Source organism: Anopheles nili, chromosome 2 (assembly GCF_943737925.1).
Source record: "Anopheles nili chromosome 2, idAnoNiliSN_F5_01, whole genome shotgun sequence".
NCBI classification, from domain to species: domain Eukaryota; kingdom Metazoa; phylum Arthropoda; class Insecta; order Diptera; family Culicidae; genus Anopheles; species Anopheles nili.
Genome location: NC_071291.1, coordinates 66482891 through 66765353, shown reverse-complemented (window position 1 = coordinate 66765353; position 282463 = coordinate 66482891). Strand labels below are relative to the sequence as shown.

General features: G+C 46.2%; 26 protein-coding genes across 26 annotated transcripts in view; 17 read left to right on the top strand and 9 right to left on the bottom strand.

Moving 5' to 3' along the window:
* Window positions 1-45537: 45537 nt before the first annotated feature.
* Window positions 45538-47357, bottom strand: LOC128731513 (sorting nexin lst-4). The gene has a single exon (XM_053824638.1). The coding sequence runs from the start codon at window positions 47355-47357 to the stop codon at window positions 45597-45599; it is 1761 nt and encodes a 586-aa protein (XP_053680613.1). The 3' UTR covers window positions 45538-45596.
* A 2448-nt stretch (window positions 47358-49805) lies between these two features.
* LOC128731512 (probable tRNA(His) guanylyltransferase) lies at window positions 49806-50788 on the top strand. Its single transcript, XM_053824637.1, has one exon. It carries the CDS (start codon window positions 49836-49838, stop codon window positions 50724-50726), a length of 891 nt encoding a protein of 296 aa, XP_053680612.1. The 5' UTR covers window positions 49806-49835; the 3' UTR covers window positions 50727-50788.
* LOC128731511 (uncharacterized) lies at window positions 50739-51520 on the bottom strand. The gene is made up of 4 exons (XM_053824636.1): window positions 51388-51520; window positions 51202-51329; window positions 50968-51134; window positions 50739-50912 (listed from the first exon to the last, which is right to left on the bottom strand). The coding sequence occupies exons 1-4, from the start codon at window positions 51518-51520 to the stop codon at window positions 50858-50860; spliced, it is 483 nt and encodes a 160-aa protein (XP_053680611.1). The 3' UTR covers window positions 50739-50857.
* Window positions 51521-51900: 380 nt separating this feature from the next.
* Window positions 51901-63866, bottom strand: LOC128731488 (copper-transporting ATPase 1). Its single transcript, XM_053824613.1, has 6 exons — window positions 63830-63866; window positions 63609-63693; window positions 53849-57128; window positions 53613-53762; window positions 53314-53543; window positions 51901-52468 (listed from the first exon to the last, which is right to left on the bottom strand). Exons 1-6 carry the CDS (start codon window positions 63864-63866, stop codon window positions 52333-52335), a joined length of 3918 nt encoding a protein of 1305 aa, XP_053680588.1. The 3' UTR covers window positions 51901-52332.
* A 937-nt stretch (window positions 63867-64803) lies between these two features.
* Window positions 64804-65460, top strand: LOC128720277 (probable cGMP 3',5'-cyclic phosphodiesterase subunit delta). The gene is made up of 3 exons (XM_053813939.1): window positions 64804-64856; window positions 64947-65133; window positions 65245-65460. The coding sequence occupies exons 1-3, from the start codon at window positions 64804-64806 to the stop codon at window positions 65458-65460; spliced, it is 456 nt and encodes a 151-aa protein (XP_053669914.1).
* Window positions 65461-66353: 893 nt separating this feature from the next.
* On the top strand, window positions 66354-67890 carry LOC128731016 (uncharacterized protein DDB_G0284459). The gene is made up of 2 exons (XM_053824110.1): window positions 66354-67414; window positions 67487-67890. The coding sequence occupies exons 1-2, from the start codon at window positions 66354-66356 to the stop codon at window positions 67833-67835; spliced, it is 1410 nt and encodes a 469-aa protein (XP_053680085.1). The 3' UTR covers window positions 67836-67890.
* A 1849-nt stretch (window positions 67891-69739) lies between these two features.
* Window positions 69740-73361, bottom strand: LOC128728664 (zinc finger protein 572-like). Its single transcript, XM_053822301.1, has 4 exons — window positions 73321-73361; window positions 71679-71925; window positions 69908-71605; window positions 69740-69835 (listed from the first exon to the last, which is right to left on the bottom strand). The coding sequence occupies exons 1-4, from the start codon at window positions 73359-73361 to the stop codon at window positions 69803-69805; spliced, it is 2019 nt and encodes a 672-aa protein (XP_053678276.1). The 3' UTR covers window positions 69740-69802.
* Window positions 73362-74304: 943 nt separating this feature from the next.
* On the top strand, window positions 74305-75766 carry LOC128730699 (BAG domain-containing protein Samui). The gene is made up of 2 exons (XM_053823776.1): window positions 74305-74496; window positions 74624-75766. The coding sequence occupies exon 2, from the start codon at window positions 74661-74663 to the stop codon at window positions 75672-75674; it is 1014 nt and encodes a 337-aa protein (XP_053679751.1). The 5' UTR covers window positions 74305-74496; window positions 74624-74660; the 3' UTR covers window positions 75675-75766.
* Window positions 75767-77088: 1322 nt separating this feature from the next.
* LOC128731775 (DNA-directed RNA polymerases I, II, and III subunit RPABC5) lies at window positions 77089-77519 on the top strand. The gene is made up of 2 exons (XM_053824916.1): window positions 77089-77283; window positions 77358-77519. Exons 1-2 carry the CDS (start codon window positions 77189-77191, stop codon window positions 77464-77466), a joined length of 204 nt encoding a protein of 67 aa, XP_053680891.1. The 5' UTR covers window positions 77089-77188; the 3' UTR covers window positions 77467-77519.
* Window positions 77520-80609: 3090 nt separating this feature from the next.
* Window positions 80610-90384, top strand: LOC128728654 (uncharacterized). Its single transcript, XM_053822291.1, has 9 exons — window positions 80610-80756; window positions 81300-81444; window positions 81520-82476; window positions 82568-83531; window positions 83633-83955; window positions 85289-85440; window positions 87322-87445; window positions 87525-88967; window positions 89098-90384. Exons 1-9 carry the CDS (start codon window positions 80722-80724, stop codon window positions 90382-90384), a joined length of 5430 nt encoding a protein of 1809 aa, XP_053678266.1. The 5' UTR covers window positions 80610-80721.
* Window positions 90385-92855: 2471 nt separating this feature from the next.
* On the top strand, window positions 92856-99753 carry LOC128731193 (uncharacterized). Its single transcript, XM_053824298.1, has 7 exons — window positions 92856-92997; window positions 94486-95075; window positions 95147-95325; window positions 95399-95649; window positions 96896-98680; window positions 98813-98962; window positions 99030-99753. Exons 1-7 carry the CDS (start codon window positions 92856-92858, stop codon window positions 99068-99070), a joined length of 3138 nt encoding a protein of 1045 aa, XP_053680273.1. The 3' UTR covers window positions 99071-99753.
* Window positions 99754-101393: 1640 nt separating this feature from the next.
* On the top strand, window positions 101394-104873 carry LOC128731073 (spondin-1). The gene is made up of 3 exons (XM_053824169.1): window positions 101394-101585; window positions 101653-102727; window positions 104138-104873. The coding sequence occupies exons 1-3, from the start codon at window positions 101409-101411 to the stop codon at window positions 104785-104787; spliced, it is 1902 nt and encodes a 633-aa protein (XP_053680144.1). The 5' UTR covers window positions 101394-101408; the 3' UTR covers window positions 104788-104873.
* Window positions 104874-104907: 34 nt separating this feature from the next.
* Window positions 104908-118154, bottom strand: LOC128721733 (cholinephosphotransferase 1). Its single transcript, XM_053815514.1, has 7 exons — window positions 117943-118154; window positions 115892-116291; window positions 111347-111481; window positions 109351-109509; window positions 109094-109258; window positions 108876-109014; window positions 104908-105992 (listed from the first exon to the last, which is right to left on the bottom strand). The coding sequence occupies exons 1-7, from the start codon at window positions 118152-118154 to the stop codon at window positions 105811-105813; spliced, it is 1392 nt and encodes a 463-aa protein (XP_053671489.1). The 3' UTR covers window positions 104908-105810.
* Window positions 118155-119458: 1304 nt separating this feature from the next.
* LOC128720662 (protein farnesyltransferase/geranylgeranyltransferase type-1 subunit alpha) lies at window positions 119459-120956 on the top strand. The gene is made up of 3 exons (XM_053814347.1): window positions 119459-119600; window positions 119679-120033; window positions 120344-120956. The coding sequence occupies exons 1-3, from the start codon at window positions 119459-119461 to the stop codon at window positions 120864-120866; spliced, it is 1020 nt and encodes a 339-aa protein (XP_053670322.1). The 3' UTR covers window positions 120867-120956.
* Window positions 120957-121484: 528 nt separating this feature from the next.
* LOC128720663 (growth factor receptor-bound protein 2) lies at window positions 121485-142564 on the bottom strand. The gene is made up of 4 exons (XM_053814348.1): window positions 142305-142564; window positions 124723-124820; window positions 124344-124629; window positions 121485-123444 (listed from the first exon to the last, which is right to left on the bottom strand). Exons 1-4 carry the CDS (start codon window positions 142380-142382, stop codon window positions 123271-123273), a joined length of 636 nt encoding a protein of 211 aa, XP_053670323.1. The 5' UTR covers window positions 142383-142564; the 3' UTR covers window positions 121485-123270.
* An 8614-nt stretch (window positions 142565-151178) lies between these two features.
* On the top strand, window positions 151179-155770 carry LOC128728645 (Fanconi anemia group D2 protein). The gene is made up of 3 exons (XM_053822280.1): window positions 151179-152763; window positions 152832-153850; window positions 153914-155770. Exons 1-3 carry the CDS (start codon window positions 151179-151181, stop codon window positions 155768-155770), a joined length of 4461 nt encoding a protein of 1486 aa, XP_053678255.1.
* Window positions 155771-157122: 1352 nt separating this feature from the next.
* Window positions 157123-178926, bottom strand: LOC128728636 (low-density lipoprotein receptor-related protein 6). Its single transcript, XM_053822268.1, has 5 exons — window positions 178674-178926; window positions 159512-162600; window positions 159268-159428; window positions 158916-159191; window positions 157123-158683 (listed from the first exon to the last, which is right to left on the bottom strand). The coding sequence occupies exons 1-5, from the start codon at window positions 178924-178926 to the stop codon at window positions 157123-157125; spliced, it is 5340 nt and encodes a 1779-aa protein (XP_053678243.1).
* A 2308-nt stretch (window positions 178927-181234) lies between these two features.
* Window positions 181235-183439, top strand: LOC128720971 (uncharacterized). Its single transcript, XM_053814673.1, has 3 exons — window positions 181235-181835; window positions 181907-183288; window positions 183364-183439. Exons 1-2 carry the CDS (start codon window positions 181235-181237, stop codon window positions 183262-183264), a joined length of 1959 nt encoding a protein of 652 aa, XP_053670648.1. The 3' UTR covers window positions 183265-183288; window positions 183364-183439.
* A 2371-nt stretch (window positions 183440-185810) lies between these two features.
* Window positions 185811-188974, bottom strand: LOC128720159 (inner centromere protein). The gene is made up of 6 exons (XM_053813812.1): window positions 188894-188974; window positions 187813-188780; window positions 187151-187713; window positions 186427-187120; window positions 186072-186349; window positions 185811-185998 (listed from the first exon to the last, which is right to left on the bottom strand). Exons 1-6 carry the CDS (start codon window positions 188972-188974, stop codon window positions 185811-185813), a joined length of 2772 nt encoding a protein of 923 aa, XP_053669787.1.
* A 904-nt stretch (window positions 188975-189878) lies between these two features.
* LOC128721308 (PHD finger protein 7-like) lies at window positions 189879-190879 on the top strand. Its single transcript, XM_053815049.1, has 2 exons — window positions 189879-190067; window positions 190133-190879. Exons 1-2 carry the CDS (start codon window positions 189879-189881, stop codon window positions 190877-190879), a joined length of 936 nt encoding a protein of 311 aa, XP_053671024.1.
* An 11680-nt stretch (window positions 190880-202559) lies between these two features.
* LOC128731264 (activated Cdc42 kinase Ack) lies at window positions 202560-207068 on the top strand. The gene is made up of 5 exons (XM_053824370.1): window positions 202560-203674; window positions 203738-203911; window positions 203982-204151; window positions 204221-206087; window positions 206167-207068. Exons 1-5 carry the CDS (start codon window positions 202560-202562, stop codon window positions 206258-206260), a joined length of 3420 nt encoding a protein of 1139 aa, XP_053680345.1. The 3' UTR covers window positions 206261-207068.
* Window positions 207069-207682: 614 nt separating this feature from the next.
* On the top strand, window positions 207683-209391 carry LOC128721886 (40S ribosomal protein SA). Its single transcript, XM_053815686.1, has 3 exons — window positions 207683-207698; window positions 208110-208357; window positions 208616-209391. The coding sequence occupies exons 2-3, from the start codon at window positions 208139-208141 to the stop codon at window positions 209255-209257; spliced, it is 861 nt and encodes a 286-aa protein (XP_053671661.1). The 5' UTR covers window positions 207683-207698; window positions 208110-208138; the 3' UTR covers window positions 209258-209391.
* A 20246-nt stretch (window positions 209392-229637) lies between these two features.
* LOC128732177 (uncharacterized) lies at window positions 229638-235490 on the top strand. Its single transcript, XM_053825347.1, has 3 exons — window positions 229638-229837; window positions 230655-231073; window positions 234718-235490. The coding sequence occupies exons 1-3, from the start codon at window positions 229638-229640 to the stop codon at window positions 235341-235343; spliced, it is 1245 nt and encodes a 414-aa protein (XP_053681322.1). The 3' UTR covers window positions 235344-235490.
* Window positions 235491-242644: 7154 nt separating this feature from the next.
* LOC128720943 (poly(U)-binding-splicing factor half pint) lies at window positions 242645-245852 on the top strand. Its single transcript, XM_053814644.1, has 3 exons — window positions 242645-242930; window positions 243316-243819; window positions 243939-245852. Exons 1-3 carry the CDS (start codon window positions 242815-242817, stop codon window positions 244888-244890), a joined length of 1572 nt encoding a protein of 523 aa, XP_053670619.1. The 5' UTR covers window positions 242645-242814; the 3' UTR covers window positions 244891-245852.
* A 33-nt stretch (window positions 245853-245885) lies between these two features.
* Window positions 245886-246439, bottom strand: LOC128720944 (NADH dehydrogenase [ubiquinone] 1 alpha subcomplex assembly factor 2). Its single transcript, XM_053814645.1, has 2 exons — window positions 246161-246439; window positions 245886-246087 (listed from the first exon to the last, which is right to left on the bottom strand). Exons 1-2 carry the CDS (start codon window positions 246406-246408, stop codon window positions 245886-245888), a joined length of 450 nt encoding a protein of 149 aa, XP_053670620.1. The 5' UTR covers window positions 246409-246439.
* A 30645-nt stretch (window positions 246440-277084) lies between these two features.
* LOC128721737 (STE20-like serine/threonine-protein kinase) overlaps window positions 277085-282463 on the top strand; it is a 9520-nt gene continuing 4141 nt past the window's right edge. Inside the window, exons 1-6 of the mRNA XM_053815519.1 lie at window positions 277085-277408; window positions 278480-278678; window positions 278867-279177; window positions 279276-279419; window positions 280558-280633; window positions 280715-282463. The exon at window positions 280715-282463 is cut by the window's right edge and continues 1220 nt beyond it. Coding sequence (XP_053671494.1) covers window positions 277085-277408; window positions 278480-278678; window positions 278867-279177; window positions 279276-279419; window positions 280558-280633; window positions 280715-282463 — 2803 coding nt within the window. The remainder of the gene's footprint in view (window positions 277409-278479; window positions 278679-278866; window positions 279178-279275; window positions 279420-280557; window positions 280634-280714) is intronic.

Sequence of the window (282463 nt, the reverse complement as noted above, 5' to 3'; positions counted from 1 at the left end):
AAGCCGTAAATTACCATCGTTTTTCCTTATTGCAGGGTTGCTTTTACACACCCGTTTGAGCACGATACGCCCGGTATTCCAGGCCTGGGCGCTTAGGTTTAAGATGCGTGGTAACATCGGTACGGTCCCGGTTTGGGAAAGGGTTGTCAACTTCAGACTGACCGCCGGACGTCAGCCCACAGCACAGTCAACAGTTGTGGTGTCCTCACTACACCACACACACACACGCGCACACACACAATCCTTAGACCGATCTCCGATGGACGTCTCTTTTGGAGGAGCTCACTTGCTCAGTAATCCCTCCGGTACCGCCGCTTGTTCACGTTTCAAGTTGCCGGATTATTGGGACGTCTTGGTGGGTTGTGAAAAGGGTAAAAACCCGACAACTCCGATCTCCAAAGCCAATCAAACACTAAACCACCTACCTACGTACGCCTCTTCTCGTCACCGTCAAGTGGATAGCAGCTCAGATTCATTCATTTCGTTTATTATGCAATCGACATTTCAAATCCCGCTCCTCAAGGGTTTCATCTTCGAGGCGTCGGGCGAGGATAGACAGCGATAGCCAAGAATGCTAACTAGCGGTTAGATTTAGTGATGAGCGATGGGGAAATAGTTGACCCCGCTGATGACTGGCTGAAGGTAAGCGCACCAGCTTGTAAGAACCACTTTCCGTCGGTTAACCCGCTCGAACGGTGATAGTTCCACAACAGAAGCGAGCCTCTGTTGCGTGGGGACGTGAGTATCCTTTGAAATAACTTTCAGAAAGACAACTTCTCATCGCAGCATGCCATGGAACGTCAGCCAGAGCTTGTTCCTTCCCAAGGAAGACTAATTGCTGGCTGTCTTCGGCGCACCATGACAACGTAGAGCTTCAGAGTAAACATTTACATTTTCCCTGTTCTCCACCATATTCCCTCTTTTCCACGCACAACGGCGGATGTTTCTTGGCATATTACATCCACGGATGATCCACGGATGCTGGCAATGTGCAAAACGAACGGATGATGTGTTGTGATTTTGTCAGGCAGATGACAGCACAGGCGGTAGTTCTCCTACTAGCACCGCGTGTCGTCTTCGGCGTTCGGTTTTCGTCCTCAAATCAAATTACATTCAAAACCACTTCAAACCATGTTTCGGAATGTCCCCTTCGGCTCGGGAGCATGAAGACGGTGCATCGATATGGTCAACATGTGTTTTACGGCAAGTCAAGACCTAAAACCAACACAAGACGGACAGGATATTATGGTTTTGGGTGGGAGAGTGAGAGGACATCTCCTGAGAGCAGATGGGTTTCATGATGTTTTGATAGGCAAGACTAGTGCAAGCAGAAGTTTCCTGCCATCGCTTCAGTCAATATTTAAACGCAAGGACATATGATATTGATGCTCAATGTACAGACGCGCGCTCAGGACTCAATATCGATACGTAATGTACTCCTCTGGCGTTGCAGAAAGGGTTGAGATTACATAAATCCCATAAATTATTTCATCTGTATACATAGAGATTTTTAATTAAAGAACACCCCTCTTACATTGAGCATGCTGCATTCTTCTTCTGTTGTATTATGACACATGAAGATTCAATTTATACTGATGGTAGTTCACACACTCTGATCACTCAATATGATGCCATGTACCTTCCGGAAAAGATTTGTAAAATAAACGTCACTAAAGGGTAACAGAGAGAAGAAGGAAAGGAGACAGATTTTGAGAAAATGAACGGCAATAACTTAAAACCTCCTTCTGTACGTTTCATCAGTCTCAGGACATAATCAGTCACTTTCAATTGTCACGTTCCAAAACCGGTGGCAATGTTTGGCACAGAACTCCTCCCCATTTTCCACTCGAGAATGTAAGCAATAAATGTCAAATTAACGATGCGCCGCAGACTCCACAATTAAAACGGGACACACGGATCCTCGCGGGACGACCGCGGGACGCTGATGGATTTATTTATGACACAGACATTGATTGAATACTTCATGCGCGCAAACACACAGCAGTGGCTTTACTTTTCTCCTCGCCGCCTGCAAATTATCATCCCAACCGGTTCGGTGACGAGGCGAGCTCATGAGAAGCGCAAGTGCACCACCGTGAGTGAGACCAGTGCATCATTCCGTCACTGTCACCGAGTGAGAGACAGATTGGCTCATCGGCTCACTCCGGCTGACTGGCGGCTGGGTGGGCCGGTCGCCTCTTTTGTGGCGGTGTTTCCACAAGCAGATAACAATCGTCGATTCCATTGCGGGGGGCAACAAATTAGCGACTCTGCTGCTGCTGCGCCACCCGTTTTCTTGAGTGCGGCGTTTTTTATTTTGTTTTTGTTTTGCTCAGATATGTCAAATTAGCTCACAAGAGCGAGAAACGCTGAGATGATGAAGATGAGCGAATGATTGGATCCGCGATGCTGTGTTGACAGCTGTGTAAACAGGGAAGTGTTTCACGAAAATATAACATGTCAATTGAGCAGGTTTTTTTTTCGCGCGTGGTGGGAGTGTGATTTCACTTGACAGCTCATTACACCAGCAATTGAGCTACTTCAACCGTTTTAACACCTTGAGTGCCAAGCGTTTTTTAGGAAAGTGCACAAAATGCCACGATTCAAGCGATTCTTGCTGATACGTCAGAGCCTCGGTTGCACCGGCTCTAATTCTACCCGTTCTACGTGTGTGATAAATTATTGGCTTTCTTTGCGTTCATTTGTATTTCTGTTTGGTCATAAATGTGATAAGTGAGAATAATAGCTGTTCTAAATACTAAAAAATGGCATTTCAAAATGAAGCGTTTTTGCCGTAACCCAAAAATGGGTGACATGGCGTTTTGTAAAAATTTACATCACCCACTTTTTGGGTGATGTGACACTCAAGGTGTTAAGCGATTAAGACAAATACAATCCGTTGAAGGATATGTGTTCCTTCTAAAGATGAATCCTTTTAAAGGCTTCTAAGGATTTGAAGATGTATCCTTTTAAAACAATGTACGTGCATACACGCAAACAAAATAAAAAATTCATTTCAAAAATATAAAACAAGTTTTTAGTACTAGACCTTCAGCTCAATCCATGACCATTGCATAAAAGATCTGTTAGACACATTCCAATGGCTGCGAAGGCCAACGACCACACGGCCCCTGATGATGATGATGATGCAGTCATCAAGAACCCGACGAAAGGCAGACGCCAGAAAGGCAACACACACCTTCCCAATTGATGCACATTCTTCTTCATCCTCTGCATTCATTTCGCGAAAACCAAAGCGGCTTCTTCACGATCACACACACAGCCCTACGCGCGCCACAGGATCCATTCGCACATCGATGCCAATTTCGCCTCCCGCCAATTGTGCAAACCAACGGAACCCGCCATCCTTTTCCCGGTGGCCGCCTGTCAGGCCACAAAACGTCACCGAGCTGACGAATCTCCTCCACCGATCGATGTGCAACCCCCGGCCAAGGAAGCGGCTGCGAAAGAGAAAAAAAAACGCACGCGCAACGCATGACGAGAAGCCGAACGAAATTAACATAAATAATCACTTAAGTACAAGATTCTTGCCTCGCGCGCGCGCTGGCGTCCCTGGCGAATGGCGCGCGATCCGTCGGTCACGATTACCCCCTGTCGCTTTGCAGGTGAGTGAGCCTTTCTTTCTTACCGGGCAACAAGAACGGGAGCCGGCTTAACCCTTCCCTGGTGTGCCTTCCCTTTACCGCCGCTGTGTAACCTCGAAAATGTTTAGCATATGTGTACGGAAGGTTCGCTACGGTACTGCTATTGAAAGCGACCGGCGTTTTGTGTACAGGGTGCTATTGAACCTATCCCAACCTAGCACCCAGTTGTGGTAGGTCCCTGCTGCTGGTACAATGTCGCTTCGTGCGTAATTCGCCCCGCTTATTTGTACTTTGCTTGCGTATTTCTTCCGCCGACAGTGATGGAATACGGCAATGAGAAGGAAAAAGGCAAAAGTACGCTACTTCTAGAGTTACGAAAGCGACACTTGTTTGGGGAAATTTACTTTTAATTGTTTAACGAAAATCAATCTAGAAAGCCCAAAAAGGACTTTCATACGATTATCATTTTAATACAGTAGTGTCAAACAAAGCCAACGAACCTGTCAAATACGGGTGTTATACAAGGCGTATTAAAATATGCCAACATTATACGACTTGCGAGGCTGGCGCACAACGTCATTTAGTTCCGCCAAGATTTTATGCACACACTGGACGGAACGAAATAACAACCCCCCTATTTTACCAGGAGGTTGCAGATGGGCCGGACTCAAGTAAAAAGACCAACTAAACGCAACGTGCAATTTGCGTATTTATTCTACCATATATGCACCACCGTAAACGTCCGGACGCAAGAAGGCCGAACGCGTACGCGCCGCTGCTGTAATGAATGAATTTTTGCGCTATAAATATTCATAGAAAACGATAGCTACAAAACAGTCCCGCGCACCTTCGCCGTCCGTTTTTTTTTTCTCTTTCTCTCTCCTACTTCCGGATGAAACTACCGTGAGCGGAACGCGTTGTTTGAAGGCCGACACACGAGGGTTGCTCTTGTTCAGGTGGAAAATCAAATTGTTCCAAGTTCACGGATGGGCGGCATGTGCGCACACACACACATATTGAGAAGGTGCATTTTGGGGAGATGATGTTGGGATTTTCCAGCTCGTTTGACATTTAAGAGCGAAATGGAATTTCAAATCATTGCCCCATGATGATGAAGAAAAAGAATCTTTTGATAGGCGAGTTTGCAAACAGAAATGAAGGTGGAAAAATTGGAATCCTCTCAACAATTGAATCTCTATACGAAAGTGCTTCAAAAAGACACAGGTCTCTCGAAAAAAAAGTGAGATTACCTCCCATATTGTGTATTTCTGGTAGACCTATTTTTAAATCAAAATTCTGACTTACTTAAACAAGCACTTGAATGTCGTTGAAGGATTATAATAATGTAATCCTTTTTTTAAACAGATTAAGGAATATTTTCGGGTAAAACTGTATATGATTCACAAGATTTAAGTGACTATTTCGGCATTAATTCTCTCGATTAAAATGTAGCACGTATTTAGAGAAAAAGCACAAAATGCCAACTCACACTCCTCGCATTTGCAAAGTGTCATTGAACAAAGAAAACACGCCTCATCGAGCCTGGTTGAATGGCCCCTCGATGGTTCGAAATGCATTTGACTCCGACCCAACTCTCCCCTCCCCTAGCACACACTGAAACATCTTTTAGCACTTTGTTTGTGTGCCGTCTGGTCGTTAAAAAACGGCCCAGACCGCTCTCGCCTTTGCCCATCTTTCTCCATTTCCAACTATCAACCTGTTGCGGCGGCGCGCACGAGCGCACGGGTTTTGCTGCATTAAACGCCAGAGGAACGTTAAACAAAACCCATCCTAAATCTTTATCAAATGAGCATTAACTCACTCTAAATCGACCCGCGGTAATTAGAACCGTTCGATCCAAGTGCCGTCGCTGTCTCGATCGATTAAACAACACCGGGAGACGGGACCTCGGCGTCGTCGAGACGTGCCCGACGTGTCAACGACAAAAGGATGGAAAGAGTTGGAGTTGTTGGTTTTAAATTAATTCCCAACCATTTTTCCCCTCTCCCGGCACCGGGATCAGGACGGGGGAATTGAGGGTGGTGTTGGGTTTGAAATTAAAAAAAACCCCAAGCCGGCTATTTTTCTTCTGCCTGCCACCGTAGCGTACATTCGCGCGTCTGTCGGTTGATGTTAATTTGAAGTTTTCATGTCCCAGACACGTTTCCATCGGCTCCGCAGCTCATCGCTGACGGCAACATTATCCCCCTGGGTTATATTTTTTTTTCGAGTCGGTTAGCAACATGCCTTTTTTTGTTTTCACTAGGATTATGTTGTTTTTTCCCCTTTTGTTACTATGTGGTTAGGAGGGAAAAATTGAAGCTTCGTTTGGAAGAAGAAAAAAAATCTACTACAAATCAAACAACATCCGGGATTATGTCGAAATTACTCTGCGTCGGTTGTTTTGATGTGGAAAGTAAATAAGGAAGCACACAACAGCTTACTACTACTTCAATCAGTGAATGGAAGCTACGGAATCAAACATTGGACGTACTCCGCAACCGAAAGGAATCCACTCAGAGTGGATGAGACTCATAGCCCGTTGATAGAGTGGTTTTCTAATTCCTTCGACAGACAAGACGACGTATTTTTTGTTTGTAAAAGCATTTCGAAAAAAATATATATAATAACGTAATCAAAATAATAATACCTAAAACTTCCCATGTTCACAGAGCACTTCCGGAAGAGAATTAACCTCACACTGTAGCTTCTAGACGTGGGTGTCCTCAGGGTATAACAGCTCCTTTTTCGCTAAGCTCCACGGGTTTATAACACCACATTCATTACCCCCAACTCGTAAATAGGTCAAGCGCATCCAAGAGGTGACAGAGATCGTTCAGAAATGCCTGACGAATATTGCTTCAACACCTCCCCCGGGCTGCCCGTAAATGCACTTAGGTTTCATCCGTCCCGAGCGACGCTAATGCACAAACGAAATGAAGTGTCGATGGCGCATAAAAAAGCTATAAATTGGTAGAAACTCCGCCCGTTCGCTGCATGGTGGTTGCCATGGTTGCGCAACGCAGCAAAACGCCATTTGCATGGATAAAACGAGGACGCTAGAACCAACTCTAACGAGCTACGAGTGCCGAGGCGCCGTTTTAACCACCGGTGATCTCTTGCTTACGGGGGAGCAAAAAACAAAATTCCGTGCGAGAGACTCGTTAGGATGCATAAATGTGTACTCAAACAGAGATCATTCTTTCACGCTTTCATGACGATCCATCAGCAGGAGCTGGCTTCCGTGAAATAGTTATTCAACTATATGATTTAAGGCATTGTTCTGCAATGTTTTCGCCTTTGCCCGTGCATTAAAGAAATGAACTGGTGTACGTTTTATAACACGCTGCAAGCTTTGCAGCCACCATTTGTGAGGCGTTTCATCGAAAAGGATCGTGACAATTCCTTTTTTTTCTTCTTGCTCTCCCCTTAGCACGATGCGTAAGCGCGACCATTTGGCACGCCCGAGGATGCCACATCCCATATCCCGGATCTGTTCCCGTCTGACATTTCATCAATCTTGCTTTGTCCGCATTGGAGCCGCTCCTTGCACCGCTGCACCGCAAATTCCATTAGGGGAATTAGGAAGCAGGACTACGTCCGTTCCACGGTGAGGTGAAAAACGTGAACGTGAGCGACAGCAGCAAGCGCGTCCACGCAAGAATGGGTGAGTTGGGTGTATTACACTTTTTTTTCTCGCCCTCTCTCTCACTCTTGATGCTCTTTGTGCTCCCTTGAAATCCATAAATAATCCCCTCCGCACAACGGGCGGCAAAAGATTATGCCGAATTACCCCGGAAGAACCGAGTGCCAACGGTCCGAGGCTAAAAATTGAATGTTCCACAGCCCGCAGCAAGTACAACAACATCCATTATTTGCACCCTTAATCCACTGGATGCTGGACAGAGCTCGCAGGACTCCTTGGTCGTCGGTTTCGCATGGAAATAGATGGAGTTTAATGGTTCCGTTTTTTTTTTCGCTCTTCCACGAGCCACATGTGTCAGCTCTGGAGGAAAACCATGATAGCCTACTAGGTTGGCATGGTTTTTGTTACTCCATTTGAAAAATTGTTCTCTTTCTTGTGTCTTCAACAATGCAACGAAAAAAGCTGTAACTTTAATGAATATTCATTATTTTTTGTTTATTTGAAGGAGTAGTTTTTTGTTCATGACTGATTGTATATTTAGAAGAAAATATTTACGCTAATCATTTCGTTTTGGTGATAAAGTTGGTACTTTTATCTCATAATAATAATGTCAGAAATAACACAAAATAAAGGTTTATATTTGTTGAATAGTTTTACTTTGTCTGAATATGTATTCTATGTTTCCATGCTTGCATATAATAAAAAAAAATTCGTCCGATTAAAGTCCATATTAAATAGTCAATGCAATTGAACATTTACCAATATAATTGGGATTTAAATTCATACGTATTTACTTTTTATGTGGCTTCCGTAACCCCTATACGACCAATAAAGCAAATCACTCACCCTGTATCGGTTGCTCTCACTATTTGGCTGCGGCAGGCATGCGGAAGGATTATTTTCATCTTCAATCGCCCAACCGGACACGGACCCTCTTTCTCACACATCGCACGGGCTGGTTACGCCTCACAACGAAACGCTGCAGAAAAAAAACGAAATAAAACCAATTCAAAATAAACAACATCGAATGAAAATCTTTTCCAATTCCGCCCGGCAACTCCATCGGGAAAACGCATCCCTTTCCCCCCCCCCCCCCCCTCCCCGGAGTAGGCAAACTAAAATTGGCCACCGACGTGCCTCCGGGCCGAGTCACGTCTGGAGCCGTGGTTGGAGGCAGGTGGGAAACGAAAAGAAGACCCCCCGAGAAGGCGGCAAAAGGTACATAAATAAATATATTATTTTCCCGTCTAGTGAGCTTCCACGTTCCCTCGGGGAAGGCGAGTCCAACAGCGAGGTTGGTTATACCACCCGCTGCATGGCTTTCGAGTTTCCGGAGTTTCCGAAATTCTTGCACTGTCGGTCCTTTCACGACGTGTGGATTTGCTCGTGCTTCTGTGACGGTTGTACGGTATTCATACTGATTTAGAATTATCCTCCCCCGTCGAGATAATCGCGTGCTAAAAGAAACGATATGCCAGGACGAACAAAAAAAACGATCACTAATACGCGCCGTCCCATGAAAAAACCCCTCGGTTTACCGTGCTGCTTATCTGAGACGTACGTACGACCTAAGCACTCGAGAGTTGGGCTTATGGAGGTAACTTTTTACTCAACTCATTTTACACACCAATAATCTTTTATTTGTACATCACAAGACGTCGCCAAAAACTGGCGAAACATCCTGAAAATGCCCTCCGATTCCAGCCGGTTTCTCTAACTCTCTTTCTCTCTCTCTTTCGCTCTTTCTCTCTCTCTCTCTGACAGCTGTCACCATCGCGTGCAAAGCGCGATTCGAAAACGTCAGTTCGCGACGACTTGTTTATATCTCATTACAATTCATTAACATCATTATAGCGGCATTAGATGCTTCCGATTAGATTCGATTTCCGAATGAGCGGGATTTAGCATAATTCCCCTTTTTACAATCGCGCCCTTTGCCAAACGTTCGTTCGCTCTCGGCTCGCCGTCACACTTAGGGAACTTATGTCTCCTGCTTGGGGAGCACGGGAACGTTTTATAGCCGTTCATTTTCTTTAATATTTTTACAGCACCACAATCTCCTTTACGCTTCAGTGCGATTTCGCGCAAAGTTTTTAGGTGATGAGAGCGTTTCAACTTTGGGCCGTTGTTTTCCCGTGTCAACGGATACCTGTTAAGCTCGGGAACATGTCGCGGAACAGTGTTAATCCTTTCCTCTTGCCGTACACGCGTACGTACGCAGCAAGGAAGTCAATTTTCGCTAAACCGTTGGAGTTTGCGCGCGCACGCCAACTCGCACACACACACACACACTCATACGCGGTCCTTTCCCATCCTGTTTCCTTTTTCCGTAAGCTTATGTTTTATGAATAAATTATGCAAATTAACGACGCTTCGTGAGCTGCCAGCAGGAAAAGCGCACGGTGCGCGATGAATTCAGGACCTCGCAAGCTTTCTCTCTTTCGCATGAGCGCGCACGCTTTGCACCATCGGGAGGCGGATTCGCAGGATTCGCGATACCACGGGCTCCGACGACCGGGCGAATGGTTATGAATGCGAAATGATGGATGCTACCGGTCACCTCCTTCCGTTTTCGCGTCCTTCGGCGGCTTCGATGGCGTCATCCCGACGTTCGGGTTTGTCAATATCGGCCACCATCATCTTTAACACACACCCGCGGCAATGAAGCGCGGCTCTCAGGGGGGCGTGGAAACACATTTGAATAATAATTCCAGCAATGCAACAAACGGATAAAAACTCTCACACACACACAGTCCTTCTTCCCGGTGGGATAATGAGAATGTGAAAATTCGCATCCACAAATCCTTTCCGCGCTGGGGTACAATCTTTTTTTTTTCCGCGCGGATACGCAAATTATGAATTCATGAAACGAATTCATTCTGCCGGTAATGTTTTTAATGGATCGCATTTTTTGTCTCACTCTCTCCCTCTCTTTCTAGCACGGTTGGCGCCATATATAGCTAATTGAAACATTTGCAAATGCCTACTGGAGTAATTTGAAAGTAGCATGGCTTATCATTCGCAAGGATACGCCATAAAGGAATAACCCACACACAGTGTGATAATGTTCCCATTTTTTTTTTTGTTTTATTCCCAGTAACGCAACATGTTAGTATATTCTGAACTCCCCTTAAACAGACGCTCATGCCTTAATCCTTGAACAGAGTTCGATGAACAGTTCAACTTTTACATCAATTCAAATGCGTTCGAAAGGCCCTTCGACAAGCAAAATTAAAGCCATGTCGAGGATATCCCCTTACATCCTTTTTTCTCTCTCTCTCTCACCACAACGCCCATCGCCAGCGGGGTGAACTACTTCACAACCCATCGAATCAATCAATACTGGCACCGGTCAATCCCGACTGAGCCAGCAGATAGCTATGGCGACCCCATCCGGGCCGAGGAGGGCTGGTGTACTTTCGGTGTCCGCTTTCCCTTGTCCACACAGCCGCCGGAAGAGGAACAGAAATTCAATTACTCGTAAAAATTAACCCCACGTTACGATGGCGATTGGTCGCCGGATCGGCGGAGATTGTTTGTGAGGCGGGCCGTTCCTCTGGTTCTGGTTGCCGCCGTTGCCTTCAACCCCTAGGGCGAGATCAAACCGTTCACGGGGAAAACCTTCAAAGAACCGCGTTCGCGTCCGGATGGGAAGCCCTCACCCGGTATTGTGTTGGTCTCCTCGATGGGGAGGAGAAATGAGCAAAAAAAAAATACAGGAGCTTGGTAAATACTTCAGTAACGCCCCGGATCTGGGGTGATTGTTAAGGACGCGCGTATGCGTAAAGGACTGTAGGGTATCTACCGTTTTTATTTTTTTCGTTGTTTTGGATTCAACGATCGATATTTTTTGTTCATCCTTTAACCGGCGCAAGGGATGGTCACCAGGGCAGAAAGGCTTTAGCATAATCAGGAAGTGTTTTTTTTTTCTTTCCTGGAAGCGCTGAACGTGAATTATAAACGTAGCTGTAAGCACGAACGGGTGACCCGTAATGAACTGAATGAATCTGTTCCACTGTAAACGCACTTCCAGTGCTTTAAAGCGGTGGAAAGTATTATTGAAATCATCTTAAAAAAAAGCCCACCACCTCCCTTAAGGACATTAAAGGCACGAAGGCGTGTAGATAGCTTGATAAGGGGCTGAAGGAATTCAATTTACTCGCACTGGATGAAGCGCTGTTGCCGAAAGACGAAGGTTTTCACTTCTGCACGCTAAGTGCACCTGGAAAGAGCGAGAAAGAGAGAGAGAACTGCCAGGACCTGCCAGAAGTTCGCACAAAGGCACTCCTCCCCCCTCCTCGTCAAGGCACACGCACACACCCCGTGGCAGCAGTTCCCGTCTGCTTTCCTTCGTGGCTTTTCCTGGTAGCGTACGAAGAGGCGGAATCTCACTTCCGCTAGCCGTTTATTTGACATTCAATATCGTCATCACCACCACGCCCTTGTTTTGGATGCTAGCCCCGGCGGTTCTACGGTCCCTCTTCTTGTGTTTGTGTGCAAGCGAAACACACACACACCGGCTGTATGTCGCTCAGGAGTCCTCCGTTGCGAAGTCCTCCAAGTGGAAAAGTCTTTCACCCGTCGTTCGTCGTTTGGCTCGCTTCGCTTAAACGTTTCCCAGCGTTCCTTCTCGCGTTCACAACTCACGAAACTCGGGAAAGCGGGCGAGAGAACAAATCACCCGTGTGTAAGTGGCACTTCGGCGCTTGGGGAAGTTAAATTTAATAGGATATTCCTCCCATCATCCGTTCGGCCATGGCCCGGGGATCGAGCGAATGTTGCCAGGAACAGGCCCGTCGACTTTCCCTCTCCTGTGTGGGTGTGGGTGGGGGTGGTTTTTTTCTTCTTTTTTCTTCTTCTCTTCACTCTCCACCCGAACGCACCGCAACACAGCGAAGCACAAAAAGGACTTTTTCGTGAACAAATAGAGCAACATTAATTTTGATTTCGCAAAATCAAGCAAACGGACAAACTTGCGGCACCTGAAAGGCACGCGAAGGAGGCCCGGGCGTTGGCTTCGCGCTCGTCGAACAGCTTGTCGGTGGAACGCGTTTTGGTTGGGGCTCTTATGCTTGGAAACAGTCAAACAAACTGTGAATGAGGGCAATTTTTCATGCCGAATCAGAGAAGACTCTAACACGCGAGAGAGCAACTTCAGTTTGCTGAGTTGATTGTTTAACGAATCCTGGGGGGAAGTTTTCCATCCATCTAGAGGTTAGGTGTTCTACAAGGTGGCCCAAGTTCACCTGTAATTCTGTAGTAAATTTTCGCTTTTCTTCACACCCGGAAAAATGAAACAAACGCAGATCATTTAAGAGAGTTTATGATTTTAAAGAATTTTCAGTACTTAGTTTCACAAAAACAGCCCAACATGGAAGGGTAGAATTGAGTCAATCGTTAATTGATTAATGGAATGTTTTACAGCCTCTAAAATAAGTTCCAAAGAAGCTAAAATCTTAACGTCGTTTCAAGCACATTAATCTTAAAAGCAACTAAAATTCCTTAAATGAAGTGTGACCTAATGAAAATGGTTCCGAGCGCCTTCTGAAAGATCAGGTATTCTAAGAAATATGAAAGAATTCGCGCATTTGCAGCACACCCCGCCGCCAGCTATCGCGGGAAAAGTTTTCGCGAGTTTTAATGGCTTCCTCGTGGCCTGGTGTGTTCCTCTAATCATGCACCGTTAATTGACGAGCAACCAGACTCACTCCCGGCTGAAGCTGACAACGGAAGCAAACGAAAGGATAACTTCTCAGCAGACGCTTACGAAAGTCCTCCACAGCTAATTAGAAGCGGAATGATTTATTCTCCCACCAGCTGGAAAAAAAGGGATGTAACCTAGCCCGGACACCGCGTGACAGTAGCTGGGTGGTTTTTCGTTCCAATTTTCACGGACTCGTGGGCAGCGATCTTCCGTGCGCAACAGCCTCTCGTGTGCACGCTGTTTTACTCGCGAAATGAAGCTGGAAGTACGCGCGGAACCGTACGGAAGGTAATTTGATACACTAGCAATTTAATTACGGTGGCCGTTCGCGATCCCGAGGGCAGCCAGGTTCGCTACCAGGGGGTAAGCATTACCGTGTAATTACGGAAGACCCCCAGAGCTCATCCGGAGAGCGCTCTTATCGCTCGTGGAACGAACGTTTTTCTCTCATTCCCTCTGCAATCAGGAGGGAATTTCATGAGCCCTACATTAGATTAGGGAAGCGATGATTTTAAATCGCTAAACCTGCAGCCCGATAAGACCCGGGGAGATATGGGCGTTGATGGGTGGAAAGCTGGATGAACCTGACATCACACGCCACCCTGGCTGCTAAACTCGACGTGGAAGGGCAGGTCATTGATGCCGGTTGAGTGGTGGCGCTTTGCTGGCGAAGAACACCGGGGGCTTAAGAGTAATTAAAGACCTTAGCCTGATGTTGTTCCTGCTACCGGTGACTCAATCAGTAAACTTCGAGTGTCAATAATGTGTCCCCTGTGTTTGTGTGTGTCCGTGACGTTTGAAGTGGTCTTCAAATCGCGAGGTGACGCTTACAACGTCATCACACCCCGAGGTTTTGGACGAGTGGTTCTCGTTATCTGACCGTTATGAAGCGAGCAAACGGTTTTCGTCCGATAAAGAGAAAAAAGCAGTGAGATCTGATAAGCCAAACGCTGACGTAAGAGTTTTTTATCGGAATCTGACGAAGTTAAGAGGCCGTGGAATAATAATTCACGGGCATCAGTTCCATCGACCGTTGCTCACAGTTTTTCGTGGAAAAGCCGGGCGATTTAATGTCCCTGGTAGGGACGTACTCGAGAGCCCGAGCGCGCGCGCGCTTCAATACCACAGCTACCTCGGAACCGGTTTTTATCTATCAAACCAACGAGGTTAACATCAGCTTGCTCCGTTCTAGTGGGCTCAGGACCGGTCACAGGATTTCTTGTTCTATTCCAGGCAGGCTTCTCTTGCCCATTGCCCGCTGTCCCGAAACCAAAGTGTCCGTTACTCGAAGCCGACCCCTCTTAACCGGGTCACCCTTCCGGGCCAGGGGGTTGGCCATCACTTTCCGTCCCAAAAGTTCACGGGAGGTCACAGACCAACGGTACCAGAGAGCGCGAAAGTTTGCGTGCGGGTCTCGATTGTGTCGGCTTCCCAATCCTGGCCAACAACCCACCCCTCGAGGCGGTTCTTGTAGAACGTTTGTGTGCAAAAAAAAAAACCAGCCACACACACCTAAAAAGGGGCAAACGAGGATATGCAAGGATTTTCCGTACGGGTATGTCTTTTTCATAATTTACAAAGTTCGTTGATACCGCTCCTTGGATCTCCCAGGGGCGTATAAGAAAAGGTGCCTTACCTTTATCCCGTCTTCCTGGCGCGAGGTGTTTCCCAAACGTCTCCCCCCAGGGCATTGCGCGCTCGTCCTTAGCAGCGGGAAGAAGCAGATCCAACCGAAAATCCCCAGCGGATGTGCGCAAACGAACCGTGACTTTTCAATCATAAGCAGCAAGAATCTGCAAGCGCCATGAAGTTGCTCACCGTGAGGCTAAAGCTTCAGGACGCGTGTCGGGAGAGGATCTCATCTTCGTCCTTCCGCCTTTTCAAACGGTCCCCGCGGTCCCGGCGGTCTAAGGATCTGGCGACGGAAGTTCGTTACCTTTCGCCCGCGCGGTTAAACCCCTCCCGAAAGCGAAAGGTTCGCTGATCTGGCATCGTTTGCCGTAACGGGCGGGAGAATTTAAATGGAAACTGGAGGCCGATATTTCGGGTTGGATTTGTGGAGCATAATGTACAACCGCACGGGACAACCGTTTGGGGACGTGCGAAAGGGTGGCGCCGACCAGTGGCGGGGACATTTCGCAGGAGAAAGCACGGAAAAAGGGGCCGCCTCCTTTGTTTTGCGAAGTGATGTTTTTATTTTTTAAACAAACACAAGCACACACACAAATACACCGTTATCCTTTAAAACAAGCGCGTTTACAAATCCTGCCCCGTCGAGGACTCGTCCCGGGTTGATAAGCGGATGTGTGGGACTGCGGGACTATTTATTCTTCTTCTCGCATTCAGCGGCGTTTTCGCGCTTTGAAATAGCGTTCGTACAGCCACGTCAGGACGACGACGGTTGTGGGCTTTGTTGGTTTATGCTTACGCCTCACAGAGCAAACAGACGCACCCGGACGAGTAAACACACACACACACCCGGGCTGAGGCAATATGTTATAAATGGGAACTGGCAAAACTGATTCCGGTTAGGTGGCCCCCTTTACGGGTTGGGAGAAATTCACCGTAATGGGTGAGTTGTCCCGTTTTGGGCCGAAAACCAAACCACGGGGGGGGCCCGTAAAATGTACCATCATATCGAGGGGTTTCATAATTGAATACGAGCGCGCTCTTTCAGTGGCCACCGAGCCAACTACAAATGCGCCCCCGGGAAACGCATTCCAGATATGAATTCTTAAATGCATTCCGTGTTTACGTTGGTCGCACGGGGAGTGGTTCTATTTTCCCTGTTCTACGCCCACTGGATATATAAATATGTATTTTATTATTTGCGGGATGAAATTTTTGAATTCCCATTTACTGAAACAAATTCTACTGTGAGCGACAAAAAGAGATTAAACAGGACTATAAAATTTATTCGTTATAAGAGCTACATTATTAGAATGTCAAGAACCTGCAAGTTATGAACAACACTGCGAAGAAATTAATGGCCATTTCCATGTACAGCCCCACTTCAACGTTCTGCCTTAAATGTTTTTCTCCCCCAAAAAAACAAAACTTGCTATAAAACCATTATTTCATATCGAACCGCTTAAGCGCAGTTACGGAGAAAGAATCAAACTTTTCTCCTCCCAATTGGCGTAATTAATAATGAAAACCCACGTATCCTTTTACACAAAGCACGCAGCAACCGTGCAGTGCGCGGCTCGCGCATTGGCATCGCGATGAGTTATTGCTGGGGCATCAGCATAAATTAATGAAGTCAATTTAAGCGTCTTTTCGCGCTGAAAACATGTTTCCACCCCAATCAGGGCTGGAGCCCATTGAGCCGTGATCGCGCGCCCCGTCACAGAACGGACGGACGGACGGTGGTGTTTGGGAAATCGTTTCATAAAGGGAGCGGGCCAACAAAACGAAGCGGAAAAAAAATAATACACAGCCATATAATGTGGAAGAAAAATATTGTGCACCGAACCCGCTCGAAGGTGTGCGAATTCGGAGGCAGGCTTCGTTCATCCCGTGGCAGAGCAGTTCCTTCAACCTGCCAGCAGCAATAATGCTCACGTATCCACGATTCCGACGTCTCTCCTCCCCCATAATGGAGCCACAGATATCGATGAACGTCGGGGGGCGAAGGGATACAGTGACGGCGAAAAAGCAAAAAAAATGTACATCCACCCGATTCCATTCCGGCTCATAAATAGGCCCCCGTAACAGCTGTCAGTGTTCGCGCTACCGAGTGGCTTTCATCCGCAGCCTCACGGCGGAGTGCTTTTCGCTTTCCTGTGGGAAAGAGAGGAAGCAAATGTGCTACCGTTTCCGTTGCAGTCGTTCGCGTTCGCGGCCCTTCTTTTTTTTTGGAACGAAGCTTTGGGCTTGCAAAATTCTAGCCCACACCACGGGTGGTTAAATTGCTGATGATGGGGCCTGTATTCTTGTTCCATTCGCGTATTATGACACAGCATATTAAGCACGAATGAGGCCGCCATGTACTGACGAAGCGCGTTGGCCAAGTGCCCTGATCACACCGATAAAGGTATTAGATTCTTTGGGGAATCTTTATACCAAAACGCATCAGGAGTTTCAAGAAAATAATAGCGTTAAGTTGCCTTGTAATCACCAATGAACTTTACATCAAATTCGACTGCCTGAACGTGAATTTTAATTGAGTACAGATTATTCATTCAAGTGAAATAAAAATGGAACAAAGTTATATATAAAATTTGAATATGATTTTTTGCCATTAAAGGTCTACGAGATTTAAATATTTGCTCTTCATGTCCCTAAGCAATACTACGGAGGTTTGCTTTCATACTTTTACAGCTCTTGTGTAACGCGTACCGTGAGGGGTTCCAAGGAGTTCTATTATGTTTGCAAATTTCTTTGTATTGTTTTACCAACGTTCCACAACGTTCGTCAATTCTCTGAGGGTTTGGGACGATCCCACGATTATTGCATTATCCATAATTCATCGATACAATTCATTTCCAAATGATGTGGATTTGAACAATCAAAGACGTTTTATTGACAACTTGACAGCCTCCACCCGTCAGCTAGGAAGGCAAGCGGGAATCCTCTGCAAGCCCTACGAGGGGGCACAAAATGTGAGCATAAAATCATTCGAAAAATATTGAGCCGAACGTGCGCCTGTGATGGATGCCAAGATAACGGTAGCCCTTGGAAAACCGCGTCCCGAACCGATATGACCGAAAGGCGTCTTTTGAATGGTGACGTTGGCGATGGTTATGGGCCTGCGAACGTGCTGGAATTGCCGAGGCACGGAAGACGGCAGGCTTATGTAGTATTAGACCGCGGAATTGAGATGAAAAGCTCTCATCCTTCCCATTCATCCGGTGACGGTGATGGTGGTGCTGGAGCTCGATGGGTTGGAAGATACGCTTTTTTGTTGTTGTTTTTGTTGCTTCCTTTTTCCCATCGCAACCGAGAAGGGGACGCTTTGCGTTGAGCTGAGCCCTTTTTGCAGTGCCAAGGGAGGGATATTTCTCTCTCTCTCTCTCTCTCACACACTCCCTCTTGCAGGTCCTTTTTTTTGCCTTGAAGCAATTTTCCCGCCCGCCCGGTGTAACCGCCACCGTCACGCGCAGCCACAATGCCCGCAAGTGAAACACGCAGCAGCAGAGAAGGAAAAAAAAATCCGCACCCGCTTGGCAACGGACGCCCTTGGGAGGAGAAAAAATAAACCCAGCCCCGGGTTCATCGGCACAACCGATCCCGACCCGTAGATAGGAATCGCAAAGGAGCATCTTATACGCACACACGAAAAAAAAAAAGAACGTGTACGTGTGTGGGGGAAAGAGAAGCTAAGAAGAAAAAAAAAACAAAACAAAAAAACACAAACTATCAGAATTCCCAGTAGCAAATTATCGTATAATTGAGCGTGCAAAAGAGTTGTAAAAAGATGGAAAAACAACAGTAACGCCGAAAGGAATCGGGTGTCCGAAGAACGGACGGAATGGCGCACGAAAAAAAAGGGACATGCAACGTGAAAGAGTAGCAAAAAAAAAAGAAGCGTCCGAGTGTATAACTCACAGCGAAACAAAGACTTCACAAAGAATGCACACGGATACAAAGCGGGGGTGGAGAGGACTCAGAAAGGTAGCGAAAGTGAAGAAGAAAATGCAAAAAAAAACACACACACACACGCACAGACACAGGCACAATATCAAGCGCAATGAAGAAGCGAACTCCCACCGGGCCATTTAGGAGCCGGAATCGCGAGATGAGCAACAAAGCTCCCCCGTCGGGATGTCATAATTCTGAGCCCGTTTTTCTTGTGGTCTTGTGGTTTTTTCCAAAAGAGCTTCGAACGAAGGAGATTCTGTTTTTTCTTCTTTCTCTCCCACTCTTTACGATCGGCTATTAAGCGATAGCATCTTCCATCACGGGGTGTGTATCGGTGAATCCAAGCAACCGTGCGAGCAGAACTTTCAAACGAACGTTTATAAACACAACCACACGTCAACGCCGCCGCTGCACTGATTGTTTCAGTTTTTGGTCCTTCGAGCGCGATTGAAAGGTGATATGATAGGGCTTACTTGCGCTGGTCCCTTCGGTTTCGATTGGCACACGTTTCGCCTTGACTAAATCGCCATAAAAGCGCACTTCTTGACCGGTGTTGGGGGCTGCATTTCACGAGAAAGAGGAATGTGGTATCAACATAAAAATGTCAACAGCGAACACCCAACGCTAAAAACCTTCTGGAACGCACTCCACCACCGCCCGAAGGGTTGCGCATTTTTTTGTTCATACACACTTTCCCACCACCCCCATTGCACGCGCGTTTCGATGCAGTTCAGTGTGTCAAATGGCCCCAGTCGCGCATTTATTCCCCTCCTTTTCAGTGCCAGAATGCAGTTGGCAGCAACGGCGGCTTTTGTGCGTTCGCTTTCCGTGGCGAAATCTAACACGTGTACGCTGGAGCAGACATTTCGAAAGCGAAAGGCCCCTTTTTCAGTCGCAAGTTCTCTCCGCAAGAGTGGTTGAAGTCGAGTTTGCTCGCGCCCGATTGTCAATTAACAATTTACTAGCACGCCTGAAGGACCTGTCATAAACCCGGTCGGGCATAGCTTCAGCTCGTAGTGTGGCCACACCGATCGATCGTCTGAAGCAACGGCTGGAACGTTCTCCCAACGAGTGACCACCGTCGAAAACAACCCTCCAGGGACAAGGGGAGAAAACAACAACCTGGAAAACGAGGTGTGTTACCCAGCCGGACCTGGACCGCTATCTTCTCCCCGGGGGCCAGGCTTTTTACGACGCGCTGCAGGACACACACCATGGGGCTAACACGTGTATGCATACCCGGATCGGTGTCTCGAATGCAACTCGCTTGCTGTTCGAACAAAATCCGTACGTTTACCAAGCGTTGCGGGGGTGTAATATAATACGGCGCATGGCTGGCTCTGTGGCTTTCCCACCACAACAACCCGGTAGCCCAGGACGAAGTTCAACCGATAACCGTTTACTCCTAATTCCCGGCAATAAACGCACGTTTGGCTTCCCATGCCGGAGCTCATCGTGTTAATCCCTATCTCGGTGGGATGGGGGTCGGAAAATAGGGAAAAAAAAACGATGCAGGTGACGCTGGCGTTGACGTGCTGGAACTAACGTCCCGCCCAGGAGTACATCCGAGCGAGTTTCACCCAATATTACTTACCATTCCCCCTGGGGTGACCTAATCACCCACAGGCCGGTTGGACGTCCAATATTAATCTCGCAAAACTCGCGCTACGGATCCTGGTGACACATGTCAACTCGCTGGCGGCACACACGTGCATCGTCCGGGTTACCCTTTTGCTGGATGGGTTTTGCGAACGACCGGGTGGCAGTTGTTAAACTTCCCATGCTTCCCAGACAGCAGAGCGAGAGAGAAAGAGAGAGAGAGATGCGCCACAGGACACGCCGGGTGTGTCCAGGAAGAACACGCAAGAGTCGCGCACCATGTAATTACTTCGTGATGTGTGCCAAAATCTCGGATGGTTGCGAATACCCCACATCCTTAACCAGGTGGTGCTGCACAGAACAACGGAAGCTCTGCGTGGAGTGTTGCGCATGAAGCAGAGGGAGAAAAAAATACCCGCAATCCGTACGCAGAGCTCAGCGTTGATGCGGGATCGCGAGGGTTGTTAGACAAATTGCGACTACCGTTAAATGTCGCGCGCAGGACTCGGTGGCGGGCATGTGTGGCTGTGCACCCAGCACGCCATCGACCAACAAACCCTGAGAACCGTAGCCTTGAAGCGCGAATGTTAGTCTCTCCTTTTTGGAGCCAAAACGAGTGTGTCCTTCAGACCGGCTGAACCTGCAGGCTGATGCAGTTCTGGATCTTCCCCGAGAGAGGCGATTGCAGCGGTGGATGGGAGTGAATTTTAAATGGTCCAACCTTAGACACACACATACATACGGACAAACCCCCCTATCCGGTGGTGTAGGGCCTCAAAACCTTTAGTCATCGTCTCGACGACGCGCGGATCTAATTAGGGGTGCCCGTTTTTTTGCTGTTGTCTCTCTCATCGTTCTCTCGTGCCTGACCAGCAATTCTACGCTACGCGAGCCTTTCGCATTGTGGTGTGTTCTATATCGAGACCAGCTAAGGCTATCATTTGTGAGGCAGACCTCGGACCGATCCGGTGGCGATTTGATTTTGGGGGGCGGCACCGGCGCCATAATCGGTTAATAATCAGAAGCCATTTCGTCGTCGTGCGAGAGATATGTTCGCCCCATTTTCCGGCCCCAGATTGGGCCCCGAAGGATGTGGGGATTGGTTTTCTAATGATAAAAATCTCGAAACGGGTAGTCGTTACACGAAAGAAGCTGAAAAGAAACGGGTATCAGATGGCGTTGGTAGGGTTTAATGAGTAGTTCCTTTGGAAGCGCACGATATTTAGCTCAGAGAGAAGGAAAAATCGCATACATGGACAGTATGTTCTAGGAGAGGAAGCTCAAAATTCGGTGCTACAGAAGGCCACACACTCAAACACGAGTGACTCAAACTGCACAAAACCCGGATGCAACCACAAACCGGCGGCTTCCTTTGCAAACACCCCCCTAAAAACCTTGAACCATTCGTGGGTTGTTAAAGCGTTCGATGGGCAGTAAAGCAAAAAAAAAAAATAAGACAACTGAAACACGGCACCTAAAAGTGGCACAAGACAAAATGCAATCAACGTACAATGCAATGCTGCACCCTCGGGGCGGTTAAAGGCAATTAAAGGTTTACGATCAATTTATGCAGTCTCCCAAAGACGGACTCTGTCTGTGATTTTGTTTTTTGGTTTAATTTTGTTTCGTTCCTTTGTCAACCTGCATTTTTTTTTCTGCTGGTTTTTGACCGTACTATTAGGTCAGAAGGCATGTAGGAAGAAACACACAAGGACACACTGTGCTCGCGGCGGAGGATATTGGCAGAAACGACAACGAAGGTTTGGCTGGGTTTCATTTGTGCTTCAGTGAACGATTTCCATACGCGCGCGCGCGCGTTAATGATGGAAAAAGTGCAATTTTCTGTCGTAAATATGTATCGTCCTGTTGCACACAAAAATATACGACACCCGGCGGGGGTCCTGGAAATGTAAATCCTCCACCTTTAGAGAGCACTTGAACGAATGCTACACCGTGACCCGATGTCAGCGCGCACCGGCGATGGATTTTGAGCCATTCTTGAAGCTTGAAGCGATGATGCGAAGCAAAATTGAGGTGATGTCCCACGGGACCGAAGCACACTATCCTCTCAAAGAAAGCGTCCCATTCGCTGGCACAACCGATCGGCGGCACACGCTTCAATCAACGTACCATCATCATCACACACAGCGCACAAACGCTGGCACGGTGAAAAGGAGACCGCGTGCGGAAAAAGATGTGGGGCGAAAAAAGGACAGCAAAAGCAAGCAAACCAGAGGAACTCGGCTTCGACTCCGTCGCCGGCGGCTTCGCGCATGTATTTATGATTATTACATCATTATACATTCCGGTTGCATTGGTTGCATTTTCAATAGCTGCAATTATGGGAGCACTCCCTAACCGAGGGCGTTCGAGGATGGATGTAATGGTGGAGGAGAGCCGACTGCTTGTTGGTCTGCCGACGTTACGACACGCCGCAAGCAACCCGATGCAATAGGTGGAAAGAGGATAGGAAAAAGTGTGCACAAATGTGACAGGAGAAAATGCACCTAGCGCGGTGCAGCTGCATCAACAACAAAAAAAAAGCCAGTAAATCCTACCACAACCATTTTCCCGCGGGCCGTTAGGAATGGAACGTTTGCGATGGAGAACTCGTTTTGTGGTAATGGTTTTAATTTGTGATTTTACTAACCCACACAACAAAGATAAACCTAGCTAAAAGTGGGATCTGTGGTTAACCTTTTTTATGGTTTTTAAGTTAATTATACTGATGTAATTTTGAACTAAATTCAATAAAGCAATAACGTTTAGTTACGGCTTAAGAATTCGCAGAACTTCCCGCCGCAATGGAGAACAGTTACTGAGGAATCGATGGTATTTTTTAGATTATTTAATGGAAATGTGACATGCTTTAAGAGAACTACATTGGTCTATGCAATTACTCATTTTACAAATGCTACGCATTGTACTGGAAATTGCGCAAAACTAGGGCTGTTCGTCACCGTATTTTTTTTTCACGCATTTTTGTCCCCTGTTACAAAAATAGTACAAGATAAGACAACGCACTCGTTTTCAGCATGTGTGTCTCGTTCGTTTGTCACCGTTTGGGGGGAAAAAAAGGTATACGCGTACACCTGATCATAACTCGCATGTGTAGTGCTTTTTTTTCGCTCTCCTTCTTTGACACACTTTCAGGCGTATCTTGAGCAAACCGTCTCTTGTCGAACCATGGTCGCGACGGATATTGACGAGCATCGAACCGATAAAGGTGGTCGGCAATTTCTGCAAGCAAAACGGCCCAATTTGTACTGCTCATGTAAGGAGGGGAGCTTATGAGGTGCGTAGGATCATTACTCAGAAGCTACCATTTTGTAGCTTGTTCAGGCCGTTGGTTTTGGAAAAACATCACAAGTTTGAAATTGTTTTCCAGGGAGTCACATTATAATCATTAAAATTATGGCCTTCATATAAAATTGCTTTCATGTCATGTGCAAATCAATTCTGGAGATTTAGGATAGGTAAATCTAACGAAGTTTTGAAAGACATACGCTACAGAAATCATTATTGCTTTTTATTTTACTCTTCATGGGGTACTACCAGATATTAATGGATATAGTTGAAAACTTCTTTAGTGAATTCTTATTATTATCATTTATTAAGGAACGGCCAGGCCCGGTATTGAGAATTGTACAATTTTTTCTGAACTGAAAGGCATTTCCTCCCCACAGACGCTGTAAGCCTTATCCCGGGCTGACTCGGTTATTTAGTGAATTCTTTAGTAGGCTGTGAAATTAGGCAAAAAATGACACTTAGGTAATGGATCAATAAAAATGTTTTTCTGGTAATATCCTTGCTTAATTTGGAGCATCAATAATTCTTGCTTTATTTTACGTTTTATTTGCAACATCTGTCACCTATTTTTTCGCCCACTAAAACAATTTTCAGGTTAAAAATAAGCTACAGAAAGCGACGATTTCCCTTTCCCTTCGTTACGTGTCACCTCTTAATTTCAACGACCACAGCAACGACGACGTCGACATCATCGGCACTTCCTGCTTCTCTGGAAGTCTCAACATCCCCCTGGGGGGGCACAGTCTCCAGGTCACGTCGCAACGATCCCCTCCAAAAAAGCGGACGTGAAGCCGCTGTTGCATGTTCTGCTGCAATTGCACCTCGCTGTAGGAGGCAAAACAACAACAAAAAAACCCTCCCCAAACACACACACACACCAAGCAAACGACCGGGCACAAAGGAGGAAGACATCGAAGAAGCCTCCCGTGTCGTCGTCTGGTGTTGAAGCAAGAGAAACCCAACGGAAAGGTGCACGACGGCCACACGCGTCTTGTTCCTCCTCCACGACCCTGTCCATGCCCATCCTCCCCTTGTTATCCAGTGCATACAATATTGCCATTAGCGGTGTCCATGAAATGAGGTCAAATTACCGCGACCGGGGTGGTGTGTGGCGCGAAAACAGGGAAGTTTGCAACGCTCTTTTCTCGCCGCAGCACAGCAGCAGCAAAACGGCGGCACAACAGAGAGCGTGCGTGTGTGTGTGTGTCTCCACAAAAAGGGTTTTCTAGTGTGCTTGGGTGGAGGGACCGTGACCAAGCCCCCACACGGCCGTACGGTTCTCTTAGGTCGTGTCTTAGGCACTTCTAAGGCCAGCGGCATTCGCAAACTCACCGGTTCGAGGCGGGTCAGCATCCCCCAGGTCGGCATGAAACGCTCCATACATGTGCCGGTTGGAAACGTTTATCCGGCGGCGATCGATCGCACAAACCGGACGAACCAGACCCGCGTATGAGATGGAGTTTGATCGTTCAAATTCAGCGGGAAAACCCTTAAGTGATTGACCGACGTGAGCGAGAAACAACAGCAGACGTACGCGAAGGACCTCAAAGCATGCCGCTCAAGGGAAATGTTATACAAAAAAATCAAAGTAACCCATGCTAAACTTCTAGGTGACTATTTCTTGTTTGACCCTCCAAAACCCTCAAGGGTTAAGCTTGATTTTCTGCAGCATGCAGCCAGTTTGGAAAGCCATTCCCCGGGCTGGACCTGAAGAAGCGGGCTAATATTACGAAGCAGAAGGCGGTTAAATCCAATCGTTTGTTGCCCAACATGTGGATTAGGCCGAGGGGTAATGTTTGCGACATTATTTATAAGCTTAAAACACATTACAATCAAGTACTCAAGGTGGTACAGTGGGATTACTCACTTGCCTTGAGTAGCTAATAAGTTGAGGCGTTAAGGTTTCGCGGTGTGTCCATTGCGAAAAGGGCAGGAATTCGTGTGCTTCATTGGAAGGCGTTCCGGGGTTTTGAACGCACAGTTGTACAAACAAAGCTCGCTTGCCCTTTTTGGCTGCTGTGGAGGTTGAGGTTATGTGTTTCGAAGAGCGCTCGGTTTTGTGTGGAATGCTTTCGCAAAATATCGCAAATTATTCCCTCGAAACCACGCTGCTGGTGTGTTCCATTAACTCTCTTTCAGCGAAACTTCCAACCCAGCAACAACAAACACGCCTTTTCTGCAAAATCTATCAATCTTCCCTGCGCTCGAGACCCAGCTGCAGCACACACAGCCCCCCTTAGCGCGCATGCGTCCACCGGGCGCGCGTTTGGTTGCAGAATTAGAAAGGAAACGCTGCCGTGGTGAACCTCCTTTCGCAACTCTCAACACCAGAACACGGGTGAGTCGACGAGGCGTAGCGCGCGCACAAAACTGCAGTGTCGGTGCGAAGATTGCGATCGTCGCTTGCCACCGAAATGATCGAAATTGGTTGCGGACTGGCTTAAAACGGGGCCTGAAAACGGGGAAAACGCCGCAACGAAGGGGCTCGTCCGTGGGCTCGGGAAAACTACGCACCCCATGGCGGTGTTTGGTTCGCGTGCTCACACCCGGCAGGAACAGGTTCAGGTTCGTGTAGGGTTGTCCTGGACCCCTTTCGAGGGACGCCCGTTCGCCTGGTGTAGAGAACGAGAGATGTGTTTAGATAGCTAGCGAGCCTGGGTTGGCTCTTATGCAAGGGGCAAGGAGAAATAGTAGAGAGAAAAAGAAAAAAAAACGCACACACATAACGTGCCATGATCGTGCCCCGCCGTGCGGCAGTAATTAAGCAAACCCGGAGCTCTCGTAGTACCGAAATAGGAGAGCTCCCTGACAGCCGTCTCGGCGGGAGATGTGAACGAAGCTGGTTTTGGGAAGGAGGCTGAACGTTCGCGTTTGGGTTGTAATTGCAGCCATTGCGCGTCGCGTGCTTGCACCGATGCACATCGGCCGCGTGGCAGAACGGGCTATCTGGCACGGGGCGACATGGGAGGAGTACATAAAACTAGCGAAGAAAAAAAAGAGAGGCAAAGAACAGACCTACACCAACGGGTCGCAAGATCTGAGTCATCTTTAGGGAACACAAGCAACCGCGACACACTGAACCACTTCAGCACGTGTTAGATGCTTGACGACGCGGGACTTACCATTTTCCCGCGAAGTAGGGGAGTCTCTTCTCGCCAGAACAACCGGGAAATGAAGGTCTTCTGCTTACGCGCAGGAGTTCTTACGCGACTCGCGAAATAGCAGCTCAAAGTGCGCGAGGAAATGCCAGAGAAAATCGTGACAGCCGGAGGTGTGTCTAGGAAGCAAATACATCCTAAAGCGGGCACCATACCTCACTGGCTCGGGTTCTGACAGCTACGAGCGGAATGGCATAATGCTTCGAAATTACCGTTTTGAGTCAAGTGTCCGTACTCGGTGTCAATTGCCGGCGGAACTTGGTCGTCGTGGGGCAGGGATGGTCGGTACAAACAAACTCTCCGCGCGCGACAACATCGCCGCCGACTGTATGAGCTCGTAATTTATGCAAAATGAAACAACGGCCCGGGAACGGGAACGGAAACGCAGCAACGGGAAGGAAGCGCACAGTCTGTGTGGCTGTGTGCTTGTGTGTACCACGCTCACAATTGCCGGTCAAATTGCACTTCCTGGTGACAGAAAGACGGTGAAACTGGGCGAGTTTAAAAAGGTGGAAAAAAGGGAAACGATGTTGAACGATTTTTGTGTTGTTTCAATTATTGTTTTGAATTGTTGAAGCTTGTGCCAAAGGCAAGTGTTGTAGAATAAGTACTCAATTGTCGCTGTACTGAAAGACATTTAGTAGTTAATTTTTTTTGCATATATATATTGAAAAGAAAACTAGAAAACATATTTTGCTGCTTGAATATCCGTTAACTGATTGAGACACAATATTTAATTGAAGCTATATTCATTTGACACTGACGTATGCAACTGACGTTAGGAGAGAATAATACCTGAAATACCTAGCCTACTATTTATGGGTTAGATCATCGAAACATGAGTAATTTAATTACATGTCACTTTTAACGATTGGACTCAACGTTAGAATCCATTGTCACGAACTTGAGAAGGTTTGCTATTTTCCTAGCTCCCTTCACTGCATATATCTTTAAGTACCACCAAACACACCTTGATAGCAGTCAAACCAAACATCTATTCGCTTGCATCAGAGCCTCATACTCACGAGTTGCCTGTCTGCAGTGACATCGACTTCGTGGCGGTTCCAAAGTTGACAAGTACCTCCAAGGAACGCTGGACGTCATTGTTTGGAGTCCTATTTCCCAATCAACTTCGTTGCCATAGAAAATTGTTCAAAATTGAAACTAAAACCCCTTCAAACGGGAAAATTATTCCCAGCAACTTGCAGCTCTTCGTTGCTTTCTGATTAAGATGAACTTTTTCCCTCGATTTGTAACGAAGTTTTCTGTTAGTCTTTTAAAGTCTAGTGTTAGTCTATGCCTCTAAGGAGCTCACTTTATCAAAGATTCACGATCATTCTCCCTCCACCCGGATGTCGCTCGCCCCTCGTCCCTTCACGTCCGGATGCGCCACCGACGGATTTCAACCATTTTTCATTAAATTTTGTGCAACGCCACCAAAAAAGACGACGGGAAACTTATCGGGCTCCCGCGGCAGGAAAGTCGTTGAACGGAAGCGACGGATCTTCCCCCCCCCCCCCCCCCGACTCCTTCCGTCCGTCACCCTTGCTCACGCCAACGGGTGTACTTCCAGTGGCTCGCGAGGGCGTCAAGAGGCACGTCAGGTTTCAGGCAACGGATCGAGCACAATCAGCGGAACAGAGCCAGCCAGTCGTTGAAGGAACCGCCCGACCCGACGGCTGAACAACCGAACCTTTCGTGACCTCAGCCCACCACCCTCCCGGCGGGTAGGGTAGGCCCCTCGAACCCTCCTAAATCACCCCCACCCAACGAAAAAGGGGAGTATTTACACTGGGAAAGTTAAACATTTGATCTGTCTGGGAGCTTGCTTGCGGTGAAAAGAGCGGCGTCGCCATTCGCTGCTAACGACGATTCATTAAACGATTCGTCGGCGGCGACGGCAAGTGCGTGCTTGTTTGGGGTTTTTTACTTCTTTTACGCCCCCTGTTTTTTTTTGTCTCTTCCACCTCTCTGTCGCGCAGTACTTTATGTTGTCGCCCTGGTGGCGCAGGGGGCACGGCACGTCGTCGCAATAAAGTTGTAATGGTCTTTGACTTTGGGAGGGCTGTGTTCCCGTTCCTTCGTTGCCATCCCGTTCGCTTTGATGTTCTACAATTATTTAGAAACATTCGAGGGTTCTCCGGTGACGGGTTACTACTTCTATGCTTCGAGAAAAGGGCAATTTTTAATCGTTGTTTGGCACATCCACACATGGGAACTTATGTTGATGCAGGCTGTGTTTGACATATTAAAAGTTAGTATCATCGCTAGAGATGTCATAGTGCACTAATAAACAAAGGACACGTTCACATATCTAGAGATGAAAAGTTGTTCTGACAGTTGGCAGAAACTCAAATTGAAGCAAGCTTATATTCGCTAATACCAAGCAATATCAGCGCCAATAATTATGTTTAGCTTAAAGATCAAATAAAAGTACTTGTTTATCCCCAACTTATACCTTGTACTTATACCCAAGAGCATCTAATAAAAATAAACAAATATGTATAAATTAAAAGAAATAAAATAATAATCTTACAAAACTTTCATAAAGAACACTGGTAAATTTTTTGAGTACGATTCGTACAAAAACATACAAAATTGTTCAATAGTTTTATCGTTCAAACATAATTGTTCTCTAATTTTTTTTCAGCATTTTTCCAAAAATCCTTGAAAAACTAATCCAATTATTTTACTCTTCTTTACACAACCACTTGATACTTCAATGTCTATTAGAAAATTGGTATTTTTTTAAATTCTCACCTTCTTCTGTAAAACCCGACGCCAGACTAGAACCGAACAAACTTCCAGCGACAACGTTTCAATCAAGTCAATTTAGTGGCTAATCGAACAAAGCTCACATCCTTTCAGAACCATCCCATCATTTCATTCGTTTCGGTCATAAATGCCACCGCCATAAAACCATAAACAGTGAACCGGCTACTGCACTCTACCGTTGCACAGGCCTTTTTGGGGTTGAATTTATGCCGTCTGATTTCCTGTCCGGTGCGCTTCGCAGTGAAATGAAATTTTGATTCCCTCTAGCCACTGACCGGGGGTGTTGTTGGTACGAAAAATGTACTCGACTCGACGAGGCACACAAGATTGACACCGAGAAATGCGTCGAAAAGCTCGCCATCGTTGAGCGAACGTCCATCAATTTAATCAAGGCATGTCCGCCGAGGAAAACCGTCACCGTTGGTAGTGGATTTTCATTTCGCTAGTGCGCGTCCGCGGCGTGGAAAGCATCGAAAACGTTAGCGATCTCCATCCGGTTGGTGTTTCGACGGTGCACGATTTGATATCTCGAATTTCCCGACAGCTTTTGCTGCACCATGTGCTTTTTTTTGTTTGGTTGATGTGAGGTAGACTCGATAGTACAGCCACGAAATGATTGAAAGCGTGAGAAATGAAGTGAAATTAAGAGGGACATAGACGATGAAAAAGCATTTCAAAACACGACCGACAGATCCATGAGAAAAATCCTTTTTCTGCTGCAACCAGAAGAAGTTCGTGCGCCTTGTGTCAGTAAAAGTTTATTTCTTTACAAGCTTAATTTAACAAATAGATTGCGCATAAATCAATCAACACTTAGCCCGCTTATTAGGGCAATTGTATCGACCACACGAGCGTGTTTGGAATGCGTTTTGTGTCTCCAGTTAGTGTACCACCGCGTGGCCACATGCTGGCATCCGGGGACGAAAACAAAAGATCAATGCGATACGCGTTAAAGAGGGAAGAAAAGAATCTCCCCGAGCCGGTAATATTTCACCTTTCGACAAATAAGCACTCAAAACAAATGCCAAACAAACCCCCGAGAGACCGACCAGGAAGCCAGCCAGGACACGGACCGGCTGTGGTAGCAAACGAGAGCGAGAGAGACCGAATAAAAAAAACCCGTGGCGCATCCACGCGGCATTCTAATTTAGGGCTCACTGTGAAGTCTTCTCCCTCGTGTGCTGCGCGGAAAACCATAAAACCCCTCGGGAAAGCGATAAAAAAACCCTCGGACAACTCATGTTAAAAAATAAACAGACGCTGCTCAGCAAGAGAGAGAGAAAGAGAGGGACAAATAGAATATAGAAGGTGCTTCTCGAACGCGGGAGTAGGTAGCAAAGCCCAAAAAAGAAACCTAGAATCGGCACGGCCCTAGACGTAAATCATCCATCTGATCCGCCTCATTCAAAGAACGAGCCTGTGCTGTGGGATCGATCGCGATACAAGTGACTCAATTCATCTCAATGCAACCGAGGATGGCTGGATAGAAGAAGCGAGAGCGTAGCATGGGTCGTTTCTTTGAATAGAACACAAAATGACGAGAAAAAAAATGGTTCCCTTAAAAAAAAGAAGTAAAACCCGTCGCCTACACCACTGCTTAATCCCGGATTAGACGTAATTCCTCCGGTTTGCTGATGCAGTTGCAGCACACATGCAGCTCGCACACATGTACACCCACAAAAAAAACACCCAACCCCCGAGGAGACGAACAGCAGATTGATCTTCGCTTGTTCGCTCCAACGAAAGCAAAACACAATCTCGCACAAAAATCCAGGACCGCGGACCCGGAGCATTAGAAAGGAAATAGATGCAACTCCGCCGGGCTGGCGCGGCACAGACGAGCCAAACTAAACCAAAGGTTTGTCTCGTCGTTGCACCGTGGCAGCGCGCTGGTACGAAAGTAAAAGGGCTGTGTTCTGTTGCGCCGCCGAAGAAGCAGCTGATGTGGAAGGGAAGATACCTACGGGAGGAAATTGTGGAAGCGCAGTGAGCGAAGAGAGCAAGAAAAAGAAGGAAAACCTCGAAACCGGTTTTAGGTGGAGGTCTAACGTTGGGATGCGGCGTTGGTTGGTTGAGGCCGCGGGTTATAGAGAGCTGCATCGCTCGATCGAGCATATCGAGCTCGATCGAGCGTTTGAAGGGAAGACATGTTTTCTTTTTCTTTTTTTTATTTGTCACATTTGTTCAACAGGTTTAGGAAAGGGGAATGCAATTTAAGGTTGTATTTTGACCGCTGCACCACTATTAGTTGGAAAGAGAAGCAAACTTATCTAACCTTATATAGTTAGATACCAAAAACTTAACTAAAGATTTTGATATCTTCAGTTATGTCTAGCAATTTTATTTTATACGTTTTGAAAGAATAAAAAACCACATGATAATTGTGTTTCCTGATAACGTACAAATCGATTGCAATTTCATTTAAAGCCCGTTTCCATAACAACAGTTTTACTACGGATATTTCATGTAGCTGAATGATTGTTTTAAAACCCGCCGTAAATATTGCTAAATGTTATAAAACTTGTGCAACAGCTCAGTAAATATAATTATAATTATAACCAACTGGTGAACTGATATGGCCTTCATGATTGATGGCGTATTTTAACAACATGTGTATAACCATTTAAAACATTCTGTCGGTCCCTTTTTTCCCCCCCCCGAGTGCATAAAGGACACCACAACCTCCACAAGAGACAATAACTTTATATGACACGGAACAGCAGACTCTGGCAAGCGTAGTTTTTTGTGTGCAAAACCGTGTCGTTTGGCGGTGTGATTGGAAAAGAAAAAGACATTCCAATGCTACATGATCTCGATGCTTCTACTCGTGAGGCACACTCGTTCAATCGACACCAAGAATAGGCACCGCAACAGGCATCTTTTCACGGTGAAACGGATTGCTAGCCACGCTCTCGATCCTCGTCATCGATTGCACCGACGAAACGGCTTTATTGTCGGTTCGAATCCGCACTGCTGAGGCTCGTAAAGCAAAAACCGCGCACCAATCCTTCATCCGAAAACGATCCATCTGCGTATCTGCGTTTGCAACGGGTCGAGATTGTCCATCACCCACCCCAGAACCGGGCATCTCGTCTCATCCTGACGAGCGTGCTTTCGAGGCTGAAACCTGGGTTCCTTGTGGGCATAATACGGTGTGGCAAAGCCGAGTTTTATTGCTTCTCGGATCGATAGCCACATTTGCATACCCGGCTGTATGGGACCCTTTACTGCGGGCGTATGTGAACTCTAGCGAAGGCACCCTGAAAAGATGGATATAATTGCCTGCCACCCAAAGACTGACCAGTCCTTGAAATTATGTCCAATGAAATTGACGATGGAACTCGAAGCTGCACTCGAGCATAAATGTCGGTGAAACCAATTACGATCCGCGCAACGGAGGATGGTTGTAAAATATGATTTATGATTATTTTGCGCCGTTTTAATTCGTCAAGGACTAAGGGGGTGCATCCGTTTCATGTGTTTGAAGTTCTTCGTTTAGTTTCAGAGCCTACAGCTCTACCATCTACCTGACATCTGTAACACGTGTGTCAATAACTTGCATTGGTAATGGAAAAAATAAATGCACCGAAAATACCTTCACTAGCTCCACAAGTCATCGACATTGGTGTCATTTTCCCCGCCTATTCTAAGATGAAACACGTGGCATGCACACTTTTGCAAACTCTCGAACTGAGAAATAGCATCCATATGTACTTTTCCTACTTCAAAGATATCATTTGAAGTTCGAACCTCCCTTTGATGCTGGTTGAGACTCGTTGCTTTGTTCTAAACTGCAAGTATGTTCAGATAAAAGTATGTTCAGATATTGACGCTTGAATAGAGACAAATATTTTACAAAGAGATGGCGTGTTTATGCAGGTGTAATGGTGTATTTTAAAAATAAACTAATCCAGACCATCTTTGGATGCAAACATATTTTAAAGTTTAGTTCCTCGTTCATGATCGCTTAAAGGAACACAAAAGACGTCAAGAGTTGGTGTTTTGTGCACAGCCTCTCAAAACACAGCATAAAAGCATATTTTTATAGTTCTTTTTTTAACACAAAAAAGCGTCCCGTAAAACGAGCTACCCAATTAACAACACACAAACGTGCAACGTGGAACGAAGCGAACGAAATGAGAACCACATTCTGGCTTCTGTACGAAGCCATTGTAGAGCAAACTGGCTGGGTCAAACAGTTTTACGACAACGTTCGTTTGCCCTTCGCTTCTTCCACGTTTGTCGCCATTTGTTCCTTAAAAATGACTCTTCAAAAATGCATCCGTTGATGCATTACACTTGGAGCGCTCTGACGCAAAAGCAAGTGAGCAGCATCCAACGAGAAGACAAAAAAACACATACACACACAACAACCTTCCAAAGTGCCACGCATTGTTCCGACTTTGGATGGACTTCTGGTGCATTGTTTCCGCGTGTTTTTGTTATTTATTTCGCCATTCCCGCCGAATGACTCTGTTAAGCTATGATAGTTTCCAGTTTGTTTTTTTTCTCGACATTCCTCTCCTCGGTTCTCGGTGGAGCAGAACAAATGCTCCTTCCACTCGGTGACTGGCCGAGATTGACGCTACGGGGACACTGCCATTTGCCTCTTCTCCGAGTCGCGACTTGCGGCAACTTAAAACTGTCTGTATCGCGATGATGATCCCTAAACACACCAAACCCTCGATGACACGATGAGATGCCAAGAGCTGCCTTTTGTCATCCTTACTCTGGTTTTTTCTTTGGAGATCCTTGTGGATCTAGAAAGACACGGCGGGGTAAAGGCCCGAGACGAATTTATGACGATTAGATCGGGTCAGGTCCGATAAGAGACCCACAGAGAGACGATCTGAGGATGGCTGCCCTCAGCGACTCGTTCTAACTCTCATGGCTTGGAGAGAAAGATGCAAGGAATTGAGAGTTGTTTTTTTTGTTGTGTTTTTATGTGTTTCGCTTCATTTTACGTTCCATTCCACACGAAAGACGTGCTTCGAGTGGCAAACAATGAGAAAGACAAGGCATCTTGGACGAGAGGGAACGTTATTATTATTATTGTTATTTCTTGCCCGGGATGAACTGCGTTTGATAAAGGATTAGTCGGTACGGGGGTAAATTAAATCAGATCAAATCTGTCCCCAGATGCTAAGAAAGAAAGCATAAATTTGAAGACCCAACCATCTACGATCCCGAAAGTCTCCGGCTTCTGCTTCCGAGCGTCTCAAACCAACAACGACAGCCTTTCCTGTGTTTTCCCCCTTGATCGACTGGGATTGTGGTCGGCGGTGTGCTTTATGTAAATCCATTAACACGAAGCCCTGCGAGTGGAATAAAAATGTTCTCTCGGACGACTCGAAGGGCCAAAGTTCAAAGGCCTCCCTCGGGGCGGGAGGAGTCGATTTTTCGGCAGCTGGCAGCTGTTTTTTTTTTGGGGGGTAAGGTCAATAGCCCTCCTTGCAGGGAGACCAAGGAAGCACGACATCGGCACCGAACCTCGGCAGTGTGTAATTTGCTTTTATTACACACTTTACACGCAACATTCCGTGGAGCTGGTAGAAAGTAAAGTATGATGCATTTGCGCGCCGATCTGCGCCTGAAAGGTATGCAAAACGGAATACACACGGGCAAGAAGAGTGCATTTTTGGACGGAGAGATCGATTTTCAGGAGTCGCATTTTTTGGAAACGGCACCATCTAAAGCGAAAATATTGGGATCTGGAACGAATCGCACGAATTGACGGTTCGTCAAAGGATTCTGCAGCACGCAAAGTTTGGTTTATTGGCGCATTCAAACATGCGCTTCACAAAAGAACTTATACATCACGAAAATGTTTCTTTTTTGGTATTCAAAAGCGCATAATTATCGTCAGCATATGCCTGCTCCCAATTGGATATCCACCCTCACACAAACTAAATCAAGGGAAATTTATTCTACTGATTTATGCAACAATATTGCCTGTGGATTCGTTAGAAAAAAAAACATTGAGCTGAAAATGAGAGCAATTGAAACTGTATCTGACTTTGATCCAAAGTATTCCAATGCAAAAAATATATAACGATTACCTTTTCGGTAGCTTAAGTCACAGCAACATGCAAACTTCCATTCAATTGCACCAAACAAAGCCATCGTTATTTGCATTATTTTTCACGCTTCTTGTTCCATGCATGAGAACGCCTGTAAACATGAAACGAGCAGATAGTGCAGCGGCGCCCCATGAAATACGACACCTTCGCAAAGGGTTCGCACTTAAAACGATACCGAGCAAAAAAGCGCAACCCTACCGCGCGTGCACGTATCACCCCCACCTCGAATGAGGGATTGGGGAGGAACACACAGATGAAAATGATTTGTCACGATCTTCCCACGCTTCCAGCGAGTTGGATTGAGCGCTCCATTTTCAACGCAAGCGCCGCGAACGACATGCGAATGCGAAGGCTTGCCTAGGTAGCGTTGCATTTTCCTGCGAGGAAGTTGAAAAATCCCCACGGATGGTTTAGAAAAATTGAGGCAACTATTGGAACGGTGGAATGATGGGAGTAACTTTTGGGCACGACACGAGAACATGCATTCCAAAATAAATTCTTCAAACATTCACTTACATGAAGACTGTTTGTAAAAATACTCTATTTAATACTTTTACATATTTTCTTAACCGTTGATAGCTTGACTTTTGCAAATTAACACTTTTTTTCTGTTTAACTTATTTTTTTGGAACAAATTTAATGTTCAAAATTATGATCATTTCTTCAACTGATAAATCAAAAACGAATTTAGAATACTGATATAAATCCAGTGGAACGATTTTAAAAGCCACGTTCAAAATGAGTTGAAATAATAAAATTTGGTTTGCTAAACACAAAATTACTACAATAAATACCCACCATTTATACCATACACCATTAGACATTCTTAGATAACCTAATCTTCCTTTATATTTCAGTGAATAAGAGAATAAAACATTATTGGATTATGTTGGCGCTAGCTCCTAAGACGAGCAAATTGCTCATGAATTCAAAATTAAAAGCCGTACTTAACAGACACGGATTAATCGGGAATCTCTGGTCACTTGACATGCCATCGATCCCTTCCCAGTGCTGCCGCCGACAACTGGGCAATGTTAAATATTTCCGGCGAAATCGCACACGGCCGGCTGGCGTTAATTGACCCGAAACGCAGTAAAAATAAGGAAGCGAAAGCTAAAAAAAGAAGAAATAAAAACTCGTGCCGCGAAACCACGCGGATAGCTAACGAATTTTAACGCCCCATTAGGGCGCCAAGAAGAACACGATAGAAGATTATGTCGATGAGTCGCAAAGACGATCCGATAGGCAAATTATGCTGCTAGTCGGATGTAATGACGACGTCCAAAGGAACAGTGGATTATTTGTACATTGCTTGTTTTTTACGTAAAAAATGTTGCATGGTTTTAATGCTTTATTTAAAAGTATATAGATTCACCCGACACTGAACGTTCGCCGAGTCAGTGAAACGGTAACAAAAGGACATTAAAATAAAACCCAGTCCTAGGCACTTGCAAGTAAAAACGATCTCACCTAATGCTGCCCAAATCCCGCGTGCTTCATTGCGCGCCATAAATCTGAATTAACGTAGCCTTTAAAACATTGTTCGCGCAACAAAATCAATTAGGGAAATCACTCCGACCTCCCGGGTGATTTATTGGGCCACCATTAAATCCACGTCCAACCATCGCAACGGAACCGTCAACTCGGCCAGCCTGCAGCTCCCTGACAGATGACTAAACGGTCGTAAACGTACGAACGGTCGGGTGTCAGCAGGGACCGACGGTTCCACTCCTTCACCGAATTCCAGAAGCCATCCCGGAGCCCGAACCCATCGTAAAGTTTTATTTCTATCGGTTTCGGAATCGTAACCGATCTGACCGGCGGTCTTGCGGCCAGAGCACGGGATCACTGGGCCGATTCACGATGCATAGACGAGATTCCTCCGGTTTCTGGATTCCTAACCTCAACAACCGGCGGAATGGAAGCCTTGCTCGTGTTTCTGGCCGGTTCGAAACGCCGTGAAACTGCAGCCGAACTTCCGACCGGAAATGACGGGCGTTTTGGCATTAGTTTGCGAAATTCCCGTGGTTTGTTTGACCCCGAAAACAAAAAATCATCCGAGCACAATGGGGAACCGGTTCGATTCGAACAATGGGACACCCCATCATGGAGCGGGAAGATGGAGATGTTTGCTGAAGAAGGGACAGAAGAAAAAAAACCAGCTGCAAGAGAAGAAGTAATTATTGAGCAAAGCACGACCAGCGGGGAGTGTGCCATGTAAATGGGCCTGCCAGGAAAAGAAGACCGGAACTTCATCGCATAGCAATAGAAGAAAAAAAACCTATATGCTGGGATGAATATTTTCTCTATTTTCTGTCTATGATGGGATATTTTGTTGTATGGTTTGTTTAGAGATATGCGAAGCTAGTTGACGAGGTTTTAGTTCTAGTTTTTAGACTCATTCACGTGCCGCCTCTTCAACTAGTTCATAATTTATTTAAACTCCCAAAATATAAGACGCAGCAGGCCTTTAAAAGGATGGCAACTTGACATGCATCAAAGATGTCCAAAACTCATGACGAAGGCACTCCTCCGAAAGAAAAGCTGTCATGGATTTTGTCCCAACCTAAACCGTTCCCATGTTTCCAAGCGTCAACCAATTTATAATCCCCGTCTTTGCGGTCTGGGAAATCTCCGTGGAGGTTCTGTTGAAAACTTTTCGGGCTGTCCTCTCGTAAGCTGGCTTCATGAATCGAATCACCATTCGGTTGAAGGTGTTTTCCTTTGATGCAACTATTTAACGGGCGAGAGAAACTTGCTAGTTTTGAACATAGATCAGAAATAACTCCATGTCTACAATAAAAGTAATATTTCGAAGCACTTCAAGGAGTTTCAGCTTCCTCCTTCCTAGCAAAGTGACGGTTGCTTTTCTCGAAAACAGATGTAATTTAGCACACCACACAAAGCATAGTTTTAATGAACAAACAGCTAGTTCCCCTAAATTTAGTCTCCCAAGACACTTGTCTACATGCTATCTTCATCGTCTGGGGCTCGTTTATCTAACAGTCGAAGGTTATTGACCGTCTCTACTAGGTCCGTTTTGTCGCTCCCGTAAAGAGAATCCTTCTTTATTACCACTGAAGCGTGCGTCTCTGAAGTGGCTGTTACAAAATGACTCCCACGAAGATTCGTAAGCCTGTTTTATATGGAAAAGTTAAGCGAAACCGAACACCCTCTTATAAGAAAGTAGAATCAGTAGAACATTTACTACCAAAACCGATATGCCGTTAAAAATGGTCCCTAACAACACCCAGCTTTCGATGCTGTTCAGTGATGTTTGTCGTTAGGGAGTTTTCATCTCACACATAAAGACGTTTGATATGTTATCATGTTCGGTATTATGAACCCATAAAGTGACTCTCATTACGCGTTCTAGCCAACACGCCCCACCAACTGCCAGCATTGCGGGAAGCACAGCAGAAAAGCTCTTCCAATAATCAACACTTACCTAACTATCCGCCATTAATGCCGGTTCGTTCTCGGGCCACGTCCTGGCCACCCCCCGGTGTTGTCGGTAACAGTTGCCGTAACATAATAAGCCCCACCCGAAACCGGGGTTTTTCCGGACACCAGGCCACCACAACGTCGATGGATTAATCCTCGCAAGAACCCGACGATCCGGCCATGGAACCGGGAATGTGGACGACGCGTTTGCGAAGTCACTGACCGTCCGCCCGTGTGGTACCGGCAGTTGGAAAGCGGGTCGCGAACCCGAAACGGCCGAAACATATGTATGCAAGCCGTGCCGTGTCGGTTGGCGTCACGCACGAAAGCGAAAACATGCCGCCAACAAAAGGGCCAGTGGCATTCCATTTTCCCGCGGCCACCGGAGGGACGTTAGGGCATAAAGCAGGAACGTGGACAGCATAAATATTTGGTGGGGACGGGAGTTGGGGCGCTGGTAGGAAGCCATGTTCCCATCCCTAATATCCCTCCCGATCTAGGCGTGCACGATCTTCCCAGCTCGGTGCCGAGAAACGCCAAATTAAAGCGATTGGATTGTCTCATTCATCTTGGAGCGAACCATGCTGCACAGGCCGGTTTGTTCGTTTACGCCAAAACCAAAGCTTGCTACTTTTGGTTGGTGTTTTTCTTCTGCTTATTTGGTGCATTCTGGGGCGAGGGTTTTCGTGATTCATTAGGCGCTATTTTGGTGCGAGCAAATAGGTCCACAACTGGCACGACGGAGCAGCATCATCGCGACATGTTGAACAGCTATTACTGGGACGGTTCTAGAGCATTCTCTTTTTCCTTTAATTCTGTTTTTATAGTTCCCTTAGCAACGATCGAAGCATGCATTTTTATCGTCATTAGCGATGGATTGTTTTTCATTGTAAATGTTATAAATATGTTTTTTTTTATTATTATATTATTTATTTAGAGACGGCCAGGTCGTATTGAGGATTTTGTAATTGTTTCTGGACTGAAAGGCATTTCCTCCTAACAGCCGCTGTAAGCCTTATCCCGGGCTGACTCGGTTACGTTTAACATAATTTATACATGTTGAAATAAAAATGACAATAAAATGATCTGAGCTAAAAATTGTGCCCCTAAACCTATATTACCATAATCAAGGCACAAAATATATTTTTAACTTACTTACCCTTGCCTCGTAGCCTTGTTAACTCGTCTAACAGGTTCTGGATGATTAAAATTAGATTAAATAAACATAACTCAGCCCGATCCACGACCGACGCGAACCTTTCATCATCTGTTCTGAAGCTCTCATTTAATTTTTCTGATAAACTTAATTAAGTAGCATTTCTTTTTGCCCAGCTCCTTGACGATGGCGTTCCTCCAGCGATCGATCGTTGCTTCGAAGTAATCTAAGCCGACGCTTGCCGATAAAGCTCGACTAAGCACTGGCGGGCGTCTAGCCACACCATTTCTGTGTTACTTTGGTGCTTTCGGCCGTTCGCGAAGGGTATCCTGATTTTTTTGTCCCTTCATTCTACCCCAAGCTAGCTCGTCCTGACGGCTGCTCGAGCACGGGCACGAAACAGGATGACAAAATGGCTCACCCACCTTCACACTCCCACGCGTGGGCACGGAAGCAACCGTGGCCGCGTCGCTCGAGCATGAAAGGTGAGTAAACTAATAAAATTTCACCCAAATGGATTCTGTCTGGGCAATCGGCTACCGAGCCAGAGCTCGGTTCGCGGTGCCAAAGGACGGTGCCAGTGGAGAAAAAGGAGCGTGCAACGAAATAAAAAACCAGAGAGCTTTCCACGACGAGTCAATCGGTCGACGCACTCTCCAAGGGGCATGCTCTGGCGCACCTGGTGGAGCACTAAATTACCAACCAGAACGAGAAGGTGTGCGCGATGAGTATAACACTATTTCAAAGTAGCTTAAAAGGAAGTGCCAAAGGATCTAGCGCTAATTGGATTACACTCGTAGATGTCGTTTACTGGCGTAAACCCAGAATTAAGCGCTACAAATTGCAATCTCAAATTGCTGTAAAAATAATTCATGAATTCCAGAACAACATGTAAGCGACCAATTTAAAAAAAAAATGTTTTTTGTTGTGTTAATTGCAATAAATTTTTTTAAAAATAACTCATGATATTATAAAGGTAAAGATACAGCAATACTTATTTTTGCTATCGTGCTATAAACTATGATAATATCATTTTCACTGCAAATTAATTAAAAGTCATCAATAAGCCTCCAAACCCTATTGGCGCTTAGCACACGTTATTGCTGCGAATAAATTATTTCTCCCTTTCTGTTATGGTTCCAAAATGCCAGTAAAAATCAAAAATAAACCGAAAATGCCATTTAGAAAGCCTTTCATAGGCTTGATTTGATTTCATATATTGTCTACATACGGTCTGTTACATTGCAAAAAAAAACAATTCAACAAAACAGCAAACCTGGTGCATCGAGTGCATCAAAGCCTTATGCAAAAAAACTGCCCCCCTTCACACACCCGCACACAATGCAAAATGGAAATGAATTGAATTTTGTTGTGATTTTGTTTCGTTCCCTTTCGCCGGCTGAAGACAAGGGACGAAAAATCGCATCACACCAACGCACCCCCCCCCCCCCACCACCTCCTCCACACAAACTCACCCCTTGCTGTCTGGCGGGTGGTTTCGTCTGCTGACATAATGCGCGGAACACGTTTTCACCAACCTCCAACGCCGCCTGCACCACACCCGACGGGTCCATTTTCTCTCACAAACCCCGCAGGCGTATGGTAGGGATTGGGCACCGGGCCAAAAGGGCCAACAAACTCGCGGCTTCAACACCGCCGTGTGGCGCGCGAGACCGTGAAAAAAAATCTCTGATCCTCCACTCCGGTGCTAAAAAAAATATTGGGCAAAAGTAAATACAACAGCCTAAGCGGGTGTGGAGTCGGTGTGAGGAAGACAGAAAGAGGCCAACAGGATCCCCCGAAACGCGAAAACGCTAACCTTTGCCTTGGATCGAATTACGATGCGATTTAGTGTTCCTTTTTTATTTTTAAATCCACTAGTCGGCGGTCATGGCGTTAAGCCCGTTATTGTTCTGGTTTTAATTTTACTTTTTCTTTATTTTCCACCCAATGAGTGATCCTTACGTAAATCTGTTCATTATTTTTCATTAATTTTTGCAAGTATCGGAAGGATAGAAGGAGAGGAGACAATTCTGTTGGAAATATTTTCATTTCAGCAACATGGGCTCGTTTTTAACTATCATGATTATTATCAGGTGGCTTATCCTTTTAGTGTTTCAGAGTGGTATATATAAAGGCTGCTTATTTTTAGTTAATAATAATAAGTAATAAATAATAAGTGCAATAATTAACATACATTGAATAACGTTTCGTCGGGAAGATTTCGATGAAAGTCCTTTCTTCGCTGAATCATGAGACAAAGCTAAGTCTGACGCCACTGAAAGCGTATTTCTTTTGGAAATTGATCATGACTATTGGGTTGAATGAGACATCTTTTAATCTGTGTTTCCGTTTTATCATTAAATTCCCATCAAGTGGACGTTAGTTCACAATTTGGGAACGGCGATTGAAAGCTGAGTTCAGTGAAATATGAAAAAGATATTACGTTGGGAGAGAATTAAATTTCTACAATTAAATTCAAACTAACATTCAATCAGGGTGATTAGGAATTAAACATTCAAACAGGGCTGTTAGGAAAAAGTAATCGATAATAATTTTAAAAAAAGCTGGACACATTTGCTGTGGAATACTTATCTTAAAATTCAAAATATATTTGTGAAATATAAAGAACCACTTACCTTAGTAAACGGCAAGTAACTGCTGGAACTGCAAGTAACTGCTGGAACTGCAGGTAAACAGCAGGTCGCATACATTTTTATATCACTACTTTTGTTATTACACTTTATATTTACTATTATACCTTGTTGTAACACTTTTTTGTTACAAAAGCATTGCACTTATTCAAAGGCCACAAAGCCCATTGATACAAGGACTACACGAAAAATACACTTCCAGCTAGAATAGCTTTAATAACCGTTGGCATATGCTTTATCACCTGCTTTTTGTACACCTTCGAGCCATTCCAAAGGCTCTTCTGAATATATTTTTAAGTGGAATTAGGAGGTCGACCTGAAGCTATTCAACTTCGTTTTTCGAATAAATATCCTCATCGTAACTACAAAGCGTTCCGTTTATGTGTTCAACTGGCGATAGCTTTCATCCTTTCCATACTCTGATGACCTCTGGGAAGTTGGTTGAGACTTTCGGAATCACGAGGCTCTTGACCCTTGTGTTGATGAAACTATGTCTCGAAAGATCATATGCTGGAAAACAATATTAAAAATAAGCAGTAGCGAACTAATAGCCCCTGTAAAAGCTCTTCTCGATGTCGTCTTTCAGCTCTATTGAAGCAAATCAGCTACATCTTCCTGCAGGATTAAATACTGATTAATCAGCCGAGATGCCATATCGACGCATACATACGGCGTTTATAGATTCCTACTGGATATCGAAAATAATTACACACATCCATTGTGCCAATGCATTCAAGGATCGGGCTGAAAACAAGTAAACTTTTTCCCAAGAAGGTTGGTGGGAACACGAGGTTTGGTTCACAGCACCACCGTGAGACGCATAACCTCACTTTATCTTTCCCACTTGATAATGCACGCGAAAAGCAGAAGTAATTCAACAGGGTTTTATCGAATACTAAGGAGTTTGCGTTAGGATTTTATCACCAGAGCATTTCCACGCTGTTTCATGAAGTAGGTCTACGCTACTGGAGCACTTGAATTAATGAACCTTCAGATTACTTAACCCAAAATCTACTACACGTTTTTACACCAGCATCGCACATATCTGACTAAAATGGCAGTACCTCGTGTTTCGGAACCGCATAACGTAAACACTCATAACGGTTACTGAATGACGAGATTCGCACGCCAGAATAACGCTTCTAGTACCTGTGCGGTTTATATGAATGAATTATCACGCGGGTGGGCGGGAAATACCATATTGACGTATCTGTCAAAGAAATTAATTTGGGAAATTTGCGTGAAGAAATCGAATATTTGCTGCCACGATCAAGAGTGTTCCATTCTGAAAGAGGAGATTTTCGCACTTTTAATACCTTCAATCCAAAATCTGCCAGTAGTAAGGATCGAACACGAATTCCTGTGTAAAGGAAGCCATTGATCAGTGACCATTTGGTCCAGTTTCTGATTGTGATCAGTGCAGTTGCCCTCGAGGCGATTTCGTTGTCACAACTAGATAGTTAAACGAAACTCCTTTGTAGATTAGATAATACCATAGTTATGAACTGTAATATTTCGTCGCTGATCTTAATATCACTGTTTTTCGCGGTGTACCCTCAAGACACGTGGTTTCACCTGTGAATCCGTTTTGACATACATTTTAATCATGTGTCATTGAAGATGGTCATATATTCACAGAGGGACATATATGTAACACATGCGGTGAGTGTATGGGTCCAACAATTGCTACAAAACAACAATTGCTTCTTTTTCTTATCAGCCATAACAATCGTTCATCGATCTTGCCCTGGTGCAGTAGGTACATCCACGCCTTCTCTGACCCTGTAGGAAGACTAAAAGGACCTTTTTAGCCTGACCGGAACAAAGCAAGTCTTGTCCATTGTCTTTCCACACGTATTCCATTAGCGAGCATTGTCCTTCCACACGTATGGAGCCAAATAATGAATTGAGGATCTCCTTTTTAAACTGGCTAAAAGGAATAGTTGGAATACTGCCAACATTGCTGTGCATACCCCTTACCCCATATAAATATAAATTCGGAAAGCTTCCTATAAAAATATATGAAAATCACAATTAACAATGAATTATGGTGTTTTTTTATGTCGTATCTGTATTACAATTCCTTCACGGCGTCATATTCCTTCCAGTTTTCGGGTATACCTTCTCTGATGCGAGTACATAAAGCTCCGTGCTCCATACCCTCATTTCGGCGTGTCCGTCCACCGAATGGCTAAATATCACACTGCAACAGCGCAACCCGTCCACGAAACTGTCCTGTCCCGTAGCTGTGCCTTTGGTGTTACCCGGAGCTAGTTCAGGCCCGTCCAACGCGCATCGTAAAGGTCGGCACGCTAGATGCAGTTATCACACACCCTTATCTATCTCTCTCATCACTGCTTAGTTCATCATTAGTTCCAGTCAACCCGTTCCGTGCTCTAAGGCTTTAATGTGATTGCTTTCTTGCTCCGTTCTCGCTAATTTAAACATACAAATATTTCATACAAGAGGTCCCTTACAATGTTCAATATTACATCGCTAATATTCCGCTCCATAAAGTTTCTCTCTTATAGCGAATACCACGCATTCGGGTCCTGCCTCAGCCAAAAAAACTCTTATATAAAAATAATGCAACTGCTGTTTTGTTTACGCAGACGAGCAATAAAAAACAAAACGACCAACAATACTCTCATTTGAAAAAAGAAACGTACGTTAGCCCTGTCTTATCGTTCGTTTGCAAAACCGATCCCTTCCTGTACTGAAGGGTTCACGCCCCGCCGTAAGCTAATCTTGGAATGCACTTCGGATTAATTACGCCGGTGTCCGATGTGTGAATTTGGTTAGTTGATCTATACTCTCTCGGCAAGGCACTCCACCACCGTCTGTCCTCGCGTCGCTGGTTGGTTCGCCAGCTTGATCCATGATTCAAAAATGACTTTGCGCTTGTTCGAGCTTCTGCACGATCGATTTGTAGAAGTCAATCTGCGCCCCGATAAAGTTGTGTATCGTATCCTTCAGGTGCGTGTCTCGCTGATCCCGAAAGTGGGACATCTCAGCAAGCAGCGCGTACGACATCACATCTACTCGCCGGTTCACCTCCTGCAGCTGACCATTCTCCATCTTCTGCTCGGCCGTCATGCGTTCGCACTCCTTGCGCTTCTGTGTAGCGTTCCGGTACTCGCCAAGCGTGTCGGGCCACCCGGCCAGCATGCCACGGTAGATGTGCAGCCGATCGGAGAACGGTATGAAATCATGCTTCGGCTGCTCGCCAAACAGCTGCCCAATGTGGATGAAAACGCCTGCCGCCTGACCGACGGAGCTCGAGAGACTGAGTGGAGCGGCCGCGCGCCGTTCGTCGATAGCGAGGGATCTTGCCAGCTCCGAAAAACCCTCACCAATGCGCTGGTAGTCTTTTTTCCACTGCACTTGGAATTTCTTCGACTGGTCACCGCATATCGCGAACAGCGTCTTAACAGCAGAATCCATCGCCGGCACGAAGTGACCGGCCGCATCAACCTGCGGCTCTACAGTGGATTGCAGCAGCGTCTTCTCCGGTGGGAAGACGGACGCACAGAACATCGTCCCGACAAGCGGATCCTTCTCGGCCGTTCGCTTGCCCGTTTTCCACTTCTTTTCGTCCGTGCACGTGAGGAAGTGCATCCAAACGCCGCACGTGGACAGCACCGGATGGCGGCACATCCAATCGACAAACTCCTGCAGCTGTACGCGTCGATGTTCGACAAACTCCTCGTCGTACCGGCCCGAGATCTGCTTGTCCGGTAGGGGCGGCACCGGAATGAGACAGAACTTCTCCACCAGCCGCTCGTGCAACCAGTCAAAGTGTTTATAACGCCGTGCGACCGGCGCATTGTTGAACGACGGCGTCAACTGGTACGCGATGAAGCTCTTTAGACCGTTGAACTTTTTCTCTTTCTTTGGCGAATCGACCGACACGGTGTACGCATCTCGCATCGGCTTCCACACGATGCCACCGTGCTCCATCAGCAACACGTGCACGCGATCCGACTCCGAAACGTCCGGCACAGGCAAACCCATCAGGTAATTGTCGCCGGATTTCGAGAAGATCTTGCCGGTTCCGGCAGTACGCGCTCGGCCACCCCCGGCAGTCGTCGCGACAGATGCCAACGACATACTGTCTCCATCGCCCATAGGTGGTGCGGGTAAATTAGCGTTAGCGTAATAGCTCGCCGACGAGTTCTGGTGCGGCATTTGGCTCTGCGGCTGGTTGTGCGATTGGCTCTGGCCATTCGCTCGACCAGCGGCACTCGAACCGGGTCCGATCTCCGAGTACGTTTCGTTATCGTCATCCCAATCATCATCCCAGTCGTCCTGCTGATCACCCCAATCGTCAGACGTCTGGTCATACCGATTGCCTCCGACGGCGTGTTGTGAGTTCGATTTTGTAACACCGGCAGATTGCGCCGTCATGACGGCCGGAGGTGGAGGCATCTGGGGAGGACCACCGGGAGGTAACGAGGGTGCTTCCGGGATCGTTTCAACGTACGCCGCCGGAAAGAGACCTCGTTGGCCACGGGCATTCATACCCTCCCACCATCCCTCGCCGACATCCGTGTTTGTGACTGTCAGCACCTCATTGACCGTGATCGAGATCTCTGATGAGTTCGGTTCTCCGCTGAAATCGTACAGAACTTTAACGCGCGTCATCGCAATGCACTAAAAGCAGAAAGAAGGAAATCACAATTAAAAACATGTTTTTCTCCATTTTTACGCTACGTACTATAAATAAACGAATATAAAGAGAAAAAAGCAAACACGTCTGTTCATTCAAGGAGGAATGGAGATATTTTTCAATGATATCGCTTTCAGATACCGAAATGTTATAACCTAATCTTCGGATATTGTGAAATTGGTCATGTTCACCTAAGCCATTTTTCCGACAGTATCGATTGTGATAAGATTTTTAACTCCTACTGCATTAAAACGATGTGAATTATTTCTACTATCTATACAGGTTTTTTCAGATCTGCATCAGAAATAAGAGGTTCTCTAGAGTAAATTTCTCATATGGCACATTGGAAATAGAGAATGAAAAAAGTATGTTTCAAACAAATTAATTAAATAGCTTGTTGTGAAACAAGTAAGAACTCCCAAATACATATGGGTGTGTGCGTACATTTAATTAAATAAAACCATATATATGCTTCCATGGAAGCATATTGCTTCAAACGATACACACTGACCTAAAATAAAGCAACGCGAACGTTAACATGAGATAAGGATAAGCGCATGCAAGCGGCAAACGAGCGAGTGTCAGCCTTTTGAAACTATCTACCACGGTAGGGTAGATATAGAAGTAAAACTCACACCCGGCCAGTAAGCAAGCACGCAACATTTGCTAGATGTTTAGGAATCTCTTCTGCCCACGTGTATGACTCATCATCGCACCGGTTTTGCAGAAGGCATGTTTAAAAGAAGGAAATAATGGCATCATAACTAACTGCGTGAACCCACGTTAGCAACAAATAAAAGCAAAACTTAGCCGAATATGATGATATTAGCTGACGAACTTTTGACACCGACATCACGCTACGCTAACATATCGCATATAAGTGATAACATATCCAAGAGGGAAACATTTGACTAATAAAAACGCGAAGCAAGCGAATGGAAGAGAGAAGGAAATGGATATTTGCATCCAAATTGCTATCGAAAGGATCATTCATAAGGTTTTGGAATAACATGTTCTCAAATGTTTCATAGAGAGCAAACTTTTTCATGCCAATCTGCAATGAACTTCCCAATTAGGGGCTTCTGAAGGAGACATATTGGGAGAAATATTGGGAGAAATTTCCTTGTGATGATTTCATCGATCCAATAAATAATTCCGAGAATCGAGCGGCGACAAAGCACGGTAGCAAAGTTGAAATTTCATGCGTTATCTTTTGTCTTTTCTATACCAATGACGTGTTTTGGTATTTATGTTTCAATGAAACCCGTTTCACATCATTTCAGTAAGATATCGCCGTATGAAATGAATATACGTGTTTTCCTTTCAAATTATCTCCTCACCGAGACACAAAGCGTGTTCCCGCACTGCCTCGCGTTTCTGGGTATCTGGGTTGAATTGCCGCAATCATTAAACAAGCTAGTAAGCTCGTCCGAAGGGGGTGAGAGTAACCAGAGCAATGATGATACGACCCCCATTGTGAGAGGGGTAAGTTTATGCACCGGGAAAGGCACTAGACACAACGGGTCGCATTGTTTTGCTCGCACGCCCATCCTCGCGAGTTGGGGTTCTCGGGCAAAGATTGATTCAATTAACGGATACATAAACCCAGACGATCAATCATCTAACTCCCGGCAACTGCTGGCTCGCTGCAGGACGGGATCCTGCCTGATGCAGCAGAAAAACAGGCCACATATTAACTGGGGACCCGCCTGGCTAGCAAAGGCGTTGTCGAACCCCCTGCTGCCGATCATGATTGCCTTTGTCCGGAATGACGACGGAGGTGTTTGGATGCGAGAAAAATATCTCCCCCTTCCGGCTGACCTTGCCGCAATCACGACTCACACGCGTAGCCGCAGCAAACGGTGCTAGGTAAGAATGATTTTATCACTCACGCTAATAGAATATGGCGAATTAAAACCAGCTTGCAAACATCCAGCGGGCTGTGAATAATGACGTCAACTTAATTAGCAGCAGCAACACCAGTCCAAAAGGTTCCGGACGGGAGTCATCCAAAGTGGGTTCAATTCCGTAGTTAGCGCACTACGCGTGCACTTTAGATCTGTTCCGATATTTTCTATTCTACACTAGAAATACTGTAAAACGTTATCAAAACACTATGCACTGAAATTTTTATCACTTTTGCACCAGCTCTGTGGTGTTTGCTTGCTTCTTCGTCTTCTGTCAAAATGCGATTTGACAGCATCATTTTGCTGGTCGGCCTTCGTCGGTTCTCTCGTCTATACTCACACTCTCTCTCTCGCAATGCACAGCTGACAGTGGTGTACGTCAAACTGCGTGATTTGTTGCTTGTTTTGTTTACGTGCCACTTGCGAGCTCGCCATGCGTTACCGGTAACTTTCGCCTCGTGCGACGGAATGCTAGCTGTTTCTACCTTCCGTTGGATCGTCACAACAAGTGCTAAACGGTCGATACGATCCGTTAAATCATCAGCGATGGCACTGAGCCGTTTCGAGTACGTTAAACAGTTCGAACACGAGGAGAAACTTCTGCCCAACTGCTGGGTCGTGATACGCATCGATGGGAAGGGTTTCCATCGGTTTTGTAATGTTCACGCTTTTTCCAAACCGAACGACCTGGACGCGTTGCAGCTGATGAATATGGCCGGCATGACTGTGATGCAGGAATTCAACGAAATCGCCATCGCGTACGGCCAGAGCGATGAATATTCGTTTGTGTTTCGTCGCGAAGCCAACGTGTACCAGCGGCGAAGGGACAAGTTGGTTAGCTACGTGGCCAGCCTGTTTACATCCGCGTACATGTTCCATTGGAAGCGAATTTTTGATGGGCGCTCACTCGCCATGCGATATCCCGCTTCGTTCGACGCACGTGCAGTGCTTTATCCGACGGATGAAAATCTGCGCGACTATCTGAGCTGGAGACAAGCTGATGTCCACGTGAATAACCTGTACAACACAACTTTCTGGAACCTGGTTGCCTCGGGGCTGACTAATTCCGATGCTGAAAAACGGCTGCAGGGAACGTTGGCTAGCGATAAAAATGAAATACTCTTCTCGGAGTTTGGCATTAACTATAACAACGAACCGATCATGTATCGCAAAGGAACAATTCTGTTACAGAAAACCGTGTGCGTGGCAGGGAAGAAGCAATCCATTATCGTTCCAATATTTGAGGACCTGATCGGCGACGCGTTCTGGGCAAAACATCCCGAAATCCTGGATAAGAAAGCCAAAACGAACGATATTTTTGAGCTTGAAGAAAATGTTACCCAGCCTATCGTCGTCTACCAACTGGAGGTACATCAACGACGAAAAGCTGGCATGAATAAATCGAAAGATCATACGTCTAGCGATGAGAGTACCTAAAACTAATGACTGGTTTTATTATGATTTTAAACACTGAAATTTAAATAATTAATAAACTCATGCTTGGCCTAAGTATCGTAGTATAACAACATATTGCATCATATATCCATAATTGCTTTATCCATGATTAATCACACAAACATTTTGCATTCTTCGCAGCAGGGTACATCGTGTGATTCACATTGGCTGAAAGAATGATACTGATTATATATTTTATAGAGAAGAATGTAAGGTAACTTACAATATGTTCACACAGTTCACACAAATCTTTTCAGGGCAAAAATTACAGTTAACGCCGCAATATTCGCATAGCTCTAGGTTACAGTTCCTGCAGTCGGCGTGGATGATTGACATACGATCGCACATGCGACATTTTCGATCGGCTTTTTTTCCTACCCATGTAGATGTCTACAACAATATTACAAAAATACGTGATTAAGCTAAATATGTAATAATAAGGCACCCTTTCGCCTACCGCATTCATATCATAATCGATTTCTCCTCCACCGAGCAAACGAATTGATTTTAACGAGTCCGTGCGTCCAGTGGCACTAGCTAGATCATTTTTCTTTGCACCTTGATACAATAAATTAATGGTTTTCGCTGGAAAATATAGACATGAAGTGTACACAAAAATTTTCTAATGAAGCAAACAAATTACCTTGGATCTGTTTCATTTTGTTTGTATCCTGCCGTTCCATTACGTGTTGATTAACAAACGTCTTCCTCTGCAGCGAAAAACATCCTTCATTATCGTTCGAACGCATTCGCTTTCGATTAGCATTCACGCTCATCAGCATGGTATCGCACATTTTGGAATCTAAACTTTGCACAACAAAATGTTTTCCAATTCTACTAGCGCTCCACAAGAAAGATCCCGCCACTGCAGTGTTTATAAATGGAGGAAAACGTCAAAATGAATGTTATGACCCAATTTCAAATTACCACAGTTGATTGAATGTCATATGAAACCGGAAAGCCCACAGCACGTTTGTACTAAAACTGAAATTTCAAAATAAGCAATAAACAAGTAGATTGGGTACTACTTGTCTCACATCCTTGCTGCTTTACCATGTTGTAAGACATCATACTTCCATTAATTTATTTTCGGTTTCATTCTTCTGGGAAACAAACAAACTACAAAAGGTAATGTATAATTTATTTACAAGTCTTTTCTTAAAAGGCGTCTAGTGTATAAAAAATGTTCACTTTGCCAAACTGGTACGGGGGCGTTTGCAGATGGTATAAGTACACAACGAGTACTGGCGGTATCGTGGGTCATAAATCTCTTAAATAAACTAGAAGCAACGGAGGGTCGCTCGTCCCATTCTAAACAAACAATGCAAATATCACATGCTCACTGAATAAAGAAAGAAAAAAATCAAAACCCCAAAAAAGCAAACGTTTGGGACTTTAAGGTAATTAAAAAAATCGGCAAATGGTATTCAATTTTAGGCATGAGGAAGGGTTTTCGCACAACTGTCACCAACTCCCGGCGTATGGCTGCACTTTGCAACATAAATGGTTGAAAGGTTGCAAAGAATCGTCGAAAAGTCAACGAACATTGTGCTTTTTCTTCCTCTTGCCGCACTGAGACGATCGTTGTTTACAGCTTCTGAAGCTCGGTGGCATCCTTGTAAATGCTTGTGCTCGATGCTTTGACGATGCTAACAGAAAGTTCATCATCGTCGAGTGTCGCCAACAGTCCGTCTTCCTTTGAATCCTTGCCCCGACCGAATAACCTATTTCAGGAAAAAAACAGTCAGTGAAAAATGTGGCTTATAACCGGGCTACCATTGTAAATGATAAATCCTTCTAACTACCTTGCAAAGGTGCCAAAAAAATAAAAAGGAACCTATAGGTGCAAATATCCCTTTGTCAATGGCCAATGGAGTTTTATTACACAAATATATTATTAGAAAATGGATATTAAGTGAAACAATAACAGCAAATCCCAGAGTAGACACTATAAGGCAGCTTCGGTACATCACGAAATACTAAGAGTTAGAATAAGCGACTTCCGTTGCCGCAGTCAATCGAAGAACGACAGTCTAATAAGTGGAACGGTCATCCTTTAAAGGCACTTGTACTAAACACTAACAGGCTGTCCCATTTTCGCCTGCATTTTTTTGAATTCCCATAAAATTAATAAACATTATCAAATACTGAATGGGAAGGGGAGAGTTAGCGAGAAACACTGGTATGGATTAATATTAATGGTTAGCACCCGGTTGGAATAAATGATAAACTCTGCGTGTGCTGTACACACAAACCACGTGCTTATGTTCCGTTAGTGCATGTTAAACAGTGCTTTTAGTTATGAGTTAATGGTGCGCTCTTGTGTTAGGTGGTAACGGGTGTTCTAAGGAAGCTGAAATCAAAATAGAAAATAAACGCTTGTTAAACTGAAAGTGTACGAAATAATAACAAATTCCTCAAATGAAAGCAAAACAGATGGAGAAACCATGTTAGAGAGCGTGTTCCCGCCTCCACGGGTACACACTCTGGGTGATGTGCGGATGAATTTTGTACTAAAGGCATGCGGATGCGAGATGTGTGCACTCGTGCACATCACTCCGTTGCTTACTTGGCCAGTGTAGAGCTGGTCGAGCGAGCCAGATTTGGGCGGGGAATATCGTCGAGCCCACGGTGCACAGAAATCGTGTCCGGATCGAGGAAGGCTCCAGCCTCCATTAGCTCACGGTACTCCGGGGTTTGTAGCGAAGCCTGCGTTGGCTTTTTGTACAGCTTGATCATGAGCGAGGAACACACCACCGATACGGAACTCGCTGCCATGGCGGCTGATGCCATCCAGGGCTGATATATAAAATAACAAGAAAAAGTTTAACATGTTGTTCTCAGCTCGTACAGAATACTTGTCGGTACCTCGAGCGTAAATCCGAAAGGAGTGAAGATGCCTGCCGCAAGAGGTATACCCAACAGATTGTACATGCTGGCGAAGAGGAAATTCAAGTGAATTTTGCGTACTGTCCTCCGCGAAAGATCCAAGCAAGCCACGACATCCAACAAATCGTTCTAAAAGTAAAGATAATAGAACATTTTGTAAGGCTTAATTAACTATTTTCCACAAGGAAGTTGCAAAAAGGGAACTTTCCACTCACCCGCATAAGCACGACATCTGCTGCCTCGGCCGCGACATCTGTACCGGAAGCGATCGCAATCCCTACGTCAGCCTGCGCCAAAGCCGGGCTATCGTTCACACCATCCCCGACCATCGCGACCCGTACACCCGTCTCCTGTATCCGCTGAATCTTAGCGACCTTGTGCGATGGAAGGACCTCAGCGAAAACTCGATTGATGCCCACCTGGCGGGCTATACTGGCCGCCGTATTTTTGTTGTCACCCGTCAGCAAAATCACTTCAATTCCCATCTTCCGCAGCGTATAAACGGCCAGGTGTGCTTCCGGCTTAACCATATCCGACACCGACAGCATGGACACGAGCTGACCATTTAGCGCACACAAGATTGCCGTGTTGCCCATTTGTTCCTCTTCCGACATCCGTATGTTCACCTCAGGCGGGACAACGATCGCGTTCCGAGCCATCCACTCCCGGTTACCGATCAGCACATTGTACTCATTCACGTCCGCAAACGCCTCCATGCTATCCCCGCCAGCTTGGCCTTCACCGATCGGTTCCAAGTGTAGCAACTGCTGCAGTTCGATCGTGTTCTTTTGCGAGGCACTTAACTGTGGTATTAGTTCCTCAACGGTGGCACCGTTCAAAACGATCGGTTGCTGCTGATCGCTCCGGTACGCGTTCTGGTAATTTCTTATCCGATCCGATTGCTCCACTCGGCGCACAATATCGTCTACGTTAGAGATGACACACCGGATGCCGCAACCGGGAACGGCCGAGAAATTGCCACACTTCCCAAACCCATCGATTTCGAGCGTATCCCGGACGTATTTTACGATCGCGGTCGCGATCGGATGCTCACTATTGGTCTCGGCTGATCCGACAATTGTGAGGGCACGTGCTAGTGAACAAACGGCTGGCCGGACCAGCATACAGATGCGGGACGTCATCGGCGTACCGTGCGTGATTGTGCCCGTCTTGTCGAACACGATCGTTTTCACCTTGTGTGCGTTCTCGAGAGGACCAGCGCCTTTCACAAGGATACCATGAAGGGCACCAACGCCCGTGGAAACCATAACGGCGGTAGGTGTGGCAAGTCCGAGCGCACACGGACAAGCGATCGCAAGGACACTTAACGCACAACGGAACGCATAGCTTACGATGATCTCAGACGGCGTAAGGCCATCCTTGTCGCGATCGCTCGCCGGGATGTGAGCGATATCGATGTACCCAGATACAATCCAGCCGATAAGCGTGACCAACGAGACGGCCACTACGAACGGCACGAAGTATCCAGCAATCCGGTCAGCAAGTTGCTGTATCGGTGCTTTCGAAGTTTGTGCCTCCTCGACCAGCTTCACGATCTGTGCCAGCGTCGTGTGTTCACCTGTGTGTGTCGCCTGCATCAACAGCAATCCGTTTTGGTTGATTGAACCACCGATTACGACCGCTCCCTTGCGCTTCATCACAGGCATCGATTCACCGGTGATGAGGCTTTCGTCACAGGTCGAGTTACCACACAGGACCTTCCCGTCGACTGGCACCTTGCTACCGGGTACTACCTTTAGCACGTCCCCACGCTGCACCAGATCGACCGAAAGGACCTTCTCGGTGAGGACGGTATAATCCGGACCGAGTGTCACCAGTGTCGCTTCGGTGGCCTTCAGTGAAAGCAGCTTCGAGAGCGCTTCGGATGTTTTCCCCTTCGCGATGTGTTCCATCCACCGGCCAAGTGAAATGAAGATAAACAGCATCGGTGGGGTGTCGAAGAACGTAAGCGGTGAGGTACGCTGCTCCAGCACCATCGCCGCCACCAGCACACCCACCGAGTAGAGGTAGCTTACGGTCGTGGCCATTGTAATCAGCACGTCCATGTTGCTTGCGCCATGTCGTACCGCTCGATACGCTTGGATGTAAAAATGCCACCCACCGAAAAACTGCACCGGTGTCGAAAGGGCGAACATTATCAAGTTTTCCAGCGATAATCCCGGCACCACGCAACACATCTCCTCGTGGCTGTGGTCGTGCATCAACACCATAAAGTACGTCATCGCGATCATGCAAGGACCTCCAAACGCGAGCGATATAAGAAACGCGTTACGCCACTTCCGGATCTCCTCCTTGTGCTCGAGGTAACTGTGTGCCATCTTGTCCTTTCCCGACATCACGCGCGCCTCAAAACCAAGCCCCTCGATGGCTTCACAAATTGTACGTGCCCCAGTTCGCTCGTTGTTGAAGGTAAACCGGCCACGCTTGAGCGTAAGCGCAACCGAAGCGCGTACAACACCCGGCACCTTCAGGGCCGTCTGTTCGATTTTGGCCACACACGAGCCACACGTCATGCCCAGGATCTCGATCTCTACCTCCGTCTCGCCCGTTCCTGGCTCCTCGATCACTTCCGTCGGGAAGCCAAGCTCCGTAATCGACTTCGCTATGTCGGCCGGTGTCGTCAATCGTTCGTCGTACTTTACTTCCGCCTTGGCCGCCAGCAGCGCGATTAGAATCGACTCCACACCGTAGATCTTCCGGCAGTGCTTCTCGATGGCTGATACGCAGCTTGCACAGGTCATTCCTTGCACGTGCAAAAAGCAACGCCGTAACGTTGGAGCTCCTTCCGCTTCCTTTTGCTTCCCCGTTAAGCTGCCATTTACTGGCGTTGTTACTTTCTTCCCTCCGTTTGTCATTGGGGAGGTTCGTCGCTCGGTTAACGCGGGTTGCTTGTCCGAAATCGCCCGCGCCTCAAACCCCATATCATCGATCTGTTCCGCAATCCTTTCCGCTGTCGTCGTTCGTGGATCAAACTCTACCAGCCCAACGCGCTCGTCTAAGAGCACACGGATCGACAGGACACCAGGACGGTCCTTTATCGTGCCTTCGATATTTCGCACGCATGACTGGCAAGTCATTCCCTCGATGCTGATGCGTGCGGAGCGTGTGTTGGAGACACCGGTTCCTACTTTACTGCCCGAGTCACTGTCACTTTCGACACCTTCGACGAGAATGGACCGTTTTGGGTTGGAAAGCGTCGGTGAAACCGTGGCATCCGTGTAAGGACACTCGAACCCCATGTCGTCAATATCGGCCGCTATCTGTGACGGGTCTGTGAGTGCCGGGTCGTAGTCAATGTAGCCCGCATTTTCTGCCAATACCACACTGATCTTCACCACACCCAGCTTGTTTCCGATGGTGCCTTCGATGTTACGGACACACGATTGGCAGGTCATTCCGATGATGGGTAATCGCACCGAAGCCACCGGTTGTTCCAGCAATCCTGTCGACTCCCCATAATCGTCCATGTTTTCCCTAAAAATAAAGCCAAATAGAAACTGTTTTAGTTTATTCTGATGATATAAATTATTACTGTCGTTCTCATTTTACGTAAACGCTTTCCCTCTCGCGATGAAATATTCATTGACTAACGTTTTGCCAGGGCATCGGCACGTACGTTGAATCAACTTGAATGAAATCTCTGTCCCCTTATAACCGATAACCGACGCAAGGCCTTCCAACACCTATTATCGGATCGGTAAATAACAAACTAACGCCGGATGGAAAAAGATAACGCCTCACGTTGGCTGAACATCGGTGAGCGATTGGCTCCGTACGCATCCTTACTAAAGTCGCAATTTTCCTTTCCCTCATAGCGCATGGAAAATGGCTTTTTAGTAGTAAACATGAAGAAACTAGTACAGATTTTCAGTCCCACCTCCGCCCCAGGTACGTTCGCATACCTCAGCAACCTCTCCGTGTCGGGAGGTACGACAAATTCCTTCGACTCGAGCGACATTCCTGCTTCAAATTAAACGATCGATGAATTCAGTGAGCACGTGCACTAAAACCCACGCTTCAACACTCTTCTCTAGCAACGCTCACAACCTGCTTCTGATCACAATTGCACCCAATTCCACGCAAAAGCGCATTGCCAATCGAATATGTTTAATTAAGTTCCGCTTCGAACCACGACTCTACCGCTACTGATAGGCATCGATGAGAGGTGAGCAGCTTTAGCGTGAGGTTAAAAAACACCTCTTATCATTGATGCACGTAACGTGCCCTTATCGCAAGGAAGCATAACGCGAATCAAGGTGCATAGAGCGGGAACCTGGACGGGAAGATATTCGTCCAGAATAGTAATGCAGCAAGCCATTCGAAATGCAACATTGTCGTGTTGATAACAAAGTGTTAAGTCAATAATGTTTTTTTTTTCTTTTCTTACTTAGGGGACAACAAACGGATATATGAACTGCTTATGTTTCGACTCGAGTGCAGTTTAGGAAGTCTTTGTATCAATAAAGTAAGGGCAGTAATCAATGCATTAGTCATATATGGCGCAATATTTACTGAATTGAAATATATTGAATAAATGGTGCAATATTTACCTAATTGTATGACTACCACCAGCGGTATACTTAACATATCGATCCTTACCCGCCATTTGAGAGTGAAGATCAAAGTGATTTCGATAATTCCGTTCTCATGGAGCGCAACCGAGATTCAACACTCTTCTCGATGAGAAAAGCAAATATTTAATCAATCATTCGCAACCACACTCTCGAAGTGGAGGGCAAAACTTGCCACTTTGGCAGTTATTTTTCGTGTTTAGCTTTTTATGATCATGCTTATTTGTTTTTCTCGCGCACATTCGCAAGATTGGCTCTCAAAGGATGGAGGTAGTGGACAGAAAAGCCATAGTACGCAATTCGTGAACGCGGGAGTAAAAATGTGGAAAGTCGATCGTGTAACAACGCGCGATCGTTTCACTTCTCCAGCAATTCCGCAACCACACACGGCTATGTAAGGCTCCCTGAGTTGGGGTTTGTTGCAGCAGCAACGCCAACAGCACCAGCTCATGATCTACAACGTTGGACCTCCCCATTGCATTGTTGCTTCATTTTGGTGGGGTGAAACACACCTGGAAGACTTCCCTCTCGCTCTCTTGCCGTGTGTATATCCCATTTTCCCAGCCGTTTCTTGGCAGCAACCAAAAACCAACATCTCAACGTCATCCAGCAACGGAACCACGGAAAACCCCCGTTCCATTTCGCTCGTTCATACCTGCTCGCACCGTACCCGGTGTTCCACATCTTCCTCACGATCGCCTGAACGGTTTCCCAAAGGTTTACGGGGGCACTAACACCGGAACTGGACGGTACACTCCCTTAGCAGACCGGGACCAATTAGCTACACCATTTCCCGAGCCCTGGTTGACGCGGTTGAGCAGGTTGAAGGTCTGCCACTCCTAAAAAATCGCCAACTAGCTCACGCGCACGGCCGTCCTTGAAAGTGGACGAGATTTGTAAGCAATCACGGGTCGAACGGAGCAAAAAAACACCAAAACCTAGCACCACCAAACAGTTCAAAACGAACGGTAGATTATTTAAGCGATATAAATGCGCAATCGTGGAAAAAACAACAACACAACTAGCCACAAGTAGTAGGAGAACAGTCACTAACGAAAAGCGCCTTTCGCGTCAAAACCAGCAGCAGCTGTGACGGTTGGTAAACGATCACTAACGCACTACTGAAGGTTTGCCAAAGCTCCGTTCGATTTACTCTTCGGAATCGGCGCTACAGGCTTTCACCCCGCAAATACAACCGACCCTCGGGTGGAGATCCGAGCCGGTTTTTGGTTCGTGTTTGGCTGATCGCAGTAGGGGTGGGTTTCGCGTACACGCACACACGTTCGTGCGCTTTCCAGCGTGATCGCGAGCCGCGATCTACACGATCTCACGATGCTGCTGTACAACCCGATCGCGGGCTTTGTTGATCCGACTCGGTGGGTTCTCTCGCGAGGTAAACAAATCTCTACATGTCCAACGTGGACGTGGACGTCATATGATTCGCGCGCGCCCGTTGGAAGAAAAGAATCCAACTCCTGACTCTTTGCTCTCGGCGGGTAGATAAGCAAGTGTGCTAGAGTGCGCGTTGCTGGCTGTTAATTAGCCAACCGAAGCTGATGATCTTGTATTTTTTGTCGGCAAAAATATCACGCTTATCTGTGAACAACCCAAATATACACACAAGCTGCCACGACACGCGATGTTTCTGGCTTTAGGCCCTTGTTGAAAGCTACCTGACGCATTGCAAACGATTGCAGTCGGTGAGACAATTAGTCGTGTAATACCGCCCTTCGCCCGAGCGCGAGCTTCCTTCCGCAAGGTTTACCGACTGAACTGGATCACCACCTGCCGTTTACATAAGCAAAGGTTTGGGCCTCTGAAAGGTGCCCTTGCCACGAATCGAACGTCCAACAGTACCCGGGTGTTGCATATTCAACAATACTATTTTTATATAAAACAACCATACAGTGATTTTGTAACGTCACGAACGTGCACATGAATATGTAAAGATTATTACATCTATTAGTAACAGATGATCTTAGATATGATCATAAAGATCCTAAAGATATGATCTTAGCTGTCTGTTATAAAAGTTCATACAAAATTGATTTCATTAAAAAAATACTTAAGATTTGTTTTAATCAAAGATTATGTTGTATTGCATCGTGGAACGATATTTGCTCATAATTGTGCATTTACGGAAGTAGCAAATCTATCAAACATAAAAAATATAATAAAACGCATTCAAATTTGGTAAAACTAATTATACAAAACAGTATATAAAAACCGGCTTCGTTTGGAGGGGGAATGTTTAAAAAAATCCTTCAGGTTTTTCAGAACAACAAATTTGCGTTCTAAAACACGCTGGACGCCCCATCGAACCACCTGTTGCACTGCCGCTTTTGTACCCCCAGTGACCATCGGGTGGTGCAGGAAAATCATTGAGGAAAACTCTATGCACACAAGGTGAATTGATAACATGCATATGCATTAATCGTAGCGGCTCGCTGCATGCAAACAAGGGCATCGCTTTTAATGAGCTCGTAGAATTCTCAGAGTACTATATAAAACTATTATCGTTTTTGTTCCTTTTTCTACATGCCCATACACTACCTGTGCTGCGATGATTTGTACTTGTCTGGTTAAATACAAACAAATATTTAAAACCGACCTAGAGGCCTAACGCCTTATCATATTTCCAAGACATGTAACCCAAGCTTTAGGGTTCAAATTCGTAGTAACGTGGTTTACCCGAGTGCATATGGCAAACAATTTGCTGCAGGCATTAGAAACGGTAGGTTTCCCAAGCAATTTAGAGTAGAAACAGTGCTGCCACAAACAACATTTGCTAGGGATTGGAGTATTTTGCAATACGAAAAGTAGACACCCTTACTATCGAGCTCACTGTTGGCACTGTACTGCTGCTGCTTATCGCATACAGAAGATTGTAGCCACTTTATATTGCGCCCTCTTTCGTCGAATGTAGTGTCTGTAATCTTCCCGTAGGACTATTTACGAGTAGCAGAAACATTTTTCGTTAAACGTAATAATAGAAATTCTCTCGTTTTGTAAATTTCTGTCTAGAAATGGCTGCAATATTCTTATCACAGTACACTTGTTTAATGTATGTGATGAGAAGACCTCAGTCCTTTTATATGCGGATGACACGTCTAGCGAACGTATCGTTTCCCTTTCTAATGTCGTTGAATCTTGTCAAACGATCATCGGCACGTAGCCTATTCATTTACATTACATTCCTTCACTAATCGTGATTAACGTGAACGAAATCGCACAACCTTTTGAAATCCGACACTCAGTCTCTTATTAACCTCTTCAGAAGTCCTTGAGAGATGTATTCCATTGCATGCTCTTACAGACGGTGGTAAGTTTAAGTCTCTCTCACAAAGCGTTACGGTAAAGCACCAACTTGCAGCAAACGGCGTGGAAGGACACCTGTATCTTATGACTCTTACAAAGCTACCTGAAGAAAACCATTACCCGTTCGTGTCGCCGCCATCGTTGATAAGCAGTGCGTACTGAAAATTACTCCGCATTACTCCGCCACCGTTGCCGGCGTGCTGCGAAGGCTTGTTGATATTCTTCAAGAAATTCATCGTATCCTTGTCTGTCTCCGAGGGACAGATTAGACCCCGCGAATTTAATCTCCTCCGCAGCGAGAGGTTGTCTAACACATGTGGATTGTCGTCACTTTCCACACACCATCGACGAACGTTTGACCGGATCCTTTACGCCACAGCGGAGGTTACGAGTTGCGGACGGATTACTTTCACCGATTAAATTCACCAACGTGCCTCGGGTGGAGTATCAAAAAAAAGCTCAGGCCATTGCAGGGTCTACTCCAGCTTACGCACTAAAAAGTACACGCATACTAAGCAAATAGTCGTAGGACCGGCTTTTAGAGCGTCTAGACGAGCGAACTAAAACGACCCACGCCCGCGGCCACGCGATCACGACGACGAATCCGACTAGACTGCGGGTGACTAGATTGTGGGGCGCTACTACTCCACTTAAAACTAAAGAGAGGGAGTCTCACTCGACCCAACGAGTTCGGTGTGTTCGGTGCATTGGTTTGCGTCCGATGATAGTAACCGAACGTTTGATGGATCCGCACACACGAGTGCCCGCGGGCGGTTAGATTAGATTGAAACGGACGCTGCGTTCCAGAGGCCATCAGCCGTGCGGCGGTGTTTGTGTTTGGGAATCGAACCGTGAGTGACAGCGCGCAACAGCGTGAAGCAAGACATGTGCGCTTTTTGTTTGAAAGCCAGACGCTCGCGTGGGTTTCACACTTTAACGGGTAAGTTTTAAATTGCCTGATGCACATATTGCTCTCTGCGCCTCCATGGTGCCCCGCTCGCAGTTGAGCAAGTCGTTCTGATGAGGCTAAGTCATCAATTGATCTCCAGGCTATTCGGTTTAATAGAGGCAGTTCTATATTCCCCGCTGCGTTCGATTTGATGCATTGGACTCCTTTGTTTGATGCAGCATACGAGATTTCTGAAAATCTTTTAACCGCATCATTGAATGATCGACAACATGATCAACAATGATTTTCTACGAGTTGGTAAAAACTTAGTGAAAGTATTCATCCTTCTAATAATTGGATATCTATGTCGTTAGAGGACCACGAGTTTTATATGCGATCTTCTTTCCCCAGTTTTTTTTTGCAAAACTAGTTACGGTGTTGATTTATAGATATATAGGTAGTCTTATTATAGAATTATATCAAATAAACAATCCTTAATGCGTGTCACGTGTATATATGCTCAATGTCTTTATATCTGTGGAGTTATTCTTTGATTTTAAAATGACTGAATTTCAGAATAGCCTCCACGATTCGCTGAATCACTTGGAACGCCTAGGAATGATGGCATCTCAACCATCATTTTTATCAGAATGTACCTACAATCACGTTCAACTCAACGCGTTCCCATCGTGGCGGAAGGTTCATTCAACTCCTTCGCTACCCTCCACACTAAAGGCTTGATAAATTAATTTTCAACGAGCCGATTGAACAATGAATCGGTGCTGATAAGCAACGGCTACCCAGAGATAGCCGCCTGGTGCTCTTGCTGTAGCCACCGGTTACCTCGTCCAAACAATCCACCAGCAGCATGTTCATCCGGTGGTCCAGTAATGTGGCCTCCAAAGGAACACTGCCACACGATCTCCGCTGATTGCTGCACAATGGTGCAATTAAGTAGAATACATGCAGTCCAATACATTAATATACACATATACAGTATGTCGCTACGGCCCAGCGCCGAAGTCGCTCTTAGTCAGCTAAATTCCCCCCCGCTTCCTGCTAGACGACTCACAACCAGTGTGACATAGTTTGATAGCTTTTCTTCTTTGTCTTTTAGCCTGGTCCAAAAGTTCATGCGGGTTTCTTCGAATGTTTTCGCTTGCGTGGTACACTTACACCGATTTATCGATACGTTGGGCAGTATCTCCATCATGCCTCGAGCCGGGGCTCCTGGAGGGCGATACTTCTTTGTTCGAAGTACCTTAAAAAGAACGAAAAAATGCATTAAATGAAGGGTTGCTGGCTGCAATCTATACGATGGCGAATGATTTCATCTGTTGCATGGATGCAATCGCACGCGCACACATTGTTGGATGCATCTGCATCGGCAAACTTACCGTCTTCTGATAACATATTGTTCCCAGCGGCCGACATAGCGGTGATCGGTAGCTTCTTTGGTGCTTCCGCACGCTGCTATCACCTTTTTACGCCCTCCACCAATAGTAGAATGCACTTCAAAATATTACACAATCGCAGTAGGCACGCACCCGGCAACTAACGCGGCCTCGGGAGATATACGCAATCTGTTTACCACTGAAGAGGCTACCCTGATTCCAATCATATGGTGAAGAATATGGCACTTTAGGACTAAGAACTGCGTACATAGAATCGTGTGAGCGGATTAAAAACGACGGTCGATTAAACATTAAATGTAGCTCATCTTCCGCGGCAGCACGATCGATCATCACTTCGTTTTCTTACGCATTAACAACTAGGGGAGATTATTTTAGCGAGCACAGCTCTTCGCGCGAACCCCGAACGTACACCATTCTTCTTGACAGCCCCCTACGCACACAGCTAACTAACTGTTTTGTTTCTGGCGAACTATTTGACAGCGCTGTGCAACAACGTAGCAAATAAAGGTACGCTCATTTCAATTGATCGCTGAATATTATTGAGGAAAATATAATCTTAAATTAATCTTTAAACATATATCATAAAGAGGTGTATATATTATGTAAAAAAATTAAGCATTTTAAAAAATATTTGATATTTTTACGCATATATGTAAACTTTTTCATGGTTTATTTTACATAAAATATGAGCTTTTACTTTGATAATTGCTACACGATTATAAAATCTAAATAATTTATTGATAAAAAGTATGTGAATTTTGAATAAACTTGCATAATAATAGCCTCGACGAGCCAATGTAAAACGATGAGCTTACCCTCTATAATAAATCGCAAATAAGCCAAAAGTCAATCGTAGTGAGCTGTCATTTGGTCGTAGCAGACAAATTATTTGTTTATCGTGAAGTGAAGCTCAAAACGAAGTATTCGGCTATTCAACATCAGGAATCACCTTCGACATGGGAACGGACGATCTCAGTAAGGGAGAAAACATCCTCAAAGGATTTCAAATGTAAGTCATGGAAATCATGCATGAATTGCATGCATGTTGCGCAGCATCTTGACGGAGGTACAGGTATAATGTTTGCGTTTTATCTTACAGCAATTGGATGATACTGCGTGATGCGGATACGGGCAAGATCATCTGGCAAGAAAACAAGGATTTTTCCTGCCCCGACGTGGAGCATGAAGCGAAAGTTCCGGTAAAAATACTCAGCTTGCGTGCCGTCTCACGCGAAATCAACTTCAGTACCGTCGAAGCGATGGAAAACTTTCGTCTTGATCAAAAGGTAGGTGACCTAGAGGAGGGACGGCACACGCAGGGTCTCACTGGTCGTTGAAGTTAATTTATCGATTAATTAATTGCCCTTTCGTGCGCATCTTTTTCACTACCCCCCAAGGTACTGTTTAAAGGGCGCATCATGGAGGAATGGTTTTTCGAGATGGGATGGGTCAGTCCCAACACCACCAATACCTGGCAATCGACAATTGAGGCAGCCCCCGAGTCGCAGATGATGCCAGCTAAGGTACTAAACGGTAACGTGACCATCGAAACAAGCTTTTACGATGGTGAAACGCTAATCAGTAAATCGGTTGTTCGATTATATTACATCTGAATGGGTGAAGAAGCGCGTCAATCAAACAAACAGCATATTGCAACGCAAGTTCAAAGTTTTTTCAACGAATGCTCCTCTTCTCCTATCATTTTGCTTCAATTCAAACCTACCTAGTTTCAGAGGGACCACATGTTCAAAACGGAACGTTAAGGGTAAAATCAAATCGGCTAATGCAACCGCTCGTTATTGAGCGAGTTTGTGGCACATTCATCTCACCTCTTGCTATTATTTACCACCTAGCCTTAGTTTGACTGTAATAGTTAATAGAACAATGGAAAAAAGTGTTTCGTTTAGGACGCGATAACACAGAAATGGTAGATAGAACTCTAAATGAACTACAACTGCATAGCGAAAGGCCATTGTAACAATGTAGCTGCAGCACGGACCACATATGGGACACCTTCATTTGTGCCGTAAGAGAATGCACGCCAAGGCGTCTTTATTACTAAATCATGTTCGATATAAGGTTAAGTAATCACAGGATAGTGCACCGTTTATGCATAAGTAGATTTTTATATAAGCATAAGATACGCTGAACTGCCTGCTTAGGTTCAGCTTCAAAGAAAGCTGTGTCGTTTATTTTACACTATATTAGATACATGTCACCAAATGTACTTAAGTAAATGATTGATTGATTATGTTATATATTATAGAAATTTCCGAAAAGTAGCAGGTACATTATTATGTACGATAGATAATCAAGTCTCACATGAGTTCAAAATTGTGGCGCAGTGAGAGCGGTATAAGGCCACAGTTGATCTGAAAGTCTGTCAGATTTTTCGTAGACACCCTGTGTCTGTGCTGTCAAAATTGGTTTGTCTATAAACAAAACAGCGGTACGCCGGAAAATATTCCTTTCGTGTTTCTTAGTGCTTAAATTACCTCACAAAAGCATGACTCTCCCTGAGGCGCTTTTAAAGCGCCTTGCCAAACGCGGTATTATACCAGAGGCTAATCAGAAGTCTGGTTCGGGTGGTGTGAACGAAAACTCATCCCTCAAGCCATCGACGACTGCGGCGGCGGATACGGATTCCGATCGAGAACGTGACCGCGAGTCCGATAACTCATCTGACCGCGACTCGGATGATGGTGGAAACGATGACGACACGGACGATGATCGTCGCGAGCCGGAAGCCGTCAATGAGGAAATCATTGCGGAGGATTACGACGAGTATGATCAGGCCAACCCGGACACATTCGAGTACGCGTCAAAGAAGAAAAGCAATCCCGCACTCGATTGGACAGAAAAGATGAAGCAAAAGATGACCAAACGGTACGGCTACCAGTCGGTGGACGGATGCCAGAACAAGTACAACATTCATCATCTCTGCTCCATGTACTGCGTGCAGAGATATGGCGAGGTCGAGTTCGAGATCGAAAAGGAGTACGAAAAGCGAGTGAAACGGCTGCTGGAGCGATATCCGCTGCCGAAGACATGGCGCAAAGAGTACGACATTGGTTGTAAGGCATTTTACTTCTACAACAAAGATACCCACATCGTTTCCTGGCTGCCCCCGACGCATCCAGATGCGAAGCTTACGAAGAGCGCAAAGTTGCTTCGCCGGGAGCTAATGGAAGAGCAAAAACAAAAGGACGCAGCCAAAGAGGCCGTCCCACCGACGGTCGTTGTCGAAAGCTATCCACCATTGGCAGCGTCTATGTCCAAGCCCTTGATCGGACCGTCGAACACAAGCTCACAAAACCCACCGGTGGGAATGGAAAATCTCAAACCACCCATCGTCAATCCTCCAAAACGACCCCACAAACCGCTGCCGAGCGGTGGCAGGGATGATGAAAAGCGTCCTCGTACGTCTGCTTTAGGGAATGACGTTGGTAATGGAGGAGAACTGGGCGAAACGGACCGAGATCGAGAATATCGTGATCGGAACCGCGAGAGACGCGATCGTGATCGTGAACGTAGAGATCGTGACCGTAGTCCAGGACGCGGTGACGAGTAAGTAGCTAAACAGCGATGGCATTGAACCCCTGATTCCCTAACAAACATGATTTTTGATTTCTTTTACAGTAATCGCTTCGGGACACGAGATCGCGATCGAAACCGGGATCGCGATCGTGATCACCATCACCGGGATCGACGGCCGCCACGTGGTCCACCGAAGTCAGCTCCGCTTGATCCGATGGATCCGGCCGCCTACTCGGATATCCCACGCGGCACTTGGTCGGCGGGACTGGAAGCTACAAACGCGGCCAATTCCAAGAAGGAAAAGGACGAACGTAAAAAGCCACAGCAGAAGCCAGCGAACGATGGCGCAGAAGGCGACGAAGGAGAGGATGAAGAGGGCGCACATGAGGTGCTTAAGATTTCAGCCGTAAAAGAATTCCATCAGGAAGAGGAGGGTGACGACGAGGATTAGAAGAGGAATACGATTAACCGACGCAATACTTGTGGAGTGCATAAATAACCTTATAATATCCTACGATTTTCGTACCATTTATTGAAACGACGCTCTGAAGTGGAAGTTAAGCTTTTCCTGTTTCGCTTTCCAACGCGGACAAGGATAACGACATCGAGGTGTATGAGTGGTCTGGCATTGTATGAAATCTATCTAGTTCCATTAGCGGATCCTTAGAAAGCAGTTGCACGCAAGTTTGCGTACGACAATGAGAAATATGCTTTTCATTCTCGTGTTTCAAACTAAAATCCCTATGGTAAGATTCGCGTTTTCGTGGTGCATTTGAACTGTATTGAAATCGGATCGATACCTTTGCTATCATTTATACCTTAACGTAACGAAAAAATCGCAGCAAATGAAAGAAACATACGTTTCATCTTTTAACTCATGTCGCACCACCTAACGGTTGCCTTTGCTTCTTACAGAAACTCCCGCACTGTGCCAATCTGATTGGTTCTGCCTCCCACGTGGGGAAGGAACATGCTGCGAACAGCGGTAGTTCTACACTTACTAGCTACTTAACTTGCGCCCGATCCAGGCGCTTGCACACTGTTATGGCAACTTGTTCCCAACTCTCGCTTTCTCTTCGGGCAGCACATTTGCCGCATCGCTTTCCACATTCCAACCGCTCCCGGTTTGTGCAAAAAGATCAGACGCCGCCACGGTTGTGCGTTTGATTTGTGATTTATGTCAACGAAACGCGCACGCCTTTTCCTACCCTTATTGTCCGACAAAAGTGTTTTGCCCGTCAATCAACCGACCGTGGTAACATCCCATTCGATAAACGGAAAAAAAAATACGATCCGACTATCTCATATTGCTGGTCCAGTGCACCCACATCATGAGTAAAATAAACTAACATCAACAAATATACTTTCTATGCGCACCGTCTCGTGACGCTTCTTCGTTGCACGAAATATTGCATAGCGGAAACATTCCAACTGAGAAAAAAACGTAACCTATCGAAAGACACATTCGATTTGCGATGTAAAACTAAATTATTGCTCTATACTCCCCTCCGCTATTCCTATCGTTTTGTTCCCTTTTTGTAACGTTTACCGGAAGGAGCATCGGAAACGGAAAATCATTCCACTTGATGATGCTGCACTGTGAAACTAACCTTCTTTTCTCTTACCGCATACTTTTCCTACTACGTGCTAAGGTACATCCTTGCTAAAAGGAGGGAAAAGCGCGATCATCGCACTTCGCGGACGTACATCTCCCGATGGAGCGAGGCTTAACATGCTAGGGCGAGATTGATTGCATTTGTAAACATCTATTTGCTAACCATAGAAGCACCGGAGCTGCGCGTCTTTTACCCAACCTAGGTGGTGGGTGGTTGTTTCCACCGACACAGCTAACAGCGGGCGTATTAAGGAAACGTACGAATATTGCAAAACTTATAAATGGTAGGTTAAAGATGAATGAAAAATACGAGGAAAAAAAACAATATAACATCTGGAAGGCCACGCTGTGATGATATTACACCTAAATCGACTAACGTATTATACGCGCCCTCCAAAGCCGGATTAACGATCGCGAAAAACCAGCGTCAGACCAAAGGAGGGGCTATTCAAGGAAGCACTATGCTATAACGCCGCCGGCTCATTTAATGAGCTGCAGGCAACCTAAAGCAAAAAAAGGAAACCTTATCGCTACGTAACAAAAGCACCGTATGTGGTAAGTCGTAAAGGATACACGCCTGGGGAGAAAGGCGAAAAATAGAGATATTCTCTAAAAAAATGGCCCACGGAGATCTGTGGGTGTAGTACTGGTTTGAAATCTTTCAGCGCGATCCGCTCCAATATGGACGAACCGAACACGGAGTGGGCTGCTCTATGGCATCCTTTTGCAGGACAAACAGGTGTATGTGTGTGGTTTGGCACATTTTGTGTGGCTCGGTCCGGAGCTCACTCCGGAGAGCTCGTTTAGGTGGCACCGCCGTTCTTCGTGTGGAGCAGCTAAAAATGGGACAGTGGAAAATCAGCGATTGTAGCAAACCATTGCAATGACGCTGAAAGGATCCGCCTTACCATGTGCATCACAAGGATTTCCTTCGTTTTGAAGGAGATCGGACAGACTTTGCACTTGAATGGCTTATCGTTGTCGTGCTCAGCGTAGATGTGCGCTTTCAGGTTGTTCAGGTGGACAAACGTTTTCGAGCAGCTTTCACACGTGTACGTTTTCGGACCGATGGAGTTAGCTTCACTTTCTTCGATCTGCTGTAGCAGCTCCCGGTGCACGACAGGCGCACCGGTTCCGTTTAACTGTTGCGATCCTGCACCCTGTTGCTGTTCATCGTCATCGATCAGTATGACATCCTGTTGTTGCGGTACTACCGGAACGGGTGGTGCTTGTTTCGGTGGACGTCCGACGCGACCATTCGTGCGGGTACGTGTCCTTGTCGTGGGCGTAGTGATCGATGTGACGGTACGAATTGCCGACTGTCGTCTGGTCCTTGGAAGTGTCACCGCACCTTTCCCCAGCTGTTCATCAGAACCCGAGCTTGGCGTAGGACTTCTCGAGAGTACATTATCCATGTGCACGACGTCTCCGTACGGGGTCTGCTTAATAATGGCCGGAGTTCCTGCGTCTGCACCACTCGCACCTCCACCGGCACTAGTGTCGTTATTCCGCGGATGATACCGCATCCTGTGCGCCTTAAAATCGAGGTACGAGCTAAACAGCTCACCCTGGCACCGATCGCACCGATAGACGCCATTCACCGAATGCATCTCGATCACGTGGTTCTCCAGTCGCGTCGGCAGGCTGTATGTTCTGTAGCAGATATCGCACTCATAGCGCTGGGACGAATGTGCCTTCAAGTGGTGCTGTTGGCATTTGCGCAGCTTTACGAACGTTTTCGAGCACTTGCCACACCGGTAGAGCACTTTCGCGTGGTTTTTCATGTGCCGATCGTAGTTGTGCTCGTACTTGAAGCTCGTCTTGCAGTGTTTACACACAAATGGTCGATCATAACGGCCACGAGATCCAGCTAGTGCTCCTGCGGTCGATGCACCCGGCACTACCGCCGAACCCGCAACAGCCGCTGGCCCTTCCTCAACGTACTCCTCCGGAAGATGATCCTCGACGGTGGTGCATTCGATTTCTGTTTGATTTTCGAAACCCTGCGGCACGTAGTTCCCAGCCGGACACGGATACGCTCCATCACCACCAGCCGGAATGGCGTACGTATCCGGCCCGACGGTGTAATAAATCTCATGCCCCTCCGCGGAAGGATCTTCCAGCTCGGGGCTAGCACCTCTCCGCACGATCGCACCCGCCGTAATGTACTCCGTCATCGTACCGTCCTCAGCAAGGTACTGGATCTTCGTACCGGCCCGTTCACCAAACTCGTCGTGTCCGTCCGAGATGATGATTTCGTTTCCCGCACTATCCGTTCCAAACGGTGCGATCTCCTCGTCCATGGTTTCCCGTTCGCCATGTTCGCCGTTGTGACGATCGCTTCCCGCGAGATCGATAAATTCTTCCTCCTTTTTAACTCTCGCCAAACGCGAACCCGTTGGCTCATTCTTCCGATCTTCTTCGTCCTTTTGCTCCTGCTTGCAGGCATAGCCTTCCTCCTCGGCTGCGTCCGCTTTCAGCTCGTAATACTTTAGCTTCAGTATCTCGTTGTTGTCGATACACTGCCTCCGGAAGAGGGAAAACTCATCCAGCCTGGCCAGACAATCGATGCACACGCCCGTGGGGAAGTCAGTCGCGTAAGTTATCTACAACAACAAAGAAGGATCAAATGAGCCACCAGTGGCACACGAACGAGCGTTTCGCTGCACCCTCACTCACCTCCACGGTGGTTAGCTCGAGGATCTTCTGCTGCAGGATTTCGTCCGGCGTATCCTGCGCGTAGTAAACGGGTTGCAAATGACCGCCTTGCCCTTCTGATAAACACAATCGGCACACGTTCATGTTGAGCGCGTAGATCGTTTTCGTGCGATGGTGTTGCTGCTGCTGACGGTTCTCATCTTCCCCAGGATCACCTTCACCAGTGTCCTCGCGAACGTCGGCACCACCGGTACCAACACGGGTGTCACTGTAACGGTAGCGGATGCTCGAATTTTAAGCAAAGTTCAACAACAACCAAACGGCGATACCGGCCCACATTGGAGCGTATTACATTCGAGCGAACCGCGTGAAGCTGTATTTCGAAACAGGAACTCTCCACGCGGGCCGTCGGGATGCTGGGATGAGACTGGCGTGAGGTATGCAGGGGTGCAGGGACAAAAAGGGAAGAAAAACGAGAGCACGCTGCACACATGCACGCGTAAAAGCGCTCCTGCCCAACACCAACCCAATTCCTGGCCCGTTCGCAACACTGGTCCCTCCCTGGTCTGCCGCGCTGACGCTCGACCGGGGGATAGTCAATAAATAAATATACAGAGAGTGAACACGAAACAACGAAAACACGAAACAAAAAAAATAGCGCGAAAGAAAACCAGTTTCTTTGCTTTCTACGCCTCCCCGCGGGTTCCGTGTCGTCCGTCGTCCCTTTTGGCGGCCCTTTCGTGCCGTGGAGGAACCAACGCATACAACCGCAATCGGTCGCCCGTGTGGGGTTGCAGTGCAAGGGAAGGAGACGACCCACACACATACACACACACAAGCAGCGGCCGCCCTACAGCCGTGCCCGTGAGGTTGGCCGCCCTTTTTCTTTTGCAATTTTAGTGCAAGGAAGCAAAACGTACACCCTCCTCAGCGTACCTGCGCGCCTGTCTCTTGCCTCCTCTTATTCCACACTTTAGTTTGTGGGACAAAACCCGCGCGGCACCCCGCCACACATTCCTTGTGCACCCATCACACCCTCCATCCCCCCCCCTACCACGCCCGCTTACGCTCTCTTTCGCTCTTTCTGGCGCGCGCGGAAACGGTCGCGAATACATTTATTGCATCTTCGCGCGCACCGGACGGATGTGTGCGAGTGGCCGAGAGTGGTGTTGTGTTTTGTTATATCGCCAAGACGTGCTCCTCGCGATCATCATCATCATCATCAGCGGGCATCATCGCACATCAGCAATTCAATCTCCCGATGCACTCTTGTGCTTTGGGGTTCACTTTCTTGATGGTTCCTGTTTTTGCACTCGGAGGATGCGCCATATTCGGTTCACCTCGGCGTACTTTTGCGAGTCTTTTCCTTTCACACACCACACGGTAACTTTTGCATTATCGAGTGCCACGGTGTTGTCCTTTCGCTTGTGCACCCGAACGGGACACGCTGTTGGTATACCATTTTTGGAAAACCTATCACGACAATCGTTCGGGATGTTGTTTCACAAAATTGTTCCTCCTATTGTTTCATAATTGAACAGAAATTCTACCGCTAGATGTTGCTGATCCTCACGAGCCGTAATCCACTTTTTGTCGTCGTTCGAAAAAAAATCCTTGAGATGCTGCTTTTTTCCCACTCGTTCGTGTGCCACTTTATACTTACTTTCTTGATTCCTCCTTTGCGGACCGACTTTCAACGTCCATCGTTGAAATCGGTTCCTGAAGAAACGCAGCTTCACGGGGGCTAAATTCACAAACACTTCACTTCTGTGTTCACCACACCTCGGCTTGTTTACTAGGATTCGGCCCTGTTGCGTTTGGTTTCCGTTCGACTATCATTATTTGCCCACTCTTCTTTCTATTCTCTCTTTTCCTTCCCTTTTACGGATAGGAGACTCTGGTTTTAATGTTTCACGGCATCGAGGAAGACGATTACTGCCGGCTTTACAAAACAACTTATGGAGGAGGATGCCATTGATGATTTTGTTTTTTAGTAGTAAGTTTGCTTGAATTTTTACAAAGTTGTGCGTGTTAGTATTCCTGTTTTCTGGCGAATTCTGCTTTGTATATTATATTTCGTACTGTCAAGCCGAAGTGTCGGGTTGGGCTACCACCGGCTGGGTTGACAGTTTACCAAATGCTGAAAAGAAACGTTAGACAGTTTCTTCGTCACTGTGCGGAGAATTTACATAGTATTCTTGATTACAGATTCACTAAAGAGTTCAGTTCAAGATTTATTACTTGTGTTGAAAATTGTTTTCAGGCGACATGTGTTTAATAGCTGATGGTGATGTAATCGAAATGAAGTCAAACCTTCTAGTATGAAGACAATGGATTTTGATTGCATCAAAATGCATTGAATGCTTTCAAATCAAACCATTCAATTGTTTGTACTGTGTATTTAATTATGTAATCAAATTAGGCTGTTATTGTCAAGTCAAAACAGTGCGCTACATCCAGCAGGATCGTTGTTGTCCTGCCCAGCTGTACCGCGCTCTTGATGCCAGACAATCAGCTGTCAAAATCTTCTCTAATAAAACACACACGAATCGCAGCTGCAAAAACTGCAAGGAAAAAATTGATTTTCGCATTATTCAATCAACTAAGTGCGGGTGCTAAGTGGACAGAGAGCAAGAGGGCAGTGAAATAAGGCGTGTGAACAATTCGCACAAGTGCCCGGAACCGACAGAAACCAGGAAAACGAACCTGGGGAAGATTCGCCAACGTTCTAGAACAAATCGCATTGGTTTTCGTTGGGCAGAGAAGGAGAGCAAGTGTATGACAAATAGCGCAACCCAGAGCAAGTGACAGAGCTTTCTTACGCACTTTGCACGACACGGTGAGGAAAATTGACGGTGCTGCAGAGTGCGATATTGTGCCGAGTGTGTTGGCGGAAGCAGCTAATTTCCTGTTGCGGTCGATCAGATCAGCTAATAACGATAGGGGTGTGTTCTTATTTTCCGCAGTTTCCTACGCAGAAAGTAAGCACCAAAAGCTGTCAGCATGTCATCACAACAGGAGCAACCACAGCAGCCTACTGTGCGACACATTCCGATTTTCGTTGAAGGACGATCGGAACCGCTAGTAAATAAAGCACCAGAATCGCAACCGTCGCAGTCATCGCATCCTTCCCAGCCACCGAGCGGCATGGAGAATCCTAACATGGAGTTCCCGAAAGCAAACGAGAATGACCTATTCGATCGTCACTTTAAGCGCGGTGACAACTTCAAAAGTATTTTTGACCAAGCGCGCGACATCCCGGTGCGGTCCTTCGTGAGCTCTACCTTCATGCCGATGTCGAGTGGTTTCAAGCGGGAACCGTCACCGGGTGCCAGTCGAACATCGCCTTTTTCCGATGCAGCCAGCTATAAGCGATCGGACACAGACCCGCAGAGTGCTCATATGCCCCGCGGATCGTCGATGCCGAGGCAAACACCGTCACCTCCGAATGCGAGCCAAACGCAACCTAAGCAGCCTCAGCAGGCGGCTCCCCAGCAGCAGCAACAGCAACCTCAACAGGAGCACGTGGAAGCGCAAGCGGTGGGGCAAGATCACCCGGACTGCCGTCCAAAGATGCCGCTCAAGGACGATCCGATAATGAAGATTCAGAAGATACAGAAAGACGTCCTTGCCATTTTCGATCAGGTGGAGCTGTTCAAGGGCGGAAAGGATGGCAAGAAAGACAAAACGTACATGTACTTGGACGAGATGTTGACGCAAAACCTGTTGAAGCTGGACTCGATTGATGCCGAAGATCAGCCACAAATTAAGTCCGCACGGAAGGAGGCGATCAAAAGCATAAACACCTGCATTGCGGTGCTGGAGGCGAAGGCGGAGGCCGGTGCTAGTGGGAGTACCAACGCCAGTTCCAGCTCGATAGGTAAAACGAGCAGTACCAACGGTATGGAGCCAAACGGCATCGTGGGGGATGGGAAATCTGCCTCGAACACGTCAATTTCCCGTACGTCATCTAACTCTAGTCATCAGCAGCAACCTAATTTAGAATCGAATCAATAATGGAACGAAAAGTGTCCCGATACTCGTTTCCTACCAGTGCGCGACTGCCGGTGCTCTGTGCAGCTGAAAATGGTGAGAGATTGTCTATGTTACCCTCCATTGAAAGCATTGAACGACGTGATATTATTATTGCCGTCGTGTTATGCAGCTTAGAATCGAAATCTCTGTGGTTTAATTTTGGGATTTGCGTATACTAAGTCGACTGTCCCTTTCTACATATGCTCTAAATTGTTAAATTTCAAGTGGCAAGCCGTGCTTGAAAGTTACTTCCATAGCCACCCGATGAGGCTCGTACAGAAGCTACCAGCTTTTCTGATCATTATTATTTTGTTTATTTATTCACTAGTGCGATTTTTACGAATGATTTGTATTAATCATTGCCGATTCCTGCAAGAAGACCGAACTAAACGAAAACTTGGTTTCAAAGCCCGTAATGATGGCAAAATGTTGAACGCTCTTGCATGGAGAAGGCATAATTTTTTTGTTCGAATGTATATTCTTTACCGTTCCATTTTTGTTAAGCAGTAAGCAGAAGAGTATGCGACATCAAGACGAGTCAAGCATGTATTAACTTACACTCTTTAAGCGATTCAGAGCGCACGAAGGGCGAGAAGAGTTTTGTTAGAGAAGAATTAAACAAGTGGCAGCGAATAATGTGAACATAGATTTGAAGCAATATGTATTTTTTATTGTTTAGTTATTCTAATAATTATTTTACAGTAAATTTAATCAGAAAACATTTCAAGATAAACAGTAGCAGGCGAGAAGAGAGAGCGAGAGAGATATGCGAGGACAAAGAACCAGAATAAGTTCGGTAGGAACCGAGAAAAACCACATCGGTAACAACGATAATGAATTAACAATTGGAATGGTAGCTCTTAATGCGTGCCCGTCCTAGAGTTTGCTATGATTGCGCAGTGATTAGGGCGAGCGTGGAGTAAACTTTCATATAGGGGTAAGGAAGTAACTTAACCATTAACCTAAAATAACTTTGAACCGTAATTTAAATAAAAAAAAACTCACAAGTTTTGTTTATATAGACAATAAAAATAGTGCATCATCCGTTCGCCAAAACATCTCCGCGGATCTACTAGACCGATACAAACCGCAAGCGATGTTGTGCGCCGTTGAACGCTTTCCCGTTGATTATTTACGCTTTTACACGCTGTGCCATCTTCAGGCTATGAAGATATTAAATAAAGCTACACAAAATGGTAATTTTGAACTTTTTTAACGTTAGCATTTGTTGTAGTAATTCCGAATAGAATCTGTATACCATCTTAGTGAAAAATTTAACATCCGTGTTTTAAATTTAAAAAAGTTCCGTTACTTTGGCAACACTGCCACGTTTTGACGTTTCATGCGCAACCCATAACCAAACAAGAGAACACCGCACGGCGTTGTTTACCGCGAGGACGCGTTTTTGTGCGGATAGATCATCTGTTCATAGTCGAAACTATCCTTACGTTCGCTGTTTTTACATAAAGGATCAAGTTCACACGCCCCTACACACGATGATTATCCCGGTGCGCTGTTTCACTTGTGGCAAGGTGATAGGAAACAAATGGGAAGCTTATTTAGGTTTGCTTCAGGCGGAGTACACCGAAGGGTAAGTACACTTATGCTCGTTTATTTCGGATAACGAATTGACTTACAATACCAGTCAACTTCCTCTACACCCAGTGACGCGTTGGACGCACTTGGACTTAAAAGGTACTGCTGCAGGCGGATGCTGCTTGGACACGTGGATCTGATTGAGAAGTTACTAAACTACGCACCCCTTGAGAAATAAAAAGACTAACTCGATGCCTAGTGTAAGAACTTTTATTAGCAGTTCAATACTTCCTGCTATGTAAATAAATGTGTCAGACGTAAATAAAATGTGTCAGTGTGTCAATTCCCTTTTTTTGCCTTTTTTCTGATTTGCAACGACTCATCTTCCGACGATAGGTCTATCAAGGATGAGGAAATGACCATCCTGATCGGTTCCGCATCTTTCTTGTTAGCGATATTCTCTTGACTGATACTACAGCTTCGTCGTAAGGATTTTTCTGATGATGAACGCGGTGAGGACCTTGTGCGATTTTGCGAGATTCTACAACGCCTTTTAGTTTTGGTAGCTGGCGGTTCGATTGCATTGGACTCCGGTGTAGTCATTCCGGTCGTTATCGCGAGACCATTTGAACTGTTTTTAGTGCTGCTAGAGGATGATAGTTTGGTGCAGTATTTATCATTGCCAACAACATATGGCATGATATCCTTATACTTATCTTGAAAAGCACAGCGATGAACTACACCAATTGAAGTCTGGCAATAGCGACAGCAGAGAGCACATTGTCCGGATCGATGAGTGTCATACTCATTCTTGGCTTTGAACGTTTTGTAGCAACGGTCGCACAAATACGTCAGCGGATGCGCATCATCTCGCCCAAACGATACGCATATGGGTCGCAGTGACTCCAAATACAAATCATTCCTACAATCCATTATAACCGGTACTAACTGCTGCACTCGCATTCCTCTAGAAGGTTTTTCCGCAACGCTACGCTGTCCGGTTGTTGCTTCTACATTAGACGTTGCTGGAGTATTTTCTTCGACTGTATTCGTTTCGTCATCACCATCGAGCACAATTGTTTCCGCCGGGTCATCACCATCGAGCACAATTGTTTCCGCCGGGTCATCGCCATCGAGCACAATTGTTTTCGCCGCGTCAGCGTTTTCCGTTGGCACTGAAGCTTCCTCTGGCTGAGGGCACTCTTCCGCTGTTATTGAAGCGGCCCTTGCGAGCGGAGGTTTGGGTGGAGATACGAGGGTGCTTGGTTCGATACTTGGAAGGTCGTCAGTTTGAATGATTTTCTCTGTCGATGAACTAGCTTCGTTTGGATCGATGTTTGTGTGTGCAGCTTCCGGATTCGGAACTAAAAATGACATTTATTGGGATTACATTTCGCCTTCAACAAATTCGCTCCTATTATATTTACCTCTGTTTGCATTCATTTGCGAGAGCAGTGCCAGCTGGTTCATCTTAAAGCACTTCCTAAAAGACAGTTTCCGCACGTAGTGATTGTAAGTTTTTATCGACTTGTTGTAACACGCAAAGCATATATGCTTGGTGTATTTGTCATTTTGCTGTATCTGGAAAAAATGAACAGATAATTAAACACTTCCTAGGGAGTTATTGTTACTCTAGAACACTTACACTTAAGTTGTACACTTCGTTGACCAACTTGCGTATATCGTCAAACTTTTTCATGTCTAAGCTGGTCGCTTTGTCAACCTCTCCCAAGCACAACCGACATTCGACATTTTGTCTGTTTTCTTCTACGATCGGTTGACTAGCTATTTGTGTGCAGTTTTCCTGGGCCATGGCACCACGACTTAAACTCACCCACGGTACTTAGCTAAATCGGTACACGCTTTCACAACCCAAACAATTCGAGAAAAAACATGTAGTAGCATCCCACATCAGCCCGCGAAATAGTTTGAAAATTTTGACTTGTCCTTTTCACAACGAATTGGCACCTACGAATGACAGCAGCTAGTTTATTATCCGGGAGCTCGCCGGGTTCCATTATCCGGGAATGGCAAAAATGGCTGCTCTTTTGAACAGTTTCTTTTTGAAATTTATTTCTTACCCACCATCCATTGGAGCACTAATGCTCATGATAAATAACGTATTTAGTAACGTATTCTGATTTTTTAACCTAAATTTCAAACCCCAATAACAGAAGTTATTGTATTAGAACTAGAAGAAAAAATGTAAATACAAAGTGATTTAGCAAAATCTGACTTTTGATATTTTTTGGTCGTCCCATAAAAAAGCTTTTACTTATGACCTATCTAACCAAAACTCTGAGATCAACAAGTATTTGTATGTGAAAAGAAACTGTAAACCTTCCAGCATACTTCACGAACAATTTCATTACGTATTGGTTATTTGATAATAAAAACATGTCTCAACTGTTATCTTTACTCATTCCATTTGCTTCACATGTACACAATCGCTTCATGGCAATACGGCCAATGGACGTAGTACTTGATTATTAAAAAGTAAATACATTTCCTTAACGTTCGTTCATTTCCACCGAGAATGAACGGAGATGCTTGTAAACAAAACATTAAGTTTTTCTATTCAGAGCCAGAGAACGATTTTTAAACTTGCCATGAACAGCCAGCCTGCTCTTTATGGTGAATGTTTTTTTTTTGGTGTTACATTTCTAAGAGAATCCTGCCCAATTCTCCAAGGGAACCACCGACACCAGAGAGGATCGGTATCGAGTGAGAGAGAGAGAGAGAGAAAGAGAGCAACTAACGCACCAACAAGCATGTAAACTACCTCCCCAGCACGTGCTTCAACATGTTCGTAGACAGCCGTCTCCACCGGGGGATAATAGGGAAAAGTTAGCCCGCGACAAGGACAGCACGAGCAAAGGGCGATGGGATGAGCTCCCCAGCCGAAAAAAAAATGAAAAATGTCGGCGAAAGCTTCGGCTTTCACCTTCCTTCGGGGGAGGCAAGGAAAACTCGTGCAATTCGATGCCAATCGTCGTGCTGCTGCGAGCGCACTCGAGTGTTCCGGTGGTTAGCAGAATTTTCCACCATCGCAACACACCACGCTATTTGCGGAGTGTTCCTTTTGTTCCTTTTTCCATCGTTTGTTTATCCACCACCAGTGACGGTTAAACGCCGGAATACAATAACAAAATAGTAATGGCTTGATCGGGATATCGGTGCATGTGTAACATTGCGAGCAAAAACGTATCGTATCGTCCTTCGAAAGTGCAGAAAGCAAAAGAAAAATGGTGCGCTCCGTTTAGGTCATCTCGTCCGGTGAGGGAGGGGGCAGACAATCCGTGTCCAGCCAGCACCGGAATCCTGCCTTTCGCAGGACGCTTTTCCGCGGGATCGAACGGATAAACAGTTTCACAGAGCACCCAAGCAGTGAGTGGCGTGCAAAGCTCTGCAGTCGAAAGGAAAACACGCACCCGCGGACCAGCAAAAAGCCTAGTTGGAGCAGGAACCAAAAAAGCACAGTCGGTGGAAAAACATGGCAGAAGATTTATCGATCAATAAAAATAAGATGTAAGTGTGTATACACAGGACCATACACATAAATAGGTGTGCGCTCGTTTCAGAGATAATTGCTTGTCGCGCTTCACTCTCAACACGTTGCTTTCTCGCTCTCTCTCCCTGCCGCTCTCCAGTGCACACATACAAACGCACGCACACAGCCCATTTGCTCGTCCTTTCGTTCGGGAGGGTGGCTTTTTTTTTCTTGTGTGTGCAATTTTCGAAATGGTGTGGAGTGAAGTGGAATGAAAAAAAAGAATCCCGTAAATGGATGGGGGATGGAGCATCCGGAGAAAGCATCCTTAAGAAAAAAAACTACGCTGGCAAGATTCAAAGATGGATGCCATTGTTCTCCATGAGTTGTTAATTTTGCTCTTGCTTCTTTCCGGCATGGAAAGCTGCCATTAATTGCACATTATTGTCAGCATCCCTAGTAGGCGGGAGGATTTTTTGGCGGGGCTTTTAACTGACGTCGCTCATCCTGACGAGCTGCAGAGGCTCGGTTACGACTTATCGCGAATGATAGCAAAACTTGCTCTTGATTTGCATTTGCAGCTTCACGCAACGGTACGGCAACAGCAACAACGACATTTGCCGGTTATGCCTCAAGAACGAAGCGCACATGGAGCCGTTGTTCTACTCGAATCTCTTCCCCAATATTCTGCTCACGAAGAAGATATACGACTGCACCTCGATACAGGTAGAATGCCGCATAAATCGCTCCTCGATGGGAATTTTAATCATTGTTTTTTGTTTTCCAAACCCCTCCCAATAGATCATCTACGAGCGCAACCTGCCGATGTTTGTGTGCAAACTGTGCACCAACAAGCTGGACGAGTACGTCCGGTTCCGGGATCGGTGCATCGCGAACGATGAGTTCCTGCGTAACGCGCTGGCTGCGTTCGGTGCGAGTGGAGCTGGTTGCGCGGGCGCCATTAAAGCGGAACCGGAAGACTCTCCACCACCCATACCGGGTTCGGCCGCTCCGGGGAGCAAATTCGCCCAATGTCTCGGTGTGACACCGATGGAGTTAAATTGTGCGCTTGTTGCGGTGGCTGCGGTTGCGGCGGGTCATCCGCCAGCGAAACGCGAACCACCGGATGTGGATGAGGAGGACGATGATGGGGAGTTATACGGACGTTCCCAGCCGGATGTTCCTTCCCCCGAGCGCACCAGTTACGGTCGACCAACGGACGGGGAAATGCCACTGAAAGGGACTCTAGAGGAGCGCTTCCGGTCTGTTAAAGGAGACGAAACACCCACCGAGGATGTGTACGATGAACCCGACCCAGACGCAGACCCGTACGTGTGTGAGGTGTGTTCGAAGTCGTTTAAAATACGCCACCATTTGATGGTGCATCGGCACACGCACGTGGATGTCGCCCACGTGGCACCGCTTAACGGTCAGTTGCATGGGGAACTCGAATTTCACGCCCAAACCGGGGGCAGTGTCGGTGGAACCGGTGGTGGTGGAAACGGGAAACAATCGTACAACTGCCCGAAATGCGCCAAAGTGTTCGTAAACAAGGGCAACCTGCTCAACCACCTGGAAACGCACAGCAACGAGAAAACGTACTCCTGTGACATTTGCGCGAAAACGTTCAAATACAACGTGCAGTTGCGGTTGCATATGCGCATCCACACTGGCGAACGGCCGCATAAGTGCGAAATCTGCAATCGTGGTTTTTCACAGCTTTCCAACTTGCGATCCCACCGGAAAACGCACTCCAAAGTAGGTACATCCTGCTCCGTGGGACAACTGGGCCTTTGTGTCACTCACGCTTTCACTTTTTTCTCGTCCAAAAAAAAACACTCCCCCACAGGTTAAACCGTACAAGTGCCATTTATGCCTCAAGAGCTTCACCGTGCTGGACAACCTCACCGCGCACAGTGCGAAATGCCTGAAGGACAAGTTCCGGTGCACGCTCTGCTCGAAATCGTTCGCCAAAGAGGGCAACCTGCTGTCGCACCTGCAATCGCACAGCGACGGCATCGTGGAGAAGATGTTCAAGTGCGAGATGTGCCCGAAAAGCTTCAAGAACAAGGAAGACTGGAAGCGGCACGTGCGCGTCCACACGGGCGAAAAACCGTACACGTGCGACATCTGCTCGAAAGGATTCGCGCAGAAGGCGAACCTGCTGTCGCACCGGAAGACGCACCTCAAGCCAAACGTCGTGTACAAGTGTGACCGGTGTGGGCGAACGTTTCGCTCGCAGAAGGTCCTTGAGCTGCACCTGCCAAAGTGTGCCGGTGGTGGACCGGGTGATGTTGGCGTCCCATCCGCGCCGGTGACACCGGTTTCACCCGGATCGCTGGATGGTTCCGCGAGTCCTGGGGCGGCCATAATGGCGGCTTCAACGGCGACCGGATCGGCGAGCAACACTCCGTCGACGTTGTCGGAGGCGCTGTCGGATTTGTTGCGGTACGAGATCGCCCTTAGGGCACCGCTCGAACTTCAGCAGATGCTGCTCGGGCACATCGATCGGAAAAAGCCCCTCAATGGGGTTGGTGGGAAGGCCACCGGGAGGCGGTACCGGTGTGACGTGTGCTTCAAGGGGTACTCTCAGTACCCGTCCTTGATCAAACACCGGAAGCTGCACTTTAAGGTGCCACCGCTGGTGAAAGTGCTGGCCGGAGCCGGAAAAGCTCGCCACCGGGAGTACGACGAGACGACCGAACCGGGAGCGGACGAGGACGAGGACGAGTGTGCGGAGGCACTGGCACTGGCCCGGTGTACGCCAGGACCCCCCGATCCCACCGAGCGCCCGTACACCTGTGATATTTGCGGTAAGACCTTTAAATACAATCGGAACCTCAAGGTTCACGCCAAACTGCACGTTAGAGCGAACCGTTTTAAGTGTGACAAGTGTACCAACACCTTTGCACAGGCGGAAGATTTGAGGCAGCATCTGCGCACCCACCCGACCGCTGCCGGCAGGACCTTCAGCTGCGAGTACTGCTCGAACCGGTTCCGCTCGAACGAGGACCTGAAGCGGCACCGGAGGTCCCACACGGGCGAACGGCCCTACCGATGCCACCGCTGTCCGAAGGCTTTCACCCAGCAATCGAACCTGCGGGCTCATGTGAGGATCCACGAGCGGGAGGAGGCGTGCAGCGGGTGCCAGGATCCCACCACCACCAACCAACAGCAGCATCCTTCCCGGGGACCGGAAGTGGGCCACCGATGTGTGCCAGCACCGAGCATGGATGTGTAACATAGCGTTTTTATACCGAAAGCTCGCGCAGGTGGAGCAAAGCGACGTAGGCGTATTTAGAAGTGGCCGGAAAGGACTCACTCGTTTTCGTTTACCCCCTTTTTCCTGTAAATGATAAGGCCCCCCCCTGCCCCGTTAGCTCCCGTTGTTTTGTCTCTCCTATTGGATGGTGTTGTGTTGATCAATGTGTTTTTTGCCCCTGCGATGGTGCAATTGTGATTATTATAGCCCGTAGAAGGAATAAATGTTGTTTCGTGTATCACATGGTGTATTCGAACCCAATGGGAGGATCGGGTTTCACTGGTTTTTCATTTCGTACTGCACGAATCGGTTGATCGTGTGCATTAGATAAGCGAAATATTATTCAAATATTTTCAAAATTAAGCGCAAATGCATGTATCCAATGCACGTTTCTACTAAAATTGCAGAAAAATTACATTTAAAGCATTTATTTGTTGGCAAATAGCAGTTCAGGATTCTCTTCTAGAACACAAATCCCGCTAAGCGGATTTTGACGTTACGTTCATTCGTAAATAGTTCATCGCTATGCTAGTCCACGGACCACAACAAAACGCAAAATGTTTGCTCAATTTTTTAACCATTCCCGAGCATATTACGTTCACTGTGCTACGGTGGAACTGTCAAACAAATGTTTTTTTTCTTCTCCTGGATGTACGTCAACCACCTCGCGACTGTCAGTTGAGAGAGATGCTGAAAAAGTGAATAATAGTGCGCTCTATTGTTTACAACCGCGTGCAAAGTGCACAAAATGGGCCGTTTTATCTCGCAAAACAATCACAAACGAAGTGCGGCACGCTCCATCGTCCTAAAACGGAGATTTTGAACCAGTGCCGGTGTCCTTAGCGGTGATAGTTTCATGGTTCTGTAAACCACACACGCCTGGCATGCCGTTGCACCAGTCGCGCACAATCTAATGTTCTAGTGCGCTAAACAAGCACTCTGCAAGGACGATCGGTACCGGAAACGGAAGCGGGCAGGTTGACGGAGTCGCAATCGATTCATTACCAGTGACCAGTTGGGCTTTTTCTGTTGGTTTTTAGTACAATTAAAGCAAGTGTCGCATTGCATTCGCAACTTGCGGGATTCGGGTTGGGGCGAAACACGACACTCGTGTGGGTGGAGCTAGCTAGTGTGCGTGCGTCTACAAGCGGGGTGTTGTGTGCTTGTGTGAGAAACAGTTTGTTTGGTTCTATGTGAATAAATGGAAGAATAACCACGGAAGCTAGCAAGTGTGGGCGGCATTGTCTGTCTGAGGGTGGTTACTGGTTTCTGTTGTTAATGTTAATGCATTGTTCGGCATCAGGATAGCAGGACCCAAGTACCAGTGTGGGGGCATTCGTTGGGCGTCGTAGATGCAGCGCGATACGGGCGCCGAAAATGGTAAAAGAGATGCCTTCGAGCACGGTGATGAACCGGGACGAGGAATGCCTCAAGAAGTCCTTAATGGAGGTTGTAAAAAGGTGAGTAAAAGGGCGTCGGTATCAAGAAAAAGTGTAATTCATTGTATCAAACGAAAAGGAACCGTTGTGTGTGCGTGTGTGCTTGTGCATATCGAACCGTGGGGTTTTAGTTTAGTTGAACATGTGCGCAGGTGTTGGTGAAGTGCGCACACATTGTAAGGAACAAACAAACTTTAACCGCAGGAAAGAACGGCTATTGTTTTTGTAATAGTATGGGATGATTAGAAAAATTCTATTGTGGGTGGTGCGCAGACACGTTTAGGGGTAAGAAAATATACTTTTCGTTATTCGCTTGGATACTTTGAGGCAACACAATTCAATACATCACAGGACGAAATGAAGTCACGATAAACCTTATCAACTCTGTGATTATAAAGAACGAATGAAAGGATAGTAATTTATGCAAGTAATATTTTCTCCGAGGTAAACAAACAAAAGAGATAAACAAACAAAGATCGAACGAAAACAATAGAATATTGGATATCGCTTCCCTTTGTTTGTTTTGTGTATCTTTTCTTCACTTTGTTTTCTGTATCGACTCATTCTAACATCTGTTGTTTTCATTCTATTTAATGACTACAGTATTTAAAGTAAAGCAAAGGATTGAAACCCAAAAATGTAGACTTTTTGTCTTATGTCGTTTAATTTTTTGTGATTGGAATTAAATTCCATCTTTTTTTGGAGAGGTGTTTAAAATATTACTTTATATTATACACCTTTTAGCAGTCCATCCAGAACATAAGAACATTTTAAATGCTTCCCTAACGCGTGGATATTTCCTCCTTTGTGTGGGTTTGCGTTTGCAATGCTTTTTTTTCGATTGACTACACTCCCCCATCCTCCAATCTCCGGTTTTAACCATCTTTTACCGCAGTTGTAAGAAAGCACAAAACAAATAGACAACAGACGTCGGCAAAATTGCGCTCTGACACGCGGAGTCTCCTGAACGTCCACGCCAGCGCTTATTTTGTTTCACACCACCAAACTACCCGATCTCCAGGATCATCGCGCGCGCTCTGTGCTTTGTGCTGCATCCATTGTTCTCTCGTTACGTTCGCGGAATTTGAAGATTTCTTCCTTCTTCAGCGCGGCAAAAGGCGCGTTGTGTTGTTTTTGCTACGCAACACATTTTACCGGCTTCTTGGCGCTAACATGAGGCCGCGTGTAAAATAAGAAAGCAAAGAAGAGAACCCCCCCACTCCTCCCATTCCCCCCTTAATTACGTTGCAAGTGCAGCTGTGTGTGTGAGGGCTGATGCAGAAGCAAGTGCGCGCGCAGAGCACAATTAGTGACCTTGCAAGTGCTCTTTTTTTTGTTGGTCGCTCGATCAACCAACGACGAAGAAAGAAAGGGGTTAAACAACCGCGAGCCACGCAAATCGCGTTGTTCGGCCATGTGTGTATGGCGGTTTCCATTAGCTAAGTGTGTGTGTGTTTGGTGTTTGGAGCCGCTTTTTTTTTATTCAACCGGCAGCGGTTGCTTAGATGCGCAGCAGTATTATTGCATTGTGGTGATCAACACGGCTATCAATGAAGAGGATCAACATTTCCTCGTGGAAACAACCGAATGACTCGAGGGGGATTTCCCACAACAATATGTTGCCTTGACCTCGCACTTTCACAGGCCCTTTGTCCCACGCTGCAATTGGCCTACTCCACAATTAATTCCCATTGCTTAACTCTTAGGATCAGCAGCAAAATTAATGTCAAAGAAGGATCCTTTTTCGAATGGCATTTTTACCATTTGTTATAGAAGGACTATGAGCAAGGGAAATAAACTAAATAAAGCTATCAATCAATGTTTGCAGTCAATTATAATCTGTACCTATTCAATAGGATTTTCACTTTCTTTAATCTCAATTCGTATGTCGCATTTTTACAGTGATTCAAGCAACATTTGCCGATTATGTTTGTCCAAGGAGCAGAAACTTACGCGCGCTTTCGCCGACGAAAATGGAATCGACGATGCGCTGTTGAAGAAGATCTTCGACTGCACAACAGTGAAGGTGATTATTGCTTTACTGGTTTTAGTAACACTTAAATCCCAAAAATTGATTGTGATCCTCTCGGTTTTTGTGTTCATAGGTAAAACTGAGGGGCATATTTCCTTCAGCAATATGTGCGGTGTGTGATCTAAAGCTGAACGAATTCTACAAATTCCGCGAGAAATGCATTGAGAATGACACCTTTCTGCACAGTCTACTTGACGAACCGGAGTCGGATGTCGACCAGTCGGTTCCAATCGTCGACACTGAGCTTCAATCGCCCGAGAATGGAATCGGTTGCGAACAGGCTGAACAGCAGACGGCCACCTCAACCACAACCATGCCATCGGAGGCCGAAAAAGACGTCATGGCGATTGCGATGAATCAGCTATCGTCCTTTGGTCTACGGCCACTGCAGGACCTGATGATGGAGGGAGCTAGTGGGCGCCCGAATGGAACCACGACTCCTCTTCTCGGTGGTGGGAATATCGTTTCTTCCTCGTCGTCTTCAGCCACACCATCGCAACAGCACGGCGGGCCGGTACCGTCTCTCCTCGCTACGATGGAACTGGCGCAAAAACGACAAATAGAGCAAGAGCGAACGTTTGCGATGGCAGCACTAGAAATGGCTGGTCTGCAAGCAATGCGAGGTAACGGAGATGGTGCTGTTCGGTACGTTTGTGGCGTATGTCACCGGACATTCCGGAACGCGTACACCCTCCGGCGTCACACGAACCTCCATACGGAGACGAACCTATTTCCGTGCGAATATTGCGGCAAGAAGTTTAACGATCGCTCGAACTGGAAGATCCACCAACGGACGCACACCGGTGACAACTTGTACACGTGCTTGGTGTGTTTGAAGACGTTCATCTCACCTTCAACGCTCAAGTACCACAGGCGATCCCACCGGCGGCTGCAATCCTTCGATTGTCGACTCTGCACGGCATCGTTCAGTAACTACGATCTGTTAGAGGAACACGCACGCTACACGCACCAGGACATGCAGGACTTCCAGCCGGACGAACCGATGATCGATGCGGCAAGTTTTGTGAAAATCGAGCTGGAGGATAGCGAACCATCGAGCTCGATGGCCGAGGGTAGCGTTTCAACGACACGTGATCAGGAAAACGACGAGAACGACCGAAGAATGGTGGATAGCAGCAGTAGTACCACTAGCAGCAGCGGTAACAACAATCAGAATGAGGAGCAACTGGCCGAGCAGCAACGGAGAGAGCAGCTGCTGGAGCTGGTACAAAAGCACCTGCAAGATGGTGCTGCGAGCAGCTTTAGCGAAAGGTTGCAGGGTAAACCTAGCGGAGAGATGCACCCGGAAAGAGAGGACATCAAGGCAGAAGGGTTGGATCATGGGCAAGAGCTACAGGAGATGCAACAGCAACTACAAACGCAAGATCCACCACACGGGTTTCCTGTAAAGGAGGAACCATTTGACGATTCCATGGATCTGGATCCGAGTGCATTGCTCCAGCAGGCAATGCAGGAAGCTGCGGATGACGAGGAGGAAGAGCAGGATGATAAGCAGGTGTGTGTGTGTGAAACAGTGACAAGGAGCATTATATTTTAGAATGTCTTATCAATTATATAATTTGCCAAAATTAGAACATGGAGCAATTTACTGATCTAATTCGGTGTTCTTGATCTCTTCTTTCCAGTTATCGTCCTCATCGTCCAGCTCGACGTCTCCATCGACGGTGATATTATTTCGGTGTGATTATTGCATGAAAATATTCCATTTCCTGGATGAGCTGAATGCGCACATGCTACTCCACAATGGAGCGATGAAAGGTGGCAACGTTGGTGGTGCGGTTGTGCTGGGTTCGGCCGCCACCACCTGCACAACCCTGCCAGTTCCTACTCCCATCATAACTCCTCATTTGGCTGTAGCTGGAGGACCACTCCAGCATCCCAAACCGCTGGCTCCTAAAAGCGTAATTCGTAAAAAGAGGGGCATTGGCAAGCTAAGTCAAGGCGTAAACATGATCCTAGCTACGGGAAATGATGAGAAAAATGACTTGGAATCGGTGGCACCTCCAGAGCATCAGTGTCCAAAGTGTTCTAAGACTTTTCGCACGGAAGAGTTGCGTCGAGTGCACGAGGCAACGCACGAAAACGATGAGTTGGCTCATAAAATGCGCAGCTGCAGGATCTGCAATAAGTTGTTCAAGTGTGAGTTGAACCTGCTGGCACACATGCGCAAACACTCGCCGGAGGTCCTTCATGGAGTGCCGTCGGTGGTACCGTCGGCTGATGTTGATCCTGCGGCAGGGGACAGTAGTGGGAATGATGAATCCTGTTCCTCATCCTCGCACGGTGTGATTGTAGCGCCTGAACTTCAGTTGCATCCTAACACACCACATCCTGACGAAAGTGATGAAGGTGAGCAACTTTCGGGAGCAGCGGCGTTAGTGGCCACTTCACCGGATAGTGGACCGGAAGCTCCCGGAGCGTCCCGATGTGGCGGTACCGTCGATGGAATCCGAAGGTGCGAAATCTGTGCCATCACGTTCGAGGATACGGCCGAGCTCGATCGGCACGTGTTGTGCCATTTTGAGCGAAAGGAAGCGATCGCGTTCGTGCCTCAAACCGACCGGCCGTTTCAGTGCACCGAGTGCCATAAGAGCTTCAAGCGGAAGGACTATCTGCTCATTCACATCCGCACGCACACGGGCGAGCGGCGGTACAAGTGTGACCTTTGCACGAGTGCGTTCGTTCATCCGTCGAATTTGATCACGCACCGGAAGCTGCACTCAAGTGAACGACCGTATCGGTGCAATCTGTGTGGGGCCACGTTTAAACTGTTTGCTGGGCTTAAAATTCACCGGCGCCGTTGTGAGCAGAAGCGACCGAAGGCATTTTTAAATGGTGCCAGTGCGGGTGAAAATGCTAGTGGATTATCATCCGGTGTTGGAGTCCAATTACCAAACCCTTTCCCGTTCTGAACTACGGTGGCGAGTGAAACTGTTCGAAGGCAACGAATGAAATGATTTGTAAACTCAGTGCCCATTCCTTTCGGGTACATTTGTCTGTAGGAAAACTCCTTTGTAAAGGACTAATTGGTTCACATGTTTCGTAGATTTGCCTAGTGAGCCCTTTTGATGCTGCAACAGGGCTAACAAGATATGCTAGCGAGATAAAACCATATTTCGATGGCTCTTGCTCTGTGAACCCGAACTCCTTCGTTGCGATCAGTTTAATAAATTTGCCTTTTTGAAAGAAGCGTACTTTTTAGACGCTTTACGATCTTAATCTACTTTCTAGTGATCTGTTGAAAAAAGATGAGCATAAGCAGTTTAGGATAGTAAGTTTATAATTTAAAATTCCTTAACACTCCGTTGGCAAGGACATGCGAAATGGAGCCAGTTAGCACCGAAGCCTGTCCTGTCGCTCTCTGGTGCAATTTTCACGGCTTCTTCTTCTTTTCTCTTTTGAAGTCTGCTTTCTAGGTTCCTTTCTCGCGTTTTTTTCTTTGGCTTTTAATTCAAAAAAGACGTCCCCGCGTTACGCAGGATCCTATCCTCGCTCAATCGCGTCCCAGCAGTTTATATCAATGTGGTTATAAACGCAATATCGTAGATCTTTTTTTAAAAAAAATGATGCATTTTACTTAGTTTAGTTTACCGGCGTGCGATGTTTAGTGCAGCACTAAACTCGAGACCTGAGCGTTGAGGTTCTGTTTCCTGAAACAAAACAGAGAAAGGTGCGGTCTTGGAAATAAAATTACCAACCGTTTTCTAGCCACGTAGCGATCATTCCAAACCCAGGGTATAGGTTGGTAATACGATTTCATACTGTGCACCATGTCGGAGTTACTCGTTTAGTTGGACGTACAAATTCTTCAGATTGCCGTCGTTCGGTTAGTATTAGAGTGTAACGAATTGAGACCAGTAAAAAACAAATCAGGAAAGCACGGGAATCCACGCCGCCGGGTGGATTTTCGTTAACGATGCAATGTCTTAAGCGTATGAGGAAAGAACAGTCTACTACTTATCTTCAATTTTGGAAGCTATCGTGAATCTAATCTAGAAATGCCATAGGAATGATGAAAAATGAATAAATCCTAATAAGTTTTAACCTGCGTTGCGTTAGAGTTATTCGCTTAATACGCTCAGTTCCGAAATCATAGCAAACTAAATAATCATATTGAGTACATTTCTTAAGAGTGTCGTTAGCAAAAAAATCCATGTAGTCAAATATTCATATATTTCACAAAATAATTACTAATAATCGCTCCTATTACGAACGTGCCAAAATTGATGAACTTGCATGCAAGCTTATAAGAAAAAAAAACGAGATATCTTGAAAAACAAATCGGTAGTAGAGAATCAAGAAGTATTGAATTTACACATATATATTCACAAAGCAGGCAAGAAGAGAAACTTCAAACTTCGGCAAACATGAAAATAAAAAAACAAACAATGACCCTCTCAATCCAACGGCATATGATTCTGGACAGTACACTTTCGAATATGATAGAAATAGCTGCTAAGGTTATTCTTGTACAGAAAGTTACATCCTACTTCGCGAAAACAAGAACTAGCAGTTTATAAATCGTGATATAAAATGAAGCTACGCTAATTTTACTTGATACGAAAAAAAACGTGCTACAACGGAACGCCTCGTATGACCGATGTGTTCTTCTGCTACATTTCCCTTTGAAAAATAAACTTTAGTGATGAAGAAAAGCGCGAATACCCGACTGATTTATTGTAATTGATCTTAAACCTTGATCTAACCATGGCGTTATCTATGCCCATGAAGATGTTCTATAAGGCTGCGAAAAGTCAAAGTCTAGAAGACTGATCTAAGTTTCAAAAAACTGCATGTTATTTAATGCCTTCTTTAGCATAAGCGTTCTTAAGCACAAAACGAAAAGACATCACCCAGCTAGTGGGAAATGCGAAGCGGCAATAAACGAAAGACAAGTTGTTGTTTATTTCGTGGCGTGTGTGGATGAGCTTCCTTGTTTCGGTTCACGGGATGACACCGGGAATTGGCGATTGCGCGTCCAACACTACGAAACAAATGCGCAGCCGCACGGACCCACGGAAGGGTGTTGCGAACCAAAACACGACCCATCGTTGCTTCGGAGGCAGCAGCGTTCAGTTACAGTTCAGCTCAATCGAAAAACGGCAGGAAAACGCCAAATACGGGTCCTCCAAAGGTGATAAAGTTGTGACATTTCCTTACAAAAAAATTCGCAAGCTGCGGGTTTTTAGTTCTTCCATATCGCGTGGTTCAGTGCCGGAATTACGTTGTGCCGTATTGAAATGATGAGCAACCGCCTCGCCAGCGGAAGGTGAACACACTCACTTCCGGTGTCCGGCAAACGCCAGCCAGGAGGAAAAGCTTGCTCTGCCTTCAGTCGGCGGGGAAATTGACCGCGCTGGACGACCAACGGCGAGCCTTCACGATGTCGGCCGGTTCTTCCGGTGGCGGTGGGTTTGGTGGAGCTGCAGCAGGGATGCTAAAATCACCCCACACCGCCCTCCAGCTGCTGCTGGAGGAAATCAACTTCCAGCGGACGAAGGAAATGCGCCAGCAGCAGAAAGATGGTTAGTAATTTTCCAGTTACGGTTCGATAGCACCCCCACGACGACACACGTCTTATTTCCGATCATAAAAGAACTCTTCTTCCTCCACCTCCTGATGCCTGTCATTATCGATTTTTCCTCCCGACCTTTCCCTTTCCGGAAAACCGTCCCCCGGTGCGCCATCTCGAGTTTATTGAGCCGCGGGACGTACGATAAAAAAAACGGGGGAGACGAATATGCGCACTTCCTTTCTCCTCGCGAAATGGCAAACCCACCATCGGGATCTCGTGGACGGATTTTTCCTTCATCCATTCAACGGATGAAAGCACGTTTTCTGCTTACCATGGCCCAACATGAACCAGGTTGACCGGTCTTGGGGAGAGAAGATGCTTCCTTTTTTCCCCCCATTTTCCATTGGAATTTAGATTATTCGCGTTACTGGTTCATCGGGCTATTGGAATGCAATTAAGTGCTGGTGTTCGTATTTCATTAGCACGAAAGTGAGCGATTTGGTGTCGTTCTTTTCAAACCCTATCCTGACGCAAGATGCTATGAATCATCGCGACGGTTCCCATCAGTGGGGTTTACAAATGCATGATTAAAAAATGATCGCACAACGAGTGGACTTGCATTGATGCGTAGAATGCGATAAAGCCGCATTGCAACTCGCCCGGCAGCTTCACGGTCACGGTGACTCACGGACGATACGGTCGATAGTCACTGCCGTTATTCGATTTTGGTGCACAAATCACGCCAAAGTGACCGATTCCACCGCATTTTCTTCCATTATGCAAGCGCGCATCGTCTCCATAACCAACACAAATAGCTCGCTCAGGCCGGTGCGAATGCCCTTTTGTCGTATTTATTCTGTTGGTTAGCCTTGGGGGTATGGTGCATCGTGTGCTTTGTTTGGAAAGCGTCTTTTCGGGTGCCTTATCTCGAGGGTGCACGTCCCAAATTCACCGGCGTCCATTAATCATGAGCAAGCCGTCAAGCATCAACCCATGGCATGCTGTGTGTTTATTTATTTTTATTCCGGGAAAGAAAAAACACTCTAAACATGTCCTAGGACGTTTCTACGCACTGGTGCTAAGGAAAAAAAAGGAACATTTTTTAGCAAAATCTCGTCATGCGAAAAACCAATTCAAACTGTTCAACGTGGAAAGCATGCTCCCTAGAGAATGTGGAAGAAATCAATTTCCCATAAACAGAATGACTTTTGGACGTTTATTACAGCGGGAAGAAAGTGTGTGCAATAATTGGAAATCAATGCGGTGACTGGCATTTTTCTGTTCAATATTCCAATCCACAAGCAAGCGCATTTGATGCTACACATGCTCAGGGAAAAAGGTCGTCTTATGTCATTGAGGTTAATTGGCTCCCCTAAAAGGACATCAGGGAGCCTCAGTTAATTTCGAATAACAAAGTCACACAAAAGAGTCCTTGCAATATTACATCCCCATCGTCACGATTCAACATGCTGCTGGTTTTTCAATTTCACACTTCCAGATGGTGGGTTTGTCGTGCTCCAAGGAACCACCTACTGGACGGACCTCTTCGTGCGGCACTTCCTGTTCCAATCCGAGCCGGAACACAGCATCGACTGCGATGATTTGCTATTTTTCGTGCGCAAAAAACACATCAAAAGCTCGTCCCGTTCCATGCCCCGCTACGAGACAGAAATCGAAGTGTTCCGGAAGGACTCACGCAAACTCCCAATCGGTGACCCGGACGTCGACTGGGAGGAAACGGTCTACCTAAACCTGGTGATCCATCAGTTTAACTACACGCTAACGCTTGCCATTTGCACGCGTACCTCACCCAAAGAGCTGCAGGTGTTGCGTCGCCACTCGCAGAAGGTTTACGCCTCGCCAAGTCGCCGGAAAATGGACACTAAGGGCGATAGTGAGGAGATAACGTACCCGCACATCTGCTTCATGGTGGACAACTTCGATGAGGTGTTCCACGACATCCTGGTGCGTGACGGAGAGATGGTGTGCGTTGAGTTAGTTGCGACGGATCGGGATGGTAGTGTGCAGGGGGTAATTTTCCTCGGTTCGATCCGGTATGACGCACTCAAGAGGGTGTATGACGCACGGGTAGGTACCAACGATCCTCATCTCCCTCAAAAAGCTCTAACCAACCAGATTTAACCGACTCCTATTTGTAGCAATCCAGCCTCGGCTCGAAAGTGGCCCAACGGATGTCCTTTGGGTTGTTCAGTTCCGGTGGACCTCAGACACGCTGCGAGTTCGTTCGCATGAAGGGCCCTCAGGGCAAAGGACACGCGGAGATGGCCGTCACGAAACCGAAAGGATCCGGAGTCGAAACACCAACCAGCGAACCAGGGTAATGGACATCGTACGCCATGGAAAGACGTCCTCGAGAAACGTGAACTAAACGCCTATTTTCAACCACACAGGTTCTGTGCCACCGATATGTGGGATTCAGAGTGGGAGGAAGACTGCGAGGAGTACTACAATTACCGGCACCAGCGGCGACTTAGTGATCCTAGCGCGAACTTGAACAACTTCAGCCGGTACGGTTGGCGCACGAAGAACGCCGGTGATCCTGGTTCGTCCTACGGTGGTTCGAAGGCGCGCTCAGAAAATGAAGGACTCGATTGTCTCGCCAACGAGGTGTCTGAGATTGAGGCAGGCGATTTGCGTGACGGTAAGCCGAAAATGACGTTTTGTCCCAAATTTCTCTTTGTAAAAAAAAACGCTATCACATGCCGGTGGTGTGTGTTTGTGTGTCGGTGTCGTTCGTCCATTTGCTTCCCGGTTTCTGGTGGCACGATTCTTGGCAATGTACGAATAGATTAAAGATCCTTTATCTCCAAAAAGGGCCTTTCTTTATTCTACAAGGACATGTGCCTAAAGAAATGCTTCTGCTTATACAACAACCTCGGAGGAAACAGAAGGATTTCAACATTATATTGTCCAAGGATCGTCGTGCCGGTTTTCGCATCCACACAGCTCATCTCATTCCCCCCACTTTCTCTCCCATGCTTACTGTCGCATGTGTGTGTGTGTCTGTGTGTAACTGCATGCGTCCACTATGTGGCTTTCAGTCTCGTTCCTCTTTTTTTCTACATCCTTCTCTCATCTATTGTCTATATAACGCTTGTATTAGCATTTTCATAACGCGCGCGCAAGCTAAAGCTCAACCAAACACGCGCGTGTACTACTGGCTTGCACTCGTTGCGTTAAGTTAACTCCTCTTAACGATACTAACCCTCAGTGGGGAAGCAGGACGATCGCTTATCACCTCTAAATTCGGGTCAAATACTGAAGAGAGCGAGGAAAATTTGCGTTTTCCCACCCTCCCAATGACAAAATTTCCCATCCAGGACGAACTTTTTCGTTTCGTTTTTTTTTCTCGGTCCATTGCCATTACCGTGTCACGAGTCCTTCATCCTTCATCCTATGCTGCCGAGTAGTGTGCTGTCTGTTTCACTCCCTCTCTTTCTCTGTCTTTCTCTCCCAAATTGACTCTTTTGCGCTCCCTGCTAACATCATTAACTACATCCTCTAGAGTGTTTTTTTTTGTTGATTTATTTTTCGTTTTATATGCCGTAGTTGAATTAGCAGAAGCTACCACGGGAACTAACCGGGTGTTTTGGGAAAGGATCTTTCCTTCTTCTTCCAAAATCCGGCACTCCCGTCCCTCCTTCCATTCACTCTCTCTCTCCCCTGTGGGTGTCCGAAGCGCCACCCCTTACAGCCTGGTTAATTTTCTTATAATTTTTCTCTTTCTCTTTCTCTCTCTCTCACACACACACACTCTCTCTCTCTCTCTCTCTTTCTCTCGGACACAAAAAACGCACGCTCGATCCCCACTCGGGAAACTTGTACTCCTTCGCGGTTTTTCTTGCGGCCAATATTTTCGGCGACCAAAAATGCCGGCCCCAACCCAGATCGTCCTGCTTCCCCGTCCGCCAGCAACGTTTCGCACACGAACCGTCGATCGCCGGTGAAACTGCCGCCACCACCGCTCTTGCCCGATAACGCCACCCCCGGTCGGTGTGCCTTTCAGCAAGCACCTACCTCGAAGGCCATCAAGGACGAGGGCATGGATCCATTAGATCGGCCCACAACAACGACGCCACCGGCACCAAGGACATCCGGGGGTTGCTGCAGTTGCTTCGGAAGGCGCAACTGCAGGTCCACGGATGCGGACTCCGTGCAGATGTCGGAGGTTTACGCGCCCTGCCCGACGTGTGGAAGTGGTGGTGGTGGAGACGACGCTCCTGAGGATCGCGACGAACCGGAACAGGGAAAACCAGACCCGGAAAGACGACGCCGACGGCAACAGCAGCTAGAATCGCTCGAATTGCACGACTCCCCGGCTTGCCTGGCGATGGTGTCGAAAGGACGATCACCGCTCATGAAGCACCGAAACGTGCTGATCGTGGAGAGTGAGCTCGAGTTTGCTGGAGGTGCGAAAGTGCGCACAACGAGCCCATCAACTACCGGAAAAGGCGCGGCGAAGAAGAAACCGACCACCGGAGATCTCCCAACCGTGGTAAAACGACGAGAGAACGGATCGAAAGCGACACAAAGCCCCAAAAAGCGGCTCAGCACGCCGGTGTTCCGTGTTACGAAGCGTGGTGGTGGATCGGACGGGGACACTACGACCAATCAGGCTGGTGGTAAATCAAACTCCAAGACTAAGGCAAGCAACGCCATTAATAACAACAACGCGGGTTGTAGACGATCAGCTCCACCGCTGGCGGCCGCGGAAGCCACCGAAGCGGCTGAGGAGTACGAAATTGCGGATGATGCCGTGTCCTTGAATGGGGGAAATTTGACGGGGGTTGGAAACACCCCAGTGGCCACCGCAACCGTGGCTGCACTGATCGATCCAAAGCAAAGGATACGCGTGAACGGACGCGAAGAGTTTCCGGCGGAACGTAATGATGGTTCGACCGCGAATGGGAACGGGAATCATCAGCCAGCCGGAGGGAAACAGCACACAAACGTGGTTGTGGCGGCGCCTAATATTAAGGAGCACCGGGAGAGACGAACCTCGAACGGTCGAACGGGTGGTGGACCGTCCATGGTTGGTAGTAGCCGGTTCTCGCTGATGTACCGTCGCAGTAAGTCTTCGTCGGCTGCGACAACACCTGCGACGGTTGCTGGCACTCGAAAGGACGAAAAGAAATCCTCCAAAAGCGCTCCAACGGGGGAGGCACGCAAGCGGAACGAAGTTGTCCGCAAGGAGGATCCTGTTGTCGTGTCATCCGACCCAGAATGCCAAGGATCAGTTCCTGTAGCTACCCCAAAAGACGATCCACCCGTCGTAGTGCCGGTGGATCGCGATATAAATGGAAATCCCGACGAAGGAACCACAGGAAAAGCCAATGGTGACAAGGAAACGACCACGCAGGAAGAGGACGAAGGGGAAGAACTCAGCAATCGGGCGATCTGGGCGGCACTGAAGGAACTGCGGGCCAAGAAGGAATGTTCCACGCTACCGAAGGTGAAAAAGCTCAGCTACAACAATGGGTACGCGCGTCCGACGATTCTGGGAAACGGGCTGGATGGTCCTGGAGTGGCATCAGGAGTACCAACGGCGCCGGGGGTGACGGGGGCAACAGCGGCCACTATCGAAACGATCCCATGTCGACGGACACCGGATGGAACGAACATCTACTATCTGTGCGATTATCACCCAAGGCGGCACCATCAGACGGAGAAAGGTTCGGGCAAGGACATCTTACACTTCCTTTTGTCTTTTTTTTGCTATCATTGTGCTTTAGGCACTGAGAATTATGGGACCGAACGTGACACTAACCAAACCCGGTCCTTGCTATGCTTCTCTATCCTTCCAGAGCTCGACGATGGTGCATACAATCCACTTTGGACGACAAAAGGCTTCACGCAGACGTTTCACTTCTGGAAGGAGAATCGACGCCAGCAGTCGACGCCTCTGAACGCCTTTCTCACCTACGTCACGCTGCCGTGGTGGAGCATAGCGAAGGGTAAGCCACGCAAGAACCACTCTTTTAGCTTGCTTTATTAATATGTCCCTTTTTTTTCACCTTCCAGACCTTCTAGACCACCGGGAGCAACCGATACTGACGTTTTAAAGACGGTACATGGTTCGAGAATTTGTCCTACACCTCATACACGAAACCACAGGCCACTCACGGACGCGATAAGGACGTCGAATGAGTTGAGACTCGGGCGAGATGTGCTTCTGCTTTCCACTGCCTAACGCCAGTTTAGTTCCTCGATCGTGTTCGTGGAGTTTTTTTGTGTGAGCTCGAAGGCATCAACGCGCTCTAGTCAATCCGGGAACCTCCGGGAAGAACCTGTGAGCCGGTTTCGAGTAATCAAACATTCCACCGCGTGGTTGCTGTACATTTGTTTGTGATAATTATGCATCTCCGTTCTGGCGCGAGTTCGGGAAAAACGACCATCAACGAATCTCTCAGCAAGGCGTGAAACCATTCCTAGCGGCAGGTTTAGAGGCTTGAAAGTGGAGACAATTTTAAACGCTTTTACCATAACTCATTTAATCACCTTTCGTTCGCTTCATAATGGTTCTGGTTAGTTTTTGCGCACGTGCGCTCATTTGAAATCCTGCTGTACTGGAATTGATTCCTATTTTTTATGCGGAAGCTGGCTAGGGCTTAAACCTTAAAATCTCCCCCTTTTTCGAGGCTAGTTTTCTACAGTCAAACGAGAGACGAACGAAACGAAAAACAAAGGAATAATGTATTGTACACGTGGTCGGCGGGGAGAATGGTAAACATAAATATATAGGCAATATTTGCAACAAAAAAAAAACAACAACGCAGAACTGAATATTATGTTGAAACGTGTGTTTCTTTTTTGAACCCCACTGTTGGAAAGTTTTTCTTCCCGAGAGCCATCCCGCACAAGCACAACTCAGACGAGAGATGAAAGAAAATCAAGCATCCGTCGCATTGATAATCCAAAGTGCTTCCTCGTTGTCGGCAGACGCCCAGGACACGGAGGGTTCAGTCGCTAATCAGCTGCCCTAGCGCTCGCAGTCGCAGGAACCTGGTGAGAGAGCGTGCGAGCTCTTGTTGGCCTTCGTGTAATCAGTGAAATAATTAGTGGTGGCCAGGGGAACGGTCAGTGTGTGACGAAAGGGCAAAAGCAAAAGCGAGGTGCCTCGTCAGAACCGCTGATAAGTGGTTGTGAGAAAGTGGACGATCGCGTAGCAAAGATGGCCCTTTTCGGTAGGCTACGGTGGGTGATCGCGTTAAACCTTCTGCTGGTTGTGGGCTTTTGTAAAGGCTGCAGCAAAGATCCGGTTATCGATGAAAAGACCGTAGTGGGTGCGAAACAACCTGGAGACAACGGTTATCGGTTGGCCATCCGGGACGATCCGAAAGGGTACGAACCGGGGAAGATCTACAACCGTAAGTAACTAGACGCAAAGGTTAAACCGTTTAATTTTGTGCAATAGTCGGGCGGAGAATGATACGAGCTAATTGTGGTTGATGAAACGCAAGCACACACGCTAGTTATTCAGTCGTCGCGTCGGACAGGTCACACGAGGCGTGAACTAGCTCATCGCTGATAATTCCGTCAGGTTATAAGGGTGGTGCATGTAGTGCTGACGTCGAATGGACGATCGATCGATCGATCGAGCTTAATCCTAAGCTGATACATTGTATAAAATCTCAGCTAAATCTCACAGCAACGCAAGGACGACGTCATAGATTCGATCTTCTATTAGGCTTTGCGTAAATCGGCATGTTGATTCACGGTGTTACTGATAGTGCCCCCTGTGATAATGCCATTTGTCTTGTTTATCTCCAACCCAACGTTTTCGGCCGTTTCCTTGATCATTTCGCAAGAAGCAGAGAATAAGGATTTAAATTTACTTTTTCATCGCTATTTTCGTAGCTGTTTTTAAGCAGCTCACAAACGATACGAGTTACTTCTCGAGAAACACTTAATCAAAAAGAATACTAATTGTTGGATAACACTATGTCAAATGATACGGCTCTCTAAACGAAGTGACAGCTTATGTCGACTCAGGTCGACATAGGTAAAACTAATAACTAAAGATGAAAATAAAGGAGTAAATGTCGCAAAAATAACAGAAACAATCGATTTGCTTCATTCCAACGTCCTTGCGGATATAAATAAATCGATTTAAAATGAAATTAAATATTAAAAGCATGATAAATGTCCACACTAACCTTGTACCGTTTCGCCTTTTCCCGCCAAGTGTTTATCGTCGGTTCGCGAACTCACGCCAAACTGCAGCAATTCAGCCACTTCACACTGGTCGCCCAAGCCCGGAACAATGGCCGCAACAGTGTTGCAGGCCCCCGGCGAGTTGGTCGATTCCAGCTGTTCAGTGACGCACTAACCAAATTTCACGATCAATGTGTCAACACCGTCACGCAGGCGGATGACTTCCCTAAGTCCGAGATTCAGGTGATGTGGGTGGCACCACCCACCGGTTCCGGTTGCGTCAGCATCTCCGCTATGGTTTACGAATCTGAGCAACAATGGTACGCCGACGACGGGGCACTGACAAAGGTGATGTGTGAACACAAACCGATGCCAAGGATTCAAAAGGGTGAATGTTGTGCGTGTGACGAGGCTAAGTACAGTGTACGTTTTTGCGTGACTACTTCCGGATCCTTCGAGTTGGATTAACCCCTGATGTTCTCGTTTACAGTTAACGTTTGAGGGCATCTGGTCGAATGAAACGCATCCTAAGGACTACCCATTCGCGATTTGGCTGACACATTTCTCGGATGTGATCGGAGCTTCGCACGATACAAACTTCTCGTTCTGGGGCGAGCAACACATTGCGACCGATGGCTTCCGGATGCTGGCCGAATGGGGCTCCATCCGGTTGCTCGAGCAGGAACTGCGAGCCAAAGGATCACGCCTTCGAACCCTTATTAAAGCGGCCGGATTGTGGTACCCGCGGGTAAACGCCAACACAAGCTCAACGTTCCGGGTTGACCGGAAACACCACAAAATCTCGCTGGCGTCTATGTTCGGTCCATCACCCGACTGGGTGGTCGGTGTTAGTGGGCTCGATCTCTGCCGCAAGGATTGCACCTGGACGGAATCGCTCGATATGGACCTGTACCCGTGGGACGCCGGAACTGACAGTGGCATTAGCTATATGTCGGCAAACGCCGAAACGCAGCCACGGGAGCGAATGCACCGAATTACCACACTCTATCCCGAGGATCCACGGGCGCCATTTTATAACCCACAATCGTCGGTGATGACACCGTTAGCCCGGCTTTACCTACGTCGAGAGCGTGTGATGCCTCGCAGCTGTGACGAGCAGTTCCTGCAGGCGCAGGTGTTGGAGTTATCCGAGAATACCGAGGAGGAAACACGACCGGAATGTGCCACCACCGGGTACACCGACTGGACACCGTGTTCCGTTACGTGTGGCAAGGGTATTCGTATGCGTACGCGCGAGTATATGCGACCGAATGAAGCTGCTGGTGCGCGTTGCAATCGGCAGCTGATCGCGAAGGAGATGTGCGTCGCGGATGTGCCCGAGTGTGAGGGAGATGGGCGTGAGGGTGAGAATGCTGCCAGCTCGGAGGATGTTGGTCAGTCGGAGGCGACGGTGGATGAGGCGGGTGAGGGTGTTGGCGTTTGTCGGACGACGCGTTGGAGTGATTGGTCTGCGTGTTCGGCAAGCTGCGGTATTGGTGTGACGATGAGGACACGCACTTTCTTGGAGAACATGGGCCGGAAGAAGTGCCCACACATTAGCGTCGGTAAGTTGGAAAGGAGAATCCTTTTTGAAATACTATTTAAGTAGGCCTTGGAAAAGCCTAGGACAACAAGCTAGCTGAATGATATCAGCTCAGATGCTTGTGGGGGTGATCGAATTACACGCGCTTACTAAACGATCTTCTTACTTCACCGGCACTTTAATCGCTATATTGAATAACGGGATCCACTCGTGATCGAAGGCTGTCGTTAGCCGGGCATTTTGGCATTCAATACGACGCTATCACTATATCACAATTTGACGACTTACTCGATACTAGTGGCTAAATAACTTATATACTAAATGCACACTAAACTACACATATCTTTATGAGATTCACATGATAAATCAGGCCAATCACTATTGCTGGACATTTTGTAAGCCGCTATCACTACATCACAATTTAGGAGCCACTTACCACGCCTTCTTTCTTCTTAAAACTAAATCACACATATTAAATACATTCACTTTACACTCATGAACAACCGAACGCCATCGTCAGCAAATCACTACCGCTGGCCATTTTGCGAACCACACCTACGCTATCACTATTTCACTATTTTGGAGGCATCTACCATGCCTTTTATCTACTTGTGGATAAATTACACATAAGCAAACTGGTATCGAACTACATGAATACTAATTACCTTCACTATGCACTTAAGAGAGAACGAACGCCTGCGTGAACACCTCACTTTTGCCGGCCATTTTGGCAGCCACCACCACTATCAACGCTATTACTATGCCACATTTTAAGAGCCATCTGCTATCACTTTTTTACACTTGTGCCAAATGAAACATTTGCTAAAAGACTACTAAAGTGATACTAAACCTCACATTTATTAATTAGATTCACTAAACACCGATTAACGAACGATTTTCGAACAATATTGGCGATTGATAGATAAGAACGCGGTTTTGCCGTTGCGCAAAAGAACTGTTACCTCGCCGGTGGTTCGGTAGTGACTGCTTGCAAGATCGGGTAGCGCCGAGTAATCTCTCCACAGAGTCCGCTCGAAAATACAGTTATATTTCCGGCTTTGGAGATTTAAACCTTTATCTCGGTGTAGGTGTTGTGAGATGAGGAAACTTTGACACACAATTTCTGTTTCATATCGAGTGTTGTTTTTTTATTTTAGGTTCAGATATTAAAGTATGAGGGAGTTGTATAACTTGTATAATTTAAATCCATAAAAAGGTGATATCTTTTATTGAGAAGTAATACAAACCGTGCGTTCCAACCAGGGCATTACAGGATATGATATCTTGACACATCCTTTCCTTGTGATATTATATTACGATAACAAATGTAAATGAGGCAAAGAGAGTGTGATATTGTGTAAAACCGATGTCCTTTCGTTGCAGATAATCTCTAAAGATCAGCTGAATTAAAACCTTCTCCTTTCCTTCACAGTGGAAAAGCAAAAGTGTATGCAACCGGAATGTTCGATCACCGACATGGAAGTGCCAGATGCACTCTGTCCAACCACCGCCTGGAGTGACTGGAGTCCTTGCAGTGCGACCTGTGGCAAGGGGGTACATATCCGCACCCGGCTTCTACTACTAACGCCGGAAGAGCAGCCACGTTGTCAGAACCGGATCGAACTGAACCAGCAACGCCCGTGCTCGGAGAAGGTCGATTGTCTGTACGATACGTTCACGGCGCAGGAGATATGTTCCCAGGCACCGGAAGTTGGTCCGTGTCGTGGCCGCTACCAGCGCTATGCGTTCGACTCGAATCAGGGCACATGCGTACCGTTTTACTACGGCGGGTGTCGTGGAAATCGGAACAACTTCCTGACGTCGGACGATTGCATGCATACGTGTGCGAGAGCCCGTTCCGTTAGCACCACCGTGCGTCCTTCAACACCGGATCCTTTTGACGCGTTGCCCGTCGATTGCGTGTTGTCTGACTGGTCGGAATGGACGAGCTGCTCGGTGACTTGTGGAACCGGGCGTTCGGAACGTATCCGCTCGATTATGACCCATCCACGGAACGGTGGAATGCCCTGTCCGCCACGTGTCGTCAAGCGACGCAAGTGTACCGGACCACCGTGTAATTAAGCGCCACGTTGGCGGAAGTGCTTTCACGTCAATTAAATAAATACTATTGGGGAAATGAGGAGAGGGTTTTTCTTTCCTCCCTATGAGCGCCCTCAAGAACCGTGTACATCAGCGTGCGAGTTTTTCCTTTATTTCACAACCCCGTCCGCAAACACACACACACGCAGCATCCGGCATTCGGGGTATCGGTTCTTCATTCGTAAATCCTATAGGCAATATTTTCATGTTGTAACTAACGGCTATATAAATATATTCCTAAACAATTCTATAATCCATGTTTCCCGCCATGTTTTGCCCAGGATTTGGGCGTTTACCACCTGTGGTCGGTAACTTCACGCCGACTTAGCCTTAGCTTATTGCATTGTCTATTACATTATCTCGGATGAACACACCCACGCATGCAATCTTATCACCTGCCACCAAGGAAACCGGTACTTCCCATGGGAGTACAACACCGGACAACAGTGATGGATGTGCCCTTTTTCCCTACCTTAGCTACATCTAAGCGCATGTGTGATGCAGGCGATTTCGATTTTGCTACTTTTAAACACTAGTATCACGGCTAAGCAGCATCATGGCGCCGCTGTACGCCGGCCCCTTTTCGTCCTTCCTACGCGAAGGGTTTTTCGTACTCATCGTCCTCGTTATACGGCGGCAGCGGTTCATGTTTCTAATGTCTTTTTTGTCTAGTTTTCGGCTTGGTTCTGGGGTTTTGCGAAACAGCAGCAAGCATTAATGAGCTAAAGTCTCCTACAGGACCTGCCTTGGGTGGTTATATAATCGTTACACAGACACCACGTGCATCGTCGCACCAATTTGCAGCACATTTTACAAGGTAACAAGCTACCACCGAGACGATGGAATAAATCGGTGGACGTAACACACACGCTCCCTCTCTCCACGTGGGCCACCCGTGGCAAGTTACAATTAATTCTATCTATCGCCATCACCTAGACGTGTTTCTGGTTCCTGCGTGCTATCGATGCACCGCCATTTTTACATCCCCGTGACTTCCGGAAGCGCTCAAACACGGTGTGGCTTCCGGGGTGAAGAAGAGGGTGTAACGCGCGGGCTGGAGCTGTCCTCCGAAGCAGAGCGATTGCCCATGCCGAGTGGGACGGTTAAATTGCGCACCGGTGTCGTTGGGTAGGAGCGTACGTTGTTGTTCAGGTTCGGTTGCTGTTGCTGCTGGAGCTCATCCACTTCTACCGGCCGGAAACGGAAAAGAAAGGAACGATAACAACAACAAAAAATGATGCATTAATAATTACAATATTTGGTCCAAAGGGACGAGTTTTCTTTAACTAACTCTAACTAATCTACAATGGTGTGGAATGAAACAATGCTGGTACGGATTTGGAAGACAGTATCTTCAACTTGTGTTTAAAGGTGGTAATTAAAATAAATAATAGACACACACGCACAACACACACACAGAAAACGAAACGAGGTAAGGAACGAAGGACGGTTGTTTAACGCTGTTTCCCTTGCATCGTCCTGTTGCTCGCCGTTGAGAAGATAAATGAACGAATTACACAAACACACAAAAAGCTACACGAACATTGGACTACACAAATTTAGAAGAACATTTTGTTAGAAAAAAAAAACTACTAGAAACGTAGATGGGCTCGAAGACAAATACGATTGTTAGTAGGGTAGGCATTCTCGAGAGTGACATAAATCATGCCCAATAAGGTACTACTTACAACGAAATACATACAACAACAAAAAAACCGGAAAGAGAAGTTTTTTTTACATCGCGTAAAAACAAGCCCCTATTCCGTCCGCGCGCAAACAAAACGGAAACGATTGGGATGAAAATGTGCAAGCTATCCAGTATGTCCGCGGTAGTGTTACAATATGCATGAATAATTCTCACGAAACAAAACGACACCACGCAAAGGCACGCGAAAGGACGATTCCGTTCACGCACAATCGAAACCACACAACATAACGGGTAGGATAGGTCTTTTGTTTAGTACGATTTACTAACCTTCGGTTACGCTTAGCGGTTAACGCCAAGGAGAGCTAAGTTACAACTATTGCACACGATTGCGACACGTGGTTCCCTCATTTGCGGTTAGCCATTCGCACGACAAAATATAAAGAGAGAACACAAATTCACACACGCCTGTGTTATGACAACGAAGGAAGGACGAGTTTTTGTCCTGAAACAAACAAACAATGAAGCACCAGAAACACCCGGGAGCTTGCTCCACCGGTGGGATAGGGAACGATAAGTGAGATTTGCTAAAACATGTGCCCGGGCTCCGGTGTTTCCGAACGAGATATTGGAAATACTTTCTTGCAACAAAAAAATGCAAAACCACGCTCGATGTTTGGTTTGACTAATTTTCATTCGATTTTCGATTATCTTTTTCCAACATTTGTTTCCCTTTCACTTGTGGGTTTTCATCTTCCTTTGGCGTCGCTACATAAGCACCTTCAAAAAGGTGCTTCCTATCGATGGGAAGGGCAAAATAAACGCAGTTTAAACCTCTCACACATGCTGCATATCCTGACAATGCTAGCACTCTGTCATTTCGACACTCTGTCATTTCGACGAGCACCAGGAGGTGTCGTGTTGCCCTGAACCATCAGCTACGTTTGCTTTCTTGTGTCTACTACGGTATAAGCCTGTTTTTGTTTGTGTTTTATACAATCTATGCTACTGATGTAAACCGCCACTACACGGATATTGTTACCTGTTGCTTGATTTGAAGTTCCTGCGCACAACCATTTACATGTTCCTCTTATTCTCAACTGTCGTCCCTACATTTAAATTCCGACGGTGGTACTAAGGTTCGAGCGTAAAGCGATCGCCACGCATGAAACTCGCGATAAATTAGGAAACAAAACACTAAACATTAATTCCTTCCCTTCTGCGGATGTCGCTTGAGCATAAGGCGCCTGTTTTGGACGTTTCGCGATCGATTACATGGGTAGAATTCACCGAACAAACACAACACCGTGATCCGATGGCTTCGCCGAATGAATCCACGCAATGTACCTTTTAAACTTCACGCAATTTTGAAGTTTTTATTTGCTCCTCCTAATCATCCTGATGTAACGTTTGAAAAATGTTCAATTTCTGCTGCTACTAGCTGGTAGCAGATGCTTACGTTTCTCCTTCCACACGCCATTCTAATTTCATACACTTATTTAACACGATATTTTACGCACTGCTTCGGGACACATCGAAGTGAACAAGGAAGAAAACACGTATAAGTTTACAAACATAAAAACAAAAACACATAGGAAAAAAAGCAACAACATTAACGTTAGAACGAGACACGAGGATCAAGTGTAAAACAAACAAAAAAATGGAGAAGAAAAGTTACGAAAAAAGTCGAGGATGGCGGTAAATCGAGCTGACGGACCGTGATTGTGTGACACTGGGAAGAAATGTGAAATACTTTCTGTAATACGCGACCCTCGAGGTAACACGGTGCCGCACACAGGATTGGTTATTATATCGTTCGCTGTTATTGCTACTACAAGGATTAAATGTTTATCGCTCATTGGTGTGCTTAAAGAGCCGGCAGGGAGTTGGGAGGGGGAGCACGAACCCCCTCCGGCGGCTTGTAGTTGGTAATATTAGAATACCATGACCGCGAGAGAGAGAGAGAGAAAACAAAAACGAGGGAAATTGGAAATCCGACGAACAGGCCTACGGAAGAGCGGATTGAAAGGGTTGTGTCAATCCATCGTTTATCCTTCACTTTTCTTGTTGCGAGTTTAACAGTGATAAAGCTGGTTCCATCTCATTGTGTTTCCAAGACCCCCATTCCCCTCCCTCCTCTCCTATTTCTTACTTCTGGATCTGATCGATCCCAAAACGCATTGTTCGCTCCACCCCCGACATACATACATTCGCACACATACACACACGCGCCCGCACATACACCCGCTCACACACGCTTCCCCCCTTGCTGCTGTTGCTGCTGCAAAGGTCCTTGCTCACTGGTGCGTGTGCTTTCTGCTGCTAGCTCGGGTTTGCTTTTTGTTGAGCGATTGTTGCTGCTGCTGTTGCTGCGACGTTTGGTGCTGGTGCTGCTGGCTGCTGTTATTGGCAGCATTATGCGTACCGTTTTTGCTATCGTGACTGTGATGGTTGTGGTGGTGGTGATGAGGAGGGTTCGTACCTTGTGATGTCATGACCGGTTTCGGTGGGTAGGGTATGCGGAACAGCTCGATCTTCAGATAGTCGCAAATTTCCAGGCAAACCTGCAAAAAGCAAACAAACAAGGCGTTTGACATTACAGTGGATGACATGAGATTTGCAGTGAATCGAATGATAGCTCACCTGCCCGCAGTAGCGTATCAGATCGAAGGTGCACCAGAGCAGACAGAACCACAGCACGTAGTACTCTGGCAGGAAGCTGTTGAAGTATTGGTTCAGGAACAGACACATTGGTCCGATCAGTCCCAGATCGAAGTACTCCATCTCGCTCTTCGTCATATGCGCGACCTAAAATTGAAGGATTCGATCCGATCGATGGTGATTAAACGAAGGATCTTCTACTGGCTAATTTTGAAAGGAAAATCCACACCGCCACTTACCACCAGCCGGTTCGTCACCTTAGCCGTGATCATACCAAACGCCAGAATGTACAGAGCCGGATGGTTTTCGTAGATTTGATCGGTGGACTTCTGCGAAATCACGTACGCAGGCAGGACAACAAACAGGAACGGGATGATAGGAGACAGCACGCTTGTGCCCTGATGGAACGGATTCGCACCAGATACCGGGACGATTCGCAAAAGTGCGTTAAAGGGACCCCGCCGTGAGGGAGAAGCAGGTTTTCCCAGGAAGGGAAGGAGGGCGGTGAATAAGAAAAAAACATCATTAGTCGAGCGGGAAAGCGCAAACCCCACCATCGGTGAATGACGAAGGGACAAGAGTGAAGGAAAGGACGAGCAATACAGACACACACACACGGGCTAGAGGTGCGTATTTGCTTGCAATAGAAAGGGAGTTAGCAGGGAGTAAAATGAGGCTAGATGGAACGGGAAAAATGCGTTTTCTATCGGTTTAATATGCGTTGCGTTATGCAGATGATGTCGTTAATTGATGTTGGAATGAAATTTTGTTCTAGCAAAAATTTTAAAACAACAGGCATGAAGTCATGAGGTAAAGCAGAACGATCGCCTGCAATAATGTTATTTACATTGTAACGAACGTTTTGTTTATCCAACAGTGATTTATATCGAAACGTTTACATTTTAACGAAGCGCTTCATATTTACCAATGATCAAGGATTCTTTTTTTTTGCTAAAACAAATAATGAGCTGATATTTTAAGTTATTAAACTGGTGATTATATGCCAATTGTACAGCGCATGTGAGTTTGATTTGAATGCTTATTGAATTAAATGATGTGAGCAACTCATTGAGGAGATAACCGATAAGAAGGATAGGTGTTTAAACGTTTGAAGTTAATGCCAATTCCGAAATCAAATAGAATATTTTATATATCTTAAGCCCGTCCGAAAAGTCTTGGTCACTTGGTTTTAGTCTTCCCTTTCCTGTCGGTTTATCAATCATTTGGATCAAAAACCAGTGCGAAGTGTGCGTCTCGTCCTTTTATGTAGTCTTTACCTTATCTCCCAAATTCCGACCGAGCGTGTTGGAGTTATCTTTAATTTAGTATATTTAGTAGACTCTTTGGTTATAGTTTATCCCTGGGTAAGTTTTAAAGCCAATCGTTAAAAAAAATCTGTCCAAACCGCCAAAGGTAGTGTGTTATTTGCTTGAAATTTCATCAACTGGATAGCAGTTAATTGTCAACCGTTTCTGTTTTCGCAGGACTTGCAGCGAGCGCCTGTTTCCGCCGTATCGCCATCCGTCGTTCATCTTGATTGGCAAGGGGTCAGAGAGTAATTGATTTATTTTAGCCAAATTGAGTAACGATCGACGTCGTAAGTGCCACGAGCGCGAGAAATGTACGGTAACAAAGGTTTACTATTATCAAACGGTTTCGTGAGGGTCATGATAAGAGCACGTTTGATTTCTGTTTATTTTGATACTAAATCATACTCAAGGCTGAATTGTTAAATACGGCAAATATCCGTACGGTAATAATTTAGGATTGACACGTAGCTATAGAGAAAAATCTATCAAAATTTAAAAAAATCACAAGCGATCCCTTTGTGTGTCCCCGTTTAATGCCATAATTTCCAGTGTAACAAACTAGTCTGAATTTAGCACAGCAATTTGAAAGGGTCATAGAGATAGAGAATAATGTGGGGAAAATTCTGTGCGACGATTATAGCCATACACTCAACACAGAGGACGAACGATCATTAGTAGCAGGAGCGTTAAATCAGGCAGGCGGAGCGCCGGATCGACAATTTCACCTAATCTAGCGTATGATAGCACACATTAACAGACACCGAACACGAGCGAGGGACATTTTATTAGATAGGAACCACAAATTACTACTGCTAAAAAAAACATCAATCGACCAGACACGTGGGTAAGCATAAAGGATACTGCAAGGACATTAAACAAACACACACACGCACACGCACACACACACATAGATTAGTGGCCTTACAGCGACGGTGGATCCGTTCTTGCCCACGCCACCGGTAAAGATAACGGCCGAGTTCTGATACGCGAGCAGCCCGAACACAAACACGGCAAAGTAGAGCGGGATCGTTTTTATGTCCATGCCCCCCATTAACGGTAGCTAGGTAGCGGTTGGTTTGGCGAGTAGAGTTGGTTGTGGGGTGGGGGGGTGGTGGGTAAAAGTTGTGGCGATCATCGCAGGATCGGCGTAGGAAAGAATTCACATAAATCGAGCCCGCGGGCGTGTTGTTGAGGTTAGGTGTTTTAAGTATCCAATTTGAGAGAAGTTGAGCAGGGCGGGTGAAGGGTTTTAATTTTAGGTTGGTTTAATTTTAAGCAAAAACCCAAAAACGGCAAAGAAGAGAAGAGAAAGAGCGAGAAACAGGAAGATCGAATTGAGAGCGGTTAAAAGGAAGCCAAAAACAGTGATAAAAGAAATAAGTAAAATTAGAGAAAAAAGAGAACGAAAAAATAAAAGAGAAAAGAGAGAAAAACACATTGTGATTAAGTAACATTTAATAAATTAACAACATACACACGCTGGAACATCATGTGAGCATGTTATGGAAAGAAATATAGTGCATTCACGTGTAAAAGTAGCCGATAGCGAACTTTTCCTCACGAACGAACAAACCGGGAAAACGGAAGGAGGATTGCGAAACGGAGAAGATTCAACGCAGAGTAAAGTATCCTTTCTTTGCACGGCGAAAAAAAACCACAAAATATATCCCCACCTACCCAGAGAAATATATTCCGTTGAATGAATTCGATGCAAAAGGACACGACGAGTGAAATTGCTGCACATGGGGAAACCAGATATACCATCACGCTAATTTGTAACTACAGTTTCTCCCACACTAAAAATATGATTCAAGAGGTCCATCACTCTCGTTAGTGCGCCAGTGGGTGGCGGTTTGTTAGCACGAGTTAGTTAGGTAATGGGGAAGGGAATAAAGTAAAAATATCTCAAAGCAAGAAATAAAAAAAAACACCTTCTAAAAGTTAGTTAATTTGAAGGTGACGGTAGCGAATGGTTCATACAGCGGCAGGACGAAAAGGATCCCACCTCCCCCAGTTGGCAGGAGTGAGGTGAAGGGGGGTTATGGAAAGGCGGGAGGGGGTTTAATTTTTCACTTGCTTAGGGATCTACGATGGGGTGGAGATGGGACACGAGAGCGCTAAAAGGGACGCTTACAGCGACGGTTGAGCCGTTTTTCCCCACGCCGCCAACCCGGAACGTCTGCAGGAAGGTGACGATCATCTGCACGAAGCCGAAGGTAAAGATTGCGCACATGATGAAGTTCGAGCTGCCACCGAGCAGTGGTATCTGTATAGCGACGAGGGCAGGACAGGGGGTGGGAGAGGGGGCGTGTGAAAAATCACAACCCGCGGTGACGCAACCAAAAAGGGCAGACAATGGGCAGAGCCAGAGAGAGAAAGAGAGAGAGAGAGAGAGAAAGAGAGAAGAAAAAAAGGAAAACAAAAGGGGAAAAAAATGGTAATCATTACAAAGGATAAAACACGATCGCCATTTTTTTTATATGAAGGATTAAACCAGCACTGGAAAAAAATATAATTTCAAACAAACGTTACATAACATACATAAATTGATATATTGTTGATTAGGTGGAGCAATTATCACACACGGAGCCTTCCGTCCCACGATGCGCTAGAGAGTTACATTACACACAACATACAGACACATAAGACGGGCAGGCAGGCAGGCAGGCGAAAGGATAAGGGCATGCTACACCGCAGGACGACGGAGAGACGGCCGATCTGTTTTTCCAACACTTCTTGGCCCATTTCCCGAGGAAAATCCCATGCATGCGTCAGAGCACGAGAAGTTACAACACACAGCAAACAGCACACACACATTCAACGCGACTCTCATGCTAATTGTAAACTCGCAACGCGATCATTGTGGATCATGTTTGATTGTTTTTTTTTCTCGTCTTGGTCGGGAGAAAACAGACAGGTGGTTTGTATTGTCGGGAGGTGTTCAGTCATAGGGATAAGATTTTTTTTTGTGGTTTGTTTCATCTCATTTTCAATGAGGAAAAGCTCACACACGATGAGGCTTCCGGGATTGAGAAACGTTTCCCAGGCGAAGCGTTTAACCAAAAGAAAAATCGTAATAAAACGAAGCCCAGCAGAAAGCAGCTGCTGCTGATTGAAATTGAAATTTGCTGCTGAGGGATCGGTTCACCTTCGCGTAACCGAGAAGGAATTGGAAGGCGGTTGAGGTATGAGTAAGAAAGAAAGTGGTATTTTTTTGGGGAGGGAAGATAATGACGGAAGTATTTGAACGTAGATAGAGAGGGTGGTTTTGGGGGTTAAGGGGTGTTGGTTTGAATGAAGAGATTCTGCACTTACGGCGACCGTGGATCCGTTTTTGCCGACCCCGCCGGCCTGGATCACCTGCAAGAACTGCAGCACTGACCAGCCACCGCACAGGATGGTCATGATGGCCATCGAGTTCCACATCTCGAACTTTCCGAAGATCTGGGGTTTTTTTTGTCACATTAAACAGTGTTTTGGGGTATTCATTTTTTGTTCGAGCAAACCAACAGCACAAGGGCAAGGTTCACCAGGAGGCCCAAAAGGTAAGAATGGGAAAGAAATATGGAAGAAGAGAAAGCGAAATTTAAGGAATTAATGCAGGATAATTTAATTGCTATCATCTTTCGATCTTTCGAGAGGATCGTTGCCAATGGAACAAGCAAGGATAATACTTGTATTCGTATTTGTGATTAGAGAACAGTACGATTAGTTGTTGAGGTGGAAATGTGTATGTTGAGTGGCTGTTACTTTTCAGAAATCATTTCCTTCACTGGGATTGGGTGCGCTGCTTTATGTAATTTTTTTTGCAAACCACATTTTGCCAATTTTGGTGAAAAAATATGCTGAAACTAATGCAGTTATTTACGGCGATCTGGCATCGAACGGTGTTGTGATAACATTCCTCTGTATTGTAATGCTACCATTGCAACATTCTTCGTTTTCAAAATAAAAAAAATGCTTACTTTTAAACTAATGTCAATATTATGAAAGGCTATGAAATGAGTGCAATTTATGTAATATTGCAACTATGCTTTAACATTATTAGACATATAAATTTAACCATGTCTTTCTAATCAAACTTTAATACTTTTGATTCCATAATCAATGACGATAAGATTTATAATGCCGATAAACCAAATGGCAATCGTGTCTGGTAATGATACCAAATTCTTCCAACATTTGCTGCGAATCATGCTTCAATGATTCGATTAGAAAATGCTCTGCGAGTTGCTTAAGCGTGTACAATATTGAGGTTCACATACCCCTAGCATCAAAATCATATCTTCAAACGTTGTTTTATTCGTTAAGGGTTTTCCCAAGAAACAAACCCTATTGCCTATCGAACAAGTCGTGAAAAAATCGGCACCAAATCGAAAGGATCCGCAGAACAATTGCGGACTTCGATAATTCGTTGATAAGAATGTCGCCACTCGATTGCAGTAGGTGTGGCGCTTGTAGCTGTCGTTGTAAACATACGAAAGCGCCCTTAACGCTAGGCCACCCCAAATTAGCCACTCCCGCTGATGGCCAAAGCCGTCCAGCTTCCTTATCGTATCTCGTCCATCGACAAACGCCGCAGAACGATAACCGACCGTCAATCTTCGCTTTCTTGCACGAAAGCACGAATCCACCACTGGCTGCCACGCGGACGCACACTCAAGCTTGTGTACGTGCACGCGTTCGCAAGTAAACCGTACTTTGTACACGCACGGCCCGATGATACGATGCGTTTCGACCACGCGCAAGAACTGCGCACGTTGCCCAATGGCGTTGGCCAGCAAATAAAAAAAAAGAGGTGGGGCAAAGCAAAAGTACGCATAACAACATCACGCCATGCCTGCGCGCATTATCGGCGGGAAAGAGAGCGATCGGGAGTGATGATTGTTCAACCGTGTGCGCATATGCATATTGCGAGGAAATACGCAAAAAAAAGCCACGCACATTGCACCATCTTCCAACAGCACAATGCACTGTGCTCGTTTCTGATCGCGAAAGAGTGCACCTAGCCTTCGCCCAGCTTCTGGGCAGGGTTACAGTGTGTTCCGAAATTGGCTCAGATTATGTAGAAAGAAAGAAAAACACACACTCGAAAGGGTAAGAGCCAAGAACACAGCGCACACACCGCGATTTCATATGGCACGTGAACAAACCATTCGTCGAGCCCTTGTGCCCGCGACACGGTGGACCAATTGTTGCTAATAAAGTGTAGGTGCAATTTGTGTGATATCACATTCAACCAGAGTGTGCGGAACGAGAAAAAAACGCGACCGGTGATTCAAGGTTCAATCAATCAAGGGGGACCGACGAGTGCCGGGCCTCCTTTCGGGCGATCGCGTGCCCTTCAGAAGGACTCTCTTTCAATGAAGGCCACGTTGTCATCCTTTTGTGTCGAGGAAATCGACCTGACGCTAGCTGAAAAGGAACGTTATCTGTCGGAAAAACGACCGCAATGGGCTTTAGGACTTACTTTGGTCATCCAGATTGACGGTCCAAAGATGGCCGATATCATGTGAATACCGATGATCGTGCACTGAGCCTCGGTAACGTCGATCCTGCCGAAACGCAACGTACCGGACACGTACGTTTGCCAGTGTGCGCAGTAGAACAGCGTCATGGCGCAGAAACACTGGAAGAACATCCAGCTAGGATAATACCCGAGCTGAACCGAGATGCACGCTGAGAGAGCGACGAAGACGGTCGAAATTGAATCGCAACCGTGATCGAACAGCTCACCCAGCGGTGATGACGAATTAGTACGGCGAGCCTGTTTCCCGTCGATCGCGTCCAAGCTCTGGTAAATGAAAAGCCCCAAACCGCACAAAGCCGATGCCCATCTCGGGGGTTCCTCGCGGCCAGTTGGGCTGTACCTGAGGGAAAAGAAAGGACAAGAATTATGCATTAATAATATGCTTGATTGGGAATGAAGTGCAGCGAGTTAGAGGATGCAATAAATCACGGCGTTTCGCTGGTTTCAATTAACTACACGGCACGGTGCAGTGTGGGGTAGTTATCGTAAATGTGCACGTTTCATCTTTACACAAAGGGTGTACAGTTGATGAAGAAGACTCTTTTTATCTCGCTCTGATAAGATAGACTTGCTTCGGAAACTGACAAGGTGCTTCGTAGTTTTTTTTTTGTATACTGATCATTGCATTTAAATGGAATTTGCGGCTTGATAAAACTCTCAAAACTTGGTATAGTGAGTTTGACAAGTAAATAGATCGATCATTAGAACATGACAAAACATAGATTAAATTCATTAGACATTGTTTTATTTAACCAGTTCATCTAACTCTTCCTTAAAATTCTTACTTAATAATGCTTGCAACGTATATAATTACAACACATTATTGAACCTTTCGCTAAGCGATTTTTCGAGGTAGAATGAGCTATTTGAACCTTTGCTATAAACTCCTCAAACAATCAAAAATGAATGTTATATCCCATAAATCACAACAGTTGGGGTTGTTTGTTCAATCACTTCAAGCTGCTGCTTTAAAAACGGGACAAATTTAAACGCATAAAAGCATCACAACTTTACTCTAATTAAACGATAAACGAATCCCCGTTCGAACCCCGGAAGAAGCATGGTCAGCTGATCATACTAGGGAGCAACATATGATCAACATCGACGTGTACATGACTCACGTTCCAAAAGCGACCTGCGAAAGTGAAAATTTACCCAAACGGTTACCATTGAACCTCGGGAGAATCAATCAACCGCCAACCTGAAACTCATCCATTTCAACTTTCCCCCCGTTATTGCCGGTGGCGGCTTGTTGCATTCGCGTAATTTTTTTTTGCTTGGTCGAGCCTTCATCGCTCACACACGCGCGCACACGCTTTTCGCTTTCCTGCTCACGCACAAACACCATAAGCGGCGTTTCCTTGGAAACGTGATTGGACCCTTGCGGAATGCACGCACCGGGGAAATATTTGTTTGAAAGTGTTTTGTTTTCTCGCTTCCTCTACTTAAATGACGCACAAAATCGGCACAAAAGCAAAACTTTCCCAGGTGCACTTGAACTGTGCACCTTTACCGGAAGTAATGTTCGTCAGGCGGGCAGGGGCAAATATTGAACAAAAAACAAACGCGAAACCATCGCAATGCTGCGCCAAAGACGAAGAAAACAAGACAAGAAGACAGCTAAAAACTCAAGAGTCCACCCGTGTTTGAACCGTGACGGTGCTAAAAATGAGCACGCCCGCCGTCTTCCTCGGATAAGTGTACTTCATTTTACGCCGACCGCGCGGGCCCGGCCACCCTTTTTCGCGACCACTTTTCCGCCGCACCCCCTGCGCCATAGCTTTAGCGCCCTAACACGTCGCAGAATTACATAATTGCGCCCTGCACCCTTCATCACACTGCGCCACGGGCCACGCTCATTAGATTCGCTTCGCTTTTGAATGCTTATTTGGTTACAAACTGGGGAGATGGACTGTTCTACATTGTGGATGAAAAAACATCCGATAACTCGTAACTAAAGCATGGTTCCTCCCGCGGTGACGGAGACTTACGAGATCAGAGTTAGCGTTGTGATGATGTTGATGATCAGCCCGACTATTGTGATGAGGTTGGGTGCTAGCCACAGTGGCACCTTCGAGACAAGCCAACACCACCACGGTTGCAGGAACGGATCCATCAGGCTGATGTTGGAGCAGGAGTACTTGTGATCGCTGAGCTTTTTTAGCTGCGCCGGGTGCAGCAGTTTCTGCTTGTAGAAATTCATCGTGATCCAATCTTTCTTTCGCGTCTTCACTTCCGGCACGTTTGATGAGGTTATCTTTGATTGCCACAAAACAATGCCACACAAACCCGCCGGTAGAGGGGGAGGGGCACACGCAAATTTTTCACTTTTCCGCTTTTTCCCTGTATTTTGAACTTTTCACTCGATTTCACAGCACTCGTGGGCTCATAACGATACGGTCGGGCACGGATCCCGCTTGTGGTTCACGTGTGCGGGGGATTTGCAAAGGCTTTATTCCTTTTCGGGAGGGAGAAACCCAAAATATCCCGCCGTCGAACGATGGCAACGTGTCGATTGACTGAAGCACACTCGAATCTCACCCTCGCGTACAGGCTACCACCCTTTGGCACGGGAGAAGAAAAGCGCTACCACACTACAGCCACACCACACTTTAATGCCTTCTTTACGTTCACCCACAATGCACTGCCGATTCCACACTTTGTGCGAGCGTTGAAAGCGCGTGAAATTTCTCTACGGTCACGCGTGAATCATACGTCGATCCGAGACGGAAGAAGCGAAGCACCAAATTCGCGCTTCCCTTTTGCTGGACTACGACACGATCGCGTCACGCACGGTACCGGTGCTGGCGCGACGAATTACCACCCACTTTCTGTTGGAATTTGCTGGGTTTTAACATACGCAATCCTGTCCCGTTTGAAAACGACCACCTGCGTTCTGGCGAGCGATATTTTCGCAAAATTCCTTCACCACTTCCGAACGATGGAACGGTTTTTTGACGTATGAAGTATTTTTTTGTTTTTTGACGTATTGTCCGCAGGTCGTATGATTTTGGGTTGGAAATGCATTCGCTAGCTGACTCTTTTGCACTCACTGCGGCTGAAGCTGCTTGAAATGAGCTTCCTACTCACCTAAACGAGTGCACTCACACCACAATCTGTCACGCGTTTTCTCACCACTGAACTATGGCTGACGTCGCTTTGTTGGCGCATTGCATTGAAGCAGTTGTCAAAATGCGCAGATATATACAATCGTTTTGCGAATATTACTAATTTACAAGTAAATTAAAATCAAGTAAATTTTAGATTATAAGATGCTATATTTTCTGACACTTTATGACTGTATGCACATTATAAAAAGAGCATCAATAATTGGCAAATTAGCGATCGAATTATTGCATAAACCTTGGTGATGTCACCTTGTGTCAGATCAAAATATTTTTCTCTGTGAATCTCCCGGCCACTGATTGTGATTTAAATACTGCCGCATTTTCCTAACACCGTTCATAAAGTTGTGACGATTAACGTACGTTCCTAGCCCTCGGTACCATGGCAGACGGTAACAGTTCCGATGAGGATTTCTCTGATGATTGGGCCTTGTATTCCCAACGACCGGAGTGGTCCGATCTTGACCCGTTACCCCAGGACGATGGCGAGAATCCGGTCGTGATGATTCAGTACAGTGAAAGATGTGAGTGGGTAGGAAGTGTTTCCGTCGATTGTTCAATTAACCATTTATTCTCCCACTCGCTTTCCTTATGCCTCTCAGTTAACGACGTGTTTGGTTACCTTCGAGCGGTCATTTCACGCCAGGAAAAGTCCCAGCGCGCCCTTGAGTTGACGAAAGATGCGGCCAAGCTGAACGCCGCCAATTACACCGTGTGGCAGTATCGCCGCGACATACTGAAAGCGCTCAATGCCGACCTTTATGAGGAGCTGTCGTACATCGGGCGTGTGATAGCAGACAATCCGAAAAACTATCAAGTTTGGCATCATCGGCGCGTCATCGTCGAATGGCTTGATGATCCATCGAGCGAGCTGGTACTGACGGAAACCATTCTCGATATGGACGCGAAGAACTATCACGCCTGGCAGCACCGTCAGTGGGTCATAAAAAATTACAAGTACGTTACTGTGGGTGGGCACAAGTAATAGCAGATGCTGCAATTACCTGTTTACTTTGCGCCGACTACGTGACACAAATAGTGCCAGCTACTTTTGAATTGTTAAATGATAACAATGCATCGTTGAACGTTTTTATCTTGCAAGACGGTATAGCCGTATGGTAAACTCATCATGAGTATAACTGTATGGTGGCTCATTGCTTCAAAGGGCATTTCCTCCCTTTCTTTGCCTTATACCGGGCATACCCGGTTTGTGCCCTGGGCTGTACGTCGTCTTTTAATTATTGCTTCATCTTTTTCCCCCCTCTAGCCTTTTCGAAGATGAGCTGCAGTACGTTGATCGGCTCATTTCGGAGGATATGCGCAATAACTCGGCCTGGAACGAGCGATTCTTCGTACTTAAGCACAACGGCTTCACACCTGAGGTGTTGGAGCGCGAGGTCAACTACGTGATTACACGCGTCGGACTTATCAAAAACAATGAAAGCCCCTGGAACTTCCTGCGAGGGCTGTTGCAGCAGGGCACGGGCAAGCTGGCCCAGTTCCCGGTGGTCGTGGAGTTTTGCGAGGCACTGTACAATGACGGTATTCGGTCACCGTATCTGTTGGCGTTCCTGGTCGATCTGTACGAGGAGCAGTACTTCGAGCTGGTCGGCACTGGTGGGAACGAAGGTGAGGCCGAGCAGTACCATCAGAAGGTGCAGGACCTGTGCGAGTCGATGGCCAATCAGCACGACAAGATCCGCGGGAAATATTGGCGATATATCGCGGAAAACTTCCGGCGAAAAGCATCCGAACGTGCGTCTGCGGGCAGCGGACGGAATGGTGTTTAATGATCATCATATTCGGGGGACACACCACGCTACTTTGGAGACAGCAAATCCCCGGGCTGGACCAATTTTGTTTTTATCTTAATTTTGTTTCTTTTTTTTTTCTTGATAATAAAATGTAAGCTGAATATAGTGTACTAGTAAAAATTGTTCTACTTCATGGCACTTACCTCAATTCAGCGTTTTTTTCGATTTTGGTATACCAATTACCAACAAGGATAATACATCCTTTTCCAGCTCTGTGATATACCAGAAACACGCCATGTCCATCGGCACCATTCGAATATTTCTTATATCTCTGGTGTTATTATTAGTTTGTTTCTTGTTTGCTCTTAATCATGTTTCTTTTCCCATGTTCTCTACTATACTTTCTTCGCTAGTCTGTCCTTCGCCCGATTTTCCCCTGCTCGTCAACTTTCAAGCGTTTGTTGGTTGTATGTGGCCTCGCTAATTAGTTTATAGATAGTATGTGTTTATCGCACTTCCCGGCGATGGATACCGCACATGCACACACGGTCACTCGCTCTCCTCGCTACTCAAACAATGTTCTTACGTTTTCTCGGCTTTTCTGTTACTGTGTTTTCCCATTTTCACATTCGTCTTTCCACTTTATTATGTCACTTTGCTTGAAGAAATGCGCTGTTTTGCTTACTTATCTTTATACAAATGATTTGTTTTTTTTTTTACTTTTTTACTTGAGGATTCATTATTCTTCCGTTCCTGCGCACCGCAAAGACCACTTCCAGCACATTCAAAACACGGTTTCATTCCCTTCTTTCCTGTTGTTTTACGTTGGTTGGCGAGAAAGAGAGACTTAAAAAAAGCTTCATAGCAAAGAACCCTATGGATCTTGACTGGATCAAACCATTCGAGTTGAGTAGCGCATGTGTCAATACGGCTTGTGGTTTATGGGTTCTTTACCCCGCATTGATAGATATATTGAGTTGATTCTTTTGATGCGATTGCTTAGAATTTTGCCTTTTTGATTTCTATTCGCCACCATTAGCAGCAGTTTTCCCAGCCGGACGCTTATGCGTATTGTTTTTCCATCGGCTATGTGAGGTTGCCGACATCTCTCTCTCTTGTTTTCGACACAACCATCCCGTTGATGGTGATTGAGTTAGTTAATTTAAATTAATAAAAATAAATTAACCCCATCAAGAAAGAAAATTTGTTGTATTATATGCGGCCAAGGAAGTGTAAAACGTAAAAAGTGATCGTTGATGGCCACAAAACCTTTTCACGAATTTAGTACGAATTGAACGATCTTTTCGGCGCAGAATAAACGATATAAAAGTTATTTTTCATAAAAAAAAGGTCCATAAATCATAAGATTAGTACACGGAATAACGCCTTGCAACATAACAACCACCCTAAACAAACCGTTCACGTACACACTTGATTGTTCTTTTGTTTACAATTACAAAGCAAACATTACAGTAATAAAATATTAACATTATCCTTCCGAAGGAGCAGAACATCTCACATACGTTCGAGCGAGAGCGGCATCAGTAACCCTTTCTCAGTAACACTTTCTGCTCGTTTCGAAGACTCGACAGTTGTTCCGATTCGATTGAGATCCCTCGTGATCTCCTGGTTTTGATTTAGGTGATATTATGAGATATACACATGTATTATGATATATACCCTCGTCTGACTATTGGAGCACCTTCCAGCGTGAAGGCAAAGACTCTTCAGCATCCTTCGCTGACCTCAACCATCACGGGATATCTCACACCATGCGTTTCGCGCTTGAACTACCTGACTTCAGCCTTCCTGTGGCACGTTTTTTCTATTGCATGTTCGATTGCGGTACCTTTGCACACACTTTTCTTTACCTTACTAGCCCGTTTCTGCTCATTTTTCTTCACAATTTTCGCTACACATTTAAAAAATATATAATATAGATTTAGAGGGTTCCGCTAACGACGGGTACTTCCTTGGGCTCCGAATAACATAATGCTGGTATTGGGCGAAGCAGACAGATACAGATACTGGATGGGTCAAATATTACACCTCTTTTCGTCTTCCAAAGCGCAACCGTTAAAACATTCGTTTTTTCTACTCTTCCAACCTAAAACTCCCCAACCATCGGAAGTTGTGTCTATTTGTTGTTGATACGATACCCTTGACTATTGTTGCTTTTTTCAGGGGGTTTTATAAACGTGTATAAAAACGCATTATAAAAGTGAACGGGAATGCGCCGGGGCGTGCGTGATTGGGTGCCTTTTTTTTGGAAGTGGGCCTGCGCGAACGGTTTTGTTTGTTTGTTTGCAGTTTAGTTCGCTTCGTTTGTTGGCATGTAATGTGGGGGTAGGGGCGGGGGTGGTGGTTACACCGCATGTATGGTGCGAATGTGAGTGTGTGTATGTGTGTGTGTGTACGAGGCGAGTAAAATACTTATGTTTTATGAATGGTACGGTGCTACGTATATTGCTGGAAACAGTCCTTTCCGGTTGCCAATCTCGCCGTTCCACCAGTGCTCGTCGGAACGGTCCGTCACCGTGATGACGTCCCCTCGTCGGAAGTCCAGCTCGCCGGATTCTTGCGCTACGAAGTCGTACAGAGCCTGCACCAACATCTGGAAATGCGAAGAAAATCGGTTAGGATCCGCTTGCGAACGTACGAGGTAACTTGACCGCGTCCTGCACTACACACGAAACGCAGTTCGTTTTATTGGCTGATGTGACGTTAACTGACTCAGATTAATTACACGACCAACGTTTCTATTCCTGTCCCTAAGATGCTCACGCTAGCATTCTTATTTCGTTTACTTTCTGCACCCTAGGGGGTCCTGCCACAGGACGTCCATAACGTCAGCGAGCGAGCGTACCCGGTGTACGTGGCGTAATTCAATCCAAAGTGCCCATATCGAAGGTCACCATTGGTCGGTGCTAGAGGGACATTTTTATTACACTTCTGCTGCTCGTTTTTCCGTTCGCGACCCAGCCGTAATGGAACAAACAAGGCGCTGGTAAATGGTTGGTAGGGCGACGAAGCAGGAAAAAAAGCAGGACATCCAATAAAGAAAACGAGCGAACGCCTGATTGGCTAGCGTGAGGGAAGTGGAGATAAAATTAAATTTACGCCATTAACATTTCTCACTCCCAGAGCAAGAGCCTGGGCTAGAATGTGTCGAGCACAATTCCACTCGCTCGGGTTCTGAGCAATCGGTGTGCTATCTAGAATGTGGCAGGATACTACTCCGACACCTCGAAAGGCTCGCAACATGAATGTAGCATAAAAAGTAGCAGGACGTGTTCAGGACAATGACTTCTGTCGATTTAAGATTGCTGATGACGCACGTCCTTTTCCTTTTCGCGATGATCCGTAACAACGTTCATTCCTAAGCCGTGATCTAGTTGCTAAAACTATTGCCATAAATCTATGCGCTCTACTGGTAAATCGAGACTATGTGCTTTGTCCTTTATCATTGTTGGAAAAGTATCTCCGGTGATGGGTGTTTTCTTCTTCCATTACCTCTTCTGGCACCATATCGCGCAGTTTAACGTCCTGCGACCGGGACACACTAGCGGTACGGTGGTAGTCGACCAGCTCGTTCAGCGAGTTGAACTTCACCACCCAGAGGAAGAACTTGCCCTGTGCGTCGCGCAGCACCTTGAAGTGCTGCACGCCGTCGGAGCACTTGACCGATAGGCTGAAGTCACCGGGGCTCGACTCGCTGATCCGTATCAGAAACGCGCCCTCGTGTTTGTTCGACAGCAGCTTCTCCGCGTCCGCTCGTGTGATGCGCCCGTAGTACCAGCTGAAAGAGATACGAAACAGAGAGACCACCATTTAGCCATCACCCAACAGCTCGATCCTGGGGGGCAACATCCGGGTTGCTGCGTTGACTTACTCGTGATTTTTCATTTCTATGTAATTGCTAGGTATCAGTCCTTCCTTGCCGTCCAGCTCCGCCCGGTACCAGTTCATGTCGTCTTCCATGTTTAAAATCTGTTCAGAAGAATGGTTGGTGTTTCCCCGAATTGAGTTTATTGAACGAACGAGCGCAACAATTTCCCGCATGAAAAAGAAACAAAAAAAAAGCATGATGAGAACCGGGAGAAAATCGTTAGTAAAAAGTGTCAAAGATTTGCGCACGATATCAGAGAGATAGAGATACGAGAAGTTGTGATAATTAGCTGGTAACTGCACTTTGCCTTACAGCGATCAACGTGTTACGCGGCTTGCGTCACTTCCCATTGAATCGAGCCGCGCGATGGCGCTTCAAGTTAAGGGAAGTTAGTTTTTGTTCCAACAAAAGCTTCGGTAGTGGGAAAAAGCCAATCGTTGGGGTAATGAACCCTCCCTCTTGCTACTCTTCGCTCCACCCACGGAGACGCTTTTCGTACGGGGCGCATTAAGAAGTTAATTTCCTTCCTTTGAGTTTATTCAATTACGGCGTAAAGGCACATAATTTCGTTTGCCACGTTCAGGGCGCTCGTCCTCTTGGGAGGGTTCTAACGCAAAAGCAGCGCTTTTGGCATTTGTTCGTCATACTTGCGAGAAGTCACGATTGGTTAATAATTTATAAAATCGATTGCTGGTAAATTAACAATTTCATGATGTTCAATACAGTTAACCACTGCTTAACTTATGTTAGTATCCATACATTTAAACGATTTAGAACGTTAGAAATATGACTGGTACCGTTAAGGATCGATTTTTTGTATCACTATCAATAATAAAAAAGAAAAACTATTTAATAATAAGCACTATTAGCAATGAATACGATACAATTGAAGTACACACATAGCGGTTATCGATCAACATTAAATATGATTAATATCAACGCACGGACTTGCATGTAAATACACCAAATCAGTCCTTTGGGGAAAGCAAAGTGGAATAACTAATCCAATGCGGACATATTTTTCGCGTGGAAAAGTTACCACGCGCCGAAGGTTAATTAAAACGGGCGGATATGCACCGGCATGGTCATAAACGTTTCCCTAAATCTCTCTCACCGAAACAGCTTTTCGACTCGATAACCACACATGTATCCATCCCCACACCCGCACCGGTGACTCTGTAAATCTCGCACACCACTGCGGAGAAGGAGCGCACGGGAGCCACATTTGCATATGGTGGGTGCATTTTAACACATTTTAACCGTGCAAAAAAACCGTACATTCCCTCCGGGGCGGTCTACAAATCCAATTAAGTGCTGCACTCTCCCGTTCTATGTGTTACCACTCTCCCCTTGTTACGGATGAGTTTCATGCACTACTAGCGGAATAAAAAGTCAGAAAGGTAACACTAAACCCGCACACACAGACACGCCACCGGTGGCACCAAACCAGAGCGCTAGCATAATTTTGCGTCCCACAGGATCGCCTTGTTCGAGGCCACTATTATGCTAATTGCAGTAGTGCAATCGAGAAGTGGGATTTTTTTGTTGCGAAAACCAATTCCCCTTCTTCTCGCTGCATTGCATTTTGAAGGTGACTGAACGAAGGTTCTTTTTTTGTTTGCTTTACGAAAGGTTCAACGCCTCTCGGAATCGACCCCAGTGTAATCTGACCCAATTTCATTTAAAAGCTTCACTCAAAACGGGAAAAGCTCCCCCCGGGAGGCGTTGGCAATTTTCGTGGTTTTATTTTTACAACAAACGCGCCCTTTCGGCGAGGTCCTTTTTTCCTCTCCTTCAGCCGTTCAATGCCACATTAAAGGGAATAACTGAAAAAAAACACCCCGCTTGTTATGGGGTGTGCAAGCATCAAAGGGAATTTGAAACTCCAACCATGGCAGCTTGAGGCAACTTGTAACTTGATGTGTTTGAGCTGGGGGGACTAAACCACACCAACCCAGCAGCAGCAGCAGCAGCGTGTACAGGCTCATCTTGTTTTGCACCGATAGAGCCCAACGGAGAGCCTTGGCCTAAAGCGGGCTGGCTGGCCATATATGAGAAAAACAAACACGTTCGGAAAAACATGCAAACGATTTGTGTCTTTTCCCGACCGGACCCCGATAATCGTGTACACGCGGCCGCTGAAGGGAAACTTTTACCCGCGTTGGTTTTTTTTTGCCATCACGGAGGGAAAACCCCCTCTCAGCGCGTGAGGGAGACACCCATGGGGGGGGGGGGGCAAATTCATGATCGATTGAACAGGCGAAAAAGTGCGTTATTAAATGGAAATGGTGCATGCTTTCGGCAGTCGACCGTGCGCCTCGGGAAAACGAGCGAGCGAGAAAAGCGAAAGGAAAGGCTGCCGGTTAGATAAATATTTGATTGGCGATCGCATTTTGCACGAGCGGACGTTTTTGTCTGTAACGAATTTTTAAACCCATGGGCGTAGCGATTGGAATGCAAAAAGAGAAACATTTTTTCGCCAGAGGAAGAAAAAATACTATTTTATTAGATCGAGCGAATAATAGAAGAATTTTCAAAGAAGAATATAAAAAAGACAATAGCAATATGAAAATGTTATGCACTAAATACTAACAACACGAAGATAAACGAGTTGAAAACGAGAGATATGAAAATGATAAAATTATTAAGAGATAAATAAAGTACAAAAGCAAAAGCCGACAAGCATAACACATGCGCACGTGTACACATATATGACCATAATAATTATCATTGCAGCATCTACACCGGTGTACCGTTAATTGTATCCCCTGTTCTCTTTTGGAGTATTTTTGCAAAAAAAAGATGAGAAGATGCGGAAACTCGGCTGGAATTTTCGCACGGCGTAACTAGCGGGCATTCCTCATTTTCCTACCGCGGCCACAAGTATCTCTTTCCTGAGATCCCGAGGGAGCCCAAAGGTATACCTTTTAATCCAAGCCAACCTCAACTCGACTTCGGCAAGTAATTAAAACATTTTTATTCCATTCTTTCCCCCTGCGGGGCAGTTGTTGCTGGATTTTACGCATTAAGTCATATAAATGATGACATCGTCTCAATTATGGGCTCGAACCTCGCACGAAGCGTGCCACGGTAAAAAAAGAATCTTAAAAATCGTTCATTTTAACCTGCGCCGCAAGGTCGTAATTTTGTTATTATCAATTTTCCATCGCACAAACGGTGAGTGGTCGTGGTGTGTCCTGGGAAGTACGGTAAGTTAATGTTTCCCTGCTATGTTCCATCTTGTCGCGAGGTTCGCATTTCGTTGTTGTGCTGTTGGACAAATTGAGGAATTAATTCCGAACGACTTCATTAGCGATATTACGAGCCATTTCCGGCTGGAACTTTTAACACGTTCAAATAATATTTGCCAAGTATGATTAGTGGGTTTTTTTATTTAGGTAAGGCACACGAAACATACATTGTATTTAGATATTATTTTATTGTTTTTAGAAAGAACCCCAAAAGTTTGATCTAAAATCAAAAAGAAAAACTGCTTTCAAAAGGATGATTTAGAAAATTTGAAATTAAACATCACTTTGCGCATGCATTTTTAAGCCAGGTGGTTATTGAACCACGTCCAAGAACATTCAAAACCAATGACCTTTCTTATTCCATCGGCCAGCGAAAGGGCAATACCTTCGTCTGGCTGCGCATTCGGAAGTAAAAAACTTTATTGTAACTTCGTCTTATCAAAATGAGACACAAAACGACGAAAAGGACCCGCCGTACGGGATGTGGAATAGTTACAGTTTATTTATTTATTTTTTCACCAACTTCACGATCCTCGCATTCTACTACCTCGACGAAGCCTGCTCGTGGCATTATCTCATGTATTGTGAATGGGAGCGTACAAAAAAGCTGGTAATACTCTGGTAAGAGCAAACTCGAATGAACCACACCGGATTACATTCTTCGCGCATACAAAGGATGTGGAGAAGAAAAGCACCCCCGGAAAGGTGTGCAAAGAGCGGTGGAAAAATAATTATTTCCCCAGTTTGGCATGCGAGGACGATACTCCCCGTGTGGGCGGGAGAGCATTGAGACAAAATTTTCCCGTTTTCCTTCAACGGCAAATCGCAACAGCAGTATTCAACAACGCAAATCGACAGACACGTGCACTAGGAAAAACATTGCCACATAAAACATAAACATACCAAACATTGCCACATAAGAAAATGCGCCAGTCGAAGTTTTCACTTTCATCCCTAAATCGATCATACGGGGTGTGGTGAATTTTCTTTAGCACGATATACAAGAAGCCCCCCAACGAATGCCACCACAGGGAGCACTAAAAAAAAGGGCCCTCCACGCAACACATTCGAGCGTCTCGAGAATGTATTTGCATCGCCAGTAGCGTAGATCATCGAAGAAGCGGGTTTTCTTATCCGCTGAAAAGACATAAACAAGATGAAAGCGCTCGCAGGAAAAGCAATACAGATCGCAGGCTTGCGCGGACGTTTCTCATATTTCTGTAGTTTGTTTTTCCTTCCGACGCGCCGCATAAAAGCGATAAAACCCTTACACGATCGGAGCACACACAAGCACACGTGGTTACTTCACGCTGCCGCTTTGAGTTTCTATTTTCCACCAGCTACGGAAAAACTCGCACAGTAGAAGGAAGTGAAGGCTTTCTGCACCACGGCGGCGTTCTTCTTCAGCCAGCTACAGCTACCGTTTTGCCGCGCTTCTCTAATCTTCTTACAGGGATAATTTTTCCCCTGTTCACAGATTGAGTTTTTTTTTATTTGCGGAGATTTTTTTGCTTCGGATTTATCGTTTTGTCGCGGATGGAACCGGTGCTAGCGAATCGTGAAGGTCGCACGAGTAATCCTTTCCCTTGCAAGTGTCCTTGCTGTATGCCCGTGCTCTATATTTTTTCGCTGTATGAAGCAAACCGAGTTTCAAGGAGTTCTATATCATTATTTTATGATCAACAGACAACTATGTGAAAAAGATTTAGTAAACCAGGTAGCAAATTTTCGCTTTTAATGATTTGGTTCATAACTGTGGCTTGTATATATTGGAAATATTTGGCCAAAATAATTAAAACATAGTAGATTTTAACCAAACCATAATGGTCTGTCGTATGTTGAATATGTTATATAATGTTATATACTTGTTATTTTAAAAATGAATCCCTAAGTAAATTTACAGAAAAATGTGACCACACCTCTCGCAAACTTTATGATGCTTTTGTAGGATTTTCCTCTCACCAGACTAGTACTTTTCAATGAATTTCCCAAGAATTTACCACAGATCTCTAGCGTATAAGCCCCAGCAGACGGAGAACTGTCAACGGAGGTTTTACCGTCTTTCAAAGTTCATGACAGCTTCTAGCTCTCCAAGGCAACATCACCGTCATCCTCGAAGCACCCACTTCAAAGCACAAACCATGGCTAGTGAACATCTTTTCCAAAGTGTTAATGAAGTTTTCAAACCGTTTTTTAATCGTTTTTGACCCCGCCAGCGAGAAATACACGAACCAGTCGGCTTCGAAGATCATAACATGCAACTTATATTGGTTGTGCAGTTCACACGCTGCAAAAAGGCAAAGAAAAAGTCTCCTTGTTAAACCAGGAAATATCGACCCCTTAAGTTTGCTTCAATAGCACCCTAGAGCTGCAAGCTTGTCGGGGGGCATGGGACACGTTCTGCTCTTTTCAATCAACGTTAAGAGTTTGCCACTCGAAGAACCATTTTCGCTCAAAAGAAAATGGCTAGCGACAACGGTTTGGAGCCGGAAACAAAAGCCTGCGTTCCAGCACGATCGTGCCAGTGGAACGCGACACGCGTGGTGGAAGAAATACACACTAAAAGAGCACTATTAATAATTTGTCTTTCCTTAGCCACCGAGCTGAAGGACCCCAGTTGGACGTCCGAAAGCGCCGGCGGACATACTCGGACGTCCCCAACCGGAGTTAAACTGCTCAGACTTCCGTCGATACGGACCCACGTAGTTGGTTTGGGAGCTGGGCCAGAGAATAAAAGGGAAAGCGGTTTATGCTAATGAACTCCTCTGCAGCATAAGTACAGCGCGAACCCCAGCCCGGGGTAGCCGAAAGAAGAAGTTCTTTGGTAAAAGTCTAATAATAGTTCGGCTAGCCGGACCGCCCCAGCGTTCGGTTTGCGGAAGGCAAGAAAGTGTGAAGATGATGCATACAGGTAGGATGTGGAAAACTGGCAACGACGTTGTCGATCGTCCTGTGTGAGCGCAAGGGACGCATACTTTCCAAAAGCCGGCGCAATGAACGAAGCGAAAGGTGGAGGCGCACCATTTTACATAAAACATTGATCCACTCGTGTCCTTCCACTTCTGCCGCTACTGTGGTGAGTTTGTTCTTATGAGGGCAATGGCACGTTTTGTGTGTCTCAACCATCGGAAACGGGGGAAGCATTTTCCTGGCAAACCTGACTCACTCATGAAGAGATTACTGTCGCTATCATTTACTAACAGCATGTAGGGCTATCTATTTTTTCCCTTTTAAACGCGCTGAGTAAAGATAAAAAACGTTCATAATGACGATTATATAATGCAATGATTTAGTGATACAATTTTAATCATTTTCATTTATCTAGTCTAATGCATTTCTGCTCATTTAAGCATAAAACTGGTCCTTTTGAAAATATCACACTTTATCTTATAAATGTATGCTGCTGTTTAAGTGAAAAACATTTTTCAATTCGTTGTAATGAAACGATATACTTAAATTTCACTTGAATCGTTCGTCAAAACAATGTTATATTGTTATGTCTTATGAACACGTTAAATAAAATAAACTAAAAAGGGCATTTGTATGCTAGACTAGTGTATAATTTGATTCGAAAAAGAAGATTGCTCTTGAAAGTTTAAAACTCGTTTGTTGCAGCATGTGATGAGTACCCAAGTTGAGTCAACATTTTCGCAGCACAATCCACGACCACTTAAGCCGGTCGAATGTCACACAAGGACCAGAGGAAAAAGAAAAAAATACCCTCAACCCCCATTGCTTAGACTTCAAGGAAGAAAATTCAACTACTCCCAGCGGAAAACGCCACCCGGGCGCGGCAAATTGGTTCCGAAACGCATCCTTCTCCGTCAAGACATCGACATCGTGCGGCGACCGTTCGTCGTGTGCGCATGTGATTTCGCATCCGGAATTTAAATCGGTCCAGAGGCGCGCGTTTGGCCCCAAAACGCTACCACAACCTGGTGCCCCTGTGGGTGTGTGTGTGTGCCTTCGTCGTTTGATCAACCAGGCTACAGGGAACCGGATGCTGGACGAAAATCGTCCCGGGTTGTTGACGAAATTGATTGCAGGATTCGAAGGGCCAAAGGACACGCCGCTGTTGGCGAAAAGCTTTAAGCGTCGGCGAGAGAGGCTAGCGGTGAGTGTATGTTTCCGTCGTCCTTCGGTTTTTGGGGGGTGAAATTTGAATTTCCATTCAGCGCGTACGAGAGTGAATACATTTACCGGGGTTTCCTTTTGTCGCCCGCACGTTGACGAACAAATTTCCGGCATTATGTGGAACTATAAGCGACTTGTTCCGGGGAAAGAAGGCTTTTCCTTATAGCGCCTTAGACCGACCGGTGCCAATGTCAGGCGGTGGGAATTTTGATCACAAACCCATGAGAAGAGCGTTATATCATATAACGCATTCGGTGAGACCGGTAAGTGGCGGAACCTGTTAGTTTTCTTGAAAAATCTCACCCTTTGAAGTTACTCCAGCATTTGAATCCTTTACTGTTATTGGAAAAATGTCGACAATAGTCATAAAAGCCTCTCAAAAACGTAAAGAATTTAAATCATCTACGAGTGTAATACAAACTATATTTTTGCATAACGAATAAAATTAAATAGCTTCCTTTTTCCGTATCCATCATTGGAGGGATCCAAATTCATATTTAAAATTCGCTCAGCGGAATGCAATGAAACGCACGAGCGGAACGCATCGGAATGTTCACGGTAGGATTTTTGTTTTGTTTTATTCATCTCATCAGTCCATGCGGATGCCGATGCGCACAATTAGCACGCAGCTCACTTTAGTCTTAGATTCGTCCTGCACCCATCAAGAGCATAGTGGTCTCAAGACCATCAACCGTCATCATATCTCGTCGTTAGGCTCTTTTGAAAGGGCAACCGTACACGACGATTATGCATTTATTTTTGGAATTGTCCGCCCAACCGAAACCAACCGAATGGAGGGGACTTTTTGCACCACGGCAATAGAGCAAAGGGCGAGAAAGTGTTTTAATTTAAATGCGAAAAAACTCCACCCTCACGATGCAATAAACTAACGTGATGAAAAAAAAAACAGAAATATACACGGGGGGGAAAAAAATCGCCACAAGCGCGGTCAGCAAAGTAAATCAACGCCGTGACCATTGGAACACACAGCATTACTCATATGTTCGTACATTTTTTTTTCTTTTTTTTCCCGCCCCGACTGGGGATCGTGCAACAAGCTACCATTCAATCAGCATTGTGTTTCGCTGGCGCAGCATAGTAGTACAACGGCGTGTTCCTTTTTATTATGAGCACAAAAAAAACATCCCTTCGATAGAAGCATATTCGAATCGTACTCGAAGCGACAGATAGACGATGCATACACGCTTGCATCAACCCCCTCGTTGTCCTATCTATGCAAACGGGGTTTGGTTTGAAGGCTTTCCTCACTCGTTTCACCCTCACTAGCGACCGGAAGTGGTTGGCCAGCGCGCGAACGACATCGATTTATTCTCGCGGCTCGATCCGAACAAACACACATTGTGTGTCTCTGTGTGTGTGTGGCGGGGGATGGTGGCCTTGGGAGGGGTGGTGCATTTTTCGCGTGCCCGATGATGGCTTCCCCGAAGCTGATTGATGAATTGCAATTTCCCAACAGCCACGGGGAAGCGAGACTGCTGCCGAGAGCTGCTTCCCATGGCTCACACAGAAATGCAATTTTGTCCCCCATTCCGATGGAGCATACGGGTTTTTCGATGGGAATGCCGGAATAGGTGGAAGAAGGTGGCAAAGATACAAGGGTGCATTATTTACTATTCCTTCGTCCGAAAGCGGTGGATCGCGGAATAAATCATAGAAGAAAATAATGTCGATGAGTTACGACAGGGTGGTGATTTTTTGTCCACACAATTGTGATTTTTGAGGGTGCAAAAAAAACCCATATGTGTATGCAGTAACAGTGAAGTTGTCTACATGGATGACATCGAAAAATATATTCATATGCATTTTTGTTGTTGAAAAAACGAAGCCAATATTTGCTGGTTCAATGTACTTTGGGGCAGCTTTCAGTCGAGATATAGTCGGGGTGTTGTTGATTTATATTCACGGACTCGGTATAGAAAAGCAATAAACAGAAAGTGGATCTGAAACGAATATCGAAGTGATCTTTTTTTGCGATTTTTCTTGCTTCACTGCTCTAATAAACAATTATTTCTGACATTCCGACTTACATTTATGCTTTTACTGAGCGAACAAAGCCTCCATCGAGGCAGGTGATTGATCGCAAAGCAACAACTAGTGCGATTTTGATTTTCTCTTTGTTTTCCACGCAGAAGGACACAATCATTTACACACTAGATGGGCCGGCCAATTGCCATTTATTGGTGCAGCACCGCGCATTGTCTGTTTGCGAACGAGGGCACACATACACGCGGCGTGGGGCGTCTTAATTAAAGCTCATTTTAATCACCAATCAAAAACGACGGAATAGAGCAACATTTCGCAACCGGATGACGACGAAAGAGAGCTCTTGTGAGTCACGGGTTTGGTGGTGATTTTATGGTTTTCCCCTTCCAGGAAATGAGGCATGACTTTCGGGGGTCAAAAATATGCACCGGAAACGATCATAATTTACGCTAGCAATACGGTGGAGTTTCTCCGAGAGAACAAGAAAGCGAATGATGTCGACAGCTGGCGGTGATAAACGTGAAGTTCTTCCAAATCTTATCTGTTTGCTAAAAGACTCAGCTTGCATTTGGCAGTCCGCGGTTGTGGTTGGATCATTAATTGCTCACCACAAGTGATAATATTTGCCAGCAATCGAGGCATTGCAAAATTCGTTCAAAACACGATTGAATACCAAAAGGCGCCGGAAAGCGGCTGAGTTTCAACCCTTAACCATTGACAGAAAATAACACACCCAAATGAGCAACTGAAGGATGCAAAGGAGCACATAAAATTCGCAAAAGGTCTACTCTGCATAATGTAATGCTTGCGCGGAATGTCAAAAAATTTTGCCGAAAATTCGCACCGCAAAAAGGCTGCCGGTTGAATTAACGTTATTTGCAACCCTTAATACACCCCTTACTCATTACACACAGCAGTAATGTCGCGCAAGTAGGAAAAAGTGTATGATAATCTTGTTCGAACCATTAACTTGCAGGCTTTCACCGAAAAGGGTACCCCAAGCAAATAGCACCACCTCGAAAAAAAGACGAGAGCAAAATGATGTAAATCTTATTAAAAAATCATTAATCTTTCCGTTTTCCTTCCCATCTGGTGGGGGTTTTATTGCTCCATTAATCACAATTTTCCGAAAGGCGACGTCGGTTGGTGCGCGCTCAATGCTGAACCGATTCCACACATCGATTTTCGCGCTTCCATTTTTCCCCCTTTGGGGAAACTCCTCCCTCCGATCTGGTCTCGTTAAATTCATTAGCCCGTCATCTCTGGCACATTACGGGCGAGTTTTCCTTTCGGCGAAACACACTCACATATAATGCTCACCGTAAGGCGCCCGAAAGTGATCGAACCTAAGGTGTCTTGGTTCCGATTGACAATGATGAAGGTGGTGTTGGCACTCGTTTCCTCCAAATAACCGCTTTTTTTTCTCTCCTGCGGCCAACACCAACAGGCTAATGATCGACAGGACGAAGAAACACCGGATACATCGAGGACGAAAACGAGGTGGCTGATCACACAAAAGCGAGGGCTGTTTGTTTGGAAAATCGATCAAAAAAGATACCGCACCCTTTGCGTGAACAGTGGGGGTGGTGTGTGAGTGGTTGGGGATGTAAATCTCCATTCACCCTGTGGCGGGTCTGACTGATTGGACGGGTATTTTCCAGCCACCCCATGCCAAGCGCCTGCAGCGGCTCGAGGGAAATGAGATTCGGGAATTCAATCCAACCAGCGCCGGTATTACATTTTAGGCAATGGTGATGACACACGCACAGCCACTAGCGGCATCTACTGGAAGGTGTGAAAATCGTTTCTCGACGTGTATAAAATGCGTGGGAATGGGCCTACACACTCGTCACATGCAACACCAGAAACTAGTGCTGCACGTGCGCGTACGTGTCCAAAGTAAGGCTACGAAGCGGCTTCGATAGACTTTGGGGAAATCGCGCGAGAAAAGCTGTGCCCAAGTTCGCGCGTACGTGCCTGTTGAGTTCTAAAGGCAAGTTTGAGTTTTGGATACCACGTGTGGCGAATTTTTATCAATCATCGGCAAAAAGGTTACGTTCAAAACGTTGCTTTGAAAGTGTAAATTCAATTGTAAAGAAGGCGATTCATGTCAGTTGTTTGTATCTTTAAAATGTCCTGTATGGATTTAACTACAGTATGATACACAACATACGTATATAAGAGCAAAAAAGAAGACATAAATATGTAGTAAGAAACACAACAAAAAAGTATGTAATAAATAAGACAAACGCATCAAATTGAAACAAAATTTTATGTTTTACGACCTAACAGATAACAATAATAATGAATTTATATAAGAATTTGGTAAAAAGCCCCTAATTGATACAAATACCTTCGTTCAACAAACGATATTAAATATATAAAAAAACACAAATATTTTAGAATAGCCATTGAACACGACAAACGTTCACTAGTGAGATCATAACCCACACAGTAGCTGTCGGTAGAAGCAAGTTAAACAAACGAAAGAAGAAAAAAATGACATCAAAATGGTGCAAAACAAAATGGAGCGAAAAACCAACACCTGACACCAGGCATTTTAACAGAACAGGTCGAAGCGCGACGATGGCGACGGTTGCGTTTACATAGCTAATTTTAGACCAGCATCTTATTGACGCATATCGTTAATTGGCCATCCGTCAGCGATGTGCAGCAGTATCGCGTCCGTCCATTATCATGGGGACGTCGCCATTTTCCGCGCCTGAACAAAAAAAATCACCCCCTCCTATCACACGCCTCTAGGCAGGGGGGAATTATTCAACGCTGGGTGTTTTAAATGGCTGTCTCAACAAGGTAAGCCCCCGGGCATCACCCTGCAAAGACTGGAAGGGGGGCGAAAATTATGCTTCTCCCTTCGCGCCACACGACGTGCTGCTTCCGGTTCCGACCACCCCAAAAAGCTTCCCAATGTCTGCGCTTCCTCGGGTGGGGCAGGAGCCGTGACAAAGTCAGGAAATGTAAATTTGCAGCCGGTGTAATTTGCAAAATGTTGACACAGAGAACAACTAAGCCCTGGTAGCGCAGTAAAGTGAACCACCACCGAACGGAAGCAACATTCACGGGGCTCGAGGCTCAACACGTGAAAATGAAGAGCTTTGGAGCAAAATTAGCATCATACTTCGAAGGGTTTGTGTTGCCTTTGTGAAGAAACGACGGAATCATGGAGCGGTGAGGACAAATCACACGATATTTATATAAATATATACATCTCCAACAGACCGATGTCCTTTTTTGTTTGCTACCATGGAAAAGGTATGGGCTGGAAAATTTGGTTACGTTACCCAGCGTAACAGCCCTTTTCTGTCAATTATAGACGACCCTAGTTGGCGTATCCCCAAAATCCGATTCGCCACGTCAGCCAACCGGCGGAAGGATCACGCAAAATTTGGGCATACTTTGGGGTTGGGGAAAGAGAAGAATAAAAATACGGGTTGCTTCGAGGAAGACACAGAAGGGATTCTCTTCTTAAAGAAAAGGTATTTTTCGGGCCCTCATCGAACGCAGCAAAACGAGGGACCGGCTGGAACAAATTGCTCCCACATTAATCAAGCGCTAATAAAATACGCCTTTAAACTTTTGCCGCTGTTCGAGCCGGTTTTTGTGACTGTGATCCTTGATTAGGATGGATTTGGGGTTGCATTGATCCTTCGAGGAGTGTATCAGATGATGTTACCCGGAAAATTCGCGGAAATTGTAAAAAAAAACGCTCCATATACTACACGCTTAATTGTACATCAAAACATGCCCAATGCTCCCTCGAATGAGCAATAACAAGCTCTGTCAAATTCGGCTCAAACAAGCGCTGAATCGGTTTACACGTTTGTAGGTGATATTTCGTAAAGAGAAAACACGGAATGATAAACCAGCGCAAGCTGGCTCGGGGGAAAAGCCTTCGCGTGTGATATGGAATAAGTTTTTCCATTTCACGCTTCGTGGCGACCTCGAGCGCCTTTTCCCCTTGGCTAATGGGGCGGAACTATAACCTGGGAGAAGCTCACCTACCATTTTGGGTTAGGTCTAACGAGGATACCCGACCCGGTGACCGGGCAGCAGGGTGTGGATGGATTATATACCGGCGCTTCAGGTGGTTTTCTCGATCGTTACCAACAGCGAACGGCGGTGGTTCTGAAGTGTGGCTAATCTCATCTCAACCGGTGGCGATGATGCGTTCATGCTACCATCGACTATCGGTGGCTCTTATCAACGATCCAGGCTCGCATGACCGTAGGTAGTTAGTGAAAGTTCATGAGGAAAATCGATAGTTTCAGAAAAGAATTTCAATTTAAGTGGAAAATCAAACAATACCGAAGCACACCGAAAGGAGCTCGTTAATGAACTGCTAAGCTTTTGAGAAGTTTATTTTTGCATCCTTTTAATTGGAACGATTTCACACTAAATTACTCCTATTCTGGAGAAATTTCTTTTGATATGAAGATTTGAATATTTCTTGTTAAATGTGCAACGATCTTAAACGTCAATGCAATGAGGAATATTTAGTATATAACATAAAGGGGAGGGAGATATTAAATGCACCCTTCATTATTGCCGTTTCAAACTTCTGCCACTTGTTACAGATGCCATTTTTTGCTGCAATTCGCTTTTAGATTTTGCTGGGTTAAAAATTACCAGCGAAAAAAACCCAGAGTCACTTACCCTGCGGCAACAACACAATTGCGAGAAGAGGGTACAACGATCTTTGTGGAAAAAAAAACTGGGTCAACATTTTCTCCTGACTGTGATGTAAAGTTTTCCCGCAGGACAGTTCCGTGGAATGATTGGGGAAAGGCGACAAAAAAGAAGGATAAATCAGCAACCTTCTCATTGGGCTTTATTTTTTATTTGTTTCTTTTCGCTCCTTCTTGTGTGCCTCCGTCAATTTACGCTGACCGTTGATGTTGAGTCAACAGGATGGAAAGCTGATTTCAGCGCGAATTTAAGAGCCAGCACTTGACCGAGAACCCAGCTCTACCCAGAGGCGACAAGCGCCCTGTTTCCGGAACAGGTAGAATGATTTTTCCAGCACATAACGAACGTGCATAAATGAGTGACAAAAAATAACGTGTCAAAAACAGCGTGTCACTGGAGACACTCTACAACGGATGAGTTGAAAATTTAAAGGAAATATTGTACCCTTTTGCTTTCCTCCTGACAAACACCGGACAAAATTGGAGCAAAACGGTCGCCTCCAGACACGGGGGCCATCAAGTGTAATCAATCAAAATCAGCACCATGCCGGAAGATGATGAAGTTGTCAGTTAGCCGGGCTGCTAGAAGAACGCATATAAAACGCATCTCCGCCGCTCCAGACGCAATCTCGCGTCTAAGACCTTGGCTGGGGCCGTTGTATGCCGATTGAAACGAGCAAGACATCCGAGGTGTCCCAGACAAACCAGACAACTCTCGCCATCGGGTGTTCGTTCATTCTGGCGATAAAAATTCAGTCCCTTTCCGATACGGGACAAGCAACACCCACGACTCTGTGTTGTATCATGTTTCATTTTAATGGGCTATTACTCATCATAGAGAACGATATTTGGAAAGTCAATCGAAATGTCAAGCACCGAGCGAAGAACAACATTTGGATAGCCCTAAAAAGCTACAAAAAATAGTCGTATAAAATCAGAGGCATCCGAGGTCCCATGTTTAAATTTATTCCACCGATCAACCGTCGGACCGGGAGGGTGGTTTACCGTAGATTAACATCTCGAAATTGAGTCAAAGTGTGATTAATCAACGTCTTCTCGCAACTCGGAAACTTCTGCCCTGCGTGAGATAAGAGAAACTTTAGCGACGGGTTGGGGGCATCTATTCTGCTATCGTAAGTGAAAAAAAGCCTTAAGTCAGAGTTGAACAAAAAACACGTAGTAGAACTCAGGATTTCAATTCGAACAAATATTATTTTGAAACACAAAAACACAGAATATTTTTATGGTTAGCGAATAGATTATTTAATCATTTACAATAATTCGTCATTAATTGACGCATAAGCATATGAGGATTTATAAATTTTTATCTCATTGGGATTGTGGCAAAACGTGACGAAGTTTGGGTTTGCCCGGACGCGTCGTTCCAAACAACGCTTTATTTTGTTGATCTTTTATTTCTTATTCCACCCAACCGTGAGTCAGCTTTCGCGTGGGGCATGAATCATCAACCTTGCCAGCTAGGGCGAAGGAAGAAAGAACGAACAAACAAACCACGCTCTGAGAATGAGCTACGAACATGGTAAAGGAGCAAAATCTTCACCAAAAGGGTGGGTATGCATCTTATCTAATTCGCCTTTTAGCAAACGCACGCTTCAGCAAGGCTCGGTTTGGCCAGTGGATAATGAGAGCGTTTTGAGAGCAAATAAAAACAAGCTTGACATACTTCTGGAGTGGGACACTTGCAGTAAATGCGTGCAAGAGAAGGACTTTTTTTGTTACATTTAAGAATACTCTTTATTGCAATGGTTTCATACGTTCCACAGAATAGAAATAGCATTCTTTATCATTATTAGAACATAAAAACTAAACACTTAAAATAGAGCATCCTCTTACAGCTCGGTTGCGTGCCTTTTCTCGTATAACATTTTCCTAACACCCCACCGGAAAACAGATCCTTTCCGATCGAGTTTCCCGCACGAGAAGAAGCAAACATAATGTCGTCTCAAGTTTCTTTTTCTGCTTTCGCAGTCGTGTTCGTGTTTTGCTGTACTAGCATTAACCGGTGAGCTGCTTTATTGCTCCCACCGGTGCCGGTGAGTTCGTCTCGTAAAACTTTATTACATACCGATAGGACACACACACCGCCGGATTCGGTCGTGATACCCATTCCACCCCGGTACACGCCGGTGATAACGCAGATGGTGGGATGGGAGGGGGCAAAACTTTTCCTCCCCCCTTTTCGTTTTCCGTGAACCTTGGCCTGTTATTTTTCCGCCCCTCTTAATTCGTGCCGACGTGTGCGAAAAAAAGGAAAAAAATCGCATTCGACGACATGCATTCGACGTGTTGCAATTTCACATTTGTAAACTTCCCCTTCTGCCTCCCCTTGCTCACCCAGTTTGCGCGCTGAAGCACGCATATATGGGGATGTTTGCTGTATTGTGCAACGGAAGCAAGGGTGTACAATATATGCAACTCGGGGGTTTGGCACAGATTTCGTTATGTCACTTCGGACATGTCAGCCGGTCATGCCGGTGAACGGATGGGTGAGGAAAGGGGAAATGTAAATTTTCATTTCGTTTCCACATTTTGCGGAGCGCGTAATTGGAGACGCGAATGACAATTGTGGTTGGAGAAAAGAATGGGTGACGAATTCGATTTCTCCCCCCCCCCCCCCCCAATTAAAATATTGTACAACATTTCAATTAACAATTCTATGCCATAAAATACCCATGTAACAGAAGCGAAACTTTCTTTTCAATTAAAAACAATGAAAAAAATTAAATAAAAATCCTCATCCGTGAGTTATCTAAAGCGCATAAACAATCCCACCACCTACACCAATACAAAGCACACCCTAGGGCACGGGATATAACGCATCAATCTACCGGTTGGCCCTAACCGAGGGGCGCCAATAGAATGGGAGGCAGAAAATTAGTTTGTTTTCGCGCTTCTCGCTCGGCATCAAATAGACATCGCGCACAATTGGCACCCTCGGCTCCGAGGCCTGGCAATTGCTAGCACGGATCAAGGTACGTGCACACACGGACAAAAAAACACACACCCCCATTGACGCGATTCAAACGTCATCGCGCAACAATAACACACAATTTGCAATCCCCCGTGCCGTGGCGAGCAGGCACAAACGGTCCAACAGAAACAGAGGCATAGCGAATCGATGAGTCACGCCGCGGCGGTCGGTTTTTGAATGCCGATTTCTCCGCGATTCCGCGGGTGTCCGGTTTCAGGGTGAGAAAAGCTACGGGAAAATTCCGCCGGATCGTACGATGTTTAGGGCATTGTGACGATTGTTGAAAATGTAGCCAAAAAACACAACGATCGGAAGCGCGCACGATTTCGAGCGACTTAGTTGGCTGCGTACGTACGGTTTAGATTCCACGTGGCTGCGTACTTCGGGATGTACAATTTGACGTATAATAAAATCCCATTACACATGCAGCCCGATTGCAATTGATGCATGGTCGTTCTTTTAGAATTTTCAAATGCATTTGCAGCAGCAAAAACTCACCTTTAAAACTTGGCTCTTTCTGAAGCTCAGCTCATCATCCGCTGTGGCGTTAAAGTCGTGCTTTGCGACGGCTTCCATTTTGTGGCTGAAGGATCGCCTGGTTTCTCGTCCAATAGGGCGGCTACTGCTGCTGATCGTTTCGTAAACTCTCGATGTCCTGAATTGCGCGCGCCTCGGCTAGCGTTTCTGGATAATGGTCCTGCTTCCTCGACCAAAACAAACTACGAATTATGTTGAATAATTTAAAAAAACACACTCGCACACCGCAGCGGTATTGTGGTGTGTATTTTTTTTGCTCTCTATTAGCTTTCACGCGGTTGCCGAAGGGGCCAACACTCGATTCACTGCCGCCGATGCTGGAGATAGAGTGATAGAGAATGGCCGGCTGGGGGTGGAGGAGTAATAGAATCACCGTGGCGACACGAACGTGGGCAGCAACGATAGGGGAAGGAAGGAAGGAAGAAAAAAAGCACCACCGATATGCTCGCCCAACCGAAACCACACAGACCCACACACGTTTACACGCACTATTTCTTCTTTGTTGCTCGCGTGTGTACACAGCACATACGCACAAAACGCATTCCTTCGTAACAAGGAGGAAAACAGGAGTGTCGATTTTTTTTATTATAAATCTCGCTCCACGACGTTTTCACGATGGGGATGATGTTATTCTTCTCGCTGCCGCTCGGATTAAAACAACAACAAAAACTCACACGTACGTACGCACACGCCACTCGCGTAGCGGCCTTCTTTGATAACTTATTTTTAAATAAACTTATTTTTTCCACAATAACGACACGTCGACACACATTCACACGCACACGCAACTAGGGACGAACACTGTTCACATGGGGGCTTTAGGGCTGAATTCGGGGGGGAAAAGGGAAAAGAAGAGCGAAAATTAAATTCTATTGCACCGGAACACACAACACACACCCTCGGCTAGGTAAACAAATCGAAAATAACGCCACCACCGGTCAGTGACGTCATTCCAATTTTCACTTCCCCGCTAACCCCACGTGGGTGGTCGCGGTGGGTGGTGGTGTGTCGGGATGCGGTGGGGAAAAGGGTGTCTTTTATTATCCTTGAAAGCACTGGGAAAACAACGTACTGCGCGTTCTGGTTGCTGGGTTCGGCAAATTGTGTAAAAGGCTCGCCACACACGCACACACACTACGCGCTAAACCAGCCACCTTTGATATTCACTTTGACAGCAAAACACACCGCCGACTGCACACGTGCCACTGACAGATCCCCTTGCGATGACGTCACCGTCACGCCGTTCTTTGTGGAATTTGTGTCTCGTTTTCAGTGCAGTTTTGATGGGAATTTGCCGCTTGCCGTAGCAGCCAGCGTATCACCCGCGCCACCCTTTAAGCTGCTGGTGATGAAATGGTGATGATAACAGCTCACACACTGGCGAAGTGAACTCACGACGGATAAGCACCAACCGTCACCGAGGGAAACCGACAGAACACAACCACGCGGGCACGCCGGATCGGCCTAAACCGGGGTCGGTATGTTCTCCGGGGTTCGTCGATTCGCGTTCTCGGTCGTTTCGCATTCACCCCCACACACGTGTGTCTGTGGGGAGTCAACCCAGCAGGCAGGTTGTGAGAGCGCAAGCTCATCTCGCGCGCGTGCTCTCTCAAATCTGCTGTTCGTTCGACGAATCCTCCTGCTTCCATCGTCCATTAAAACCAGATGTATTGGGGGTTGGTGCGATCCGGATAGTTTTTGCCTGCCCCTGTGGTTGACCGCTGCTGCATTTCCCGCATTCCATTTGAACTCCCAATCCTCCAAGGACCACCCGTACACACCCATCCCATCCCACCCACCCACGCGCAAGGTCGCTCCTTCATGAGCGCGAGGCTGTTGCCCTCACATGATTCGGTTGTTTTTTTTTGTCCTCCTTTTTCTACCGTATTGCTGTTATCGCCGAGCGGACAAGCATGTATGTGACGGTTCTACTCGCACTCGCTCCCTATATCGCTTTCTCGTTTTGTCTTTAACTCTCACTCTCTTTCTTGCATGGAAAAGCGCATCCTTTTTAGCGGTCGATAACGATCGAAAGTTCCAAGTGCCATAGACACCGGTTAAGAACGTGAATGAAAGACACTTAATAATAGATGAACAATTTAAATTATTCATATGGTAGTCTTAAAAGTGTGCCCAGCTGTTGTGGATGTTCTAATCACAAAAATCTAGTATAAAATCGTCCAAAATCACGTGCATACACGTGTTTTTTGTTGTCGCACACTTTCATCTCACCAACTTTCTCTCCTGGTGGCGGATTTCGGTACCATAAAGGCGCGTTTCGATTGGGTTTCTTTTCTCCCACGGCTGCTCCAACACCAGTGCGTTCAATATTTACGATAATCTGGCGATAAATCTGGCTTGAGACGCCGCGAAGGTCAACCAACGGGCGCAAACATATCCTTTTTGTCCGTGCCGCAAGAAACGGCTTGCTTTGATGCGTGCCCGCTCCAAAATCGAATGATGAATGAGTGTTCTGTGTGCGGTTCCAAGAAGCCGGGATTTTGCGGACACAATTTCCTTTTTTTTAATCCAACCGTGTACTATCACTCGTAGAAATCGAGGATGTATAAGGGGCGTGGTGGTGGAGAAGAGTTCAGAAAAGGAAACCGAAAATAATAACACCGGCTAACCCGGGGGCTAGAGAAGGTGCGTGAAAATCCTTCGAGGTGCCGCATACTAGGAAGCAATAGAATCGTATCCTTTTGCCACTCCGTTCCGGCAATAAATTGAACGAGCGGGAAGGATGAGAGGAGCAGTAGTTTATCCACAAGCTAAATTAAATATTATAGCACTTCGGGTGTTTCAAAGAAAATCGAACTAATCTATTACAAAGCCGGTTAGACAGATGGTGTAAAAAATTGGGACACATTCGGTGTCTGACGTTTTCTTTTAACTTCAATCCAATTTACCTAGTCGTGGTACAACTGTAGTGAATTTTTACTCAAAATTGAAGGTTGATTAAATTCGTTTTTTACAAAAAACGTTCAATAGTTACTAGTCAATCAAGCGACACCTGAATGATAATTATGCATGTATAAAACAAACCGCAAGGGGCAACATAAGCCAAGGAGAACCTGCAGAATGCATCGTGAAAATAAATCTCTGGTTGCCTCTTTCGATCACCTAACTGAAACCGTCTTTGCTAGGTCTCCTCCCAAAGCGCCTTCCCAACCACTGGTTGCACGACTCCGTACGGTATTTGCAACCCAAAGCAGCGCGACCTGCACTCATAACAATCGGCCCCCAAAGGCTATTTTTAGGACGCACAACAAAATTCGCAACGAAACTCAGTTCCTTGCCAAAAAAGCGATTTACATTTACACAGCATCCGATCGGAACGCGTAGATGAATTTTTCTTCTTTCAATGGGAGGAATGTGATGCCCTTTTTATATCCTTTAAACATTAAGGATGATTAGGGAAGCATAAAAAATTTCAAAAAAGCTCATGAGCTAGAAATAAATCTTAATAAATAATAGCAGTAAAACCACTAATAGCAGTAATATCTATCGGCAATTTTATACAACATTAATTTTATAAAAATGACGGTCTTTTTTGCGAATTTAACAACTTTGTCTGATTTGACAGACGCCCAAATTCCTGCTGCTTTTCATTGAAGTCAAAATATGAAAAGTTTTCATCAATTCCTAGTAGTGATCGAGAACAGATCGTTTGAACCTGCTCTTGTGACCTTTTTTAACAGCAAAAAACCAGAAACTCAATTGGTACTCGAAGAAAATTTAGCAACCATATTTCACAGGTTCAACCAAACTTTAAACTCCCCCCCCCCCCCCCCCCACCCCACCAACAATGTGAATTGTGAGGCAGCAACTCAAAAATGAAGCCATTTTCTACTTCACAAAATGTTGCAAAGGAACTTGCGTTGATTGCTGCAAACAAACACACATACACACTTTGCCAAGTTTGCTGGCATGCCTAAAAGCACGTTCCGTATGACGCGGAGATGGGGGTGGGTGGGTGGGTATATCATTTTCACCGATAATTTTCCACCATTTCCCAACGCAGAAGATGATATCATCTCATCCGGCTGCCGGTGGTCTCTCGTACGACCTTTGCTTGGACGAGAAAATGGACGATTTGCAATTCTTTCCTTTCGTGTTTTCGTTCACCCCCACCTCAGTCCCCACCTGTAGTCACGGGATGCTCGGGTAGTTTGTAACCGAGCATATGCAGAAAACGGCGCAGAGAATCGACTCTTTGGGCAGAGGAGCAAAAAATGAACACGACCGGGAAATTCTCCGCGCACGAATTGGAAGCGAGTTCTGGTTCCGTCGAAATTGAATGGTGGCCAGGACTTATTCTTTTTTTTACTTTCATACGCACATCCCAAAACCATGCGTGACGGCGGTGGCCTGGCTGAGAAGCCAATCCGGTGAGGAGGGGTTTTTAGGCGTGGAGCGAGCGCAGGCAGCAGTCAGGGTTAGTCAAGAATCTAATCAGATTTTAAAAATAACCACCAAGCAGGCAAAAATACAGACGACACGCTGCGTTTAGTCGGAGGACTGTGTGTGTGTATGTGTGTGCGTTTTCTTCACAACACAAACGCACGCGTAACACTCGCGCGTCCAAGTAGGCTGTGAGATTCTATTTCGTTGCCGGTTTTGTCGACATGAAGACCGGGAAAACACTGCGAAGGAACAAAAAGGGGAAGGAAACGCGCGGGTAGCGTATAGCGTGTGTGTGTGTATGTGCATTAGCGCAGGCAAACGGCACTCTGGCAGCGTACAATGAGGTAATAATAGGTTATTGGGAAAGTTTTCGGACCTACTTTTGAGCAGGTTCGGGAAAAAGGAAGAAGTTAAGGGAAAGCCAAAAAAAAGCCGAAGGAAATCACTCCCTTCTCTCTGCTCATTTTCCACGCAACGCCTTATTGGAAACTGCACATAGAGGGTCGACCATTATTCATCGGATCATTACCGGTCGAATGGAATGACACCGAGAAAAACGCCGTTGGGAAAGTCGTGGGAAATTCGTTTGGCTAACTAGTGGTAGGAAGAAAGCAAAAAAAACGCACGCACTTGTCAATAACTGCTAGCTTAACTAATTATTGGAAACTTTGGCCAATAAACGAATGGGAAGCCGGGGTGATGACAATAAGTTACTGTTCAATGCTAACCTTCAAGTCGTCAAGTTAACCTATCACATATAGGTACCGCGAACTTTAGAGCTCCACGAAGCATTTATACAACCAAAGAATTCTACCCAATAAAGCCAATAAAGGCGTCGCGATAAATGCTTTTCCTGAGCGAGATATTGCAGTGACTCAAAAGTAACTAAGCTGGTTTCTATCAAACAGAAATCGTATCCCTGAACCCATAGAAAATATATTGCAAAATTAGGAGTTCAAATAATTCACTGCAGATGTAATTCAACGGTAATTAAGACCTATGTCTCGCCTCGATGATTTTTGATGGTGAAGGAATCTCTCTAACTGCAAGGACTCGTTAAACAAAATCATAAGTACTAGTGGGGCCTTCTTGCAGTTAGTTTCATGGTATAAAAAAAATACAAATGTTAAACAAGTTACTTGGCCTTTAAAAAGCAGTCAACCAATAGTCTATAGGGCTGGGGTGTTATTCATCGCACAGAGAGCTTCCAGCTAACATTAACACGAAACGTGCGAAACTAATTACCAAGTGCCGGTAACCAGAAGCCGGTTTTACTAAGCTTCTCTTGCGATGAGTTCATCATTTACCCTTACATTTTGCATCTCTCGACCCAAGGCTCCAGTATCGATCACTAATGACGCCCTGGAAATGCTTCCGATCGTCACTATGAGCACCGGAAAAGTGCACCCTAGAACTGACGCATTGCAACATCGTTGACTTAATTAAAATATATATATATTCTGCTACCCAAACGGACACCGAGTTCTCCGTTAAGGAATGGAAGACAGAAACGCGAATCCGATTAGTTATTTATAGCCAACCGGCAACATGTGGCTCCGAAAAACGGTCGGATCGGTTCCCTCCTGGCGAGGGACCTAGTCGGGTATTGTAAAAACAAACATATTTGCTCACAATTTTCACAAAGCGCCAGTATAAATATGCGCCCTAAATGGCGCAGGAGGCACCCAGCCAGGGATTTGATTGCGAAGATGCTAAAAATATCACCAATCAGTCATTTTTTCTCGTGAAAAACCTAGCTCACGCCTAGACAGTGAAGTGGTTCAAAGGAAAATCGCTCGGAACGTTTTTTGGATTCGGTTTGCAACCGCGAAACCCGGTGCACACAACGAACGGAACTGGAGTGCGCGAGCTTCAGGCGGATTGCAATTGCAGTTCCCTTTTCAAAATGCCACCAAGAGGGCTATCGTTTCAGGACGAGGAAAATAACACACGTCCCAGAGTAGGGCGGTTCCAAAAGATTGTTTGCCGGTTGTCCTCCACCCTAGCCGTCTGCCGCACGAACGAACGAAGTGGAAAACCACCCGGGCAAGGGCAGACTGAAAAATTAAGAAACAACCTCCACCCCCGAAAACAGAAAGACCCCCAACAAAAATGAATAAAAACCAGCTCCTCTCCGTTCCATTTTCGGTGTGGAACCACAGAACCCACCTATATGCCAGGGGCCGCGAACAGGCGCGTGAGGGGAAATGCATTCTTTTCCCGAAAAAAAAAACCACCCGCTGTCGTTCGAGGGCGGACGCTTTAACGAACGCACGCTGCAGGCGAGGTGGAATGCAGCTGGTGAGGGACGGAGAACGTGTGAAGAAGGGTGGTGGTGTCTCTGCGTGCCGAGAGCCCTCTTTATGTTCCGCTTCGTGTTCCTGCCGTGTCGCTGGTGTGTTGGTGGATGCAAATCGCGCGAGGAAAAAGCGCACCATGTGAGAGAGCATGCGGGCCACCAACACCACGCCGGGCATCGCGATGAGGTAGACAACCGACGGCCATGCCATGCTCCGTGGTGTGTGCTTGGGGATTCGGAATAGAGCTTATTTGGCGTGCGTTCTTCCAAACGTACAGCATCCGAACGGGCGCCAACGTTTATCGAATTAATCATGCGATCACCGTCAACGCTCCATTAAAGGGGGGGCCACACGTCTTTAGGTGTATTTCATGTTCTCTAAATACCCGTTCGAAGAGAGTAAATCATTCGGAACGTAACTTATTTAACTGCAATATCTATTAGAACATTCAGCTGTAGGGGATCCAGGGGCAAAACGCACAGGACATTTAAAAGCGGCAGATTGGTTTCGAAACGTTCTTAAATCAGGCAAGCAGCCTAATGCAAACGGAGATTGTTTTTCCAGAAGTGTGTTACATTCCACAGATGGAGCGTGGAGGTATGAAAAATAGATTATCCATTCACACTTGAATATGAAACGCTCCGTGCAACGAGACATCATGGCGATGCGTAATGCACCAGGCGTAAAAAATCGCTGTTTGTTTATTTCACTTTGACGTTAGCCTTACCCGAAATGACCATCCGCCGGTTGCCATCGCGAGCTAGGTGTGCATGTTAACCCTGCATCCCCTATATGTTATTTCTTTTTTCCTTCTAGCACTCTCCCTCACCTACAGGATTCCCGTCACCGTTCACAATGCACGCTCTCTTGGCATGCCGGCCGCTGCAACGCCGATATGAAGTGGGTATTTATTTACTCGGTCTGCACCACACACCACACGGCGGCTTCTAAATAGGGAACAATTTTTACTCCGAACAATGCATAAAACTCAGAAACGGAATGCAGAATTTTGGTTCCAGTGAAGCCAAAACGATTGACACAATGACGACGACGACAACGACGGCGGTGAGACAGAAGAAAACTGACGATGATGGAAGAACTGTTTGGCCAGCGCCACAACCAAACCGATGCAAGCGAGCACCTCACACTTATACACGATCAGAAAAAATTGCTTCACTGACACCGTGCGCGAGCGAGCGAACGAACACCGAAACCAGCAGCCAGCACGCTTAAAGTAAGCAGTTTTCCCGACTTTTCCCACACGGAAGCGGTACATCGATCGATGCTACGGATTTTACTCCTTAGTTTAGATTTCTGCGTTTGTTTCAAACACGTTCTTGTGGGTTTTCTATTCACTCACGCCTCTTTCTTTTACCACGACGACGCGCTACGTTGATACCAATGAAAGCAGACTAACAAGGTCGGTTCATCACGCTTGTACAGTCGCCATATTCAATTTAAATTTGACAATAGGCAGGATAGCACTGAACTCACATCCGATAGCATTGGTGTCAACAACTGGGTGATATTATTTGGTTAAAGAATGCGCGTATCTACACCGATTGTACTATTGGAGGGAATAAACTAGTTGCCACACAATCTATGCATATATCTTATAAATGCACTTACATTTCACCTCTTGAAGGGTATACAATTTCTGTCTTATTTCAAGAATTGTGTTGTCAAAGCCATCTAGTCGGCGAATCCCACTTTGGCTGGTACATAATGACAACACGAACCAAAACTGCAGTATTGCCACTCCATAAACGAACTGCTCGAACATGCACTTGAGGCTCGTGTTGATGTTTACCATTTGCAGTAACACAAAGAACTGGTCCTGTAGGCTGGATAAAACCATCCAAAGTACTCCAGTATAGCAAGAACTCGTATATGATTCATTTTTAAACAATTTCCCTACTTTTTATGCGATATTTCTTCGTGATTTTACACAGCAAAAAGAACTCCTTCTACCTTCGGTGCAGAATTGGACTCCACTGCTCATAAACACATCTGCTAGATTTAGCGCAATTTTCATGTTGTCAAACATTTCAAACCCACAACAAGTTTTGAATATCCTGATGTGCAAACCGTTTGCTAGTTTCATGAACAATCTTGTGTCCAGAACACCATGAACGAAGTATACTCTCAAGCAAAAAGACGACGCCAAGGGCTTATTGGAAACGGACGCGGGAGAAATGAAAACGAGGACGATGATATATACGGTAGCCAGTTCTCTGTACCGTCATCACAGGCTCCCAGCCAGCGGCGGTATCTATCTCAACGCAGCAACTTGCAGCAATCGCAGGTGGTCAAATCGGGTCGGCGACCACCGACAAACTACTACGAAAGTGTGCTCTTCATGGCCGGGCTGAGCTTAGACCAACCAGGTGGCGTAGTGGTGCTCAAAAGCGAACCAATCGTGTTCATGCACAGGCTGAAGAATGTCCTTCGCACGAACGCGGACTATCCGTCGAACGTGGACCGGTTTGTTTCAGGCATCGAGGCGACAATGAAGGATCGCACCAGCTTCATGAAGCTGCTAGAGTGCTGCCAGGTTATCCCGTCGGCGGAAATCGATCTCCCCGAACCGGTACGCAAACCCGTTCAAGAGAGCCTGATGAAGATGTTTCTGCTTGTAGATTTCCTGCAGCTAAAGTTGATAGAATTGCTGTTTTCTTATTTGATGCGGGAGCTTAGTGCGGCATCCATCATGGAAGAAGGCGGCGGGGCCGAGGATTCTATTGTAGGTTTCGTACTGTCACAGCTGAAATTCATCGATCATGTTCAAAACGGCGAGCTGGTATTCGAGAAGGTGTTCGAATTGTTGGGCAAAGCAAACCGCAACTCGGTCGTATTCGATGAGATCATCTTCAGTCTGGAGGACGTGATTGATGTATCAAAGCACGACGACGCGCTCGCTCGATTGATGAAGCTAAGACCACTCCCGAAAGATCTCCTCACGCCCACCACGATCGAGGTGTGCACTGGTATGTGCCTGAGTGTGCAGACTCTCGAAGCAATTCGCCGGAAAGTGGTCCAATACGTGGCCGACGGTTGTCCGCTCCGATACTACCCGTCGCTCGTGAAAATGCTGCTCAAATTCAACCGCACTGAACCGCCAGAAAACATCGCCAGTATCGTGCGAGAAGTTCGCCATTTGTTCGACACAACCGCGAATCCAAACGCTTGGGACATTCCCACGTCGGCAGATTGCGTGGAGCAAATGCTGCGTACGATCTACCAGGCGATCTCCGCTTCCGCGATGCTTTTCGACGCTTGGATAACAGCCATTCGCCAGCTACCAACGGCTGAAGATCATCTACCGATAGACCTACTGTTGCTGACAGTAGCCACTACGATTAACGAAGTGAAAGCACCTCGCATACGCAAAATGACGATCAAGAAGATTGAGCAGCAATTCTTTACGGACGCACACACAGACCAGCTGGTGAGTGGATGCTTCCGGCGGGTGCTTCAGACACATCTCGACGGGTTTCTGCAGCTGATCGAAAGCTGCACACGCGAAAAGCACGAACACGTGTGCGAGTTCGGAGTGGCCGCTATGAGTGCACTATTCACGCTTGATCAAGCAATTGCAGCTTCCGACAATCGAGTGGTGTTGAGCAAAATTGTTGGCTTCATTTGCGAGATGGCGTCAGCGAACGTGGCCAGTCGGAATGATTTCCTCATCGGGCGATGTATCGGAGCTTTGCGTAAGTACACCACAAGGATATTAGTTGGTTTTGTGATTTTAATCCATCCTACCTGATCACTCTTGCAGGTAAACTGCACGAATCGCACCCGAAAGAAATCGAACGGAGTGCGGAACTGCTGCTCAGGATCCTTGATATCGCACCCGATTTGTCTCTGCGTCAGTACCGTCCACTGATCGGGGTGATTTATGCGGCCGCGATTCCTCCGCACGCCAACGACGACGCTGAGTTGATTGCCATTCGGGACAACCTGGAGATCATCGTCAAGAAGCAGCTGATGTGCGACAACAGAGACACAAAACTGAAGGGCATCATTGGGCTGGTGCAGATGGTCTATCACATGTCGCTAGGATCAAATACTGACGAAACGCCGGAACTTAGCTCGAGTTTTGACTCTGAACGTACGATCGGCACCATTTCCGAGATCCCGAGCGCTACAAGCCGCACGTTGGCTAACCTCATCAGCACTCTGTTCCTGTCCACTAACCAGTCGCCGGATTTGCTGGCGATCTGTTACGACGAGCTGGCAAGCATGTTGTGCCAACCTCGGCCAAAATCGGCTCCCGGGTGGGAGAAAATCTTCATCATTTGGTTGTGCGATACGGTCACGATGGATTTCCAGGGCACGTTTCTGGTGGAAGACGGCACACCGCTACCTTCGCGAGATGCCACCGGTCCGGCTGGTATCACACTCGCTCTCCAGCTGTGCATAAACGATGCCGATGAACAGACGACCAGCTCGGATGCGGCAACAATCGCGGTGAATGTCGGTGGCGGGGTGCTAATGCACGCCGGGAGTCGACATTCGCAAATCGGTTATATTGCCCCGATCTTCCGGTTGATGCGCATGCTACACTCCATCCGGTACGGAGGTTCGCTTGAGACGATTAATGCACTGCTTGGGTGTAGTGTCGTCGTGCCGGAGTTTTACGGTTCCACGGAGGAGGAAGAACGCCGATTTTCCGTCGACGTGTACGATGAAACCGCTTGCACTTTGCTGCTGGACGTTTACTTCTGTGTTGGGAATTGGTTCCGCGAGTGCATCGGTGCGTTTGTCGGACAGGAAGACGAACCAAGCCGACGAAAGGTGAGATTCGAGGAAGCCAGTTCTATTGGGGTTCAGTTATTAATTCGCTTTTTTCCTCCACAGGTTCTACTGCGACTTCATGAGCTTGTTAAGCTTGAGCATCGGCTCAGTCGTATGTTGGAGCGCATGGTTTCGGACAGCGAGTATGTTCCGGCGCCAGTCGCTGATTTTATGGACCCACCAAACATCACCGCCAAGAAGCTTAGGTTGACCGAATCGAACCGACCAGGTCGTCCGAAGGCAGGAGCCCACGACAAGACGGTCAATTTGGACGCTCCGCTTAGCACACAAACGGTTGCCGCAACCATCCCAGCGACGGTTGGGCAGTTTAACGAGCAGAGTCTACTCTTGCGTTGTGCTTTTGCCCTTCGTCGGATGGACCCGGACTTGGTGCGGTTATTCGCGGTACCCATGGTGCCCTCGCGGGTACTCGAATCACCGGAGCTATACGATAAATCTCTCGCGCTTCCCGAGTACCGGTTCCTGTTGGAAAACGTAACCATCGCACTGGAACAACCCGAACCGGAAGGACGCTTCCACCGGCATATGGTGGACCGCTGGCCGGAGTTTGTTGAGCGGATAGCCGAGTTGCAGCGGCGCTTGCAGGACGGCATCAATCGGATGCAACCTGCCTCGATTCAAGAGCTTTTGCCACTTAAATCCTGCTACCTGTGGAGCGTTAGGCTCGCAACCGCTCTCCTGTCGTGGAAGCGATTCCGCGAACAACGTGGGCGGCCGGATCTCATCCGGGTGCAGCAGCTATTGGTAGCAAAACTCACCGAAGGCGCATCGACGGACGAACATGACCTGCACGTAACTGAGCTGGGAAAGGTCCTTCTGAAGCAGCTGATCGTGCGTGAATCGTGCTTCGGTGATCTGTCGATTGCCGCGCAATTTTATCGGCTTGCTCGTGCGATTGGGGAATCCGTTGGAGATCGTCGGACGGCCAACCAAGCCATTGCTCGGTTCACACGAAGCGTTCTCACCGCTCCGGACATGAAATCGGTGGACAACAAATCAAACCACCATTTCACGACGCTCTTGGACGGGCTAATCGATACGGTCGGTTTGAAAGCGCTCAAGCAGCTCATCGTGGAGATGCGACAGGATATGAGCATCGAGGAAAATGCACCGAAAAAAGCGGCCAAATCGAAACCCACGCAAGCAGCCTCTTCAAGCTGCAACGTTCGCACTTTCGCGTGCTTCAAGCGGGCTCACTACGCGCTGCTCTTCAAAGGACTCTGCAGGGCGTTTTTGCGCGTGCTGCAGGAAGAGATTCGCGTCCGAGCCGGTGCCGGTGGGGGACCCAACCGGCGGCTAGAGCTTTGGGAGACAGCATGCGAGGTAACCGGCAAGCTGACAGAAATCGTCCGCCAAACGCAGCATTCAGGAAGCTTTGGGATTTACCTACGCTTCGCACAAATTTTCATAAAGCTTTTCCTCCGGAACGGCTTGCCAGCGCTCGAGTCGATCCTGCGCAGTTCCGCCGAGCGAGCGTCGAACCTTCTGCTTACGTTGCAAACCACCACCCGGTACCTGCACAACGTTTGCTGCCAGGCGAAGGTGTCGAAAGGAATCGGCACGTCGGCTGGCGCCGTTGCACAAGTGCCGTTTGTGCGTGAATCCGTCGAAACGCTCGTGTACCGTGTGAAAGCCGCCCTCGTGGCGAACCGGTGCTCGGCCGTCTTCTGGATGGGTAACTTGAAGAACAAGGACATGCAGGGTGAACTGATCGCGTCCCAGCAGCCACAACCCGACTCGGATGACGATGAGGAGCTGTCGGAGAACAACGCTAACGGGATATTGCTGGAGCGATCTGACATCGCGGACGAACTAAGTGATGATGGCAACGAAAGAGAGGTTGCAGTCGCCGCTGTGGCCGTCGCTGAAGCAAAGTCCTCCCAGAGCAAGTGCTTCTGAGCACGTGTTCTAAAGTGATTTATCGCAACGCGGCAGTTGTGATATTTTCACTCTTCTATCACGTTATGTTTGTTTCTTTGAGTTCTCTTGTATTTGAACGGTTTCCCATTCCGCACAGTAGCGCCGTTTTTGCGCGGGATCTAATTCAAGTGAGCGCGCTTCCAACAAAACCACCCTCATAGAGTCTGACAATTAACGCTTCTAAAAACAACGTATTATCTATCCTATAAAAAAGACACGTTCGAAATACACATTTGCGTTCACTCTGCTGCTACCTAACAATCTCATCCGAAACACATGGCTGCCTTAAGGCTGCTGGGTCTCAGTTTGTTTGCTTTTGCTCGCGGAGTTACAAAAAAAACGCCGTTGTTGCTTTTCCTACCCGCTAATAATTCTCTAATATCGCGATCATCGAATACTACAGCACTAGACCGACCTACGCTAAAGTGCGGGCCGTTCGGAAGAACGACCACCGGCGGGACACGCAAGGACAGAACAGGATGCTTGGCTCGCTGCGTGACGAGCAGGTTCCACCGCCCGGAAGCGGAAAGTCAGTCTTATTGAGCAAACAGTTAACAAAACGGCGACATCTCTCACTGGGAAACAACTCCCATCAGGGAGTCAGGATGCTTCTGCGCCTCGATCTTCTCGATCAGAAAACAGATCGCGTTCTCGTCTGGGTGTTCGCCATTGATTATTGTTGATTGTTCCATTGTTCTAGGCACAGCTGGAAGACCGTCTTTAGGAGGAAGCATTAAGGATACTACTACTACTACTATTATTAGAGTTAAATGCCAATGGTTACGCGGGGAAATGACAAGGGGAGGATGGTATGTACAGCAGAGGTGGATGTGTCCCTTCCCGGAGAAGAATGCAAACTCGCTCGGCAGCCCCGTTTGGTTGTAAAGCTTATATAAAAAAAGGCGACACATTTTGGCACTGAGGGCCTACGTTACTACACTAAAGCCTACTGGAGGGGCGATTTGGAGGCACTTTCGCGTTGGCATAATTCATAGGAGAGGGCGAGAGGGCGTGCGCCACGTCTAACGTACGTCTAACGATAACCTGCTTTTTACAACTGTCCCTAACGCGTGATTACACGCTTTTGCTAACTTAACTACTTATCCACGGAGACGCTCACGACATTCCGGGCGGACGACCGGGCAAGAGAGTATACGGAGGATTGGCATTGAATGGCACACACACACACACATACGGTGCTATCGTCTGGCGATCGGTTCGTCCTCACCCGCACGAAACTGATCCTCTTCTCCGTACTCTTCTTCCTCGCCATCGTCCTCCTCATCTTCCCCATCGTCGTCCTCATCATCGTCGTCTCCGTGCTTTAGTTGCTACGAGAACCCTCGCGACGGTGACGGCACTGGGGACGGTGGCGGGGGTAGTGGCGAGAAGTAGGTCGAGCTGCGGGAGCTCGGTGATGGTGGGCAGCTCTCCGGAAGCATACCCCCGATGTCACTGTGATAATGCGACCGGGGCGTCGGTGGTGGCGGATACGGTTCCGGATCGTAGCATCGATCCTTGTACTTGGCCGGCAACAGAGCCGATCCGCCACCATGCCGGCCACTTCCACTGCCTACGGAGCTACTCGTACCACCACCACCCGTCGTACCCGAACCGTGGCCACCACCACAACCTCCACCAGCGCTAAGACCTCCCCTGCTGCGGTTGCTTTTACTCGTGTAATTGGAATCGCTTTCGTCACACGCATCCGTGGAACAGGGCGTCGGTGGTGGCGGCTGGTTGATGATCTTGTAGTGTTTGTACGGATGGTAACCACTGTTGCAGTACCGTCCGGTCGAACCGGCTGTCGTGGCCGGTGATGGTGGCGGATTAAGTGGATACCCGATCAAACTGCTCCCATTAGTCGTGGAGCTGCTCGCACCAGTGATGTGGTTACGATCGTAGCTTCCACCGCTCGTGCGGCTGTTGAGGGTGGACATCCGCACCGCGTCCGCAACGGATGCCAGCTTCGACACGCGGATGCTCTTGTTCAACCCGCCCGGTGATAATGGAGCTGCCGCTTGGTCACACTCTTTCGGTTCGAGCCCTCCGCCTCCGGTTCCGAAGCGTGTCCGGCATGTTTGCAGTAGGTACACGACGAGAAAAACGACCGCGACGGCCGTTACAACGACGATCAGTAGCGTGATTTTGCTCGAACTAGGTGCCATCCTTCTATTCCCGTACTCCGTGCAAATTTCGGGCGCTTCGTCCTCACCTTTGGCGCAATGCTCATCACCGTCGCACACGTTATGGAACGATATGCACACCTTACTTGTAGGACACTGGAAGTCCTCCGGGTTCTTACAGCACACCGCCTCATCATACCCATCCAGGCACTGGGTAGTACCATCACAAACAAGGTGCTTGTCGATGCATTCTCCCGACTGACACTTGAACTGGTCGCCTCGGCACGTCGGGCAGTCAAGCTCATCCGACTGATCGGGGCAATCCTTCTGGCCGTCGCAGCGCCACGACGACGGGATGCACTCCTTGTTGTCTTCCCGGTCGGAGAGTTGACTCGGCGTGGCACAGGTAAAGTGATCCAGCCCGCAGATGGTTTGCTCTCCGCATCCGCGCCGATCCTTGAGCAACATCAATCCCTGCGGACATGCGCAAACATTCTCGGACGGTGCATCATCCGGGGATCCGATACAGATGTGGCTACATTCCGCCCGCGCCGTGTTGCACGTGTGATTGCGAAGCGTACGTTCGTCCGGCGTCCACACGGCCACGATGTCCGTCATGTGGGGGTTTTTGTGGATCTCCACCCGTCGATTGTCGCCATGCACCGAGATGCGCTCCATTACCGGCCGCTCATCTAGCCAGTAGATGAACCCATCAAGAGCCGCGATCGATGACACCATGCTGATATGTTCCGCCACGAGCGTTCTCCTGAAAGTAACAATAATCAATCAATTTAAGCTATGAATAACTTACACCACTTATCAATATCAACCAGGTAAATAAGCCTATCTGATTAAAAATTAAAAAAATCACTAAACGAACGATGGATCAATGCACAGGAAATATTTCACAAGTTGAAATATTTCACAATAGTCGAAGGGTTAGAGACCTTCTTTTCAGCCCTAAAAAAAAACCGTTGCTTATAAAGGACACAACTTACACATCCTGCCCGTTGATGTCCATCGTATCGATGCGTTTGCCGTGTGCGTAGAACAGCCGATTCAGCTGGGGATCGAGTGCCAGCGCTTGAATTCCTTCAAGCTTCGTGATCAACTCCACCCGTTGCGATCCGTCCAGCCTGGCGCGCGTGATCGACTGGGCGGCACCGACGTCCGTCCAGAAAAGCAGCCGTTTGAAGGGATGCAGCGCGAGACTACGCGGTTTCTCCGTACGACCGATGTCCACGTTACCGATACTGGCGATGTTGCCATCCAGACTGGAAGAAGACCAACCAAAGGCGCTCGTTAGCAAGATTCAGTTATGGAACATTCAGTGTCTAACCCATTGCTCACTTCGTGATGTTGATGGTGTTGGTGTGCGAGCAGCTCCAAAAAAGAAGCCTACCGATCGGATCGATCGCCATGTCGAACGGAGAAGAGGTCGGATTGGTGGACACCTTCGCGTTGGTACTGTTGTCAAACGCCCGCCGGATAATCGGACCACGGCCATCGATCTGAAAGAGGTTAACGAAGCGGTTCAATTAGTACAGGTGTGCCACCTTTGTGTTGCAGGCCTCTCCCCTCTGCCCATCATTACCCAGTAGATGTGCCGCGTAAGGACGTCATACTCGACGGCGCGTATATTCTTGCCAGTGACCGGTAGCGGGATGTCGGGCGAATCAGCCGTATTGGGGACGAACCGACCGAACGAGTTACGCTGACTAAAAATGATGTAGCTTCGTGGCGGGCTACAGGACACCCTGTTCGCATTGAGTGTATAGTGCGTCGGACAGGCACATGTCATCTTCCGTTGTCCTTGTGCCAAGCAAAGGTGCGTACATCCGCCATTATTCGTGCGACACTGATTCGAGCCAGATTGACGACCAGCGTGGAACGCAAGCAGCGCGTACGTGTACTGAAGATTGGTGTGCACAATCGTCCTGTTCTCGCCAGTGGTTTTGTTCGCACGTCCAATCTCATCCGTCGTCCAATCCGCCCAGTACACCCAATCCTGATAGATGGTAAGCGCAACCGGCATGAATCGATTCCCATCCGCCACGTCCGCCATCACGAGCCGAGTGCGTCGCTTTCCATCCCAATCGGCACTCTCGATGCCGGTGGGCGAACTCTGCCGTGTCCAGTACAACCGGCGCGTGTCAGGATCAAGCGTCAACCCGATGGCATGGTTCGCACCGGAAATGATCGTCAGCAAATCACCGCCATCCATCGCCGCACGGCGAATCGAATCCGACGGCCACTCCGTCCAGTACATGAGGCCTTTCCTTGGCTCCAGGATGAGGTTCTTCGGTTCCTCGATACCCTTCCAAATGAGAATCCGCCGGCTGCTACCATCCAGCCGTGCCACCTCGATCCGGCGCGCGTCCGCATCCGTCCAGTACACGTTATGCGCCAACCAATCAACGGCAATTCCCTCCGGTTGCATCAACCCCGTCTCGACGATGCGCTGGACGTCCGATCCGTTGATGTACGCACGCGAGATGTACTTCTGCTTCTGGCTCACCCAATAAATGCGCCGATCCGCCACGTCCACATCGAGATAGTGCGCATCGAGCACGTTCCGAAACGGTGCGTAATCCGCGTGATTTTGGCTATCCATCGACAACCGCCCGATGCTGTCGTGGTTGGAGAACAGCAGAAACGCGGCCGGCACCAGACACGTCCGGTTGTCCCGAGCTAGCTCGTAATCGAGCTGACACCGGCACACGTAATCCTGCGGACGGTTCAGGCACAGTTGCGAGCATCCGCCATTACCGACGGCGCACGCATTCGTTCCTTGTACCTCATGTAACCGCGTCACCTTGAGCCCCATCAGTTCGGGGATATTTTCCGCGATCGTCGTCCGATCGGCACCAGTCAGCTTGTGTGCGCGATCGATCGATCGCCGCTGCCAATCCGTCCAGTACAGGTAGTCCCCGAGCAGGCTCAAACCGAACAGATGCGGCAGATTGTCGGAAAGGATCGTGTTCCGGCCCGAACCGTCCATGCCCGCCACCTCGATCGTGTCCGCTTTCGCGTCACACCAGTAGATCTTCCGCGCGACCACATCCAGTGCGATCCCGTTTGGCCAGATCAGATTCTCGGACACGATTAGTACACGCTCTGTCCCGTCTAGTGAGGCACGCTCGATTTTCGGTTCCTTTGCGCCCCAATCACTCCAGAACATCCAGCCAAGCGTGGGTGCGAGTGCGATCGCTCGCGGTTCCGCCAGGTTGTCGTAGATAAGGACACGCCGGAAGGACCCATCAAGCCGGCAAACTTGTATCCGATCTGTGCCCGTATCCGTCCAGTAAAGGTTCCTCGCCAACCAATCGATCGCCAGCCCATCCGGTGCCTGAATCTCCGCCGTAACGACTTCCTCCACTGGACCACCCGTTCCGTTCGCACGTACCCGCTTGATCGCGTTCTCTTCCTTATCCGACCAGTACACGTAGTTCTCAACCGGATCGAAATCGATGGCAATGGCGTTACGAACCTTGCCGGCTTCCAGCGGTACGATCGAGTAGTCAGGTGAATCAAGCGAGATTCGGTTAATTTGCTTCCGCTGCACCACAAACAGCATGTCCTGCGGACCACTGGCACACTGCGTCGCCGTGAGCAACTTAATACCGGTCGGACAGGCGCAACTGTACCCGGCGGCAGTCGTCGACGAAAGCAGACACAAATGCGAACAGTTGCCATTGTTGCGTCGGCAAGGATTCGCCTCATCGGACACTGCCTCCGGTTGTATCCGACGGTCCCACGCACGCACCGTAATCGGAAACTCCGGCTTACGCAACAACTCCCGGTGCTGACCGCGCTGGATGTCGTAGTAGTGCAACGTTCCCGCCTTCCAATCCGTCCAGAAGAGAAAACCCACCGTGAACGTCAAGCTGTACGGATAGTCGAGGCTTCGCATGAGCGTTCGCCGATTCCCACCGTCTAGATCCATCACATCCAGGAAGCGCTGGTTACCGTCCACCCAGTACACGAGCTCTTGCACCAGATCCACCGCTAGCCCGTTCGGCCAGAAGATCCTGTCACTCACCAGCACCGTTCGGCTCTGGGGATCACCATCCATACTCGCTCGCTCGATCTTTGGACTTTCGCCCCAATCCGTCCAGATCATGTACCGGCGGGCTGGGACGAGCGCGATCGCACGCGGTTGATCCAGATCACTCCAGAACAACACCTTCTGGAGACGGACGAGTGGTTGCCTGCCACCGGCACTTCCAGCGATCGGGTCGAGCTGTGCCACCTCGATCCGGTTCGCATCACCATCCGTCCAGTAGAGCTTGTCCGTGTACCAGTCGATCGCGAGACCCTCCGGTTTGTCCAGCCCGTCCGTTATCACAGCCGTCCTGTTTGACACTTTTCGCGTGCCGTTCGTGTGTCCACACTGGATCGCTTGGGGTGTGTTTTCCATCCAGCAGACGAGCCCCCGGTCGTGGTAGATGTCCATCCCGGATGCTTCGTTTAGTTTCTTCAGCAGCTCGTCCATCGTGTAGCTGCACGTGTTCGAGTCCGGTTGTACCGTCACGTTTAGCACGCGCAGATCGTAGTACGTCGTGAAGAGCAGCAGAATCGTGATACTGTTCGATGAGTCGCTCGACGCCGATGCAAAGGATGAGTTGTATTCAGAGCAACCTCCAACCGAACCGTCGGAAATTGCCATGACCGCGTGGAGACCTGTGATATGATGAGGAGATAGGACCAGGATAGGTTGCAGAAAAAAATAGTTAGATTATGTATTAGAAACCAACTGATTAAGCTTAAGAAATCGGTGGGAAAATATCATCTTCAAGAGGTTTCCCGCGCGCTTGCATAAATTACCGTATGCCATTCCAACAACTCCATCTATTTTAATTACTCGCAGTAAATAGCGGCGATTAAAAGGCAATCCCGCGCTGCAGGACTGCCCACCGATCATCGTCCATAAATTGTCAATGTCCGGTCCTCTGCTCAGTGGCGCAGTTTAATGACAGTTGTCACTACTGATCCTGCCACCGGGGGGTTGTTATTACCGTATATCCGGTGCGGCAAAAAGCCAAAGAGCGACAAGCCACCGCTCTGCAATCGCCCAGTAAACCGATCGCACGGATAAGATCGCGATCAAATAAATCAATCCACGCAAAGGCGTTAATTACGAGCAATCGATCCGCCGCTGTAACCATGCGCACTCCAGCTGTCAACTGCAAAACCCGTCGCGGTACCGTGCGGAATTGCTTTTCCCACTCTTAATTGCTTCCCAAGACAAGACCGCCGGGCGAGGTAATGCGATACCGTACGCCGTTACGATTTGCAGGACCCGCTTTCCGATACGAGGCCATATTCCGCGCTCTAGGAAAGGAAACCGGGTATGAGCCGGTGTTCATTATTAATTACACACCCGCAAGGGGCGGGAAGCAGATAGCGCAATCCATCACCATCAGAGTAACTGCAACCCACATGTGTGTCCCACACAGTGTCCTGGGGGTTTTCGCGGGTCTTCCAAGAACTTCGCTCGCACGTGAATAAAGCATGCGGGCACAGGGGCTGTTGTGTTTAATAACATGCTGCCAACCGCAATCTGTAATGCCCTTTCTGCACCTACTTTTAATGCCCCGGGCTGCCCCAGCGTCCATCCATTTCATGGACAGCAGGCACACACCATCGGGAACCATCGCAGGCGGACACAGCTGGCTGGCTGGCTGGCTGGATGTTTGCACAGCGCAATCGTGTATGCTTTCGCGCGGGGCCTTCTCGAGACGGATGTCCACTCGGCACTCGGTTTGACCAAATGGTGCCAAGCAGTGCGTTCACCAGAGCCCACAACGAACATGATGTCCACAGCAATGAGAGAGAGAGAGAGAAAACGATCCACTTCAGAGAAGGCGGCTAGACCTGGGCCGGCATTTCATCTGGACACTTCACTCACAAAACGGCCAAGTAATAACAGCAACAAAAAAATGTTTTCCCTCAAAAAAACGGGGGCAAAAAAATAACCACCGGAACGCATTTTAAAACAAACGCAATCGAAGAACACGAAACCTATTAGCCCTCGAGATTCGAGTCGGTGAGACAGAGAGTCCTTGAGGTCGAACTCTTTACGGCGACGAATGAAAAAACAAACATTTTTCTCGTTTCATTTTTCATTGTTTTTCCAATTCCAGCGCTTTTGGGGAGGGTGGGTTGCGCTTAAGAGCCGTCGCAGCATTTTGCTGTAACGAACAGTTTCGTGCGTACAAAAGGCGCGTACCGCAATTTTGCAATTGTAATTAGGCTTCATTATTTTTATTCAAATCGTTTGCCCTCTCCCCGGTTTCGATCGATTTTCGCGTAGGGTTACAGCCCACAGCATCCGAGAACGGAGGTTTCTCGACTGCAGGACTACATGTGGGGGGGAACTTGCCGTGCTCCTGTGGCCGTGAGTTTCCGGTCGTATTTGCATACAAGAAGCACTTGCACATGCGTTTCAAGGCGACAGATGCAACTCAGCGTACAAACGGAGTGAAAGGAAGGTTATTTCAGGAGCGGATTGTTGGCTCCGAAGGTGTTTCTGTGCTACAAATGCACATAAATCAGTACACGATTTAACGATGCATGATATCAATCTACACGGGATGGAAATTTGCTTAACCACAAGACCTGATTCACCTGAAATAGCGGGTGAAGTAAGCTAGTCTAAAATACACTCCCAGATGTGAAAATATCCAATAAGAACCAACGTCCCTATATTTTGTAAACGCTCGCGCTAGTCATAAATTAATAAGTCTTTTAGCTAAACGACGCGCAATTAGCTGGTTTAATAATGGACATTATGGAAACGAAACCCCCATAACCATGAAGGCGAACCGTTTTTGGCTTGCCGGGGTAGTGTTAATCACGGTGCTCTTCCTGTGTGCCCCACCGAGTGCTTCCGAGTCCCTGCACCACACCACTTCAGCCACCTTGCACACGCCCAAGGGGTGCCTGCTACTCGAGGGCACATTTCACACTTGAAGCTTCTCCTGTTCGAGGACTGCACGGAACGTTCGCCCTTACGGAAAAAACAACGTCGCGTCGTGGAGCGAAAAAAAACACGAAAAGCCGATGATATGTTGAAAACAACTTACAGGAAGAGAAGGAAAAGGGAAGACCCGCGTTCACACCTTTCTCCTTCATCTTCGTCATCCACCAGAAGGGGATCAGACTAACCCTTCCCAGACACGTACTCGGGTTACACAACAACGGCGCAGAACCTGATCTTCAACGGGTGGGTCTCGTGAAGAGCCTTCTCCTCCCCGATGGGGAGGTTTTACGTCTTCCTATCCCCAACATCCATCGTGTTGAGCGTGAAATTCCATCCAGGCACACCAACCTCATGGCACGGCTGGCAGGCTCAAGGGTCAAGTAGTTCTCCGCCTGTTTGCTGTACAGCTCTCGACGGGACAGGACCTCGCAATGTACCGAACCGGACATGCATACGCATGAGCGGTGGATGGTTTCGTCGCACGGGGACGTATTCATGTTGAGATTGATTTTTTTCTTCCCATTTTCTAGATAGTCATCGTTCAAAAGTGTGGTGTGGGACAGGTGGGAGAAAAAAATTAAAATTTCATACAACATTGAACAACAACAAAAAAAACAAATAGTTATATGAACTATTAGCGCTGTACCTATATGATTCAGTGATGCTCAGGAGCAACCATAAAATCGATTTTTATAACATAGATATCATTAAACATTTTTCACTAAAAAAACAATTACCTTTATGACAGTGTACAGTATTTCATTGGAAGGAAATGAAAGATTTAGCGTTACAAAAGTCACCGGTATCAGCCTTTAGTCGGTTCTTTGTTAGTACTACCGGAATAAAATATGCAACAACTCCTCCAGGAGGCTACACACACGCAAGGAAAACTCTCAACAAAGCTTCATTTCGCACATCCTCAGGCATTGCAGCGTGCCAAGGCGGGATGCTGTGTATTTTTCTACATTTTCCACCCCACGTGGCTTATTTATGGTTCGAAGGAACGAACCGAATGACGGACTGATTGCACGCAGATCGCGAACCCATGTCCGGGTCTGGGCCAGGGAAGCACCGATTGATGTTCCGGAGGGCACGCAGTACACCGAATGGAAGCGAGAACGAGAGCATGGGCGGAATTGATGTATAGGATTGGGCGTATTTTTAGCCGGCCAGTTTATTTTGCTTCTCCCATTCCGCAGGAGGACTCCTCCAACATGCTGGTTTAATGTTCTGTTCCGTAGCTACCAGAAAACGGCACGAGATTCGCACGATCTTACCCCGGATCGCTACTGGATCATGATCAAGCTAGGCGAATTTTGTAGAGCTCCCCAGCATCGAGAAACGACGCCTAATTCACCCGACGGGCGGTGTTTATTTTTTAATATATGTGTGTGCTTTTATTTGTGTGCGCTGTTACTATTTTATACAAATCAATCACTCAGCAGAAGGCGAAATAAAAATCGTAAACGAAAATTCCCCCACAAAAGCTAGGCGTTTCAAACTGCGCTTTGTTTCGAGATGGTACGTGCAAATGGAGTACTGTCGGGCTGGAATTAGGTGAAACGGTAACAACGGAATGGTTTAGCACGTGCAGGAAACATGGAAAGATTTAACTAAGCGATGAATAAACGAGATGGAACAATTTCTCTTGCAATCAGTTGATGAAATTCCGGGAAACCCCACAGAGTTTCCACTGAATGCAGTCGGCGAGATAATATTCATGATAGGGTTTCTAGCGGATGCGTTGTGAATATTAGCCATCGATAGTATTCATCGAATCTAAACACCTTTTTTTCGACTAAACCATTTAATTTAAAATTTACGTCGTTTAAAATAGGATTTAAATATAGGATCTTAGCATAAACTTAAACATTAGCATAAGCTTAAAAAGATTCAATGAAGATGCTATGAAAATATAACCCAAAAGATGCTCACACTATATTATTTAAACTCTCCTTATAATTTAATCAACGATCGTAGTAATGGCGGGGGTAAATTTTGCAATCCTTTAGACCAGAAATCCATCAAACACGCATACAAATACAAGCGAACTCAACTCCCCATCCCCAAGAGCATTATGGCACAGTTTCCGGGCAGGAAAATATTCAAGTAGGCGTGATTCTTTCCCCGCATTTCTGCCTAAGGGGGTGCGCTTTCACTTGATTCCGTTCCAACGAGGGGCTCACATTTCAAGGAACACATTAAAACATGCTCCCCCTTTGATGTGGTCCTGCTGTTCCGGTGCGGAACCGAACCGGCTGGAGGTGCATATAATTGGCTCCCTCGTCCTTTTCTCATCCCACCTCTTGTCAGTTGTGAGCAATTCCCATGTTTATCCGCCAGCTTCACCTCGGGGTGTGTGTGTGTGTGTTGTGAACATTAAACCATCACAACTGCCGATGTGTCCCGCCGATGGTTAACGTGCGGAGGGATCGGGGATCTTTGGAAAAATTGGAACATTGAGCGAAGGAAAAACGAACGACCTCTGCAGGAAGCAGGAAGCGCTCTAATCGCCTTACCAAGCCCTCCCAGGCTTCTCGTCACGCTGCCGAACGGGGGAAGATTATGCCAGCGTTGCGTAATTTTCTCGTAAATATACCCGCCCGGCTTTGATCTTTGGCGCCCAACATTCGTCACGGTGAAACCAAAACGGCCGTGACACCAATAAAAAAGGAAACGTAACACCAGCCGCCCGTGGGCAGCGGCTCCATCGCGGAACAAGGGAAGCCCGCCAAGCCCCTCCGATGGGAAGCCCAGGGTGGTGCATTTTCCGGTGAGAAGTCGGAAAACTCACCGCCCGCCCAAGCGCAACATGACGGCTTCGAAGAAAGAAAGAACGCCGGGGCGACGGGTTGACACTGGCGGGATCGCTGTATTTACGTTTTCTCAACCAACGGGTTTTGGGAGGTTTTTTTTAGGCCCACGGCACAGACTTCCCGTAGGGTGCTGGGCTTCTGGAGGGGACTGTTTACCGAAGCTGCGACATAAACATTACGCGCTGGGCTACGGCGGGTTGGCTTTTAAGGAACGTCGTCTTGTGTAGTGTCGTATCGAGAAAAAACAAGGAACTGGGGCAATTTGGGGAGGAAAAACAACACCAACATGAAACGGTTCTGGTGCGTGATACCGCCGCATGTTTTTGTAATTAAAGGTTTTGTACCTGTAGCCCGAGCCGTTAGCATTATGCTGTAGCTTTGTTTGAATTAGTTAATCTCTTTTTTTACATTCGTTTTAGAGAGGAAAAACAACGCACCTACACTCGGCCAGATGTAACAGGATTAAGCTCTTCTTGCAGCTCGGATAACTATCCAGGCAATTTAATGAAATAAAAACGACTGGATTTTCTCACTATTAACTTCCTTTCTCATTCTGAATCAGTGAGCGATCGCAACTAAATCAGTCTCACTCATGAGAAGCGCAAAAATCACACTACACGTGAAAAGGTGTAAAAGTCTACGAAAGGAAGCTTCAAAATGCAGCTAACCAAAACAGGTCCAAATCTCGTTAGCCCTTTACAGCTTCACAATCATCGTTGCCATGAATTGTTTTCCATTTCTTCTTCTTAGCAACGAGTGAAAATGTGAGATGCTACCAAACACGTCTCACCATCTCACTACTACTCACGATCACTCACTACCGCGACGATCCGTTCCATCTCACCAACGCCGTTCACCAAATTCGTTTTCTTCCCATTCTAGAAGCTAACCGGTCGCGAAGTAGCAAATTTTTATTTCATTCCCGCTTCTCCTCCTATCCTATCATATCCGCACGTTTTTATCTTCCTTTTTCGATGTTGTTTTCAGTTTACGAGGCTCTTCCTTCCCGTCTTGCGCGTGAAGAGTTTGGTGGTTCTCGGAAGGGCTCCCTCTCGATCAATCTTGTTTCCCCGCGGACTGCTTCTCACGCCCGGTGTGTTTCTGGCGCAACCTCCGCCAATCCGCCAATCGATGGTGTCGTTTGCTGTCCAATTTAATTGCCCATTTTACGCTAACAAACCATTCCGGCACGACGTCGCAGGTCGCCGTCGTTGTCGAGGCTTCTCCAGCCCCGGGAAACAACCTTAATCCTGGATCGAAGGGGGAGGCGTTTGGGGCGCATAAAAAAAACGTGATCAAGCGAGCAGGTTTTGCGGACTTACCCCCCTGATGCCCGAATGGTGAAGGGAATTGAATTGAACAATGTAAAAAAAAAATCGATCATTTAAAACCCACTGCAATCGACTAAAGGAGCAAAAGAAAGGAAGACGTGCACCCATCACAAGACATGCTGAATGAATAAATTAGCGGAACATTATGTAGATATACCAGCAAGCAGCAGCGAAAAAGAAGAGCGAAAAAGCACACTGCAGAATATGCAGCCGAAGAGGATGGGAGAAATTTACGTCAAATTTATAGCTTTTGCATCGTAATGCAGGAAGCGAACCGATTGCGTGCTGGGTGGATGAGGTGGAACTGATTTTGTTTAACTGGTTTTTTGTTTGTTGTCATATTCGGTGTGTTTGGCTAGGCTTTGGCGTATGCGAGAAAAATGTCTATATATTTGTCGAATATTTAACATTCTACCTACGCAGTCACACGCGGAATGTACGACAAAACAACCATCAGACAAACGAGCGGAACAACCGAAAGACAACCAATAACCATGTTTATGTAAATTCGTGTAGCGGTTTTTTTTTTGTGAACACCCATATGGAGATTTATATAGCCCATTCAAATTTACAGAAAGAAATATCCGATTACAAATAAATGTTGCAAATATCACGTTGGAAAAAGCAATATATATATATATATATTTTTTTAGCTAACTCGATTAATATCATAAAATTATCACCGTTCCTAAAGAGACACGAAACACGATAAAAAAACCACCCTCCGCACCTCGTCTTCACCACAACTACCATCCTCCTCGCGTCATCAAGTAAATGAGCTTGCAAATTATGAAGTTTATGACGCACAAACAATAAGCTCACATAATTACAGATAAAGATCGCGAAAACTGTCACTCATTAATATCGCTGCCGTCGCCGGTTGCGGACAGTTGTGCGGATGCGAGCGAAAATTATCTACATTTCGCTCTACTAGCACGGAGCCGTAATTTAATTTGAATCTTAAATGAACCCAAACAAGACGTGGATAAAGTGAAAATTGCCCCCGAAACCAACGTTCGGAACCGGGGGGACGACCAAGAACGGAGGGAGTAGTTAAGGCAAGTTCGGGGTGTGTGGAGCTGCAACAAGAGATCCCCCATGGTCTCTTCACATCGCCCCACCCAAACACGAAACCCTGCACCAGGTCCGGACCACCAGCATAATAATAATTTAACATGCAAGCGGATGTCTACGTAGTGCGAACGTTCCTCCGTCACTCTATCTCTCGGGCGAGTTCTTTCACGTTTGGTGTTTCGTTACCCGGTTCTTGCTAGTCCCAAATTTACGACGAAGGACGTCGTTGCGTGTGGTTTCCGTGTCTCTCGGGCAACGCGCTCGAGTTGCTGGGCAAAGTTAAGAACCGTACCCAAAAACCATTTCTGCGCGGGTCCACAAATTCATCATCGGTTCCACTTTGGGGTCCGGCTTCTTGTGCGTGTGCGCACCCAGGCTTCCTCACGGCTCCTCGCTTTCTCGTTGGCGATGTATTATGCGCGAAATAAAAAGTATGATCATCATCACTTAACTTGTCTTGTTATGTTACTCATTATTGTTTCCCGTTTTCCACGTTCAACTTTGGAACGAAAACGAAGCAGGAATATTACGAGAGAGAGAAAGAGAGAGAGAGAGAGAGAGAGAGAGAGAAAAAACCACTGCCACTTCTGTCGATGGTGTAGCGAAGGATTGTGCTGAAGATAGTTTGCACGATCGCGTGGTTGCGAGAAGCGAGCCGGAGCAAAAGGACATTGGAGATGATTTTTTACGATCATGAGCGCCCGGACACCGGTTGGTTCAAGATTTTTGGGATTTTTTTTTGCTTCACTCCACCCGGTTCAGCATGAGCTCATCATGGCTGACATTGCCGATATTCGTGAGTTTTGAGGGAAATACCCTCCTCTTTCCCGCACGCTAAGCAGGAGGAGTAGGGAACATGATCTTACCATTTATGTCGGAATGGCACCGAAGTGCTCCCCTCGAAATATTCTTCAAATAGCGTGGCTGTACGTCGTGAACTAACCTACTAGAAGCCGGTATAGCAGACTCAATCCCGTACACGGTTGACTTTGACGCCCGGAAGGTGCGAATTAAGGCACTTCTTTCTGAGGCACTCTTCAAATCGCATACCACTTCGAATTGTATCACCCCGAACGACAACGCGTGATAATTGAAATCGTTTACCAACGCGCTAACATTTGTCGTGCTGATATTTTCGATCAACAACGACAACGAATGGGGAAGGCAAACACAGTGTCACATTGGGATTGACAGAGATTCAAGATGTTTGTATCGGACAATCCAAATATGTCTAGTGTAGTGTTTTTAGAAGTTAATGATTGATCTTACCAATTCTAAGATCCAGATCACATCGATAAACTGCACTATTGAGGATCACCCTGTTAATACAAACTGTGACTGGAATATCTGGATCCAAATTGTAAGATCCACGCAATAGGTTATGCAAATCGTTCATATTTATCGTCTAGAATTGATGTACCCACACATATCCTGCAGCGTCATGCATTCCTATGGTCCTGAGGACAACATGGTTCTCTAAAACGCAGCCATATTACATTGCATTGTTTCGGCTGTATTGTATGCAAATACAAATGGTAAAAGACAAAACCAAGACTGCTAGCCATTAATATCTTTCTGACGACGAAGTCGTCGAGAACGATTACTCGTCTCCAAGCTTTGAATTATCCAAGAGGGTTCAAAAAACCACAACTCGACGTTGCCGTTAGCGCCTCTACCGGTGACAGCTAAAATTACCACGAAGGTTCTTAACAATCGTGTGCATGATTTCCATAATCATCAGGCTAGGGTTCTGGCTCGCACTGGCCCTTTTCCAGCTAGTTAGTTAGCTCTCCGCCCAATTAATCTGGTATGTTCCACCTGGCTTGCTGGGAGCTACCGGTTGTTACGCAACATTACGCCTGTCAGTGCTGCCAGCCAAACTGTCAAAACTTTGACGTTTCTCACCCATCCGGAATAAGCACGAGACTGAATACTACTGGGGAGCTTGAGCTGAAATTACTACCGAGCCCTACAGTGACGGCGGGAATTTGAAGCGTTTTCACCCGGAGAACAGGATGCAACTCAAGAAAGGCGATGACGGTAATTGTGACGTTGACGTTGGCCCGTTTCTTTGGCTGTTAATAAGATCGATCGGTTCGTTTCTTCTCCCCTTACACGGCAACGGTTCGACGTGATCAGTCGGGTGGAAAGCGACTTTGGAAACGAATTCGAAACGATTGGAGGGAATTGATCTTTGGAACCAGAAACCCTCAAGCACGATCAGCAATTGATCGATCAGTGAAAAGAATACATCCAAATAGAGAGAGAGAGAGAGGATCACAAAGACACACAGAGAAGCGACACATACTCGCACTCGTCACGCATTTATTTCAATAATTGAATCGTTTGCACATCATTCTCCTTCCCGGACTAGGGGGATGATGATTCTGGAGAGAGAAAAATCGAGAAGCCGACGGAAAGAGTACGCGTGTGAAAAAAAGAAGAGCTAACAATCAAGAGAAGAATAAAATAACATGCCAATAATTGCATTGATTGAGTTCAATATGGTAGCTAGCTGCGGAATCAATGAATCTATTTAGAACGAAGTAGATCGTTGAACAAGCGATTCAAAAATTCTTTGATACAAGAAAAAAGGATTCAAAAAATGATAATATTTTGCACCAAACAAAACAATTTATTTGAAGCCTTGAACTACATTGGTGACATTCAAAGAATTGTATGGAAAACAGCAACGGACAATGTGTGCTAAATCTAACATCAACGGCAATTTATTTTCACATCATGAAGCGGAAAAGTCTAACAACACTTAATTGCGACCGGAAACCACTAACAGATTCCATATCGCGCCTTTGTGAATAAATCCACAGCGCGTTATTTGCACTGCATACCTTAAGACCTTCGCTAAAGCTCTTTATCTTTTGCCTAGCGTGTGGTTAAAGATTCCACCGAAACCTCCATTTCCGGCGAGCTATTCTCAACTACAACATACCATGCCAAAACGTCCCCATAAAATTACGATCACTTGTCTCTGCCACATGGCACTCTATTTTGCTCAAAAAAATAGTCACAAAAAACCATCGCCGGTTTCGGATTGGAATTTTTGCCAACTTTAAACTTCGCCTATGTTTGCGCATCGCCCACCATCGAGCGGTGCAGAAATGGTGTGCAAACACTAATAAGCGATACCGGATTAGTACACTTTACCTCTTACGTATGGGAAGAAGGCCAAATATTTGGGTGCTGGGAATGGGATTGTTTTCCTTCTCGCTACGAGACACTTTCAAACCAACGCCATGGGGTCGGGTTTCTAGCGCTCGGGCGAGGATCAATATTTGCCTACGTTTAACAGTTTCGATCCGTTTCCAACCGTCGCTCACAAAAAGGGAAACACCCATAAAAGTGGTCGGTGTAGCCCACCCCAAATGGTGTCAAAAATACGCCTGCATCACGATTGTTTGCTAGAGTACTATTTTCTGTTCCAATTGCCACTAGAAACCAAGAAGTTAGAGTAAATTAAAATGGCTGGAGTGTTGAAAGTTCAAATAATCCCAATTGAATCAATGTGTTTTTCGGGGGTTTTGCCATTCCAAAATTACAACCCTTCTTGCAAATAGTAAAAGACGATCATATTGATTAAAAAAAAAGGAAAACAATAAACTCCAACGCACGCACACATACACGCTCACAAAAGGCACACGAATTGACCTCTTCGGTTGGCCTCAAGGTCGGGATTTCGATCGCTTTCCACGCAGAACCGGCAGCCAGCAGACCAGCGCTTCTTCACTTCATCTTTTCCAATTATATTTCTCCACTCGCTTACACTATCCTTCTCTTTTTCGATCTCTTTCTCTCTCTCTCTCTCTCTGTCACTCTCTTCATCTCCTTCTCTTCGCATCCTTTCGCCCATTCGTGATTCTCCGGGCTGCAGAGACCAAAAGAAAATGACTAATGATCGACCATTTATCTGCGAGTATCAATCAAAATTCGAGGAAAACTGTGCTCGAAAAGCGCGCCCGAAGAACCCGTTCCGTATTTCGAAGCACACAAAACAACAGCCCCTTTCGTTCTCGCTTCCAGCATCCAGCAGGGTCTGGGGACGAAAAACCCCTGCCAACATTCCCTGCTGCCAGCGAACGGCTCGGCACGAAATTATTCCACACACGCCGGACTTCTGGTGGTGATCGTTAGCAATGGATGATCACGATCGCGTCCAGGAAGATGCTGCCGGTTCGAACGCCAACACACGTATAGAGAGAGAGAGAGAGAGGCAGAGAAAATGAAAAAGCGAAGACGAAACCAAGATCAGAGGGTATTCGAGAGGGTGGAGCGGAGGACGCGGAAAATAAATAAAACGATCAGTGCCTTGTTATGAGATCTCAACTTATTGCTCGATTCTTTCTTGCCCGTACGGGCGTCTCGTGCCAACGGGAAGAAGGAGCAGATCCAGCCGGGTTTGGTAGGTGGAAGCGAAGGATGTTTTCTTCCCGCATCGCTCGAGGGTCGATTTTCCGCGGCCACATCATGCTCCATCACGCAGCTTGCGAAACAAGGTGTTTCGTGTCTCGTCTCTTCTTCATCTCTCCCGGCACATATGTGCGTGTGTGTACGCTCTCGCCCGACTGGGGCAGTTACCTTAAACATGCGCGTGTCTGTGTGGATGCGTAACCGAGAATCGATCTTGTGCGCGACCCATCCGTCCTAAATCATTTCCTCCCTCGTGGGGAGTTGCCGGAAAATGGCCGGTTTTACGCATGCTCCTAGAGAGCTCTCGCTTGTGGGTGTGTGGGTTTGCGTGTCCGACTTGCCCCCGGGGTCCATCCGATAAATCGTGAAGAAAATTGAACACACATTGTAGGAAACTCCCTGCAACAAAAGGGCGAACCAGAGGCAAGGCGAACCCAAAACACAACATACCAGCAACGGCCGAGAGCACCGTGTTCGCGGTCAATAGGTTTTACGGCACACGCTTTTTTTTCTCCTCCCCGCTGTTCTATTTCGATCCGTCCCGAGAGTCCTGGTTTTGCCGCAGCGTTGGAAACACACACACCGGTGTGCCCCGTACGGAATCGAGCCAGCAAACGTTTGCCTCATTTTCCAGCTTCAACCGTCTGGACAACGGCATCCGTAAGAACCCGTACGAGTGACAATCGTTTAATGGGACATATATATACATTTTTTTTTGCTTTCTTTAACACTCCTTTGTCTAACTTCATTCATTACTCTCGTTTTGTAAGGTCTAACGTTCTCAGTCCAAGAACGTTCTTCCATTTTTACGGGTTTTGTTACTCGCTGCTTGCGGCTGTGTTTTCTACGTCCATCTTCGCCGTAGTCTTTTCGCTTTCGTTTCGTCTATTTTGAGCAGCTTTTTTCCCTCTCCTTCGTTCTATCTTTTTCCTCTTCATATTCCTTCCACAACCCCCACATTACGTACCGTTTTCTCTTCCTCTTTTTCTCTCTTTCTTTCTCTCTCTCTCTCTCTCTGCTTCGTTTTTTTTTTTCTCGTTACACGCTCAAGTTTAGGGTTTTCTTTTAGTTTCCCCATACCTTTGCTGTTCATCGTTCGTTTTCCACCCACTTTACGATCGAGTGTTCTTTTGCTCCTTGACCTGGCCGGGGGGGTTTGGGGATGCGCGCTGCGCCAACCGACCGAGGTCATTTCCTTCGCTTGTTTTCAGCAATTGCTAGCTGTGACGTGGTTCGATTTCCCTCTCGTGCACGCGTTTTCCTAGTGTGCCGCTCCGGGCAGCATCCAGTAACGATCCGGAAGGTTTTGGAGTGGAAATGTGTGACCGATAGATGGTTGGTAACGCGCTTGCGTGTTTGGGAACGCAGAAGTTCAGAGACCGGACCGATAGGGAGCTTGACAACTTGGGCAACAAAATTTCTAGCGTTTGTAAATGTTCAAATAAAAGATACCAACTCTCAATTGCTTTGTAACTCAATAAGTTGGATCTTCAAAGCACAATCAAAGCTCCAGCCCTTTAAAGATACAAAAAAACATGGAGGTCAATGTATTGCATTTTAAACAACCTTCACGTTCAACCGTTTATAGTTGTAATTCTTCGAATTTTCCATGCTCTAGACGCATTTATCCACATTGAGCACTATGAGCTCGTCCACCCAGCACGTAAGCGACAGGTTCGAGGCTACGCGTCGGCTTCATGCGGTGTAAAATATATTCAGAAGAAAAAAAGATAAAATTGTCCCACAACGACGCCTCGATTTTTTCTCATTTTTATTGTTTTTGGTTCACGCTTCACCATGCCCAAGGAGGATCAGCTAAGAAGGTCGCGCAACGGCACAGCAGGACAGGACCATGGGAATGAAACAGGTAGAGAGAAGTGCACAGACTGTGTTTGGCTCGAAAGCAGCAGGGGGAAAAAAAGAATCACATTCAAAAGATCTGGTGAATTTATGACAACACTTTATGAGGATCGACCGTCCTTTCTCTCTCGCTGATGGAGCATGTGTGTGAGCAAGGATCTTGTAAATCGATTAGGGTTTTTTTTATTCTGTAACTCGTCCCAAATGGAGATTTCGTATAGAAAACGACTAACCCCGACATCTTAATCCGATGCACCATTAAACTGCACCTAACTACGAAGGAACCGGTTGCTTCGGAATGTTCGGTGTCAAAAATTTATCCCTTGAAATCAAACAAATCCTTCGAGGAAAAGCTTTTACTAACAGGAAGATTTTTTTTCTCTTGCGTTATTGTTTCTCTTTTCGTTCTGCAGGATTGTTTCAAGCTTATCAGGGTTTTTTTCAGATTATCAGCGTCATATAACTGATGGCAAACAAAAGGCGAGATAAATAGAGCTTTGTTTGTGCAAAAATTGAGCACAAATTGGTGCAGGTAAAATCGGTACAGTATCAGAAAGTAACACGTAAAAAAAAATAAACATCAAAGAATAATTCAAAGAAAACAGAAATATACTTTTGTTCAAATAAAAGAAAAAAGAAACATAAGAGTATTGCTATTATGGCATTGCCGTAAATCTTTCGAAAGATATATTATGCGATCTACGAATTATTTCAGACGTATTAAGCCAATTTAACAGCTCATCATTGTTCCATTCGTCACATTTGTTGCTTTGTGGTATACCACAAATTTGGCCACATGTTTAACCTGCCGGCAATACATAAACACATTCTGCAGTGTTAAGCTCGGCTTTATAGAAATTATTTTCCTTAACACTGTCTACCGGATATTAACCGATGAGTAATTGAACTGAAATAAAATTCACATCGAAACAGAGGTTGGTTGAGTGGGTTTCGCTGGAAAAAGGATGCATAATCAGCATTCCACCAACGAGCACCATATTATACCCCGCAAATGTTCCGAACGTGACGAAACTAGCAGAAGCAAAATAAATAGCAAAACGCCTCCGTGCGAGAGGAAGATTCGTTCCTGTTTGGCGTACACAACCACGAATGGAAGTACTTTGTCACGATGCGTCGCCCAAGGGGTGGGTGCTCTTAATTTGCACTGAAACCAGCGTGCCTCGTCCCTTAGACCGCAGACAAGGCGCAGAACATGAACCCATTCATCACGTGCGAAGAATTAGCAAAATGCTGTCCGCAAAAGGCATGAACCGGGAAGACATAGAACGCGAAAGGCGATGCGTGCACGTTCCTAAGTGTACTTCGTCCGTACGGAGTGGGAAAAGGTAGTGCAAAAAAAAGACTTATTGTCACGAGCCGATGGCTCACGACTGGATTTGCAATGGAAAATACATGAAGCACAGGGAAACGTTGTTCAAGTTGCTAAACCTACAAAAAATGGGAAATAATATTGGAATTTAATACCAAATTACGCACGACTAACGCGCATAAAATAAAGAATGTCTCAATGTTTCCACCTGAGATTCACATTGAGCAAATTCAGATTCACGTCACGTTGCATAGATTGTTTCTTGTTGGCTTTATCCACCATATGGTCGGATTAAAAATCAATTCTAGCGCATGAATCAATTGGAAAGGGTTACAATAGTATGCTGCTTCAGGAATGAGAGAATGCGAACCAATTTTAGCCATTAATATATTACCAAGCACTAAATAAGGATCTTGAACGTGTGATCTTGGCAGGAGCGTCCCTTGGGACATCCCTTATTTTGATAAGGAGGTCATAACCAATCGGTCAAGGAAGTGACGAAATGAAAGCACAATTTTGAACATCTTTCCAACATCCCGACTTCGAGTGCTGTCCCCTCGTGCTGCAGAGGGTTTCATCGAAGGCCACTTTCCTTCCAGTTTTCACCCCCTTCATTTTTATCAGCACCACGGACGAACATGACACCTTCAGCGTGTTTGTTGATTGTGTTCCTTCCACGGGTACGCCGACAGTCGCTAGCGTTATCCCCCCACGGGGGCGTTATTACGTGTTATCGCGTGCTATCACGCAGCCAGATAACGACCGGTGGGCTTCTGCCAGCGGCCTTTCGAAAGGGATATGAAGCTCCGAGGAGCAAAGCCGATCACACAGGTTTGGTTTGGAAAAATTTACCTCAAAGACAGAGGGAAGGATTTGCGGTTTGATCGGGGATTGTGATTCCTATTTTTTATTCATTTTATTTGGCTTGTACTTACCGTGGCCGTTGTTTAATACCGATACTCCTAAAACATCGAAGAGCAGCAGGAAGGCCAGCAGAAGCCAGCTATTGATGGCAGGGCGGCTCCGTCTGAACATCGTCCTATCGGAACGCCGTTCAACACCGACAGATCGCGACGCGATCCTTGCAGATGCCTTCCGCCCGAGCTGCCGGATGGAGGCCGGACTGCTGGACGTAATGCTCGGTCGATGTCGGCTGTAGCTACTGTTGTATGTTTTGGCCGTACCCATCTCGTCATAGCTGAGGAACGAGATTTTTTTTCCACGACCTAGCACATACACGGTAGCGGCAAGGACATTGCGCTTGATCGTATCTCCCGAAATACAATCGCACAATCACGAACACTTCACAGAACTTGTTGCTTACAAACAAACGGCTTTCAACTAACTATTAGGTGATTTTTTTTCTTAATCGAAACACAAACACTGCACTACATTCAATACTGCTCGTCGTTTCACCGATTGCGATCACTTTGCGCCAGAACAAATCAAAGCCAGCTGAACGATCGATCGAAGCAAACCCTCACAAACAGGCTTGTATATTATGTGTTCACTCTGTGCGGCCACGAACAGCTGCCAGTTTCATCAACAACTCAGTTGAGCGCGCTCGTCGGCGTTTTGTTGATTTTGTATCATTTTTTGCCTCTCATCTCGAACCGCGGTTGCGTACGATCGCGACGGTGGCGGCCATCTTCGCGCATCTCCTGCGCCGTTGCCGTCTTAGCATGGCCCGCGCCCACTACGCTTAGCACTGCGGATGTACAGAAACTAGCGAGAAACTACGGATGTACACGAAACAGCGCACCGACCGGTGTTATCTTACATAGCGACAAAGGAAACGGGCACCGACAACATATTGCAACCGAAATTAAAACTAACGAAAAACCGTCGCGCACGAAGCCCGATAAATAAATGCGTCCGACGCGGTTGACGTTTCGAAGCGATGTGAGAATGTTTGACATTGGAGCCGGTCATATAAGAGTTATATCGTGAGCTGTTCGATCGGTTGTATGACGCCCTTTGGGAGATGTGTAGCGACTATTAACAATAACTACTGAAAGTAAATAACGTTCATAAATATCCACTAGCATTATTCATTCTAAATTTCATTTATATTTCCTAACAAAATTACTCAATGCCCTTGATTTTATTGCCAACCTTTGTATCCCTTTTGTACAGGGTTATAAACAACCCTGACGAAATCTGTCAGCTGGCCTGTGTTTTGATTTGAGCACCATACCTCTCGCTCGCTCACACCGCTGCCTGGAGGGAAAAGGGAAAACAGGGCTCCGAAATCAAAACAAAGTGCGAATGCAAAGGCATTTTCCATCCTGCGCCACTAATTCGCGTGCGGAAGGGTGCGCGAGAGACGAGTATCACACTTTTCATCCACCGAATACGCCCACGACACGAGGGGTGCGTGTTCGATCCGACGCAGCACGGTTTTAGGCCGTTCCCGCGACATTTCCGCAAAGTGCTGGACTGCTGGTGCTGGTTTGTTGATTTCCGTTTCTTCGTTTGAGTTTGCAAACCTGTCCCTTTGGGTGTCATAAATCGGTTTCTCGTTACTACCACCGCAGGCTTGCCGAGGAACATCGCAATGTGCCGTTTAGTTTGTATAGTTTCTTCGCCGTTTATTCCTGCAACGAACAACGAACGAACGAACTAGGCCCAGCTAGTCCACCACGAGTGTCGCAGCGTCCGTTTTTGGTTTCCCATAAGTTACCATTCTCTTTGTTTCGATCGAGAAGTCAAGTGTTTGGTTGCTTGTGTGTTATTCGCGTGTTTGCATTCATCTCTTCCATACCGTAAACTGCGTCTTTACAGTCAGCGAACCAAACTTGGTACTATCTTCCGTAAAACCTACAAAACAGAAGCAAAATAAGTACAGTAAGTATTAGGCCAGCTAGGAAATGCAGCGTAGTAAATCAGTGAGAATGATTCATTCCGATCAGATAACCAACCATCTGTGTATTTGTGCCAAATGGTCCGAAGCGCACCAAAGGGGTGCCTGCGAGGCTAGGAAATCGAAACATTATTGATTTTCTCACCTGCGCTCGGGGACATTATGCACTCTGTTTACTTTGTCCGTCCTGGTTACTGCTCACCTCGTCAGGGCAGAATAATTTACATGTTTTGCTTTTCTCTCACCACTTCGCCAGAGCTGATAATGGAGGAATAGGAACGCCCCGTGGAAACAAGCACGAGTTTCGCTCATTAGCATAGCAAGGAAAAAAATCACTCCCCATCGTGGGCGGATCGGGTGGTTATCACCAGATGGTACACGGTCATACTTCCCAAATCGCCGTGCACCAAGACTAACGCGCAACATAGTACACCAACCGGAAGCCGAAGCGGAGCAAGCTTGAAACGAGTGTCAATTACTTTCGTACGTAGGTTTAGTAGAGAAGACCGTTTCTGCATCGTACGGCTGTCTTGATGAGCCATCCTTCCACCGCAACAATCGTTGAGACGGTTCAAGTGCACTGCACCACGTGAAGCTAGTAGATAAGAAAAGTGAACAGCAAGGCCGGACACCATGGAAGTAACGCCGGAAGAATGGACCGAGCGGGCGAAGGAAAACATGAAAAAGTTCCTTAACCGGGGCGGTGCATGTCGTGGGGACGAACCGCAAACGCTGGTTGGAGCCGCACTCGAGAACACGCTCGGGTACGCGCTTAACCTTACGATGAAGGACCCAAACGAGTGGACGGACGATGAGCTGCAGCAGGAGTACATGGAACAGCTGTGCTTCTATGATGCTGAATCGCGCAAGACCATCGACAAGCTGACGCAGCAGATGTACGCGCAGGGTGTAGTGGCCGAGGAACCGTGCCATCTGACGATCCTGCCGATCGAGCTGTACGCCGAGGGAAAGCTGTACGAGGTGGCGCTGTTCCGGTACCAGTTTGGGGACTGCAACGTGACTGAACCGAAGTACGTGGATTCGTATGGACGCGTGTACGGCAGCTTCCGGGACTTTCTGCGCAACAACAAGTACCCATCGGCGGAGGTGATGTACCCACGCGAGGGACGACTCGAGGCTGGCGAAGATAAGACGGTGCAGTACGAAGTGGGGAAAACACCCGCCTGGAAGGCGTACTACTTCAAGGCGTTGGACATCGCGACGGGCATCATCGGTAACTGGCAACGATAGCGGTGATCCAAACGTCCTGTTTCTCACCATACATTCTTGCGCTTCCTTTTTTAGGTATTGCCGGTGCAACCGGGGCCATTTTCCTCTCAGGCGGCATCGCAACGCCGTTTGTTGCGGCCAGCATCGGCTCGGCACTGTACGCGACCGGTCGCTCGATCGATGTGCTTCGTGACAAAAGCGCCCACCAGGAGTCACTGAATCCGTTCCGTGATTCAGAATCGCGCACCGCCTGGTTGAGTTTGACCGCGCACGTGCTCACCTTCGGCACGATGCCGCACATATCGGCCCTGTCTGGTGTGGCCTCGACCAGTCATAGTATCGCGACCGGTTTCAAAGTTTGCAACTTCATCAACGAGACAGGCAACATAATCAGCGATCTCGTGATTTGCGACACGTTGTCGGCGATGCACTCGAGTTACTATAACGCCTCGATCGAGACGCGGTTAGCCCATGCTGCCTCAATCTGCTTCTGGACGAAGACACCTATTAGCATCCGCAGGGCGGAGCTGATGATGAAGAACAACGCGATCGTCGCGTTGAAGCTGTTTGGGTTCGAGGATCACTGTTGCGAGTACTTCAACAACGATTCCCATGCGATCGATATTGGGTTGCGTATCGCGAAACATTCGCTCGAGTACAACGTGCTAATTGGGTCTGATCCTAGCGAACCAGGCACGATTCGAATCGATGGCACCCGGTTCCCGATTAAGGCACTATTGCGTCTTGAACCAAATGAGGTAGAGCTGTTATTTGATGCATTGCAGGGCGTAACAGCGACACCCGGAGACCGTGCGCTGTTCCATGAACTATGCCTACTGGTCCGGCCCACGTCAGGATTGCCACCGACGGAAAACGAAGATGATGGCAAGCTACACACGCTGGTACGGTTCCTTGCAGAGGAAGCAACGCGCGAATGCCTGCCCGTAAACGAGCTGATGGAAATTCTGCTCCAAACGTACGCCGTCGTCAAGCGGTGCGAAGAACTGGCTCACGTTTCACCCACCACCTTCGGGCTGTCGGTTGAGCAAGGAGGCTTATGTATAGGCCGTGGTCTCTGGATGCGTCTCAAACCGGCCTACATCCTGCTTGCGTCCAAGCGAACGACACCACTCCCAGCGGACCAAACCACTGACGGGAAGTTGTTGCAGGATGATCCGAGCAAGAGCACCGAAGACAAAGACACGGAACGGGTGGTGCGGGCGATACTGGACCTGAACGAGGAGCAGTGCGTTCGCTTGACTGAGGTCGTCCGCCAGGATCCAAACTATTTGTGTATTTTTAAGCAAAAACCCCACGACGCCAAAACCGGTGATGCTGTGTCGAACGCAGAAGGACAACAGGACGAGCAGCTATACCGTAATCTAAAGGAGAACATTCTGCGAGCACTTGAACGGGGAATGGATGCCAGTTAAATACAACGGTAGACGTCTGGGAGGGTAAGTGAACCAAGAGGCCGTCACGGGCCCGATGTGGAAGAGTCAAGTTAAAAATAACGTGTTTTTAAATGTTAGCGACCATACCAGAAACCAGAGCAATACTAACAAGAATATGAAGCGAATAACGAAGGCCATTAACCACTAACTGAGCATGAAAACATACAAAGCTGCATACGAAGCATACATCCATTTATTAGCCAAATTTTTAGAGAAAATAATAGAGAACAAATATGAAAAACTTAAGATTGAGAAGAAATAACAGTTACAAAATGACATAATCAGCTTTTGTAGAGCGTACTAGAGAAATAGATCAAACATGCTATAAGTAGAGTTGCTAACTGAACTACCGTGTTTTAGCGAGGATAGCATACAACAAAGATAAAGTATAATTTCTAAAATATTTACATACGTTAGCTAACTGTGCTGACATAAAACTCCAGATCCTGTTTAATCTGTTACTTTTAGTGTTATCACCATTTTGGTTATGTTAAAAGGTGCAGGTCGGTTAATAATTATACCCAAAAAGATAAGTATTCCTTCTGTGCTATAATCGCTAAACTACGGGCGTATCTGGAAAAGCAAAAACAGCAAAACAAAACATACGACCAGCGTGAAAAAATCTTGTAATCGACACATATCAACTCAAAGCGAGTATAATGAATAGCTAAGTAAGCGAACATTGTTAGGAAGAAACAAATTAAACTAAATCAAAAAACACATTTATAATTGGAGGTGTATTACAGAAAGGAGAATATTTTTACAAACAAAAACGCACACAACACACGAACATGCAGAAACGATGTGTCCACACAATGTACACGTTTTAAATTGCCTGTTTAACGCCGTGCTTCCCTGATGTGCTTATACATATTTATATATTCCTCTTTTTTCTGTTTAATTGTTAAACTCTCCTCATTGATAATCGGAGAACAGCTCGATCAAACGGCACAAAAACTTATCCAAACAGCATCAAAAGCATAATCAAAACGAATCTAATGCTAACAAGCATCGTTGAACTGTTCTACCTGATACCTTTTTAACACAACATAACGGGCAGAAGAGTGCGCCGGTAATTGAACATTTCGAGAATTTCTATTTTTGTAAACTCTATTTGTAAGCTGTTGGGAAATGGGGGTTTTCTGTTGGCTCATTTTGAAATGGCACTCGTACACACACGAAGACACGTTGTTTTACTTTTTAATACGAAAACCTACATGAAATGGAACCTAGAGTATAAAGTTTGCTAAACAAATTTAAAGTGATAGATTCGAAGAATTTAAGCAACATAGAAACACGCCGCGAAACAAACAAAAATATTTATACAGGAGATTGTGAGTGAGCAAAACCACTACTAGCGAGTAGAACCATTTAGTAATACAAAACAATGAAAGCTTTGTAGGTTTTATAAAGTAAAAAGAAATGAAACATGTGTAAATCCGTTTGAGAGTGAATGAATTAAGAGTCATTAAACATGTTTAAAAAGTTCCAAACAAAACAACAATATAGCAAAACGTTTAAATCGTATAGAACGTATATTACAATATTTCAGAAAATAACACACAGAAAAACACCAAAGATTTGCATCGCCCTACATAGCGGCAAAGACAAAATGAAAGGCAAAAGATGAAAGTGCATGTTAAAGCTTGCAACAATAGAGTAGTGTGTAGCCAGAATTTAGCACCATTCATTTCCGTTTCTATTACATTCCAGCGCCAAACATTGCTTTTGTTTTGTTCAATACACATCTCTTCGCTATTTCTGGCTGGCTTGCTTGATCAACAAACCGCAAAATAGCCATTTTTAAATACCGATCAAGTTTGAATGTCAATTAAAGGCGATACTAGCGCCCGTAATATAACGTGTGCAAGATACAAATTTGGAATCTTTATTCTATTCGTACCTTTCTAAGCTATAATTTGAAAATACGCTAAGAAGATGCTTAAGTGAATATTGAGCTTTTACTATATTTACTTTTTTTTAATATTATACTGTAAATCGTTTGTTTTCGCTTGTCCCAGTTGCAGTGTGTTTGTTAAGGGTGGCTGTTAGTGCTTTGATACCGAGGCTATGCTCATTAACTTAAGCTTTAAATGGAGCAAAAAAAACGATTGATCAAAAGCAGCAACATCTATGTAACACCATAGCGCGAGTGAAAATAAAAAGGAATTAGATGTTTTTTCTGTTCGAAAACACTCATTGAACTTGACTCGCTACTGCTTCTTTATCGAACATCACAACAAACCGACCCCTGTTTGCAGCGAAATGACAAGCTGTACCATCGAACGCTGAGAATCGCCCACAACGAGATGGGTGTGAAGAGATTCCTCGCAAACTTACATTCTCAAGCACGCTGAAGGCATCGAGTGGTAGTAAAACGCGCCATTCCTACTTGAAAGTATATTAAATGATCTACAAAACTCTAAGTTAAAGTCTAAGTAACTTAAACGGGCTGTGTTACAAGCCTATCGGGGGTTAAATCTAAACATAAAATACGATCCCTGCCGCCATTAGCGATCCTGTGCTCACGGAAGTTGCGAGTACCGCGGAGGAGTGCGCCAGATGGCGCTCGAGTTTCGCTTCAGCTTGCGCGCATCGATCGTAGGGAACAGTTTACGCAGATCGGGCGTCATTGGTTGCACCGAGAACAACCGATCGATCACCTTGGTGTCAATCTGGGCTTGGATTGCGAGATTTTTCCGGAAGTTGGCAGCTGTAAGGCAAGTAGAAAGTGAGCCACGATGCTTGCTATGGTGGCCTTTCGTCTTCACCACACACACACTTACTGTGCTTGCACCAATCTGGAATCGGTGGTCGCTTCTTCTTGCGCGGTGCGTTCGGATCCTCGGGGACATCCTCGTCCGTAGAGTCGTCCGTGTCGATCATTTCGAACACGAACGCCTGGCTGCGCGCAGTAGTTTTCTTCTTCGCTGCCAGCTGCTGCTTTTCCAACTGTTGCTGCTGCTGGCGCAGCTTCTGCTGGTACAGCTGCTTGTGCAGCTTAATCTCGTGGTTTTCTTTCGTCTGGCTTTGCTTCAACGATTCCAGCAGCTCGCGGTCGATCCTGGAAGCAAACGAAAAAAAAAAATGGTTACATCAATGTCCCTACGCAGGATACTGCTGATCGTTGCCCATCCGTACCGTTGCTGTTCGGCCATCTGTTTGGCGAGGTCCTCTCGCTTTTGATCTGCGAGTGCCTTCTGCTCCTCCTGTTGGCGCCGCTTCTCGAACTCCTCCAGCTTGCGTGCTTTCTTCTGCGCGTCCAAGCGCATCTTCTCCTGCTTCTCGTTGACCAGCTTTCGGAACTTTTCGTCCTTCTCACGCAGCAACCGCTCGGCATGTTCGCGCTTCTCGCGCTCTATTGCCTCCCGCTGCTGCGTCGCCAGGCGCTGTTTTTCTTCGCGTTTTTTCTTTTTCTCGTCCAACAGGGACGACGTGGAGGAAGCCGCCGACAACGTGCCACCGCTCGCACCGCCACCACCGGCACGGTCCCAGCTCGAATCACGGGACTGACTGCGCGTCATTGTGCTAGCCGAAGCAAGGACAGCTCGATTTTGCATTTGTGCAATCTTCGACGCAGAGGAAGCCTTCTGAATCGGCTGTGCGACACTGTTCGGAGTGCAGACGGTCGATTTGGCTTGGGCCGACCGTACCAATCCAACCGGCTCGCTAACGAGAGTCGGCGTACTAACCGTTTTGACGATCCGACCAATTTGTGAATGCGGTGTGCCCACCTTCTGCTGGCCCGTGGTGACACACTTCTCGAATGCCTCGATGCGACTCTTGATTGGGCTCATGACGCATGGATTGAAGAGTTCCTTGTTTTTCTTAGCATCTGTCCCGGTGCGAGTTCCGGCCGTTGCACTGCTCGCCTTTTTCACGATACCCATGGAGGTGAGATTTTTCGGTTTCGGAGCGAGCATGGGCGGAATTAACGATGTGATCATTTGCTTCGGTTTCAACTCCGGTATTTGAGGTGCCTGGATGGGTGAATTTTCGATCACCGAATCGTCCTCGGTCATGATGCTGGCATTGGCTAAGTTTGCTGGACCCTGCCTCTTGGAAGGATCGCTTTTATCAAGCACGAACGTTTCGTTCGTGACTCCAGCTCCGTTTTGTCCCACCGGGGTAGCTCCCTTCGCGGGAATATTAAACGTTTCGTTGCCTCCCGGTCCAATATCCATCGGGGAAGTAACCGTAAATGTTCCGTCCTGTACCGTAGGGGACGTCATATTGGATGACGCGGGTTGTGTGACGACATATGTACCGTTCAAATCATGCGGAAGAGGTTGCGGCACTGGCATCTTTTGCAGAGCGATCTTTAAGGGACGCATTTGACTCTGAAGCTCCGATGCAGACGGTTCCCGTTGCAGTTCGGGTTCCTGCTCCTGCTCATGGGCATCTTCGTACACGGACTGACCAGACGTCCTTCCATGTTTCGGATCGTTTACAAGTTGTTGCTCTTGCTGCTGCTGCTGCTGCTGCTGTTGCTGCTGCTGCTGTTGCTGCTGCTGCTGTTGCTGCTGCTGCTGCTGTACGATTGATAGCTTTTCCGACTTAACTCTAGAAGGTTCGATCATCAAATTCGGTCCATTGGTGGTAGATTGTTTAGCTTCCGCTTTCGCTTTTGGTGGTCTTCCACGCGTTGGGCGAATCTCGCTTTTTTTATTGCTCTCCTGACTCACATTATCATCCATCATCGAATCCGCCGATGAAACGGTGGAACGAGCTGGAGCTTCCTTCGAACTCTTCTCGGGTTCCGCCGCAGGCTTCTTCTTAGTGCGTGCCTTCGGTGCCGGTTTCGGTGGCGGCATCTTTGGTGGAGGCATCTCTTCGTCGGAAACTATCTCAACCTTAGGTATCACCGGTGGGACAACCAGTAACGAGGACGTTTCGCGTGTGACAGCCGACGGGGAACGCTTTTTCGATGGTTCCTGCTCCTTAGAAATGATCCTGTTCGCTTGGTTGGCATCGTTCTCTACCTCCATATCATTGAATGTCTGCTCGGTATCGGTAGGCAGCGTAGATTTTTCAGCGATTTTATTGCCGTTGCCGTTAGCGACCGTAGAAATTCGTTCTGTTTTAATTGACATCGCTATAGAACCGGCGTCGTTACGAATTTTTGATTTCAGTGGAATTTCCTTCAGTTTGTCCTGTGCCTTTATTCGGGCTGCTCTAGAAGGACGAGCAGTTGTATCCTCGCTTGACGGGACAGTCTGCTGTGGAGGTGCCTTTTCTTGAGACGGTCCGGATACATTCAGCATGCGAGCGGACGACCTGTTTGTAGCGGAGCTATTCCGTTCGCTGGATTGGGTCATCGTCGTATGGCTTCCTTGATCTTCATTTGTGGTTGTGTCGCATCTGGTGGTACCGCTGATACTATTTTCATCCCGTTCCGATATGGAAAGCTGTCTTTTTGGACGCTTTTTGTTCTGCACCGGAGTACCCCGTTCCTTCGCCTGCATAACGCACTCGTTGAGTTTAGTTTCGAATTCCTGTAGTAAAGTGAAAATTCGAACCAGAGATGTGTAAAAGTCCAACAACGTAGGAACAGCAACATACAATAGCGTCACAAAAATACACTATCCTACCGCGACTTGATCCTTACCTTGAACTCAACCTCCATCGCTTTTTCTCTGTCGAATGCTTCCCCTATGAAGGAGTTAAACATTTCCAACAGCTCATCCATATTGGCTCGAGCACCGGCGGTTCCTAGCTAAACCAATGCAAACCGGGTTTTAATGCAACTTCAACTAGTTCTCGGGTTTGTAAAAACCACAAAGTACACGCTTTGTTTGGCAATCGTCGTGGACACCGAACTGCGAATGCATAAGCCACTGCCTTTTTGCCCTGTCAGCGTCGATGGCTAAGCTATAATATTTTCAACGCAATTGTAAACGTATACGAGTTATAGTAGATCACAATTAACAGAATGACTGAGGCACACGTTTGCTGCAAATCCTAAGATTGTTGAGAAACATAGAAACTACAAACACAGAAACCGCCCAATCCACGGCGTAACTTCAAAAATTGAATGAACCGTTTGTGTAGAACCCGTTCTCGAACACACTGCACGCATAAGGCCTTTTCGCGATTTGAACGAACGGTTTCTCGTTGACAGCTTAAAGGCCTTACATGGCATACTTTGACGTTTTTTTCTTATGTATTTTCAAATTTTAAGCGAAATTGATACAATTTATACACTTATTAGTATAAAACATAAATACATCGTTTGTGCATGTTCAATTTTGCTAAGTAATAACTATGAGTGTCTTGTATTTCATGTGAAAAATGTGCAAATTTATCTGCTCAGTTTCATTCGTGGCAAACAAAATTATAGTGTTCTTTTATATATTGGACTAAATGTATATTAGTTTCAGGATAATATCCTTTGTTTTTATTATTATTATAGAGGAAATATATAAAACTAATTGAGCTGAAATAGAATTGTAAATACAACAACAAATGTCAGACGTTCCAGTCTCAGGACTATCCCACTGTCCCACTGGTGGGGTTTTTGTTTTCAAACAGAAAATATCAAAACATTAGATATCTTTCGATAGCTGCCTGTGCAAATCGGCTGATTGTTCGCTATGAATACTCAATCTGGATATAACGTTAGCTTCTGCACGGATCCAAAGTTTAAGCTGCAAGTAATAAAAAGAGATACCGAAGAAAAATGCGACATATGTTTGTTATCTTTGAAAAATCCTGTACAGTACGGCGAATTCATCGTAAGAGAATTCAGTTCACTCAAAATCAAGTGCCATTATTTTTGTTTGGTAAGAACTTTATCTCAGTATCTCCGGATGGATTGTAGTAGAAGATATCGTTTTTCTGATTTTAGCTTACAGGTACTCTCATACCACAGAGAGGTGTCATAAAATCTGGCATCACTGGGTTCTTAATACGTGACATTGTAGCTAGCTTTCGTGAATATCGGTATCGAAACTGTGTTTATTGCCAGTGTCCCTCCGCTCCGATACGATGCGCAAAGGATGGTTGTGATCGTTGGTTTCATTATCCGTGCGGCTATGACAACTCCTGCCTGACACAATTTTGCGACCAATTCAACTCCTTTTGTCATCTACATGTTCCGGAAGAATACTACCAGCCTCAGAACACAAAGGACAAAGATTGTGAAATTTGTTTCGAAGAGTTGCCACAACTCACGGATGCGAATTTCAACATTCTTTCCGTGATTCAAAGTTGTAACAAACCAAAGTGCCCTCCTGGACTGATGCACCGGACATGTTTACAGCGATTTGCGTATACGTCGGGATATAATTTTAAATGTCCATTGTGTTTCCGAAAGGACTTTAAAATCCAAGCGATCAAAAGGGGTATTTTTGTGCCCTCGCGAGAATCCGCGTGGGAGCGGGAAGTAGGAGCATATAAAGATATTCACAAACGCAAATGTACTGCAGCACACTGCATATTAGCAAAAACATGTAACGAGAAAAACGCATCAACGTTAGTAGGCTGTAAGATCTGTGGTGGGCAGTTGATGCATAGGGTGTGCACTCAGCTGGCGGACTCTGATGTATATTTATGCGCCAATTGCATGCAAGATTCGTTTGTGAATCTAGTTTAATACACACAATAAATAATCTTATAAGAAATGGTTCACGTATCTTAGCAAAATAATAAGTATCATTACTAAATACATCTTCTTGAACTAAATAGTCAGTAAATCACAAGGAAACTCAAAAGTGTCTTCAGTTTATGGCTTATTTCATACATACTTTATACTACAATTCTACTTGAAAGTATGTAATGGAATATAATTTATAAGATTCGGGTTTTCTACCAAACTATTGCATTTACTGGAAAATTATTTGACTGAACGGAAAATTCAAAATTTTGATTTTGTGTCAAATTTGACGTGCATTGTGCCAAAATGCGCCAGATTGTTTTGGTCGGTAGTTTTAATGGCAACGATTTTTGTTATTCTATAGATAAAGCTACATTTAAATCTCGTTTGCAGTTATGAAAAATGTTCCATTACATAGTTGATAAAGTGAAGTAACTACCAGTAGTATAGCACATAGGTCATCAAAGCAAAGTATCGATAGTATAGAGGTGAAGCTGATCACAATCCACCCGAGCGTCATGGTGCGTTGCTTTGGAGGTGTTTCTAGGTTAGCCAGTTGTTCGGCAGCTTCCTTCCGTTGTGCTGGTCGTGTCAAGTTTGCATTGGCGTGCAGCTCTGCGAAGGAATTGGTACGGCGTTCAGCTTGTAGCTACCAATCGGACAACAAATAGCACCGCAGAAGCACCCGTTCCCCGTGTCGTATCGTGTCTCAAGTATTCACGTTGTAAGTGAAAGAAAAAAAGGAAGTCTGGTTGCTAAAAAAATCGACAGCAGTAAACAAAACGATAGCACAAATCTAGAGTCGCATATCACACGCGCGAAGTGCGCTGGCGAGTTTACAATTTACGGTGGTATGCGTTTGTAGAGCGCTATTCCGGATTGCGACCGCCAAATGCAACCATCTCAATGCGCCCAGCTCGTTGTGCGAGGCAGGCTGTGCGCTGCCGTGCTTGTTTAGTGTTGTGTGTGATGAGGAAGACACCAAGGGTGAATAAAAAAATCAAGTGGCGACCTTAGGGCAGCTCCGGTGCGCGTCTGGAGGTTGTTTCTCTCGCAAGGCACTGTGGATCGATAGAACCGGGTGAGTGAGTTTTTCTTGGAATCATCCCTGGTCCTTTGGACCGAGGTCCCAATGTGCGAACCATGCTGTGTGATTCCCGTGACGTAAACAACCCAACTTGATTAAGATTCAACCGATCGGCCCACATTGGCAAGGGTTTAATACGCTCTAGCATTCCATTTCGAGTGAGCAAAGTGAACGAAGTCCGATGATTGCAATAATAAGCGTGATGTAAGATGTCGAAACGCCTAATGTGGTACGTCGTACAAACGCGCCGTGTCTCAGTCCTATATTGTGCTCGAAACGATCGCCGAGTGTATGTGAGTGTAGTTTCTTTAATTTAATAGTGCCTCCCATTTTCAGCTCGACCAAAATTCGCGTAATTCCCAACAGTGGGAATTTTGCCGCAGCTCTGGTGGCATAACAACCTGATGGTTTTGTGCTAAGTGACGGTGAAAGACAAAGCGAAATGTTGTGCTTTGTAAAGTGAAAAGTTTTTTGTGAGTTACTGGCCTCTACGAGCATTCCACCGGCTCAAAAGGCGAATCGTGCGAAAATATGCCACACAAGAATCATCCTCATTTGGAGATGGCATCATTAGCTTGAAGGAATCAGTTTAAGAAGAAAAAAAGCAACGAATCTCGTTAATTTCACATAGTAGGCATCGAAACGGACGTCTCTCTACCGGCAAGGATAGCCGGAAACGAGGATCACTGAAACGCGCATTTCTAAACGAAATGAACAAGTGAAATATGACGAAATAATTACCACAAAGAACCCCTTATCCCGGGTTGGCAAGGAGCTACAAGTACGCTCCAAAGGCTCGACAGCGCGTCGGCAGAGTACGCCTCAAAATTTACGAACAGCACGCCAAAAACAAACCAGCTCTCAGGACACCAGCTGGTCGGGCCAGCGGAACCGGTCGTCTGCGTCCAACCACGTCAAGTAGTTACGAGAGGAAGGACAACTCCTTGAAGGTACGTATCACGATTGGGAAGGAGAAGAAAAAAAAACACACAATGTTGCCATTTGGCATCCCATTCCAGCTTGCTTTCCCTTGTAGACAGGACCACAGGTCATATTCCCTCCTCTCACGGAGCGCCGTTTGCAATGCCTCGGATTTACTACCCAGAGCTTGTTTGCAGTCCTTTTTTTGAGTCCATTCCTTTTTGTTTTATTTTCTCCTGGGCGGATTCTGGTGGCTGGTTTTACCTGCCATCGTTCTGCACCTGCCGCACTCTGGTTTGCAGCTTCGGTTATGCCGTGTTTTTTTATTTCCGAAAGAGTAACATCTTTCGCGAGATGTTCTCTCGAGACAGCTTGCACCTTTTCGCTGCTGTCCGATGGAGTTATGATGTCTTGAGAAATCTATTTTTTTCAAATAAAAATGGGTAATTCCGCTTTAGGATAATATGGGGGCTTTTATAGACGAACTCTTTCCTCTGAATAACATTCAAATGACACTCTGCAATTTTGTGAGAGGAACCACAAGAAACATAAAAAAATGAGCGTTTTCATATAGAATTAATAAAGAGCAGATGGAATAGAAACGACAGAGTCTGCAAAAATGATGATACATTTATCATTCTTTCTTTCTGAGCGTCCAAAATGAGCCTGGCGTCGGCTGGAATGAAGTGCAATCTTCAACCGATGAATGAGAATCTCGGTGAATGATTCCGAAACGACCACATGCATGCAAGCGCCGCTTTTCAGCCCTCTTACTATGCAGTCTGTGCTGGGACGGTGTCATTGGTCCTTCAAGGACAGGAAGGGACAGCAGCACACATTGGAAAGCCTTTCCTTGAACGATATTTCACACAGGTTTGCTTGCCGACGCGAACAAAACCAGAACAACGCGGACCGTCTGCGAGAGATTATGAGAAGAAACGGTTTGAGGACGCGATATTCGTTCGCAAGGAGTAGAAGAAAGCTGCTAGAGTGTGCGAGAGCGAAACGCATGAAAAAAAGGTCGTGTTTAGTCTCGTTACTACTGATAACAGGACCACTACCGTCATTGGCCTATGTGAATGACATGAGCATGCCTTTTTTACCATCCACATGTCCATACTGAGCTAAAGGACGAGCACCACGTGCTTATGGGCTCGTGCGGCCACTCAACAAGTACCACGACGCCACCCACTTGGGGTTTAACTTATTTAGCTGGCTTGCCTTTGCAAAATGGCAGCAAAATGGAAATCAGCTCGATCCGTGGCCCGCGCACAGCAATGAATGATACACGTGCTGTTTGTTCCCTCAAATGGTAGATTATTTCCTTTCCCCGTTCAGGGTTGCTTGAAACGAACCACCCGCCCAGATAGCATTCTCGTGCGGGCTTCCATTTCCGCTGCGTGTTTGTCCTGCCAAGTCGGAATGTTTGTGCATATTTGGGTCAAGTGGCAGGAGAAGGATATTACATTCCTGGAGTTCAAAAAAAAAAGAAGATAAAAATGGGCATCTTTTTACTCCTCCCTATGGAGGACCGATTGAGGACCGTTTGCTGTGTGTTTGCCATCGGTTTTGTGATGCAACCCACCGTTGGAAGGTGAATGCGTTAATTTATTATTGAAATGCACATACCCTTTTTCCACCCCAGCACAGTAAACACCGGCAACGTTCAATAATGGGGAGCAAATAGAGCGCCCCAGCATCTATTTGTAGTTTCTGTTCGGCGGGGCGATGCTTCCCACATGGAGATATGGCATTTTCCAACTGGTTTTGGGGTGCGTTTGAGACAGAGAAACCGTTGTTTTTTCTCTCTCTTTCTCTCGTTTCGGTGCTCCTAACGAGCCAGCAAAAGGAGATCATATTTCATCCGGTCTGGTCGCGTCTTACACGCACATCCCGACCGGAAATGATACAGAGTTTCAATTGCACACACAGAGCCTGTGCACGATCGAGCCCTCCGGTCCATATTGCTCCGCCGGAAGTTGGCTGTTGAAGGTGTTCTTATTGTTTCGCTTTTCCAAGGGTCTCTCGGGCGTTTGCATGTGCGATCGGACGTGCTTTTTGGGGTTGCCCGTGGTTCAAGGCTTATCGCCGATGATAAGGCAAACGGGGCGGGTTGAAACCGGACTCCAGCAGCTCGTTTGCTTGAGCAGTACTTCAGGCTTTATTGCGCTTGCTTACCACGGTGCTGTAAACATTGAATTCCGGCGGATTTTGCGGGCATTTTTGGAGCTCCGTTGAAACGTGAAGAGAGAAGCCACACGGTTTTTTTTTGTTGTCCTCGTGTATCTACTAAACGAGGACGAAGGAGGGAGGGAATTTGTGCACCAAAGAAGCTTGCGGGGATTTATTTATAAACCGATGGTGGGCCGGATGCGTTGAACCAAAAACCAACGCGGCGTGGGGGAAGAAAATTCGCTACGCCATTTCCACGATCAATCACCGGACGGGGTGCTTTCTAACGATTTCTAATCAGCTTCCACACTGTTGTCCGCTGTGTTGGAATGGTGGAATAGGATGAGCGAAGAAACGAGCGGGAGGAAAAACAGCAACACGATCCATCCCTCGTGTGGTTTACAATTGTACAAAACGAGAGTACAGTGTTGGCCGCATGATTCGCCGATGCGTTAAGAAACCGAAACAACGCTCGATCGATTAAAGGCAATAGCAGCGCAACGAGATTGGGGTGCCATAAATGCAACGGGGTGAAAAGGAATTTTAAGCCCACCCACCACCCCTTACAGTGCCACCCGTGTAGCGAATGTTTTCCGATCGACGATCTTACTGCATCGCTTGGAGTACGTGGTTTCAAATGTTCGAATGCAAATAAACCCCTCGTCGGTTAGCGGTTTGGTTAGGGTGTGTTTGTTTTTGTTGCTCCAATTACACTCGGTTGCCGTGAAATTGTGCTCCCCCAGAGGGGGGTGGAAAACCCAACCCGACCCTTCGGTGTGATTGGCGAGAAAAGATAAACCGAGAATCGTGTGAACTTCACTCTCGGTTTTTGGTGCTTAACGAAAGTTTGTGTCCGCGTTAAAAACCGGGAGGGCCAGAGCGCTCGAGTTGTACGAAAAAGGAGGCCAAATGGTGTTCCACAGTGCGTTGCATCAGCGTCTATGTTGGCTCATGTTTTACACCGTGGGGAAGCCTATAACATTTGGGACATGCAAATTATGGGTTTCCAAGCGCGACGACGAGGTAAAGGTGTTTGTTCGCGTTTCTCACGGATTTGTAACTGTACGATATTTGGCACGCGTAGTTTTTTTTTCGGCCCGTTTCAATCGGCGTAAATTTAGTAAAACGTTTTGTTTGATTTTTCCCACGTTTGTATCGATTAGCCGGAAGGTGGTCATGAATTTCATGCCATAAACTGTTGGGGACGTCTTGTTTGGGGTCTATTTTTCCATCTCCCCCCATTCTATTGCATCTATTTTCGTCCCCAACTTGCTTTCCAAACGTCCAGCGAAAGGTAAGCAGGATTAGCTATCAATTTCCCGCACCTACCCGGCGATTGTTTTTCTTTCGACATCCTCCTGCACGGCCACGAATGCAAGATGCTACCTTCTCTGGTCTTGCTTTGAACCTCGCGGCCCGTTCGAATGGATCGTTTTTCACGTCCCTGCCTCCCTGTCTTAAACCCTCGCGCCCTGCTTTTGGCTAAATTTTCCCAAAAAGTGGCAGGAAAACGCTAATCCTCCCGACGGGCACGTTTTTTTCTTCCGCCAACCGGTTTTGGTTTGCCCTCTTCTCTCCGATCGTGCCGAAAATGGCGTTTAATGGCGGGTGCGGATGATAGAAATTTATGGCGTCTGGTAAGTCGGTTGAGGGCGGATTTTGTTTTGGGCACCAACCCCCCTTTTCCTCCCTAGCCAAAGGGATGGGCGCCGGATCGGTTTCCTCCCGGATCCCGCGTTTATTCTCGCCTTCTTTCTCGCCATCTCCCGGATGGAATGTTGTGAACTGTTCGACTTCCCGAATTCAGTGTGGGGTGCCTTTTTATATTTACTCCATCGCCAACGCCATCGTTTACTTTCGCGTGTTGCTTGGCGTCTGTTTGGTCGCCGGGTGAACGTTTTTCTTTGCTCTTCTTTTCGTTTGCCCTTTTTTTTTGCCTCCCCGTTCCGTTTTACAGAACGGCTCTCGTTGCGTCATTTCCATCAAAGGCGCATGAGAAGAACGGGCCTCCCGGGGGTCCAAAGTCGAAGCAATGAAGGGAAAAATTCATGGCATGATGAAATGAAAATTCCAACCCTCGTCTCCGTGCTTTTGGTGGGAGTGGGAAGTGGACACACTTCATTGTACCCGTGAGGGATGCGATTGCAGTGCAAGTGATATTGAAGTTTTTCACTTGGGAACTAGAAATAGCCGGCTGAGAAATGTGACACCTTTTGCGCTTTGCCGTGTTCTAGCTGTGGGCACGTGAGAGTGTGCAGCGTCGGTTTCTTGCAGCTGTGCACTCTTCTGCCACCGTCTGCAGTACGGTGCATCGCTGATCAACTGCTCGTCTCGTTTGCTTCGAGTCTCTGTGTGTACCGAGAGGAAAAAAAAATAAATAAAAAAAAACCCGTCTCATGCAGTAAAAAGCGATGACGGATGAGTGGTGTACGTGTGTGGCTCGCTTTCCTTGCTTATTATTAGGTATTCCGCTCATGTGAATGCAGTTCTTCCATTTTCCTCCCCACACACACACACACGGTCACGAGTCTCGTGCGCACACGCGCGAATGAACGATCGTGATAAATAAAAACATATCGCTCAGGTGCATCAAACGCCATCGCACCGTTTCGATCTGCTTGCGTGCACCGTGACGCCATTTTGCTGCGCGGAAAACTCGATCGATGCTCTCGGCGGCTATGCTCGGGGCAAGTTTCGAGTTAAATATGCAGGTTGTTGTTGTTTTTTTTCTCCTCTCGCGTAAACACCAGCGTTATTGCGCGCTACTGCTTGTCACTTTGTGGAGCGAACTCTGCATGGATTCACCTCTCGGTTGGTTGTATGGGAGCTGGGCTTTATGGCCACACACGCCCATTGTTTTCCGCTCCTCCAAGGGGAAATCATGGTGCGATGGGGAACTCATACATAAGTGCGTACGATCACCTGGCTTTGACGCCTATTGGCGCCCCATCGTCCTTGTGGGGAGAACGTCACAAATGTCACCGCTACAGTGTTCGTCGCGATCAGCTGCACTATGGTGCATGAAACGATGAGATTGGAAGGGGGAAAAATAGAAAATAGTTAAGTTATAATTTCGTTTTTTACGTTTTCTAAATAAATAGGATTTTTTAAAATAAGCATCTAATATAATGCTTTGTAATATGAAGATTATTAGATCAAATATGCTACAGGTTTTAGTGACCAATATCATATATGTGTGCGGGCGAACCGTTTCTGGCCTAACACAATCTTCAAAATTCGTCACGATCACGTTACAGTCGTAAATAAAACTCTAAAACGACATGTTCACACTCAGCCGGGTAAAAACGTCACTGTAGGTTCTCAACCATCATTGCAGTCGTACAATTTGTTGCTTTAAACCAATGGTACACTGAACGTACCACTTCTTTTTCAATTTATTATAAGCCCCTTATCCTGATTATCGTTGTTTCTTAGTGTGACTAAATGGTTGCACAATAAGAGCCCCCTTTGCCTCTATAATGCAATATCCGTTGGTGCTTGAGCAATGGGTTTGAGCACTTGACATTTTTTTAATTTTATTTAGCATCACTGCGACAAGTGGCCAATCGATGCTGGGTAGAAATCAACAATAGTTGGTTGCGCTTTCCATTTTTATCCTTTTTTTTGTTTGGTTGGTCTTATCGCTAGCAAATATAATCTGTTTTCTGTTTTTAGGGCCGTAAAGTGAGGGACCAAGTACAGAACCGTGCCGCGACTTAACAGTAATTAGTATAATATTAAACCGTAAAGGTAGCGAATCTGTAAATAGTTCCTCTAAAATTTATTAGAGTTACAAGCTTTAGTAAATCAGCTAAATTATATTTGTCAATATTCGTAGCATGGTAACAACGTGGGCAATATTTAAAGCAATTGAAGTGTTTTGAAGTGGATTGAAGTGCATTATGTTTAAGACAGTAAATGGTTAAATAGACAGTAATTATTTTATCGCACCTCACAATAAAGTGATAGTTTTGCAGTAGTAAAGTGCGTACTAAATATGCAGTAAAGTAATCTCTTCCAATCATCACAAACAGAGCCGGATGTCCGTAAGCATCCGTAAAGCCGTTTGTGCAGATGATCGATTGACTAGTTACACGAGCGCTACGGCTAAGCCGGTTCTGACTAGTGTAAAAAAGCAGAGAGAACGATGTAATTATTCTAATGAGCTGCTGCCTGCGTTCAACTACTATCCATTGGTGGCCACCGGATGTAACGGAATAGCGCTTCGTTAGGAAGGTTAGAACAAAAAAAAAAGGTGCAATGAAGAGATGACACAGTGTTAGTAGCTGTGTTTTCATTGATTGCATTGATTGATCACCAGCAGCTTGACTGACGATCGTGCCTTTCCATCGTGAAGTTAGACAATTTTTCTTTCGTTTAGTTCCTTTAGTGAGATCGTATTTTTACCACAACGAAAAGGTGTCATAAAAAGCTGAAGTGTGGGCGGTAGCTCTTTTTTTCGCGAGCTAAAAGGAAAAGTACCTGTCCTGAACGGCGGAGTGGCATCGTTCAATTACCTCCAATTAGTGTCTGAACAGGCGCCCGGCTATTGTTTCCCTTCACTTGCCAACGCGCCCGGCTTAGAGGAGGCGTACGTTCATCTGTATGATGTTTCCACTCAATTAGCTTGCGAACGGGCGCTGATCGTGCTGATCTTGAGCCTATCATGAGTCAGTCAGTGTAGGTCCCAAACGCAACTGATCTAGCCGATGAAAGGTGTGCCGCCGCCGGGGCTTTTCACTTTTCACGTTCCTATTATGTGAAGGCTTTCCTTCTTGAATATTTCTTTTTTGCGTGCCCGTTGCTTGTTTATTGACTGATCAAAATCGTGTCAGGAAGTTTTTCTGTTTCATAAACTGCATGAAGTACGGCCAGCTGGGTGGAGATCGTTATCTATTTTTTATGTGGCCATCTATTTTACGTTTGCACATTTTAAAATTGGTTAGCTTCAAGTTGCATGAGCATTTATGTTTTCTCATCCCCCCTTTTCCCGTGGGAATTCTCCTTTTTGTTGCTTTCTCGTAATGGTGCTAAAATTTACACATATTCATTAGAGTTGAGAATTAAAATAAATGATAGATAATTAGCTGTTCCTTTTATTTTATTCTTTTTTTTTTCCGATTTGATGTTTCAACATCATTCTTTGTTTCTTAATGTTGTTTCCTATTTTATGCTTTGTATCTTGTTGTAGTTTAAAACTTCTATATTTTCTGCTTTCATTTCATTTTCTAATGATGGTATTGATCTCAAGTTCTGACAACCATCACACTCGTAACAATTTCTAGCACTTAGACATTTAGCCCTAAATTGTCAAACAATGGCATTTTTGTATTCTTAAGTTCGTTTCCTCTATAGTTAAATTAAAACCATGTGTTTACCCAATATACAATGTAACCAAAATGTGGCAACGCATTGACGGCGCTACAAACTGGCCGGGTTCCATCCATTCCCGGCGGACGTTTTTTATATTTTTGTTCAGAGCAAACAAATCCAAACTCTCGCTTCCTCTTTAAGTCCGCCTGCCGGTCGATTGATTTATTGCCGATTGAACTCAAACGACCAACGTGCCGAGAGCTGCAAAAGCACACGGATTGATGCCGCCCAGATGACGCAATACCCTAGTGATCGGTCGATTTTGGTACCGGATCTCGCCCCGATTGTATCGCTGCGCCAGCCATGGCCATGTCCGCCTTGAAACTGCAGCAGATCCGATCGGTTTGATTTCGGCTTTGGCGAAAGTTTTGACCGATTGTTTGGCACAACCTCCACGCGGATGTCATGTTTCCCAAGAGACAAGCGCCGTGAAAAAAATCGATTAAAGCATTTTCGCCATCATGTGTGTCTGTTAAAAATGGCGCAAAATATTAATAAAAATCCGTCTCGAGCGAATGCGTTTGCCTGTGCGGGGTTGGGTTTTGTATCGTTTTGTCGGAAAATAGAAAGGCGCATCTAGGAAGCGTGTTGTTTTTGGCCACGCATTCCATGCTCTGGAAGAAGTACGAGCGTGCCACCAAAATGGGATTAATTTTGGAATTGAGCTTTTTTTCCTTACTCAACAAGGCAGAGGCTGTGTGTTTTGTCTTTCCAGCCAAACTGACCTGGTTTATTTTTTGTGTGTGTTTAATTGAATTCAATAGGAAATAAACCATTGCAAATTTTACAGTCATTCAATTACGGTGCTATCATTTGTCGGCTTATAATTTCAAATTAAAAATTAAATTATATTGGTGTGACGATGATCGATAATTGGTGATTAATTTTATAGGTTATATTGTTATTAATTATATTGTTCATTTTTTTTCAACTTATTCAGTTAGGTTCTACATCCGTGACACGCTTATTCAAGCGATCAATGACGCAATAAACAAATATTACAACAAATTTCAATGATGAAGTTGGGTTCTCAGGAACCGGTCTTATCAATGATATATGTATTATCAAACCCGCTCATCAAACTGCAAATAACACGCCATCAATTGTATATGCAACTAAGGCATTTACTGTATTGTAATCATATGGGTATGACATCAGCTGCTAAAGCTGCAATGGGAATCGTGCATATTTGCGTAACCGCTTTAAAGAACGCAAGAACTAATCGTTATCAAACCGTGCACTGAAAATGGTGCCTTTTGAATGAGTAACATTTTTTTAATGTCCATGTGCCGAATTCGTCACTTCCTTCTTTCAATCTCACAGGAAACCCAACCTTTCTGCCTCGGGAGGTGGCATACATGTGGTCTGGTGTGACAATGGATCCGTGGCCACATTTGTGTGGCGTGTCTCGCTGGTAATCGTAAACACTGGACCGCAAAATGTGACCTTCTCCCGGTACTCGTGGCTACTTCTCTTTTTGGTTTTTCCAGCATGTGCATCGAACAGTGACGAGAGGTTGATGAAGGAAGTTTTGAAGCGAAAACTCTATATTTTTCTTGCATTTTTTTAGACTCTTGTGCTTGGCTCCACTAGAAGGAATTTTTTTTGAGTTGCCGCTGTGCTCACTGTTGCTGATAAATCTTGGTACGATTAAAAGCAAGTTATAATTAGTGACGGTACGACCATTATTATCATGCGCACAAGTGCTTTAGTGATGAAAATCAATGGCATATTGTGAGGTTCTTGGCCAGCGTACTTGTTTTAATCATTACTTCACTTTTTGCATGAACATAAAACAAGAACTTTTTTGCCAACTTAAGCTAGTTTGCTTGGTAATTAGGCAAAGGCTTCAGCTGACAATGCACATTTCTTCGTTTCTAGAAAATAAGGTAGTAGACTAAGAAATAATTAATGATGACTATCACTTGATTTAAGAACTGGTAATTGTGGCGGTACTATTGTTCAGATGCTCTCTTTTTTATGCTGACTGCTAGACTTAGAGATATGATAAAATAATATGATCTGTTAAGACAGTTTTAATCTTAAAGTTTATTAGAATAATCTTTCAAAAACAAACAAATATATAACGTAACATGTTTGCCTCTATCTTTTTTAGCAGCTGTAAAGATGTCCGATCCGGATACCGTCTGGCTGGAGGAGCTGTTGAAAGATGTCCAGTTGGAGCAGTTCCTGTCACGAATCCGGGATGAGCTACAGGTGACGCGGCTTGCCCACTTCGATTACGTGCACGTCGACGATCTGGAGAAGATCGGTCTTGGCAAACCGGGCATTCGACGTCTGCTTGAGGCGGTAAAGAAACGCAAAGCCCAACAGTGGCGCCGAAACATACTGTCGAAGCTGATCGGTGGTGGAAAACAGCAGCCACAAAAAAAGTCCCAACCAGGAGGTGGCACGGGTCAAGGCGAGGAACCTTCGGCCCTGGCTTTAACCTGCCTCATCCACGAGAAGGATGTGACGCTTTCGGTGAAGCTGGGTGATGGTTCGTTTGGTGTGGTGCGACGGGGTGAGTGGCATGCGCCAGGACATCATATCGTACCGGTGGCGGTGAAGGTCCTGAAAGCGGACACACTCGCTCAACCCGGCGTTATCGAAGACTTCTTCAAGGAGGTGCAGGCGATGCACGCAATGAACCACCCCAACCTGATCCGATTGCACGGGGTGGTTCTATCGCAACCGATGATGATGGTGACGGAACTGGCCGTGAACGGATCACTGTTGGATCTGCTTCGTAAGCAATGCAAACACACACCACTGCCCGTGGTTTGGAGCTGGTCAGTCCAAATCGCGACCGGTATGGCGTACCTCGAGAGTAAGCGCTTTCTTCATCGGGATCTTGCCTGCCGAAACGTGTTGCTGGCCGCTGGTAACAAAATCAAGATCGGGGACTTTGGGTTGATGAGAGCGCTACCCCAGCAAGAGGACTGCTACGTGATGACGGAACATAAGAAGGTACCGTTTCCGTGGTGTGCACCGGAATCGCTGCGATATCGCCAGTTCAGCCATGCGTCGGATACGTGGATGTTCGCTGTCACCCTGTGGGAGATGTTCACGTTTGGGGAGGACCCGTGGGTTGGTTTGAACGGATCGCAGATCCTGCGAAAGATCGATCGAGAGGGCGAACGGTTGCACCATCCAGATGCGTGCCCACCGGATGTGTACCAGCTGATGCTGCAGTGTTGGGACAAGACACCCTCCGAGCGTCCCACCTTTGCGGCGATCAAGTAAGACAAATGCTAATTAATTTGTTTGACAGTTGCTCTTAATGGGATTGTTTTTGCTTGCAGGGAGTTCCTTACCGGTGTACCTCCGCCAATGTATCGTGCGGTAACGAATTACAGTGCCGACAATCGGCTAGCGGTACAGCAAGGCGACACGATTGTGATCGTCGATGACCGGCTGGAGCTGCAGTTTATCAAGGGTCAGAACCAGCGCACGTTCGATATTGGAACGATTCCCAGGTGGGTTGGAGCGTTTTGCTGTCGCAATGTTGAATATTATGCATATCATTGGCTTATCTGATGTTTTTAGGAATGTTGTTGTGGACGCTCGGAAGGCTTCTTCAGGTAGCTCTAGCAGCTCGGCTGCGATAAGTCGCCCATTACACGATTCGTTTCGCCATACTGGACACGGTTCTCCGTTCGGTGCATCCTGGGGCAACCCGGGTAGTCTGGAGCTGGAGGGAGAGGTGAAACTACGAAGTAAGTTTGTAATGAAATTGTTTTTGAGCACGTTTTTTTAAAGCTAATGTTCCTCCTGATCTTTTGTAGATAAAACAAAAGATATGCTAAACGTGGATCGGCGCGGAAAATGTGTCTCGGAGCAGTACGTAAAAGAGCGCAAAAGTAACGCCTCGAAACAGTTTTCCTACAACAAGCTGGTAAACGAGAATCACTCAAAGCAGCTGGCTCACAACCAGCAGCTAGTGAAAGATGCCAAAAATCGACCGCTCCGTCCTCCCCAACCGACGCAACCACCAACGTCTACCGAGGGTATCCTAATTGATCTTTCATCGCCGAACGATGATCTATCCTTTGGAAGTGCGACTTCCGGGACCGTTTCAACTCCAGGCACGTTCCGGCAGGTAACGAGCATTCTCGATGAACCGATCGATATCCCCACGGAGGGTGACGATGGGTTTTCTCACCAACAGCAGCAGCCCAAATCAGAGCAACAACTCCAGGTGGCGTTTACAGAAAGCTACCAGTCCGTTTCGCCTGTTCCGAAGCTAGAACCACCACCGTATCAAATGCCACCGAAGTATAGCAACACGTATGGTATCATCCATGATAGTACGCTGAATCTTAGTGGGGTTTGTGAACCGGATCCATTCGCACCGCAGCAGCAGCAGCAGCAACATCAGCCTCACCACATAATACAAAAGCAAGATACGGCGGTAACGTCCGACTTCGAGAGCCCTCCCTCAATGTTTGTCAGTTCACGGGATCTGATGGAAAAAATTAAGCGCCAGCAGACGGTCGAACAAGCTGCCCCACCAACCACGGCGGTGTATGGAAATCTGTACGGGTCCGTATCGAATGTTAACGCAAACTACGGTCGAGTGGAAACGGACCTGGAAGGACATTCGGTGGGCATGATGTCGTCGTTAAACAACGGTGCGAGTGGTAGCGGTTTTAGCTCACCGGGAAGGGACATATACAACGACTCTCTGGAGGTGAACGTTAGTAGTGGCATCGTAGACAACGGCCTAATCTCCCCTTATGGAAGCTCGTCCGTTCAGCTGAGCGTAACACCCAAGAAGCTCGACAAAGCCTTCCTTGCCGAGCTGGAAAAGGACATCTACAAACACGAACCGCCCGCGGGTAACAGCATGAACAGTTCGGTAGCGTACGCCGCCCGCAACAATGCCAAGGATGTATCGCATTCGAAATACGACACCACGGCAAACCTGGCGCTGAGCCAAATCTACGCCAACCAGGCAAACTCGATCGCGCTGGCAGCGTCGCTCCAGCAACAGCTAACGCTTTCGCCAAAGAAACAAAATGCCGCTCAGCAACAACCCTGCGACACCAGCACGCTCGTGCAGCAGATGTGGATGGAACGGAACAATCCAACTGCCACCACTACGGCTGCTCCTGCTGCGGGGATGGATATGCCCCAACAGATGGTTCCGCAAAAGCTGCACAATTTTGTTGCAATCTCAAATGGCACCACGCCGCAGCATTACGGTTCGTCGGTGAGCCTTTCCGGTCCCAACATCTACAATTCGGTGTACAACGGCAGCATCGCTCCGGATGTGTACCAGACGGTGGGGAGCGATTTGTATGACATTGTGGCACCGACGCCTGCTTCCATGTACGAACGCGTGCCGATGCAACAGGTGTACAACAACGTGAACGGTCAGGTCCCGGGTGCTCCGATGCCGGCTATCTACGACGAGGTGTCGAACGATTTGGGCGACTTGCGGCCTATTCGACCGGCTCCATCCGCACCGCTTTCGGCGCAGCAAATACAACGAAGGCTCGATCGGTTGGCGCAACAGGATCAACAGGTTGCTAATCTGATGCGAGAGCTAGGTGAGGAGGCAAACGAGGAGGAAGCGCGAAATTCCCTTTCGGCGGTTAACTGGGATCACACGTTGGCGGTGAGGCACTTTAAAATTGAACGTCTGTGTCGGTAAGGAAACGAATGAGAGACTCATGATGGAAGGGAAGATTTCGCAGTGGTATTACACAGTTTTGGTTATCATTTTCAGACTCGGTCTGGCTAATCGCACTCGGTGTGAGGAAGCACTTCAAAAAACCGGTTGGAGCATTCAGCTTGCTGCCTCGATTCTGCTGGAAACCTAGTCGGATGAAGGAGAATCCGTTTGAGATGGATCGTTCCTTCGTGGCACTAGAGTACCGGATGGATTTTGGTGCGTATTTTCTTATCTGCTTCGGAATGCGTTGCTCCTTTTATTTCAAGGGTGAATATTCCAACCAATAATGTCAATTTAAAAAAAACTAAACCCGAAGGGTTAGAACAGCGCAATCTCATGAGTTATCGAATGGAAATGTACTCGGCTATGCAACAAGTATTAGTATGAGGATTTTGAATTCAGGGCTAGCAAAGCGGATGGGTAATATGAAGCGCCAAGTTTATGTATATACAAATGTATGTCTAGATATATTAGAATTTTTATTCCACACTCTACGTAGAAATGTGCATATACTCTTCCATGTTTCGCAAAAACGAGACAACCTGTGACCGTTTGATTCTCTCTTATACACCCCGTCTTATATTACCCGTTGATTCCGTTATACGTTTGCAAAGTGTGGACTATATTATATGACAAAGTATTTAAGGTTTAGCTGTAGTACACTTAGTTATATTAGTACCAGGGAGCCCTCGAATAACAACAGTCAGATAGGTTCAGTTTCTGCAGGATAGTTTAGCTAGTTTCGAACTGCATCCTTCCAAACTACGTCAGAAAATGTATGTCAAGCTTACGCTAAGTTCATAGATAAATTGTTGCGAATCCTGTTGTAAATCTCTCCCCATCTGAGCTACTTCGTGCCTAAGTTGGTTGTTTTCTTAGCAACATTGAAACATTATGTTAAACCTCTAAAAATCTCTTGGAGTGAAAAGAAAAGAAAATATAGACATATTTTTAACAACCGTTATCAAAAACAAGTACAAATGCTACCATTTTTTCATTTATGCATCCATCCGAATTCATGGTTCTGAAACGTGGTCTTGATATTTTTACGAATAATTTAAATAATTTGATGCATAATTCTTCTGCATGTTGCCCATGAAAATGCTGACTATATATTAATTGAAAGAGTATGGTAGAGAATGCTTACTTGGTAGGGATGCTAAAAGGAAAGAAAAATCGTTTATATGCTACAAAATATTTTTTAAACTTCTCTAAGGATTAACACAATTTGTGATACTAAATAATATAGCTCCACAACCCTTACGGCAAAATAAAATTGAGTTTGTATGATGAAAATATAACAAATCGCTTTAAATCATGTAAATATAAAGCTTTTTATAATCACGTATAATAATACAATCACGTACAATACAAGGACAAATTTCTAATGATTTAGGGCATAATTTTCAGTTGTGATCGTTGATAGAAACAACAATTAATTTAAAACAATTTTATTTTAAGATTGCCTATCCCTGAATTTGTGGTACAGAAAAGTCAAGTTTGTTTGACAACAGTGACACGGCACGTGCGAGTGCTAGAGCTGTCAACTCGTCCATTTCAATTTTATTCCCTGTGGCATTCACTACGTAAGTTTTTTACTCGGTAATTTTTAGCATGTTTTAGTTTATAAATTACTGTATAAGATAACATTAATGCAGTGAAAATGTTCATACAAGTTTTAAGCTTAACTATAAGGTATATTAATCGCATTTAAGAATTTAATTCATCTGAAATGTGGGCACGAGTAATGTGCGGCTTCAAAACACGCGCTGTGTCTAAACGTGCACGTTGGCAATTAACATATTGTTTTGTTGTTTTCCACGGAAAAAAACTAAATAGCATTTAATTTATGTTAAGTAATACTGTTAGGGTGGTTTAAAAGATTAATGCAGTGTAAATACAGTTTTCGCTAAGCAGTGTAGCCCAATACGTCTGAAATCAAAATTGCGGTAAACATAACCTCACTTGTGTACACATCAATTTGTGTTTTATTGCAGGTTAACCGTTGCTCCAAATTAACGGAACGATGTCGGGAAATCTAAATGTTCTCGCTATGCAGGAGGACGATGTCAGCAAGATGTTGGCCGCTACTACCCATATTGGAAGCACCTCGGTGAACTTCCAGATGGAGCAGTACGTGTTCAAGCGTCGCTCGGATGGTGTGCATATCATCAACTTGGGTCGCACGTACGAGAAACTGCTGCTAGCTGCCCGTTGCATCGCTAGCGTCGAGCACCCAGGAGAGGTGAGTGTGTACAGAGCTTCCGTTTATTGTTCCGAGGAAGTATCTGGTTTATCATAACCGGAGAATAAACGTTCAGCTCTCGGTCAAGTAAAGCCAGTACATCAAAGAGGACATTTCTTTCTACTGCCGGGACACAGACTCATTGTTAGTCGTTCCGGGTGCACATAAACTTCAAACAGTGATTTTCTCTGCCGTCCTCTGATAAGCCGTATAAAACAACACCATAAATATATGGATTTGTTTGTGCTTTTTTTTTAGATCTTCGCTATCTCGTCCCGTCCGTACGGCCAGCGCGCCGTATTGAAGTTCGCCCATTACACCGAGGCAACGCCGATTGCTGGTCGCTTCACGCCCGGTGCCTTCACTAACCAGGTCCAGACGGCGTTCCGCGAACCCCGCATGTTGATCGTCACCGATCCGCTGACCGATCATCAGCCCGTGACGGAGGCATCCTACGTCAACATTCCGGTCATTGCGTTCTGTAACACCGACTCGCCGATCAAGTTCGTCGACATCGTCATCCCGTGCAACACCAAGTCGACGCACTCGATCGGACTGATGTGGTGGATGCTGGCCCGCGAGGTGTTGCGTCTGCGCGGCAAGATCCCGCAGGATCGCTGGGAGATCATGCCCGATCTGTTCTTCTTCCGCGATCCGGAGGAGGCCGAGAAGGAGCAGGCTGCCATCGAAGCCTCTGTCCCGGTGATGAAGGAAATGCAGGAGGAACCGGTTGTCGCCGACGAGCAGGCTACCTGGAACGAGGAAGCACCATCCACCATGGTGATGCCACAGACTATGAAGCCGCTTGTGGCCGGCGGTCAGGCTGACGACTGGAACGAGGAAGATACGTCCGCCCCAGCTGCCGGTACCGTTACGTGGGGAGGTTCCGGTGGGTTCTAATGTGGAGCCGTAGGTACGGCAATCTTGTCGGATCCGGTGGACGCACGGTCGGTCGCTATCTCCAATGCATTGCTGTCCGCGCGGCGTGAGTTCGAAAGGAAACACTGTTCAAACTCTTTCGATAAAATTATAAAACAGTAAGTTCCAATGCGTCTTAACTGTCTTCCGAAAATAGGTGTTATTAGTTAATAGAAATAGTTGTTCTGATTCAACATTGGTCAAATTGGCGATAAACAAACCAATTTTTACAGAAGCAAAGGCTTTTGTTTGGTTAAAATAGAAGCTAAGAATGGCCGCCAACGCTTCTAACCGTCGGGTGCATACGAATTCGACCCCTTCACAGGGGTCACAGACGGGCAGGATGTTAGCCATTCGACTTTTATTACCTTAACAGTCACTTGACCGTTTCATTGCTTTAAATGATAAAATTTGAAATAATTTTTGCGAAAAAAATGGCAATTTTTAACGTGCACGCTGAAGCGTGACCGATAGACGATCGCGTTGTTGAAGCGAATGCTCTAAGGAAGACGCCACCATTTCATTCTTTGGAACCTACGCAACCGTGTTCCGGCTGCTTCTGGTTGCTGGTGGTATACACTAATAAGGCGGTACATTTTTTTTTCCGTTGGAGGGAGGCAAGGCGTCAATTCTTTGCTGCAGAATTCGCGCGCTACGTCGTACGGAATCCGATCGGGTGGTGTTTCCTAACAAGCCGCTAGTTAAGAAGCGGCATCCGAGAGGGCTAGAATGTTCGAGCGGCGAACGGTGACCAGCACCAAAGTTTCCACCTTGATAACGGTCCTCTGCACTGCCGTGGCTCATTAGTTCCGCAGCATTTCGACAGCGACGACGATGGTCGCTTGTTGTTGGCAGTTGTAACACGTGCGTTGAGGATTTTCCCTTTGCTTTCCCGGGTCTGTCTCCACTCTCGTGCCCCCTCAGGCTTTGCTCCCGAAGTGCTCCCGAAAGGATGCCGATCGCGGTGAAAAGAAGTTACACGGCCAGACTCAACCGGACATTGCCGGCGTTTTGTCCGGTGCGGCAGAAATGTGTTGTGTTTAAGGCGGATGAAACCGTCCGGCAAGGTGATGCGGAGATGCACGCCTTGATCGCTCCTGCGTGTGGTGTGCTTTGGTGCCGGGCTGTTTGTTTTAATCGTACTGTGTAGTGTTCCGGTTACTAATGTGCGTGTGTTTTTCCTTCCTTTCAAACCATCCAGGAGTGAAAATCGGTAGCGTTGGGAAGGATAAACCAACGCCGGTTAGCATTTGTGGTAAGCTGCTGCAACGGTTAGTGAAATCGCTGGTGCAACTTTGGAAGCAGCGATTGAAGAGCCAGAAACTGAACGTGTAGAATTAAGGTGAGTGTTTTTTTTTCTCTAATTTTCTTATTTTATTTGCTAAATAGTTAAATTAAATCATACATTCAATGGACTTTTAATGGGTACAGTATTGAATTTTCGATTACTGAATATTTTTCGATTTTTAGAAATTTCAAAATAATATGTCAAAGCGAAATTATAAAAAAATGTAATTTAATTATAACTAAAATTTATGATCTGTAAAGTAATCGAAAACAAGTGTAGTTTAAACGACATTAATGGAAACTCTAAAAGATGGAACCAGTTGTTCGTGAATAATGAGTACTTCACGGGGAAAATATGTTTTATACAATTTTATGTTAAAATGAGGTGCTTAGCTGGGTTTCCTACAGTGCTATCAGGGTGCTAGCTCTGCTCGGAGGGCATGAAACGACGACCGCTCCTAATTAACGCTTAATCGAGCTTGACTAATACGCTCCAGCCGGCGGTACTTCCGCGTGGAAAGTTATGCATTCGGAGTGGTAATCTTGTTTTGGATGTTCGATTTATTTTTTATGTTCAGCGCACCTTTCTGGCACCACGAGGTTATTGATTTACCGGCGTCTGCCGAAAAACACTGACCAAAAAAAAAAGGAAAAAACAAACGGCAGCCATATTTTCCCCCACAAAGCTCAGGTGCTTGCATGGCGTTATGCGAGAGAAAAAAAAACCAACTTCCTTCGTGTAACATCGCAAATTAGGCGTTAAATGGGCGGTGAAGCTTCCGACGCACGTGGTTATTTGGTGTTTTGCCCTACGCGCGCGATCGATCACCCAACGGCCGGCGATTGTCTTATTAAGGCGATGGGGGAGAGGGACCGCTCGATCACGGCGAAGAGAAGGGCTCGAATGGGTGTTTTCGGTTGTAAGGCGGGCGGTTGAAAGAGCGGGAAAGCCGTTTTCGTGACAGCGTAAATTGGATCTTTTTTTGCCTCGTGTCGATAATTATCGCACCTTGCATCATTAGCTGCCCGTGGCGTCCGACGGTTTCGGATGTTTGGCGAATGTTGCTCACCACTCTCTTTTTTTGTCGGATGCTTCCCGGACGAATAAACCCGGTGGATGGCTTGGAGCGAAAGAGGTCCTTCAAGCGTTTAGATTTGGCGTTGCGTTCTACTATCGTTTTATCTAGCTCAAGGACGCGAAAATTAAAAAATTCACGCACACGTGGCCTACTTCGACAGGTGGATGGCAGCGCATCATAATTAGACTCCTTCAGGGTGAACGTCATTCCAAGGGAGCACGTGGAAGGTTCACACACGAGAGTTAAGATATCTGCCCGTTTTTTGCTCCTTTTTGCGTACACACACTAATAAAAACCGCAATTTTACTTGAGCATTATGAAAGTCAATGAGTAAGGTGCTATAAAACAAACGCGGCGAGAAAACAGGTTCGATGAATATTTTTTCCCCCAACCAACCCGTGTTTTGGGAGCCGTTTTTCCTGGCGACGAGTGGAAGGCTAAGGTTTCTTTTATCCTCCTTTCTTCCTGCACTCTTTTTCATCACACTTTTGCGGGGTTAAATTGCATATTTTTGGTGGCTATTGTGCAGATGAACGGTTTTGAAACCATTTAAAAAAAAATCGGCACCTTCGTTCCATCAGCCAGACGTGCTTCCTGTTTCGTAAAACTTCCAGCTTTAATATTGAAAAGGCGGCACCAAAGACGACCTCCTCGGTTCCTGCAGGTGGCGAAGAGATGAGCGATGAATTTTATCGCCACTCGGTTCATAAATCACGTACCGACTTTGAGCACATTTTAGAGAAGAGGAAAAAGCGCCCGGTTACGGATGGTTGTACGCCCTGGTACGGGATACCACCCAGACGGGCGAAATTGAAGTTTTGTTACGATCCATTCGCCTTCCTTCACCTTCTTCGGATGTGACGTTCGATCGGCGTATCGATTCGAAGCGACCGAAGAAAAAAAAACCCAATCAAATCCATCCCCGTACCCGCTGTCGCAGGGTGACTTCGAAATGTGGTCCCTCCGATAGGAACCTGCACCCCATTAGAGTATGTGTGTGTGTGTGTGTGTTACGCACTATTTGCGGAGGGTGCCAGTTTGTCCGGGCATCATTGTATTCACTTATTTCGTGATTTGCTCCACCGCACACCGTGGATGGACGTATGAACTTTGAGAGTTACAGAAAAACAAAAACGCGCCTCATTTTGAATTTCTAATGTTCTCTATATACTAAAAAAGTGCACATTTTACGATGCTGGCCGTAAACATAACGCTCTGGTGGGTGCTTCTTGTTATAAGCGATAAACAACGCTCAGAATATGACAAACGAAGTGGCCGATTGCACGCGGGTGCGAAAGAATGCGGAACCGATTGCTTCATTTTGCGATTCGTAATTAAAAGGTGCAAAATAAAATTCCAAACTCCACCCCACAAAGAAACGAAAAGCGTGCACATAACGCCCATACGACTAATTTTCGGATTCCCCTTGTTCGTGGGAGTGGGGAGGCACACGCAAAAAAAAGAAACAAACAAAACAACGCGTCTGTCACGGCTAGACGGTAAACAAGAGAAAAAAACGCCAAACGACCAGAAAGACTTCAACGGGCAGTGAAGCGACGAACTTCCTGCACGGGGTGAACTAACGCAAACGGCTTCTCATTTCAGTTTTTTTATCATTATCAGCAAACTATCTGCCCCCGTCCGCGGCCGGTGATGTACGCGGCGTAGATGTACGCATATTAATCGATTATCCAACCCATTCCGGTCGAGTGTGATGAACGTTTAAGGTCTAACCCCGCGCTGCATAACGGCCTAAGCCAAGGACGCGCTTAGGGGCGGTCGTTCCGCTACCACGGCTACCGGCTGATGGTGGCGTCTGGTAATGAGCGTATTGAAATTTGATAGCACACGCATACGCATGAAGGATTGCGCGATTGCGTAACGCCTGCCGTTCGATAGCGCAGTTATGAGTTGGCCAAGCGCACGCATCTTGAACGAGAGATCGTTTTGCATCGCGGCCCGCCGATGATGTGATCGCAGAAGGTTCGCTTATTGTGGGCTCCTTTTTGCCGCCCGCCACTTGATAGCTTTTTAATGGGTTCGGAAGGCACGCGGCCTAAAACCTTTGCCCCCCTCTCCACGTGGGGTGTGTGTTATGCTGCAGGGCGAGCTTTTTCTTTTTGGGAAGCTACGATCAGCGCCACTCCCCACTGGGCATCTTTCTTTATCTTTGTTTTACATCATGTAGCGTGGTATTTCAACGCGACCGACGAAGGGCACTCGTTTTTATTGCGTACACCGTGTTGGACGACAAACTTACCCGGCGAGGACCGGTGCGGACGGGTGTGAATTCTATTACCGATGGAAAACGGTTGGCTTTTCTCGGACTGCAGTCCATCACGGAAAAGCGCCTGCTCGTGAACCTTTTCGGTGATCCGATGGGGGGAAAAGCCAAGCGAAAGCCTTGCGCGGTGGTAACATAAATTTGGACCCACCGATGCTGTGCGATTTGCTGCGCGAGAGCATAATGCGGTGAAATGGGTAGAAATCGTGCCCTCGGAACAAAAGCCACCCGCCGCCGCCGTTGATCGTTACGGTGATTGTGGATTTTCTAATGCGTACACCGGCACCGGCTCCGGCTCCGATAAGACCTGTCCGTACGGCTGTTGGGGGATGAAAGCGCAGTTGAAACAAAAAGAAAAAGAAAAAAAGTCACGCATAAACTCCTCAACCTTGCGTGCGTACGCCACGTGAGTGAGTTTTATTGCGCGGTTTGTGTTTTATATTTTAGTTACTAAATGTGCACATATATCGCATATATATTCAATACTGTAACGGTGTGCCGCTGGACACTGGCGTGGGTTTTCGCCGTCTAGGGAATGAAAATTCAACGAAAGCATCAGTGTTTTTTTGGGCAGTGTTTAGCCAGCCTTGGGAACCGTTTGGAAGCTCACTGGTGGCGTGATTTTGGCTTTGTGTGGAAATTTGTGTTTATTTGTTATTCGGAATCCACCCCGAGAATGCTTAGCGCCTGTTCAAGTTGACGTGCTGCCAGTAAAACTACGCTCTCTCTCTCTCATCTTTCTACCGTCCCAAATGACCAATCGAAGATCATTGTGACCAAGTGGCGCTGCTGATGGGGTCGTTTTTATTTTACCAAAAGCATAAATAAATATACCCACCCCCACCACCCGCAGCGAGTGCGGGAAAACACTTGCGGGAAATTTGGGCCACATTTTTGATTCCCTACCTTGCTTGCAGTGAAGCATTAAATGATGTGCCGTCTTGAGAGGTCTTCGAAACAGTTGTTAACGTTTCGCGCGCAATTAGATGAAGGTGTCCGGGCGCTGACGGGGTGCGCTGATTGGTGGTTTCTCCGCTGGGTTGGGCTGTTTCGTTGGGAACGATGGGGACGATGGGGCAAACGCTGCCTTAAGCTTAAGCCAGCTGAAATTGGGTTCGAAGTATCGAACATCTTGAACCGTGTCGAAATCAACGAAATGCATACCCGTTTTATGCGTGTAAACAAAATGAAAAAGCAACCGATGAAGCCATCGGTGGAATGAATCGATTAATTTGTTTTCCCTTCGCTACCCTTTGCTGAAGGCTTTATTCATAGCTTCACATATTCACGCCATGTGTTTGTGCAGATCGTTGCGGTTTGTTTTGAGTCGTTTTATTCGCGAAATTTCATCAAAAGGTTGGATTTTAGGACGACGTAAGCCTTTGTCAATCGCGATTCATTTTACACGAGCTCTTATTTGCCTCCCGAGTGCTGGAGCATGTTGTTTTCTGCTTCGATCTCTCGAGAAGAAAGTTTCAACCGTTCGATCGTGTTCTCGTGAACGCGAACGGCTGATCGTACGAAGCGTTCATTCGTCTGCATTCATCTGATCGCTATTCATCCAGTGGTTTAGGTGGAACACTAGTTATTCTGAGTATGACCGATGGGAAAGAAGGGGAAAAATGACCCAGCCTAACTAAAAACCATTTAGTACTAGCAAATTTGAATTTTAAGGGATAACATAAACGATCACAAAGCAATCATTAAATTTTCAATTAAAAGAAATCAATTGAAATAATTGATTTATTTTAAAACACAAATTCTTGACTAATCTGTTACATTGTTGAGTAAAACATAGTAAAACAATAAATGTATGATTAAAGTTAGATCATTATGCTATATTTTAATTTTTAGCAATTGCTCTCACTAACTTGAAATAATGCTTTCTTGAAATCTCTTTCCTATTTCCATGCTCAAAACTAATCCACATGTTTAGAAATTTTAAACGAAAACCATCATATGTAGCTTCCATATGAAACCACAGCCGGAGCGGTTCATTTCCCTGAACGACGATCACTTCGGTGGTGTTCATTGGGCTTTTCTCCCCTTCTCTATCAGCTTTGTGCCCCACTTGAGCCTGCCATCGCGTTGTGCTGTAGAGGGGTTTGAAAACTTCAGTGCCAGTGATCATTCATCGCTTCACTTCGCCCCGAGCTCGGTTCGCGGTGGTGGGTTGTTGTTGTTTGTCGCCAGATACGACCGCGTGCGGACACCCGCGTGCATTTTTCCCCGACAACACCCGTAACGGCGGCCCGGTTTAAGCGGCACAAGGAAAAACCAAATCGGGCACGCGCAAAGCCCAACCGGATGGATCTAAGCAACCAGACGCTGGAAGGCTAGCTTTCGTGTGTGCATCACTGTGTGTGCTTGTGCGTTGGAGGTAATTTTTGGGGGAAAAAAGGCCGCGTATCGAAAAGGGGCGCAGTTGAAGAAGAAAACGGTACAGTGTACGGCGGGAAGTTTGAGCGTTTGAAATCTGTGAGACTACATGCAGCTCTGTACGCGCTATTGGTGGGAAAACGGTTTAGGCTATCAATCGTACTTGCTTCGGAAAACATCCAAGAAAACTTCTTTAAAAATCTGGACCTTCTACAAAATCGCCGACAATCGAATTGTGGAACCATTTCGGTGGCACCAGTTTTGTTCGCTAAATTTTCGTCCGCGTGCGTAGTAGAGCGTGAAACGTGCTTTTGTGCTTTTATTTACTTTTTTTTCTCTCTCTCCTGTTGCCCGATTCCTCCACCGATGGTGCCGTTTATAGTGGTGAAAAATAAAACAGAATCGTAACGCGGTGAGCCCGAGCTCAGCAAAACCCGTGGTTCGCTTCGGTTTGGTTCGATTTGATTGAACAATAATGAACGAAAAAAAAAATGGTTCACCGAAGTCATGGTTTTCCTCCAGCTGTGTGACTGCGTATGTTTACGCGCGTGTGTGTTTGTGAGGGGGCCAGAAAATTCGTCCGATCACCGTCCATCGCCGTGAAAAGCGGGCCTATATGTGGGTGCGCTGCCAGTGGAAAGCACCCAGTGCTTCTTTATTTTTCTCTCTTTCTCTCTCTCTCTCTCCGCCTTACCCGTGACCAGCATCGATCACACCAAAGGCTGGGCTCGATTGGAACGATATGCGCCGTCTAGTGTACGGACTTTTTTTTCACCCTCTAGCGTCCATTTCGGCTCACCCATCCATTTTCCCGACCCACCCAAGGGGGTGCGTATTTTGCACGCGCGCATCTTCTCCCGCACGTATTGCGTATTGTTTGCGTTTACCCCCTTGCGAGGTTTGCGCGCAGGTCGATCAATTTTCCCCGCATTTTCCACGCGACCGAACGCTCCCCTAACGAACGCTGGGGGTGCACCGAAAGAGGGTTAGAAGCCACACATTTTTCTACTACTCGAAGAGTCCGCCGACGATACGCGCGCATTCCTTTATACGGGTGATTTTTTTTTCTGCGATTACTCGGTTTTTCGCTGATTACGGCACCGGGCAGAATGGCAAGCGATCGTAGTACACCGTGCGGTTTTCAGCAGATGATTCCAAAAAAAACCCCTCACAAAATCACACACAGCCTACTTTGTACGATGCGTGACGCAGGCTGGAGGAAAAAAAAGTGAACGTTTTCTTCACCGCCGATGGTGAATTCGTCTATAAAGAATTAATTAACGCTCACTGGCCACGTGTGGTGTTGCTGGTTTTGGTGTTTTGTTTGGTTAACTTTTAGGTCTTTTTTTATTGCGGCCTCAGGAAAATCGTAGAAAAGTGACGAACCAATAAGTGGCCCTCAAAGAGGCACCTTTCGTGTGTTTTAGGTGCAAGGCGCGAGTGTCATCTCGCTGAGACAGAAAACAGAAGTAAAACGACCCCGCATCGCATCAAGGTAAATACAGCACGAGCAAATCTAATCTCGACAAAACCCCCACAACACCGTCACGGTTCGTGTAAGCGGCGTTTGAGCATTGTTATGCGTAAAATCAAACAAAATTTCCACGCTCCACCGAGCAGAGCCGCGTGTTGACTTTGTCCCAAACTGGTTTGGTGGTCCGAAATTCCTCGCGCGCCACTAAATCGTCCGGCCACATGCGCGTATCGAATTTCCTAATGGAGAACCGGCCTTACACGTGGCCTTCTGGCGGGCAAATTGACGAATCGTATTCGAGTTCTTGGGGGGATGATCTAATGTTACGTGACAGGTCGCGTCGAATTGCCTGAAGACAGGAACGTAAGCCGGGGTCAATATTTAAGCGCTGGATGGAACAACTTGTCTAAACAACTGTCTCGTTTATGGGGGTTTCTTCCGAGACCTGCTCACTTTGGGTATATTTACAACGCTTCTGCAAGGTTTTTCCTCCGCGATCAATTCACCTGATAAGGGTTTTCAAGGTTTTTCCGGAGGTATTTTAAGGCAATCTTTAACCCCCAGAGCACACTATTTGAGTGTCGCTGAACCGAATACTATTTGGACACTAATTTATGTTGGTTATTGGTTCTATTGTAACACGTGCTGTTACATGAACAAGTTTAAAAAAAGCAACAAAAGTTCCGCCATCAATTTAAACAATTCGTCACGCATATTTAGAAACCGAACGCAAAGGTTTCTGTTTTCTCTCGCCCGAACAGCCACCAGAACTAATGAGTTTATTTTGTGCCTTCACGATAGTTCCTTTTTGGACGCCGCTTTAGTCCGCACCCGCTTTGCCCTTATTAGTCTTATGATATATTTTTTTCCCTGTTTCCTCCCGCTAATGGGGTTATTGTCACGACGGATTTCTAAAACCCCTCCAGCTGTGGCTCCCCCGGCGAATTTCGGGTCCCCTTTCTCTCAGGCCCTCCAACGCATGCCTCTGAATTTACAGGCGTACAGAAAAAAAAATCACACCGACCTGGGCAATCGAAACGAAACGATTTAATTTATCCCAACGCCCAACGGTGGATTGGCCATTGTTTGAAATTTCATCTTCCCATGTCGATCACGAGCTGGACTAGCTGAACACACACACACAATTTTCTCGCCATTCCCGAGCCACCGATCTTTATTGCCATCCTGATAACGGACGCTGGTGCTTCCCTTTCTTCGCTCCCAAACCACGACAACCGATGAGAGAGGTGCGTCACTTTCACTGGGCATCGACTTTCCGTTGGCGTTGGGCTTTAACCATTGGAAAAAAGGCCTCCCTTTCCAGAACCTCCCCACCTAATGAACCGCTCCATGCGTTGGGTTTTGCATATCTAAGCCTTTTGGTCGGTTAATCCGAGACGCGTACGGGTTCGGTTTCGATTTCGGCACCGGAACCGGTTCCATCAGTTCCCGGTACGCGGATGTAAGCTTCACCGGTTTCAGTGCTCGACCGGTTTAGCGTTTTCCTCCACCGGGAACGATTCTTCACCATCCGGTTGGCGTTGTAAAAATGGGGTGCGAGAGAAAATACCCACCGAACCGTTTCTCCTGCGCTTGGGGGAAATAAATGAGGCGATTAATTCACCATTAGCTTCCCGATTGGCCCCGGGAATCGAAAGCCCCGGGTCGGTGCGGAAGAAACGCGGCCCTTTGGCCTTTAGGGGGTTCGCGAGATTGATTTGTTCGATCGAGGGTGTTGCTGGCATTCGAAGCCGCTACCGGAGGACGGCACTCCCAAGTGTTGTGCATCATAATTATGGCCGTGTTCCGACGGGTGTGACTTTCTCCCTGCAATTTCACATCGGCACGGAGATTTTTTAAGTTGATAGCTGTCGGTACCGTCTTACGGCAGCGATCGGGATAAATGATTGCGGTGTTACGTAAGCGTTTAGTGCTTCCTCTACTCAAGAAGACCAACCTGTGATGAATCTGTGGATCCTCTTACGCCCAAGCAATGTCGTAACCGAGCTCATCCTACACGCCGCAACCTTCTGGTCCCATTTGGAAGACGTTTTTCGACCTTGATGGGTGCGCACAAACCGCCATCGAACCGCAATGAGACATGTTGACATCGCGTTTGGGCGTCCGCATAATTAGGATGTGTCATCGGTTGCCATCTTGATGATCGATGGCCCCTCGAGCAAGGAAGGTGGGCTGTTCGGCGGAGTTTTCAGGCAGATTCGAATGCACGCAAACAACCGATAACTGCTCCGTTATGGAGGCTGTTCCATCACCCGTTAAGGTTATGGTGGTATTCTTCACCGCAAAGAACACTATCGAGCACGCAATTAATCAGCTCGCTTTTACGCAATCTCATTCGCATGGGTTGTCGTGGCACGCGATCCAAGAAGTGATTTAATAACCTTTACCCTACGATGTTACATTAAAGGCGATCCCGATTCGCCTTGAGGCGTCTCGCACGGCACCCACGGGGGGTTCGTCGCTTATCTGGAGCGCGCAAGTCTTTCGTATCAATGCTCCCCGGGAAGATACGATTCGATCGCGTGCGGGAAAAATACTAAGAAAGGTGGGCTCACGCACGCCAAACCGTCGTTTTTCGTCGCGTGTTGGGTATGATCACAATTGTTGCACGATGTTGCGGTGGAATAAAATAACAGGAAAAACAAATGCTTCTCCCAGGCGCGCCGTGGGTCATAACCCGCAATACATAAGCCTCAGTCAGCTATTTTTTTTATTTATTCACTTCCGTTCTCTGCACCACAGAAGCACGGAACACCGGAAATGGTGGCACCGTCACCCCGTGGCAACGGTAAGTGTCCACGAAGTGATGACCTTTTTTTCTTCGTAGGTGTTCCATGCCTGGCAGTGCATTGGGTTGCATCGGACGTGTTGTAATTATTTCTCTTTCCCTCCCGAACCGAGAGGAAGTCGGTGCCGCCCGGTTTGCTTTTGTGTCTCCGCCCGTTATGGAAGCGCAATAAAATTATATGGCTTGATCGTGATATCGCGATCGTGTTGCCTGCGCAAAAGAAATGGCAAGCTTTTAAGGTGCACCTTGTTTAAGGTTTACCGCAAAGCGTAGCGTAGGTGGTGATCTGCCAATAAACTCCTTCCACTTCGATTGAGGTTTGGTTGCAGTAATTGTCACAAACTAGTTTGGCGTAACAGCGAAGCAAACCGTGCCAAATTAAGGCCCGTGTAATTAGCATTACATTTGCAAAAAAATACAGCTTACCTCTGACGGGTTTTGCATAACACACGTTCCGTGCTCTCCCCTCGAGAAACGCCCAAAAACCGTCCAGCCAATCTTGCGTCCCCGTGCTTGCTATTTAAGCTAAATAACCACTTTATTGTGGGGCAGTAAACGTTCGAAGATACCGCTCACGGCGCCGTGGTGTTTGACGGCATAATGGCACGCTTGGTGTTTTCTCGTGATGGTGGTGGGAAATTTTCACACTTTCCCGGTGTGAAAGGCGGGCGAACGGTACGGATGGAAATAGAAAAAAGCCCCAATTTCCCTCCGCATTCTGCGGTGGACTTTTTCCCGTTCTGTGCCGCTCTTTCGCATCGTTTTGATGCGCTCGCGGTAGCCGTCCGGGTGGTTTTGGCCCAATTAATGGGATTTGAGATAAGCAATCATTCCTTTTTTTTATTGTGTGGGATGCTTCTGGACGGACACTTTCACTGTCACCGGAGTTTTATACAGTATTTTACTATCGCGATTGAGGTGAATTAATTTTGTGTGACTTAATTAGATGGTTTAATTTCGGGTCTCTTTTACCGTTCTGTGGTGCTTTTTTATGAAACCGGTTTTTATGAACGTTTGCAATTCCGTTCAGCTACTTGTCGTAACAAACCCAACGCCTACTTAGATTGTTTTTGATACTTAATTGCCGGAAGGGCTTTAAATTAATCACTGCGGCCTATCGCACATGAAGACAGAAGAGTGTTGCTCCCTAACGCCGGATGTCGTTGTCTGTTGCGATACAAACAAACCTTAGACAATGTGTTCGTCTATCAAAAGAGGGTGCGCACCCTTCGTTGGGGGTGTGAGAAAAACGAACGATCACCACCTTTCTCCGAAACCCCGTGCGGCCTTTCTTTAATCGCTTTCTTCCCTCCGTGGTCGGTTGCAACATTTAATGAAGGATGTTTTCGCCAAAGGATTTGCTTCTCACGCACCGCGCATCTTTCTGGGGTGATGGACTTTCGCGTGGCAGACACCCATCAGCCAGGGGATGGTTTGAGTTTCTAGCAAGATAAGAAAACATCCGTGACACGCGTCACGCAGGAGAACGAAACTTTCCCACCCACCGGGTTCGGTGGCAGCTGTGGCATTTTCTCTTTCAACTGTCGGGAGGGAAAAGGTAATGGAAAAACCGATTTGCGAAAACGCTCACGTGCAAACTGCGCCCTTTCTCGCTGTGGAAGGGGGAGAGGAGGATGCCGTTTTCCATGGGATTTTGTGGTACAAATGAATTCGCCCGAAACGACTCACGGTGACCATCCCGGAAGGACCGGGTGTGCTAACAAGCCGGTGAGACGCTCCATTGACCGGTGAAAATGGCGTGAGTGCCCGTGGCGGATTTTCGCGACTGACGGATGCCCTCCGGTGAAGCTTTGGTGTGTTTTCACACGCGCGCGGTAAATGGCGCATGCGGCATCAGGACGGAAGGAACCATCGGTGCCCCGGAGCGTGGCTGTGTCGAGAGGAGAAGCTAAAGTTCAAAAACTACAGGTGAAGCCGGTTGCGAACAGAAAAAGCAACAACAACAAAAAATGAAAATCGGAAACCGTGCATGTCCGGAGGGCTGCATTTACGACCGGAAACGAAATCGGCTCTTTATTTTTGTTTGCCATTTTGTTTGGGGGCTGTGAGGTGAGCTAAAAACGCGAAAAAAGCGAAAAAGACTTGCGCGTTCCGGTAAGCGACGAACCCGTATCGCAGGGGTGGCCAACATTTGGCTCGTGTGTTGTGACACTAACGAAAATTAGAAATGCATTTTTATGCCTCATTTGCATATAAAGGTGTTCAAAGTTTGAACAATATTTATCAAGAAATTTTCAAGAAAAATAGTATGATCGTGTGCAATCGAATCATTGAACATGAGAAATTATGAATGATATTTTATTTTTATACGATTTTTGTAAAATCTTAAATCCTTCTATAAATGTATAAAGAAGATTAGTTTCATTTATATCTTGCTCGATATAGCTTTTGAAAATTATTCCTGCTTCTGTAAAGCACCCATGAAACGAGATGAGATAAAGTTAGTTTTTATTAAGGTAAAGTAATTGGCACACATCCGTATAAAAAAAATGCAACCATACTTTTTTTGCAACCATTTCCGTTTTCTTTCCCCAAACCGTGTTATATTCAAACGAAGTGAACCTGTTCGTACGTTCTCCTACGTCCGCTAAGCAAACGGTACACACGCGAGGCGTGGAAAGCGCTTTCCGCTTTTAACCAATGTCACTCCGGGTTGACATGCGGGAAGGTGTTTCTTTCTCCATATTTTTTTCCCTCCCCTATCGCTTTGTTTGCCCAAACGATCGTTTACCGCGGCTGCACAGGTTGAATCATCTTGATTGTTTGGATAAGTCAGTAGTTGGTGCTTTGTTGGGAAAATGTTTGCTTTCATACATTTTTTTTTTCTTTCCTTGCCTTCGCGCTTGGACGAAGCACCCGAAGTGTGGATGAGTTGGGTAAATTTACTCTGAACCCACTCTGCCATCCAAGGGTGTTTATAAAGTGTTTCACGGTGCTCGAGTTGACGTTCGTCGTGATTTTGCTTTTGCTGCCACTAGACTAAGCATAAAAATGTATGATAGCCAAGCAAAAAAAAAATGAAATAACTACAACAAGACCCCCATACAGATGACAAATTGCAAGTTTCTGTCCGCTGCGATTGGGCAAAGCCGGGTCGGTGCCGGCGGGAATAAATTGAAGTGTCATTGAGCCTGGCAAGGGAGTCTCTTTTTATTTTTCTCAGTCTCGCGCGGTGCCATAAATTTGTAGGCCAAGATCAACGCGACAAAGTGATTCAGCGATTGGGTGGCAGGGCCGGGGAAAACCTACGCACAAGGGGAAGAAGAAAAAAGAAGACGATCGAGAAGGTGTCCCTCAACCCCAAGCGACGATGGCGATGGGGACTTAAAGCGCATTGAAGCGCTTTGTGACAATTGCTCAATTGCAGCAACCTTCTTGAAGCGATGGAGCTTTGTTTTTTAATTATGTTTCTGTTTTCGTGCCTCGTTTGAAACACCGGTCTGGCGATGGGAATCGATTGAAGCAACACCAATTGAAACGCAAACAGTTAACCGCTTTTTGTACACCCATCGGGATGTTGCACTTGTCCTATCCGGTGTGCCGTCGGTCAAGGCACTCGAGTACGAAGGTTTTGTTACACAGTGAACCCAACAGAAAATAATTGTGTACCAAAGATTTTTTTTATTTCTTCTTAGTGTTAATATTTTTGGGCAGCAATGCCGTTGTCTTATTGGTTTTCCCATGACGAAAACAATTCCGTCTGGCTGTGTTCTGGGAACTTTCGTACGGGTTTATTTTTCTCTCAAAAGTATTCAGTGTCTAGATTAGTAATCCCATTACCGGACCGGAACCGTCAGAACCGAAACGATCTCCGCAGTTAACGGCTCAATTAGACCTTCCGCAAAAGCACTTGTACCGTTCTGTGCCGCAGGTTTCCTAATGAGGGAAGAAGGAGTGCATTGTAGCATTATTTTCAGTCGGAACTGCGATACACGGCATTCGGTAACAAAAGAGCAGCATCGTGCTTGTCTTCTGATAGAGATATCAATTTCTCACCGGCGTCGCATGGTGGATGGAATCGTTGTCTAGAGCCGTTTTTCCCAGAATACAAAATAACCAGATCCGCTGTGGACTGGATGATTTAATTGAGAACCAAACGGCCGGTTCCTCGCCTAACGACGCATTGAAGTTTTTTGTTCTTACGGAGTTTATCGGAGGGAAAAAAATCCCCCGGCGCTTGTTGAGCGTGTCTTATCGTTTGATTTAGCATCAACAGTACGTGATAAATACCGGTGCTGTTGATTTTGTTCAATCTGATGACGAAATGACGCGGTTATTAAAACGTTTATGGAGCCATGCCGTTGTGCGGTTGAGAATGACTATTGCGCCGTTGCACACGGTGCCGATGACCATCGATGCGTTGATTTGGGTGCTTCGTTGGTAGAATTAAAATAGCTTCACTCTACATCTCCGGCCACAGAGGCGGCGCGTGCCAATGGGCCGCGAACGTGGCTGGAATTCGCATTAAAACGCGCCTTCAAGTACACCGGCATCGGACATGCCACAGAGCGGGTTGCGCAATGTAATCGCGAGCCGCCGTGCTTTACTTTGTGCGCCGAAAAGAAAAAACCCGATGCGAACAGACACAAAAAAACAAACAAACAAAATTCATCCACACGATAGCCGGGTGGGTATTTCAAGGAAAAACACCCATTTCGAGCGGTGCCGCTTAAACGGCTGTGTTTTGTTTTTGGGCTTCCATCGAGGTCCGGTAGCCCCGTTCGTGACTTCTTGCCGGTGCATCGTATCGATCGCGTGACCCTCGGTGAGGTGCATAAGGGCCCCGGAATGGCCACGTGGTCAGTTGTGTGTATCGGAGGCGCGTGCCGAAGGCCATGAGGTACGATATCAGTTTCATTCGCACGTTTATTGATGCACATCGTGCCGGTGCGACCTTAACCGAATATATTGAAGGGTGCGGCGTTTTGCGCGTTTGCTCGGATGGTTTTGGAAGGGAAAACCACCGTAGTGCAGCAGTAGAAGGTGGTACATTTGGGAAAATCTAGGCAAAGTGGCCGTTTGCAGTGAGTGCATTTTCAAACGCTTGAAACGTCTTAAACCGGACAACGCAAGGTTCCTTGGTGTTTGCTTTCTCAATTGTTTTCACGCGATCACCAAGTGGAAAGCGATTTCCCATGCACGTGTAACTCATCCTCTCGTGGTTGTGGCATTGATTTTCTTTTGATGGACTTTTGATTGATGTCAAATTTGGGTGGTGTAAAATAAGACAGGGTCCATTGAACTGTTACCCGTTAGGGGAGAGAACTCACCCCGAGAGTGTGCTTGATTTAGCCCCACGTTGAATGAATGGAAAAAAAATCTATTACAATCCAGAAGGGTGCAGTTTTTTTCACCAGATGATTTATGGATCCAAAGAGCCTTTCAGCCTCCACTTAGCACGCAGCTGTTGGGTCCGGTGCTCCACGCCCGGATCGTGGCAGAGAAAGTCCCGACGCCCTCGCGCTTGCCTTCGATGCGGTGGTCATACCTTTTTTTTTCTTTTAACGCGAGATTTCACCGCTCCATTGTGGACACCTGTGGCGAACAGATCGGGGGCTTTGGTTTTTGCTATCACTCACCGGCAGGAACGCAAGCTGTTGATGGGAGGGGAGTTTCGCTTTTATCCCTTTTGATTCGAGCGTGTTTTTATATTTCCTTCCCTCAAGCGCACCATGCTGCTGGTGATTAGCGTTTTCCTGCGCACAGGTGTGTTTTCGAGCCGACGCTAGAATCGTAGCCCCCAAACGCCGGCAGTGTTCGCGGGGCGGTTGCGTGTGATGTGGTACCGTTTTGGGGTGCGATTTTCAGCAATTAAACGCGAGCCGGTTGCCTTTTGTAAGGCGCTACACGAGCATCAGCTGTTGCACGTGAGGCGTTTTGGAGGGGGTGCTAGAAATGAAAGTAAAGTTTCACTGAACTTAAGGCGCACCGCTGGGAGCCATTATTTCATCCACTGAAGCAGCACTAGTTCTGGCAGGTGCCGTATCTCTTACAAATTGGTATCATGAGCGTGTTAAGACACGTAGAAGTCTTTTGGAAAATTTCAGTTGAATGAAAACCTTATCATTAGTAACGAATAATGTTTGTTTTTGCTTTTCTCTTGTATTTGAAATATTCTTTAAAGGATATATAACATTTACTGGTATGTTGGTGTATTGTAAAGTATTTTAAAGCACTAGCATAGCTAAAAGGAAAGCTTTTCGAATAGCTAACATTCGTGATCACATTTTTCGAATTCGCAACAGCTTCAACCCACGAAATTCGCGCTTCTCCGGAGTCCATAAATCACTTCGACAAGCGTGCTGTGATTCTGAAATATTGGAGACAAAACATTTATTGGGCCCATCCAAAAAACCACTAAAACCATTAGCTATCGCTGCGGACATCCGTTTCGATGGAGCGGTGTGTCTTGGCATGACCTCATAAATCGAACTCAAAAAAGAAAGAAAAGCCACTCCGTTATTGGGCCACACCGGATGTCGGCTGCTGCGGGAATGGTTTTTTCGTTTCTATTGCTAAACGATTTGCCGTAAAATCGGCACGGCGCACAGATAGCGCCACGGATTGCGCCAAGCTTTGGGCGGTAAGTGGTTAAACACAAATCTCTCAAGTCGAACGCGGTTGAGCAGGGATTCAATGTCGCGAATGGGCCGACCAGCGCGCGAGGTTTATGTCGCTGAGTCCGATCGATGCGCATGGAATCGATCACGGAGCATGAAAAGCGCCCGTTTAGGCGACCGGTGGCCATTAACCGCACTGGAACGGTGGGTACCGTTCGGAAGGGAAAAGCCAAAGGGTTTTCTCTCTTAACCGTTCAATTTAATCCGTACGATCGTTCGCGGGATGGTGGAAATCTACCATTAGCCTGCAAACCCGTGCCAAGCGGTTAGCTCTTTCGGGAGACGCCGTTTCGCAAGGACGGTTGAGTTTTATTTCCATACTGTTGTCTTGTTCGTTTCCTTCCCTCTTGCACACGTATTTACGAAAGGAAAAACCCCTGGTGGACTTTCGCTTTCGCCCCGTAAAAACGAACGAAAGTAATACCGAACAACGAAAATTAGTACCGAGCGGACGGTTGATGTAATGCGCACAAGAGGTGACAGCATGTAATGCGTTGCGTTGATTTAATTCGACCACAGAAAAAAAGGCCGTGTCTCATTGCTGAAGCTTTTCTTTTGGGGCGCAGGTTCGCTTAAACCCCCGCCATCGCTAATAGCTCCGGAAACTGGCAGTAACGCGGAAACATTTGCACCCAATTCCAAACATATGATTATTTCGGGCCACTAATTGGAGTGGGTGCAATTATAAGCATCCCGCAAGCCAGAAGAGAGAGGTGAAAAGGGGCCAGACAAAATGGGCTGTGAAGTGGCAACTGGGTGGGGTCAAAGTTGATTACTGGGTTTGAGCTAACCTTTTGTCAAAGCCAGCTGGAGAAATGCGGCCGAAAGAGCCCGTTTCTTTGGCAATAAAAGCTCCTGCCGGTTAGGTTTTCCTCCCCACGTCATTGCGGGGAGGGGAAAGTGTGCCGGGAAAATGGTTTGAATTGATGGCGCAATTACAGGAACGGGCGAAGGATGTGAGGGGGCCGTAATGTTGCTGGCGAAAAAAAAAGGGTGCCACGAAACGGTTGCGCAACGTTCGTCATCGCCACGGGGTTGTCATATTTGAGGCGTTGATGAGAATTTCGTCACAGAAAGGCGAGATTACACAAGGCTGAGGTTATTTGAATGCAGTCGAAAGGGAGTCGGAAGGGAAAATTAATATGCCATTAAGCTATGTCGACTAGTAAAATATGAGATAGGCATTAGCGAGCTTTACTACAAAAATGCTTGTTGATGGAGGAGCATAATTTTCGTATAAGAAACGCCATCTTATTGTGCCTTTAAATGGCCTTAAATTAGACTTTTCCCTTTCTAGTAAAATCCAAACGATCATGTAAGGATCACTGCACAACGTTACGAAACGGATGCATAATCTCACTCTCGATCCGATCACATATAGTTACTTTATCTGACGATCAACAGCTCGAGCATTGCTTCCAACATCTTCCAGGAGGAATGTGTTTGCGACTCCGTGTTGATCCGACAGCTGTCCATCCCCTTTTGTAGGCAACCGACACGGGCACGGGTTTTATTGTAATGACCCGATCGGAAAGAGAGGTGGAATTGCTAAAGTTCGAATGTAATCGCTGTTTCGCTTCGCGTTTTTCTCTCACCCTCTTCTTTTCACCATATTTTATCCGATCCTTCAGCTGGAAAACAATTTTCACCGGTCGTTACAGGTGATCTTTTTTTTTCTCTTCACCACCTTCTCCTCCTCCTCCTCTTGCTCACCGATTTTCTATTGCCAAAGGCTCCAATGCTCAGCGGGCGAGCGCCCCGTTATGCTGGTTTTCAATTTCTGCATTATTTTATTTTTCCATTTTTTTGTCCGTTTTCGTTTCGTTCATCAACGCGACCGGCCCCACGCACTGCGTCCTCTGGTGTGAGGGGCCTTCATGGGCAGGGCAGGAAAAATATTCAACTCAAACACGCATTAGATACACATGAAAATAAACAAACGTGCTTACACGACGACGGGCCACACCGCGCGAGGTTTAGCTGAAGTGACGCCGTACGTTTTGTGGCTATCGCTTCGAAGTGGTTGCGGGGAGAAAGTTGTTGAACAGCGTGTTTTTCTCTCCTCGGTACGATCGGATGAAGCCGTGTGAGCAGAGCCATTCGAAGACGTCCGAATGCACCCTGCAAGCTGTGTGTCCCCCATTGGGGATGAGCATTCGTCCAAGGAAGCCCATTAAAACGTGCGTTTCCATGGAAACAAGTTAACAGCGCAACCAGTTTTAGACAAGCGCTAAGCTGCTCAAACATCACATGAACTTGCTAGTTTACTAAATCATCTTATTATCCCCCCGCTATAGTAATTGGTGACACTTAAAATGGCGTACTGTTTCGCTCGTTTCAGCTAGATCCTACTTACGTAAGTGCATCATCTCATCATCGAAGCACCATCAACACCGCGATACATGAACGATGCCGGCGTACGCTGGGTTTGACAGCTTCGCGTCGTCCCGCAGGACGGCGGAATCCATTTACTACACCGCCAAGGAGTACGATTCGGCGGAAGAGTCCGATTACGCCCGGCGGGCAATATTCAACGACGGTCCGAACACGATCTTCAACCGACGATATGTCGATCCGTGGGATATGGAGAATTATGTCTACATTCGCAAGTAAGTAGAATTCAAGCGAAAATTGGAAACAATAATGCTCGAATGGCTGTGCAAACGAAACACGAGTAAAATCCGTGGCAAAGAAACGGAAAGATGCGGACAATTTGATGCCAATTATATTCTTCAAACGGTGATCGAAGGAATGGAGCAGAACACGGACACGAAGAGGCAAAAAAACAAGCCTAACCTGTTGCATAAGCTGTCCGCCAAGGTTGCAATCGGAATAGCCAATAGGGGCTTGATTTAATTTGCATCTTCATGTGCTTAATTGGCGTAGAGTAATAATGCGACGGCAAGGTTAGAGGTGTTCCATTTGTGATGGTGTGCCTGTGCAGGACACTGCAGGAATGGAATGCGGTGCTGTTGGATGCTGTCCGTCTCACCTGTCCATATATGAACGTGAAGGTCACGTATTCACACGTCGCTTTTTTTTTATTAGATGGAAGGCATTCCGTTCGGATGGTTGGGTGCATTCTAAGGATGATGTTTAGGTGTACGGGTTTTTTGTCTTAATTTTTTTTTGCATGAGATTGAGCTTCCACACTGTGGTAGCTTGGTAGAATGATTACCTCCAAGTCCGTGACACACTCTCATCACCGATTATCGTACCGTTGGATGACACGAGAGCCTTAATTAATGTCCCCGTTAGGAACCAACCCATCCAATCGCCATCGGTCATCCTCAGATGCAGATGAGGTGCGTCACAGGCGTGTGACGTTCAAAAGGTGGTCCGTTAGCTTGCATGGGGCGCCCCCACAATCCTCTCCCACTGTGACCGGTATGCTCTGATTGGCATTTCTCCCATTCCACTCCACAGGCAGGTGCTGGATCCAACGTCCGAGTCCGAGGTGCCACCTTCACCGGCCGGTGAGCCGATACAGTCCAAGTTTTACTACGTACCCGGTGAGCTGAACGATGGTGGATTGGAGTGCCGCGATTGCTCCAGTGCCGAGCTGATCGAGCCGGACTTTGAGCCCGATCTGCATCACGGTGCAGCGGAACGGCAGCTTGCGCTCGCGATGCCACAGGATGTGCTGGATGGCGAGTTGCGGCACGAATCGATGGACGATCAGCCGAGTGAGATCGAGGAGGATGAGCGGCAGGACGAGGGCGAAGAAGAAGGGATTGGTGCGGAGGATGACGACGACGAGGATGGATTCTACACCGAACGATACGATACCGTAATGGACGAGGATAGCATCGCTGGAGACGAGCATGTCTACAGCTCATACACAGGTAGGTTTGAGGGATCTAAGCTCACTTCCTGGCTGTGTTGCGGGTGGGGGGGGGAAGTGGTCAACGATCAAGTGAGGAAAACCCTCCCGAGGGGGGGGTTAATAACCGAACCGGACCGCGGATACACCGGATACAATGATTACTTCCTGCAGCCGATGTGCAACTACCGGCAGCATAAAGGAGGAATTTGTTGGTGCCTTGTAAAACATCACCATACCATTTTTCTTTCTCTCTCTATCTCGCTCTCCATTTTGCGTGGGAGGTGATGATAGAAAGCTATGATGATCCTCGTTGAATTTTCCTCCTTTTGCTCGCCGTGGTTCCCTTTGGCCCTTTTTCTCGTGCAGCGATCATCTCTTCCGGTGAGGAGTCTCGCTTTGATTTTTAAAATAAGACCAACGGCTAAGTAGGTAGTGACCCGAATAGTGCGGCCGGTTCGCGATGGAGGGCACACATTGGAATGGCACAAATTCAAGTGCACCGATGTGCGCATTTGGATCGCCCGTCCCGGTACGTGGGGTGGAATTAGACAAACCTGTCGGTCCAGTTTCTAGCAGCTTCTCCCGCCAACCGGTAGACGGAGGGTTGCGTGCATCTCCCCTTCGTTGGTCTCATTCTTGTGTTAACTGTGCGTCAACTAGAGCTGCGGGGTTGCTAAAGAAGACAACGAGTGTGGCGACTCGAACGGACCGTTGGGCATGTTGGCAAATGTCCGGTGTCCGAGTCCGTGGTCGTCTCGGTCGTGTTATGGTAAATTACTAGTTTTCTATTACGCCAGCCCGCTAGCCCGCTTCCCTGAGGGCTAAAACCAATAAGCCCACGACAGCGTGTGGATCAATGGAGCGTGGAACCGCGGCTTGTCTTGTGGAACTGTGACCATTATGGAGGAAAACTACCGTTTGATGAACTGCTTGGCTTGGTGTGCCGTAATTGGCCTCTCGTTCATTTATGTACTTTTTTTTTTGTTTCCTCCCTGCAAGCGGCTGGGGAAATGCGTTTCCAATGCGTTCTGATCGGTAATTAGAATTTCATCACGGTAAGGGCCCGGTGGCTGTGACATAATGGCGGCATAGAACGCGCCAGTACTTAAGTGGGTCTTTGAAGAAGGATTTAATTACTATTAAAAACGCAGCAAAATAAACCGAGCACCGTGAATGCACTTGTGGAACGTCCGTAAATAGTTTTAGCTTGTGGTAGGCTTAATCAGCTTGCCAAAAATAAAAACCACTCGCGCCGGCCAATCACTTGAGCGAGCCACAAATTGCGCTTTTCTGCAGGCTGCGTAACGGCCGGGCGGTTTCATCATTTCGCGGCGAGCTAACTGGATCGCGGATGGCAAGAACCAAGGCACGCGATCATTCACGGAAAGCGAAAATGCCTTTTGCGAGCTCATCGAGCGGTAAGCAATCGGGGGAGGTGTTTTATTTTTCAATCTCCATGTCACTGGTTTGGTGGGACGATTGCAAGCTACCGAATAAAGCTTTTGGATCAATATGCTTGGGGGCAGAAGTGGCTTGCTTGGATCAATAGGATGAAAAGCACGATCATCGAGATCAAGGTTTATGGACACGTGACAGCGAGCTTTGTAAATGGTGAAGAGTTTAATCGTCCAGCTGTGGGAATAGGGAATAGAAACGACTCTTCAGTTAGTCTAATCGTTTATTCGTGCCCGAAAGCTTTTTGGTGTGCGTAGCATTTAAAAGCAGTTACGATTCAAATGACCACGTGCGTGTTCAAAATGGTGCTTGTTTGATGCCCTTTTTCCACTGAGAAAAAACGTATTTTCGGGAACCCAGTTCGTGCGAGTCATCAGCCCCGATACTGGAGCATCTCACACCGTGTTTCCTGCTTTCTTTCGGACAAGCATTTACGAAACGTAGAGAAGAAGACGCTGTGTTTAACATTGAATAATGCACGTTCATCACGCAACGAGCGCACGTTGTTTGTTTCGTTCATCATGCTCATCAGGCTTGTTGTGAGCAAATGCGAGTAAACACACGGAATCTCCCGGTATAAGGCTGCTTTCGCTTCTCTCATCCTATCCAGCCACACAGCTGTTAGTCACGGGCTGCCCGTGGAAAACGTGCAGTGCCACAGCTCCACGAGACTCCATCACTCCCGATCCGCTAGAACAACGCACAGGAAGAACGTCCACACAGGGCAGGGTCTTGTACGCTTTGCCACGGACACGGACGAAACGGGCCGCAACGGAACTTTGACCAACATAGCGCCCTTGGGCCCACCGATAGCGCCGTGCATAGGCATAGACACGGTGAACGAACGGCAAGCGAAGAGGCTCGCAGTGGAAAACAGGAAAACAAACCAGCGGGCGTTTTGAAAAGAAGCAAGAAAAAAAAACATCCACAAGAGGTCTTCACATTTCCCTTTTCCTCGTGGTTGGGCGGTTGGGTTTCCGCGTGCCGTTAGGGCTCGGCTGAAGAGGCCCTACGACTTCGTACACGCGCGGTTGGCCTTTTGCGAACGCTGAACCCCCGCCGGATCCGAAGTAGACCGGTGGTCCGGCGTAAGGAGGACGTGATTCGTTTTCGACGTGGGGCCTTTCGACCACCGCTGGACGCACCGGTTATACCATTTAGCGGGCGATCTTACACCCGAGCGGATGAGGGAGCGTTTTGGTTGTTGTTTTTTTTTCGTATTTTGTCCTCCGTTCGTTCTCGCTCGTGGCCTAGTGTTCCAGTTCCCTTTTGGTCTGGACGGGGCGCATTCGTTGCCGTGAACGCGGCAGACACATTGTCGGGTGAGAGTGTGCCGAGATAGCACGCGAACAGGTGATCTGCATTGTGGTACGAAACGGGCGTTGTGTGGCGTGATTTTGACTCCATTTTGGCCAACCCGTGCGTGATTTGTTGCGAGTGCACCTTTTTGCAGTGGGTGTGATAACTGGCGTGCCGGAAGTGGTTGCAGCCGCGACGACATGTTCGAAAAACGACCTGAATTGGTTGTGCGAGTGAGGTGTAAGTGTGTGAACGGGTCTGAGAAAAACAGCTAATGAGAGGTTAATAGGTTTATGATACTTTTAATGCAATCTTTGGGTGCTGTGGGATGGTTACGAGATAACTATAGGTGTGAATTGGCTTAGTTTCGAGCTGTGAAATTAGGCAAATTCTTCTGCATGTAAAGCACCTTTCACAGTGCCCTTGACGACATGCTCTTTCTGTAGTGAATGTGGTTTAATTGGTGTGTCTGGAGAAGGTCATCCCGTTCGGGGGTTCCATATACGCTTGGATGGGCGAAAGGTGATCAGGTTTCGATCATATGGTTCGCCTGTGTTGTGTCTTAAAATGAATGTTAAGTGTATAAAAGGATCTTGAAAGAATTCTTAAGAGAACCAGTTCTATGAAATGCTTATGGTTGTTTTGTCACGTGATTGCCTTGATATGTTGCTAGTTTTAAACAGAACGGAAAGCCGTATATTCTTTCCATGAACGAAATTCGGGAAGCAGTTGTTCAAAATTCAAAAACGATCTTGTACCGTAGTCGCACAGATTGCATAGCATCAGGCGTAAAAATGAACAACTGCGTTGAAGAGGATTTTCCTATTTCCTTACTACGTTAAACTAACTTCGATGAATCTAATTTGCTAGTTCTGACCACTACTAATCTTTCAAATCTTCTTGTGACAGATTTGGAAACCTCATCGACGGAGCAGCCGAGCTCGTGTGATAGTTCGATGTCGGCGCTGCGGCTCCACACGCCTGGCTTCGGTAAAAGCGCCTCCAGCAGGCGCCCCATTGTTCTGCCGAAGCCGTTGCCCCAGCTGGAGTTTCCCGGACCGCCATCGTACGAGTATTACGAACCGAGCTGCTGCTATATGCCCCTGCCACCGCCGCCTCCACCACCGCCTCCGCCGGCGCACTTCCATCATCACCACGGGCACGCACCCTTGCCCGTAGGACCACCGTCGTCCGTGAGCGGGACGATTCTGTCCGATCATCATAACTACTACACGCTGAACGACTGTCTCGAGTGTGCCCGGCAGGAGGCGGAACATGTGCCGCTGTATGCGACGACCAGCACGGCTGGTAGCCCCACGAGGCGGCGGTCCCGCAGCGTCAGCGTCGTTAGCCAGAGTATGAGCCTCGCTAGACGCCCGAGCCAGATGCTGGATCCGGCCACTGCTATTGCGATCGCAGCGACCAACGCTAACGTATGTTACACGCCGCAACATTTCAGCTTAAGCAAGAAGGGTCTGCTGCAGATTGACTACTCCTGCAACTGGAACAATCTCGATCGATATATCGCTAAATGATTGTACGGAAAAGAATGGCTACAGAACAAGCACTCACTCATCGCTACATGTAAAACCCTAGCATAATAAGATAATTTAAACAACAATCGAGAAGGCATAAGAACTGTGGGAAGATTATCTATTTTATTACATCCAGCTCGACGATCGTGAAGCATGTACTAAATGTAAATATCGTTAAATACTTATCGTTTTAAAAGGAATCGCGTTTTGTGTCATTCCATTTATCATCCGAAACTCATAATAAATTAATTGCTGTAAAAGCTTGAATTAAAAAGCCTGTACATTTTAGCTTTGACCTTGATAATTATAACAAGCTTCGAAAAATTGACCCTTCGTTTCAATTTACTGACCGTTTTATTTGTTATGTCTGCTTACAAACGTATTTTAAATTTCTTGGATCCGTTGATAGTTGAATAGCAACTTAAAATTTGAAATGATTGGATTGCTAGACAAAATTCAATGCCCAACAATTACAAAAAAGCTAGTTTATGCTAATTAATTATCACAACCGTCTATCAGAGTTTCAAAAGTCTATCAAACGTGTTCTTATAGATTTTCACAGATATATGTATTATGTACCAACAGATTTGGAAAATACCTTTGAAGATCAATAAATTAATAATGAATTGTATTCGTAGTGAATTTATTTTATAAATGTATTGCTTAAAACAATAAAAATAAATAATTTCAAAAATACATTTTGATAGAAGCCCCGCTTTCAAATGTCAAAATGCATCTTAGCACAAATGCATTCACCTTGACAGAGCTGTCAATTGAGAAAAAGGCGATAGCAGCGAGGTGCTAGTGAAAGTGTAACTCTGTAAAAATCTGATAAAAACTTGTGGAAAATCAAACTTTTGTGCATTTTTCTGGTGTGCAGAATATGAATGGTGCTGTAACGATGGTAAGTACGATGCATATTCGGTGCTTGTGATGTTTGCTTGCGGATAAAATTGAATTGAAAAGTTGGGGCTTCTGCAAGAGGCGATGTGAAATATCCAATATGGCGCCTGCTTCGGTGTGCTTGGTATAGCTGGTGAAGCGGCGGAGGCTGTGGCGGCTGCGGTGGCTATCAGTTTAGCGAATGACCGATCCAAACATATTAGCAGCGTCTCAAGTGTTGTGCAAATTTATTAATGCATTCATGTGTGCTCCTGTGGGCAGTGGTTAGTTGCCTAGTAAAGCATCTCTGTAAAATACAGCTGATCAATGGCATGTATGGCGCAAAAAGCTTGAGTAGTTTACGAGTGTCCTTGTGCAAGGTCCTTGAAGAATGAAACGGCACTTTTTAGTTAAAATTGTGACAGAATCAATTACGTGCTTTAATCAAACGCTGTTAGTACGAATAATCTGAAATGTTTGTTATGTTTTTAGGGAAGCAACGAGTACAATTCCGGAAACAACAATAACAACAGCGAAGCCTCACCGGCCCGGGAAGAGTATCGCAAGGAAGCAGAAAGCTCGCCACCACCGGCTAAGGTTTCGAAGCGCGATAAAGAACGAGAACGTGACCGCGATCGTCGCGAACGCCGAGAAAGAGATCGCGAGCGAGATGAACGTGAACGTGGTGAGTACCGAAAGCCAGTATCTAGCTTGTACCGTAACGATTTCTAACGTATTTGGCCTGCCCATGAAACTACACCTTGTCCGTGATTCGTACCGGAGAAACAAACCGCGTGCGGGACACATGCCACCTGTAGAACAACCATAAAATCTGCCCATTGTCGCGTTTTTGGTGGGTTTCGATGACCCCGTAGACCTCAATGCAAATTGCCTTAGAATGTGGTGATGTTAGCGATCCTGCGGGAATCTCGATCGATTTGCTAACACGAGGCTGGTGATGTTCCCGCACGGGTATCGGGTTTCTGTCCGTCTACGTCTGTTTTTTCTCTCTCTCTCTCTTGTCTTCTCTTTTTCACACAGTTGCCGGAAGCTATTTATGCGATATGATAGAGTAAAATGGGATTCTGATCATGTACTGCTACTGTAAATAGCCACCCTTAAATAACAAGATTGCTTTCTATTGTGCATCACTTCCTCTATCTCTCTTTCTCTTTTCTCTCGTTTTTTCTTTCTCTCTCCAATTATAGGTAAAATACAATATCATATACTGTTGAGCGCAATTTTCATCAACCCCCTATATAATGAACGAATTAAATGAGCTAGACTACTTGAAACCACTCTTCCAGTGTAACCCATTTTTTAACCACTGTTGTGTATGTTGTCCCCTGTATCATCTCCCCGTTTCATTCCCATAAGAAGATATCTTCTCAAATTGGATGTTAGCCAAACTGTTTGCTTTCACTCCACTCTGTTACATGCAAAAGTGGCTGGCGGTGTGAAAAATGCATTAGGATCACATGCAACTCAATTTTTTTTTATTGTTGTAAATGAATAATGATAAATTTGATTTATACTTTTTCTATCACTGACCGATAGAGGTAGTGATATTTGTTCAGCTAAGATCTGCAAAAATAATACCAAATCTTTCAATTTTTGTTTACCTAATTTTTTTATTGGGAAAATGTTGTTTTAAATGGATTAAATGATCGCTTTATTTTTTTGAATACAAGTATTCAATGCTTTAATAAGCCAAATCAAACTTTTCAGAGCGGATAAATAATATCTTGTGTTGCCTTCGGCACATGTTTAAAATTGAAAAATGTTAAATTTTACATTCCTCATTGAATGTGTATTGTTTCCTTCATTGAATATTCCTTATCAAACCGTCTCCATCATTGTCTTATTCTAGCCATCTGCATCCAACAAAACCAATTCATAAGATTTCTTCGTTTCTTTCTTTCTTTTTTGTTTCTATACTTTCAGCGGTTTATTGCAATCATATAACTTGATTATACTGAATTGGAGAAAATTAATGATAACTAAAGAAACAATAATTCAGTACCGGTTAAATGCAGAAACCGTTTTGTACGGATCATACGTTGGTACAACCAATGGACAAGCATCACATCATTATGTGATTGCGAGGTAACCTGGTTTCAGTTTTTACATTTGTTATTGCGGCGGGTTATGATATGTTTGATGTTAAAAGAAAACGCTCCGAAATCAGATCTAGTAGGAAGCGTGGAGAGAAGCCTTTCTTATGATGGATAGGTTTTGTTATATCTATCATAGTTTCTGTTCGTCGAGAGGAGTTGATTTTGTTAGACGAACATACAGTCCATCGAGCTGGATTGTTATTCGGAACGATTCTCACTTATAAACATTTGCACGTTTGTGCAATATCATGTGACGATTCTTCTTTAAAGATCTGTGTTGGAGGGATTTTTCTTCTTTATAATATAGCTTCAGAATAGAACACAACAAAATCTCTCCATTTAAGCATTTCATCTTATCCTCGAGGCATGCGGAGGAAAAGGAGATACCTGTAGCCGAGGTGAAGTGGCGGGCTGTGTCGAACGATCGAGTTTATGTATACGTGCGTGTATGTGTGTTTGTGTGTACTCCCTCCCGATGGTGAATGGGTAATGTTGTGTACACGCCCGTGCGTGATCGTTCCGTTTCCGGTTGTCCTGTTTATGTCAAACTATATTACGCTTCCGTCCAAGGGACCAAGCTAACGAATATCCTTCTCTTTTCTCTTTTCTTTCTCTCTCTCTTTCTCTTAATTCTTTTTTTTACGAACATTTATCGCACGTATCCGGAGGGGGTGTCGAGTGAGAGTGACCCCCCCTCTCAATCTCTCTAAGTCTCTGCTTTACCAACCTTCCATAGTACGGCAGTGTATGCAACCACCACGGCACAGTTGATCGATGCAAATCGCGAGGACACGAGCTTCTCTCCTCCGTCGTCGTCGCTGTAACACCAACGGCTTGTGTACCCTTAACCTATTACGTAACACTCACCCAGAAGAGAGGTGGGGGGAGGCAGAGCGAAGGCGCGAGAGGTCACGTAGCCGGTCGATCTGTGTTTATTTTTTTATTCTTCTTTTCTCTTCTCGTTCTTTCATTGTGGTTTCTCTTAACCTTAACCTCTTGACCGTATCTATCTCACAGACGAAATATCAAAAGTGCATCGTGATGCACTCGAGCATCGAGATTTAGAGAAGCAAATACAAAATGTGCTACTGCGGGGACGAAATCTTCTTTACGAAGCAGAGAGAAAGAGAGACGAGCTACTGTAAAGAAATCGTACCCACGTGTGGGGAAAGAGAGGTGTTGGCGCACGGCGGCGATCGTGGTCTGCAGTATTTGATTTTGATCATATCCTCTTTATCAATTTTCTCTCTCTCTCTCTCTTTCTCTCTTTCTTTGAATCCTTTTTGCATCACTGTGTTTTTTCTCTCTTTCTCTCTCTTTACTCGTACTTTCAGCGAACGGGGTTGTTCGTGATAAGGACGTCGTGATATGCGCCGTTGAGGACACATCACGTTTGTTTGGGAATGAATTATTTAAATGAGTGCTGCGTGCAAAATTTTGCCTACATCTGTTTAAATTTCGCCCCTAAACACCATCACACGTAGCGCTTGTTGAATGTGTAATTTGTTCGTTTCGAAATCATTTTCATTTCGCGAGATATAAAAACGCTCCGAGAAAGTGTTTGATTTAATTTTTCAAATTATTAGCAGTAGTCATTCCACTATTTCTCAGCCTTCGTCGGATTTGCCGGGGTTAGGGCCACTGGGACGATGGTGATTAGTAGGAACGGTGTGATCCCACTGCTGGTGGCACCGACGAAAAGAAGATGAATTCGAAATTCAACAAGGGGCGGCCCCCCTTCTCCCGTGTGCGTGCGCGTCCGTCCTGGTTGAACCATCAATATCATCGTCACACACCATCCTCGACATCGCAACCATGACTGACCGGGGGCCCTCTCAAACTGGCTACTAGTGGTTTTGATTTCTTTTTTTTTCGTCTCGATTTGGTTTTTTCTCTTTTTCTCTTTCTCTCTTTCTTCTCTCTCTCTCCTGTAATTTTATCTTGTTCTCTTTTTAAAAATGAAAAAAAAAACTGCCACATATCCTTTCCGGCGTGCCTGGATGTGACCAAAATGATGGTTCTGGTTGTGCTGGAAGGAGAGACAAAATCGACATCCTTTGCCGCTGTGTTCATCCAACACGAACTCTGTCACTGTTATACACCCTTTCGCAACTGTGTACACCGTGGATCACGAGGATTTGTTTTCTGTTTGTGTATCTCGTTTGAAAGTTTCACCTTCCTGCTATTTATGTAGTTTTTGGCGCCATTCAAACTCAAGTTCCAATTGGTGCAGGTTTAAATACTGTCCAAGCAAAAGAAGACACTGGTGTTGGCTATGCGAAGACTATATTGGCGGATTTTGGCTCTATCATTTTTTTTTAAATCAAATCAGCTACCGCGGTAGTTTGGGAACTTTTGAAGAAACACTAGACTTTGAACCAAATAACTTTTTATCGTGACAAAGTGATATCTCTGGAAAAAGATCTATTACTAACGCCTGTCTAATATTTTGTACCAGAGACTATGGCAGTGCTCAGAATTAGTTTTTATAGATAGATGATTTTCTTTTTAAGCAGCACCTCTGCAGGAGTCTGCTCATTTAAGAACGAAGTTTTTCCCCGTTTGTCCGATCACATAGAGCGATCTATTATGAGACAAAATTGTTTATACATGTTCTTTAATAACCTTCACACGTGGACATATCTCCTCCCTCTGTACGGGTGCGAGTGTATGCGCTTATAAGTAGTTCACAATCATTTTATCATGCTGCTTTGCCATTCCCGCGCCTTCATCGAGTCAACTAATTAATCCGCATTATTTTTTTTCTCGTTTTTTATTTATTTTCAGGTTCTATATATATCTCGTATTGTTTTTGTTTCTCTCTCTTTCTCTCTCTCTCTATCTCTCTATTTCTCTTTTTGTTACATCTTCCCTGCGTGTGCCAAAAAAGTGCAAAATTGCGACTTCCATGCAAAAGTACCGCCAAAAGAACGATACACAAACAAACTGCTACTACTACTACTACTACTACTACTCTTCCTTCGTCATCATGTCACATTTCGATTCTTTGCAAACCAAAAGGACAAAAATCAGTCCGTTCGCCTATCTACTACTACCGCCTACCGCTACCTTCTACTACTACTGCTATTATCACCACCACACCACCACCATAACTGCTACTAGTTCTTTCGTCCGTCCTTCGGGGGTGTTTCGAAACACGTAATGCCCGCACCGGTGCGCGCAACGTAAAGCGAAGCTCTGGGACAAGAAATTGAACATGTAAAACTAACTCTGAACAATAGAGTAAATGATCTCTAAAAAAAGAAACGAACAAGTATCACACACATTCACAGCTCGTGGCGAAATGTATGCATAAGTTGTGAACTTGTGGAATCTTCACACACAAGTTGACTCCCCCAGATCCATGGAAGAGGTTAGAATTGATTTCTCATCTGTTGTTTACTTCTTTTTTTAATACATTTATTTTTATGTCTTTCCCTCCCAAATCAAATGTAAACCAATCGATGGTGGTGTACATACGTATATGGCGTTTGAAAATTTGTAAAACTACGTTTTCTGCGTGACAGAACAAATTAATCTTTTTTTTGAACCGTTAGTGTTGAACACGTACCTTTTTTGTTGTTGCTTCTTAGAACTATTTGTTCCAGGTGATTGCTGTTCCATTCGATGGAATCAGATGTTTAATTTTACTAATCCAACTGGATGGTATATCATTTCCGTATCCAAACGTAACACGTAACGAATGTGTCTTTAGTTTATTGTTTGTGTTTGCGTAAATAACGATATACAACATTGACGATTGGTCGTTTACAATGCTTGGCAGTCATTTTTAAAGTCGACAATGATCGATAACAGAATCATTTATGGTCGTCTTTACATTCAACAAATAATCTCGAAATTAATGTAATTGAACTATAATGTAGTTTTATTTTTATTTTGTTATTGCATCAATGATTGCAATACTTTTGAAATACTCAAGATTGATGTTGAAACTAGACATACATCATGAATAAGCGCCGCAGACGAAGAAATGCGTTCCATAGCAATAGGCTTTCTTCTGATTATCGTATGATTTTTTTATGTTTTTTTTGTTGAATTGAAGGTACTTCATTTCTGGCATCTCTGCTGATTCCCCTAACATGTATCACCTTTCGCCGAGTAGGCAGCAAAGCAAAGAGTGAAACAAATTGAAAACAAAAATACGAGAATTATAGGTTCTTTCAGTGTACAATATAGATCCGTTTCGCGATGTTAATGAAATACCCACCTTCCCGAACAAATGACAGACTGTCAGTAAAAACCCCACTAATGCGCTGTATTTTTCATTCATCCTCCTCGCAGAATCAAAGATTCTACCGTACATCATCCAGCCGGTGTATGATCTGCGCCAGTCGGGAGAGGTGGCTTTCGGGCCAGGTACCCGCTCAGTTCTGCTCGGTATATTGGGTGGGGCCTTGCCTCGGTTGACCACCGAGCAACAGGAGCTCGTCGCCAGAGCAAAGAAGTACGCTATGGAGCAGAGCATCAAAATGGTGTTGATGAAGCAAACGTTGGCCCACCAGCAACAGCAGCTGGCAAGCCAGCGCACGCAGGTTCAGCGCCAGCAGGCCCTGGCTCTAATGTGTCGGTAAGTGTTCCTTAGTGTGTTTAATGCCCAATGATTATATGACCAATATTGCAGTAAATTGATTTACAAACTAGTTTGAATTTGAATACTGAATGTGGCTTCTAGGCTGTTTCGATATTAGAAATACTCAAAAAAGAGAAAGACGAAAATGATGATTACCCTAACGATACGACTCTGAAAGTCGAAAACGTTGATTTCTTGTTGCAATTCTGCCTCACGGACGAATTGCAGGTGTGAATCCATTTTCGTGAACATTTGATGCCATTTACCATTAGCTGATAAGATCTGATCGTCTTGCTTATGCCATATTTGTGATTTCAAATAATTAAGCAATTGTACTAATAAAACTATATGGTGTTGTTATACTCCCGTTCATTCGTCCCAGTGTGTACGTTGGCAGTATTTCATTCGAGCTAAAGGAAGATACAATTCGGACCGCATTCTTGCCCTTCGGTCCGATCAAATCGATCAACATGTCCTGGGATCCGATCACACAGAAGCACAAAGGATTCGCGTTCGTAGAGTACGAGATTCCCGAAGGAGCACAGCTGGCGCTCGAGCAGATGAACGGTGCAATGCTCGGCGGGCGTAACATCAAAGTGGGTCGTCCTAGCAACATGCCGCAGGCTCAGCAAGTGATCGACGAAATCCAGGAGGAAGCGAAGAGCTACAATCGCATCTACATCGCCTCGATCCATCCGGATCTGACCGAGGAGGACATCAAGAGCGTGTTCGAAGCGTTCGGACCGATCATGACGTGCAAGATGTCTCAAGGTAACGCAGTACACACGCACAAGGGCTACGGGTTTATCGAATATCAAACGAACCAGTCCGCCATCGAAGCAATCGCCAGTATGAATTTGTTTGACCTCGGGGGGCAGCTACTAAGGTGAGTGTAATTGTGAATATGGAGACAGTTTAATTTACCATTTTCCTATGTAATGTACAACGCATTTATTGCTGAAATTTCGGGAATTAAATGCATGTTTTTCCTCTGCCTGTACCTAGGGTTGGCCGTTCGATCACGCCGCCGAACGCACTCATGGGACCGGCGGCGAATTCCGCCATGCCAACAGCAGCCGCAGTTGCAGCTGCAGCGGCCACGGCAAAGATACAAGCCATGGACGCTGTGGCTACGAGCGCGGTTCTTGGGTTGTCCGCGACGACCCCAGTGCTGAAGGTTGGTGCGCTTACAGGGCTCCCACTAAATCCAGCCATAACAACGGCGGCTGGGGCGGGATTCGTCGCCCAAGCCCAACTGGCTGCTGCGACACAAGCCGCGGCCGCCATTAACAGCCAGCCAGGTCTGCTAGTGCCGCCTGCATCGCTCGCACCGTCCCTGTTGGTAAATCCGGTGCTGGGTGCCGCTGCCAAACCCCTACCCACAGTATTGAGCCAGGCGAATCCCGCCGCGGTTGCTGCAGCAGCCGCAGCAGCAGCAGCGGCAGCGGCTGCTGCAGCTGCCGCCCCGAACGCGACCGCCGAGGACGTGTACAAGAAGGCTCAGGAAAAGCAACAGGAGGAGCTACAGAAGAAGCTCCTCGAAGAGGGCGAACCGCAGACGCTGCAACAGCAGGAGTCGATGTCTATCAAAGGGCAGAGCGCCCGCCATCTAGTGATGCAGCGGTTAATGCGGCCACGCGAGAGCAAGGTGGTGATACTGCGTAACATGGTCGGTCCGGAGGATGTGGACGAAACGCTGCAGGAAGAGATTCAAGATGAGTGTAGCAAGTACGGTGCCGTGGACCGGGTTATTATCTACAAGGAGCGCCAGTCAGAGGGCAATTTTGCCGAGGACGACAACACGGACGTGATCGTGAAGATCTTCGTCGAGTTTTCGCAGGCCACCGAAGCAGATAGAGCCCGAGAGTCACTGAACGGTCGCTACTTTGGCGGCCGCTTGGTCAAGGCGGAGTCGTACGATCAGGCTCTCTTTGACCACGGCGATCTGTCTGGTTAAAGCAAAGGGTGCGATCGGTTTCGGAATCATTTGCCATTGCCGTTGTGCGTGGTTGTTTCTGACCCGATTCGAACTGTTTAATTTGCGTCAGGCGCACGTGTGTGTGTGTTTTGTGCTGTGCGAAAAAATCCCTTCGCACGTAATAGACGCACATGGGATGAGGAAATGGATGGAATTTAATACATTTGACCATTGCAAATATAGTCCGCTATTTGCATAGAATGGTGCTGGCTGTTCTTGTCGAGCTAGTTGCGAAATTCTCTCCAATTCCTCTTCTTCCAGCCTGCTGGTGATTTGGAGTTGCGCAGTGCCGATTTACCAGATAGATTGCAACCCTTTTTATTACGCTATATATGATCACCTACAATGATACCGGCCCCACTCAACTTGAATCCCTTTGGAAAGCGGAAATTTGTAAAGATATCGTGTTTTGCATGATAATGGTCCTCGACAATTACGCTCGTGTTGTAAGGAATATTGTGTGGAGATTTAGCATTGTGAAACGTTAAGGTTTGAACAAGAAAGCTGCAGTTAGTGTAGAAAAAAGTCAAATCCCTTACACACTTGCACACATATTACGACATATAGAAATGAAAGGACGAACGACTATTTTTAAATCCCTAAAAGCATACATTTGAATCGCAATACGCAGCCAGGAGCGTGAGCATGAAATATGAATCACGGAGCATTAAGATATATTACTTTTTCATCGTCGTGAGTGGTAGTCATTTAATATTAGATTGAAGTAGTTGTGGAGAATGACTGTATGAAGGGCGGAATTGAATGATTACGAACTGGAACTAAAGTATCAACAAATTTCGAGCGATGCTCAACGCTCTGCAATTATTTTTTTATTATAATTTAGTTATATGTACAAAGCGGGAAACATAACGAAGCGCTCACTTCAACACTCCCTCTATCGAATGAAGAAATATAGGACTACTGTCACAGATACACTGCCATCGGTTGTCTGCTCTCATTTCCCATTAGCTAGACTACTTTTCGCGTTTTCCCTTGCCAGGCATAATTTCATATTCTTCGTACTGTGGGAATGATCCCATGCCAGTTTTTTGTTGCTCAAGCGCCGCGACATCTTTAGTTTTGCTGTACTTAGCCTCTAGTTCCGCTGCGTTGCGTTCTTTCATTTTTATTATCGCTAGATTTTTCAACAACTCCTCCTGCGTCGGTGGATTGTTTCTGTGAAGATTAGAAAAAGCATACAGATATTAGAGTACGACAAAAAAGGTTAGCAATGAAAATAGGACTTCACCTTCGACCGCGAAGCCAAGCTTCCCATTCAGCGGTTATTTCCTGGTCATAAGCTTCTTTCTCTGTAGGCTCGAACCAACGGGACGCTCGTCGTCGCCCAACAGACGGATCAGGAGGAATCTCGTAATATTTGTTGCCAAAATAATCCTCTCCAACATAGTTTCCCTTCATCTGGCGCGGTCGGAACGACTTGAGGAAGTTATCGAACACGATGCGAAGTAGGTTGCGCGTCGGCGGACCGCTGGCCATTATTTCGTCAAATTTAGAAACAAAATCACTAACAACTTATTATATAAAAGGTATCTAAACTTCTGCCGGGATGAAAACAGCGCAGCAAAACATTAAACAAAACAGTACATACTCGAATGTGTCAGCTTACGAAAACAAAGGGGTGTATTTCACAAGTTTGATCAATTCACGTGGTACGAGCAGCCGCATGGATGACATTAGAGCATCATTATTCAAAGTTGCAATTTTCGTAGACTTGATCTTTTTGAGCTTTAATCTATCGAAAATTTTAACTGAGAGGGAATTAATGCCTTTGGTTTTCAGCATAGTTTGCAAATAAAATCAAATATTAGCACTAACTCTCATGTAGACGGTCCCGATGTTCGAGCACTCGAACTGTTAGCAGATAGAGTGGCAGTACTGCTGCTCGAATATGCGCTGCAACTTTGGTTCGTTATGTCAATCAAGGTAAGCTCGTTTTGATGATTTAAATTGATGAATTAATTCTTGAAATAGGATAGAAACAAAATGCCTGGTAGATTGTTTAATGTAGCACTAATTTTTCGATCTTTAAGTTGAGATTGCACGTACCTTTTCTCAAAATTTAAGCCCAGAAATCATGCAACAAAATTATTGCGTTTGGGCTGCGGCGACCCCTACAAGCTGTCAAATTCAAATGAAACATGGCGGCTATGGTAAGGCATGATCCTGCCTCGTTACTTTACTCACATTGGTATCAACGTAGCGCGTCGTCGTGGTAAAAGAGGCGTGAGTGAAATTGAAAATGCAGACGAACGTGTTAAAACGATAGATAATCGAACTGTGGAGCACAGCCAACGATATCGGCAACCGTACGTGGGCACGAATGTTGTGAAAATCGTTCGTTTTTGGTGCGTGAGAAGTCCAGTTTTTGGGGTGGCTGCCTCCGGACGGTTTCAGTGAAGCAATTTTCAGATTGTATATAATAAGAGAGTGGCTGCTGCGCCCCGTGGGTTGGTGTTGGTTGTAACTGGCCCGACCGACCGTTCTTCCATCATCGGTTTTCTTCCACCTCGTCGTCGTAGTTTTGGCAGCTTCGCATAGCTAGAAGCGAAATTCCGTTCCATCGTTCAACGTCGTTGAGTCGGTCGTTTTGTTTTTTTCGTTTATTAGAGGTTAAACAAAGCTATATATTATTATTATTGCCACTTGGCAGCCAAAAAACCCACGGAAACCACCGTGGCTATGGCAGCCACAGACTGAATGTGTTGCGGGATAGAATTTTCCAAGTTTGGTACCAAGTCGAACACGGTGCAGTGCTGGAATAGTGTTAACAGTGCGTTTTTGTGTGTCGAAACATTAAAAATACGCATTTCTGCGGCAAGTGAAGTGACGATAAATAGGCTTCTTTACCCACCACCAGCCGTGTTGTGCAGGTGAAAGTGACATCGCCTCAATCCGGTTGATGGTGTCAAAAACCCGCTTGTGTCTATTTTTCTTCATCTATTTATCTCCCGTGCCCCATCCGTTCCCATTTGTCGCTTCTCCATACGCGTTCCATGATCGGGCTTCCAGGTCCAGTAATACCAGCCTATTTGTCATGGCCTACTCTGATGGCGTGGTTTTAAAACTGATTGCTCACAACGCATCCGCGATGGGGACAGTCGATGGAAAATGCTGTACGACCGTGGCGACGGTTACTACGATGTTGCTGTTCCGTAATGCTTTGTAGCCTCATGGACTTCACAGCGCAGTAGGCGGGTGCAAATATGCGCCACGTTACACCGGGGGTTCTCTACCCACCCTGCCTCCCCGCGCGTGTGTGTGTGTGTAATTGTGCCTCTGGGTGGGGGAGCAAAAATTCTGCCAAACAACGATTTGTGGCTCTCGCACACACGAACAGACCGTGCCCGCGTTGGGGCGTTCTGGCAGAACGGGTGAGAAAAGAAGCGAATTCCGACGCAAATGTGCCTTCGCAAAAGCACCCAACATACAGACCGGGGAAGAAATTGGCGAAAAAGCGCAAAGCAACCCGACGAAACGTTGCGAACGGGAAACCGCCATTGGGACTGCGTGTGCGAGACGTGTGTGTGCGTATTGTTTTTCTTGTTGTTGTTGTTGCTTTTTTTCCGCGATGCTGTGAATAATGTTGCACTTTATGCTTTCTTTTTGCTCTTCGCCCGCTTTTCCGCACCCTGCAACGGACGGGTAAGGCGTGCGAAAGTTTTTCATTGCGATCGTGATTTCTTCGACCAAAGAAAAAAAACCCCATCATCCTGCTTCTGCTGCGATCTGGGGGCTTGTTTCACTTTTTTTTTGCTGTTTGCAATTCTCTGATTTTCCGGCCGGCTTACTGAGTGTGCGTATTTCTCTTTCTTCTAGTTTTGCAGCTACAGTCAAACAGAACACCCCCGTAGCCGCCTGCAATAGGCCCGTGAAGTGGTTTCCAGTGTTGTGAGCGGAAAAAGTGATTTTCCATTCCAATTCCCTTGCGCCAGTGGTTTCGGGGAGCGCGAAGCAGGGCGAGAGAGAGAGAGAAAATTGCCGGCACAAACAAGGCTAGGGAGGGGAAGGAAAATCAGCGAGTATAGAGGGTGTGCAATTTTCATTCTGGTGCGGTGATGTAAAGTAACGGCATATATAAGCAAGAAGGAAAAAAAAGAAGCTAAATCGCATTAAGGAAATAGGGGAGAAGGATGAAAGTGTTGCTTCCCCCTCGGAAAAGCTAAAAGCCACAGAAGATGCTATGATAAGGATGCGGCGAGCCGTGTCAGCTCGGCGGTGTTGCGTTACGTACGTAACGACTGCGTAACGGGATGCGCGTGTGTATTGTGGTGTATGTGCGCTCCGGCAAGGATGTGAAATTCGTGTGAGGCGTCGACAGTGTTTTTTCCACTCTCTCTCTCTTCATCTATCTCTCTGTCTCTCTCTCTCTGTGTCTGGTGTGTTTCTTCGTCCTGTCAACTTGTTTTGACGTTTGTTTTCCGGCTCCTTGCGAGGTACGTGCGGTACCGGTCGCCGGTGCGGTGTGTTTTCCCGGGATCGACGCCGAGAAGGTGCCAATTTCCCGGCGTCTCAGTGTGTGGTTCGTGTATGACGTGCGTATAGGTTTGTGTCAGTGTTGGAAAACGTTTTTGTGTGCCGTCACGCCGCTGAAAGCAGGGAAGAATCGAGCCGGTCGGTTTTCCCGGTTGACTCACAGTCAAGGTCGAAGGGTGGAAAATCGTTTCGAGACAGCCCGTTTAATACTTACGGAATGAAAGGACATTTCTTTCGTACTGCGCTCAATTGCTGAATAGTTAATTTACTACGTACAAGGTAAGGATGTGTCATATTTTTATGTATTTCATTTTAAGCTACTAGAAAATGATTGTTTTAAGACTTTCTTCGCGTTTAATTCCGCCAGTGCAATGAAGTTACTAAGGAAATGTGTTAGAAGTTAGATGCTAGTGATTGATATTATGTATCTATTTATTCTAAAAAAGTGAGACTAACGAACAATACCGTAAGTTTGGAAACTAATACCAATGTACCCCATTGCCTTGGAAGGAGGACAGAATAAATTTTGGAGCCATAATAGTCTCTACGTCAGCTAAAAGATCCTGTCCTGCATGTTGTGTTGCAAGGCTTGAGCCTCTTGCCACAGATTTTGTTGATAGTGATTTTGTTGACCGACTGGTTTCCTTGTTAAACTGATTTTCTTGGCTTGCATGAGATGCAGTGCAATGTGAGTGTTTCGCACATGTTGCCAGAGTCATTAGATGCTCGCCCGAGACAACCTCTTTATAATGCAGCATAATCCTGAAAGGTGTCATACAAAGCACGGGCTAGCTGAGGAAAATCGTGTCTATCCCGGGTTTCCTCAAATAACTCTCATTCCACAAAAGGCATGACTAAATTTCGAATCAATCAATTACGGTTGTCTTATGCAAAATAGTTTCACATCCTTCTAATGATTGCGGCATTCTGACGCACTTTCTGAGGGCTGCAAATACATAGTGAATCTTCATTAATTTGCCAGAATTGTCGCCTCGCACCGAGAAAGAGTTCTTGCTTTCGGCACACCCCATTGCGTAGGCCTTCTCCATCGCCACACATTGAGCGTGTAGAAACAACGGTCTTCTGACGCGCAGAGACGAAGGAATCACCCGACCGGTTCACCTTTTTGTGCTTCATTTGTGTTTCATCTCGTTACTCGACTTGTGGGCTTATGCAAAGCAGTAGAACACACTTTTCTCACGTGTCCTCGAAGGAGGCGGGACGGGTATTGTGCAAATTCTTTGCCTGTTTTGGTCCGATTCGTAGCCACCGCCACGTGGGCTGCTGGTGAAGACTTCACCCCGTGTGGGTGAAGCAACCGTTTGTTCAACAAATTACTGTTTTCTTTCCAATAGTACAAGGGCGTATGTTGAAGAGATGACTCGTCATGTCCTTGGCGAATTTTGTCACACACCGGGCGGGGGTTGCACGTTTGATGGATCGTGTTCGAGGCCAGATTGAGCGTTCAGCGATAAGAGGAAGAATTTGTGATGGATGGCTATGCGTCGGGGGGCCGTTGGGTCATACTAATTTCGCTCCAAAGTGGTGTGCCGTTTGGCTAGTCCTCCGTGTGGCTAAGTGGCTTATTGGATTGTTGAAACACGAACAAAGGAAGTGAATGTAACGGGCTTACAGAAACATGCATTCATACACTTTTTTGTACGCGTGCTTTTGTTGGTCGAATGAGCATTTCATTTGAGGAATGCAATAAATTTAATTTAAGTTTCATTTTAAACATATGTATTGCTTCTTTGACTTTCTTAGTCCTGTTGTCTTCTAGCTGCCATTTCTTTTGTCTTCACCTTAAGACATGTGATATTTTTCGCGAAATGAATTTTCCCACCGGTCGATGTTAGGTAGATTTTCCGGAACAAAGAAAATTTCTACCGGAGAGTCTGTTGCTAGTTTGCAAAGGTCTCGCAGCTTGTAAATGTCGTCACGGACGGAGTAAATTAATGCCCGCACGTGTGCAGCCCTGGCCTGGGGCGCAGCTGGTGCCGAGTGAGTCATAATCCTGCCGCAGAGTCTCGGTGTGGTTTTCCACGGCCAAAATAATCTGCTACCCATCTCCGCTTCTGGTAAGGACGGGTGAAAACCATTCCAGGACTGTGCTTAATTTTTGGCGTGTAATGCTGGTGGCGCAGTTTGGTGCTAATGTGGCTAAAAAATTCATCTACATAAATGAGTGCAGCATTGCGCCAGTGTGTTAAATGATATTCAAACACGTAATGAGATGTGTGTTTCTATTTGATAAAATTTAAAACAATAACGCAAAAGGCTGCAATGTGACAAATTAGAGAAAGCCAAAATGGATTTTGCTGGATCCTTTTTTGATGATTAAGAGCATAAATTAAATATGATATAATGTAATATTATATTATATAGTGAAACAATTCCGTCATATGAAAATCCCCTCGAATCGCTAGCGCCAGCGTACAGATCCATTAATTATCTATTCATATCAGCTCTCTCGGGCGCGTTGGAAGGAACATATGTTCGATTCGTTCGCCGTTTTGTCGCCACGGTAGTAGAAACATCGGAACCCCATCTCTGGGCATCTTTCGTGCAATGGCTGAGACACGCTGCATGGAATGCCAACGAATGGAACGATTTCGGCATGGGACGGTATCGCCTGTTTTTGTGCACAAAATGCAGTACGGAGCCGCTTCTTGGGTGATCCGATACCGGGAATGGTATACGATATTAGTATACGACTGGTGTAGTGGCATGTACCTTCTGCTAGGAAAGCCAACCCTTAGCCCGTGTTCTCTCGATTGCAACCGTACAATAATGGAACGACCGAGGTTTGCGTGTGTTCCGCATTTGTGATTTCTATTAATTAAACCAGAGCTTGTGGGGTTAGTTTTTGCGATTATAGTGGGGGCGAAAAGGGGCTTATACCCGCGTGTGGTTTGATATGATCTAAGACGAGATTTATTGCCAATGTTGCTTTTCTACTGTAATTGCAGTAGCGGGGTAATAAAATGCATCGGGCTCGTGGAAACCTGACATGGAATAAAAATGATTTGTTGGCAAAAAAATATTCACAATAAGAGAGCAAACGTGTATATAGTAAAAGGAATATTCATACTTCAATTTAGCACACAAAAAATTCGAAATGAAATTAAAATCAATTGACATTGGTTCACATTTGCTTAATTTTCCGTCCCGATCGCCGATCGCTTGTCGCTGGATGGAAATGCACTTTGATTGACGGTTGCACGTTACGGCCATCAACGTTTCGATGGCGTGCGAAAGAGAGATCCGAGAATGGCTGTAATAAAGTTGTTGTCTTCCAACGCACAGTGGACACTCCCGTGCACCGGGATAAAAGTTTAGCGCCATTATTTACCACAAAATTTGATGTTAAATATACAATTTGGTATTACTGAAAACGATTTATCATCAGTTTTTGGTAATTCTTGCACTTTTGCATATTAAAAATCCCTAAAAAAGTTTTTTCATGTATTTTAATGCCTAGTTTCTTTGTTATAGTAAACGGAACTCATCGGGTAATTTTTATCACTTCTCATGAAGGAGTAGTCGTAAAACAAAATAAGATCCGTTCAACTAATAAAATATCGTTATGACTTAATATTGTATTTGATCCATTTAAAAAAAATATCACTTGTTTTACATGCTATTTATCTTATCTGAATCAATTTTTTCACACAATTTCGACTTTGACAGGCTGGTACTCCGAGAATATTGGATTAAGGTCCATAATATTGTGGTGTTAACTAAGTTTAACACTCTAGTTTCAGAATAAATTAACAATTTTCCAAAAATCTCAAATTTGTGTTTTGACTTTTATCCCGGCAATTGCCTACTGTACAACGACGTGTCGGACGTTTTTTTGCAGCCCTCTTTCTCTCTCTCTCTTTGGACGAATCAGCTAGCAGCGATTGATATGAAATGGTTTATAATTGAGGCAAATTGAAGTTGATGGCTGTTTTTTTGCTGGGTTCCAAAAGCGGGACCAAACTCTAGGACACGGTTTCACATTAAACGTGACACCCACTCTCATGCGATCTTTCCGTTGTGTAAATGGCTCCCTTCCGGTGTCTTTTCGATTATTCTTGCGTGCTGTTGCGTGTGGTTAGTTTATCTCTTTTTTTTTGTTACCCAGCGAGAGGTGGGTGGGAAGAATTTTGTGGTAAAGAATCTAACACCGGTATGTGGTATAATGTTTTTGGTAAAAAGCGATCTTGCTATGATATTTTTGGCAATGGCCATTACATTGTGTGCGTGTTTAGCTTCTGCATATTCTGGTTTCTGCTCCTTTTCAAACCGCTATTAGCTAGAGAATAGCATGAAGTTTTTTTTGAAATTACTATTTTTTCATACATTTACGGGAAGCGGGCGATATGTCGGTTCACGGACCGTCCATGTGTGCTCTACCGCTGAAATGGCATTTTAATTGAGTAGAGCTCAACTCGATCGATTTGCGTTCTCCTCTTTGCGTTCCACACTCTTGCTCCAGGAAAGGGAGGATTTTGCTGCGTGTGGGACTGTTGTCGCCCCCAATCGTGGTTTTATTGTGCTTCGGGATGTGCTGTGGGAGTGTGTGCCTATGGAGCGCTGATTTTATTTTTTGTTTGGTATTTTAGCTGAAAGGCATTCATTTTTGGTTAAGCGGATAGTTTTGGTGCCATACTCGTGTGCAGTAACGTTGTCGAACTGGTTTTGATTGCATGGAATCAAATAAGCCTTCGTTTTGCAATCGATTTAGAGTTATTGAACCACTTACCTAATCACCTGGTGTGCTGAGTTGTTCCTTATGTATACTGAAAGTCTTGCAAAAGGTCATCGTTTTATGTAACATGTGTTTAAGAAAACAAAGAGCTAGACCTGTACAATAAACAAATTTTATCATACGGTTTCCAGTTGAATTTTCTGTTAGAAACCTTTTCAAATGACATTTAAAACTAGTGAAAGCAATATATACTTGCTGACTAGAAAGGAATATGTATTTAAATAAAATTGATTTATTATTCACCTCGACTAGTTTCTATTTAAGAGGCGTTAACACTTTTTTTTGCCATAATAACATTGTATTCATCTGCAGTAAAGTATTTTCCTATCATCAGTACAATAATAGCATAATTCTGGAACATAATTACACCGCTCGGATGTGTTGACAATTGCTTCCCTCAATAGTCGCTAAATGATGGCACATTAGGGGTGACTTTAAAATCACTTGCCTTCGCTTATTTGAACAAATGATCCGCATTCTTTCTTTCGCCATAAACGCACGCGCATTTACATTCTAACGCAAATGCAAATACTTTGGTTGAAGAACAAAAAAAAAACGAACAAAATGGTCCCTTCTTTTCTCTGGCACACTATGCGTGTTAGACACACATTTTCATGAATGAAAACAAGATTTTGAATGTTTATCTTTCTAACATTAAGGATTGGCAACTGCTTTGGGGCCAACCTCCCGCTGGCTGTCTCAACGTTCCTTCGAGACGTACGAACATTTCCGAAATCTTTTCCGCTCGTTTTCTCGCACTTCGCGGACAGGGCCTTTTTTTTCGTGCCATTTTGTTCCTCCTCCATCGACCACAGGCGATTTGCGATGACCAATACACGGTCAGCTCGCCGTCGCAGTGTCTCTAATTTGTCGTGTAAACATGGGGAGGAAGTAAGATTTAAAAAAAAGCACACACACACATCATTTTACAACATCTTCCCGTCCTTCATGGCAAGTGGTTTTATTTTTTAACCGTCTTTCCTCCTTCATAAGAAGCCGTAACCGCCCGCTCTGCTTCGTTGTTCTCGTTTGAGGCTATTATTATTTTCGGGCAATTTACGTTTCTGGTGGAAATTTGCCAAGAAGAGAGTGGAGCGAAAATGTGAAACATGGTGCTTTTCACGCAATTTTTTTAAATTTTTTTTTCAATTGAAAAAAAAAGTATAAAAATCGTGACATGTTGATGGTTCGCATTGCAATAAATAGCAAATTTGCTGTCTTGTGTTTCTTTTTTTGTTTTGGAACACCTTTTTTCTGATGGCGGGCTTTTTGTTTTCTATTTTAGAAAAGAAAATCCAAAGGTGTACGAACTTGGAATAATTTTGCCCAATTTCGTTTTCTTTTAAATTTGAAGTGAAATCCCCACGGGGTCCGTTTCGGTGGCGGGTTTGTGTGATGCTGTGCTTTTTTGTTTGTCCATTTTTGGTTTGCTTCTCCCTCAAACATACCCACTCTGTTCTTTCTCGTTCGAACGGGCTTGACGCCGTTTTAGAGCCCTTGTCTCCTCCCCCCCCAAAAAAAAAAACATCCCCTCATGTTCAAAAGACACCTTTCAAGGTTGCGGCGGCGGTGACTGTGGCGGTTCGAATCGGCCCGTTGGCTGAGGTCATGCTGTGGAATTCGGCCATATTTGAGCATGTTTTGTATGTGGCACCTCATCTGCACCCTTTCCGTTCGCCTCGCGCCACCTCAAACCCCCCCCCCCCCCCCGTGTTGTCATGCTCAGTTGCGGGAGTGTTTGATTGCTTTCGAATTCCAAAATCATCTCCACCGCGCGTTCGGTTTCGTTGCCAGCACCAACTGGTTGTCGTATTTTTTTTTCCGTGCGCTGAAGCATTATCGACACCCTGTGATAAGGATACGGGACGCGCCGCGATAGGGAGTACCTGGATGGGAGCACTTTTCGTTGCTAATTTTCGCAACCCAACTAAAATGTGACACCTTTCATGGTGGGGAATTGTGATACAAATTTAGTAACCCGTGGGTGTTGTCTGGCAGCGGTTTTTTTTTCTCCTTCGTTTGTGCAATTCAGGATCAAGGTTGCACGGCTCTGTTGTGCGTTTTTCCTCCCTCGAGCACTACGTCCCGCACGGTGAGTGCTATTTATGAAACGACCCGTCTCGACCGGTGAAGCCGACGGGTTTTATTTATTTCCATGTCTATGTTTAGTTGTGTGAGATTTTCTTTTTGCCTCGTTTTGCTAGACCGAACGGAAAGCAAGCGCCCCAAGGAAATCCAATCTCACAAGATATACGACACGAAATGCTGAAATGGTCTTCGTTAGTGTTCTAGTGTCTAGGCCGTTTTTTTTTTGGCAACAAGAGTCTCTCTCTCTTTGGGGTTTGCGAGAATTTGTTTGCGTTTATGTTTACACAGGCCGGGAAAAGCTACCGATCAGCCATTTTTAGATGGGGATGATGTATTGGGGAGTATATTTTCCCTTCTCTCAATCCTCCCGTGCGCACTATTAAACCCCGAAAAACATGTTTGATTCCAGCGATGTACGAGCTCATCTCAGCGGTGTCGTTGGGCCGATGTTCCTGGAATATGGCAAAAATAATGGGCTGTTTATTTGAGCGCTCATCTATCAGCGATATGAAGCGTGTTGCTGGTCTGCCGTCGACTGGCTGATGCGCGCTTTTAGTGTTTATTGCAAACCCTGAGAGCACGAAATAGGAACACCATTTCATCAGGTTATTCCTTCGTGCAAAAAAAAAAAAACAAAAAAAAAACGGCTATATATTTATCACACGAGTCACACATTTTCTTGTCACAAAAAAGGGGGTCCTTGTGATCAATATCGGGGCGCACGAAACTAGGAACGCCGAGATTAGATAAGCGCGGCCAGTTTGTTCGCTTCGAATATTAAGTGCCGGCAAAATGGAACACTTCCCCACCCACACACGCGTGGTGACAATTGTGGCACGTCAGAATTATTTTCTTGTTTTTTATCTAATCAGCGATGCTTAGCAATTTGTCATATTCCGCGACACGGCGACCGGCTGGCGGCTCGACTGGAGACAGATGGAAATGACTGTTGTTCCACCACCCCACCCCTTCCCAAGGGGTGTAATGTTGTGTATGCATCGCCCAGATGTTAATAACCCCTGCGGTGAGACTACTTTTTCGAACAGCACCCACGGTTACTAACAAAAAAAAGAAGGCTAATTACTCACTCAAGCGCTCGGTGTTGGACTTGGGAAGATGAGAGGGAGGGGGAGGGGGGAGGGGAGGGGGGGGTTTTGCGCTTCATTGCAAAATGACACCTCAACATCCATTTTGCCTCGGTTACCATTTCGCGTGTCTGGAAGGCGGTGGTAGACGTTTTATCGATGGTTACATCACGGCAGCGCTAAATGCTTGGACCGGCTCCGAGGGTGATGCAGGTGGAGGAGAGATGGTGTAAATTTCCAATTAGACACTCTCGATAATGTACGATATTTTTTTTCCCACGAATGGGACGTGCGTATTCGGCGTTAGAAGCAGTTTAATTGATTGGAATACGTACCGGGCAGAGAAGAATGTCGTGTTCGATGAAGATTTGCTTTGGAGAATGCATTCCTGTTGGCATTCATCAATGTATAATCTATTTTAATTTCATATAAGTACGAAGCCTTTTAAATTACACGTGCAAGATACGTGAAAGTTCTATACTATTCGATCTTTTATTTTTAAAAAGCGAAACACACTCATCTTTTTAATTTCCTTTATTTTTATTATTCACAGAGTTACAAAAAAAAATATCTTTTTTGAATATTTATGAGAGTCAAGTAGTTTTTTTATAATTCCCTTTGTCGGAGCTAACGTTCCGTTTCATGCACCACAGGCAAGAAAAACACACGCCTAATAATATTCGTAATGAAAGGAAGGCTTCAGGCAGCACATTTTGCCCACGTAAAGCGTAGAATGAGCTTCGCCGTTTTATTTGCCAAACAAATTAGAACACGACCTTCCGAGCACCCGCTTCCACATCAAGAAACACTCGCAGCCCATTCACACACGGCATTAGAAAATCGTGACCAATGTCAAGGTGGTGGGCTCTGGACAACGGCAGCAGGAAACGGTAGGAACCAGATAAATATTCACACCACCCTCTGGTCCTGCTGGATCTTCCCGCGACCGCGCGGTTAGACACCGGAAACCGGAAAGTACCGAAAAAAACATCCCCAACACGCCCATGTGAAGTATTTTTTTTCCACTCCCCCCGGGCTTTCCTGTTTAAGAGTGTATGTGTGCGTATAAGTGGTTTTTGAAAACGATGAAAATGTACCGTAACTTGTTTATTTTCTTTTTTGTTTTACATCTTCACCACCCATTAAACTCCTCCAAAAAGGTCGCCGAGTGTGTGGGGCAGGAAGAATATAATATCTAAATGGGGAGGTGGAGAAGAAATAACCATCTTGTGTGTCGGTTTTATCTATCCCCTCTACAACTGTTCCTGGTGTGTTTTCCCAGCGCATTCGCCCACGTGTTCCATTCCAACATGCACTAGTGAGCGTCTATACTTAGAACGCAAATGGTCATACTGTTTTCTCGAAAGAGATAGGGAAATAGATAGCAAGAGAGAGTGAGAGAGAGACAAAAAAAGATATGTGTTTGAGAAGGCAGATTTATCTTTCCCTTGCGGGTGACTTCTGGTCGGTTCCGGCGCGATGGACGTTATCGCGATGTGGTGCATTCACTGCGAGTGCATTCAAACGTTCGTAAGTGTGTGTGGGCAAGTGTGCTTGTGTGGCTGCTTCGCCGGCTGATCTCGCGGCAAAGATGGAACCAGATGACATCAGCGGCAGCATCAATACTCACACACAGTTGCACCCGGAACCAGCTTCCATCGTCCCCGTTTTTGATGCCATTGCTGATGCGGCTTTGGATGATATTTCTATTCCAGACACTCGCAACCAGGTGTTTGTGTGCCCATTTGGGGTTTGATGGTGCCAAGTTTCGTTGCACCCTGGTGGGTTGCGAGTTCGCTTCCGATTCCGTCGTCTAGACTACGGTTATCCTCGTTCGGGTTGCAATTCACCCGCCGAGGGATGATACAATTGATAATGATTCCACTGTCAAACCCTCCATCCGGTACGGAAGTCCGGTGCACCGTCTGGCGTGCAGAGAAAGGCTCATCTCAATTGCAGCTTCCTTTTTTGGCGTGTTCCGGCTGGTGCGGAAGCGAATTTGTCGGATTTTGCACAAAAAACCCCGGCGCCTGTCTGGAGCAGCAGCAGGTGCTCTTTTTCGTGCGAAGCAGCATCAGTTATTGTGCTGCTGTTGTGGTCCGATTTGGTCGTTATATTATTTGCCGATGCAGTCTTATTGGCAGCGATGGTTTGGTGGAATTGAAATTGATTTTTTTGTTGACAAAATTGCTGGGGTTGTAATGCTTGATTGAAGATGATTACTTTTCAGTTGATTGTGGTGGCACTTTTTAGGTTCTTTTTCGTATTTTAGTATTAGGGATGTGTATTCGGTTGTAGCGTCTACTGGTTTTTTATTTAGTGAAAACTGACTCAATGAAAATTGTTGAAAACAATTGTGCAAAATTGACAAATGATGTTTCAGTAAAGCTTGTTAATTTGGATCGAATTGCTCCCGAAAAAGTGCTTACTCAGAAGCTCTTTGTTTGCATTTCGTCGCATGATAATTGTTAATTCAAACGACGAAGCTTAACTAATTAACTATTTTAATGAACCCATAGTGTAGTTGAGTTTAAATCAGGCGATGAAATAACTCTCATGCGCCTGTTCTTTTATAGCAGCGGCATTATTGCCAACTTAGTCATCCGCATCGTCGGAATGTGACCTTAAACCAGCAGGTGTATCAGTAAAGCGTGAGTCAACGAGGACCATAAACGAGTGACGGAGGCTCGAATGAATTGACGGATGTGTGGCTAGTCGAGATGGGGAGCCTCTGTTTCTTCTGGGCTTCCGGATCCGACTAACCATCGGGACGGTGACGGTAAAAATGCTTCCTGGAATGAATGCAACGATGACGACCAACCGATGATGCTGTCGTTAGAGCCCTCCTGGACTGTTTGCTCGCTTGTTTGTGTGTGTCGCGTTATAATGGAGTGCAGTGTACACACGGTGATGGCGGGCTGCATTTTTTAAAAGACACGCAACCAACAGAAACGGGTTTATTTTGGGATGCAAACTTCCGGTTTGTTGGCACCGGGTGAGATAATTATACCAACGATAGCTTGGATGAAATAATAAAACCTCTTTAGTCATGCAAAAGCGGCCTTATTCTTTTCTGTGGCCTATTTTATGCGTTGCATCTAATATAAGGCTCATACGTGGATGACGAAAGTGAAGCAGAAACTAGTGGTTCTATACTCAGGCGGGTTTTTGTTTGTATGAATTCACAAATCTACGGTTTCCAGTTTAAGATATTTCATTTTCCTGTCACGAAATGTACGTATGTTCGCGCTTATCGATGGCGCTTTCTTATCATCGTCCGATCGAGGTTTCAGAGTATTTTTGTGTTCAAAGAAATGATAAGCGTAGGAATTTGTTTTTTGATAAGCAGAAACGAAACGTGAGCAAGAGACGCTGATTTCATCGCTAGTTTCAAATCAGCCATGTTAAAAAAAAATTCCTTATCAGAGTGCCTGCGTGAGGTACGAAGCTGGCTAGAAATGGCCGGGAAACAGCTGGTCTTGTGCTCGTTGGGCATTTTCGTGCTGTTATTAAAGAAAACGGAAAAGTTTATAGTTTTCATCTCGCCCAATCGATGGTTCGTTTGAATGGGCGGGCTGACTCGAAGGAAAATTGGAACCATTTGTGCCTGATTATGATGATGGCAGTGGGACCGAATTTTCGATGGCTATTTGTATCGATCGTGCCCAATATCAGAAAACGAATGAGAAACACTCCCATTTCCCAAAGGTGACATACATACAACAGCCAATTTCCCGTCCGTAGGGACGGCCTTTTTTATCGAATACATTTTCGAGTGGAGCACGGAGGGGTTTCCTCAACCATCATTTATCAAATTGCAGGTCGAATGTTGTGAAACGCAAGCATTTGTCTTAGTCATCTTGCAAACATGGCCGTTTTGGGCGGATGAGAAGAAAGCTGGGCCGGGAATTCCATTCCAATTGAGAGTGTCAAAATTGGGAGAAAAGATTAAAACCGTCGCAATGATGACCAAAAATGAAGAAATAAGAATCACACAAAACTCGCCCTTACCGCACGTTGGCGTTGAAAATGCCATTAAAAGATTGATTCGAATTTTGAATGCCTTCTCGCTGCGAGAGAGAGAGTGAGAGGCTTGGGAAAAGTGAATGCTGGTGGGTTTAAATTTCGAATTTTTGCCGCGACCACCCTTTCATGGCAAGTTTGGTGGGCATTTTGCGGATCCCGCGGTGTAGTTTGCTACCTTTTTGGGTCAATTTTGATCCCGCGCCCGCCGTGGCTTTCGGCAAAACCCTTCTGCATCCCAGGGAATGTGTCTACTGTTTTTTTCCCTTCAGACAGCGAGTGACGTTTAGCGGAAGAAAAAAAATAGAAAAATAACAAAAAAAATCCCCTCAAAATCGCGATTCGAAGCAAATTAAAAGCGTGAGTGTTTCCCGGTCACTTTTCACTCGGAAAACGGGCCATGTCTCCGCCGAAACAGTGTCGTTTTTTCGTGCGGCTGTGCGACACGAAAATCGAAAGCCCATCAACCGTGGGTATGGCGTGGAAAAGCGCAAGTGGAAGAAATGAAAATTTGAATTAACGATTTGGCTTGTTGATTCATGGTCTTACCATCACCGCCGTCTGAAAGCAGTGAGAAAACGCGCGCGAGGTGTTTTAAAAAAAAGCGGAAAAAAGATACTGCCACAAAACCGTGGTGGAAAATGATTTTTCGGCATCCGACCGATGCTGAATCCGAATGCCCTGAGCATGGGCAGCAAAGTGATGCAATTGTCTTGCGTTGTTTTTCTCTGCTCGCGCGATCGGGGAAAGTGCCCCGAGATGGCGTGTGCTAGTGGCGTGTGTGATGTGGTGTTGTTTTGAGAGTTTGAAATGAAGCGTTTCCATGCCCGTTTTCTTCCTTTGGCTTTAACAGTCGTCGATTTGTTGCCGTTGAATTATGACCGTTGTTGGGTGGAGCGAAATTTGTTGCATGCACATGTCCCTGTTTAAGAGGCTGCACGAATTGGGGCCAACCTGTGCTCGCTGTTGGTGTCATCAACCACACACTGCATCAGATTGTTGTCACCAACCACACCAACTGCATCAGACTGCTAGGAAAGCGACATAAAAACGTCCAGAGGAAAGTCATTTAGGCTCTTCGGCTAGGAAAAGGAAAGCCGGGGAAAACGTCAACCTTCCCGGTCGGTATTAGAAATCGGTGTTTGTCAGCTATTGTCGGTGAAAGCTTAAGACGATGCAGAAATACCATTTAACCTTTGCACTAGATGTTGAGTGACGCTTGTGCAAGATTGTAAGATACAAGAAGTTGACACATGAAGCATATATAGCTATATGATATGGACAGCTAAAAACAGCTCTACAGTCACAGAATACATGCCTTATGTTACAGTTACTTGAAATCTCAATACCTGACGTATCGGGGTTTATTTAGCGCTATTTATATGCCAACGAATGTCACTCTTTGGCATAAATTGGCTTAGCTTCTGTTATACATTTACTGGTGTGCCCTAAATCCCAAGATCTTATTCAAATGAAGAAGAGAAAATTAATTCCAGAATCCGAAATTCCTAACCAAATCCGCAAACTAAACCCCTGAAGACGTTCGACCATTTTTTCCCCGGTGGGTTCTTTCAGTTTGGTGAACTACTCGTCTATCGCATTGTCGAATTGTCAAACCATCGATAAGGCCAGAGTGTGAGAGACACATGGACGTCTATTTTAGGATCCACCGGTGCTCATTCCTTGGCTTAGAAATCGTCTCGCACTCTCGGGCATTCGATCCGGTGTCAATGGCTGGTGTCGCTAACCTGCGCCGCCGGTTTGGCTTAAGATTGAGGCTCACGTTTCCATACATCACGATCGTTCCCGTTGGCCAGACGTGGCCAAACGCATGAAAACCGATCCGCGATAATATATATATTACACATACAAGCCGCTCGAGCTCAAGAGTGGCACATCGTCCATGTTCCGGCGAACCGGTTTCGCTGTTCGGTATTGTACCTTTTCTAGCCCTCTTGTCTGTCCGACCATGTTGCAGAGCATCTCGGTAAAATAATAAAAAGAATCTTCACCTGTTAATCGTGTGTTGGTCCCCACGAAGACACGAAGTTGACATGATGGTGCTGCGTGAGAAACGAATTAAATCCGATCCGGATCTCGAGCGTCGCAACATCTTCAGCATTCACGCGCGATGTTCTCCGGTGGGGCCTTTTCCGAGGAGCTCGCTGTAGAGACCTTCCTTTCGACCGTATCGGCGTGGTGTCCAGCGGGACATGTTCGTTCTGACCGACTGAAGAAGGCTTTTACAAACGCGCGTACATTGCAATAAGCGCCGGCGAGGGAGCAGAAGTAGACACGCAACCGTGAAGTCTTCATTTAACCGGTCGACGGGGCGATACACGGGAGTGACTAATTTCATTAGCAATTTGCTACAACCGCCCAAACCAGCAGGGTGTAATAAAAACGGACGTTTTCGAGGGCTGTCCGGCAGGCAGAGAACATTGGATTATTTTGTTGCCCTCCATTCGCTGGCGTGTCAGAAGCCAGAATAACGGAGCGAAGTTGTTGTGTTTCCACACGACGACACTTCGGAGCTGTCTTCCACAGCTCCTCTAGAACTTGTCGGTGGGGGTTTATGAAGTTGTAGAAAAGCTTTTGGTTTTTTTTTCGGGTGATTTAAATCATTCGCATTTGTAGCTCCGTTGGGCTATATTACGTCACTAAAATCGCTCGTTTTCTTCACGACCTGTGTTACGAAGCTGGTAATGCTTCATTTAGTGCAAGCCGCATCCACCTGCTTGTGCAAATTGGGCACGTGCACTTACTCGATTAAACTCGCGAATGAAATTAATTTGGCCCAATATTTCGATCGTTCACATTTTCCCAAACCAGGTCGGATCATCGCCACATCGCGCTCAGTGTCCCATGAAGAAGGAGAGACCCTTTTATTCACAATTTGGGTCAATCGATGCAACCTACCACGTGGCCTGCGCTCCCTCATGATCCTCGCCACATAAACGCATAATCGATGTGTGCGAACGAGAGCTACATATGGACGTGTCCGTGTTTTATCCATCTTTCGAGTGCCGGCGATTTTTCCGCAACCGCCATACCGTTCGATACAAGCAAACAACGCGTGGTGGGTAACGAGCGAAAATCACCACACACACACCTCGTCCTGGTTCGAGCTGGTCTCTCCTCTCCTTAACCGTTCCAGCTCGAGTCCGCAACATGCTGACATCAGCACCAGTCAGCGAGCCCCGACGATGGCTTTCGGCATAGGCTTTATGACCACGCCGGCAACCCCAAAACCCGGTCGTCGTAGCGTGCGATGTGTGTTACGGCAATTGATCGCAGAAGCACCCAGTTATCGGTGGCGTACGATGAGCACATCGCCTCACAGGGCGCAATGTTGTGGGGTTTGGCATTCCAAACACAAACCTCTCGTGTGTGTACGCTCATATCGAACCTCAGCTTGGGGAGACCCTCGAACCCACCGGGGGTGGGTTATTGCGCCCTTCTCCCCATACCGATCGTGTGTACGCGGTGATGAGGCAAGGGCTCGAGACAAGAGTCTCGTGGGTAATCGCGCTAGATAACCTGATCGCGCGATGGTTTCTCCGGGCAGCAGCTGCTGTCGTAAGAGGGTGCGAATGTGAAGTGAGCTCAAGGAGCAGGGCGATTTAAGGGGAGGGACGGAGAACAGAAAGGGGGTGGAATTTAGGTGCGAGATCCCGGCGGTGGTGATGGTCAGGTGTGTATGTCCTGTTCGGTGGTTCGACCTCGACAAGGTGTTAGATAATCGCCTCAGGCATGTGGAACCCTTTGGAGCATTCCTTCATCGGCGCAGGCTTTGAAGAAGGGGCCGATCTGATATGAAATAAGGTAGGTTAAGCCACTGTCGATGGGTCAGATGGGCGAGTTCTTCAGGCAGGCAGGCTTTCAGGCTACCTGTGAAACAAATAGCATAAATACATTATTATGATATTGATCGGAATAATCAAGCATAATAGAAACATAATTGTATGTTTAATTATTTGTTTTCATCTAAATTGTATAATTTTTTAAATTTTAGCTATGAATACGTTTGAAAAGCTCAATTTTATTGATAAAATTTGTAAAAAATATTGTATCGTGTTGTGGTGTAATCTTCAAAAAGATCAGATGACAAACTAGGTACTCTAATCTCTTGTTTGACAGCTGCTAAATCTCTTGTTTGACAGTTGATCGGACAATGTAATGGATTTAGTCAGTATGTTTTGATCAATAGCTAGTTTTAAATGCATTTAAACGCATAAAGCTTAGCTCATTAAAGCGCTAAATAAATCGATTATCACCCAAAATGCGACGTAAAAACCGAATACATTAAATTCCATAAACACTACTTCCGCATTTCTGTGAAAAGGAAACACACAAATCTCTTCTTCTGCTGCTGTTACGCCCACCAGTAGCACACTGACCTGCACCCCACTTGCGGCAGCGGCATTTCTTCTTGAGGTAACTTCTTTCGTGTGCCGCTTTTCACCCCCAATCCGTTACGTTCTGCTCACCGATCGATAATGCATTGGATAAGTGGGCTGCCGGTTGGTGTTAAACTGGTGCGCGGACTGCATTAGCGGTTCTCGTTTTCGTTGCGTTTTCGCTGCCGGTGTCGTGCATTATGAAACACTCCCCGAACGCCTGGCGTACATAACCGCCAAGAGGAGAAGCTGGCTCACAGTTTCCTGGTCCACCGAACCAGCGCTCGGTCAATGCAATTAGCATATGACTGATAAGTGACCAGCTAACCGGGGAATGGGATTGGATTTTGTTACTTCTTCCAGCAAACAGTGGATGTGTGGCCGCGTGACGAAAGATCCTTCTTCGCGCTCTGCCTGATCGGCTGGGTTAGATCGGGGAATTTTCCTTGCCACTCTCGGGTGAAGTGATAATTTTCAACATCGCTTTACTGATCCTCTCACACCACCAGCTAACCCCCGTAACCGGTAGTGCTCCACATAATTCGATCGATATCTGCCCACCGGTGGGGTTTCGTTTCTCATTTTCGCTCACTTCTAACCCTTGTGCGTGACTCTTTGCGGGGTTTTTTTTCTCTGCTTGGAGGCTTTTTTTAGCGTCTCCGGCGGAAGCGAAGGTTGCCCCCGAATGGCGGGCCATGCGTGCGCGAAGATTATATCATCAGCCGGCAGTTTGGATGGGGAGGATAATTTGTCGCAGTTTTTCCTTTCCGTTGCCGTTCAATGCACGTCCTCCGGGTGGTGCAGCACGCGGCTAAAGCTCTTCGACCCGGTTCGGTCGTTTTTCTGTTACACTCTCCGTCCGACTTCGATCGTACGTTGTTGGAATTCATGCATTTCAATCGGTGATATGCCGTGGAAGAGTGCCAGCAATGTATGGGGTCGCTGGTGGAGGATTAAATAAATACGCTCGATTCCATATTCATGGCGGAAGCGCGTACTAATGTCTGAACGCTGGAATATGGCATAGGAAGGAGCCCAAGGTTTGCGCAGTTTTACTGCTGTGTAGCTTCTCTAATAAACCCAGGCAACAAAAATGAGATCAATTATTCGCTTCTCTCGAGCGGTTTTTCTGCATGTACTGATTTTGCTATGCCATAATGCATATGTATGACAAACAAGCGACGAAATTATATCTTTGATGTGATGTAAGTTTTAGAAAATTTGTTCAATGCTGTATGTGAAATGCAGGTTTTTTTCTTTTAACTGGATGGTTTACCAGATAATCTTAGTATGATGATTGATAATTTTATTTGATTTACATTGCTTATGTTTTAAACTTTGCGTAGACGTCTAATTTTATGATGTGAGCAATATTTCGCAATAAACGTAAGCAATATTTAGTGCGCTCTTTTCCAGGATTAGACAGTGATTCACGTCTCGATACAAAGCATTTTTGTTTTGTTTCACTAATGTGCCCGAATTGGTATTCCACTAAATTCGCGTAATCCCTCGTGTGGGTGATTTTCAATGACTAAAGTACGTGCTAATATTGAATTGTTTTCTTTCGCGTAGAAAATTGTTAGAAAAAATACGATCACCCCGGCCCTTCTCAACCATTTAGCGTTAAACTTCGATAATTATACGTTGCTGAAGTGCTGCTTGCTCTGCCTTTCTCCATTCCTTACATTCGAATAAGGCAAGCAAGTGCGAAAACTACTAACCTCCCCACGGGTGCGAGTTCAAGGTGCAATCGTCAAGCACACCGAGACCCACCTCTGTGATGGCAAGACACACACGTTAGGTAGGCTTTTCCAACAAATGAACCACCCTACAATGATTAGCGAACGCTGTTGTTGGTTGTGTGTGTAGAGCACACCCTCTGGTGCATTATTAGGCTTCGCAACTTTGTCCCGATTGTTTGTGCACCGCACAGAGCTCGGAGTGCAACGTGTTCCCATAGACCGCGTAGAAATCATCTCCCCATCGATGGTGGAATGAAGCGAAATTGCATTCCGTTGCACCAATGTTCCTGCTCGCGTACAAGAGGGGCCGACTGAGGTTGTGAAGATAGATTAGAGCGTTTGTTGATGTATCGTCGTGGGCCGATTTGTTCATGACCTCCATTTTTCTGCCTGCTATTCCTACAATGGGTGTTGGGGTGTGATGAGATGTCGGTTCGCAAGCGAGCAGGTTATTCTTTTGCTTTCAATTTGCTGTGGGTATTATACTTGAGTAGTAGGTCATGTGAACGTCAGCGGGGCACGGCTTGTGTTAGAGATGAGCTTCGGAAATCAATTATTGAACATTGCAGCTTCTGTTTATTGTTCCCGATAATGCGCGCTGCTTGGGAGCGTTGGCGTTTATAATGCACTCTCGAATGCGCACGTCATATTGTGTCAGAGTAACGTGACATTTTACTGTATTTAGCTGTCCATCAATCATTCTTCGATGATGGCATTTCAGATTTTCTGAATCAATTTAATCCTGTACAAGTTGTGTTCAAAATGAATCGCTAAAAAAAAGGATAAAATCAATTTTGATAGATTTTGATTTCGTGCAATATCACTTTCCGGCGGTGTTGCGATAAATTAGAGTGAAAGGAAAATCGCTCATATTGGATGATTTCGCGTCAGGATAATAACCGGCGGGAAGAAGCAGCGACAGGGAAAGCCTTTTTCTCGGCGAAAGGAAACGAAAGAAAGCCACACCGCGCTAATTGTAGCAGCAAAAGCCAACCGAGCAAGGCAAAGGAAAGCGAAAGGAGATGGCTCACGGTTTGCTGATGTTTACGATGGTGATAATGATTGAGCGAATTTGGATTGGAGAGTGCGATTTAGAGGGAAAACTGTAGCGTCAGTGTTTTGGCATTAGATTTTGTGCAATATTTCATGGGAAAAGGTCGAAGAAAACTGATTTTTTTTTGAGATAGTTGCTGAGAAAAACAACGACCTTTTTTTAAATTATGAACCTATAGTGAACAAAATTAATTAAAACATTCTTTTGATCTACTTTAAATGTAGAATGACATGGCAATTAAATTTTATATTGCATGAGATGTATAAAAATGCGCAAATAATCTTTAACATCAGAGTTTATAGTTACATTAGCTATGGAAAAGCCTACCTTATTGTATGATACACTTTTAATAATGGATTATTTGTAAACGGATCGAATGTAAATATTTACCTTGCTATCCTCATGCCGTACCAATATTGAAACACTTTTTTTGTGCAACAACAAAAAAATGAAATCGTGCAATAAACAAACGATCAGACGCAGCCGTACGTTAACCACACACCCGAACCACACCAAAACGATTACCCCACGGGTTGGGGCTATGCTTTTATTATTCCTTTTTTTTATCGCATCCGCGCAATCTGCACGCGATGACGCGTCCGGCTGGGGCAATTTGAATGCACCGGCGGGCAGCAAATTATTAGAGCGATCGCGATCGAGCTTTTCTCATCCCCTTTTTCTCGATCGATCGAGGCGCAGCGTCGTCTGTGCGTCCACACACCACCCAACACCAGCACGTGTGTGTTTGTGGTAGAAGATGGCGGCAGAGAATGGGCCATTGGGCATATCGAGTTGCTGCTCCCCAAGCGAGATGGTGTCGTGTTTTGCTTCAATGCTGCTGTGCCGTGTGTTATGGTGATGGCTGCGGCGCACCGTGTTTAGATAGAAAGTCAATCATTAGCAATCATTGCGCGTGATGGAAGGAAAGTAAATACGGCTCTTTTTCTTTGCCCCTCTCGATTTGCTTTCTCGCCGTAGGCAGGCCGCCGTCGCCGCCCCTGTGGCCCACTCCACAGAAGCATTTCTGTTTGCGTCTTCGTCCTCGAATAGAGTCGTTGAAAGTCGCGCCTGATACCGTTTACAGCACCATCCTGAGTCTCACCATCGAGCGGACCTCTTACGCCGACGTTTTTCGCTTCCATGTTGTGCGGAAAAGTGTCGCCCTCCTCCCCCTCCTCGTCGGGTGGTGGGGGCGGTGGCTTTTGAGTGGGTGGGCCGATATGGAGCTGGGTTGTGATCGAAAATGGATACTCGGGTGGTTGTGGTTTTGCGTGTACTCGCGTGCTTGTTGGAATAGGTGTGGAAGAGGAGCCTGCTCGCTTATATTCGCACGTTCTCGCATTCGCTAGGGGTGTTGGAGCATCTTCATCTTTTGCCGCAAAATAAAATCGAACCCCTCATCATCGGCAAACGATCGTTGCAATCATGGTTTGGGGGAGAGAAAAACTCGGGGAAAAAACAATCTGTGATGCCACCTATGGGATGCTGAGGCTGCACAGAGGCAGAGGCAGAGGCAGTATGGGGACTTTCCTTTCGCTGATTTGCTTGGCTTTCTTTTTTAATACCCTCCTCCGTGTGCACTTGTGATACACGTGAGATTCACCGTGCGCCTTCTTTGAGATCGAGTGCCGCTCGGTGATTGTTTCAGTTTCACACGGGATTTGGTTGTGTTACTCTTTTTTTTGTCTGTTAACGTTTGTTACGACGTACCAAATAGTTGCATGTTGAATGCGCTTGGGCATGTTGCGTGTGTTGTGTAAAGGCGTGTTTTTTTGGTGTTTTATTTATCCATTTGTCGGCAATTACATTGTTGTGAATGGCGATAAGCGCTCGGTGCTTAAGATAAATGGTTGTAATGTTATTCGGGCGGTTTGTTTATTTGCCGATTGTTGAACAGTGTATGCAGATGGAGGTTGATAAATATCTGATAACTCATCTTTAAACACATGTTTTAAGGCATTCTTTAAATATTTTTCGATTTCAATTGATTTTGTAATTTTTATTTTTTTAATTATTCTAGTCAGTTTATTATTCTAGCCAGTTTGTTACATTTATCTTTCTTAACAATTGTATGATTTTATATCATAGCATTGTAACCTAGATCTTAAATTTTATAATATTTGGAGTAACGATCTTGATTGTTTTTGCATTTTGAATTTAATATTTTTTCTTTTATATAAGCATTAATTATTTCCTTAAAACAAATGATTGTTTTTTTGTTTCAACTGATGAACGAGTTCTTTTCAAGTGATTTGGCTCAATTAGTTCTTCGTATACGGCTGGAAGACGCAGTGAAGCGATCGTTCTGACCGTCTCGCCGGTGCAGTTAACATAAAAATGCCACAAACCTTTTATGGGCCCATTCGTTCCCTTTTCGCTATGCGCTTCCCCTTTTTGACGCTCCGCCTGGGAGAGAGTAGTGGAAAAATGTTTAATAACACATCAAACACGATCGTTACTCGGTCCGGTGTCCGATAGCGGCCGGGCCGATGTTCCAGGTGATGGATTTAAAATTCGGCCGTAAAACAATTTAACTGTTTCCCATGGTTTGGGGCCAGTATATATATATATATATATTTATTTTTTCCGGTTCCAAAAACAAGCACCCCTAGCGAGAAAATCAAATACCGCTAGTTTCGTGTGTCGGTGGAGTTGAAGAAAATTCTAACCCTTCAAAATAGAAGGGAGGCATAATTCTTGGGCAGCTGTAAGCCCGCCAACCAACAGTTAAAAGGCGGCATATAAGGGTAGGGAAACGTAAAGTAGCGTGCTTTGTCTTCTCTCGCACACGCACCCATGTGTATGTGTGCATGAGTGTTGCGTCCCAATATCAATTAGGCGTTTTTCTCCCCGCTGCGGAGACCTCGTTTAAAGATCCCGCGTTCTGACGGTAAAAGGCACGCTGGCTGGCGCAGGTTGATTTCTTTCGAGAGATGTGAATGAGTCGCGTAACAGTGGGAATGAATGGTAGGCGATCGCTCGAAACCAGCCCCCAGGAGGAGGGTGACCGTCGGTGGTGTTTGTGCAGCCACACACTGTCAGCCCAACGACAAATCTCAGCCGGACGCGATCGTACGCCTTATCGTTCGCCCGCTCGCCATTCACCATTTGAAGAGGGCAAAAAAGTGGACCTTGTATGTGCCTCGAAAGCACAAACAAACCCTACTTCTCTATCTCTCTGTCTCTCTTCGCACTGCAGGCTCCTTCCCTTGAGGCAGCAGCTAACCTGCAAATAAAAAGCGACCCAACTACTGCGCTGCTGGCTTTCCTGTGGGGCCTGCCCAGTATGGTCGGTAACCATCCAGGTGGTTTGGAATTTTGTTTTCGAGGGAGAGCTGCCAACACCGAGCTATCGGGGTCTCTAAGATACAGCTTGGTTGCCTTGCCCTCGGGGGACTTGGCGTAGTCTTGGCTGGGCTTCTCTTTGGCCCCAGGCTTTGGGCGTGTGTTGATCGAAAGCAGCCCTTCGGGCTTCCGCCGAGCGAACGTTGTCTGCGTTCGTTCAAATCGGGTGTTTGGTTGCAAATGAGCGGGAGCTGGGAGGAGACCACCCTTGACGTTGGGTTGACCTTCTCACTTTCACCATTTGCGTGCCTTTGAGACAAACCGGAAGAGGAACGGAGGGGAGACTCGATCCCGAACCTCCTTTTTGTGGGCCCCATTTTCACCTGATTTAATTTTGCTGTGCTTTCCTTACGCATTTCGGTTACTTCCTGCCGGCAGCGATGGAGCAGATTTGAGATCGATAGCATTTTCCGAAGCTTCCGTTTCTTTTTTTTTTTTGGCGCACGGAATTCGATTGAGCAAGTGTGCCTTGTTTTTTTTCTCGCTCCTCTCGTTCACTCCTTTTCCAGCTCCGTTATTTTCCCTTTCCAAATCTAATTCACTTTCAACTGGTGGCCTGTTCGAGAAAATGAGCGAGGAGGGGGCAAAGCGAGTGGAAAAAAAGCGAAGAAAAGTGCCGTTCGTGTTCGTTAGCCTGTTACGCATTATTGGCGCATTGGAATTTAATTTTAAAGCAATTAATTGTATCTCCTTTTTTCGCTGCCATTCCACTCTTCGGTCGTGTTTCAACGCACGCACACTCCCGTCAAATCGACGTACCTTTTTTTTAAGGTGAGGTAGAAATCCTGCCCCACAGGGCACCGTTTAAAGTGAGCGATCGCAATCACATGTTGAATGTAGAGAAAAAGCTTGTCTTTTACATGTAGCGAAGCGAAGGCGATGTTTGCACCGTCCTTGATGTTTTTTTTTCCTCCGTGGGTCATTGCATCCGCTGACGGATGGGGTGTGGTTTTTTTTCTATTTTAAATTTATAAACAAATGTTTGATGGTGTAATTAAACTAGCGATAAGTTGTTGGTTTGTTTTAATCCCTCGCTATATTCTCCTTTTTTATTTAAATCTTCTCCTTTTTCAAATGTGGGGGTTAACAAATGTCATTCGGTCAGCAATCTGCCTGCTTCTGAAACTTTGCATCACGAGGGAGATTAAATCAGCTTACGAGAAAGTCATGATATAGCATCAGTTAACGAAGAGTTCACGGCGGACAACGGCTACACGGGAACGAACTGTGCCTGTTTGGCAATCAAACAAGCAGCGCATAGAAAGGAAGTTAAGTGCAGGTTGAACCCTTAATCGTAGGAAGTATATCACCTCGATACCGACCAGCTCTCTTTAACATGCAACTCACCAGCGGTGATGTAACTGTCTGGGGAGGGTTTCTTTCCCTTCTTTATCCCCTTCCCTGCTAAGGGTTCGCGGCTTCGAAGCCCTGGTGTTAATCTAAATTGGTCATCTAATGTACCTCTTAAGATACGGTTTAGCTCGGTGAGGTGGAGAAAACTGTCGCCCCGATGCCCATTAGCGCTAAACGAGCCCCGAAAATGCCGACTAAATTAGTAGCTCTCGTCGAGTCGCCTAAAGAAGTCGGCTCCTATTTAATTTAAAGGTCCACGCTTCCTACGCGCGCTCCATGATGTAACAATTTCTTTTCTGCATTCGTTCATCTGGATCAGTGAGAACCGTGGAGACATGTTTTCATCAATGAATCCCGGGGCTTTGTTAGAGCTGGGCGTCCTTGGAAAGCCTTCTTTATGGCTGCGATGTTTTATAGCAAGGCTACGTTTCGCGTGTTTGCGTGACTCGTGGGTATAAACTTGTGACCTGCCGATTGCTGTTGGTGCTTCACGATTTGGAGAAGTCGCCTGTTGACACGAAAGGAAGATGGCACCTGTAGATATACTCGAGGGGGTCACCCTTGCGTGTACCTCGACGTAGAGTAGAGCTATTCGCTTCGGCAATACGATACGAGCAACGACATCGTCATCTTGGATTTCTAGCGTCTAACGGTTGGGGTCGAGACTCTATCGATTATGTAAGGAGATACCGGCTACGCGCTGGAGATTGGAACTGATCGTTTTCAAACCGTATCGTGTATCGCATTACTCGGTCACTCGCACTCGAGCGCTTTCGAACGCTACTTTCCTCTACTTTGGCGTGCTGCAAGCGAGAACTGCTGCGGCACAAAGCCGCGGAAGAGGACAAAATGGTGTGACGGAAAACGTTTTGCAACGTCAGCAGTAACGGCTTCATTCATACGGGTGTCTCGAGACGGTGGATCGTAGCGAAATAGTTTTGTAGCTAATAAATACGTGGGATGCTAGTTTTTCAAATCTTTTGAATGTGGGAGGAGAACCGATGAATCGGATGTCGTTTTTCTTTTAATGAATGAGCAGAATGTCAAGCGCTTAGAGATGACAGGTTTTGGAAGCTGCTGCTGCAGAAGGTGCAATATGTTCTCGCTGGCTGAATTGAGTAATCAAACTGGAAACTTGTTCTCGGAGCTGTACGTGCCTGTCCATAAAACAACTGCAAAGGCATGTGATCAATGGCCTAGTAACGTGCGTTATATAAGCATTCATTTATTTATATACATGAATGGCAAAGAGCAAACTTCTCAAGCGATTTAATATGTTTTTAAATTGCAAGAATTGTGGAGATTCGAGTTTAAATTGAATGTGAAAAACAGTCGCAAACATCATGAAAAAGTTGTTGAAAGATCATTCGAGCATTTCATTATGCATATAGCCTTTCAATTAGAAGCTATACGATGCTAATAATGCTAATGATGATACAAATTTACGACCACCCTACATCGCTTATTTATTCCAACTATTAATGCGTTTTCGAAACGGTTCATGCTTGTTTGCCAAATTACAATTTTATTATCATTCGAAACACACGAATGTGATCGTTTCGCACGTGTTTAATGTCTCTCTTCAACCAGTCCGTGTATTTGCATGCATCGTCCAAAGTGTCTAAATGCATCTTTCACCTTGTTTTTTTCTCTTTGCTCGTCGTTAACGCGTGAGAGCACACTTTGCGCGGTGTAAATTAGGTAAATTCTGTCTCTCTCTATTTCGTGGCTTTTCGTCGTAATCTTGCCATTATGTGCGGCGCAGCTAGGTTTTCTTTTGCTGCGGGAAATGCACCTCAATTTAACGCCTATCAATTGTCTTTTCTTTCCATTCATTCCCGCACATTTCCACCGACGCTGCTGCCGCCGCCGGTTAGTCTGTGTTTCTGTGCCTTTTTTTCTGTCGTAAGCAAACGTTTTAACCTTCTTCCTCGCGGTGCAAACAACAACATAATTTCGCACCTACCGATGCTACCATCCGACCGCGTGCGGGCCAATTGGTTTTCACAGTTTTATTAGCACGAATAATGTGCATTGTGGCTTTAGAGCACGACGGGAGGAAGGGTGTTTTGTGCGTGAGAACGGGATATTAATTGGTTTCGAGCTGCAGTGTTTATCCGTAAGTGGAGAATTACGATTATGCACGATTCAATGTAGGATCATCCTAACGGGAGGATTTTCGTTTATTTACGCCAAACAGAAACTCTCCATACAGAAGACGTAGGCTTTTCTGAGTGGCTTAGAGGTTCAATCTTTTCCCCCCCTATTTTCTGTTGAACGATAGGTTGGTACGCTGTTAGTTTTTACTACTCGCCTTTTTCCGATCCAACCGATCTCTGATTCATGGTATTTTTCCATCAAACCGTGCTCGGGTGATTGTTGTTCTTTCGACGTTACACATATATACCACCCGCGAAAAACCGCGCTCGGTTGTCTGTTAGCACTATTTATAATTGGCATTATTTATCTCGCAACCAGATAAATAAACACTTATACACTCCTCAACGCGCGGGTCGAAAAGGGGCAAATGTTGATACAGAATTAGAAAACCAAGCATGGTTCTCTGCTCGCGAGCTGCCCTCCTCGGGTTATGCGTGTGTGAAGAGGTCAAACCAACACCACAAAAGTGCCGACCATTAATGTTGGTTTATTTACATTTTTTTTTTAATTTTCGGAGCAGCATTTTAATTTTATCAGCAACACATAAAGATGATTCATGACTGGTGCGGCAAAAACGTTTGACTAATATGGTTTGTGTTTTTTTCTCGTTTTTTTTTCCCTTCTAGAACCTTCATAGGGAAACAAGGCTTATACAGCTGAGCAACGGTTGGACTCCATCATCGTACAAATTGCGCGGATGATTTATGAGCGCCCCATTATCGGTCGTGTTGTTAATGCATGCAGTCTTTTCCCTCCTTCAAACCCGGAACACCGACCTGCCCACCCTTAAAAGAAGCCCGCCAAACATGTGACGTGGGGGGGAAAACTCACGATTTTCATCAGCCCGCGCCGTTGTTTGAGTTTCGGGCAGTGTGCTACTGAAAATGGCACGCAGAGAGGATGCGCTCGAGCAAACCGATCCCATCAACTGCAGCTGCACCGATGCAGCCTTGAGCCACTGCGATAACGTTTGCGGGACAGTCCCCGTCCGTGGCCAGCTTCGAGCCGGTTCGTGTAGATGCCGTCCGGGCAATTATGTTCACCCACAGCTTCACCAACGGGCGATGAAAGGTGCGTCTTTTTGGGACGATCTTTTAACAACACCGTGCGCACAGCGGGAGATAAGATTAAAGGGTTTTGCTGCAGCAGCGCTCATTTAGCTGACAGGTTCATACACCACAAATCTCGTTTTGGTCATTCGGAAACTTTGACGAGAGATTGAGGCACCGGAAAGAGACACTTTCATCAACTGGGAGGATTCGTATGTGAAAACAAGCAAGAGCAAATATATTTCGTGAATATCCGGTGGCGACAGCAGACTTTTATCAATTCGTAGAAGCTCTAATTGAGAGTTTTCCACCGTGGAAAGATAATGTTTGTCGGATACTTAGTGATATCACCACGGTAGATAAGCCCGTGTGCTTTAGGCAGACACATTTTTGTTTGCGCTGTAGTACGTAGTGTTTCATAGTCGCAGAATTAAGTGCCCGACGGTGTGTGACGGTGTGCTAGCGAACAAACAGACGCTCCTAGAGCCCGGTGATGGCATAGGCATCAAGAAGTAGTGCGTAATAAAAGTGTGAACCCCGAGAGAGAGAGAGAGAGCTCTAGTTTTTGCGTGGGTTCGGTGAAAATTTTATCTTTCGGCTAGGTTAGCAGTGAAATCCGGAAAAATGTCGTTCCTAAGCAACCTGAAAAAGGTGCTGCACTTCGGCAGTGGGGAGGCGAAGAAGAAGCGCCTGTTCAACAACATCCGCATGGACACCGATCCGACCGACTTTTGGGACATGATCGGGGAGCTCGGTGATGGCGCATTCGGTAAGGTGTATAAGGCGCAGAGCAAAGAAACGAGACAGCTGGCAGCGGCCAAGATGTGTACGCTTGAGGACGAGGAAAACCTGAGCGATCATATGGTGGAGATTGACATCCTGTCTGAGATCAAGCATTCGAACATTGTCGGGCTGTACGAGGCGTTCTCGATCGACGACAAGCTATGGGTAAGTAAGGGGTTGAGGGAAGGAGGGATTTGCGGTCGGAACAAACGTATTTGTTGTTACCTGTAATGTTGATTAGTCTCGAAATTGGTGACCCTTGGTAATCGGTTATAGTTATGGTTGCATAATAATTGATTTGAAGTGGAGCTAAATTAATTGCATGTTCAAACGTATTGTTTTGAACTCAGCAAACAAAGGGAAATTAATTTTGTACAGTTTAAATCAATTTTTCAAAATCAATCAATTTTGTTACAAGACCTATGAAATCAATAATGTTGTTTTTTAAATTATCATTCTTTAAAGTTGTTCTTTAAAAAAAACTTTACCCATATGCTGCAAGCATTGGTTTTGGATTGTAATTAAAAATTATACCAGGGCGGAGCTAGGTAGTGTGGAAAAAAGTGCGAAACGCACGATAAACCATATGCTCATCGATGCATTTCAGCATGTTACCTTGAGACGACGGCGAGTTCCGTTATTATTTTATGTTTTGCATACTTGCACGACACTCACGGTGCAATTAAAGGAGAAGGAAGAAGGCGTAAAGATGGATGAATATACCATCGGGTGGTGGCTAAACGGAGAACGCAGACGGGAAATCAAAACAACAGTTCCAACCAGCTGCAACCATATATGCGTTGGATGTGCGCTATTGTTATTCATTTGAGGCGGGAGTGCAGAAGCAAAAAAAAAGCACATGAACTTGGTTCATATTTCATGGCAAAAACGTTGCTTATTCGCCATTAGGTTTTTCTTGCGCGTTGAGATCGAGCTGCGAATAGATATGAGTGGGGGGGATTACTTTTTTCTTCTTCTCTCCATTCACAAGCATCCGGAACGATGCCTTGCTTTTTGTGCAGGCAGTAAAAATCGTTTAATAATAGAGGGAAAAATATAAAAATAGAACGAGAGGAAATATGGTAGAGCAGGAAGTAGGCTGGAAAGCCATCCATCGGTTAAGGTCCAACGATAATTCGTAGGTTGGCCTATTTTGGTGAAGCATGGTTCCTATCAAATATGTCGAATATTCTATCAGTCCATTAACAACATTTTATTAATATTTTCATTTCACAGATGCTGATAGAATATTGTGATGGCGGTGCCTTAGATAGTATTATGGTGGAGCTGGAGAAACCGCTCACCGAGGCGCAGATTGCTTACGTGTGCAAGCACATGTGCGCTGGACTGAACCATTTACACAAGAACAAGGTGATACACCGGGACTTGAAGGCCGGCAACGTGTTGCTGACGATGGACGGTGGCGTTAAACTAGGTATGTTCGGGTGAAGCAGCCTCTGCGAAAAGCAAGGCAGTCAGTTGGCGGGAAGGCGAAACTAATGATCACTAACGAATGTTGGGTACGAATGTTTTTCTCTCTCCTGCAATTCGCTCCGGACCGGTACACGCGCTGTTCGACGTTCGATTTGCATACACACGCCTTTCCATCTTGGTGGGCTGCAGCGGATTTTGGCGTTTCGGCCAAGAATAAGCACACGATGCAGAAGCACGACACGTTCATCGGGACACCCTACTGGATGGCGCCGGAGCTGGTCTTGTGCGAAACGTTCCGTGACAATCCGTACGACTTCAAGGTCGACATTTGGTCACTCGGCATCACGCTGATCGAATTCGCGCAGATGGAACCACCGAACAGTGAAATGTCCCCGATGCGGGTGCTGCTTAAGATCCAGAAAAGCGAACCACCTAAGCTGGACCAACCGTCGAAGTGGACGAAAAACTTCAACGACTTTCTCGCGCGCACGCTGGTGAAGGTAACTTTGGGGCGAGAATCGAACATTGTTCGGCTTCACTAAACCGTGACCGTACTGTACTATATATATATGTGTAACGTTCGATTGTTGCAAAACAGGATCCGCAGCAGAGGCCATCGACCGAGGTGCTTATGGGGTTACCATTCATCAGCGGCAATCTGGACTCGAAACCCATCAAGGACCTGCTGCTCGAGTACAAGGCGGATGTCGTCGAGGAGGAGCTGGTGGACGAGGAGGCAGAGGTGTGTAGTAAACTTCTAGTGGTGTCCTTGCTCCGGTTAAGGGCTAGCCTCGTTCTCAATCCTACGCGTGTTGGATTTCTAGACTTGAAGCGTAACGACTTACACTTAGCGCTTAAAATGTTCTAATCGTAACATCTCTCATCTTTGTTCACTCTATTCCTACCCATTCTCCGACGCACGCTGCAACAATCGTTTCAAATACTAACATCCTAACATCATGCAAAACAATACAAAAAAAAAACATCACGCAAATTGACAAACCGCAAAACCTTTCTAACCGAAACCAAAACCAAATCGCTTCACGGCCCGCGAATCTTAGAAAGCTAAACGACAAGCAAAACGCAGATCGCTCTATCAGAGGGTTGGTAAGTTTTGTCAGACTAGAGTGTTTTTGCTGAATGATGGCAGCCCGATTTCGAAACTCCTTTCGAGCGTGATGTGTGAACTTGTTTGTATAGTCATTGATCCTGTCGGTAACTTTCGTTTCGCTTGAGAGCGTTTTCCTATGTATGCAGCCATTCACGACAAACCGGTGGCAAGATGCAAATGCTAAGGATGGGAGATTGTTCATTCTACAATCGGGAACGTACAAAAAATTTCCAAAAAAATGTTGCTTTCAATCTTCTTTATCTTTAGCGTTTGCGTACCACGGGTATTGGCGATATCATTTTGCTCGTGTGAACATAGTTTGAAATTGATGATGTTCCCGTCGCGTTTGTTCTCTTGTAGTGTGAAATTTATATTCCTAATTTTCTAATTTATCTGATCCTTCAAATCTGAGTTTGGAAACTGAAAATCGGACTGTAGTGCGTAAACGTCTAGTCTGGCAATAGTTTCGTAGTTCAAAATCTTTCCATTATGTTTCTTCACATGTTTTTGTAACATTTAAATTTTGATTTGCACAATGCGTTTTCTACCGTTTGTAACACTATTTTCAAAATTAGTTTGGCTTAACTTTTCATTTTATAGTTTGCGATTGTTTTTTCGATATTGCTCTTATTGCTTTGTATTGTAGTTTTTATATTTTGAAACAAGTCAATTTGTCTTTTTTGCATGTTATTTTTGCATGCCAAAAATGTTCGTTGTGAATCGTTTTTCTGATATCTATTTCTTCCGTTATACTCTCTCATCCTTACAGGAACCCCGCAATTCTGCTCTTCCTCTCGACTTGGATGATGATTCTTCTTCTCTGCAGAGTCAAGAAACTGATAAGCGTACGTTTTCAAAGCGCATAGATGAATGTGCAGTGTGTTTTTCGATGAATACTATAATTATCATTTTCTTTATCGTAACAGTTCCAGATACACCAACGTCCCTATCGAAGTCGTCCAGGGATTCGAAAGAGTCTACGCCCGTTCCTACTACCGAAGATGATCCTAGCAAATCGAAGATTAGCCCGACGATGCCGATCCCTACCGCTGCCGCCGGATCGATTGGATCAGTCCCGCCGGAACCATCGATTCCAGCAAGCACAGACACCAAACCGGAACCGAAGAAAGCCCAACCTCCACCACCAGCAGCATCAATAGTACCGAGTGGTGTTGAAACATTACCACCTTCAGCAATCAAACCGCAACTTTCTTCATCGAACATTAGCGGGGCCGTGGTAAATGTTCCCGCACCGGTATTACCGGTGCCAAAGGAGGTCATTGCAGAGCTACCATCCGTAGTAGATCCAGCTCAGGACCCGATCAGCGTTGAACAGCGGAAAATGGCTGTAGGTGGTGGTTCTTCTGGTTCAGCGGTCAAAAAGGGACCAGCTCCACCGCCACCTCTAACACCGACATCGCCCACGGTGAAGCAACCACATGCGATGTTGCCTCTAGGTTTGGCCGTATCGAAGGAGGATTCGGTTCCTCCAACGCCACCGGAAACGCCACAAACGCCAACCGAAAGCGACGTCACAAGCAAGCCACTCGATCGTCCGGATGCGATGGCACTGGCCGGTGCTATGCCACCACCTCCGCCAGCATTGATGCGTATGGGAAGCAGTGGTCTGGTCGAAGAGCAAACAAAGTCTCCCCGAAAGGAGCACGCGCCAGTTCCGCCATTCGGTGGGATGCCAAGTCCCAAGGCTTCTACCCCTCCTGGGTCAAAACCATCGGCTAGCATCAACGAGTATCCTTCGTCGCCGAAAGCGAACCTAGCGTTCACTAACACTAGTAATAATGTTGCCATTCCGAGAGCGGTCCATCCGCCTTCAACACAGCAGGACGAAGGTGAAGACGATGGGGTGAAGATGGTCACTGCTACATCGACACCGTCCTCAGTGCGCCACCAGCTGCCTCACCATGCCACACTAATGAACACCTCGTCTTCGTCGTCGACCACATCCATTACCATCAACGATGCTACCGTGCTAGCCGATCCTTCGAACAGCTTGGCGAGCAACGTGGCACAGGTGACCGTGGTCACAAGCCATCCGCCGGTAATCATCGATAACTCGCTACCTCTGGCACCGGCAGCAGCATCTTCAGGAAGCTCATCCTCAGCATCGTCAACGAAATCGTTCGGATCGTCGCAGCAGCGCCGCTCGCGTGTCATATCTCCACCGGCGGCCGGTCCCCACGATGAGGTTGTGATCGTATCGAACGAGCTGAATAAAACCCACGTCAACGAGTCATCGACGGACGACGATTTCCAATCGCTGGACAGCTTGGAAAATGTGTCACCACGTCACCAACCGATCCGCACGCAGTCACAATCGGCTGGCGGTGGTCGAGCGATCGCACGAAAGTTGGACGAAAGCGAGGTGCTTATCGTTAGTTCCGGCTTCGACGAACGGCGCGATGTTGATGAGTTGATCGCGTCGCTTCCGGATCGGGATGTGGATGCGTTCGGTGATGGAGACGTGTTCAGCACCAGCGGCAATAATATGCTAAACAACAGCAGTAAACTGCTGCTCGACACTAGTCATGTATCGGTGGTCACGGTGGGTGAGGAGGAGGTTAAGGTGAAGGACTCCTCTCAGCATCATCCCCAACTGGTCAACAATCCGCATTCGTCTCCGCATCATTACCACCACGATTCCACCAGTGACTTGT

Excerpts from the sequence above, each read along its gene's own strand:
- LOC128731511 (XM_053824636.1), bottom strand. The coding sequence starts at position 51,520 with ATGAGCGTGAATGCTAATCGAAAGCGAATGCGTTCGAACGATAATGAA. Across the intron at positions 51,330-51,387 it reads CAAAATGAAACAGATCCAAG|CGAAAACCATTAATTTATTG; the intron begins GTAATTTGTTTG and ends TATATTTTCCAG. Across the intron at positions 51,135-51,201 it reads TCGATTATGATATGAATGCG|ACATCTACATGGGTAGGAAA; the intron begins GTAGGCGAAAGG and ends ATATTGTTGTAG.
- LOC128730699 (XM_053823776.1), top strand. The coding sequence starts at position 74,661 with ATGTCATCACAACAGGAGCAACCACAGCAGCCTACTGTGCGACACATT.
- LOC128721886 (XM_053815686.1), top strand. The coding sequence starts at position 208,139 with ATGTCGGGAAATCTAAATGTTCTCGCTATGCAGGAGGACGATGTCAGC. Across the intron at positions 208,358-208,615 it reads GCGTCGAGCACCCAGGAGAG|ATCTTCGCTATCTCGTCCCG; the intron begins GTGAGTGTGTAC and ends CTTTTTTTTTAG.
- LOC128728645 (XM_053822280.1), top strand. The coding sequence starts at position 151,179 with ATGAACGAAGTATACTCTCAAGCAAAAAGACGACGCCAAGGGCTTATT. Across the intron at positions 152,764-152,831 it reads GCGATGTATCGGAGCTTTGC|GTAAACTGCACGAATCGCAC; the intron begins GTAAGTACACCA and ends TCACTCTTGCAG. Across the intron at positions 153,851-153,913 it reads ACGAACCAAGCCGACGAAAG|GTTCTACTGCGACTTCATGA; the intron begins GTGAGATTCGAG and ends TTTCCTCCACAG.
- LOC128732177 (XM_053825347.1), top strand. The coding sequence starts at position 229,638 with ATGCCGGCGTACGCTGGGTTTGACAGCTTCGCGTCGTCCCGCAGGACG. Across the intron at positions 229,838-230,654 it reads AATTATGTCTACATTCGCAA|GCAGGTGCTGGATCCAACGT; the intron begins GTAAGTAGAATT and ends TCCACTCCACAG. Across the intron at positions 231,074-234,717 it reads TGTCTACAGCTCATACACAG|ATTTGGAAACCTCATCGACG; the intron begins GTAGGTTTGAGG and ends TTCTTGTGACAG.
- LOC128720944 (XM_053814645.1), bottom strand. The coding sequence starts at position 246,408 with ATGGCCAGCGGTCCGCCGACGCGCAACCTACTTCGCATCGTGTTCGAT. Across the intron at positions 246,088-246,160 it reads GCTTGGCTTCGCGGTCGAAG|AAACAATCCACCGACGCAGG; the intron begins GTGAAGTCCTAT and ends TAATCTTCACAG.
- LOC128720159 (XM_053813812.1), bottom strand. The coding sequence starts at position 188,974 with ATGGATGAGCTGTTGGAAATGTTTAACTCCTTCATAGGGGAAGCATTC. Across the intron at positions 188,781-188,893 it reads CGATGGAGGTTGAGTTCAAG|GAATTCGAAACTAAACTCAA; the intron begins GTAAGGATCAAG and ends ACTTTACTACAG. Across the intron at positions 186,350-186,426 it reads CAGATGGCCGAACAGCAACG|GATCGACCGCGAGCTGCTGG; the intron begins GTACGGATGGGC and ends GTTTGCTTCCAG.
- LOC128721733 (XM_053815514.1), bottom strand. The coding sequence starts at position 118,154 with ATGAATTTCTACAAGCAGAAACTGCTGCACCCGGCGCAGCTAAAAAAG. Across the intron at positions 111,482-115,891 it reads CGTCAATCTGGATGACCAAA|CTACCGTTAATGGGGGGCAT; the intron begins GTAAGTCCTAAA and ends ACCGCTACCTAG. Across the intron at positions 105,993-108,875 it reads CAGTCACGATAGCAAAAACG|AAGTGGATGAGCTCCAGCAG; the intron begins GTACGCATAATG and ends TCCGGCCGGTAG.
- LOC128720971 (XM_053814673.1), top strand. The coding sequence starts at position 181,235 with ATGGAAGTAACGCCGGAAGAATGGACCGAGCGGGCGAAGGAAAACATG. Across the intron at positions 181,836-181,906 it reads CATCGCGACGGGCATCATCG|GTATTGCCGGTGCAACCGGG; the intron begins GTAACTGGCAAC and ends TTCCTTTTTTAG.
- LOC128731073 (XM_053824169.1), top strand. The coding sequence starts at position 101,409 with ATGTGGGTGGCACCACCCACCGGTTCCGGTTGCGTCAGCATCTCCGCT. Across the intron at positions 101,586-101,652 it reads GTGACGAGGCTAAGTACAGT|TTAACGTTTGAGGGCATCTG; the intron begins GTACGTTTTTGC and ends TCTCGTTTACAG. Across the intron at positions 102,728-104,137 it reads GTGCCCACACATTAGCGTCG|TGGAAAAGCAAAAGTGTATG; the intron begins GTAAGTTGGAAA and ends TTTCCTTCACAG.
- LOC128721308 (XM_053815049.1), top strand. The coding sequence starts at position 189,879 with ATGAATACTCAATCTGGATATAACGTTAGCTTCTGCACGGATCCAAAG. Across the intron at positions 190,068-190,132 it reads AGTGCCATTATTTTTGTTTG|CTTACAGGTACTCTCATACC; the intron begins GTAAGAACTTTA and ends TTCTGATTTTAG.
- LOC128731513 (XM_053824638.1), bottom strand. The coding sequence starts at position 47,357 with ATGACGCGCGTTAAAGTTCTGTACGATTTCAGCGGAGAACCGAACTCA.
- LOC128728654 (XM_053822291.1), top strand. The coding sequence starts at position 80,722 with ATGGCAGAAGATTTATCGATCAATAAAAATAAGAT. Across the intron at positions 80,757-81,299 it reads TCGATCAATAAAAATAAGAT|CTTCACGCAACGGTACGGCA; the intron begins GTAAGTGTGTAT and ends TTGCATTTGCAG. Across the intron at positions 87,446-87,524 it reads TCGACTGCACAACAGTGAAG|GTAAAACTGAGGGGCATATT; the intron begins GTGATTATTGCT and ends TTGTGTTCATAG.
- LOC128720662 (XM_053814347.1), top strand. The coding sequence starts at position 119,459 with ATGGCAGACGGTAACAGTTCCGATGAGGATTTCTCTGATGATTGGGCC. Across the intron at positions 119,601-119,678 it reads GATTCAGTACAGTGAAAGAT|TTAACGACGTGTTTGGTTAC; the intron begins GTGAGTGGGTAG and ends TATGCCTCTCAG. Across the intron at positions 120,034-120,343 it reads TGGGTCATAAAAAATTACAA|CCTTTTCGAAGATGAGCTGC; the intron begins GTACGTTACTGT and ends TCCCCCCTCTAG.
- LOC128731775 (XM_053824916.1), top strand. The coding sequence starts at position 77,189 with ATGATTATCCCGGTGCGCTGTTTCACTTGTGGCAAGGTGATAGGAAAC. Across the intron at positions 77,284-77,357 it reads CAGGCGGAGTACACCGAAGG|TGACGCGTTGGACGCACTTG; the intron begins GTAAGTACACTT and ends CTCTACACCCAG.
- LOC128720277 (XM_053813939.1), top strand. The coding sequence starts at position 64,804 with ATGGGAACGGACGATCTCAGTAAGGGAGAAAACATCCTCAAAGGATTT. Across the intron at positions 64,857-64,946 it reads ATCCTCAAAGGATTTCAAAT|CAATTGGATGATACTGCGTG; the intron begins GTAAGTCATGGA and ends TTTATCTTACAG. Across the intron at positions 65,134-65,244 it reads ACTTTCGTCTTGATCAAAAG|GTACTGTTTAAAGGGCGCAT; the intron begins GTAGGTGACCTA and ends CTACCCCCCAAG.
- LOC128731016 (XM_053824110.1), top strand. The coding sequence starts at position 66,354 with ATGACTCTCCCTGAGGCGCTTTTAAAGCGCCTTGCCAAACGCGGTATT. Across the intron at positions 67,415-67,486 it reads AGTCCAGGACGCGGTGACGA|TAATCGCTTCGGGACACGAG; the intron begins GTAAGTAGCTAA and ends TTTCTTTTACAG.
- LOC128720943 (XM_053814644.1), top strand. The coding sequence starts at position 242,815 with ATGGAGCAGAGCATCAAAATGGTGTTGATGAAGCAAACGTTGGCCCAC. Across the intron at positions 242,931-243,315 it reads GCCCTGGCTCTAATGTGTCG|TGTGTACGTTGGCAGTATTT; the intron begins GTAAGTGTTCCT and ends CATTCGTCCCAG. Across the intron at positions 243,820-243,938 it reads CTCGGGGGGCAGCTACTAAG|GGTTGGCCGTTCGATCACGC; the intron begins GTGAGTGTAATT and ends GCCTGTACCTAG.
- LOC128720663 (XM_053814348.1), bottom strand. The coding sequence starts at position 142,382 with ATGGAAGCCGTCGCAAAGCACGACTTTAACGCCACAGCGGATGATGAG. Across the intron at positions 124,821-142,304 it reads GAAAGAGCCAAGTTTTAAAG|ATTTTAAACATGGAAGACGA; the intron begins GTGAGTTTTTGC and ends TCTTCTGAACAG. Across the intron at positions 123,445-124,343 it reads GCGATATGGTGCCAGAAGAG|ATGTTGGTGCAGGCTCTGTA; the intron begins GTAATGGAAGAA and ends TCGCATTTCCAG.
- LOC128728664 (XM_053822301.1), bottom strand. The coding sequence starts at position 73,361 with ATGGACGTTGAAAGTCGGTCCGCAAAGGAGGAATCAAGAAA. Across the intron at positions 71,926-73,320 it reads GCAAAGGAGGAATCAAGAAA|TGACACCCGTGTTGGTACCG; the intron begins GTAAGTATAAAG and ends CTACCGTTACAG. Across the intron at positions 71,606-71,678 it reads TCGAGCTAACCACCGTGGAG|ATAACTTACGCGACTGACTT; the intron begins GTGAGTGAGGGT and ends TTGTTGTTGTAG.
- LOC128728636 (XM_053822268.1), bottom strand. The coding sequence starts at position 178,926 with ATGGGTACGGCCAAAACATACAACAGTAGCTACAGCCGACATCGACCG. Across the intron at positions 162,601-178,673 it reads GGTATTAAACAACGGCCACG|GTCTCCACGCGGTCATGGCA; the intron begins GTAAGTACAAGC and ends ATCATATCACAG. Across the intron at positions 159,192-159,267 it reads AACACCATCAACATCACGAA|TCTGGATGGCAACATCGCCA; the intron begins GTGAGCAATGGG and ends GTCTTCTTCCAG.
- LOC128731264 (XM_053824370.1), top strand. The coding sequence starts at position 202,560 with ATGTCCGATCCGGATACCGTCTGGCTGGAGGAGCTGTTGAAAGATGTC. Across the intron at positions 203,912-203,981 it reads GATATTGGAACGATTCCCAG|GAATGTTGTTGTGGACGCTC; the intron begins GTGGGTTGGAGC and ends TGATGTTTTTAG. Across the intron at positions 204,152-204,220 it reads GGGAGAGGTGAAACTACGAA|ATAAAACAAAAGATATGCTA; the intron begins GTAAGTTTGTAA and ends GATCTTTTGTAG.
- LOC128731193 (XM_053824298.1), top strand. The coding sequence starts at position 92,856 with ATGTCGGCCGGTTCTTCCGGTGGCGGTGGGTTTGGTGGAGCTGCAGCA. Across the intron at positions 92,998-94,485 it reads GCGCCAGCAGCAGAAAGATG|ATGGTGGGTTTGTCGTGCTC; the intron begins GTTAGTAATTTT and ends TCACACTTCCAG. Across the intron at positions 95,076-95,146 it reads AGAGGGTGTATGACGCACGG|CAATCCAGCCTCGGCTCGAA; the intron begins GTAGGTACCAAC and ends TCCTATTTGTAG.
- LOC128731488 (XM_053824613.1), bottom strand. The coding sequence starts at position 63,866 with ATGTCGGCCGCTGGGAACAATATGTTATCAGAAGACG. Across the intron at positions 63,694-63,829 it reads CAATATGTTATCAGAAGACG|GTACTTCGAACAAAGAAGTA; the intron begins GTAAGTTTGCCG and ends GTTCTTTTTAAG. Across the intron at positions 53,544-53,612 it reads CTTTCGGATTTACGCTCGAG|CCCTGGATGGCATCAGCCGC; the intron begins GTACCGACAAGT and ends TTTATATATCAG.
- LOC128731512 (XM_053824637.1), top strand. The coding sequence starts at position 49,836 with ATGGCACTGAGCCGTTTCGAGTACGTTAAACAGTTCGAACACGAGGAG.